Genomic DNA, 269,762 nt, shown 5'->3' on the forward strand with positions numbered 1-269,762 from the left:
CCCTTAAATGTCCCCCCAAATGTTTAACGCCACCCCACGATCCACGCCAACCCGAAGCGTGGCGAGCGCAGCGAGCCCGCGAGGGGCGGCGGTACGCGTCCTCCGACCTTTTCATGCCCTACTATCCACTAGGGCGTGGTGTGAGAATATAATAGTGTGGCGAGCGCAGCGAGCCACCGAGCCCGAAGCGTGGCGAGCGCAGCGAGCCCCGCGAGGGGCCGCGGATACCTTCACAGGTAGACGCGTCCCCTCGCGGGCTTCACAGGTGTCCGCCTCGCCACGGACACCTGTGAAGCCCGCGAGGGGACGCGCATAACTGTGAAGGTATCCGTGTGCGCTCGCCACGCTTCGGGCTCGGTGGCTCGCTGCGCTCGCCACACTATTATATTCTCACACCACGCCCTAGTGGATAGTAGGGCATAAAAAAGGTCGGAGGACGCGTACCGCCGCCCCTCGCGGGCTCGCTGCGCTCGCCACGCTTCGGGTTGGCGTGGATCGTGGGGTGGCGTTAAAAATTTGGGGGGACATTTAAGGGTTAATGGGCTCTGTGGCCCATTTAACATTGATTCCTATGGCCAAATCGGGTGGATTGAGCCATTTAACAGTAAAATCGGGTCCATCGCGCCTTTTAACATTGATTCCTATGGGAAATCGGGAGCATCGCGTCGCGGGCATCGCGGGTACATTTATGGCCGGCCGCGACGCGACCGACACGATTTCCATGTTTAACATTGGTTTCAATGGGAAATCGCGGGCATCGCGTCGGTCGCGTCGCGGCCATACATAAATGTACCCGCGATGCCCGCGACGGGCGCCCTTCTAGGTAAAGAGTACCAAAGTGCCACTTACATTTTGTTCCCAGTCCAGCCAGGCCGCCCAACATTCGCTGCCTTCACTGCTGCTGTGGTGATGGGAGGAGAGCAGAGCAGCTACACAGAGTAGAGATGTGCTGCAGCTGTCTCTTTTGCTCGGTGTGGGGGGGGGGAGTGGGGGAGAAAAGAGGCAGCTTCCCTGCTCTGTGCTGCTGCCAGCGGGGGGGTCCGTCGCCAGGGGGACAGTGTTGGGGGGAGAAAGGAGGGAAGAAGACGCTTCTGCTCCCTGGTGGGAGGCAGCTTCCGTTTTTTTTGGCAGCAGAGGGGGCACAGTGCGGTAACAGTCCGGGACACACTACTCCAACCTACACGGGTGCCGAAGCTCCGGAGGTGGACTCCCGGCCGACACATGTCTGTGTACCGGGGCAGCTGGGGCAGCGCGCGCAATTTGTGTACATCAAGTGTGCGGCCCGCCAATGTCAGTGTCAGGGGCGGACCCATCCGCCGCTGTCACTGTTGGGGGTGTGCCCCAACTGCGGAGATCCTGGGCTTCCTTCCGTCCCCCGAAGTCTCCCTTGCTTGCATTCATGCACACTGGGCTGGCTGGCTGACTGGCTGTTTTAGCAGGGCGGGGGAGAAGGCGGCAGAGCTCCGGCGCCAGGAGACATGTCTGCGCCCGGAGCTGGTGCTCCGCCGGCTCCACCCTAGCTATGCCTCTGCCCGCTACCTCCCTTTGGTGGCCATGGTGGGTCTGCGACAGTGCTTTTTAATGGCCCCAAGATACATATTAAAGACTGCATCTATTAATCTAATGAATTTAGAAGTAGAAATTGGTTATTATTTTCTAAATATAACTTTTGTCTCTAATCCACTCCACTAATAATTAATGACTACATAATTCTTACATGTTTAGAAGTCTTGTTTCTTTCAGAGGCTGTCTGATTTTAATCATGTTTCAGAAAGAATGGACACCAAGTTTCTGCCACCGTGGTTGCATTGGCTACAGCTTGTCCAACTTCAGAATGAGAATCTTCTAGAATTAGTCGATGTCATCCCCTTTCTAAAATAATAGCACATTGTTGAGTGAGCAAACTATTAGTCAGCGAAGAACATACAGTTCCATCTATTTATACTTCAAAACAAACAAAAAAATAACCTTTCAATGGCTGGTATATATCTTCTCAAGGCCAAAATCAATTCATCCTGGTGTAAGTGAGCTACACAGAAATGTTACAGTTTGCCATGATCTTGTTGATTGACAGGTGAATGTGATAAAAGTTCTGTTGTTTTTAATAAGCAAAACTATACAGAGCAAATGAGAGATAACTGGAGCTCACACTGAGGTAATAAAACAATCTCACATCTTTGCACGGGCAGTATACCTTGGAGACTGCTAGGCATTTATGCTATAATGGAACTAATTATCAGGTACTGTAATTAAAAACACCGTTAATTTACCAAATGCCAGGAGACCACATGTGACGAGATGAATGTCCTAAATCATATTGTTATAATATAATTAATCACCGTATATTCAAAATTGGATTGAGTCCCTCCACATAATTCTTAGTCATAATTCTTGCATAATCCATATTATAATATTAACCAATAAGTGAATTATTTTAACTTACCCATCTTTTGGTCCTGCGCCATTTCTTCATATGCTTCCATAAAGTAAATGGCTGTGTGTACTCTGTTTGGTGGATAGCTCCAGCCGGAAATGCTGCCTGGCCACTCTGACTGTGTGTAATTCATCAGTCAGTGGCGTCAGGGCCATCTTAACATTAGTGAGGGCCCCCGGGCAACCTAATTCGCAGGGCCCCCCTACTGTGAATTAGTTTGCTGGGAGCCCCGCCTCCAACCCTCCCCCCCCCTGTGAAATAGTTTGCCAGGACACCCCCCCCCCCCCCGCGAAATAGTTTACCAGTAGCCTCCCCACATCCCACACACTGAGTGCTGCCACCTACATTTGTTTCCCCCAGCAGTCCAGCACAGCGTTGTTCCCGGTCCCCGGCCATATGCACTATGGCTGCGGTGAGTGCAGTGAGCGGCGCTGAGCACAGGGCACATTGGGAGCTGTAGTCTTCGCCGGCCACTCCCCCTCATGGCTCACACTGCCGGAAAAGCAGCCAACAGTGTAGAGAGCCAGGGAGTGAGCTGAGCGCAGGGCACATTTGGGATTTGTAGTCTTGGCCAGCCACTCCCCCTCATGGCTCACGCTGCCGGAAGAGCAGCCAACAGTGTAGTAAAAACGACACTGTCAAGAAAAGAATTAACAAAGGTTTGCGCCCGGACCCCACCACCCGGATCCCCGCTGTCTTTCCCATTGGGTTGGGCCCCTAGGTCCTAGGGCCCCTGGGCAAGTGCCCATCGTGCCCAATGGGAAAGACGGCCCTGAGTGGCATCCCTATGAAGGTGCAGGGGGTGCGGCCCACACCCGGGTGACGCCAAAATGAGCCGCACCACTCACCCACTGACAGCGTTCGCACAACCCTGCAGGCAGTGACCGCTCACTACTGCTAGTCGTGTCTTCACCCTCCCCCCCCCCCCCCGGCATTGTCTGCACCCACACATCCCCTTCAGCCGCCAATGTCCAAATCCCTCCTCCAACCACAGGGACATTATATTTATAAGCGGCACCACAGGGAGCATTATGTGTATAAGCTGGGCTATAAGGTCTTTTCCAGACCATGTCTTTTGCAGTTAGGTCACGCATGCAGGTGGGGCAGTAACATGTGCAGAGTGAGTTAGATTTGGGTGGGGTGTGTTCAAACTGAAATCTAAATTGCAGTGTAAAAATAATGCAGCCAGGATTTACCCTGCACAGAAACAATATAACTTACACTGCATATGTTACATAGAAACATTGGTTCTCCTTTGCCATCGATGTAGGGAAACCATCTAGTTCCTCCACATTGATGGCAAAAGTATTCGACATCGGCCATAAACCATACTTCCCAACTTCTGGTACCCTGGACGAGGGACAGCGCGTGCACCTTCAGGCATGGCATAGCAGATAGAGGCATGATCTATACTTGCGGCCCTACCACGAGGCCAAGCCCCCATTTTCACCACTGTGGGGGCATGCCCAGCAGCTGTGTGAGCTGCTGGCTATGCCCCCAGCCCCTCCGGCTGTAGGAATAGACACTGTACATGCGCACAGCGTCTATTTATGGTGACAGGAGGGGACCGTTATTTGTGTTTCCTGGACTTTTCAGTTATCTGCATACCTCCCAACCGTCCCGCTTTTCGCAGGAACGTTCCATTTTTTTGGATGTTCCCGCATCCCTCCTGCGCCCGGCAGTGTCCCGTGGTGGTGGTGGGGGGCAGTTGGAAGTCCCCCCCTGTCTTCCGTGAATACACACTGTGCGCATGCGCATAGCATCTATTCTTGCATCCAGAGGGGCTGGACAGCGGCTAAAACGACAGCATCGCGGGTATAGGCCACACACCCCTTTCAGTAGCCACGCCATGTCCTGCCTCCCTGTCGAGGAATGTTGGGAGGTATGTATCTGAATTGTCTAAGTCTGAGATTACAAGTGTCCTGTTTTCTTAAGTGTTTTCACAATAAACATCCTGCATTTGTTCACCATCTTTGGTACCTGGATTTTCTGAATTATTCTGGGGAGTAATTATAACAGGCAGCACCAGAGGTATAACAGCTGTGTAGCAATGGCCGCATCATTGGATGGCAGCGTTTCTGTACTGCAGAGTTGGAATAACAAAATAAATGCTGACAATGCAGTGTAATGATAGCAGTGGGCTGTCTGAGTGGTGGGGCCACATGTCAGCAAACAAAACAGGCCTCAGACTTACGTCAGCACACCATAAATTATCTCTGTGAGCCTTATGTCCAATCCATCACTGAACATAACAAAGTAATAACTGAATCCTACATCTGTGTTAAGCAGCCCTTCTACTTACAGGACATGATGCCATGATGAAACTTGGTAAGCCATTAAAATGTATTATCGCAAAATGTACGAACAGCTTCTGCAGATTAAAATGATATGTGGCTTGCCTATATTATGTGTGTTATGGTGGCTGTGTCTGCATATGAAATACAGGTACCGCCACAGTCATACCTTAAATATAGGCATGCTGCATATTTATTATTTATTATTATTATTTATTAAGTTTTTTGGTACTTGTTTCCTAGTACGGCGCCCCCAATTTTGATTGTATTACATCTTATACAATCACATCGCATCGCATGCAATATAGCGGCATGCGATGCGATCCGATTTTTAATTGTACAAGCACCCTGATGGGTGCTTTTAATGTTAAATGCACCCCCATTGGCAACGCCACCCCCACTCTCAATGCCAAACCGAAGTGTCCCGGCAGCGGTATGCGTCCTCTGACCTTTTCATACCCCCACTATTTACGTCGGCGTGGAGTTGATGTTAGATAGTGTGGCGAGCACAACGAGCCACCGAGCCCGAAACGTGGCGAGTGCAGCGAGCCCCGCGAGGGGACACAGATTACTTTACATGTATTGTGCGTCCGCTCACCACGCTTCGGGCTCGTATTCCGCAGCCGCTCACCACGCTTTGGGCTGAGTGGCTCGTTGTGCTCGCCACACTATCTAAAATCAACTCTGACGTGGATAGTGGGGGTATGAAAAGGTCAGAGGACGCGTACCGCCGCCCCTCACGGGCTCGCTGCCCTCGCCACGCTTTGGGTTGCCGTTGATCCTGGTGGCGTTGACTATGGGGGGCCATTTAACATTGTAAGGACCCATCAGGGTGCTTGTACAATCAAAAATCGTATACGATCGCACCGTATGCCATTGTATGGCATAAGATGCGATGCGATATTTTATTGTACAATATTGCGTTGCATCGCATACCATCGTATACCTTATTTAGTGTGATGGTATACGATGCGATGGGCGCCGTGCTAGGAAACAAATACCAGTTTTTTATATAGCGCATACATATTACGCAGCGCTTTACAGAGAATATTTGAACATTCACATCAGTCCCTGCCCCAGTGGAGCTTACAATCTACAGTATATTCCCTACACCATGTACACACACACACAGACATTCTAGGGTTAATTTTGTTAGGAACCAATTAGCCTTCCAGTAATTTTTGGATTGTGGGAGGAAACCGGAGTACTCGGAGGAAACCCACGCAAGCACTGGGAGAATATACAAAGTACACACAGTTAGGGCCCTGGTGGGAATCGAACCCATGACCTCAGCACTGTGAGGCAGTAATGATAACCATTACACCATTTTAATCAACAGAAGCTAGTGCATTCTATTTGCGCTGTTTTGTGAATAAGATCAATTTAAATAGAAAAAGTCAAATGCAAAGACGCCCAGCGCTACAAAGTCATACAGAGCTCACGTTTTGTATAACATGACTTGTATCTCATGGAAGATAGATGTATGAGGACAAGTTCATATACTTTAGCATATCAGCGGTCGGGCTGCCAGCTCTCGGAATACCAAAGCCAGAATCCCAACACTAGTCAGAAGATCAGCACAGGGATCCTAATATCACTCATGCAGGTGCTGACTGAGCATGCCGATTGTAAGTATGCCAGAGAGGGTTAGGATGCTCGAGGTAACATTAGGGTTAGGGTTCGCAAGGAGGGGTTGGGCTAAATGATGCATATTTTAACCATTAAGCCCCACCCCCTCCCCATAGACCCACAATTCCCAGACTAATGTCCTCATCCTGCTCCGCTTTAATAAGAAGCGAGCCGGATGCAGGGATATTTCAGTAACTCACCTGCACCTATAGAAGAGTGTTCTGTGGGTGCAGGTGAGTTACTGAAATAGCAGTAAAGGCATTCACATGGCAGATGCCTTCCACAGTGTCTTCTTCATCCAGTGGGCAGCAGCCTTTACAGAACTCCCAGGCAGCTAATGAGATCTTCACTCTCTGCATTTCAGTTCACCCACAAGGTAAAATCTAACCATAAGGGTATATCAAGATGTGCACAACACGGCCTGAGGTGTATTATCCTGTAAATTGGGTCCCCTTCTGTTATTTTCTAGTTAATCATTGTCTTCCCTTGTGTCCTATGCAGACATCCATTACATAAATGAAAGACATGATTCCTTCGTATTGAAAATAAGTTAGAAAGGCTTATGAAAACATGTAAATTGTCAGGTAAACAAACATCCTACTGTATAGATTTCTGTATTTCTGACAACCAGTGCTTATATACAGATGGAACTTTTGCCAGCCCCCGCCAGACGCGAGCTCCCCCCGGGTCCCAGCCGCCTCACAGCCCCGTTCCGTCGCTTTGGTTTGGTCCACTAGAGAGTGATTATGGCTTTCCGGGTTAATCAGAATAACCCCCACACTGTAGCAGGTATGTTGGCCACTCTTCCATGCAGATCTTCTCTAGATCTGTCATGTTTTGGCACTGTCGCCGGTAGGGTTACCACCTCATCCCTTTACTTTTGGACACATATTAATTACACAGGTTCTGTGGCTGTTTAAAAAAAACAGTTGAAATGGAGTCTTGAAGTCAGCCAGCCACAGAACCTGTGTAACTAATATGTGTCCGGAATTAAAGGGATGAGGTGGTAACCCTAGTCGCCGGGCAATACAGACTTTCAACTCCCTCCACAGATTTCCGATTGGGTTGAGGTCTGGAGACTGGCTAGGCCACACAAGGGCATACAATTCTTCCTATAGAGCCACTCCTTAGTTGCCTGGGCAGTGTGTTTGGGATCATTATCATGCTGGAAGACCCAGCCACATTCCATCTTCAATGCTCTTACTGAGGGAAGGAGGTTTTTGTCCCAAAATCTCATGATACATAGCCCCATTCATCCTCTCCTTAATACAGATCAGTCATCCTGTCCCCTTTGCAAAAAAGCAGCACCAAAGCATGATGTTTCCACCTCATGCTTCACAGTGGGTATGGTGTTATGGGGATGCCAATCATCATTCTTCTCCCTCCAAACACAGCGAGTGGAGTTTATACCAAAAAGTTCTATTTTGCTCTCATCTGACCACATGACATTCTCCCAGTCCTCCTGTGGATCATCCAGATGGTCACTGGCAAAATTAGACGGGCCTGGACATATGCTGGCTTAAGCAGGGGACCTTTTGGGCGCTGCAGGATTCGAATCCATAACAACGTAGTGCATTACTAATGGTAACCTTTGTGACTGTGGTCCCAGCTCTCTTAATATATAGTCACATAAAGAGAACAAAATGTGTGTTTAACATTTTGTAGCTGCTGACTATTTAATACCAGAAATGTATTCTAGGTTCATCAGCTTTTACTCAAATGTGTGATATATTTCTGCCTGATAGAGATCAGTATTAAGGTGCACACACACTGGGCGTGTATGCCAAATGATGTAATTAAAATCGCTGGCCAATAAAATCGCTCAGTGCATACACACGGAGGAGCAATTTTCACCCAGCCCGGCCATATTCACAGGGGGTGAACCACTTTCCATAGTAGGCATCATTGATCACCGCCCTCCCATACACTCTAGTTGATTTTGAGCTCAATGTAGCCGAAAGTGGAGTCCCAATGGTTAAAATGTAGATGGATCCTGGTAAATATATTAACCCCTTCCTGACAGAGCCAGTTTTTGCGTTCCTGACAGCCCTTTTTTTCAAATCTGACATGTATCACTTAAGTGGGGATAACTTTTTTTTGCTTTTACTTATCCCAGTGATTTTGAGACTGTTTTTTCGTGACACATTGTACTTCAAATTAGTGGTAAATTTGGGTCGATAAAGTCTGTGTTTTTTTGTGAAAAATACCAAAATGTCGTGAAAAAATGGAAAATTTTGCAATTTGCAAAATGTTAAATTTTCTGCTTGTGAGACAAATAATCATACCACTCAAAATAGTTAATAACTAACATAGACCATATGTCTACTTTATGTTTCCATCATTATTTCAACTTCCTTTTAATTTTTTTGGACACTAGGAGGCTTACAATATGAATAGCAAATTCTCAAATTTTCAAGAAAATTTCAAACACTGATTTTTTTAGGGACCAGTTCAGTTCTGATGTGACTTTGAGGGACTTGTATGTGAGACACCCCCATAAATGATACCATTTCAAAAACTGCACCCCTCACAGTATTCAAAACAGCATTTTGGAAGTTTGTTAACCCTTTAGGTGTTTCACAGGAATTAAAACAAAGTGTAGGTGAAATTTCAAAATTTCATTTTTTTTGCAGATTTGCAATTTTAATACATTTTTCTAAGGAACACAGTACATTTTACTAGAGAAATGTGACTAAAAATTGATTCCCCCAATTCTTTTGTTTTCATAAATATCCTATATGTGGCCCTAGTGTGCACGTTGACCAAACCACAGGCTTCATAATAGAAGGAGCACCTACTTGATTTTGGAGCCTCCTTTTTATGAGATTATTTTTTAGGCACCATGTAGGTTTCTAGGCACCATAAGATGCTAAAATTTAGGAACCCCCCCACAAGTGACCCCATTTTGCAAACTACACCCCTCAGGGAATTCATCTAGGGGTATAGTGTACATTTCAAACCCCCAGGGGTTTCACCAATTGTGGTACAACTGGGCAGTGAAAATGAAAAATTAAATTTTTTACACAAAAATGCAGTTCTGGCTCAAAATTTTTCATTTTCAGAAGGTATGAAGGAGAAAAAGCACCCCAAAATCTGTGCCCCAATTTCTCCCGAGTACGGCAATGCCTCACATGTGACCAAAAAATACCATTTGTGTGCATGGCAGGACTCAGAAAGGAAGGAGTGATTTTTGGATTTTGCAGCTCAGATTCTGGTGGAATGTTGGTGGGTGCTATGTTGCATTAGCAAGACCCCCCAAGCACCAATACAGTGGAACCCCCCCACAAGTGACCCCATTTTGCAAACTACACCCCTCAGGGAATTCATCTAGGGGTATAGTGTACATTTCAAACCCCCAGGGGTTTCACCAATTTTGATACAACTGGGCAGTGAAAATGAAAAATTACATTTTTTTACACAAAAATGCAGTTCTGGCTCAAAATTTTTCATTTTCAGAAGGTATGAAGGAGAAAAAGCACCCCAAAATCTGTGCCCCAATTTCTCCCGAGTACGGCAATGCCTCACATGTGACCAAAAAATACCATTTGGGCGCATGGCAGGACTCAGAAGGGAAGGAGTGATTTTTGGATTTTGCAGCTCAGATTCTGGTGGAATTTTGGTGGGTGCTATGTCGCATTAGCAAGACCCCCCAAGCACCAATACAGTGGAACCCCCCCACAAGTGACCCCATTTTGCAAACTACACCCCTCAGGGAATTCATCTAGGGGTATAGTGTACATTTCAAACCCCCAGGGGTTTCACCAATTTTGATACAACTGGGCTGTGCAAATGCAAAATTACATTTTTTACACAAAAATGCAGTTCTGGCTCAAAATTTTTCATTTTTACAAGGAATGAAGGAGACAAAGCACCCCAAAATCTGTGCCCCAATTTCTCCCGAGTACGGCAATGCCTCACATGTGACCAAAAAATACCATTTGGGTGCATGGCAGGACTCAGAAAGGAAGGAGTGATTTTTGGATTTTGCAGCTCAGATTCTGGTGGAATGTTGGTGGGTGCTATGTTGCATTAGCAAGACCCCCCAAGCACCAATACAGTGGAACCCCCCCACAAGTGACCCCATTTTGCAAACTACACCCCTCAGGGAATTCATCTAGGGGTATAGTGTACATTTCAAACCCCCAGGGGTTTCACCAATTTTGATACAACTGGGCAGTGAAAATGAAAAATTACATTTTTTTACACAAAAATGCAGTTCTGGCTCAAAATTTTTCATTTTCAGAAGGTATGAAGGAGAAAAAGCACCCCAAAATCTGTGCCCCAATTTCTCCCGAGTATGGCAATGCCTCATATGTGACCAAAAAATACCAGTTGGGTGCATGGCAGGACTCAGAAGGGAAGGAGTGATTTTTGGTGGTGGAATGTTGGTGGGTGCTATGTCACATTAGCAAGACCCCCAAAGCACCAATACAGTGGAACCCCCCCACAAGTGACCCCATTTTGCAAACTACACCCCTCAGGGAATTCATCTAGGGGTATAGTGTACATTTCAAACCCCCAGGGGTTTCACCAATTTTGATACAACTGGGCAGTGAAAATGAAAAATTACATTTTTTTACACAAAAATGCAGTTCTGGCTCAAAATTTTTCATTTTCAGAAGGTATGAAGGAGAAAAAGCACCCAAAATCTGTGCCCCAATTTCTCCCGAGTACGGCAATGCCTCATGTGTGACCAAAAAGTGGCAGGACTCAGAAGGGAAGGAGTGATATTTGGATTTTGCAGCACAAATTCTGGTGGAATGTTGGTGGGTGCTATGTCGCATTAGCAAGACCCCCAAAGCACCAATACAGTGGAACCCCCCCACAAGTGACCCCATTTTGCAAACTACACCCCTCAGGGAATTCATCTAGGGGTATAGTGTACATTTCAAACCCCCACGGGTTTCACCAATTTTGATACAACTGGGCAGTGAAAATGAAAAATTACATTTTTTTACACAAAAATGCAGTTCTGGCTCAAAATTTTTCATTTTCAGAAGGTATGAAGGAGAAAAAGCACCCCAAAATCTGTGCCCCAATTTCTCCCGAGTATGGCAATCCCTCATGTGTGACCAAAAAGTGGCAGGACTCAGAAGGGAAGGAGTGATATTTGGATTTTGCAGCACAAATTCTGGTGGAATGTTGGTGGGTGCTATGTCGCATTAGCAAGACCCCCAAAGCACCAATACAGTGGAACCCCCCCACAAGTGACCCCATTTTGCAAACTACACCCCTCAGGGAATTCATCTAGGGGTATAGTGTACATTTCAAACCCCCAGGGGTTTCACCAATTTTGATACAACTGGGCAGTGAAAATGAAAAATTAAATTTTTTTACACAAAAATGCAGTTCTGGCTCAAAATTTTTCATTTTCAGAAGGTATGAAGGAGAAAAAGCACCCCAAAATCTGTGCCCCAATTTCTCCCGAGTACGGCAATGCCTCACATGTGACCAAAAAATACCAGTTGGGTGCATGGCAGGACTCAGAAGGGAAGGAGTGATTTTTGGATTTTGCGGCTCAGATTCTGGTGGAATGAATGGTGGGTGCTATGTGGCATTAGCAAGACCCCCGAAGCACGGTGAAATGATGAACCTAAAAATCCATAGATGTGTGGTATATTTTAAAACACTCCTTTATACATAGGCCGGGTTTGTCGGGGCAAGTGTCACACTGGAAAATAGTTTGCTTTCTTATTCCCTTTTTATAGCAAACTTTGCACCTTTTTTGTGTCCTGCCCTTTTTTCCAGTGGAGGGGATTTCATCAGGAAAATGCTGCCCTGGTACAATACGGGGGCCAGTACTAGAAGTACTGGGGCCCTCTGCCTGCTGGTTCCCAAATACTAGGCCCTTTATAACTTCCTCTTGAAAGTGCATAAATGTCCCCCTCTGGCCGGTAGAACGGAATAGCACGTAAGCGTTATACAGTGCCATCTGGATGATATACACGGCCAGCTTCTTGTACCAGATTTTTGTTTTCCGCAGGGCACTGTACGGCTTCAGTACCTGATCTGAAAGATCCACTCCGCCCATGTACCTATTGTAATCCAGGATACAATTAGGTTTTGAGGTGTGGGTACTGGTACCTCGTACAGGGACGGAGGTGGTACTGTCTCCGTGAATTGTTGTCAGTATAAGGACATCCCTCTTGTCCTTATATTTGACCAACAACATATTTTCGGTGCATATTCCCCTGCTTTCACCCCTTCTCATTACTTGGGCAATGTGCGTTTTTGGGAGGCCTCTTTGGTTCTTGCGCACAGTACCGCAAGCTGCTGTACCTCTTGAACCAAGGGCCTTAAACAGGGGGATGCTGGTGTAAAAGTTATCCACATAGAGGTGATAACCTTTATCCAGGAAGGGGTGCACTAAATCCCAGACAATTTTTCCACTAACACCTACGAGGGAGGGGGGGCATTCTGGCGGTTCAATTCTTGAATCCTTCCCTTCATATACCCTAAACCTGTGGGTGTACCCTGAGGTGCTTTCACACAGCTTATACATTTTTATGCCATACCTTGCCCTCTTACTGGGAAGGTACTGGCGGAATTTAACCCTTCCTTTAAAATGTATAAGGGACTCGTCTATGCAAATGAATTTATCTGGGATGTACATCTCTTCAAATTTGGCACTGAAATGATCAATGACCGGCCTGACTTTGAATAGCCGGTCAAAGGTGGGATCATCTCTGGGTGGGCACTGTGCATTATCGTTGTAATGCAAAAATTTAAGGATCGTCTCAAATCGAGCCCGGGGCATGGCCATACGGTAAAATGGGGTGCTGTACAGAACATCTGTACTCCAATATTGCCTAATTTCTGGCTTTTTTACTATGCCCATATGAAACACCAGACCCCAAAACGTCATCATCTCTACTGCATCTACAGGGGTCCACCTAGCAAATGATGACGTGGGGTTTTGAGCAATAAACTGCTGGGCATATAAATTAGTTTGGTCCACCATTAAATTTATAAAATCATCAGAGAAAAATAATTTGAAAAAGTCAATTTCTCTGAGACCTGTGGAATCAAATTGGATTCCTGGCATGGCCAAAAACTCAGGAACCTGGGGCTCAAAATTGTCTGGTGGTGGGGTCCATACGAGATCAATTATTGGGGGGGGGGGTCTCAGCTGCTCTACGGGGGCGTCTTTGAGGGGGTCCCTCATCACTAGAGGAGGAAGAGGAGCTTAAGACGAAGCCTTCAAATTCCCCGCTTGCATCACTGGCTGTGTCAGAGTCAGAGGCAAGCATGGCATATGCCTCCTCCGCTGAATACATTCTTCTGGATGACTGGGATGACATTTGGGATGACATTTGGGATGACATTTGGGATGCCATTTTTATTTTTGTGTTACTGGTAGTGAAATGTTTCAACACGTGTATAGTGTAGGGGGGGGTACAAACTTTATTTCAACCCGGGGGGTATGTAGTGTGTAGTGTGAATGTAGTGCAGAAAAAAAAAAATAAAAAAAAAAAAAAATTGAAGGGGTTAAAAAAAAAAAAAAAAAGGTCCTGCGCCAAAAATTGAGCACAGATGTTGGTCAGTAACGTCCGTCACTGAACAGCGCTCAAAGGCAACAGGAATTTGATCAAAAAAAAAAAAAAAAGATCAACCCTGTGCCGAAAAAGCTGATCAGTGATGTACGTCACTGATCAGCGCACAGTGGCCACAGGACACCCACAAAATCACAGTGTGTGTAAAAAAAAAATTAAAAAAAGACCCCACAGCAGCCTCAAAAAAAAAAAAAGGTGATCAGTGATGCGACACTGATTACCAGTGAGGGGCAGCAGGTGCACAACCTTTGGTGCAACTGACAGTGCAACTGGCAGCAACTGGCAGGTATATATATAAAAAAAAAACCTCTGCACCCCCAAAAAGTTGCTGATCACCTCAGATATAGTGATCAGCACAAAAGGCGGGGGCAGCAGACACAAAATTTAGCACTCTCTATCACTCTCTGTCACTATCTCTCTCTATCTCTCTATCTCTCACTATCTATCACTCTATGACACTGCAGCAGCAGCACTGACAGTTATATATATGAAAAATAACCCCTGCACCCCCAAAAAGTTGCTGGGGGTGCACAAAATGGGGGCAGCAGACACAAAATATAGCAGTCTCTATCACTCTCTGTCACTATCTTTCTCTATCTCTCTATCTCTCACTATCTATCACTCTATAACACTGCAGCAGCAGCACTGACAGGTATATATATATATAAAAAAAAACCTGCGCCCCCAAAAAGTTGCTGATCAGTTAATTTATACTGATCAGCACAAAAGGGGGGGCAGCAGTCAGTTATATAAAAAATATATAGCACAATCTGTCACTATCTCTCTATCTCTCTCTATCTCTCTCTCTCTATCTCTCTATCTATAACTATATCACACTGCAGCAGCACAAAATATAGCACTCTCTGACACTATCTCTCTCTATCTCTCCCTATCTATCTCTCTCTATCTAACGCTATTACACTGCAGCAGCACAAGTTCACAACACAGGAAGTCACAAGTAGTAACAGGATCCAGGAAGCATCCAGCACACTACAAGCAGTGATGAAGCAGTGATCAGGTAAGTATTTTGCTCGGTTCAGGTCAGTATACTGCGGCAGCTAGGCACGGTGACCGCACTGCACGCAATTCCAGACCGGAATGGCGTCTGCAGTGCAGTCACCGTTAGTTTAAATCCCCCTCCTTGGCTGTGATTGGTCCGTCGGTCCGACGAACCAATCACGGCCTTTGGGGGCGGGCGGGGTGAGGTGGGGAGACACCAGTGTCACCCTTACACCCCGCGGTGATTGGTGCTGTACTTTACAGCACCAATCACCTCCGATCGCGTGTCACCGGCGAACGTTATTCGCCGGTGACACAGAAAACGCTGTAATTGGCTGTTCACACTGAACAGCCAATCACAGCGATCGCCGACGGGGGGGCGGCATCGCAGCCCCCCCTGGGCATGCAGGGACATGTCTGCTGTCAGGGACAGCAGACATGTTGAAACTGTCACCGCGTCTATAGACGCGGTGACAGTTACAAGCCATGACGTACATTTACGCCATGTGTCGGGAAGTACTTCCCGACCATGACGTAAATGTACGTCAAATGTCGGGAAGGGGTTAACATTATCCCTAGTGATAACCCACCCCTCCTGCAGCCTATTCCTAATTGTTCTCTCCCACAGCATGCACTATGTCACTTCTTCCAATCTGCGCATTGGATTGGAATTGGAGCTAAAACCCATTCAATTTGATACTTTTCATACGATTCTCAGCCCAATACATCGGAATCAGAGGAAATGGGCCCAAATCGCACTAGTGTCTGTCTGTGCACCTTTACTACAGCCTCCCCTTCCACAGCCTTACCCTAAATGTACCCTCCCACAGACTAACCCTACCCCACCCCTACCGTAATATATCCCCAGCTGTCCCTCCCACAGCTTGACCATTACCCTCCTCCTAGTACCTAACCCTAAATCTAAAACTAACCCTACACTTATACTTACCATTAGGATCTGTCTGTTTTCTGACCGCCGGAATTCCGCTGTTTTCTATGGTGACTGTACGAATCTTTTAGAGATGTGCAGACTCGGATTCCGGAGATCCGAGCCCCAACGGACGTCATCATTCTGAGCCCGATTCCGAGCAGCGTTCGGAGATTCCCGCCTGACTCGGGTTCATCCTCGTGATCAGAACGTCATCTCCCAGCGCCGGATTTCGCGAGGCTTTAAAAGCGGCTGCTGCGCCCGCCATCTTCACTCCAGTCAAGTAGTGGGTTGGGAGAGGGTGTGTTGGTGCTGCTGCTGGGGCTTAAACTTGACCTTGAATGCAATATTTTTTAATCGCTGGGGCTGTCTCTCAGTGCTGCTGTGTAGTCTAACTGTGTACTTGTAGTACTACTATCTCCTCTGTGCGGTCTACCTCTGCTGTGCTGTAATTAATTATTTTATTCGCTGGGGCTGTCTCCCTCAGTGCTGCTGTGTACTCTGTTCTCCTCTCTGCTTAGGAGAACAGTCTAACTGTGTACCTGTAGTACTACTGTCTCCTCTGTGGTGGGGCCTACCTCTGGTGCTGTGCTGTGCCTGTAATATTATATATTATATATTAATAATTAATTAATTATATTATATATATATATATAGTCCACTGGTGCTGCCTGCACTGAATCTGCCAGTATTATTTAGTTACTCAGTCCACTGTTGCCACTGGCAGTGCTACTGTCTACCTAGTGTGCCTACCTAGTACATACTAGGCTGCTATATCTAATTTAATTAAAAAATAATACTTGTGCTGTGTGGGACTGTAAAAAATAATTCCATGCTGCTGGTGCACTGACATGTGCCACTGAGTGCCACTGCCAAGCAGTACCTAATATAAAATAAATTATTATAAATTCTGCTGGTGCACTGCATAAAGCTACTGGTGGTGTGTAACATAATAACTACCTTTTGTGGTGACCACTGGCAGTGCTACTGCCTGCCTGCCTACCTACCTAGTAGTTTATTTGCTCTACCTACTAGGCTGCTATATTATTAATAATGAATTGAATTATATATAGTCCACTGGTGCTGCCTGCCTGCACGCAGGGCCGGTGCCACCACTAGGCAGCTTTAGGCATTTGCCTAGGGCGCCGGCCACTGGAGGGCGGCACTGAGTTGCTGGAAAGAAGCCGCACTTTATGCAAGGAGCACTAATACAGCCACCGCCAGCCCATTTATCATCTCAGTCGGCCGGGGCATGCCACACTATCTCCAGGTATGTCTCTCGACCCTAGCCACGAGTAGCCTACTCCCCTGTGTGTAGCAGGTCGGCGGCGGCCACCTACAGCACTCCCCCCGCCCCACCCAGCATGGATGTCAGGTTCAGCGTAGCGGGTGCTGCGGGTAGCTCCAGCATCCCTCCCCCCCACTTGGAGCAGGTCGGCGGTGGCCGCCTGCAGCACTCCCCACGCCCCTCCAGCAGGGATGTCGGGTTTAGCGCGCGGTTCCTGCTGGTAGGTCCCGCACCCCCCCCTTGGAGCAGGTCAGCGGCGGCCGTCTGCAGCACTCCACCCGCATGATTGTCCGGCTCAGCGGTGACTTCGGGTAGCTCCCGCACCTCCCCCCCGTGGAGCAGGTCAGCGGTGGCCGCCTGCAGCACTCCCCCCACAGCATGGGCGTCAGCGGCGGCTTCAGCATTTTCTTCTCATGAGGTGCCAGGTATGGGTGGGGGGGCGGAAGGTAGGACATGTGTAACACCCCATAACTGTGGAATAATAGGTGCCGTGTATTCCAGTTAACCAGGGGTTAATATACCTCAGCACCAGGCACAGCTCAGCCCTAAAGAGTTAAACACAGACAGGCTGGAGCGTGACAGGAAGAGAGAGGTCAGAGGTGACCTGAGCCAGCAGCATGAGAGTAGGAGGAAAGCTAGCACATGAAGAGGAGACTTCTCCTGCAGCTGAGTGACACTGTGCATAAGGAGTAAGCAGTGTAGCCTGTGAGTGTGTGGAGAACTCCTGTATAGAGAGAGAGGAGGACAACAGCGTGGCATCTGTGACCCCTGACCTGCCAGACACTTTAGCAGCAGAGAGCTCCAGCAATAAACGACAGCCTGTGAGGCCTGTGAGAGAAGGAGCCAGTCGTGCAGAGTGCACACAGTCCAAGAGAATACAGCAGCTCAAGGCCCAGCAGTGAGAGCCCAGCACACAGCAGTGAGAGCCCAGCACACAGCAGAGTCTGGACACCAGAGAAGACAGGAGGCAGAGACTGGTCAGAACCAGCACCAGCAGCAGCTACAGGTACACTACTGCACACTGCCCCCAACTAGCACACCCAGTTAGGTTGCCTGCCTGACATCTAGTACAGCCAGCAGCCCTGTGTAGCTGAGTGTGGCAACGCTGAGGCGCCCGCACTAGCAGTCCCCAGAGGGTACACAGCGATGGGCGAAGATTCACTGACCCCAGCCGGAGTCAAGACCTCCCCAGTCTTTCCCAAGAACTCCCCTTCACCGTCTTTACCCATTCCTCATAGCAGAATCCCAGAATTGCCACTGTAGTGGGTTTAGTGAAAACCCATGGAGAAGCTAGGACAATCCCTCAGGATTTGTGATAGTTCACTTTTTCTTCACCTTTAAAGTATAGTTAATGGAACAATAGTGCCACCCGGTGGCTTAAGAACCAAACTGCGACCTCATATAGAATTAATAGGAAAAGCCGGCAACTACGTTAAGTCCTATGCATAGGCCTCCGTCGGGACTGGCCGGTCTTATTAACAGAGAGTGTACCCGGGTACTTAGAGTGAGTCGAGTATTGATTTTATGGTAATTCGCTAAAACTATTTGTTAGTATAACAGTTGGTTGTAATGTTCACTCATACTTGGTATTATCACTGTATCCAGGTGTAAATTAGTGGACCAGCTCGCCGGTCCAGCAGCGTATTGGAAGTAGTTTCTCAAACTGCAGTGATAGGCCGAGTACGGAGTGACTCAGAGTTACCGGTAGCTCCATTGTCCTTTTATGGTATATAGCATTTGTATGCATAGTGTGAGTTGTATTGCATTGATTTTATTCTGATATTGTGGAATTGTTGTGATAAAATAAAAGGTCAAAGTAATTCTTTTGTCGACTGTTCTGTGCCACCATCCTGCATCACGAGAAGACTCCTGACTGGTATCCGTTCTACCGGGGAAACACGACCCCCACCGCATCCCACCAGGTAACCCTATCCAGGTGTTTACACATACACTAAAAATTGCCTAGGGTGCTTAGGGACATTGCACCGGCCCTGCCTGCACTGAATACTGTGAATAGAGGTTGCCAGTATTATTTACTCAGTCCACTGTTGCCACTGGCAGTGTTACTGCCTAAGTGTACCTACCTAGTAGTACAACTACATACTAGGCTGCTATATCTAATTTAATTAAAAAATAATACTTGTGCTGTGTAGGACTGTCAAAAATAATTCCATGCTGCTGGTGCACTGACGTGTGCCACTGAGTGCCCCTGCCAAGCAGTACCTAATAATAAAATTAATTATTATAGATTCTGCTGGTGCACATACTAGTATTGCTGATGTATCTACCTGTCTTGTGCCTAGTACTGCCATATATACCTGTCTGGTGCCTAGTACTGCCGTATCTACCACTGCAGTGCCACTCTTACATGAGCCATGAGTTTGTGCCGCACACTTGTGTGGCTTAGCATAGTTATCCAGCTACCTTGGTGCAACCTTTTGCCCTAAAAACAATATTGTGAGGTGTGAGGAGTTCAGAATAGACTGGAAATGAGTGGAAATGAATGTTATTGAGGTTAATATAGCGTAGGAGCAAAAAAAAAAAATTATGCGATTTTAGCAGTTTTTATGCTTTTTTAACAAAAAAATCAGAACCCAAAACCCAAAAAATCCAAAACCAAAACACTTAGGAGGTGTTTTGCCAAAACCCATTAGAACCCAAAACCTCAAGGTAATCAGAACCCAAAACCCAAAACCCGAAAAGTGGCCGGTGTACATCCCTAGAATCTTTACAACTGATATTCTGACTAAATGTCTGTTAGTAAAGACCAATAACAATTTGCAACTGATTTGTGATTGGTTCCCCCACTCGCACTACCTCCCTCTCTGTATTCAGTTAGGGTTGCTGGAAAAACGGAGAGCTTCAAAATGAATACATAATCTGTTTGTTTCAATTATTTTTAAAAAGCCCCATAAAAACAAATTAATGGGTTAATTAGATCCTAACAATATAATTAAAACTAGTGTAGTCTGCATGTATATGTGGTAGGGAATACTCATTGTAACCACTACTGGGGCAGGTAGCGAATTACTAAATATTCTCTGTAAAGAGTGCACTATATAAATACAGGTTGAGTATCCCTTATCCGAAATGCTCGGGACCACGAGCATTCCGGATAAGGGAATATTCCGGTTTTTGGAATAATTTTTTTTTAGCAATACTTACCTGCCCCTGGTGGGTCCCCGATGGTCCCTCGGCGTCCATGGAGTCCTCCGGCGTCCACGGCAGGCCACCAGCACCGTCTCCAGCGTCTCCAGCGGTCCCAGGAGTGCTTTGCGCAAGTTCCCAGGCGCGCCGGTGACGTCACCGGCGTGCGCGCGCACTCGCGCAAAGCACTCCTGGTACCGCTGGAGACGCCGGAGAGGATGCTGAAGGCCTGCCGTGGACGCCGGAGGACTTGGTAAGTATTAAAAGAGGGTTAGGGGGGGGATTTGAATTATTCCAAAAAACCACGGTTTTTGGAATAATTCGGATACGGGATGCCCGACCTGTAATTGTTAATACAATAAATATAATAATTTAGGCATATATTGCAAGATAAAAACTTATCTTACCTTAAGATATTTACACTCAGATATTACTTACCACTTTGAAGTCATTAGTTGGTGCTTTTCCTAATTATGTTTTGCACCGAATTGATTGTATGTCAATGTGACCAATATTATTACCAAATGCTCAATCTGAGACTTGTCTCAGGGACTTAAGTACAAAACCCACTTTAAAATCAGTGTGCACTGTAAGATTATCAAAGTACAGTATACCATAATAGAGCAATCTTTTGAGTCTGATGTCATACCAATGATATAAAAAAAAAGTACACGCAAGAAAGCCTTGTGTAATATAGGCTTTACAAATATCAACTCACAGTGATATGGCTATCCAATTAACAATCCCGAAGCATGGCGAGCGGCGTCGGTACGCGTCCTCCGACCTTTTCATACCACCACTATCCACGTCGGCGTGGAGTTGATTTTAGATAGTGTAGCAAGCGCAGCGAGGGGACGTGGAATACAAACCCGAAGCGTGGCGAGCGCAGCGAGCCCCGTGCGTGGACACGGATTACTTTACATGTATTCCGCATCCGCTCGCCACGCTTCGGGCTCGTATTCCGCGTCTGCTCGCCACGCTTCGGGCTCGCCACACTATCTGAAATCAACTCCATGCCGACGTGGATAGTGGGGGTTTGCAAAGGTCGGAGGACGCGTACCGATGCCCCTCACGGGGCTCGCTGCGCTCGCCACACTCCGAGATGGTGTGGATACTGAGGGGTTAAATCTCATTGTAAGCACCCATCACATCTCATGGCATGGGTGCTTGTACAATTAAAAATCGCATCGCATCCCATTTGCTGGCATGCAATATTTAATTGTGCAAGCATCGCATCGCACACCACTAAATAAGGTACACAATGTCATGCGATGGGCGCCGTGCTAGGAAACAAGTACCCAACGGCTTGCAAACCCATGTTCAATTTCAAAGCCATCAAAAGGTTTTTCCAGTCTGTACATATGTGCATTAGTCAGACCGTTCTATTAATCCGTGACTGAGACAGGCTGACCAAGGCAGGTGCTGACGTCACAGACTACCCCTTAAATCGCTTGGGCACTCCTGCATTTTTAAAACACTCCAAGAAGACCGCTGGTTACCACCCATAAAATACTATTTTTATGTCAGTCAAGCTCAAACCGCTTTGCGTTTTCAATACAAACGCAATCAAGCTTGTGCTTGTGCAATGCGTACGGTGAACACATGCAGTCATTCAATAATCACTCAAATTTGAGAATTCTCTAATTAGCGATCAGCTCTGAGTGCTCTGAGGATTTCATGAACTATGAACTGTACTAGCCTGCAACTTGCATGCACTGGTAAGATTCCAGCGCATCTGTTTTAAAATGGCAGTCACTTAAAAGGCAAAGCCAACACACCGCAACTGTCATCATTAGTATGTACTTTCACCATACCCATGGTAGAGCAGCAGTATTGGACATGAAGGGCATGTTGAGGTGGCACAACACTGATTGTGGGTCTGAGGTAGAAAGCGTTGCTATGCCTGCCATATAATACAGAGAGCAATGCAGTGACTGCCATCTAATACAGGGAGCATCGCAATACCAGGCATATTATACAGAGAACTGTGCAATGACCACCATATAATACTGTATAAAAAGGAAAGCAGTGACTGCCACATAATAAAGACAGCATCACAGTAACTGCCATATAATGCCGCCTGATGAGCTGTGGAGCCTATCAGGGAATTACCCCATGCCCAGTTTGCAGATCCTGCCAAAAATCCATCAGAATCGGATTGAGATACAAAAAAAATACATATTGTATATTTGTTTCTGCGCATGCTTTTCTGCTGTTTGTACTCAGAATCAGCCTCTTAGAATCAGAATCATCTTTATTGGCCAGGTATACTTGCGCATACTAGGAATTTGGTTTGGATTGCTATGCAACGGCTGGTTAGGTAAAAGTTCAACAGGCAAATACCACCAGAAGGGCCGATGGCCAGGTGGGCCGAATTTGTCCTGTGTGAGCGGCCATCATATCCATGGCCGCTATACTATAAGTCTTAAGTGTAAGGGCACTTCTGCCCTCCCTACAGTACAGGCCCCATGCAGCATGCACTCTGCGCCAACCTCCCTCTCAGCGATCACACTGTGCATCCGGGGCAGCTGCTGCAGCCGAGCAGAGAGTATGAGGAGGTGGCAGCTTACCTGTCCCCAACAAGCAGAGTAGCCTGGCGGGAGCGGGACCGCCCGGCATGTGATGTGAGTCCTGACAGTGTCAGACTTTTGCCACTTTTTAATATCTGCTAAGTCAGGTCCAAAAATATCTTTAGAACAGTTATCTGTGCATCATTTCCTGAGCCCCAGGATGAGAAATGATGCACAGATAACTGTTGCTAAAGATATTTTTGTTCTATGGAATCTGGCATTATTAGTCTGGGGTAGCAGCCTGTGGGGTCCTGTTATTATTATTATTATACAGGGGATCAGCCTTTGGGGTACAGTTATTATAATACAGGGTCCTGTTGTGTCCTGTTACTATACAGGGGGAGCAGCCTATGGGGTCCAGATTGTGTCATATTCTCTAATGGGCATTACAGTGTGTTCCATTATGTGTAATGCCTCCTTTTTCTGATGCCACGCCTCCTTTCCATGAGACCACGCCCCCTTTTTGCTGCGCGGCTTAGCCGTGCAAGCGGTCCCGCCTGCTGCAGGTGGGCCTGTATGCTCAAAATGCCAGGGCCGATTTCTGGTCCCAGTCCGGGTGTATACAGGTATAGGCTAGATGCACCCTGGGGATTATAGATGCAGGGAACATATATTTGCTGGGCAGGATAGCGCCTAGGCAGCAATCAGCGGTGCCACTGGTCGTTGCAACAGCCAGGTGTAATATGTGTGTGCAGAAGCAGTACAAAGTACAAGTGTAATAAACTACTATACAAGTATTGTGTGTCTTGATGAAGCACACTATGGTGAATTTGTTTACAGTGGTGAATAATTCCCAGCAATTCCCAGCATACAGAAAGTCTGTAGCATGTCACATGACCTATGTCAGAAGGAGGTTGAGCAGTTGGACAGGGCAGTTGGTGTAGAGAGGTCCAGGCAGAAAGAGTGTGGCAGACAGAGGGAGCATGGAGGACTCGGTACTTGTGTATTATCACGGCGCCCACGATGTTCATCTTAGTACATTGCATGCATCGCATGCAATATAACCGCATGCGATGCAATCCGATTTGTAATTGTACAAGCACCCTGATGGGTGCTTTCAATGTTAACCCCTTCCCGACATTTGACGTACATTTACGTCATGGCCGGGATGTACTTCCCGACGCATGGCATAAATGTACGTCATGGCTTTAAACTGTCACCGCGTCTATAGACGCGGTGACAGTTTGGAGATGTCTGCTGTCCCTGACAGCAGACATGTCCCAGCATGTCCAGGGGGGGCGGCGATGCCTCCCCCCCGTCGGCGATCGCTGTGATTGGCTGTTCAAATGTGAACAGCCAATTACAGCGTTTTCTGTGTACCGGCGAATAACGTTCGCCGGTGACACAGGGATCGGTGGTGATTGGTGCTGTAAAGTACAGCACCAATCACCACGGGGTGTAAGGGTGACACTGGTGTCACCCCACCTCACCCCACCCGCCCCCAAAGGCCGTGATTGGTCCGTCGGACCGACGGACCAATCACAGCCATGGAGGGTGATTTAAACTAACGGTGACTGCACTGCAGACGCCATTCCGGTCTGGAATTGCGTGCAGTGCGGTCACCGTGCCTATCTGCCGTGATATACTGACCTGATCCTTGCAAATACTTACCTGATCACTGCTTGTAGCGTGCTGGATGCTTCCTGGATCTTGTGACTTCTTGTGACTTCCTGTGTTGTGCTGCTGCAGTGTGATAGAGTTATAGATAGAGAGAGATAGAGAGAGATAGTGACAGAGAGTGCTATATTTTGTGTCTGCTGCCCCCCCCCCCCCCTGTTGTGCTGATCAGTATATCTGTGATGATCAGCAACTTTTTGGGGGTGCTGGGTTTTTTTTTTATATATATACAGCTGTGCTGCATGTGCAACTGACTGCTGCCCCCCCTTTTGTGCTAATCAGTATAAATTAACTGATCAGCAACTTTTTGGGGGTCCAGGTTTTTTTTTTTATATATATACCTGTCAGTGCTGCTGCTGCAGTGTCATAGAGTGATAGATAGTGAGAGATAGAGAGATAGAGAGAGATAGTGACAGAGAGTGATAGAGAGTGCTATATTTTGTGTCTGCTGCCCCCCCTTTTGTGCTGATCAGTATATCTGTGCTGATCAGCAACTTTTTGGGGGTGCAGGGTTTTTTTTTATATATATAACTGTCAGTGCTGCTGCTGCAGTGTCATAGAGTGATAGATAGTGAGAGATAGAGAGATAGAGAGAGATAGTGACAGAGAGTGATAGAGAGTGCTATATTTTGTGTCTGCTGCCCCCCCTTTTGTGCTGATCAGTAAATCTGTGCTGATCAGCAACTTTTTGGGGGTGCAGGTTTTTTTTTTTATATATATATATACCTGTCAGTTGCTGCCAGTTGCACTGTCAGTTGCACCAAAGGTTGTGCACCTGCTGCCCCTCACTGGTAATCAGTGTCGCATCAGTGATCACCTTTTGTTTTTTTTGAGGGTGCTGTGGGGTCTTTTTTTAATTTTTTTTTTACACACACTGTGATTTTGTGGGTGTCCTTTGGCCACTGTGCGCTGATCAGTGACGTACATCACTGATCAGCTTTTTCGGCACAGGGTTGATCTATTTTTTTTTTTTTTTATCAAATTCCTGTTGCCTTTGAGCGCTGTTCAGTGACGGACGTTACTGACCAACATCTGTGCTCAATTTTTGGCGCAGGACCTTTTTTTTTTTTTTCTGCACTACATACACACTACATACCCCCCCGGGTTGAAATAAAGTTTGTACCCCCCCTACACTATACAACGTGTTGAAACATTTCACTACCAGAAACACAAAAATAAAAATGGCATCCCAAATGTCATCCCAAATGTCATCCCAGTCATCCAGAAGAATGTATTCAGCGGAGGAGGCATATGCCATGCTTGCCTCTGACTCTGACACAGCCAGTGATGCAAGCGGGGAATTTTAAGGATTCGTCTTAAGCTCCTCTTCCTCCTCTAGTGATGAGGGACCCCCTCAAAGACGCCCCCGTAGAGCAGCTGAGACCCCCCCCAATAATTGATCTCGTATGGACCCCACCACTAGACAATTTTGAGCCCCAGGTTCCTGAGTTTTTGGCCATCCCAGGAATCCAATTTGATTCCACAGGTCTCAGAGAAATTGACTTTTTCAAATTATTTTTCTCTGATGATTTTATAAATTTAATGGTGGACTAAACTAATTTATATGCCCAGCAGTTTATTGCTCAAAACCCCACGTCATCATTTGCTAGGTGGACCCCTGTAGATGCAGTAGAGATGATGACGTTTTGGGGTCTGGTGTTTCATATGGGCATAGTAAAAAAGCCAGAAATTAGGCAATATTGGAGTACAGATGTTCTGTACAGCACCCCATTTTACCGTATGGCCATGACCCGGACTCGTTTTGAGTTAATCCTTAAATTTTTGCATTACAACGATAATGCACAGTGCCCACCCAGAGATGATCCCACCTTTGACCGGCTATTCAAAGTCAGGCCGGTCATTGATCATTTCAGTGCCAAATTTGCAGAGATGTACATCCCAGATAAATTCATTTGCATAGACGAGTCCCTTATACATTTTAAAGGAAGGGTTAAATTCCGCCAGTACCTTCCCAATAAGAGGGCAAGGTATGGCATAAAAATGTATAAGCTGTGTGAAAGCACCTCAGGGTACACTCACAGGTTTAGGGTATATGAAGGGAAGGATTCAAGAATTGAACCGCCAGAATGCCCCCCCTCCCTCGTAGGTGTTAGTGGAAAAATTGTCTGGGATTTAGTGCACCCCTTCCTGGATAAAGGTTATCACCTCTATGTGGATAACTTTTACACTAGCATCCCCCTGTTTAAGGCCCTTGGTTCAAGAGGTACAGCAGCTTGCGGTACTGTGCGCAAGAACCAAAGAGGCCTCCCAAAAACGCACATTGCCCAAGTAATGAGAAGGGGTGAAAGCAGGGCACAATCCACCGAAAATATGTTGTTGGTCAAATATAAGGAAAAGAGGGATGTCCTTATACTGACAACAATTCATGGAGACAGTACCACCTCCGTCCCTGTACGAGGTACCAGTACCCACACCTCAAAACCTAATTGTATCCTGGATTACAATAAGTACATGGGCGGAGTGGATCTTTCAGATCAGGTACTGAAGCCGTACAGTGCCCTGCGGAAAACAAAAATCTGGTACAAGAAGCTGGCCGTGTATATCATCCAGATGGCACTGTATAACGCTTACGTGCTATTCCGTTCTACCAGCCAGAGGGGGACATTTATGCACTTTCAAGAGGAAGTCATAAAGGGCCTAATATTTGGGAACCAGCAGGCAGAGGGCCCCAGTACTTCTAGTACTGGCCCCCGTATTGTACCAGGGCAGCATTTTCCTGATGAAATCCCCTCCACTGGAAAAAAGGGCAGGACACAAAAAAGGTGCAAAGTTTGCTATAAAAAGGGAATAAGAAAGCAAACTATTTTCCAGTGTGACACTTGCCCCGACAAACCCGGCCTATGTATAAAGGAGTGTTTTAAAATATACCACACATCTATGGATTATTAGGTTCATCATTTCACCGTGCTTCGGGGGTCTTGCTAATGCCACATAGCACCCACCATTCATTCCACCAGAATCTGAGCCGCAAAATCCAAAAATCACTCCTTCCCTTCTGAGTCCTGCCATGCACCCAACTGGTATTTTTTGGTCACATGTGAGGCATTGCCGTACTCTGGAGAAATTGGGGCACAGATTTTGGGGTGCTTTTTCTCCTTCATACCTTATAAAAATGAAAAATTTTGAGCCAGAACTGCATTTTTGTGTAAAAAAATGTAATTTTTCATTTTCACAGCCCAGTTGTACCAAAATTGGTGAAACCCCTGGGGGTTTGAAATGTACACTATACCCCTAGATGAATTCCCTGAGGGGTGTAGTTTGCAAAATGGGGTCACTTGTGGGGGGTTCCACTGTATTGGTGCTTTGGGGGTCTTGCTAATGCGACATAGCACCCACCAACATTCCACCAGAATCTGTGCTGCAAAATCCAAATATCACTCCTTCCCTTCTGAGTCCTGCCATTTTTTGGTCACACATGAAGCATTGCCGTACTCGGGAGAAATTGGGGCACAGATTTTGGGGTGCTTTGTCTCCTTCATTCCTTGTGAAAATGAAAAATTTTGAGCCAGAACTGCATTTTTGTGTAAAAAATTTAATTTTTCATTTTCACTGCCCAGTTGTATCAAAATTGGTGAAACCCCTGGGGGTTTGAAATATACAGTATACCCCTAGATGAATTCCCTGAGGGGTGTAGTTTGCAAAATGGGGTCACTTGTGGGGGGGTTCCACTGTATTGGTGCTTTGGGGGTCTTGCTAATGCGACATAGCACCCACCAACATTCCACCAGAATCTGAGCTGCAAAATCCAAAAATCACTCCTTCCCTTCTGAGTCCTGCCATGCACCCAAATGGTATTTTTTGGTCACATGTGAGGCATTGCCGTACTCGGGAGAAATTGCGGCACAGATTTTGGGGTGCTTTGTCTCCTTCATTCCTTGTGAAAATGAAAAATTTTGAGCCAGAACTGCATTTTTGTGTAAAAAATTTAATTTTTCATTTTCACTGCCCAGTTGTACCACAATTGGTGAAACCCCGGGGGGTTTGAAATGTACATTATACCCCTAGATGAATTCCCTGAGGGGTGTAGTTTGCAAAATGGGGTCACTTGTGGGGGGCTTCCACTGTATTGGTGCTTCGGGGGTCTTGCTAATGCGACATAGCACCCACCAAAATTCCACCAGAATCTGAGCTGCAAAATCCAAAAATCACTCCTTCCCTTCTGAGTCCTGCCATGCACCCAACTGGTATTTTTTGGTCACATGTGAGGCATTGCCATACTCGGGAGAAATTGGGGCACAGATTTTGGGGTGCTTTTTCTCCTTCATACCTTATGAAAATGAAAAATTTTGAGCCAGAACTGCATTTTTGTGTAAAAAAATGTAATTTTTCATTTGCACAGCCCAGTTGTATCAAAATTGGTGAAACCCCTGGGGGTTTGAAATGTACACTATACCCCTAGATGAATTCCCTGAGGGGTGTAGTTTGCAAAATGGGGTCACTTGTGGGGGGGTTCCACTGTATTGGTGCTTTGGGGGTCTTGCTAATGCGACATAGCACCCACCAACATTCCACCAGAATCTGAGCTGCAAAATCCAAAAATCACTCCTTCCCTTCTGAGTCCTGCCATGCACCCAAATGGTATTTTTTGGTCACATGTGAGGCATTGCCGTACTCGGGAGAAATTGGGGCACAGATTTTGGGGTGCTTTGTCTCCTTCATTCCTTGTGAAAATGACAAATTTGGAGCCAGAACTGCATTTTTGTGTAAAAAATTTAATTTTTCATTTGCACAGCCCAGTTGTATCAAAATTGGTGAAACCCCTGGGGGTTTGAAATGTACACTATACCCCTAGATGAATTCCCTGAGGGGTGTAGTTTGCAAAATGGGGTCACTTGTGGGGGGGTTCCTAACTTTTAGCATCTTATGGTGCCTAGAAACCTACATGGTGCCTAAAAAATAATCTCATAAAAAGGAGGCTCCAAAATCAAGTAGGTGCTCCTTCTATTATGAAGCCTGTGGTTTGGTCAACGTGCACACTAGGGCCACATATAGGATATTTATGAAAACAAAAGAATTGGGGGAATCAATTTTTAGTCACATTTCTCTAGTAAAATCTACTGTGTTCCTTAGAAAAATGTATTAAAATTGCAAATCTGCAAAAAAAATGAAATTTTGAAATTTCACCTACACTTTGTTTTAATTCCTGTGAAACACCTAAAGGGTTAATAAACTTCCAAAATGCTGTTTTGAAAACTGTGAGGGGTGCATTTTTTGAAATGGCATCATTTATGGGGGTGTCTCACATACAAGTCCCTCAAAGTCACATCAGAACTGAACTGGTCCCTAAAAAAATCAGTGTTTGAAATTTTCTTGAAAATTTGAGAATTTGCTATTCATATTTTAAGCCTCCTAGTGTCCAAAAAAATTAAAAGGATGTTGAAATAATGATGGAAATATAAAGTAGACATATGGTCTATGTTAGTTATTAACTATTTTGAGTGGTATGATTATTTGTCTCACAAGCAGAAAATTTAACATTTTGAAAATTGCTAAATTTTCCATTTTTTTGCGACATTTTGGTATTTTTCACAAAAAAACACAGACTGTATCGACCCAAATTTACCACTAACTTGAAGTACAATGTGTCACGAGAAAACAGTCTCAAAATCACTGGGATAAGTAAAAGCAAAAAAAAATTATCCCCACTTAAGTGATACCTGTCAGATTTGAAAAAAAGGGCTCTGTCAGGAAGGCAAAAACAGGCTGCGGCGGGAAGGGGTTAAATGCACCCCCATTGTCAACACCACCCCCACTATCAACGGAAACCCGAAGCGTGATGAGCGCAGTGAGCCCACGAGGGGCGGCGGTACGCGTCCTCCGACCTTTTCATACCCCCACTATCCATGTCGGTGTGGAGTTGATTTCAGATAGTGTGGCGAGCGCAGCGAGCCACCGAGCCCGAAGCGTGGCGAGCTTTGCGAGGGGACGCGGATGACTTCACATGTATTCCGTGTCCCCACGCAGGGCTCACTGCGCTCACCACACTTCGGGCTCGTATTCCGCATCCCCTCGCGGGGCTCGCTGTGCTCGCCACACTATCTAAAATGAGCTCCACACCGACGTGGATAGTGGGGGTATGAAAAGGTCAGAGGACCCGTACCGCCGGCACTCGCCACGCTTCGGGTTGGCGCTCATAGTGGGGGTTGCGTTGACAATGGGGGGGGGGGGCATTTAACATTCTGGGGGCATTTAACATTGTATGCACCCATCAGGGTGCTTGTACAATTAAATATCGCATGCGATCGCATGCCATTTGCTGGCATGCTATGCGATGCGATATTTAATTGTACATTTTTCCATTTTGCCATTGCATACCTTATTTAGTGGTATGCGATGAGATGCGATGGGCGCAATGATAATACACAAGTACCGAGGACTCTTATACTTAGTTACTAGGGGTATGCAGAGACGGCTCATCGGTTGCTGGGATTCCCTCTCAAGTTATTGATGTCACCTGTTGGACTGTAAATGATAAAAGGAGAGGTGTGGTGAGTCCAGCCCCCAAATACATTCATATCAGCGCAGAAAATGGGTGTTCTTATATTTACCTACACAGCTGTATACAGTTTAAAGACATTTTACCTCAGAAAGGCTGTAATATGCTCTTCTCTCACCCAAATGTACATATTGAAAGATCCCAGGAAGGTTAAAATATGCTAGCACCCTAATGCAGGGGTAACACAGAGACTGCGTTTACCTCAGATGATAAATGTACAACAGGCAGACATATATGTGCTTCCTCATCAGAAGGAGAGAAGTAATTTTTCCTGACTAATATAATTTGATGGAGAAATAGTGACTGTAATAAGCAATAAGGCTTATAATAGTGATAATAATGTCATGTTGATGTCATGTGAGAATGTTAACAGTATATCTATGTTGAATATCTACATACCCTCCAACATGACCCATTCCATTAGGTACAAAATGCTCTGTTTCTGGCCTTCCCTGCCAGTGGCAGTTACAGAGGTGGGGCTCCAGCACAGTCCAATATTCAAAAAGGGGAGCCACACCTAATGCCACTCCAAGCATCACTGTCCTGGCCTCACTGGCAGTTGATGTGACCCCCTCTTTGAATTTTGGACTGTGCTGGAGTCCAACCTCTGTAACTGCCACTGGCAGGGAATTCCAGGAACAGAGCATTTTGTACCTAATGGAATGGGTCATGTTGGAGGGTATGTATCTATATATCTAAATTGTCTTATAGTTCTGTGTTTTGTGTCCATCGTAATCGTAACTATCTTTGTTACTGTATTAATGCAAGGTTTATTTCATATACCGTTTAATGTTTTAACTAGTAAAATAAAATACCTGATATATAAAAGAAATAAACATTGCCATGGACATTCCTACAGTTAATACACTTACCTGCTAGAGGAAAGGAAAAGGGAATTAATTAATACACTTTCCGGTATATTACATTTTTGCAACACTAAGAACAGGGCCAGAACACATAATGTCATCAGACGATCAAGCTTCTGGGAAATCATTAAGCACAAGTCCGGAGATGGCTAATATAAATTCACTTAAACTGACCAACTACTTTGGGGCCCCATGGCATCCAACATATAGCGGAGATGCTCAAGGTTCTGAAGGGAATACATTGAGAGAATTTAAGAACAAAATGAAGTCACTGTTCCGCATATACCAACTATCAGAGCCACAGCAAGTGAAGAGCAATTGAAAGGCACAGCCCTAAGAGAGGTGACATCATGGCCAGCAGATCAAAGTAAAACAGTAGGCCTCATCCTGAACCGACTAGCTACAATATTTGACATAAGAACTACAGTATGGGCCAGATTCTCTAAGCTTCAAATTGATAAAATGTAGAGTGATAAACAGCCAGCCAATCAGCTCCTACCTGTTATTTTTCAAACCCAGCCTGTGACATAACAATTTTATCACTTTTGAAGCTTAGAGAATCTGGCCCATTGTCTGAATTTGAAGTGAACTTTTACGCAAGAAAGCAGCTGCCAGAAGAGACGCTGCTTGATTTTGCCTTAAGTCTACAAGAGGTGCTTCGAGAACTACAGGCAATTGATATAACAGAAGTCCGACCAACTGATTAAATATTTAGTTAATAGGTTTATAGAGAGGTCCCATGGTAAGATTGTGAAGGTACATTTATGCCTACTTCAGCTACAATTCCCAAATAGCTCATTTTCATGCTTCAAGGAAGCTGCCATCAAGGTGGTAGGGAGATTGCAGAGGCAAGAAATGTCCTGTTCTGAGAAATTGGGGTACCTAGCAAAGAAAGACTCTCCTAATTCTGAACAGCATGAAATTATAGACCAGAACGCACTGGAAGGAATTGTTGCACAGAGTGCTCAGACCACAAGGACTGAAATATTAGGTCACATAGTTGCACAAGTTGTGTAACTGACCAATGGAATAACTGAAATATCACAGCATTCGCAGAATTTCATGAAGCAATAAGCCCATTTGAGAGAAGAAACAGAGTGGACCTTCAAGAGATTGCAGGAAAATAATTATTGGTGTGATTACTCACAAAGCACACAAATATACCCCTTAGACAATGGCAGTCCTGTATGTAGGCATTTTTATAGAAGTGGTAATCTAAAAAGTGACTGCAATCATATGGAGTCTTTAAATGTAGAAGTTCAGAAGACATTAAATGAAGGACAGCCCAGAGATGTGGATCTTGATGCTGTAGTCCAGGACCAAATTGGAACAGTTGTTACACTAGTTACAGACACAGAGCCTGAAGGTAGTGCAAGAAAAATTATGGGGAGAGTTGTTTGGTTTAGTTTGAGATATGGCTATGGCTTTATAAAACTGAATGATACCAAGAAAGATGTTTTAGTACACCACACAGCCATTAAGACCAACCCTGATGAGTGCTTCCAGAGTCTGGGAAGTGGAGAAGTAGTTGAGTTTAATTTGGCAAATGGAAAAAAAGGGCATCAGAGCCATTAATGTTACTAGTCCTAATGGTGTTCCAGTAAAAGGCAGCAGATATACCAAAGAGCACAGCCAGTACTGGTGCTGCTCACGCTGTAGAGATCCTTCATGCAACTTTCAGCAGGGTTACCAGCAAAGTGGATGCAAACAGGAAACAAGAGAAGTTCAGTGTGCTGAGGAAAGACATCACAAGCACAGTTGCAAACAGACGAACATGTTGTGGAAGACTGGAATAAGACAATGCAACAGAGCCTGCAGGATGTAGTTAGGCCTCAACTGCCTCCAGAGCAAGTACGGGAAAGTAAATGGAGAGGGGAATAGACTGAATCCAGTATGGATTACCACAAACAAGTACATTTGAATGCCACTGTCCTGGAAAAAGGCACAGAGGGAATGATTTGCATGGATATGGCAGAGGGATCAGAGACCATAAGACCCAATTGCCCAGATTCAACTGTGTCAACTTCTGAATCTAATTCTACTGTAGAATCCTCTAGTGTAGCAAATAAAACAAAGAGGTATCTTCCAGATTTGCATTGCTCAGGCGAGTATACCACAATATCCTCTGAGGAAAAACAATTGATGTTCCAGCAGGCTTTCAAGAGGTCTGGGGAATGTAACCAAGGTACCTCACATAGACAGTGTTGATATTAGCCAAGATAGAGTTGAATCTATTATCTAAGATACTGTATGTATTTACCTATTGTATAACAAATGTTTAACTGTAAAACTATAATGTTAAAAAGACTATTCTATAGTGGACTTGGAATGTATGCCTATTGTGTGAGGGCAAGCAAAATTCCAGCAGGGACGTATGTAATATGTGTGTTCAGAAGCAGTACAAAGTACAAGTGTATTAACCTACTATACAAGTATTGTGTGTCATGATGAAGCACACTATGGTGAATTTGTTTATAGTGGTGAATAATTCCCAGCATCCTCGGCAACTGCACAGAAAGTCTGTAGCATGTCACATGACCTATGTCAGAAGGAGGTTGAGCAGTTGGACAGGGCAGTTGGTGTAAATGTCTAAATATGTTCTCATATTTATCAACACAGCTGTATACAGTTTAAAGACATTTTACCTCAGAAAGGCTGTAATATGCTCTTCTCTCACCCAAATGTATATATTGAAAGATGTATTATCCCAGGAAGGTTAAAAGACCTTCCTGGTCTTATGCAGGGGTAACACAGATACTGCAGTTACCTCAGATGATACTGTACAACAGGCAGACATTTATGTGTTTTCTCATCAGAAGGAGAGAAGTCATTTTTCCTGACTAATATTATTTAATGGAGAAATAGTGACTGTAATAAGCTGGCTTCATGCTACAGTGACTTAGATGCTTAGGCAAAGGATATAAAGAGAAGTGGAGAGAGGATGTTTACAGTGTTGTTACAGTGTTGTTACATTGTGATTAAGCCAGCAAGTATTACCTGATTCACCTTCACTTGTGGATTACAAATAGGCCCACTGTTAGGATACTCAGTGTGGGACTCCAATCTACAAAACAAATATAGCCGCTTTGGTTATAGTCACTACCTAATAAATAGAGAGACTAAGTAACAGTTTACAGCTGCAGCAGGTATATTATTGCGCAATAATAAAGTAGTATTTTAGCATAGAATAGTGATAATATTGTCATTTTGATGTCATGTTAGAATGTTGACAGTGTATCTATGTTGAATATCTATATATAAATTGTCTTATAGTTCTGTGTTTTGTGTCCGTCGTAATCATAACTATCTTTGTTACTGTATTAATGCAATGTTTATTGCATATACCTTTTAATGTTTTAACTTGTAAAATAAAATACCTGATATATAAAATAAAGAAACATTGCCATGGACATTCCTACAGTTAATACACTTACCTTCTAGAGGAAAGGAAAAGGGAATTAATTAATATACTTTCCGGTATATTACGCAGGTAGGTAGCAATAAGGCAGAGACAGTACAGTTATCACACAGGGAACAAATACCCCCGAGCTGCACAGCGCCTAGGCAGCCATAAGCGGTGCCACTGGTCATTGCAACAGCCAGGCAGGCAACAATACAAGCAGAGACAGTACAGTTATCACACAGGGGACATATACCTGCTGAGCTGCACAGCGCCTATGCAGCCATCAGCGGCGCCACTGGTCACCGCAACAGCCAGGCAGGCAACAATATAAGCAGAGACAGTCCAGTTATTACACAGGGAACATGTACAGAAAAACAGATATATATAACAATGGGAAACATATTTGGCTGAGCTGCACAGCTCCTAGCCATCAGCGACACCATCTTCATTAATATTACTTCCAGGTCATTTTTCCCAATCTTTTGGAAGCTGAAAGGTGACCAACCTGTCCGGGTGTCTTGGTTGGGGCCACGGCTGAGGGGGGGGGGGGGTGCAACCATGTGGAGAACTGTATTTTAAAAATACCCTTACTTATACTGTATGTACTCAGATTCTGGTATTTGTTTTAAACTGTGCACTGTAGATACGTAGTCCCGAAGGCATGTCCAACTAGTAGATGGGGCAGTGGGTGGTGACCAGATATAGAAACATGTCCAACCTGTTGATGGAGCGTGGGGTTCAGATGTAGCAACAGTTTTGTTATGACATTCCAATATCCTGCTGCATTCTCATAGTTGGTAAGAGCTTGGAATATACAGTCTATTATTGTCACCTGGCCACCAGTCACTGCTTCATCTTGCTGACATGATTGGTGTGAACTAAGGATTGAGAAAAGCTGTTTGTGCGTCTCAGTTCTAATTTGGGTTTTGTGACATACGCGCAAGGGGTAAATGTTGGGTATAGACAGAGGATTGAATACACGTTGTCTACCAAACATGAATATTCTATAGACAAAGGCTGGATATACAGTATACTCTCCCAGCTGTGTATCCAGCAAACACTTTCACAAAGAAAAACGTTCTGTTTTGCTTTTTACTTCCCAGAAGTCCGAGCACTCATTGTTCCCAAGTCGGAGTTCCAGACGCAGTTTGTAATGTGAACCTTTTCAATAGTGAACTATTTGATAGCAAATATATCTGTTCATTCTATGTTTGTGACAGTTGATCTTGGTAAATGTCTGTAACTGTTGACATATTGTGATTATTGTTCCGACACAGTAACATTTTGCAGATATGATTTTGCAGTGAGAATGAAAATACAGTACTGCAGCCAGCCATGACTATGGTTCTGGTGGTTAATAGGTCTACAGTGTCTAGATAGACAGTCGGTAGTTCTATCCCAAAAGGACAATATGCAATAGGTGGACGCTGTCTATCTAATTATCCTCAATCCCATGGCTATAGGCGGCATTACACCACTGTGCTGCTTTCCCAGGCTAGGATTAATCTATTTGAAAAATATGCTTAAAACTCAGGATTGCAAGATAATTCTACATTCTGAATGATACATTTTTACAGGCTGTTGTATGTTCAATCAGTTCTCTCTCTAAAGATGGGAATATGCAGCATGATCTTTGTTTTTACAAATTAAATAACTGTTGTCAAAACATAACTCCCAACTATTATAGCTCAGAACGTGGGACCGGAGGACAGGAGGTACCAAACAATGGGAGGAGTCTCAGATGGAAGGGGCATGGTGTCAGATGAAGGGGTTTGGCTGAGCAGTACGACCCCCATTTCTGTCATTTGGGGGGGGGGGGGTGGCCAGCGCTCCCTGAGTAGCCCCTGGCTCTCCTCACTGCATTGTGAACACCGGCTGCTTTGCAGAGCAGAGCAGCTTTTTTTACATTTGCTGCACCCCCAATTCCTGCCCAAGGGACACTGCAACCAGCAAATGGGACAGGATCCAACTGTCCGGCTGTAATTGGGACAGTTGATGGTTATGATCAAAATACTAGGGTCTAGAGGTAGACTCTGCCAGGATAGCGTGGTGTCATACAATTACTACTATACTTAAATGGTCAACATTATAAGTGTCTACTTGGATATAAGCAGAGGTGTCCCTGAGTGTGGTGACATGGATTTGTGGGGATATCTGTACCGCCACTCTGGGGGTGTGCCCAGGATCTTAAAATACTGGGCTGTGTGTAATGTTGGCTCTTAATATATGTCAGGAGCCAAGTGTTGCAGGAGACAATCACACTGTTGCATCCAGCTCCTGTCAGTGCAGAAGGCCGTCTTATGACACCACCAGATGTTAGGTCAAGAAAAAACACACTTTGAGTACTGTAAATCCCCCAACACACTATATCGGACCAGAAATTTAGAATTGCACCCCAGAGAAATGCAGAGATCTCAGCTACAGTACATTTTTTTGCAAAGAGATATATATATAAGCTATATCCTCGCCGAACGCACCCCCCTCACCCAGTGCTTGAATCCCATCACTAGCATGCAAGGGGGGGGGGGTGTTCCCTAACACATCTCCTCGCATGAGGCCGCTAGCAGCGCCCACCCCCTACACTGCCATAAATCCAGGGCAGCCGAGAGGGGGGGGAGCAGGTACTAATTACCCGGGCCCGAGCTTGCTGGAGGGGCCCGGCAGGGGCCCTGGTCTGGCCCCCCCTTCCCCCTCTGTCCCTCCCAGCATCAGCAGCAGCACACATACAACATGCTGACAGCAGGCTCAGCATGTGTCTCATTGACAGCGTGAGAACTCATGCTGAGCCTGCTGTCAGCCTACAGGTGTGTGCTGCTGCTGAGTTTAGAGTTTTCTTTCACCCCATCTAAACATTTTGTGGGCGTGGCCTAAGCGCAGGGGGTGGGCACATCTCCCTCACTTAGGCCACACCCCGAAAATTTTACCGGGGCCCGGCATTCCTCTCGGCTGCCCTGCATATATCTATAGGGTCAAGATAGCAGTTCTAAAAACATATACTTATCAGCTAACTACCATACTGAAGGGAGACATACCCTGGGGCCCCACGGTGTGAGGATTCTATATCCTTTTTATATGTCATTGTTTTGTTTCATGTGTATATGTGTTTTATATTTTGCAGTTTAAAAAAAAAATTATTGAATAAAAGTTACATTTTAGAAACTCTCTAGGTGCACCACACAGAGACATTCTTTTCTTTCTTGTGTGCCAGTCCCTGGCCCTCCCTTGACTGTTCAAAGGCCATGGCTAATTTGATGCTTGCCGAAGGCATTGGCACAGCAGGTGAGCACATGCTTATTTTTGCCCATGCGCAGATCCGCAACATCGGTCACTGGGCCGGATTCAGTCGATACAGATCCAACTTGAATCAGGCCGTTGGTGTGGATCAGATCTCGTCTGGAAATACAGACCAGGGCTTGGTTCAGTTTGAATAAAATACATTTGGGTGGATTAAGTTTTCTGGAGAACCAAACCGCACACCTCTAATATACATGCTTGTTACATGAGTTCTCATTTTATTCTGGCAACGTAAGCTGTGATGTCACTATGCAACTGTGTAAATACTGATCAACTAAAGTAACTACAATCTACAGCAGAACAATATCGGATTACGGTTATTACCTAATACATAAAAAAACATCAAGAATCTAAGATAAACAAGTTAGCAATGTAGACATATAATGATATCTTATTCTAGCACTGGATGTAATTCGATTTGCATTGTATCTCTCTTGAACATAATGTCCTGTTTAATTCAGTGAACAGTTAATTCATATAAATAGCTATTTAAAAATGCTAATGGATGCTGGCGACATTTTATGTTATGCCCCAAGAATTATTATTGCACAGAAAGTATTCAAAATTGCACTCAAAATCATGAGGTGTATCCAAGTATCACATAGGTCTGAAAAATCGGCAGACAAGATTCAACAAGCAAAAATACTTAATATAAAAAGCCCCATACCACCGTGTTCATGAAAAAGACACCAAAATATTTGGAGTTCAAAGAAAGGAAGTAACAGTACTTGTGACTGTATTTTAGAATGTAACCAAAATGTATACAGATATGCATATTAAAAACAATTAATAAGAAAGTAATACCAACTGCATTAAACCTAATCTTTTATTTTATAACTGATAAAAACACAAGCCATCTTATTATTTTGTCTGTCATGTCAGACACCTATTTTCAGATCATGAACAAACATGATCTAACATGAACTAAGTGTAACAATTGCTGAGTTCATTTGAACATCATCTAATAGGTGCTTATTGGTATTGCGAGTATAGAAAGTCCTGCACAGTATATCAGCACAGTAGGCAATCATGAGAGATATCATCTAGGATCAGTGGGTGCTGGATGACGCTCCAAAAGTCGGAATTCTATTGGTGAGTATACCGACATCAGAAACCTGACTGTTAAATGCCTGACAGTTGGGATCCTGACTGGCAGGGGCTATTCTCCTTCGTGGGAACAGAACCTGTGGAGAGCTCAGGGATCCACCGCGCCCGCATGGAGCATCTTAGCGCTCTCCCCCTGTTGAAGTACCGGCGGTCGGGGTTCCAATGCCAATATACTGACCATTAGAATCCCAACTGTCAAAACATCATACCACACTCAGTTCAGATAGGCACTGCCAGGTTGGGGCATGAAAGGTCCTTCGGTGAATGCAGTGACAGGGGGCCAAGTTAAAATGACATGATCAGAGTACATAAAGAGACTTGTCCAACCATCAGCGAAGACATGGTTGGACAATGAGGGGACAATCCACATTGACTGGCAAGAGGACTAATCTTGATGTAGTTTTTATAGAAACAAACCGAGCACCCAAGTTCATCCACAATCCTGCTCCACCAAGTTATTAACTAATTAACTGCATGTTTTCCCCTGTGGTCCAGTTTGACACTACAGAAAGGTAACACAAAGTCTGCACCCAGATATGTAGGTAAATAAACAGGCCTGTCAGGAATAGATAGGGTGGCATGCACTAACATGTAAATGTGGTAAAAACCCCGTTATCAGGTTTTTCTCTCTTGGGCTTCTCTCCGCAGTGCTGTGCGAAGGATCTGTAACGGATCCGTCCCAGCATGCCCTGCGGCTGGGCCATCACTCTGAGCATGTCCAGGGACAGCGCTGCATCGCAAAGAACAGCATTTATAGCAAGAGCTGTCATTTGCATTACCAATCGCATATGTTAGAGCATATGTGATTAGTGTGAATGTAGTAACCGGCAGGGAGGGGCGGTGGATGATACAGCATCCCGGCTATATTGAGAAGTTGGTGCTTTTAAATACATAGGGATACATTTAATAAGATGGTAGTTCTATTTAAGATAGGATGTTGGCCATAACAACCAATCAGATTACATCATCTAGAAAGTGCTAAATAAGAAGTAAAAACTGATTGGTTGCTATGAGCAACATCCCATCTTTAATAGAACTCCCATCTTAACAAATTTCCCCCATAGACTTTTTGTTTGTATTACCCCCTTTTCCACCAATTTTATACTGCGAAGACAACCCAAGTGCATGTTTGGTAAGAAAGGGTTTTGTTACCCAGGAATCTGACCCTGGTAGCTACCAAAGTAGAACCCAGCACTGACCAGGATAGCCTGTGAAGATCGGTGCTGCCCAGCGATTGTTATTGATGTGAACTGAAGTGCCAGCAGAAAGAAGACACTATAATAACCTGTTGGAGCAGCATTTTGGTGGAAAATGGTAAATAATTCAGGGTTGCCGACCCCCTCGGAATTACCGGGAGTCTCCCGAATATCGGGACCCCCTCCCGGCCCCCCGGAAGGGTGGGCAACCCTCCCGGAATCAGGGGGATCCCCACTGAGCCCCCAGATTGCGGCATTTAAATGCCGCAATCCGCGGGTCTCAGAGGAGGGGGCGGAGCTAAAACGACATACTCGTGTCATTTTAGCCACGCCTCCTCGACGGAGATCAGTGATTTAGACTATTACCCGTAATGGGGCGGGGCTTAATGATGTCACAGCCAAGCCACCCCCCGAACGGGTAATGAAAGTCTCCTCTCCGGGCTTCTCCCGGAGAGGAGCATTTTAAAGTGGGCAACCCTGAAATAATTTCTTAATATGTCTGAACATTCCGCAGTTTCGTAGAATGGCGCAAAAAAAGTGTTTCTTTCCTTACATTTCTTAAGACATTTCTTAACTAACTAGTTTCCATATATCTGTAGCAATCAAATGATTTACAGATATTTTATTCAAATGCAATCATCCTTACGCACACAATGTGATACCAGCCCATGGATATTCTCATTTATAAGTTGATCATTTGCTTCTGCTAAATAGAGGAACTACAGTACTGAGCACAAGTTCTGATTACAATTTTAATTAAATCAAATGGCCAAATATGTCCTGTCCAGTACGGGAGTTTTGCAAGTCTATCTGTAAGGAATTCACCTTCAGACAGTCAATCTAAGACAGAAATAGTGAAACCCTAGTACAGTATATTGAAACTCACACATGTGACTCATAAAGAACACACACACAGTAGCAGTGGCAGAACTTGTGCGTGTTGGGCCCAGGTGCAAAAATATTATTTGGGCCCCCCTCCTCCACCCCAACCCAAGTTTGCAATATGCAACATGGCCCCTGCTCCTCCACACACACACACACACACACCCGCGCCGTCCCTATCTCCCTGCCAGCTGATGCGGCACCCCACCTGCCGACAATATTGTATCAATATTGGTGGCCACCAAATCACACCCTGTGTACACAGCTCAAGACCAGCATCTATGTGTGAGAGAGAGGCTGGCTAGAACTCTCAGCTAGATTGCTAAGCGCACAGTGATGTGTCAGCGCTGTGTGCTGAACGACCTGTCAGAGCCAGTGTTCTCCGGTATGTAAACTGGCCCTGACTGGTAATTAAGTAGATTTATCCAGCATGCTGCATATTAATCACCAGGCGATAGCTATCGCAATGGTCCAGACACACGGAGTAATGTAGGGACATTTTGTAAGCGATCTTGTCAGATTGCTTAGAAAATGCCCTGAACTCGAACAGTGTATAGGCCCCATACATGTACAGTATATAGGAAGTGCATAGAAAGCAGATTAGTATACCGGTAGTAGTTGTTGCCATAAGGCAGAGGCATTGTCAGTTTGTCAAATCACTGTGTTAATATCTGCAATTGGAAACTTTCACAGAGTATCTTAATGAAGTTACAGATGTAGCCACACACATCGGTGCCAAGCCAATCGCCATGTGCGACATACCAGAATCAGGATCAGAATCAACGTTATTGGCAATGGATACTTACGCATACTAGGAATTTGATTTAGATTGCTGTGCAACAGCCAGTTAGGTACAGTTAAACAGAGACAGATATACAAACACATACAGGTATATGCTAGATGTACCCTTGGGGATATAGACACGGGGAACACCTACCCGCCGAGCTGCACATCGCCTAGGCAGCCATCAGTGGCACCACTGGTCATTGCAACAGCCGGGTAGGTAACAATATACACAAGGACAGTACAGTTATCACACAGGGAACACCTACCCGCCGAGCTGTGCAGCCATCATCGGCGCCACTGGTCGTTGCTGCAGCCAGGTAGGGACAGTACAGTTATCACACAGGAGACACTGGGTTACATATGATTGAGTGCACAGTTCCTAGGCAGCCATTTGCGGCGCCATCTTGAAGGGTTCAGCAGGCCATCTTCCTGAAGGGAGAGCCAGCGTGGGTGATGGTGGTGGTAATGGTGTGGGGGGGGGGTGAGTCAGTAAGTGAGGCTGGGGGAGAGTCAGTGAGGCCAGAGGGGGGTGCTGCCACCGCTGAGCTCACCTGGAGCTGGTGCGGCTTGCTTGGGGGCCTGCAGACCGGAAATCCCGTGCGCCGTTGGGGGGTGATACTGCCGGCCTCTGGGTGTCATGCCAGAGCCCCATGGCCAATGTGCCTTCTGTCCCGGCCAGGGGGAGGGGGGGTTGCCGGGTGAGCTGGTCCTCTCACTGCGTCCTGACCTGACCTGTGCAGGGTCCTCTACTGGAGCTGATCGATGGTGCTGCCGGGTGTGCTGGATGGTGCTGCCGGGGGTGCTGGATGGTGCTGCCGGGGGTGCTGGATGGTGCTGCCAGGGGCTAAGGTGGTGACGGGGTGTGGGACGGTGCTGCCAGGGGCTGCAGCGCTGCCCGCCACCGGCCAGGTGTCGCTGCGTCCTGCACTCGGCACTCCTCTCAACCTTCTCCTTTCCGCTTGGCACTCGCTTCACCTGCCCCCTTCCTCCGCCTGAATCCCGCAGACTTGTAAAGCAGTGGATGTGAATGTTACATACCTGTGCACTGTAGGAAGATGCTGGTTTTTGGTTCAGCTAGGCAGGCACGCAACCGGTAACATAATTTAGCGTATCCATTGCACCTTTTCACAGCCTCTGTTCCACAAGCCCTCCTCCCTTGGCGCCTCTCGCTCCGACATACTTGGCAATTCTCGCAATCCTATCACTCCCACGGCTGATAGAAATGCAGAAAAGCATTGCAGCGTAGTGATTCTGCACCACGGGTGCAACATTGGTGCCAAGCAGGCACGTGCAGCCATGGCACAGCAAGGATGAGCATAGCGATATCTGAAAGTTACATTGTTTCCAAGCAGGCTGTTAGTAGTATTGTAGTGGTATTACAGCTGTAATTCAGGACACAATTGTTTTGAACACCATATGAGAGTGTAACTCCTGGCAACCGTCTCTATGCGTTTCTCCACCTCTCACACAAACAGCGGCTTCCACAAAAGACGTGTGTTTCTACTACTTCTAATTGGATTCTTACTTAGCCTTCAATTACTTAGTCATAACCCCGTTCTGCATACCCTACTGCCATCTTTACCACAAGGGCAATTAATCATGCGCACCACTTTATTGACTTTGCTGTAAATGCTCTAGTGAACACGGTCATGACTTTTACAGGAGAAGAGATAGATTTGTCCTGGTTTGGTGCACCGTAGAAATGAAAAAAAATCGACTTTTATTATTTTATATATTTACAAATCTATTTCCCTGTAAATGTCCTTTTATTTATCAAGTGGTAACACACCCATGTTAAAATTAAAATATCATGTGTTAATTGGTATTGACCCATCATTTATGGGAGGCCTATTTTCCTGATATCTTTATTCCACACTAATACTTCCCATAAACGGGACTTTTGCTACCTGCATTTATTTATTTCTTGTATATTGTGGTTTGTGCTTTGTTTTCTTCAATGTACAGAGCACTTACAAATCAATTACAATAATCATTAAAAAGGTATTTCCCTTATGGAATTTAATGATGTTCTTCTATTGTAAATGAGGAGAACTTTCATTACTGTGCCTGAAGCTATTTTTTCCAGGATCTTGCAACAGTGTTAATAAATATATGAAGCGATAAAGTTGTTGACAGAGACTGATATGCAGAACAAAAACAACAATTTTACATACTAATGATTTTTTATGGGATTCCACATATCATAACTGCAGTACTTAGGGGCAGATGTACTGAGCCTTGGAAATTGATAAAGTAGAGAGAGTTGGCTGGCTTGTGCTTTATCTTCCTCTACTTTATCACTCTTTATTGCTTAAGGCCCATACACACTGGATGATTTTAATCCATTTTTCGAAGCAATCTGACTAGATTGTTTGTAAATAACGCAGGGATCGCTCCATGTATATGCCCCCCGCGCGATGGTGATGCGCGGTCCCACGTGTCGACATCACCGGAATATATTTTGACTGCATGTAGTCAAGATCTAGTCAGATCACCAGCGGTCTCACCAGAGAACACTGATCAGCACAGATCGCTGCTACATAGCTTGTGTGTCAGCGATGTGTGCTGAGCGACTAAACCACATTACTAGGCACAAAACTGAAGTCGCCCTGTGTGTGTGAGCCTTTACTACATCTGCCCCTTATTCTTAAAACAGATTTATTCAAAACATCCCCAGAGATGCAGTATTCAAATTTATTTTAAAGGTTGGGTACAACATACAACATATGTGCAGAGTGGAAAGATTATCCGCCACTTTTCCTTCCCAGCAGTGAATGCAGTACATTGATTGCAAGCAGCAGCATTCTGTGCTGTAATGAGCATACAGTAGCTGTGAATTATGTTGGCATATATCAGAAATTTCCTCCACAAACCACATACTGGGCCAGATGCACAAAGCTTCAAAATTGATAAAATGAAGAGTGATATACAACCAATCAGTCAGCTCTTGCCTGACATTTTTCAAACACAGCATGTGACATGGCAGGTAGGAGCTGATTGGCTGGCTGTTTATCACTCTCCATTTATGGAGGCTCACAATAATGTCATATTATCGGCTCTACTACATAAACAAATACCTGGTAAGAAAAAAAAGTCGTTCTACCAGCACTAGGGAAGAATTGGTTTGTAGAGTGAGTTGGGAAAGGGAGGTCATTTATTTTATGCACATACCTATAAAAGAAAGTTTTCTCTAAAAAGACAATAAAACTGGTGGTGCCGCAGGCTGGTGTCTTTACTCTGTATCCTAATTTTAAAACACCAGGCCAAAACATCTATACTATTGTCAGTGACTAGGCATACTTGCCTACCCCATACTTGCCTACTTTTGAAAACTAGTTTCAGGGAGATTATATTTGGCAGTAGAATTTTGCACAGTGCAGCATCGAGGGGGTGTGTCATGCTCCACCTAGCATGTCTAGTTCCATATATGGAGAGATTGTAAAAAGAGATGCTCAATGTGGCACCTAGAAGCGTGGGTGTGCAGAAGGAATCTTTAAAAATGACTTATATCCAAATGTAGATGAGCCCCAAAGCAGCTAGTAAGAGATACTATACTTGGCAAAGTACTGGGAATGGTGCTGATGATTCAATGTAAATGTATCTATCTCTCATTCCTTTTTTCCACAAAAATGTAACAGTGTAATGTGAGCTAGGTGAAATGAGGGAGATTGCTAGACTAATGAGGGAGAGAGGGAGATTGCTGCTATTTCAGGGAGTCTCCTGCAGAATGCAGGAGGGTAGGCAACTATGTCCTACCCTCCTTGAATCGAGTCCACCTCCTGGCCCTACTGAAAAGGTATCCCACATCTTCCTGAGACCCCCAGACCTCCCGTCCACCACCCGTCACTGCCCTCCATCACAGAGTTTAATGCCGGCATTTGTGGCAGTTTGGGGAGAGGGCAAGGCTAAAATTATGCAAATAGCATAATTCGGAAGGTCTGCGTTCCAGTGCTTGGTAAGCAGCGATTTTCACTGCGTATGGAGCCAAGCTGAATCAGGCCCTTAATGTGAACTTTGTGATCTGCTTTCTTTTTTTTGAGAAGTTAAAGATGTCACTGAGCAAGAATTGATTCTTTTTCACACATTTGAAGGAACAATCCAACCAATGTTTAGTATTACCAGCCCAAAAGGAAGAATATATGTTTTTAAAACTCTCCAAGATTGTTTAGTTGCTGGATGGAGGACATAACTAAGCAATTCACAGTAAATCACTTTGACCTAATCATGGCCATGTGCCCTCGGCACGATGCTGCAATTCCATGATTAAATAAATTGCATTAACCAAGCCTGGACTTTTTATTGAGTTTTAGGAATCATATATCTCTCTTATCCCAATAATAATTATTGAGATTGAAATATTATATAAAATATATTTATTATATCTTGTATTGATATAACATATATATTTGACATCCGCAATTATATTCTAATAGACTTTACAATACAATATGCAGAGTACTAATCATAACCTGATTCCCAAATATAAGAGTTCTAGACTTGTAATTTTAGCTCAGAAAGTCTGATATTTATTTACAGGCAAAACAAACCATTACAGAATACATTAACACAGTAATTGATGTATATGCTATTATATATATATATATCTATATACGCCTCCTTGCTTATATTACATAAAATGACATTAAAACAATTAACAGACTTAGACTGCTACGATACTGACATAAATGACATACTTACAAGTTACATGGGCATAGTGACCAGTGAATACCGATAGCTACCTGTGACCAACACTCCAGCCCATTCCTTCTCAGCCGTCCCTCTGATCTGAACTGACTACTAACTATCCATACCTCCCTTATATTACAGATTCACCCATTGAGTTTGCCTGTTCTCGGGGCATTATTGATATTCCCAGATGTCAAGTTTTATGGTTTTCCTGTTTGTTCAGATGTTCTAGGATGTGGGCATGGTGGGACCTTGTGTTTGATGGCATTTGACATTGTTTGTTCTCTTTGAAGTGCGCCTGGTTTATTCCACCTCTAGGGTGTGACTATAAACAGTTGTATCTTGTCCTGTAATATAACTAGACAATAGCAAGACATATACAGTCTGTGCTAAATAGTATATCCTTAAATACCCGTTTGTCTTATTGTTCTGTTATTTGCATCCTGGGGTGTGAAGTTCCTTACTTTGTTTATACTTGGTTAATAAGTATTATGTAACTGGGGGAATCAACACATCTATATCTGCTAATTAGCATGCCTTAGACATTTTGTCTCCTAAATAAATTCAGTTGCATTTTATATGTTGCAAAGTGGTCCTTCATATTATTTAGTAAAACAAAAAGCTATACTACGATGTCTAAACATTAAACTCTGATATCCTAATTATTAAGCTATTCCCATTTTTATATACACATACATATAATATATACTATGGTTAAAATCACATTACATTAATGATGGTATAAAACAATATCTATATGCCTATATGGTAACAGTCCCCCGCTTGTGACCATGAGAAATTATTTTGATTGGTCACACAGTAAATTACCATACTTGCTTCATATATATTTCCAAACTTTCTTTTTCAAACTATCCTAAACATAAATTAACCATTGGAATGAAATATCCTTCATTTAATTAACCTATTTTACCCTATAATAACTAAATTTGACCAGGGACAGAGGTTATTTATATTCAGTATTCATGAGGAAAATATTTTCATTGCTACAGACAGTTATATGCCACGCCACAGCTTGCCTTGTAGATGTTGTTTGGTCGATGTGTGAGGACACTTTCTTTGTACTGTTGCTCACAGTGATTTCCTGGCTGAGGGCTGTCACCTGTGTGGGTTGCAGTTCTTGGAGACACTTTATATTTGCAGTATGGTGGCCGTAGAAGTAGAATTCTTCATAGACACTGTTGACTTGCTTGCCATGTTGATTTACGTGTATAAGAGGGAATGTGTGTGGCCCTTGGAGTGCTGTGGTCTTGATAAATTTCTTCACCACAGTTTTGCAAAACAGGGGGCCTTTGGTAACCCTCATTAATGCAGTCCTTAGCGAGTTTGCTTTGTATGTCCTTTACGATTATCGCTGTGATCGTGACAAGTGTCCTTGGGCGTCCTTTAAGATTATCGCACTGCAATCATGATAAGTGTCCATGTCTCTCTTTAACCCCAACCTCGTTGTGTTGAACAAAACAGTTTGTGACATTGAATACAGCAGTTGAAACTTTAACCAAGTATTTTTCCTTTAGTTGTTGATAAGAACATTTATCTTCAGGCATTGGCAGGTAAATGTCTGGGGTAGATTCTAAAGGATCCACTCCATTTATACTAAATTTCCTCACTGAATAATAATTTACATTTCAGTCTCTGATCTCTTACCTACCTTCCTATATACTATCTTATCTTAAACTAAAATAACCATACAGCAGCTAAATCCAATAACTAACAATAATATTTTGATTTGACATATCTATGAAAACATCCTATCAATACAACAAATGATTATGATTTTGCTTCAAACAAATATTAAATATCTGTTAAGAATGGGTTTGGCATCCAGTGTTGTGTGATATGCAGCCATGTGCATATACAATAACTACAATATTCCATCCATGCTATTATTCATTCTCTTAGACTTGGTTAAGTCTGTATTAAGAGAATGATCCATCTCAACAACTAACAAAACGTTTTTCTTTTCCAATTTGATGTAAGGCATACCATTCTTTGTCTGATATTTAAATTAGTTTGAAGCTTTTTAAGAAGGAAGCGTATATATATATATAACCAGCATATACTCATAAGAATAAGATGAAAAAAAACATACAATATTTACAAGGTATATACAGTTACATAAAACAAATGAAGATCATATGCGTGGGTTGATTGGCGATTAAAATGTAGGTACAAAAGGATTCTGCATACTTGGTGGTTAGAATGATGCACACTGTAAATGGAATGTGCATGTGTCACAGTGTCCTGACAAACAAACAATGATTGCTGTAGTGAGGGGGTTAACGAACTTCTCCTGAAGAAGAGAAAAGGGGATTTTGTCCATGTGTCCAGAAAACAAATAGTTGCTGTAGTTAAACCTTTTCCTTCTCTGAAGGACTGAAGAAAGAAAAAGAAACTAATAAAAACAAAGGTCCTTTGGTTTTTGTCCATGTGACAGTTTTTGGATCCACCTTAGGTCACAGATACTGACTGTGCAGGAGACTGGCTGTTTGCATAATTGCAGCAATAAAAGGTTTAGTAGAGGTTGTTGTTGCGACTTGGGGCTTTCTTTAAAACTTTGCGTCCATCAGGCTGCTGTGCAGGGCTAAAATTTAAACAAAAAGAAATACAATTACCATGCTATTTACATACTGGTGTGACATTGCATTGTGCTATCTGCTGGTCCAACATTGCTGGCCATGTTTTCTGGTTTGTACCATTTCTCTCCTCTATGCTGCCAGATGCAGACTTTCCATAACTATGGTTTTTAAGGACTTAATAACTAGCAATGGTTGCTGGTCCGTGGCAGTCTTTACTTTCTGTAGTTTTGTGTGTCATTGACAGCACAAACTCTGCTGCATATATGATGCTGGGCAAATTTAACTTGGAAAACTGGGCTGGTTTAACATGTGAGATCCTCTCAAAGCAAACAATGGCTACATTGGGTTTTAAAAGTAAAATAAGTGATACCACCGTCTGACTTGCGTTTGCACTCCCTGAAGTAGTCTGAATCCAGCACTTCTCCATCTGCAGTGCTTGCTGTTCAGTGCGACTCTTCAGCCTTGGAGAATTTTGCCAGCCCTGGAAAATATTCTTGTGGGGAGAGAAACTTGTTAATCCGTGCCGGATACCTTTTGCAGGTTTCAGGAGGGCTTTCTGCCTGTCCAGATCTATAACAAAATTGTTAGGTTTCCAGGGTACAAAAACATATTCATCCTGGTGACACTTTGTATCATTGCTGAAACTTGGTGTGGTGTTTCTAGATTGACACTTTGCATTTGGTCTCTCTGAAAGACTGCAAACATTTGCTCCACCACTAGCTGGCTCTGACTGCTGTGTGGGGGTTACAAAGGCGGTGGAACCTTTTGTGTGAACATGCATGTTCAGATTCATTTCATGGATTTCCCCTTTAAACACATTTTTGGGTGAAAACACAATTTTAGGGTTTATTTGTGTAACAACTTGGGTTACCATGGGAGTTTGCATCAAGGAGAACTGCTCCTCCCCTGTGTGCACTATACTGCTGATGTCTGTGCCTAAGGCCATTGACAGTTCTCCTTTCGGAACAAGTTCTTCCATCATAATGGGAACTCTGAGAGTGTGCTCAGTAGAAGAACTCTCCACATAAGTTACACTGACGTTACACTGATCTTCCCACTGGCTAAAATCATTATAGGGATCATCTCCCTTTGCTATTCCCTTCTTTTTGTTAAAGTGCCTTTTAAGGATGGATACATCCTGCCCAGTGTTGCCTCCTTCCTCTATCAGAGAGGCTTGTTTGTTTATGGTGTGTGTGGCCATAACAGCCTCTGTAGGCTGCACATTGATGCAATCCTGCAACATGTAATTTTCATTCTCCATTTCAAGTTCTTGTCTGATAAAGTCATTCCTGACTTCTGTAGACCCTGTGTACAGAGTCTCACATACAGCAACACTATTTCTCTGTGTAGTGTTGGGTGTTTCTATTATCTCTTCATGAGAGATCTTGCCAGTTTGATTACAAACTGCCAGGCTTCTTGCGTTTGTTCCTATATTTTCATGTTTGGTTTTCTTCCCTTTAAGGGACTTTAACAATGAATGCATTTTTGCATTCATTTTCAGGCATGCGCTCTTAAGGCATGAACCTGATTTCTCTTTAGCTCCTAAAGTAGCAGTTTTGGGCGTTTTCCTGAATGCCACTGCAACTTTATGTAAATTCAGCATTGCACACGTTTTGCAATGCTATATTTATATTTTGTACACAAGATATCCTCCCAATGAGAGTGTCCGGATTCTCAAAGTTAACTCTAATATCTGGTACTAATTATCATTTATTTGGAAATGCTCATTTCCATTCTATTTTATTCTAGGCCTTACAATTATCATGTGCCTATTTAGTAACATACCCCACTGTGATCTTGCAATGTGTCAGCAGGCTAACCAACCCTTGTGCTGAGCCTAGTAAATGTAGTATTAGTTAAAAATATTGCTGAATGATGCCATATTATCAATATCTAAGCGTGCACTCCCAGATAATGGTAACAATGGAATATCAGTTCTGTTTCACCAATACACTATTCTAGGTCTACAAACAATGCAAGATAAAAATACACAATAGTATTACGTTTTCCTAGATACATCCTCACTGTGATTCTGTAGGTTAGGTAGCCAGCTTCACGCATCTGCTACTCCTTATAAATATTATAATCATACAATCAGATACCAAAATGTACAAGTCCCGTCCGTGGTCGCCATTATTGAGTTTTAGGAATCATATATCTCTCTTATCCCAATAATAATTATTGAGATTGAAATATTATATAAAATATATTTATTATATCTTGTATTGATATAACATATATATTTGACATCCGCAATTATATTCTAATAGACTTTACAATACAATATGCAGAGTACTAATCATAACCTGATTCCCAAATATAAGAGTTCTAGACTTGTAATTTTAGCTCAGAAAGTCTGATATTTATTTACAGGCAAAACAAACCATTACAGAATACATTAACACAGTAATTGATGTATATGCTATTATATATATATATATCTATATACGCCTCCTTGCTTATATTACATAAAATGACATTAAAACAATTAACAGACTTAGACTGCTACGATACTGACATAAATGACATACTTACAAGTTACATGGGCATAGTGACCAGTGAATACCGATAGCTACCTGTGACCAACACTCCAGCCCATTCCTTCTCAGCCGTCCCTCTGATCTGAACTGACTACTAACTATCCATACCTCCCTTATATTACAGATTCACCCATTGAGTTTGCCTGTTCTCGGGGCATTATTGATATTCCCAGATGTCAAGTTTTATGGTTTTCCTGTTTGTTCAGATGTTCTAGGATGTGGGCATGGTGGGACCTTGTGTTTGATGGCATTTGACATTGTTTGTTCTCTTTGAAGTGCGCCTGGTTTATTCCACCTCTAGGGTGTGACTATAAACAGTTGTATCTTGTCCTGTAATATAACTAGACAATAGCAAGACATATACAGTCTGTGCTAAATAGTATATCCTTAAATACCCGTTTGTCTTATTGTTCTGTTATTTGCATCCTGGGGTGTGAAATTCCTTACTTTGTTTATACTTGGTTAATAAGTATTATGTAACTGGGGGAATCAACACATCTATATCTGCTAATTAGCATGCCTTAGACATTTTGTCTCCTAAATAAATTCAGTTGCATTTTATATGTTGCAAAGTGGTCCTTCATATTATTTAGTAAAACAAAAAGCTATACTACGATGTCTAAACATTAAACTCTGATATCCTAATTATTAAGCTATTCCCATTTTTATATACACATACATATAATATATACTATGGTTAAAATCACATTACATTAATGATGGTATAAAACAATATCTATATGCCTATATGGTAACATTTTGCATATCATCTACGGGGACTCTAGGAGTGATGATGAAGTAGGTAAGAAAATGCTAAGTGATGTCACTACAGGGCAGATATACAGTACTTATACCCCTTTTACATCTGCAAGCCAGGTCGCACCCGGGATTTTGTACCCGGCTGCAACCTGGGTGCGGCCCGGATTGCAAATCCATTTACACTAGAGTCCCCACCTGGCATAATGCCCGGTGGGTGACGTCATCGGGAGGTGGGGTCGGGGAGGTGCTGGGAGATGAAAGCAACTCCCAGCGCCGGCGTTTGCACTGTAGTGAACGGGACCCGGGTCGTATCGACATCCGGTTACCCATTTACACTACACAGTGACCCAGGTTGAACCCGTGTTCAACCCTGGTTGCTACCTGGGTAGAAATGCCAGGTCTCACCACCTGGGTATTTCTACAGGGAGCGTTTCCACCTGCCTAAGATCCTGGGTTTTGTGCGCTCCGATGCAAAAACCCAGGATATTTGGGCGAGTGGAAAAGGGGTATAAGATATACTAAGCCTTAAAGAGAAACACAGTAGACAGGGAGAATGTACCACCCAACCAGATCCTGTCATTTACCAAACGCAGCCTGTAATATGGCATTTTATGGCACCTGGCACAAACCTAGAGGTGGCACCTGCTAGGGGCAGCAAGGCACCCCCCCCCCCCCACCCTTGTGGAAGGGGGGATTTCAGGGGGGGTTGTGAATCGCAAGAAGGGGGTTTGAGGGAGCTGGGAATCAAGGGGTTCCCGGCACCATAGGAAAGGGAGCATTCTCTTTCTCCCTCTGCTCCCTTTCTCTGCATGATGCCTCTGTGCGCCCTCCCTCTCTCGCTTTCTCTAGGTTCTCTCTCTCGCTCTGCGCTTCCACTTTCTCATCACTCTCCTTTTTTCTCCTTCCCTCTCTCTCTCCACTCACTCTCTCTCTCTCTCTCTCTCTGCATTCCCACTCTCTTTCTCTCTCGCCTCCCTATTTCTCTTCCTCCTTTTTTTTTTCAATAAACTTTTTATTGAAACATCATGCAAAAGCTTACAATGGATATACGGTTGTACATAAGAATAAGTTTTACAGCATATTGTGCAGATCATCTGTACATTGTTATTAATAAAGTCTTGTAATAAAGTTATAAGTATTTGTTATTTCCTTTATATGCGTATACAAATGTTGAAAATAAGTTTCATATTCATTTCTAATACAGGATAATATGCTGGTCTTGTGCCGCCATCCTGGTTAGGTACCAGGTCGTGTTTTTCAGGCTGTTGTGTATTTGGTTACGAGTATGGAGAGGGAGTTAATGTATGTATGAGTCCCACAATGCAAAAAAAATTTCAACCTTCTTCCCCTTATCTATAATGGCCTCCATCCAGTCCATTCTGAATATAAAGTTCAGTTTAGATAAGAACAATGGTATTTGAGGTGGTGAGCCACTAATCCACCACTGCAGTATGGTCTTCCTTCCTGCTGCACTAAGGGCCAGCAACAGTTTTTTGCTCTCTTTGGTCATCCTCAAATTTTTTTCAAAAACCCCAAAAATTGCCCACTTCGGGGTCTCTTCCTCCTTTTATCTCTCTCTTTCTCTTTCTCTCTCTGCACTCTCTCTCTCTCTCTCTCTTCCTGTGCGCCCTCCCTAGTTCTGCACCCCTCTCTTTCACTCGCTCTATCTCTCTCTCTCTGCACTCCCTAACTCTCTCTCCATTCTCTCTCTCTCTGGGCGGGATGTATTAATATACATCGCCGCCCGCCGCAATGCCAGCGCATATGTACTAACATATGCGGCTGGCATCGCGGTGCGGTAATGGAGACCCCCCGCGATACCTGTACTGTGGTGTGCGGGTTGTCTCCGTCTACTTCCTGCCGCCTCCTGTTGCCTTCAGGCTGTCCCCGGTGCCTCCTCCTCCCCCCTGCAGCCGGAAGGACGTCTGGTAGCGTTACTAGGGGGAGGAAGGGCTTACCTTCCGGGGTCCAGGAGTACCTGTAAGAAGGTTAGCCCAAGGGAGGGGGAGAGGGGGGGGGGTCGGCAAGGCAGCAGGGTTGCGGCCGGTGGCAGGCAGCAAAAAGAAGCCCATAGGCTTCTATAGGGTATCGCCACCCAAAGGGTGGCGATACCCTGGCTGGCGAAATCGGTGCGGCCGGGTAATAGTACATACTGTATGAAAATGCGGTAAAATGGGGGTTTTACCGCATTTTCATTTTGATACATCTCGCCCTCTCTCTCTCTCTGCAATCCATTTTTCTCTCTTTGTGACCCCTCTCTCTACACTCTCTCAGTCTTTAAATAGGTGGGGGGGGGCAAAAATATTGTGCCTAGGGGCGGCCTGACACCTAAATCCGGCACTGTATGCAATGCACCTGTCACGACTGAAGGGCTGGATGAAGTCGTGTGGTGTGTAGCAACCGGAGACGGACCAGAGGAGGAAGGATTAAATCGTGCAGGTTTAATAATAGAATTCATAAATGGAACAATACACACTTGAATACTTTCTTTAAGTGGCAGTTAATGGTAAATAATAATTGAGCCAGCACGGCACTTTGAAAGAAGAAAAGTTCATTTAAATAATGACAGTTCAAGGCACTGAGGACGGCAGGCTAGGGTCTTGAAGAATGAGAGGATCCGGAAAGAGAATGTACTTGATGGTATGAAGGATCCTTGAAGACTGAAAGAAGATGGATGATGACTGAAGAATGAAGAATTTGCTTGGAAGCAGAAGACTTGAAGAGCGAGGCCAGGGAGCTCAGGGATGCAGGCAGGAACCAGACTGTGGAGAGAACTGGCAGCGATGGGGTTAAGCAGGACCTGGATCAACCACAGAGCACTGGAAGCAAGGCACCAAGTCAGGAGAGGTGAGTCAGAGAGCCGGAGTCAGCTGGGAGCTGTGAACGCCTCTGGAGACTCTTTGTACTGACACTGAACAGGCCTAGGCAGATCCCCTATATCCCTAGAGGGCGGCTGCCATTGGCTGTCAGGTCAGTATGGGTGGAAACCTCAGACATGAGCCAATCTGCTATTTGCCTTTAACCAAGATGGCGGCGCCGGCCTCCCGGCACCCCTACAGCACACACCGCTACACTTGCCGGCGTCCCACGCTGCCTGCTGCCCACCAGACTGCCGCTGCCTGCTGCCGCTGACCTGGAGACCACTACACGCTAGCCGACGGCGGGCGCGGACGGGTGAGTAGTATGCCCGCCGCGCACCACCGCGGCTGCGTGTGACAGTACCCCCCCCTTTCTGGGTGACCCCAGGGCACCTACGCACCTTGTGTGGATTCCTTTGAAAGAATTGTCTCACCAGACGGGGAGCATGGAGGTCTGCAGCATCAACCCAGGAATTCTCTTCAGGACCGAATCCAAGCCACTCTACCAGATACTGAAGATGGGTATTGCGACAACGTGAGTCGATAATGCGCCTCACCTCGAACTCTGTCTCTCTCTCTGAGCCAATCTTGGGCGGCTTAGGCACCTTCTTCTGATATAAGTTCAATCTCAAAGGCTTCAGAAGAGACACATGGAAAGAATTCGATATCTTCAAGGAAGAAGGGAGCTGTAGTCTGTAGGCCACCGGATTAATCACTTGAGTGATTGGGTATGGCCCGATGAACCGGGGAGCCAGCTTCATGGAGGGTAACCGAAGGCGTATATGGCGGGTAGACAGCCATACTCGATCTCCAACCTTCAATCTAGGAGCCGCTCTTCTTTTTCTGTCCGCCATCCTTTTATATCGAGCGGATGCTTTGAGGAGAGCGGTATGAACGTCTGACCAGATTTTTGCAAACCGTTGTAGAGAAGAAGCAGCTGCAGGGACATCGGAAAACGATAAATCTGAGAACTCTGGAGATCGAGGATGTTTGCCAAAGACAGTAAAAAAGGGAGTGGTGCCGGAGGATGAATGATAGGAATTGTTGTGCGCAAATTCCGCCCAAGGCAGAAGGTCTACCCAGTCGTCTTGAGAGGAAGAGACAAACAAACGAATGAAGGCTTCCAAGTCCTGGTTGACACGTTCTGTCTGTCCGTTGGTTTGTGGGTGGAAAGCAGTGGAGAACTTGAGCTTGACTTGTACAGCGGAACAGAGGGCCCTCCAAAACTTTGCGACGAACTGTACTCCACGGTCGGATATAATCTCTTTGGGCAACCCATGGAGTTTGAAGATGGTGGAAATGAAGAGCTGAGCCAAAACTGGAGCGGATGGAAGGCCTTTCAATGGGAAGAAGTGCACCATTTTAGAAAACCGGTCAACTACCACCCAGATTACCGTATGCCCTTTGGAGGGAGGAAGTTCGCAGATAAAGTCCATAGACAGGTGGGACCATGGTTCTGTTGGTATGGCTAGAGGTAGAAGAGGACCGGCAGGGGACGTTCTGGAGGACTTATGCTGAGCGCATTTTACACAGGAGGCAACAAAGCTGGTTACATCGCGACGAATGGTAGGCCACCAGTATGAACGCAACAGGAACATTAAAGTCTTCTGTGCCCCCGTATGCCCTGCAAAACGGGAAGCGTGTGCCCAGGACAGCACTCTCTTGCGGAGATTGAGAGGAACGAAGGTCTTGCCTGGTGGGGGTGAAGGCTGGACTGTTACTTGAGCAAAGACCAGCGGATCAAGGATTGGTCGAGGCGGAGTCTCAAGGTCTGCTGGGGTTTTGAAAGAGCGTGAAAGAGCATCGGCCTTGGCATTCATCGTCCCGGGTCTGAATCTGATTTGAAAATTGAAACGTTCGAAGAACATGGCCCAGCGGGCTTGACGAGCTGTAAGACATTGGGCGTGCTTGAGGAATGAGAGATTCTTATGGTCTGAATATACAGTGATTTTATGTCGTGCCCCCTCCAGGAGGTACCGCCACTCCTCCAATGCTGATTTGACTGCCAGTAACTCCTGCTCCCCAATGGGGTAATTCTTTTCCGCTGGAAGAAACTTCTTGGAGAAGAAGGCACATGGGTGAAGTTCCTGGTCCTCCCCTCTCTGCGACAAGATTGCCCCTACCCCTTCTGAGGATGCGTCCACCTCGAGAATGAAGGGTTTGTCTAGGTTTGGCTGGAGAAGGATTGGGGCGGAGATAAAAGCATTCTTTAGTTGCTGGAAGGCTTGAGAGGCCTCAGGTGACCACTGACTTGGATCTGACCCCTTACGGGTTAGAGCAGTAAGAGGTGCAGCAAGGGTGGAGAAGTTCCGGATGAAGCGACGATAATAATTTGAAAAGCCCAGGAACCTCTGGATGCCTTTGAGCGTGGTGGGGGCTGTCCAGTCTAAGATGGCTTTTACTTTTTCTGGATCCATCTCTATCCCAGTGCTGGAGAGGATGTGGCCGAGGAATGGAATGGAGGTGACCTCAAAGACGCACTTGTCTAGCTTGCAGTATAGTTTATTTTGGCGAAGACGCCGCAGGACTTCAGATACTGTTTGACGATGGAGATGGAGGTTAGACGAGAAGATGAGGATGTCATCGAGATACACCACAATGGAATGATACAGCAAATCTCGAAATATGTCGTTTACAAATTGTTGGAAGACGGCTGGAGCATTGCAAAGACCAAATGGCATCACCAGGTATTCGTAGTGGCCGTCTCGGGTGTTGAAAGCCGTCTTCCACTCATCTCCAGAACGGATCCGGATCAAGTTGTACGCCCCTCTTAGATCCAGTTTAGTAAAAATAGAAGCCCCTCGGATCTTGTCAAAAAGTTCGGTGATAAGGGGTAAAGGATAGCGGTTCTTGATCGTGATATCGTTCAGACCCCTGTAGTCGATACACGGCCGGAGAGTTCCATCTTTTTTCTTTACGAAGAAAAACCCCGCTCCGGCTGGCGAAGTAGATGGGCGAATGAACCCTTTATTCAAGTTCTCACGAATGTAGTCAGACATAACCTTGGTCTCAGGTAGAGACAAGGGGTAGATGCGGCCCCGAGGTGGAAACTTCCCAGGCATCAACTCAATCGGACAGTCCCAGGGACGATGAGGCGGCAGGGTATCGGCACCTCCCTTGCTGAAGACGTCAGAAAAAGAAGAATATGGTGTGGGTATCGACAAGGGTGAAGCTGGTGAAGACGAAAGACTGGGGCCTCCCTCTTCTTGAGGATTAGTTTGATGGAGTGGAATGACACGAGGCATGCAAGTAGTTAGGCAGTTCGTACCCCAGGCTTTGATCTCCATACTGGACCAATCAATATGAGGATTGTGTTTAGCAAGCCATGGTAGGCCCAGGACTACCTGGTGTGACGACTGAGGAAGGACCAAAAACTCTAGAGTCTCTTGATGTAAAGCACCCACGAGAACCGTCACAGGATTGGTTTGAAGAGTGATTTGCCCACTGCTGATGCGACTCCCATCTACTGCAGTGAGGACCAAGGGATGGGCCAAAGGTTGCACCGCCAAGGAATGTTGAAGGACGAAAGAAGAAGAAAGGAAGTTTCCAGCCGCTCCGGAATCTAGTAAGGCCTGAATCTTGATTTTCCCCTGAGGGCACACAAGGGTAACCGGAATGGTGGAAACAGTTGAGGAGGGAGATGAAAGCAGGACTCCTAACCTGACCTCCCTCGGGGAGGTTAGGAGCGGTCGTTTCCCGGACGCAGTGGACAGGAAGACAGCAGATGAGCGGAAGAACCGCAGTACATGCAAAGATTCTCTCGACGTCTACGGGATTTTTCTTCTAAGGAGAGCCGGGAGCGGTTGATCTGCATGGGTTCATCTGGGGGTGTAGTTGTGGAGGAACCTGGTCTAGGAACAGGAACGGCGTTGGTGGTGAAACGAGAGCGGAGACGATCGGAGCGATTTCTCTCTAGTTGACGCTCCTGCATCCGTAGATCTACTTTGTTGCACAAGGAGATGAGTTCAACCAAAGTAGCAGGAGAGTCACGGGTAGTTAATTCGTCCTTGATACGACCTGCCAGCCCATTCCAGAAGGCGGAGACGAGAGCCTCTTCGTTCCATTTTAATTCCGAAGCCAGAGTCTGGAACTGCACAACATATTGTCCCACTGATCGACTACCCTGGCGAATCCTCAGGATCTCAGTAGCGGCAGAAGAAACTCTGCCAGGTTCGTCGAAGATGCGACGGAAAGAGGTAATGAAAGCTTCATAGTCATTGAGCAGGGGATCAGCGCGTTCCCAGAGAGGAGACACCCAGTCCAGAGCTGACCCTGCCAGGAGAGACACAATATATGCCACTTTTGCCTTGGAGGTAGGGAAGTGAGATGACTGTAAGGTGAAATGAACATCGCATTGGTTCAGAAACCCACGGCATCCCTTCGGTGAACCATCATATTTGCTGGGGGTTGGTAATTGCATATGATGAGGAACTACGGGTCCAGGTATAGGAACAGGAACTGGAACCTCTGGTGCTGCAGTCACAGAAACTGAGGGAGCCGCCTGGGGCGGAGACAAGGCCTGAAGAAATTGAGCCACTTGGCGTTGGGTAGCCTCTACTTGCTCCAGACGAGCCACGATGCTGTGAAATGCGTCCGCCATGGAAGCCTGTTCTTCACCCGACTCCATCGGGTCAGTACAAACTGTCACGACTGAAGGGCTGGATGAAGTCGTGTGGTGTGTAGCAACCGGAGACGGACCAGAGGAGGAAGGATTAAATCGTGCAGGTTTAATAATAGAATTCATAAATGGAACAATACACACTTGAATACTTTCTTTAAGTGGCAGTTAATGGTAAATAATAATTGAGCCAGCACGGCACTTTGAAAGAAGAAAAGTTCATTTAAATAATGACAGTTCAAGGCACTGAGGACGGCAGGCTAGGGTCTTGAAGAATGAGAGGATCCGGAAAGAGAATGTACTTGATGGTATGAAGGATCCTTGAAGACTGAAAGAAGATGGATGATGACTGAAGAATGAAGAATTTGCTTGGAAGCAGAAGACTTGAAGAGCGAGGCCAGGGAGCTCAGGGATGCAGGCAGGAACCAGACTGTGGAGAGAACTGGCAGCGATGGGGTTAAGCAGGACCTGGATCAACCACAGAGCACTGGAAGCAAGGCACCAAGTCAGGAGAGGTGAGTCAGAGAGCCGGAGTCAGCTGGGAGCTGTGAACGCCTCTGGAGACTCTTTGTACTGACACTGAACAGGCCTAGGCAGATCCCCTATATCCCTAGAGGGCGGCTGCCATTGGCTGTCAGGTCAGTATGGGTGGAAACCTCAGACATGAGCCAATCTGCTATTTGCCCTTAACCAAGATGGCGGCGCCGGCCTCCCGGCACCCCTACAGCACACACCGCTACACTTGCCGGCGTCCCACGCTGCCTGCTGCCCACCAGACTGCCGCTGCCTGCTGCCGCTGACCTGGAGACCACTACACGCTAGCCGACGGCGGGCGCGGACGGGTGAGTAGTATGCCCGCCGCGCACCACCGCGGCTGCGTGTGACAGCACCACTGTTCAAACTGGACAGCTAAGCGAGCGGCGAGCTGCGTTTAATCCACATGCAACGCTGCAAAATTCACAGCATTGCGTGTGGACCAGAATAACCTCCTTACGGCCAGATGTATCAAGCTGCAAAAGTGATAAAATGGAGAGTGAAAAACAGCCAACCAATCAGATCCTACCTGTTATTTTTCAAACCCAGCCTGTAACTTGACACGTAGGAGCTGATTGGCTGGCTGTTTATCACTCTCTGTTTTATTACTTTTTGAAGCTTGATACATCTGGCCCTCAATGCTACGAAACCTTCAATGGGTAACTGTATCACAGTGTTTTAGTCAGAAATGCAATCAGCAGAGTTAAATTACCACTAATTAGCACCCCGGGGGCAGTGTTCCCTCTAAGCTGTGGGCACGTGCGCGCGCACACAACTCGACGAGCGTGCGCACAGACATTACAACAGAGCGCACAAAGCAGCAGTGGTCCCTTTTTGCAGTTGTGGACTCAATTAATGTGTGTTTCACCCATTAACTACATTGTGTGCTGTGTTTTGAATGTTTAAATGTTTAATATCATTTTGATGTAAAGTTAACACAAATGCTGAATGTCATTTTCCATAAGTGACGCACAAAAATTTAAATTTCCTTCCAAAGTTGCACAGCCAAAATCTTTTGCCGCACACAGCCTTCGTAAAATTAGAGGGAACATTGCCCGGGGGGCTATCCTGTTAGCAGCGATGCCAGCAGTTATTGGAGGGTTTGGTTTTGCTTAACTAAGGAAGGCATACCTTCCAACAGTCCCGATTAACGCGGGAACGTCCCGGTTTTCGGGGATGTTCCTGCGTCCCTCTCGCCGCCGGCAGTGTCCCACAGCTGGGGAGGGGGGCTTTTGGGAGTCCCAACTGTCAGCTGCTGAGCAGTGGTGAATAAACGCTGTGTGCATGCACACAGCGTCTATTCCCGTAGCCAGGGGGGCTGGGGCATAGCTAGAGGCTTTGGCTTGAAAAAGGGGATTATCCCCGAAACGTTGCCTTTGGTTCACAATAAACCTTTGATGGTTTAAACACTTATTTCGTCTCTGAGTGCCGCCTGCTGGGATACATACATATATATATATATATATATATATATATATATATATATTTATATATATATATATCATTAATGAATCAATTATAATACAAACATGCAAATGCTAAAAAAATTCAGAAATTGCAGTTTATTTGAATGTGATTTGATGCCAAGCTTTATATTGTTAAAATGACCCTAAAAAATATTGAATAACTAATAAAGAATATTTATATTTAAAAAAAATGGCTTTTACTATTACAACTAAGTAGTAACTTCAGTCGGCAACCAAATTAGCATTTTACTGTGGTCCAATCAAATGACCTGTTGCTGGCAGAAGACTGGAGATGCAAAGAGCAGGACAGCAGCAGCACAGAGTGTGCTACAGTAGGATGTCATGTTTTTCCTTAATAAATGTTCACTTGTGGCTCTCTAGTCCTCTCCTTAAACAGGTAAGTACTTCATTACTGAACTATCTGCTCTCTATCTGCTCACTTCCAGTAAACCCAATAATTAATGCAACACTTATTGTTCACTGCAACATCTCTTCCCACGAGCTCATCAGCACAATACAACCACTGGGGTTTAATGCATTAACTCTTTAATTGTCCCATACAGCCATCAGGTCTTTGGGAGGGACTTGCAGGCAGAATAAAACTGCACACACACAAACTTGTATTTCTGTATGCTGCACATCACTCTCAGCTTCTGAAAACTGTTCAACAGCAGCGAGAGCAGGACCAGTAGCGAGACAGACACCTATATACTGAGCACTGCACTTCAGCCACTGCTAGCTATTTAACCCGCTCTATAATAGAACAGTTCATTCTCTGCGCTCTCTAGTCAGTTGCATACTCTTTCCCTTCAGCTCTCACTGCCTCTTATGCTCTGGATGGAATACAGGATCTACAGTCATTCTCCATCATGTATCACAGGTGAGAGGATCTACTTCCAGGAATCCAGAGGTTAAAAGGACTATTGATGGACTTGAACTCTAATGTATGGATGCCTCTGAATCCAGCAGAGAGATAAAACTGTTGGATCTCTTCTCTATAGACTGATCCGATCTCACATACAGTATATGTAAGTAAGGTTTTATTTTGATCAACTGTAAAGATCTGCTGAAAACAAACTTCCTAAACCTATATGCAAATATTAGGGTACCAGCGAAATCTTAATTGGCTGAGTTGTGCATGCTGTCTGCGTTTTGTCTTACTGTATTCTTGTGAGTGCACCAGGTTCCTATAATCCTTACAGACAGAAGATAGAGACACCGGATCCCCAGTGAGGTTCCTCATCTTTAGATTTGCACTTTTGCATGATAAAAAACCCTAATAACTATTTTCAACTATAAGCATAGTTTCCAAAATGCATGATGCTAACCTTTCACAATTTGATAGTGATTATATTCACAGTAACAAGTTTTTCATCCTTTCTATTTTGGTAGGGTATGGGTAAAAACCGGACCAGGACAAGACCCCAGACCGCCGGACCGGATATCAAACTCTGCATTCCGGAGCTTGTAGTGTCCGGTCCGGGTGTGTCCTGTCCAGGGGGGAGCTTCACGTGATGGCTGTCACCAGGGAGGGAAGAAGGGGGGTAATAAAGCCTCCTTGTATGTTCGGGGCATGTAGCAACAACCTGACCACACGGGGAGGCTGTAATCTCCCCTTCCCCATGTCCCTGGTGACAGCTATCACAGGCATCCCCCGGACAAGAAACCCCCCGGACGGGACACCACAAGCTCCGTAATGCAGATTTTGATGTCCGGTCCTGCGATCCGGGGTCTTGTCCAGTTCCGGTTTTTACATAGTCCCATTTCTGTTTGCATGACATGGACAACAACTCAAGATTTATTAGGAGTGTGAAATGAAAATGCATGACGGACTGGTAGTGATCATGATATGATTGTGGCTTAGATGCTTGGTAGAAAATGCCTGGTTTATGCAGATGTTTGTAATCATAAACAATGCACATGGTCTTAGGTACAATGACTGCACCTACGCACCCATATGTATCCTTATTTGCAGCTGTATAATTCAGCAGCATTCAAACTTCACAGTTTACAGACAACAACACTACAAATATATTGTATGCTAGACAGGAAGATTGTGGGGTTATTTCACTAATCTAGTCCATTATATTTCTACATCCATGATTACATCAACTCCCATTTGTTAAAGAAAGCAGCAAGTATTCATTCTCTGTCGAGTTAAGGCACTATCACTGAAGTAAAGTAGGTTTTGTAAATGTTAAAAAATAAAATACACACATTTGGGTATTTATCAAAGCAGGAAAAATGATAAATTTGTGAGAGATAAAATGCCAGTAAACCAGCTTCTGCCTTACAATTTACAGGCTATATTTGAAAAGTAACAATTACGAGCTGATGGGTTGGAATTTTATCTCTCAGTAAGCTTTGATAAATGCATTCTTTGTTAATATATATATATATATATATATACTGTATATATATATATATACCAATTTATCTACACTTAGTAGCAGTCATTGTTTTTTTTTTTAATGAACAGCATACTGTAACTGCAGCTGTTTATCAAAGGGAAAAAATATTAATTTATCAAATTAAAAAATAAGAGTTAGAAGAGAAAGGAAGTAGTCATCAGCAGAAAGGAAGTGGTCATCAGCAGAAAGGAAGTGGTCATCAGCAGAAAGGAAGTGGTCATCAGCAGAAAGGAAGTGGTCATCATCCGGGCGTCCACTACCACTATACCAACACTGGCATTGTGACTAGTGTCAAATCATCGAATGGGATAAGGCTGGGTGGGATGCAGTTATAATCTCAGCGGTCGGAATCCCGGCGTTCAAAATCCTGAGGCCGGAATCCCGACCGCCGAAATCCCGACACTTTCTCCCTCTGTGGGTGTCCACGACACCCATAGAGGGAGACTAAATTAGTGTGCCCGCTGCGTCGCAAGCTCAACGAGCCCACAAGGGGGGTGGGCGATCCACGTCCCCAACCCCCCGCCCCCCTTGTCGGGACTTCGGCGGTCGGGGTTCCGGCGTCGGTATTTTGAATGCCGGGATTTCGGTACTTATGTAATATCTGGGCTCCCATTTATACACTATATAAAATCAACTCCATGCGTAGTTGGATAGTAGGGGTATGAAAAAATTGGGTACATTTAACATGGGAGCCCAGATAATACATAAGTACCGGGATTTCTTATCAAACCCGGCTGGGTAAGGGGGATTTTAGGTTTAATAACTAGTGGGGAATTAGGGATAGGTCGCAAAGTGGGGAAGTTTATGGTTAGACTGTGGGGGGAGGGTGGGATTAGGTTTTGACACTTAAACCCCGTACACACAGTGCAATTTACTTTCTATTCAATCCCGATTGATTCAGAGAAAATCAGGATCAAATTGCATGTACACAGTGGCGTAACTCCCGGAGGCAATGTAGACTTTTGCCGCCGGGCGTTAGCCATCAGGGGGGGGCACAGAGAGGCTAGAGAGCAAACACAATTATGAGTCCCTGGCCGCCACCGCAGCAAGAAACCGGCCGCTGCCATACCCCCCGCCCCCCCCCCCCCCACTGCTCTGAAATGGCCCCCCTACGGCTGCCACTTGCTGCAGATCTCTATAACAGATCTGATCATCTGTGCTGCGCTGCGCTGCGCTGCCCTCCCTACTGCAGTCACAGTGCACACTGACAGCTCACGTCACGTCAGTGGCCTGCTGCAGAGCTGCCCAGGACAGCTGAGCGACGGCTCAGCTGTCCAATGATATTATTGGCTGGTGTGCACCGCAGGCTGCCCAGAGGAAGGAGGCGGGACCTCTGAAGCACGGCCGGGACCCACTCTCAGTATCAGGCTATCAGCACAAGTAAGACTGGCTAACTCTTTTAGATTATGCATGAAATATATATATGTGTGTGTATATATCATGTACATCTATATACACATGTATATATATATATATATATATATAGTGTGTGGGTGTGTATATATATATATATATATATATATATGTGTGTGTGTAACAAATATAATAAAAAAAATGATGGCATATACAGTATGATAGATGTGGGGTGGGGTGGGGTGTGGAGGGGGTTGGGGGGGGGGCACCACTAGTTATACCGCCTCCGGGCGCCTCCTATGAACTTACGCCACTGCATGTACAAATTTAGACCAGATATAGTACAGATCTGTACTATATAGTATATAGCTAGGCGGCTCCTGATTGGCCAGAATTCATTCTGAGCCCAGACGCCGAAGAGGAAGGATCTCTCCGTCTCTGAAAGCCGGGGAGCGTCGCGGGAGATGCCGACAGCTGCTGGAAGTCGTCAGCAGCTGCCAGAAGACCTGGATGTCGACAGATGAAGAAAGAAGACCATCCATGCAGGACCTGGGTGAGTAGGATTTCCTTCCACAGGTCCAACATGGATTATCCTCGGACAGGACGCCGTCCCCGGAGCCGCCGACAGGAGCCGCCGACACGGAGCCGCCGACACCGGAGCCAGCGACCTACCAACGGGATCAAGATAGGTAAGTATCAGTATGTGTGTAATGTGTGTATTAAACTTTTATTTAAAATGGGTGTCAGTGTGTTTTATTTAACTATTTTTTTTACTGTGGCACTACAAGACCCAGCGGGCCCTTTAATGCCCAGCAGGCTGAGACTTGTGGTTCTCCAAGTCCCAGCTTGCTGGGGAGGCTTGCTGGCACTTGTAGTGCCACAGTAAAAAACAATAGTTTGTTCTATTTTTTACACCACTATCAGCTCGATGCCCACCGCCCAGGGGCATCGAGGACAGCACCAGGCTTCAGCCTGGTCAGGTAAGTCCTGGAGGGGGGGACCCCTTTATTGGGGGGGTCCCCACTCCCCCAGGGCCCCTGGCCAGGCTGACTGGTCGGTAGGGTTAATGCTTTGGCCGGGGGGACTTGTATAAAAAGTCTCCCCCCGGCTGTGGCATTACCCTGCTGGCTGGTTTTGCCTGGGGCTGGTTCTTAAAATACGGGGGACCCCTAGTCATTTTGTCCCCCGTATTTTGGGAACCAGCCCCAGCCCCAGCCTGGGGCTGGTTGTTAAAAATCAGGGAACCCCTATTTGTCGGGTTCCCTGATTTTTAATTACCGGCTCCAGGCTCTGTCAGCCTGGTGCTGGTTTCGGCTGTGGGGGGGACCCCACGCCGTTTTTTTATTTATTTAATTTTTCTATTTTTTTACACTGAAGCCTGCACGGATCTGACTGATCCGTGCAGGCTTAAAGCAAATAGAACAGGAAAATGGTGTTCTATTTTCCTGTCGTATTTGCATGCCTGTTTTACACCACTAAGCAGCCGTATTATCAGTACGGCTGCTTAGTAAATCAGAAACCACCATTCTTTTGAATGGTGATTTCTGTCGTATCCTATCGATGGTGTAGACATTCGTATTTGTAAATACAAATATGAATGTTCCATCTTTAGGAATACGAATTGTTGTATTTTTGGGATTGTAAATCCCGAAAATACAAATTCGTAAAAAAAAGGTGTATTTCTCCCTACGAATACACCTTTTTTCTACGAATCCATTTTGGTAAATGTCCCCCATAATGGCACACATTGGGAGACATTTACTTAGCCAAATACGGCTAAAATAATCATGTTCATATTAATAAATTGGAATATTTTAGGCGTATTCCTATTTTTGGCATTACTATGCCAAATATACCACAATTCGTATTCTTATTCTTAGTATATTTCCTACATTGCATGACGATGAAATTGCTTTATATTGGAAACCTGAATCCATGATTATGGTATTGAATAAGCTATATAAACCTCACGTGCAATTCCCTGCATATGGAGTAAATCTTGCAGCTTCATAAATTCGCTGGAAAAAAAATCTAAATACGGTTGCATGAAAGAAAAAAATAACATTCATTCCACAGTTTACGTGGAATCAGTGGGCATCGGAAAAAGGCTATTTAATTAGCCACGAGGATTTTTGGTCATAAATAGATGATGGGTAAACCCCAAAGCTAATTAGATTCCCCTCTAAAAATTCCCTTACATCTGATCCACGCGTGACAGAATTCATTGGAAGTGCATAATAAAGGTGCATGTAGCATGCAGGTAACAGCGCTGATCCTTAGCAACACTGTTGTGTTGATAAGTACTCGGTGTACCACATACAAGAATGGAATGGATAAGAGGCAACTAATCCAATTGCCTGGTAGTCCCCATACAGCCTGCGGAATGTATTTTGCTAATGCCGGCACTAAGCACCTATCTGAATTATAGTAATATCCACAACCCTTCGCTTCTTCTGCTCCATCTCTCCTTCTTCTCACATATACAATCATCCCTGACTGCCGAATTGATATGCAACAGGCACCTACAAACTGCAGGATCTTTCTAGTTATCGCCGAAAATTATTTAAATATAGATTCAGTCTCTTTATAAACATCAAGGAAGTATGTTTCTATTAGAGAAACTCTTTGAAAAGTATTAATAAAAAGATTTCAGTACTTTGTCATTTGAGATCAAAGCACATGGTTAAAACCTGCACCAGCGGACCCTGCCAAATAGGCTTTTAACAAGCCACAATTTGTATTCTGTAGAAAATGATGTGGTGTAGTAATACAAGTGATTAATCCCAAATGTGTTTTACAGGAGGAAACGCAACAAAAAAAATAGCACATGAAAATAAACAAATTTTATGTCTGGGGCTTACAAACTGCATTAGTTAGTCTTGAAATGGACTTTACATAATTTACCTGCAGTATGTTTTGCTTAATTAGTACTAATTAGACGCTCTCAAAAATGCTAATTTAAAAAAAGGCCCTCTAACAAAATTAGACAAATTAAATGCTTCATCCATTTTATCAAGTATATGCAGAAAACAGGGCTGTAAATAGAATTTGGCGAGTAACGCTATCACACAGAGCACATGGCAGGGAAGTTGTTATTGTTACTGTCCAAGTGGCATCTTATTTGGCCTGTAGGGAGTATGGCACGACAGTGTGCAGCTTAGAGAGACTCCCAGAATGTCTTTAGTGCCCAATTCTAAGCATTCTCTCTCCAGAAAACTATTCATGTGAGAAAGGGAGCAGTGGGGCCAGCCCAGAGCACATAGTAGTGCTGCACTGCATTGCTGAATAATAGAAAGTAATGATAATCTGTGTTTAGGAAAACGGCAAAAACAGAAGTTCTGAGAGTTTTGATGCTGGGGTTTGATTATCAAAATGATCAAATTCTTTCAAACCCTACAGGATGCAATGGTGTTACGACGACTGATGGACTCACCTGTGAAGCTTTGTGAATGTATCTTAATCTTATTCAGGACTGCCATTAGAAATTGTGAAGCCCCCTCCCTTTCTTGAACACCCGGTGTGCTTGGTGAGACCTGTGTTTGTAGCACTACTCAACATCTACATTGTAGGAAATGTGAGCTTTGCTAATGACAAATTATACTTTATAGACTCCAGTTCTGGGCACCCTTTCTGTCTAAGACCAGGACTGGAGTTCCCACAGTCTCCCCCTGATGGCTACCCTTCTCTTATTTACAATGGGCAACAGTTATACCTGTCCCACCAGCTGTTCTCCAATACTGATGATGGCAATAGCACATGTGGTCAAATTCAAAAAAGCATTTTTGAATATTAGCACTTATATAAAACAAAATAAATAAGTTAAATAAGTTGCAATAATGTATAACATAGAAAGCAAAAAAAAAAAAAGGAATGTGCGTAAGGCCTGTACTACAGTATTTGCTAAATAAAATAAGACTTATCTTAAATTAACCAAATTGGTAAAACACTCTTAGAATGGCTGGTATGGATGTTTTAGGTCTAACGGAACATAGAAAGACCCACCACACACATCCATCAGAAATCTGACAAGATAACTGGCCAATGCATTTCGCCTTAAGGGGCCTACACACGCAGGAGATTTTCTGAGAGTTCTGAGCGATGCTAGATCACTCAGAACACTCAGCAAGATCACTCAGCACACAGCAATGTGTCAGCGCTGCGTGCTGAGTGATCTGTCAGGGCCAGTGTTCTCCGGTGAGAGGAGTGACGCAGTCTCCTTCTAACGGCTGTCCTTATTCTCACTGAAGGCACCTGGGGCATCTGTCATTTACAAGTGAGTGCCGGTTCATTCCGTCTCCTATAGTAGGAGCCAGTTTCATCTTTGTTCCTTTGGCCATGGCTCACCATGGCTATTCTATTGTTCTCAGCTGCAATACAATATGTAGAACAATAGAGTAGGGGATTAGCAGAGTAATCCAATTACTCACTTAATCCTATTATGGACATAGATGGCAGTGGCTCCCACTGTATATATACATATATATACATATATATATCTCACCATATAACCTTTATACACATTAGTAGAAACCCTTAGTAAAAACCCTTATACTATCTGGTACTGGTGACCCATATGCCAGATATGCCGCCCCAGTGCCAGATATGCCGCCCCAGTGCCAGATACACATGCCCCCACAGATTACCTGCCAAGTTACGGATGTCAGGATTTAAAACCAAGAATGGCTCCTATATCATGTGTCCCCCCATATGTGCTGTCACTCACCAGCCTTCAACAGCAGCCTTCAAGATCCGTTTTGTCCCGTGCCTCCTGGCAGGGAGCCCCGGAAGACAGTCCAGTCAGCCCATGCACACTATGCAGTGGCTGCACAATTGATTGACACCCCCAGGGAGCCAATCTCTAGGGAGTGAGCGCAGGCAGGCCCCCGCGCCCGCCCGGTGCACGCTAACAGCAACTGCCTGTCACTCACTGACGGCAGCTGCTCTCACTCCCCGTGTGGCTCTCACTCCCTGTGTTGCCTGTAGGGACTCTGGTGCCGCGGCTCCCGTCACAGCACCCCAAGGAGCTGCGGCGCACAGTTCGGGAACCACTGCCCTAACTGCTTCTCCTTACAAAAAAAAAAAGCAGTCCGTGGCGAAGTGCTGGTATACCACATGGTTGTATACCGGCCCACTTCGACCACTGTATATATATATATATATATATATATATATATATATATATATATATATATATAAATATATATGCAACAAAGATATAGAGTGTGCCTTTGTGTGTGTCACCACCATAAGACAGGTGTATATTTGACACTTTTTTCGTAATTTTATACAATTTATTAAAATAAATAAAACAATTTTTCAGCAATATTTCATTCTTATGCAGTCATATTTTCCATCATTCCAATAACCCGACACGTTTCGTCACTTGGACTTCATCAGGGGTATAACAAAAAATGACTCTAGGTGGTAAGAAACAAAAAATTGGCTTAAATATCTAGTACTTTTATCACGTTTATAGATTCTTTGTTTTATATGTAATGATATACATACCAATAGAAATAAGCTTTCAGCTTAAAAAAGACTGGTTCTTCCTTAGTTCTTGAACCGACTTAGGTATTTTAAAAATCTGCAATAATTATATAGTAACATATTTACATAATTAAATATGTTAAATATGTTACTATATAATTATTGCAGATTTTTAAAATACCTAAGTCGGTTCAAGAACTAAGGAAGAACCAGTCTTTTTTAAGCTGAAAGCTTATTTCTATTGGTATGTATATCATTACATATAAAACAAAGAATCTATAAACGTGATAAAAGTACTAGATATTTAAGCCAATTTTTTGTTTCTTACCACCTAGAGTCATTTTTTGTTATACCCCTGATGAAGTCCAAGTGACGAAATGCGTCGGGTTATTGGAATGATGGAAAATATGACTGCATAAGAATGAAATATTGCTGAAAAATTGTTTTATTTTAATAAATTGTATAAAATTACGAAAAAAGTGTCAAATATACACCTGTCTTATGGTGGTGGTGGTGACACACACAAAGGCGCACTATATATCTTTGTTGCATCCATCGTTCTCCTTCCCCCACTAACAGGGGGGACTTGTAGAGGTGCGGCCTACCATTTCAGCGCAGTGAAAGGGTTATCTCTTTTTCTATATATATATATATATATATATATATATAAAACAACGTGTAAACGGTGGAAAAAACATGCAGACTCATGCCAATGTATAATGTAGTGAGTGCCAGTGCCCACCTTTCTCTCTCTCTCTCTCTCTCTCTCTCTCTCTCTCTCTCTCTATATATATATATATATATATATATAAATAACAATAATATCATTTATTATTCCCCGCACATATTGGCCTGTATTCTCTAGACCAGAATGTTCCTATCCATCACAAATCCATGTTAGATTGGCAGTTAATATATGTGTTGCTGCTGTTTGACAATACAGATATTTACTAGAGAGTAATGTCTCTGACTGTTCAGCCAGCTATATATTTTTTTGTGTTTAAGCCTGAGCTGACTTTAGAAATAAAAAAGGTTTAAAAGATTTGCAGTACATTTTTGTTTGTCTACATGTTCCCACTAGTGGCCAGAAAAGCAGAACAAATACAAGAGGTCTGTTACAGATCTTAAGAGGCTCTGTATCCCAGTAGTTCCCCTTATTCTAGTCAATAATCTTGTATCAACATATTGATTTAGGGGGAGTAGAGGCTGCAAAACATTTCTGGTGTGGTGCCGTGCCATAGGACTCTAGATGACTACTCTTTCATTTATATCACTGTTACATAAACAGGACACCTGTAAATGAAACAGAGAAAGACAAAATGGTATATTTACGATTCTGTGGTTCTGGGTTTATACTAACAAAAAATCTAAATGCAAAACATGCCTGGTTCTGTGTTTAAATGTATTACAGGTCGGGACTCCCTTATCTGTGTATTCCAAAAACCGAAATATATCCCGAAAACTGTGGTTTTTCAGAATATTTTTGTTTTTTTTGTTTGTTTCCCCCACCACCACCACCACCGCCCCTTTTGTGTATACTTACCTTGTCCCCTCCACGGTGGCCTTCATGATTCTCTTCAGTGGCATCTACGGTCCCAGGGGTGCATTGCTTGAGTGTGCTTGTTACATCTGCCCCACCTACAGTGCACTTTGTTTTGCCTATTTTGAGAACAAATTTGTACTGCGATCAGATCTGAATAAGGGCCAAAGTACAATAAACCTATAGAGCCACTATGTGGAGAGTTACCGTATAATAGGACCTGGTTATATAGGCTTGGTCTACATTCACTTACATACATCAATATTTTACTATTGTGTCCTGATCCATCCTTTATTCCTCTTTGTACCTATTGATCTGAACAGATTTTCGATTATGCTGATCTTTATATCCCAGGATACCATATATGCTAGGGTTAGTGGCGCATTTAATTTTATAATGGGTTCACTATGCCTTAGTGCAGCTGAAATCCCTGGAAAAATGGCCGACATGGCATCTTTCTGGTAATCTGGGCATGCGCAGAAGGATCTGAGTGCTTTAGTGTTAAGACCCTACAGCACCGTTTTGCTGCTACTACAGAAAATGCAGAAAAAATGGCCGCCACAACATTTTTCCGAAGACCTGCACATGCACAGTAGGGTCTGTGCACTCTACTAATAGATTGTAAGCTCCTCCGAGCAGGGCCCTCTTCCCTCCTGTTGTTAAAGCCCTCTTCTCTTCACATTTCACTCACAGCTCTCCTATACTCACTCAGTGACCATCTTCGTCTGCATACTCATCTCCATCATTGTCCTCAAGCCTCTAGTTGTATGTTGATTGAGTCCTCACTACTTATATTTAAGCTGTAATGTGTACTGAACTGTAGCGCTCTTTATTTGTACTCTATTTTTGATATTTATTCAATGTTATGCTGAGTTTTGTCTCCCTGTACTGTTCCTTTGTACGGCGCCGCAAAACACTTGTGGCGCCTTATAAATAAAATTATAATAATAATAATAATAATACTAATAATAATACTAAGACTTCTGCAGCGCTCCCGGCAGAGAGGAGGGGGCCCAGCTGTAGAGGCTGCACACAGGCCTCCTCCTCTCTTAAAACACTTCTGGCTAGAGTCCTGCCTTATCAATATCTTTTGCATTAGGGAACAGTTTGATATTTCCAGGTCTATTTCATCACAACATGGAAACATTTTATTTCAGATTCAATCAAATGTTTTGTACGGTAGCTGCAAAAAAATGAATTTTAGAAATGCCAAAGTTCAGCTCAGAACATGACTTAAATAAAAGCTTGAAGAACAAATATAGTTACAGTTATATGCCATACTTTGGAAACATTCGTAGTCTAAAATACAATCCATTTAATTCAATAAGGCAATATTGTAGGTCATAAGGGAGAATAGAGTATCTAAATCTTTAAAACTAGATGGGACTGAAAATCAATTATGGATATACAAGCAATGAAGGAAAATATTTACAAAGTGAATCAGATTAGATTGAATCTGAAAAACAGATTTGCAAATTTAGTCTCAAAATGCATCCAGGAATGCAATAGAAAATACAAAACAGATGGCATTTATATAATTATTACATTGGGCCACTAAACGATAAACTAGGGGGAAAATTTAAGAAAATAAAGAGAGATATTTTAAATGAATTTTTTGGTACTTCCTCATCTTTGTGGCCACCGCTGCACCAGTTACGTTAGCCGCTACTTAGCAGCACCATTGTGCCCTCACAGGTTTCACTTTGCTCGCGGCGCCTCGGGCTCATGGCTCGCTCCGCACCACCTTGCTCGCCACAACTGAGCTGCACACAATGTCCTAAAACCTCTTAGGGGTATATTTCCTAAAGTAGGGGTTTTCAGCAACCAATCAGATTAAATATATATTATTCATCTCCATTTCTGAAAGCATTCACTGTAGTAAATATACCCATTACTGCGCAGGCCTTACACAGTGTGTATGCACAAAAGCAAAGTTGTGATTGAAATGCATTGTCTCAGAAACGTACTGTAAATGTGTCCTGGCATTCCTGGGAGGTGCCGCAGAGATGCGTGCTATAGTACTGTCACTGAAGTGCTTGCATAGACAGACTCTTAAGCGCTCACATTGGAGGCCATACTCAGATGGAACATCTGCACCTACCATAAGGTTGGTGCACGTTTTGATGGAGCGAATGATGGTGGCATCTAAAGATGCACCACGCGGGATTATGACATCTACAGTAAAGGATGCTAAAGAGAGAGGAGAACATTGTATATGGCATATTCCAACTTGATCAATCAATTATGCAATCCAGCTGCCATCTAAAAAAGAAACCTCAGTGGGGTTTATAAAAGAATAATAAAATTCAAGGAGAGTTGACACTTATAATGCAACAGCACTCAAATGGTACCAAAAGACTTTTAAAAATAATAAGATCTACCTGTACACCTACACACACAACAAAAGTGGAAAAGCGCCAAATATCTCCTTAGCAGGAAATAAACTATTTGGTTATTGGTAGACCATGATCTGTATGGTTATTGATAGTTCATCATAACAATAAAGTGCAAGTAGGCTTGTCCAGAAGCTTTATTTGATCATAGTTATGCTGCCTATACACTTATGCGATCGGATTCGATGCAACATTGAAGTGCAAAGTCCATCGAAACCGATCGCATCTTGTGGTCCAAAAAGTACCCCCTTACAGCACCCGAAGTTGCATGCCATCTTGAGATGGCAAATCGGGTGCGGACAGAGGGCGGCGTTGTAGTGTAGCGCTAGAAGTAGCACTAGCGGGCAGTGGGGGGCAGCGGTGGCGGCAGAAGTGTTTAAAACACTGGGCAGCCTTCTGATTGGCTGAGAGCGGACTGCATCTGGCTTCACTAATGCTAAGGGGCTGCCATCCTACAACCCATAGGTAATAAATCACATTGTATCAAAAACTACTGCAAAGTAGTGAGGCAGTGATTGTTCATATAGTATGTTTTTTTAATGCCTTTGGGCGAGATTCTCTATTACAGAAATGCAGTAAAAACCCAGTTATCTGGGTTTTTACCGCATTTCTGTATTCTCTAACCTCCCTCCGCAGTGTCACCGCTGCAGAGGGAATCGCCAGCAAAAGCTGGCGGTTCCCTGCAGAAGCCTATGGGCTTCTTACCGCAGCGGTGTGTGAGGGATCCGTCACGGATCCCTCCCAGCATGCCCTGCGGCCGGCGCGTCAGTCTGCGCATGCGCAGACGGACTCCCGGGTCATAGACCCGGAAGTCCAGCAAAGGCACCGCATCGCAAGGGACAGCTCTTACCGCAAGAGCTGTCCCTTGCGTTAATGACCGCATATTTTAGAGAATATGCGGTCATTAGAAATGCGATGCCCGGCGAAGAGGGCTGCGGATTTTAGAGAATCCCGCCCTTTATTATTTATTTACAGTTTCTTATATAGCGCATACATATTCCACAGCGCTTTACAGAGAATATTTGAACATTCATATCAGTCCCTGCCCCAGTGGAGCTTATAATCTATATTCCCTACCGCATGTACACGCACACACAGACATTCTAGGGTTAATTTTTTTGTTGTAAGCCAATTAACCTACCTGTATATTTTTGGATTGTGGTAGGAAGCCGGAGTACCCGGAGTAAACCCACGCAAGCACGGGGAGAATATACAAACTCCGCACAGTTAGAGCCATGTAGGGATCGAACCCATGACCTCAGTGCTGTGAGGCAGTAATGCTAACCATTACACCATCCATGCTGCCTCTGTCAAATAGAATATTTGTATCAGTTATAGAGCCTGTTGTAATACTCTTTCTATGATCCTCATACTAGGCATAGGGGATATATCACTCTGACTATAATAATGATTCTTTTATCTTTTAACTTGGCTTATAAGTATAAAAAAGTGTCCCCGATGGTATATTCCAGGGGTTCTCAAACTCGGTCCTCAGGACCCAGCACACTTTATGTTTTCCAGGTCACCCAGCAGGTGCACAGGTGCATTCATTACTCATTGACACTTATTAAAAGATCCAAAGGTGGAACTAATTATTTTACTTGTGATTCTGTGAGGAGACCTGCAAAATATGCACTGTGTGGGGTCCTGAGGACCGAGTTTGAGAATCTGTGGTATATTTAGTGGTTTACAAGCAACAATGGCGAGAAATTAATCTTGGCTGTAAGCCAGATTAAGCCCCAGGCAGGATTGGACTGGCCCACTAAGGAAATCCCCGGTGGGCCCCACTGGTTGGGGGACCACCTCATCCTCTGGAAATCAGGTTCCAGACTGTGCACTTCAAATATAAGGTGTTTTATTCTACAGTGCAATTCTGTTATTAATGTATGTATGTATATTGTATGCGTCCATCTCTGAATCAGGCCCTGAGTCTTAATTCTATAAACAGTAGCAATGCAGGAGACAGATATCGGCATCAGAAGGAGACAGGTGACTAGATAAGGAGCAGAATGCAAACAAAAACCCGGAGCCAGTGAAGACACATCGCTCTGTCCATGGTCACAGTGCAAGTTTAAATCGTGCACTCTGATCACCGCCAGGCTAAGCGGAGCAGGTGACTAATGTTGCCGGACTCTGTGCAGTCAGGTGATCACAACCAAGGCGGTGGTGTCCATGCTCAGCAAATGTGGGGAATGGCTCCAGAGAGCATGCCATGCACTATTCTGGTTGGCAGGCAAGTACAGTACTCAGAAATGCCACCTGTGTCCAGGATGGCTGTAATGTGCCAATGCTGGACCAGGTAACCACGGCCGGGATCCAGATGTGACACCCTACATGTAAATACTAACTACAGACTGCTCAGGTCATGCTGCTGCAAAGCACCAAAAAATCTCATGAAACCTCAGGGAGATGTTTTCCTTGGTCTTTAATGTCCGCGATAATATAATATTAGTTTTCACTTACAGTATGAGATGCTAGCTATAGCAGGGAGGACAGATTTATTGAATTTATTCTCGGATGCATTATTGCAAATTTCTTCCTAGTCCATGTAACAAACATAGCTGACTGCACAGCCCACTTACAGGATTGATTTAATGTGGAGAACACTGATAAAAGCAGCTTATAGTGGCAAACACAAGGGGGAGACCAGCTGCCATGACAGCTGCTTGGCAGCTGCAGCATTTCACCACTGATAAAGTGCCTGATGTTATGAAGAGTGTTGATCTTGGTAGAGGTAGAGAAGGTTAGCTATACCAAGCAGAGTACATTCAGTCATGGATCAAAAAATATTATTCCTATGAATAATATCATAAGCTTACATTTTTAAGCCCTTGAATTTATGAAATTTATGATTGACTCCGAGGAAGCAATGAAGTCATCTGCCTCCGGGCTCCTGCTCCCAAGGGGGCACCTCTTCTCCCCTGCCTCTTTGAATCAGTTAACTGAAAGCCATCGATATTGCTTCTGTGGCTAACTCCCCCGCCTTACATCATTTTTGCAAGTGTCACACCCTGCATTAGAACCCATGACCTGTCTTACTGTAGACAGACACCTTAGTGATTGAGATTTGGGGGGGCACCAATATTTACATTGCCTCCGGGCAACTGAGATGAACACATTTAACCCTCTAATTCCAAGGTTATAATAACAATAATATTCAGTTGTTTTTGTTTGCTTGTTTATTTATTGCTTTGTTTTTGGACATCTGTTTTTGTCTTTTACAACTACTGCATAGTAGGATAATGCCAATTTACCAGCAGCAGCAGCTCCTGACTTGTCAGAATAAATCCCTATGAGACTATAGATGAAATGTTATTACAGCAGCAGTTATTGCCTTTAGAACACATTTCTGCAAGGCATATTATTGTGGGTTTCCGGCTTTGATATTGATGTAGCGCAATACAACGTAGAAGTAGAAGAGAAGCACAAAGCTTTTCCACAGGACACTTTTACTAAAAAATAATTACTTCTGTAGAAAGAACGTTTGACATTTTACTGTAGTGTCATGTAGCTTTCAAGTAACTTTCTCTTTCTGTAAAGCGCCGGTAATTAGCTGTCTTTCATTGGTGGTTGTAGAACTACAATAAGTATAATTGTGCTGTTTATGCATAGTTATGCTTCTTCCACTTTAATTATTGCTATAGGGGACAAAATGCCTGCAATCACTGCAGTGCATACCCATGGGGGCCGGCATCTTTATGTGGCTTAAGTAACGTAATTCACATTTTAGTCAAAAGATGGAAGGTAAAAGAATAACAGCAATATAAGTATGCTCTCTATGGGGTACAATTACTAAGATGGGAGATCTATTCCTGATGGGATGTTACTATGGGCAAACAATCAGATACTATCTATTATCTACTAGTAGGTGGTAAATAAATAAGTAGATTCAGATTGGTTGCCCATAACAATATCCCATCTAAAATAGAACTCCCATCTTAGCAAATGTACCTCAATATATCCATTTGGCCTTCACACACATCACACTTACCAATAATATACATTTTTGGGCATTGTCATTGAGAGGGTCAGGTAGGCAAGTATGACATTTCTTTTCTTTCCTTGAATAAAGTCTCGCCTCTGTGTCCAGTGGTAGCACACCCTCATATTATCAAAGTAAAAACCTATTACATGAAGTCCTGAGGGTCCTCTAATACCATATGACTGTGTAAAACCTATAAATCCAGTGCGACTGACCTTCCCCCATACCCTCAACCCTGTTTTTTGCAACAAATCAAAGTATCCTACCTCCAAGATTTTTCACGTGCTGCTCCTTTTCTCTGGAATTCTCTATCTCTCCCCCTCAGTCTCTCCACTTCTATACAGACCCACTTCTTCTATAAGATCCATTTCTTCACCAAACCCAGCAAACTGTCCTCCTAACCTTCTGTTCCTCGCCCTGTCTACCCCTCCGGTGTCACCCCTGGCTCTCCCTCCTCTTTAGACTGTAAGCTCTCACAATCAGAGACCTCTTACCGGGTTGGGATCATTTGGTCTACAGCATGTGGGTCTACAAGCATTAGGTTGACACTGTTAGGTCAACATGGTTCTAGGTCAACTTGGGTCAAGGTCGACATGGGTCTAGGTCGAAATGGGTTTAGGCCGACAGGTCATTAGGTCAACACAAGCAGATAGGTAAGTATGCTGTAATAACTCATACTCTCCAACATGACCCATTCCATTAGGTACAAAATGCTCTGCTTCTGGACTTCTTTGTTAATATAGGATTGCCTTCACCTGGGCTGGAACACCATTATCATCACTGACCTTGTTCAACACAGGTGACTACAATTAACAATTAAGATGGAAGTCCAGAAGCAGTGCATTTTGTACCTAATGGAATGGGTCATGTTGGAGGGTATGATAACTCATTTATTCAGAACATACTGTAATTACAACAACTCCTTTTTCATATATCTATTATGTTTGTATTTTTCTAAATGTTGTGTTATAGGTTTAGCTGGTAAGTAGACTGGCTTTAAATCCATCTAGAGTCAATGGGGCATATATAACCGCAAGTCATATCATTACTATCACTACTATGAATGTTAAATGTTGCTCCAGCCAATCAGCTCCTGTTATTTGTCAAGCTTGTGTCAGGGAGTTGATTGGCTTTAGCTCATTTTAACATTCATAAAGAGTGATGACACATGTGATAAACATGAAATAAATTAGTCACCCCGATCCTACCAATAAAAGATCCTCAAAAGTGGAAGCGACGTGCAAAAGAAAAAAAAGGACAAAATTCTTGCAATTGTTTTTCAAACATGGTCAAATCCAATTACTCCTAATAAATATCAGGTTAAGGATTACTGGCAGCAGCAAACATCAGGGGGTTTATTGGAAGTGATTCAGAATAAGCAGTCAACAAGGTTAAGTCAACAGGTTTGTTTTTTTTACTGGCAAAGCAAACACTGCAAGGTGCAATGATGATTGTGTTTATTGTAATCAAGACTTTCACCCTTCGCTAATGAGTCCTGCATCTGCTTTCAGTCTTTTGCTACACTACAGAAATGCAGACTGTGGACAACAAAATATGTTAATGAAGATAATTATTTCTTTTAGGATATTATCTACAAATTTTAGACCTTTTCACATTTGTTCTGCATGGAACAAATAATTGAGTACCTCGCTGCAGTAATTTAACAAGATGGACCTGGACAGAACCTTTATATTCACCTCTTGTTTCCCACAATATAATGTACTTTTTAATCCTTGACCCAGTCTAGGTATGTGCACAAGAGCACCTGTGTGTTATGTGTATTGTTATTTACGGTTATCAGGTACAGTATTTCTTGTAACATTGTATGTACAGTATTGGAGAGATACAGGTCATTGCCATCAGAGCCAGATTAACCCCTTACCGACGCAGCCTGTTTTTGCCTTCCTGACAGAGGCCTTTTTTTCAAATCTGACATGTATCACTTAAGTGGGGATAACTTTTTTTTGCTTTTACTTATCCCCCTGGGCAATGAGGGAAGATGTCTGCTGTCAGGGACAGCAGACATCGTCCCTCTGTCACCGCATCTATAGACGCGGTGACAGTTTAAAGTCATGACGTACATTTACGTCATGTGTCGGGAAGTACATCCCGACCATGACGTAAATGTACGTCAAATGTCGGGAAGGGGTTAAGGGGAGGAACAGGGGGTCAGTACCCCTGGGCTCTCCTCTATCTAGGGACCCCCTGTGGTTGGCATGCATTTAAAAAAAAATAAGCTAAAGGATTTGTGCATGGCAGTGGGGTAGTGCTACAGCTTCACCTATTTGCCAATGTGACAATAATTAATGGTGCTGAGCATCGGGAGCCAAAGCACACTGACTACACAAGTGTGTAGTGCATTACTGGGAGTTGACTAAGTCCCATGAGACTTTGCACAAGAGGTCAGAGGCTGAGAGGCTTGTGCTGAGCTCTGATTGGTGGAGCTCATCACATGCTTCTCAGGCCCATGGAGGAGAGCAGCAGCAGCGACCTTGTCATGGGAGGGTTTTTTAATCAAAGGCAGGGCTGAGCCTGTCAGGGCTCATACCGAGCAAGGTACAGAGGGACAAACATAGGCTTTTCATGTGGTAATATATATATATATATATATATATATATATATATATATATATATATATAATTGGAGATCCAGGCACTCAGGCAGAATGAAGCAAAAACTTGGGTGTCCCTCAGTCCTTACAGGATAATTATACGTGATATATCCAAGGGCACTCGCAAGATTTGTAATGCTGCACGGCGGCAGACTTCAGAATAAATGAGACAATGAACACAAAGCTGTGTGGGTCAACGTTTCGGGCTGGTAACCCTTTATCAAGACATGTCTTGATAAAGGGTTACCAGCCCGAAACATTGACCCACACAGCTTTGTGTTCATTGTCTCATTTATTCTGAAGTCTGCCGCCGTGCAGCATTACAAATCTTGCGAGTGCCCTTGGATATATCACGTGTATATATATATATATATATATATATATATATATATATATATATATATATGCTGGCGATGCTCGGCACTCTGGTGGTAGCGGTAGGTATGGTGTGTATTTCGCCGGGTGCCCTCTCCAAAGAATTTGGATATGTGTAGAACGGCGGGCGGCACTCTCGGTCTTTGAATAGCTTGTGGGGTATATCCAATAATGACCCCCGCAGCCAAGTTGTGATACAACGTTTCGATTTATCAGGTACCTGAGGAAGATAATAAATCGAAACGTTGTATCACAACTTGGCTGCGGGGGTCATTATTGGACATACCCCACAAGCTATTCAAAGACAGAGAGTGCCGCCCGCCGTTCTACACACATATATATATATATATATATATTTTATATATTTTTTTTATGTTTAAATTAATCCCCCCCCCCCCTGCAGTTACCCATTGACCAAGTTTATACTGCCTTTACTTTGTGTTTTGACAGAGTAATATTCTCCCGTGCAGTATGCGGCCAAAAATGACAAGTTGGAGGTGGCCCCCTGTCTAAAGTGCCCCAGGCCCCCCAAAGACTTAATCAGGCCCTGATTGCCATAGTTTATTTATCAGTTATCATTTATTATTATTTTTATATTTTAGCCTGTATCGTTTTTTGTTTTCATTTATTTTTTCATTTTTTATTCATCATTTTTCATTATGTACCTTTATTATTTATTAAATCATTCGCTATTCTTTCTCTCTCTCAAAGCCTGAAATTGACTTGGTACATATGTATATATAAATAATAGAAACAATCTTTTGACTAAGGATAGTCGACACAAATAATATGGCTCAATGGATATATAGACATTAAGTATCTGTGTCCCCTGTTTTGATGTCGACAGGGTTCAAGAAACACATGTCTCTTTAAGATTAAACTTGTGAAACATGCCTCTCCGTACTAGCGTGAAGTTGATACATGCTGGCACGGGTATAGCTTTAGAGTAAAATTGCACATTTGGCATGTGGTAAAAGACATATACTTTATGAAAGGTATATGTTCAAATCTTGTGGTGATTGAAATGAAATTGAATTAAATCTAATGAAATTAAATTGGGTAACAGTCTGTCAGTGTAACAACATTTTTAAGGTTGTGTAATTTTAATGCATTTTGAAATAAACACTTGGACAAAATATAGCTGTCTTTTATGTGCTATGAAAGACAGAGCTCGCAGCCATTAAGGCGATATAGATTTGCCTAAGAAAGGAGACATACACCTGTGTACAATTACCTGATGGGTATAAGACCATCCCTCAGCACTGAACTCCCCATTCCTAAGTTGACACAGCCGCCTGAGCGCGGCGAAACGCATCTTTGTGAGGAGATTTTTATGAGTATTGGTAGCTGAGGACCTGAGGGGTACACTAACGGCATTTGACCAGTGACATCAACTTGCTATTTGGCTGAATCTTTCCCCCGGCAGCCTGGTCCCTGCTGCAGATACCCACAGTCGGCACAGAGTGCTCCCCAACAACCGCCACATACACGGAGGACTGTGCACAAACGGCATTGCATACAGGAGCTGAGTACACCTGCACTCCAACAAGGAGTATACACCCGCCGAAGCCTGTGCACTTCAGCCTGCAGTCGTCTTGCTGGCCGGTGCAGCAGCTGGATGAGCACTTGATGCCGCAAGGCAATTTGCCTAGTGTACACACCAAGCAACTTGGCACATGCCATAGTGATCGTGGGAGACAGTGCTGATCATCATCACATGACCAACACTACTAACCAATATTGGTCACTTCACAATTGGCAGTGAGTAAGGGATCCATTTCCTATTTTCAGTTCTGTTTGGGAGGACTTACTAATCATCGCCCAAACTGCAATTGTGTTTTAGGAAAATATCCCTCCAACTACGTGACTGAAACATCTGTCCAATTCCAGCAACCAATCTGTCCACTCAGGACTTGGTAACTATAAGTTACAACCTTACCACTATGCAAATGCATTGAAATGGCTTTTTAAATTTAATTAATGGTTTTGCATGCATGCAAATTTATTGTTTTATGCTTTTTTGTTATCTGTTTATTAAATTGTTTTAGTGTACAGAAGGCGCCCACTGGTCCTTTTCCTGATTGCCATAGTGTGTGAAAAGAGGTAAAGCCAGGTACTGTACCTGTGTCAGTTAATTATCATGTGTATTACATATGCTAGTCCATTGTGTGAGGTGTGATAGGTGTTGCTGGTAATGTAGCACAACAATATCTGAGTGACTGGTAAAATAGCTGCCAGACAAAGGGATTCATCTAGGTCAGCAGCATAGGTGAAACAAGAAAGTTTGTAATGGGTGGTAACAGGTCCAAGTTTCACAAATTTTAAAGAAATAAAATGCCTACAAAAGGAGCGCGACCTCACTGCAAGGGGTGGGAATGGCATCCAGAGTGGCACGCACCAGGTGGGTATGGTGGGCGGTGCAGAATTCAGCAAGGGCAGCAGGCCAGGGAAGCCGAGCTTTGATGGATGGATGCATGCATACATCACACTGGGCGCACACTGGCCAAAAAAGGGTGTATAATATCTACAGTAGAGCCTTTTATACACATTGGCCCTTATTCTGGTCCGTTCTCAGCAGGACTGCGTTCGCTCGGGGAACAATGTTTTTGTACTGCGCATGAGCATTTCTGCACATGTGAATATGCAGGGTTCTTGCACCGATGGCGAACAGACTGTTCACTGGGTGCATGCACCCAGGACAGTGGCCAGGGGCGGGATGGTGTGAGGCTACATTAGCATATGGGAACGATCAGCTTTTCATGGGCGTTCCCATGAGAACGGTGGGTATTCTCACGCTAATGAGGCCTTAACTCGGGTGTGGGGGGCGGGCAGATGATCCTGGCTCCAATAGGCAACTGGGGTGGTCAGGTGCACCCCTGAACCACCCTGCAATTCTGCCTATGGTTCATTTTGCTTACGGACTGATGTACAATGGGTCTTTACTGAACTTTACTGGCTGGCATAGCATTGGAATATATGACCCAACCCCCTGAGTTGACTTTGTGGCACCAGGAAGTATTTGCCAGCCAGGTGTATATAAAGAGAACAGTTTCTCAATGGAAGAGGATCTTGGTGGATCCTGCATACCAGACATCAGAAGGAGTCCTACCAGGGGTCTGTGTCAGCCAGTACCCCAGGATGGGGGTCACAGGACTGTCTAGCTAATGGCAGGGGTAAGGCTGCAGAATAATGAGATATCAGGGTGCTGACTGCAAGTGGCTGCGGGAGGATCTATGCTACCAATTATCCTGTACCATGTAAGCATCTTATGGTATTATGCTATCATAATAAAGACTTATTTTTTCTATAGTATTGACTGCCCGTGTGATTTGAATCCCACCAAGCGTAACCACCACCCCAGCTAAGGGTGGTTTCCTCATACACACCATGTCTGTGAAATAGAGGTGCCTTACTTTAGAAATCACCTTATGCATGTCTCTGTCAATCAGGGTTTATTTCTTCAAATAAAAGTCAGTCCTATTTTAAACTGGAATAGGTTTATTTCTGAGTTTTTCTCCTTCAATTCCAAATATGCATCATCTGGACCTCTTCTGGCCTAGGGACCCATTTATTATTATAGATTTGCAAATCCTATGCAATCTGGGTGGGATTTACTGCACAGGATCACATTGCAAAATGCTTTTATTTCAGCCAAATGTATGTCCATGCAGGTGCAGGGACAGAGGCTCCAAAAGTAGCCCATCCCTGCTATCTTCTTCGCCAGCATGGTTAATGCTGACTGCACTGCACTGCTGGCAATACAGTCTGTAGTCCAAAGGCTACAATGGGCTACCACCATCTCAGAATAGCGGTAGCCCTGGGACCCGATATATAAATAAAAGATACAAAATATGAAACCCCTTAGTAATGTATTTTAAATTCATGATTATGACTATAATATTTTTTTTAATTCAGCTTTGAAGTTGTATTCACTCATACATATTATTTCATTATCTGCTGATTCTCATCAGCATCTGAGAATTAGCATCCAATTACACAAATTAAGAGGTTTTATCTGAATTACTAAGGATGTTTAGGATAACATAGAACAAAAAGCAGGATACATTCATGGGAACTGAATTAAAAGCTGATACTCGCTATATCAGATTTATTTAACTAATAAAGAGTGGCAATATAGCTAATTGTTTATTTTCTACTCTAACATGTTCATCATGCCTTCCTCCTTCATATGTGCAACATTCTTTACCTACTACAGCCCATGTACCACCTTCAGATGGCAAGAATTGGACCACAGCCATTTTATTCTGTAAAGCCACTTTCCAAATCTGGGAAACTACTTGCACCAATTGACTGATAGAAACAACCTATTCCCTGAACATATGATCCATTACAGTCAATATGTAATAGAACACATATTTGAAGGTGGTGTAAGATACCGTCTGATCTTGAGTGTGATTTTAAAACAGAAATAATGTACAAAACAAAATCATGCCTTGTAAATGATTGCCACTTTAAAAAATGTCCACAATCACCAGACATCTGACACCTCCAGAAAACATTACCTTATTACGTTTGCCCAAAAATTCCTGAGATTACCGTTTCGGCTATGAAAATCACCATTGCTTTCCATCAGAGACTATAAAGGATGTATGACCCTTTTTCACTTTCCTTTTGCCATACTGTTTTAGATATGTCAGTGTAGTAGGTACCAAGTTATTTTCTACAGGTGTGATTCTCTAGAAATAAGTGCTCAGTAACACTCACAAAGGGGAAATACATAGGAGAATACACATTGGAGCTGCTCAGGTCTGAATTCATCCCCGTCCCCGATGGTCAGGGTTTGCGCATCTCTGGCTAGGGTAAAAGTCAGTTTAGACTGACAACTGTCTATGAAGGGGAAATAATAATTTGATGGTGAGTGACCATCGAATGATTTTTCTATCGTGCGGCTGCATGCGAGTGGATGTGTGAGCATACAATTGGGTTGCCTGTCGCTATCATTCGGTCTCTTTGTTTATATAATACCCCAAAATCATGCACCACACAAAAGGCATATTTCCAAATAATTTTTTATCTTAAAAACAGAGGTGAGGATATGTAATACAAATGACCAATTTAAACATCTGAGTCACTTAATTTTCAATCGGAAATACTTCCAAACAGAAGAAGCAACAAGTATAACCTAAATAGTAAAGAGATGAAATGCCTGGACATTTCAGTCTGGAGATTTTAGCTTGTGAGTATTCTCTTGACGGAATTAAGAATAAAACATGAATTGTTTTCCTTGTGCAGTATTCAATGATTTGTGCGAGCGGTGACAGTGAGCAGTGCTGCCTGCTCGTTGTCACAGCTCGCAAGGTCAGTATTCAATTGACCCCCTGCACACGCCATTTCCCCCTTACTAGGTTTTTGGAGCGAGGGGGAAATGGCATGTGCGGTCACTAAAACAGTGAGACTCGTGGCTAAATGCAGTGAGCACCCTGCATTAGATGTGAGCCTTGCTGTTTGGGGGAATCCCTGATGTCCTCTGACAGCGAGGATTCTCTCAGACCGTTGAATACGGTGAGTGGCTGGTGCAGGGGTTAAACGGCAAGGATCCCACCAATTGACTCCCTCGATGGACGCATTGTATACACCCCCTTGAGTTCAGATGGACCGGGTTTATTTGATTTTTTTTAAAATCCCTGGATGCCTACAGGGAGATAGAAGAGGACGCTATCTACACTGGATGGATGGTGAGTATAATTTTATTTTCATATGTACCCTTTTGGATTCTACATGGAGACGTTGACTGAACCTACATGATCAAGAAAGGTATTTATGGATGTTTGAAGGGTGTACCAAAGGTATACTTTATTTGTGTATTTGTATTTATTTCAGTTCAGTTATTATTAGTTCTGTAGTGGGACTACACGTGGGACTTGTGGTTCTCCAAGTTGCAGCATGTGGGGGGGAGGCTTGATGGGCCTTTTATAGTTCTAAAACAGAACCCATTATTTATTTTTAACACTTTTTTACACAAGCAGGGATGCTAGGGACAGCCTGGGCTCCGGCCTGAGCTGATCAGCCACAGGAGTAATGCTGTGGCCGCAAGACCTTATATAATATAAGGTTACAAAAATATAATTGTTTGAGCCCGGTGCTGGTTTCCTAAATACAAGGGACTCCTACTACTTTTGTCCCTCCATATTTTGGGAAACAGGACCGGGCCAAGGTCTTGGTGCTGGTTATAGAAATATAGGAGGGACCCTATTTTATTCCCCCCCCCTGTAATGCAACAAGGACCAGCTCAATACTTATGCTCATAGCGGGAGACACTGTTTTTTAAAATAATTTAATTATTTTTCTATTTTTTACAATGAGAAGCATTGCACGGATCATGTCGGCCTTTTGACTGTCTACCTTCCCCTTGTCGACCTAATGCTTGTGTCGACCAAGCAACCCTGTTGACCTTAGCCATTGACCTATTTCCGGTGTCAACCTAAGGCCTAGCGACCTTCTGTGGTTGACCTAATGTATGTCAACCTAAATAGGGTTGACCCAATGACCCATACTCTTAAAGACATTGGTGCAGATCTATTAAGCTTGGTAAAGTGATAAAGTGGAAGGTGATAAGGCACCAGCCAATCAGCTATGTTTGAAAAATGGCAGTTAGGAGTTGATTGGCTGGTGCGTTATCACTTTATCAAGTTTAATACATTTCCCCAAGGTTGTTGTCTGTACAATACATGATTTACTCTTTCTATGCTTCTCTTTGGCTTTCATACTTTTTTTACTCATTATGAAGGTGGCTTTACCTTATGTCTTTTCTTTATCACTTTTTTATGGAGTGACATACTACCTTTCTGCTTCTTATATGGAAGTACACTTCTCATGCTTCTCGCCATTAAAGATGGCTTATGATTTCCCCTTTTTCAAAGAGCAGCCTATTCGTAACAACATGCAGGTATCCTTGTCATGGTAACCTCTACTGGAACCTCCGAAGAATAATGTCTTATTAATCTGACACTGTCCAGTCAGAAGTAGGTACTGCATGGGAATAAACTCTGTGCATGATTTGCCATTAGGAACATGAGGCCCGTGCCTAGAGGGGACACTAACCTGGGAGCCCTGCTAGGCTGATGGCCAGATGATTTTTTTGTTTTGCGTCATTTAGAACTAATTTTTATTTTGTAATTGGTAAAGGAGAAGGTGATAATGGTCAGAAAATTGTGGTGGATGAGGCAGGTGAGGTTGGTGCTGCTTTGGCAACCAACATGAAGGGGATAGAGACATAATGATTGAAACCAATGATGTTGTGCCTTAGGGTGACCTGACCCCTAAATTCATCCCTGCATAAAGGGGTTAACTAATAATGGCCTGTGTAGACAATGGCTGTGCGTGTCCAGACCACAGTTGCTGTCAAACCACTTCTAAGCATCAATCAGTCGTAAAATTATTAATCATAGATAGCAGACCATTGATCTTTGATTACTATGGATAGTCAAGGGTCATTCCTAGTCAGAAACTGGCTGCTGTAGACTTAAGGCCCCCATACACTATGCGATTTTCGGCCGATTTCGGCCCTTTGGGCTGATAAATCGGGTGAAATCGGCCCAAAACCGCATGTGTTTTATATCTGATCTGATGTGATGCGCGGTCCCGCGCGCATCCGATCGGATCACGGTGTCGGACCTACAGAACATAAGATATATCGGAATCTGAGCCATCATGGGTGCTTTTTAGCACCCACGATGTTCAGATCCGATATATCTTTATATACAGCCCCCCTGTGTTACTAGCAGCGCCCCCCCCCCCCCGCATTGACGGCTCCCGCGGAGGTAGTGCAGGCGGGGACCGCAGACGTCGCAGAGCAGAGACCGTCGGCGCGGCGGGAGAATAGGAAGAAATCCTATTCAAAAGAACGGGCGGCCGCTGATTGGCTGAGCTCTCAGCCAATCAGCGGCCGCCCTGTCTTTTGAATAAGATTTCTTTCTATTCTCCCGCCGTGCCGACAGTCTCTGCTCTGCGACACCTGCGGTCCCAGCCTGCACTACCTCCGCAGGGAGCCGGGAGCCGTCAATGCGGAGGGGGGGGGGGGGGCGCTGCTAGTAAGACAGGGGGGCGCTGCGGGGGACACAGAGTTGGCAGTAACAGAGCCGGGCAGGAAAGGCTGTCAGTACTGGAAAAAAAAGCCCATACAACGAATGGGCAGCCTATGATTGGCTGAGCGCTCTCTCAGCCAGTCAGCAATTGGCTGAGAGAGCGCTCAGCCAATCACAGGCTGCCCATTCATTGTATGGGCTTTTTTTTCCAGCACTGACAGCTTCCGCCTCCCCCTGCCCGGCTCTGTCACTGTCCCCCGCAGCGTCCCCTGCATGCTGCCTTAGCAGCGCCCCCCACCAGCAGCCCTGTTCTGCAGCCCCCCCTGCTCCCCGGGTTTACATGTGATAAATCGAGATGATTTATCACATGTAAAAAATGGCACATCAAGTGCCAATCTTATCAAGCTCCCCCGGGGAGCTGCCGGGGAAGCTCAGGGGGAAGTCGGGGGCGACTTGTCCTCAGGACAAGTCGCCCTAATGTATGGGGGCCTTTAGAGACAATTAGCAGCAGGGCCCTTTTGGTGGGGACTTATACATCCTAGTCTGATAGGTCCAATGAGATGTCTGTACAAAATGTAGTAGTCTGTTTACTAGATTAGCTTCAGCAGTTACACTATCCTGTCTTTTAAGGGCAATATAATCATTAAGTTGTTTTTCTTATTTAATACGTTCAAGCAAAACACATTCATCTAAAATAGAACATACTGAGAATGTAACATCAAATTATTGCAAATGATACCGGTAAGCAGATAGGGAAAAGAGGGCACGCTGACCTAGCACATTCCCACACAGGTCGGGAAGAGCAAGAGCGTGATGTGATTAATTCAAGCAAGTTGCAAATGAGTTTACAACATGAGGGAAGTAAATAGTCATTATCACTAGGAAGCTACCTGACATGTCCGCCATATACTGTAGTTTAAGATTTAAGATGGTTCTACTTGTAGAAATAGCTACACTGATCATGGTGTTTAAATCTCTTATTATCTCCAAATATTAGAACCATTTGGAAGATACACGCGTACTCTCCCTAAATCTTCAGAAGGCTCCTTATCTTATGAGCGTAATGAACCCATAAAATGGGTGGGGACTTGATGATTTCAATATGTCATGGTAGGTTGAACTATGCCCACATGCTTTCCCCTGGAACTCCCCCTCCTGGATACCTGTTGGATTGCATGTGTGAGCACATGTATGTTAGGCACATTCATAATATCAGGGCCGTAACTAGGGGGGGGGGGGGGGCTGGGGGGGTCACGCGCACCGGGTGCTGGAGGGGGGGGGGGCGCTGTCAGGTCCGGGGACAGCCAGCGGAGGTCCATTGACAGGCAGCGGGGTTCCGGATAGCCGCTGTAGCGATGGCAAAGGAGAAGCGATGTTTCCTTTTTTTTTTTTTTCAAGGTGCCGGGACACGGAGCATAGCTCCGCCCCCCAACACTTGGAAGTCCCGCCCCCATGTTCTGATTGACCCACGGGCCGTTCAGTCAAATATAATGGATGACCATCGATAGCTAAAACTATCGATGGTTATCCATCAAATAGTTTGCCACTATCGATGGCTGGGTGCAGAATTGCCATCAATGGCAGCCATCGATGGCCATCCCTACTTGCCGGACACTGATTGGCTGAATTCAGCCAATCAGCATCCGGCAAGTCTTTTCAAAGTCATCAGCGCTTCCCGCTAGTAGGAGAGACGGATAGAGTCAAGCTGCCGCTGCAGCGGCTACACCAGTCCCCGGAACCCCGCTGCCTGTCCCCGGACCCCAGCTGGCTGCACACAGGAGGTATGTATGTTGTCAGTGGGGAGGGGTGAGGTCTCCGGCGCCAGGGGCAAGGCGGTCATTTGGTCAAACCCCCCCCCCCCCGGTCAGGGGAAGGGGTGGGGGGCACCAAATGGCTGCCTTGCCCCGGGCGCCAGAAACCCTAGTTTCGGCCCTGATAATATTATATGCATGTTGTGACGTTTCTTGTTGATATGGAACACAGAAAAGGACACATCTGCATATGGCAAAGCCATATACACATTAATGCATAACAGCTTCTTCTAAAGAGCATTTATACACAATGCTTATGGATTTAAACTTATAATGAGAATCATTACAGTGAGTCACACACTCAATGAATGTTCTCTGAATCCAATACACATTCAACAGCAACATTTAAACAGAGTTAACTGGAATGACCTTCTCTGCAGATTTATCCACACTTATTATATTGGGCCTGTGAATGTTGCTCTAAATTTCTGAACGTTACACACTGTAGCCACTAGCACTCAAAAAGGCTTTTAAAAAATGACTGAAAAGGCTACAGTACCTACTTTCAGCACTGACTCCTCTGTGACTGTGGACCTTATTCTGGTCCACACGCAATGTTGCAAAATTTGCAGCGTTGCGTGTGAACTAAACACCGCCCGCAGTGCCGGCTGCCCCACCTCACACCCGCGGTCCCCTGCACGGCTGCAAATAAATGATTTGCATAATCATCCAATCACAGCCTTGAGTGTGGCGGCAACCATCAAATTATTTCTCCACTGCTCGCAGATCACAGACACCTCTATGGTGTCTGATCTGCGGGCATCCTCTGCGGGAAGCAGGCGGGCATCTGAAATCCGCAGACATTAGCTGTCCGCCCCCTGCACCCATGAAACCAGGCGATTTGCATGGGAACGCTGGGCGTACCCCTTGGCTGTGTCCTGCGCCTCCCCACCCACACTGCTAGGTGCGAATGAGTCAGCGAACATGTACTTCGCCGTGCCCGCTTGTACCCTGCGTCTGCACATGCGCAGAAATGCATCTGTGCATACGCAGGCACAAAACATTGGTCCGAAGAAATTAGAATAACACCCTTTATCCTGGCATACAGACAGCTTTTTATTTGGTATACATTTTCATTATTTAACTAGTCCTTTGACAGTTAGAAGTAAATAAACTGTGAAGACTTATACATTTATCGTCATGTAAAGTACGGTATAAATGAGCAAATCAACCATTCTTTTCAATCGGACAGTTTAAATACATATTACTAAGAATGATCTTAGATGGCTTCTTTTATGTCTTAAAAAACACAAATGTAAATGTAATAGTAATAGCCTGTGACTTGCAGGCTATATGGGACATTGTGCGAGTCTACTGTATGGCCCTTATTCAGGGTGACAGGGTGACGAATTTGCACCCTTGCGAGTCAACCAGAACCTGCCCTGCAAATAGTGCTATGCCTGCCCCCCCCCCCCCCCCCCTTCGCACGCCGGGTTCATTCACCTGGAATGCAAATGGCTGTTTTACATAAACATGCATTTGCATGCCATTGGGAACCTCCCCCATCTTTTGATGGTCACTGACCATTGAATGTTGGTGAAGGCGCACGCATAAGGGTGGTCCAGACCACTTGTACATATGCGTGTAGAATTCCAGGGAATTGGGTTTGCAGCTGATATCTGGTTATTTCAGCTGTCCACCCATAGGAACGCTGGGCGTTCACATATGCTAATGGCCCAAGCCGGCAACCCACGCTCCTCTCCACCCCCCACTCGAAAGGCGTGCACTCGGCGAACAGATTTTGCACTGAGTTCGCAAGCTCCCAGCCTATGTGTATCTTTAAAGTGGCAATCATTTACACAGCAAAACAAACCTTGTTTTGCCATGTAAATAATTGCTGTTTTAAAAAATACAAGACATGCACAAAGGGGGTAATTCAAACTTACCTAATTACTGGCCGCTGTACATTTGCAGCCGTGCGATCAGCCCTGAATTGGACCCAAAGTCCTGAACAGCCTGCAACCCGCTGGTTATTAAATTTCATAAGTCTTTTTCTCGTTTTATTACGTTTATTTTCCAACACATAATGTGTTTCTAAAACATACTTTTGCAACTATTGAAATACAAACTAATAGGTTAAGATTAAAATACATACAGAAATGTTATCTAACCAGGTCTTCTAAAGGAGCACCCAGCGGTTTGAATGGACCTAAATGTTACCAATTAGAGAAACTATAAAAGTAACCAGGAGTCCTCACACAATATGATGTTTTGATAAATTCTTGGGTAAGAACAATGAGTCAGAGAGCGTTCATTAAGCTGCAATTATTCTGCCCAAGTAATATACCAATTTATATATACAGTGAACGTTATTGCAATGTTACCAGCTTACACATTTTTTAATCGTCTGAGCAGAAGAGGATACATATCCATACCTCCCAACTGTCCCCGTTACAGCAGGACAATCACACTATTTGGAGACTGCGTTATACTGCTTTCAGACTGCACTCTAGACCCGGGTTATTGCCGTGTTCTTGCGGCCCCAACACGGGTCAAGGTGCGGTCTGAAAAGGCCACCACGGGTCGAGCAACACGGGTGTTCAACCCTGGTAATGACCAGGGTTGAACACGGCTATGACCTGTGTCAAGTGCAGTGTGGACGGGTGCCTGGGTTGAGCGACCCGTGTCCTGTTCACAGTATGGAGGAGGCAGCACTGTCAGCTCCAAGTCCTGCCTCCTCCCGAGCCCCCGATGATGCGCCGCCGCCCAGCTCCGACCCATGTGACGTCACCGACTCGGCAATATGCCGTGTCGGTGTCGAAACTTTCAGACCACAATGCCGTGTTGCTCTGGGGATGGGACCCGTGTCCTAATCCCGTGTGCGACACGGCATTTACGGTCTGAAAGTAGTATTAGTTAGCAGAGCAGCAGTGATCACTGAAGAGATGCCTTGTGCCTGCACCACGCATCTCTTCACTTCAGGGAGGAGGGAGGATTGCCTAGTCGCTAGGAGAGCAAGGAGCACACCCCCAGCAATGATCAAAACGAGCGTCGTGGCACTAGGCCTGCTATTTTACCCAAGGCTCCACCTACTCCCCCATTGACCTAGCCCCCTTTTTGGACCAGCCGCACCTTTGGTCCCAATGTTGGAGGTATGCATATCCATGCTGATATCTGCTGCCAACCACACCGTTGGTAAGCTGAGTGTCTGGTACCCTGACTGCTCTGATTGTACTGTGCCCTCCAACCAACATTTACAGTATAAAGTGATAAAGTCCTACTACCATCTGAGAGTCCTGCACTCTGTGAAACATCTTACAGTATTGACCACTTACAACAGCAGTGACCATAGGAGGCTGAGGGCTCTATTTACTAAGCCTTGTTGAGACATAATGGGGGAAATTTACTAAAGGAAATTTGTAAAAAATAGGTGTATTTGTATTTAGAAATACACTTATTTTTGACATTTACTATCCCGAAAATACGGCAATTCGTATTCGTATTGATAGCACATCCATACGAATACGAATTGCCGTATTTTCAGGATAGTAAATTTCCCCCAAAGTACCAACCAATTAACAATTTTTTTAAACACAGCCTGAGACATGGCAGTTAGGATCTGATTGGCCTGTACTTTATCTCTCTCAACTTTATCACTCTCCAGGACTTAGAAAATAGAAACCTCAGAATCTTGGGGCCCAACTTTTTCTTATTGTAGGTGATCCACTAGATTACCGGAGCCCAGGTTTAGACACTTCCATAAAAAGTTTGTGAAGCGTCTGTGTTTTTCCCCCACTCCTCATGGGTCATCATGCGGGAAACTATTGCTGTCCTGCAATTTGTGCATATGCTGGACCTATACTATGCACATGCATGAAGGATCTGAGACAGTGGCATAGCAATAGCCCCGCAGACCCCGCGGTCGCGGGGAGGAGCTTTGTAAGTGCGGGCACCGGGGGCCTGCAGGGCTATTGTAACACTGCTGCTGCCGCTGCACAGACATCTGTGCTGTGTCTGGGACCCGCTTTGGTAGCATCGGCAGTGCCCTCCCCCCGCCCATCCATGCTCCCCTGTTCCTTACCCCTCCGTTCAGCAGGAACCCGCAGATCTTCTCTGCGGTGCGGACCTGGCTCCCAGTTCTGTGAAACTGTCTGCTGTATGGGGGCGGACATTTTGTGATGGACCATTTTCGTAGCAGAAGCAGGAGCGGATACGGGACCGCACCGCCGAGAAGATCTGCGGGTCCCTGCTGAGCAGAGGGGTAAGGCGGCACAAGGGGGGCTTGGGCGGCCAGGGGGGGGGCTGCAAAATTTTCAGCAGGGGGCGCATAAATTATAGTTACGCCACTGATCTGAGACTTTGGTCGCACTAACGCATTACAATATCAGTGATTCACAATCTGATGCCATTTCTGGGTGGGGAGGGGTCTGCGACTACTGATTGACCAAACAGACATGTCACCATCGTTGCAGGGGAGGGACAAAGACAGGATCTCTGTCAGAAGATGGAGATTTCCTGGCCTATAGGTAGGTAGGACATGCAGCTGTCTAATGGTGTCGCAGTTGATCTAATACTGCACACTTGGACTCATTTTGGATCATAACCATATCGCTGCTGCGTCTATGTGAGCATATAGCCCCTCCAACCACATCTGAATGAGGCCTACTTTGTGAATGACGGTACAGGTGAATACTTGAGAGAGCCTGAATATAATAATCAAAGTAAATACGTGAGATGAGGTTGTAGACTGTAGCTGAAGAGTAAACGACTGTAGCTGTGAGGCCGAAGAACTGAAGACTGGACTTGAAGCTGAAGAACTGAAGACTGTGGATTTGAGACTGAAGAACTTAAGACTGTGGTTTAAAAGCTGAGGAAATGAAGAATGTGGCTTTAATGCTGAGGGAATGAAGATTGTAGAAAAGGAGACTGTGGCTTTAAGACTGTAGAAACAAGAACTGTGGCTTTAAGGCTGTAGAAAAGGAAACTGTGGCTTTAAAGCTGTAGACCAGGCATGTCCAAAGACTGGCCCGGGGGCCAATTGCGGCCCGTGCTGTCGTTTCAAGCGGCTCGCAGCCTCCAGCCAGAAGCGGGTGGAGCATAAGATGCGGGACACACAGCACTAAAGGTGAGGTCCCGGTGTCGTGCCTTTACCTTACTGTCTGAAGCCGACCCCAACCCCTGCAGCTGCAATTGTATATCACCCTCCTCTGCAATCACAGTGACAGCAGTGTGTGGGGAGGGGGTGCAGCAAGGGGGAAGCTTGCTCCCGGAAGATGCAGAGTGGAGGAGGGCAGCAGCGGGAGCCCAAGCATCTCCTGTCCTTGCAGTTCCTGCTTTGCCTCTCTGTCCTCTGGCTCACACAAAGGGCTGGGAAACATACATAGAAGGGAGGGGGCCCTGACATACAGTCAATGGGGGCAGAGTGGGGAACACACAGTGAAGGAGGGTCAGGCTGGGGGACATACAGTGAATGGAGGCAGTGATGGACATTCACAGAAGGGGGGGCAGGCTGTGAGACAGAGTGAATGGGGGCAGAGTAGGGGACATAGTGAATGGGAGTCATACAGTGAATGGGGGAAGATTGGGGGACATACAGGGAAGGAGGGTTAGGCTTTGGGACATACAGTGAATGGAGGCAGTGATGGACATTCAGAGAAGGGGGGACAGAGTGAATGGGTGCAGAGTGGGTAATATACAGTGAATGGTGGACATACAGTGAAGGAGGAGCAGGCTGGGGGACATACAGAGTAAGATGGTAAGGCAGGGGAATATACAGTGAATGGGGGCAGGCTGGAGAAAATACAGAGAAGTGAGGGGCAGTCTAGGGAATATACAGTGAAGGGAGGCAGGCTGGGGGACATATAGTGAATGGGGGCAGAGTGGGGGAACATTTTTGAAGTGATTAATGATTCAAAGAATGTCAGGCTGAATGGTCGGCCCCCCACATTTTCACCTCACCAAAACTGGCCCTCGTCGCAAAAAGTTTGGACACCCCTGCTGTAGACTGATATGAAGCAGGTAATGGAGTCTGGGACTTGAACTGGAAAAGTGCCAGAGGACTGGACCAGAGACATATGAGCAGTACAGCAGACTGTGAGATGAAGCAGGTAATGGGTGACTTGCAGACTGGAAGGTCCAGGATGCAGGAGGCTGTCTAGAGCAAGCTCATACGACAACGGGGCTGAGAAGTGATCATGTACAAGAACTGGAAAGGATTCAGAATGGAGCAATCAATGTGAAGTAGGAAACGTGCACGATTCCACCTAGCAGATAACTGAAGAGTTAATGGCAGCAGAAGATCTCACACAGCTAGGAATTCCACAGGTGTTAACTACTAGCAATGCACAGTCATTCAGGAAACATGATCGCAGTGTAGCTGCAGCAGGCTGGAATACTAAAGAACACAGAAACTGAAGCACAGACATGACAGACCAGGTACACAGGATGGGTTGGGATCATTTGGTCTACAGCTGGGGTAGCCAACCCTAGTCCTCGAGAGCTACCAACAGTGCATGTTTTGCAGGTCTCCTCACAGAATCACAAGTGAGCTAATTAGCTCCATCTGTGGATCTTTTAAAATGTGTCAGTGATTAATGAGTGCAGCTGTGCAGCAGCTAGGTTGTCTGGAAAATGTGAACTGTTGGTAGCTCTCGAGGGCTAGGGTTGGCTACCACTGGTCTACAGCATGATGGTCGACAGTCATTAGTTCGACAACATTAGGTCGACATCGGAAAAGGTCGAATGGTCATTAGTTTGACAGGTCGTTAGTTTGACAATGTCTAGGTCGACAGTCAAAAGGTCGATATGGGGTTTTTCACTGGGTTTTTTTTTTCAATACAGTCGACATGGACACAGTTTAAAGTGCACCGCATCCCCTCGCATCACTTGCTGTGCTAGCAATGCGTTGGGCATGATGCCTCGCTACGCTCAGCACACTATATTATTCTCCCACCACGCCCTAGTGGATGGTTGGGCATGAAATACCGCCTGTCGGCACATGTCAGCTCAAAAAACAGTGAAAAAACCCATGTCGACCTTTTGACTGTCGACCTAGACATTGTCGAACTAATGACGTGTCGAACTAATGAGCTGTCGAACTAATGACCTTTCAACCTAGAACCATGTCGACCTTTTCCCACGTCGACCTAGACCCATGTCGACATTTTCCCATGTCGACCTAATGGTGTCGACCTAATGACTGTCGACCATCATGCTGTAGACCAAATGACCGCATCCCCACAGGATTTAAGCAGGATCATGACAGTAATCCACTCACACAAGTGAAAACTTTTCTGTAATACTGAAGCAGACTTTCAAGCATTTTAAACATGTTATCAGGGAATAAAGCATCTTTGTACATGTACTAGGCTGAGGCAGAGCTGGTAGCAAAATGAATGTAATTTACTCAGTGTTGCAAGTAAGGGGGTACGGCGTGGTACGGAGTACCTGTAAGAAATATGTTGCAGGTATACAGTACCACTTACCCCTGATCCAATGTCATTTCTATTTTCATTTTAAGTCTAAATATAATGCATCCACAGCCCGCCCACCCAGCGTTATGATTGGTGCTGTATGCAGCTACCGGCTACTGCTGATTTAGCCTGTCACACTGACTGGCATCAGCAGCACCGACAGCATGAAGAGCAGGCTCCACTATTGTAAGCACAAGCTGCCTGGCTCTCCCCCAAGCAAGAGCCAACCCACCCCCAGTCATTCCCAGTTTCTCATTATCTGTCTCCTGTGTCCACGCCTCTATTGTCATTTAGTCACTCCTCTAGCTTTGTGTGACCACGCCCCCTGATGACACATGACCATGCCCATTTTTGGTGGAGGCTATCAGTACCACCAAGAAAAAAATTCTACTTGCACCACTGAATTTACTCAAAAGTAAAGTACACATAAGAGTATATTTCTCTACCCTTAAACAGAGCTGTAAACATCTTAAAATGCATCATCATCATTCCCAGACTGCAAACTCTCACAAGTTCACTTAACTATATCCCACCTGTGTCAGTGATGTTACTTCAAAAGACTTCGGCAAAACACCCATCTAGAGTTTCCAAATAGTTCTCTTATTTCCTCATCACATAATACTTCATGCTGAATACAGGGACATTCCTGAAAATCCTCTAATAATAGCATCATAACATTATCCAAACCAAAAATGTATAATCATAAAGAAGAAAGTAATGAAACACACAGTAGTATTGGTGCTTGGATCTGGGAGGGGTGCAGGGCGCAAGAGTAGTGCATTTTGCGCACAAAAGGGGGCATGGCCTGCAGGTGTGTGTCATCACTATTGGACCCTTCTACATCAGCACTGGGGCATATTAGGAGACAGAGAGATAGAAGGCAAGAGACAACATGGAGTAGTCACATATGTCATACAATGTACATTATTTCCCATATAGATCAGCAATTATTTAATAATCATTATTTTGCTCTTTCTGAGTAGGTCTTAATTGCAGGGGGTGGAATGATTCTGACTTCTATTTTATATTGTATAGAATATTTTTTTTCTGTATAATCAATGTTAATTTGCAAAAACAAATATGGAAATATAAGAAGGCATCTTTCAAAGCAATCATGGCTTAAGTGCAATTTTAACATTATGAAGTAAAGTAGGGAGGAAACAGGAGAAATGTATAACAGAGATCAAGAAGTAGTTAGAAGTGGGTCAGAAGAGACTAGGTCTGCGGTTACAAAGGTAGGTCAAAGAAACAATAAAAGGGAAGGGCCGGCCCATTCTAAAACTCACTAATCTAACTACTGGAGATGGTACGCAGCCGAATCTTTATAGTCCAGCCAAGCATACCTTAGTGTAGAGGTAAATTCCTGATATTTGTATAGGCTAGAAAGGTATATTCATACACGTGTCAAGCCTTTAAAACCAAACAGATATAATAAGGGGGTGCGAAGCCTTCCAAAACACTGGTATAAATGCTTTCTTTGGATTTATAAAGTGCTTGAGTAAAGTATTTTTATACCTAGAGGTAAGAATTTTTAATAGATTGAACAGCCAAGTTACAGTCAGAAGGTATCTTCCCCTACTTCAGTGGCGTAACTATAAAATTTGCTCCCCCAAGCCAAAAAAGTTTCCTGCGCCCCCCCCCATAGCATTCTTGTTTCTCAACAATATGGCTCCCAGTTTTAACAGTAAAAATGTGCCCCACCATTAGATATTTTCAAAGTAAAGAATGCGCACATTTCAATAAAGTATGTGCAGCCTCGCTTCAAGGCTTAATGCCCTTTACAAAAATGCCGCACACATCAATGCCCATTAACAATAGGTCACCCATCGTAATGTCCCTTAAGCATTATGCCACACACCGTAATGTCCATTACACATGCCACACATCGCAATGACCATTACACAATGGACCTTATTCTAGTTCACTCTTAGAGGCAAATTGCTTCTTAGCTGGACAAAACCATGTGCACTGCAGGTGGGGCAGATGTAACTTGTGCAGAGAGAATTAGATTTGGGTGGGGTTTTTCTTCAAATTGAGATCTATATTGCAGTGTAGAAATAAAGCAGTCAGTATTTTCCCTGCACAGAAACAAAATAGCTCACCCAAATCTAATTCTCTCTGCACATGTTACATCTGCCCCCCTGCAGTGCACATGGTTTTGTCCAGCTAAGAAGGAATTTGCCTCTAAGAGTGAACTAGAATAAGGCCCAATATGTGACACACCGTAATGCCTATTAAACATTATGCCACACACCGCAATGCCCATTACACAATATGCCAGACACTACAATGCCCATTACATATGCCACACACTGCAATGCCCATTACACAATATGCCACATAAGGGCTGCTTACCTACATGCTCATTTCTACGGATTGCATACTTGATACCAGGGGTTGCACGCCTGATGCCAGGGGGATTACCCCTCCTCCTCACTGCAACGGTGAAGGAGCCAGGCAGTGCAGTGCACAACCCACCTGGCAGGTCAGCAGCTATTTCAAAACTTGCGCATGCTCACGAGCCAATCAGAACTCACGGTATGACAGCCAATCCGGAGCCACCACTGCATCTCTTGATTGGCTAAATTGTGACTGAGCCAGCATGCGTTTTGAAATAGCCGTGGACCTGAGTGCCGGCTGGGATGCCGGGTGGAACGCGCAAAAAAACAGCACTGGGGAGAACACTGTACACCAATTGAAATGTAACTGTGGGATTTTTAATGTCACTAGCAAGTGTTATTTGAGAGTGTGATTCTGCTACAGCAGAAACCACTTTACTATCTGCTTACCTCCTGTCGGCTTAAGGAGGCTTTCATGCCTGCGGCCTGAGGGCGATGACCAGGGTTGTAAATCAATTACTGAGGACCAGGACCACCATATCTATCTGAAGATCCCTGCCGCTGACCTGAACAGACTGACAGCTGGCCGGCCGCATCGCTATGAGGAGGGTTGGAGGAAGCAAGTACACGGAGGAGGAGAATAGAAAGAGCAGAGCTGGGGATGTGTGCACAGCCTGGAGTGTTCTGTGTTTCTGCATGCTGTAGTCTAATTCAGCGTGCGAGCAGCGCACGGAATGCCACACAGTGCACTGACTGACCTCCAGAGCTGGTTACTGCTATTCCCTGCAGCCTGCGTGCTCAGCCAGTCACTGAGCCGCAGGCTGCTATATCAAACACGATTGGACAGCTGAGCCGTCGCTCTGCTGTCCTCTACTTCTGTATGGTTCCAGTGGCTGTCAATCTCAGCAGCGCAATGACACTGCCTGTCCCTGACAGATGCTGGCGCCCACCACAGACTACGCTGACGCTGCTCCTCCAAGCAGTGGCGGGGGCTGCCACACGGTGGTTACGCCTCTGCCCTACTTCCACCACAGCCTTAGTCATTTGAATAATTGGTACTTATATGTTAGTTGGGCACCCACTATAGTTAGTACACTCATACCCCCACTATCCATGTCGGCACGGAGTTGATTTTATATAGCCCGAAGCATGGAAAGCGTAGCGAGCCCCGCAAGGGGAAGCGGAAAACTAAGCAAATAGCTTAGTGGGCGCCCAACCAGGGCCGGATTAACAATGGGCCTGATGGAGCTACAGCTCCAGGCCCACTCTCCAAATAGGCCCATTTTGTAGATGGGGACTGGAGCTTTGCAATGAGCCCAGCCCCGCATCCCTGGCCCCTCGGGATCCGGAGATACCGCAGGCCAAAGCTGGAACGTTTTCCCCATAGGATAACATGGGACCCGCTAATTCCAACCCCCACCCAGGTCAGATGGATGCCAGTTCCCCCTCCCCCCCCCCCCCCCGCCCTGGCATCACAGAAGCTCGAGGTTCATTCGAACCCAAATCTCTGGGCCTTCGATCTGATACCAGGTTGGTTCATATGGGTTAATTGGTTCCAGAGATAAACCGATTTTTTTATTTCTGAAATATAATTTCATGACTGTTCATGTTCTTTGAGGGCAGTTTTCTCTGGACCCAAATGGTTTCATGGGACCAAAATCATTGGAAGCCCAATTAAAAGTTCTTCAATATGATACATGGGTCAGTTAGTTCCGAAGATATAACTGGTTAAACAATATAGCCGGTTAAAGGGGGGGGGGGGGCTTTCTCTCCCCTTCACACCAGAAAATGCAGGGACTAGGCTAGTGTAAAAAGGGCCAGCATGGGAATGTCCCGGCATGATCCTGGGACCATATTCCCAGGTAAGTCCCTGCATTTTATAGTTGGAAAGGGGTATTATTTCAAATAACTGGGACCTGCAGTGCTCTGAATACAGCCGAGCAGCCCTGCACTCTCTGCCCGGCTGTCAATGGCTGTCACTTCTGCCTGGCGGCGGCTGTCCCCCAGTTACCTCAAGCATGTATTCCCCTTGGCAATGAGCATGTAATCCCACATGGCGATGAGAATGGAACCCCTGCCAATGAGCATGGAACCCCTGGCAATTTTCATATAGGTAAGCAGCACTTATGTAGCATAATTTTTAATAGGCATTATGGTGTTTGGCATAATACGTAATGGAAATTATGGTGTGTGGCTTAACATGTCAAGAGTATTATGGTGTAAATTTTTAATGTGCACCTTTGGCGTGCAATGTCCCTGTTTGTGAAGCATATTGTGAATTTTGGCTCAATCCGTTTGGTATAGTTTGTATTTTGGCTCAATCTATGTGGCAAAATGTGAATTTTGCCTTAATCTGTGTGCCATAGTGTGAATTTTGGATCAGTCAGTGTGAATTTTGGCTCATTCCATGTGGCATAAAGTGTTAGAGGCAAGTACTGTATAAGGGGGTTACTATTGTGTTGCATGATTTGTATAAGAGGTATATGGTGTGGTAAACTTAGGTGACCACACAAAATGTTCTGAAATGTTGTCTAAGTTTTGGCTTTCAGTATTTATGACTGGAGTGCCGCCTCACCCCGCAAGTATCTTAGGACATCAGCCTCCTGTGGGTGCACCTTTGGAGGACACCGGCAATATATCTCCCTGCATCCTATGAGTGTCGGAATTTGTATATATGCATTAAACTGCACCAGCACTTTTCTTAATAAATTTGGAGCCTTATGTGTGCCGCCTACTTTTCTGCGACCATATAGAATGGACTCACCCCTAAGGGGGTAACCCAGATTATATACAGTATATACATTGCACTCTTTGGCTAGAGGGAGAGTGCATATATATCATCCGATGCTCTCAGTGCTGGCGATACATGGTCGGCACTGAAGCCCAAAGTCTGCAGCAGCCACTGGAAGGTAAGTATATTCTATTTTCCTCTTTTCTGGGCCAGGCCCTTGCATATGCCAAACTCTTTGCCATTTTTCCACCCTATACTAAACTCTTTGCATTTTTCCTATGCAAGCCCCCTGCCTTTTCTAGCAGGCACACACACACACACACACACACATTATATGTAATTAGTATTTACACAAATAGAGACACACCCATGAGCAGACCACCCAACCAGAACACTGGTCATGCCCCAACATTATTAGGTGCTGGCCACAACCCCTATTATTGAGCATAATAGGCCCTTGATAATTTTCAGCTCCAGGCCCATTTATACCTTAATCTGGCACTGCGCCCAACTAACATAGAAGTACCGAATAATTGTATTGCAGAATAATTAAATCTTTGGACTTCCCACCAAATATGAAGGGAAGACCCAAGCATCTTTTTTCACCACCAACTAACAGTTACGCACTCCCTAGGAACATTTTACTCAGACAACCATTGTCTTAGTGGACATTGATACCAACGCATAAGGAATATAAAATGCATATCAGCTACAGAGGTGCATTGTGAGGAGACTTGAGTGTTTAAAAAAAAAAACAGTTTCCACTGCTCCTTTAAAAAACTGCTCCCAAATTCCTTATGCCAAATGAGGGTGGAAGTAGGTCGTACTCCAGCCAGCAGTTTACAAACAGTATGCTGATGCGGGAATAAAGGGGATGTAGGCCTGAGGGACTCAGAATAAAAAAAAAGCTGGAGCTAAGAGAAGAAAATAATGTTCCTCAGAACGTTGAAAGCTACTTACCCTGTACCTATATGCGTTCCATAGGAAGGAGCAATTTCTTTAAAAAAAATATCATATACAGGTTGAGTATCCCGTATCCGTGCATCCCTTATCCGAATTATTCCAAAAAACGTGGTTTTTGGAATCATTCAATTTTTTTTTTTTAACCCCCCTAACCCTCTTTTCATACTTACTAAGTCCCAGGGTGTCCACAGCAGGCCTCCGACATCTTCTCCAGGGTCTCCAGCGGTCCCAAGAATGCATTGCGCGAGTGTGCGCGCGCGCCGGTGACGTCACCGGTGCGCGCACACACTCGTGCAATGCATTCCTGGGACCGCTGGAGACCCAGAGAAGATGCTGGAGGCCTGCTGTGGACGCCCGGGGACTGCGTTGACACCATCAGGGGACAGGTAAGTATGCCTAAAAAAATTATTCCAAAAACCGAAAAATTCCCCTATCCGGAATGCTTGTGGTCCCGTGCTCGTAGGATACTCAACCTGTATAACTAATTGGATAAACCATAGTCTACTGTACCAGTGAAAGGGCTCATGTTGACTAGTTTGAGGATAACAACTGGTGCTTTGTATATACGATAATTACTTTAAACAAACTCCAAAATGAAAAGTGTTAATGACTGCACACACTCGCCCTATGTAAAGTGCGTCTGTTTGAGGTCCTGGTGTATTTTGATGCTTTCCAGCGATGTAGCTAATTAGGTAGCTAAGCAGATAGTCTGTGCCTCCTGCAGCTGGGAGAGAAAGGCTTTACATTACAGATCTCTGTGTTTCTCATAAAGTAGCAAATGGGGTCATGAAACGCCTCAGGAGGAGAGCTTTTATTTTTACTGTTATTTTTAATGTTATTCAATAAATATACTTGCCTGAGACTTTTCCTTCTCAGCTGCCCGAGCTGCTGTATTGTAGAATTACTGTATGCTATGATAGCTATACTAATTATGCTACCGCTGTGACTGTGAGGCCATGACCATCAAAGTTCCTTTGTAAAGTATGCATTTCTGTCTCTCACATCTCATTTGCTGTTCTCTCCCAAGATATCAAATATCAAATGCTTTATATGATGTATCTATCTATCAATCTAATACTGTATGTCAGCCTGACTGATAAGTAGCATCATATTGTAAGACATCATTTGTATGGCTGTGATCTAGCTGCGAAACGGATGTCTAGTGTCTACTGTTCAATGCAGTACAGAGAGGCAGCAGGCAGAACAGTGTTGGGCACAATATACAGTATGGAAAATTAATTAAAATTCTTTATTACCGGCGTAAATGGTTAGTTTTCATCTTGATGTACAGTATATCTAATAATATGATCATAATGGTCTTTAATAGGAAAAATCATTACATTTAATGTATAGATAATGAAAGAGGTTTTATGACATAGACTTTGTACGAATTGAGGAAGACAAAGGTCCTTATTCTGAGTCATTGGCTCCCTTGCGTGTTTGCGCATGTGCGGCCACTGTGTGAGAACGCCCACGGGGAATAGATTATTCGCTGGCTCTCGCACACATCAGTGCAGGTGGGGGGGGCGTGGGTTTGAGGGCTGGGGCTGGGCGTTCTCATGGTAATTCCCCAATGACGCGGGTATGGGGCGGGCATCTGATGTCAGCTTATGTCAGATGCCCGCCCGCTTGCTGTACAGGCACTCACATATATAAGACACCAAAGAGGTGTCTTTCATTTGCGAGAGTGCTAGAAAAATCATTCGATGGTACGCGACCATCGAATGATTTTGTGCCCGCACGCAAGGCCATTCGCATGCCTTCGGGTAATAGCACCGAGCGAGGGGGGGGCAGGTGACTGTGCGTGTGGCATGTGGCAACTGGTGGACTCGCAAGCCTGCGAAATTCACACACTTGCGAGTCAACCAGAATAACTCCCAATGTCCCAATGTCCGCCAGGCCCCTAATAACTGTCATTGTGACCTGCAAGGCCCTCCAATAACTGTGTCGGTGTTTGAGCCCCAACTATACGGCCATCTTACTGGTGATGTATTTGGAAAGAATGCAGTGACACAGAAGATGATAACGGATCTGGCTCATCCCACTTTTCTGAATACATAATTGAAAGAGGGCACAGTTGAGAACAAGATAAAAGAGGCCACTGCAGGGCACTGGCATATCTCTCCTAGGTGCCAGACTCTTAATGGACCTGTGTGTACCACACACTTTGTACCCATTACAGATACACCAGTATGCTATGCCCACTGAGGCACAACCGTTTGGTATAAGCATGTTTATTATCAAGGTCAGTGCATCTAGAGTAGACTGTCAGAACAGTTCACAGCAATATAAGCAGTGACACATAAAAGTCTCTGCACCGCGGAATTGCTTTATGATTTCATATCTGAAAACTATGGTTCTAAATATAGGCACGTATAAGTTTCTTTCTTTGATGTTGTTCTACATGAAAGGAATATTACTCAACTAATTAAAAAGTAAGTGGGAATGGAACAAAATGTTAATTGCTGAAGTGTTCTTATAGCAAAGTTTCTTCATTTTGCTTTAACAAGTGGCAGACAATAAATCTAACCTACAGATATCCAGAGCATGGTGTGCTGACCTAGCAATGGGGTAAAACATTTCCAAACGTCTATTTCTTTGTCCTTAAGGCCCTCTACATGTGCCCAGTGCGGAGTCAGTCTGCAATGCATTGCTTAGTAAAAGGAGGCCATATTTGAGTATCAATAACTGAAGGTGAAAACAAGACATGACCTCACTCACATCTTTGGTATACTAGTAGCAATGACCACTTCCACACAATTTCTTTTCTATTATCTCTAGTTCAGTTCAGTACTAAATAAATACAACAGGGAAAATGGGAAAAGTAATTTGAGATCACTGGCTAAAATATAAGTGACTTTTTTCAGAGGTCTAATCTTGGAAAAATAACAATATTTTTAAGAGGAAATCTGTAAATTAATTATTTTATTTGGTGCATTGTTTTTGTAATATTGCTATTGATGATGTCAGACACCAGGAAAAATGTTCCCGATCACTGTGCGGCTGTAACCAATGAATCTTCTTGTGCTACCCTCCCCTCCAATGCGTTTCAAATCCAAAATGGATCTTTTTTTTTCAAGGATGGTGGTGTGCTTGTTTAATGCTCTTTAAATACTGTGTTATTTATTGATAAAACAGGAACAGGAAGTCCAATTTTTGGCTTCAAATCAATACTTACTTGGCAATTGGTCTTTTGTCTTGTGCAAATATACAAAAAAGGTAAAAGCAAATAAATAGATAGCACTCACAACATGGTATGTGTAGTCTTGATGTTCTTGTGGGGGGGGGGGAGCACATTCACTATTATTTTTTATTTTCTTTAAACCCTTGTCTTTTCATTGTTACTATGAAAACTGAGTATTAACGACATACGAGTGAAATGTTTTTCTTGGGTCAAACATTCACTTATTACACTTCCAAATTTTGTGCTGTATCTTATTTAAGATACCATATATTGTATAATTGCTACTATTGTTCCTTAGTTTATTACTTTTTTCCCCCATTTGTTTTCTACCAAAAATATTGAATTGTCAATAATAATTGTCAAGTTACATAATTTTTTATTGTAACACTCATTGCTTCAATAAAAATATACAAAAAAGAGATTGTAAAAGAAATAAATAATAAATACAAATTTGATATATATTATATAAAAAATGTAAAATAATAAAAATGCAATGTTAATTTTAAATTAAAGGGAGGTAGTTTAGGGAAGAAGTGTGTGATGTTTGGTTTACTTTAAGAATGCTTAAGCTCAATGTCAATATTTAGTCCCATAAGTTCCAGTGTTTTAAGTTTATAAATCCACTGTGTTTCATTATTTTTGAGTAGGGTTACAAAGACTCCTCTTCTCTAATCTTTGTGAACTTTTAGAACGCTGATAAATTTAAGTCTGTGTGAGTCTTAAGCTGTGAATCTTAAGTTATCTTTTGATGTTATACAGATGCTCCTAAGTTCCTCTTAACTTTATTTTGGTCCTTGCTTTTTGATTTTTACATCCCTTGCAATCTGTATAGTAATTAAATCTATGTGCTTCGATATGTATTGTTTTGTTTGTATTGTTTTTGTTTTCTGGGTAGCGTTCAGAGATGGAACTACCCTTGGTGCAGCAGGTGTATTGCACAGGGGACCCTGAGGACTAATGGGTCAACTGCTGCCACCAACTGCTGTGTGGCATATTGTGAACTTGGGTCTTGAGCAATTAACACCCCTCCCTCTCCCCTGCCCCCCCCCCCCCCCTGGACTTTATGCACCCTCCACAGTGACCAGAAAGAGATAAACATTCTACTAAATATTGTGTCTTTTAAAAGTTTTTTTTATTATTATTATTATTATTATTATTATTATTATTATTCACTTCACCTAACACCCTTCCTCTCCCTCTTCTCCCTCCCAACCCTTCTCCCCTTGTTACCCTGCACACCACACACTTGTAGCACTGAGGTATGCGTTATATATATGGTGCAACACTGGTGCACATCAAAAGGGAAATTGAAGTAATCTAAAATGAGGGTGGGAAGGTTTAAAGAAAATAGTGGGGAAGCCAGGAAGTTGTCAATGAAGTTGAAGATGTGGTCTGGGGGAGATAGATGACAGCAACCTGTAGGTAATCTGGTTGGAAAAAGACGAATAGTATAAACCTCAAAAGAAGACAAGGAAAGGGCTGGTTGGGAAGAAGTATGAGTTGGAAGGAGCAGGCGTGTGATATGGGCTTACAGTTCCAATGTGCATGTCAAATTGAACATCTTAAAAAACTTTGATTGCTGTCCTTATAGGGTGTGTGCATATTGGATGTTTTTGTTACACCACAGTCTTTAAGTTGTTTCCATTAAGACATTGGTGATGCCAATGATTTTGGCTCCCAGCGAGACCCATGCGTGATATACTGTATTGGGGTTTGGGTTCTGCTGCGTTCTCTGTTAGTCAGTAGGAACCAATGAGCCACACTAAGTCTTACAAATATCTTTTATGTGCTCTCTCTAGGAATGGCAATGCTATAGGAAGACAGCGGAAGAAAGGACCTGGCCCAACTTTATGACTACATGAAGAAAAAATAATCCGGTGTCGTAAAATCAGAATTTATAGAACTGTGTTAGCCAGAGGAATACATCATTGGCAAGAGAAGACATGCAAATGCCTAAGATGCTCTGTAATAACTATACTGCACAAGTCCTGTATGTGTAGTGTTGCCATGACCCAACATTCTGCTATTAAGTACTAAATGATGGCGATTATTTTTAATGTGGAATGACTTCAAAGATTCCCTAAAAGTATGGAGAGCCCCAGTTGCCGGAGTTATGGACCAGCCAATCTCACCATCTACAGGGTCAAGCTGAATAGCTCCAACTCCAGCTCTGAGTTCATTGGTGTCCAGCTGATACAGTCCTACAAACTTCTCATCATACCATGCTATGCATTGGTGGTACTGATTGGCATATTTGGTAACTACCTTCTCTTGTATGTCATCTGGAGAACCAAGAAGATGCACAATGTCACAAATTTCTTTATTGGAAACCTGGCTTTCTCTGACATGCTTATGTGTGCCACCTGTGTGCCCTTCACTCTCGCCTATGCCTTCAACTCCCAGGGTTGGGTTTTCGGCAAATTCATGTGTTACTTTGTGTTTCTGATACAGCCGGTAACCGTTTATGTTTCCGTTTTCACCTTGACGGCCATTGCTGTGGACAGGTAATCTTCCCTTATTTTTATTCATGCTACAGATGCAAAATGTTTGAAATAGATACTTATATATGGGAATTGCTGAGGGTAGTGTCACATTGCCATTGCCACTTGCATATATTAAGCCCATACACACTAGATGAGAATCGCTTAGAAGGGCCCTTCTGAGAGCTATCTTTTAAACAAAAGTCTACTGTATACACTCAATATGATTAACGATGTGCGCTCCCATGCATCGTTAATGACCCCTTCCATCTGTTGAACATGCAGGTCAATTTTGGCTATATAGCCAATGACCTGAATATTCAGTGAGTCCTGAACAATGTTGTTTACCGATATAGTTCAGTGTGTACACTCAAATCGTCCACAAGTTGCCGATATCATATACTATATTGGCCGCAGTGCAGGTCATCTAGTGTGTTTGGGGCTTTAGACCTAGGATACCTTTTATTTTTTTCAGTTCGTATGTCTGCTTACAGCCTAAAATATTATGTAGCCCTGATAAACTATGTGCATTCAGTCTAGAATAACCATAATAAGCATTTGTTTCAGTTACTCAACTGACAATAAAGTTTTGTTATTACCCCAAATCCATTCATGTAGATTAATGCAGAACAAGTGAAATTGGTTATGTATCAGAAGACTTCACTCAACTAGACCATTTCAGTTACTGTAGTTAGAATAGATGGATCTGTGACTATGGGCCTAATTCATTTCTGATTGCATGGCTGCAAATTTGCAAGCTAGGTGAATATTAAGATACTGTACGGCCTGTAGTTCACTTGCGCAATGCCATCCTGTGCTAAACTCCTGCTACTTCTTTATCACTGGCCCTATGCAAGTTGATTGACATGTAGTCGGAGTTTGCGGGTGAAAACAATCCGTTTTCTGGGAGTGTCAGGGAAAACGCAGCCGTGCCCAGATGTTTTAGGGTAAGTCACGTGACTTCAGCTTCGTCCCCGATCCAACTCTTTCTATTGCAGCCGCCAAGTAAATCCTGGGCTACGCACAGACTGCACACACTGGAAAAATGATTTGATGGTGATCGGTTGGCGAATGTATATACAGCTATTTGCCGATCCAGCTAATATTTGTATGCCGTGCTAAGCAATTCGCAGGCTTGTGCGGGGCAGGTTTTTGCTCTGGCAGGTTGGTGTGTACCTGATCGTAGGGCTCCAAATATTAGCAGCCCAGCGATCAGGTCTGAATTAGGCCTTACATCACAGATTCAATGGGGTAAATGGGAGTTATATTGAAGATGGCATGTTGCTCACAGCAATCAATCAAATTATATTATTATATTATATCTTTTATCTTCTAAAAGGTGCTAAATAAATAAGAAGTACAATCTGAATTGTTGCTATGGGCAACATCCAATCTTAAATAGAACTCCCATCTTAATAAATGTAATTTACTCCAATATGTTAAAATCAGGGTTGCCTACCCTCCCGGAGGGTCCAGGAAATCGTGTCAACCTCCTGCCCCCCCTGAAAAGGTAAGCAAGCCTCTCGCGAACCCCATTCCCTCCCCCCCATGGTGGGAGGGATTTGTGTCTTTGTAACCCCAACCACCGCTGTGCAATTCCTGAGACACCAGAATTGCATGGTGGGGGCGTGGCCACAAAAATGTGATCACATTGGCCACGCCCCCACACTGATCATCCGCCACCCGCCCCTATCTTGCCCTGTCAGTGGCCCCGCCCCCCGCACCTCACTGAACTGGCAGCTAGGAACTCTGCAACCCTGGTTAAAATATTTCTGACATTCATGCAAGATACATACCTCCCAACTGTCACGATTTTAGAGGGACAGTCCCGATTTTCGGGTCCTGTCCCGCTGTCCCACCCGCGGCAGGCATTGTCCCGCTGCGGGGGGGTGACAGTTGGGAGACCCCCAATCTAGTAGAATAGACGCTGTGCGCATGCGCACAGCGTCTATTCTCGTATGAAAATGAGGTCGCGGCTAATTAGCATAAGCCGGGCCCTCATTTGCATACGCCCCGCCCCCTTTTTCGGGCGCTCGCACGGCTTCGCCGCGCGAGTGTCCCTATTTCATACGGACAGAAGTTGGGAGGTATGAAGATATAATGCTGTACATGATCAAAAGGCAGAGCTGGGAACTGAGAATTGCATTAAGAATTTGTACAACGCTGTTGTAACATGACCAGTGGATCTTGCAGTTCTCTAGACACAGAGGTCAGAGGGCTAAACACATCTTATTCAGCTCTGAATTACAGAGGCACTTACACTGCAATATTCTACAATGAGCCTCTTATTTCCTCTAGAACTATGGTCCTGACTGATCAGGGTTTGATTGAATTTAACTCTTCCTAATCTATGTTATGACCTATATCTTGGCAAATCCAAGAGTCTATTGAGATTTAATTCACCTATGAACCTGGGATCGTAACTACAATACAATTCTGGATACACTGCCTTATTACTTTCTGATATTACAACCATCCATTTTACTGTATAGTTGACATTCAGCTTGTTTTAAGTTGATTTTTATGAAGATTTATAATATATTATATTAATTTTATTTCTGCAATGTATTATTTAATGTTCTTTTAATAGAATCTCTTTATTCAAAATATTATTTAATATAGTACTGAATTCTGTGTATTGTAAAACATTTTCCAGTCTTGTCTTTATTCTTCTACTATGTAGTTGCAGTAAACTGTTTTGGGGCAGACGCCTTACCACGTACATTTAAAAAGGGGGTAGCTGTATAAGAATTGGGGAAAGGAGCACGTGTTTAAAGAAGCATTGGGATATTCTAATGGAGACAGAGAGACAGGTGAAAGATGTGGGACAATGTCATGCCGTTTTGCAGGCAAGAAAAGGCCTTCTGTACAGTGGCGTAGATAGAAATGGGTACTTGTTTCCTAGAACGGCCACAATCGTGAGTGATCGTGGCTCTTAATTAAGGGACACGATCCTCACGATGTGGCCGATTTTTTACAATTTTTTCCCTTTGATTGACAGAAATCGGGTCAATCGGTCGGTCGCGACCAATTAAAATCGGCCGCGATGCGACCGACCGATTGACCCGATTTTTCCATAGACTTCAATGTTAAAAAATCTTTTAACATTGAAATCGGTCGGTCTTGTGCCATTATAATGGCACAAGATGAGATGGGCTTGATTAAGTCCATCTCACATAGGGAAAAATGATAAAAAAGGTGAAATGGGCCAATATGACCCATTTCACATTTTTTATGTGCCCGCCATGACCCCACGATAGACGTCAACCCGAAGCGTGGCGAGCGCAGCGAGCCCGCGAGGGGCGGCGGTGCGCGTCCTCCGACCTTTTCATTCCCCTACTATCCACTAGGGCGTGGAGTGAGAATAGAATAGTGTGGCGAGCGCAGCGAGCCACCGAGCCCGAAGCGTGGCGAGCGCAGCGAGCCCCGCGAGGGGACGCGTATACCTGTAAAGTTATACGCGTCCCCTCGCGGGGCTCGCTGCGCTCGCCACGCTTCGGGCTCGGTGGCTCGCTGCGCTCGCCACACTATTCTATTCTCACTCCACGCCCTAGTGGATAGTAGGGGAATGAAAAGGTCGGAGGACGCGCACCGCCGCCCCTCGCGGGCTCGCTGCGCTCGCCACGCTTCGGGTTGACGTCTATCGTGGGGTCTAGCCCACTTAGTAACATTTGGGGGGGCAATTGAAAATAATCATGTGAAAAAAAAAAAAAATCGGGTGAAAAATCGGTCGGTCGGATCGGTCGCATCGCATGCGACCAAATCGCATGCGATGCGATCGATCCGATTTTTTATCTTACGACCACAACGATCTAAATCGTTGTGGCCGTTCTAGGAAACAAGTACCTAGAAATGTTGTACCCCTGTGCCAAAAATGATATCATTTTGCCTACATGCTTATTGAGAGGCGTTTCTTGCTCATTGCCAGGGCTTTCTCGTGCTTTGGGGTTACATGTTTTTTCCAGGGTTTACGTGCTCATTTCTAGGGGTTCCTTGCTTATTGCCAGGGGTTACATGCTCGTTGCCAGGGATTTCTATGCTCATTGCCAGGAGGATACATGCTTGTTGCCAGGGCTGTTTTAGCCAGGGTGTGTTGCATTTATGGGGTCACACACTGCATTTGACCCCATAAATGTAACATACATCCATTTCTCTCAGGGTAATATCCAGCAAACTTGGAAATTGGATTCTTTCACTACCATGTAAAGCTAGATGTACCTAATACATGCTTAGGAAAGAACACCCCTGACCTGTCCAACTCCATTTACTGCAGGCTGCAAATTACTGTGCTCCTAAAAACATCTGAAAAGTCTGAGCTTTGTAGTTCTCTGTAAATCTGGTTGGTTGCAATTGCACAAATGCCATAATGTGACTAAGAAGAGCATTGACACTGTGGTTTTTCACTTTTGGAGGCTAATTCTCATTTGCTGTGACAACCCACCCATGATATGCATACATCTGGCTAGCCACTCCTCTGTTATCTCCAAGGAATGCTGACTGAAATTCACTCTCTTTGTGTATAAAGTCACTCCAGGATTTATGAACAGAAGTAAAATAGTGGCAGTTTGCCTGTGACATCGCCATTGTGTTCGCATCTAAGTCAGGCTGCCCCCAGGCGACAGGGGGGGTCAAGGGGGACAGTCATACCGGGCCCCGACCAGTTGAGGGGCCCCGAGGCTTTAAGGGACTCAGGGGCTGTAAGCATGGCTGCCTAGTCATCTGTCTGGTTACTCATACTAAGGAGTTTAGTAATATCACGCAACGCGCACAACCACATGACGCACAATACTGTGCTCTCCCATCTGCCCTTCCCTCTTATATTGTATAGTAAACATTAATTATCTGTTTCTAATAATAAAAAAAAGACATTAAATATGTAATGTAAAAAAATATACGTGAGGTGTTGGGGGGCCCCAGAGATATCAGTGTTCTGGGCCCCAAGATTTCTGCTGCCGGCCCTGACTGCCACACATGGGGTTGTGCTACATATTAGGGGGGCCTGGCCACCTTTCTTAGAGCCAGGCAGGTCGAACAGGGGACGGGCAAATAAAGAGCCGGAAAGCTTATGTGGCTGTCCCAGCTCTCTGTGTAGCAGACCACCCAACAAGCGGATGGCCCTTCTGGTATTTACCAGTACAGCCAGATTGCAAGTTTGGCCCTGCTTGTGGGCGTGATGATGTGACTGCATCAGTGTGGCTCCACCCATTGGTACACACTGCGTCATTACTGGCAATTTTAAGCAGGGAGGGGGGTGGAGCAACAATTATGCAATTCAGTGCAAGCCACGACATCAGCTGCAAAACTACATACTAGGGAAGATGGTGGTGACAGACTTAACAAGAGTATCGGAATAAATTTTGTCATATACAATATATATACAGTGGTGCAGAGCTAACAAATTAAATAAAAATATAAAAGTTTGTATTTACTTTACATAAAATAAATGAATTGATTAACACATAATGTATATGGAATATCATAAATGGCAATTAAAAAAACGAATGCACAGATTTATAAAGCCAGGAGAAGTGATAACGTGGCTGGCCAATCAACCTCACAAACTTTGTTGTGAGGTTGATAACTTCTTCTGGTATGTATTTGTTCATACCTTTTTTTTTATTATTTTTTAATTGTACGCACCGTACAATTAAAAAATAATTTAAAAAAAGGTATGAACAAATACATACCAGAAGAAGTTATCAACCTCACAACAAAGTTTGTATAAATACTTATACTGTACCCTGTTTTATTTGTACCATCTGTAGCCATACCCCTGACGAAGTCCTCTGTGACGAAATGCGGTTGGGTTATATATATATATATATATATATATATATATATATATATATATATATTAGAAATGTATTGACTTTTACTGTTACCATCCAGAACCCTGTAGATTTGCATTTACAGATTTTTAACAGATTTTCTTCAATTTGACACTTCATTACACCACTAATTCAAGCACACAATTATGCTACAGAGTAGAAGCCGTTATAGAAAATGATAAGTTATACTCTACATCTATAGTTTACTTATCTTATTACAATCTGCATATTATAATTGACAGGAGGCAGTGTTCTAACCATTACAGAAAGGTAACTCTACATTTAAATAAAGGCTAAAGCTTATGTGACAGGAGCCCCTGAAACGGTGGAATGAACGATGACGTACCTGGATCGGGTGACAGCAGTGGATTCTGGGTTTCTTCACGGCCCTTGTTAGCTGACGAAAGACACATAGGACGCCCCGGGGAAGACCCACAAAGAAAAGAGGGCAACCACGGTTAGCAGCAATGAATATTTATTAATAGGAGATGTAGTGCAAGTGCTGCGGTACTATTCAAGTATTTGTGCAAACATCAAACAAGAAAAAGGCATATAAATATTCCTGTCTGGATTGAGTAGCCAATGACCACATCAGTAATAGTCAATGGCCAGTCTGCAGTGGTCATTTACCATCTCTTACCAAAAGACAACAACATACACCTGTTGCAAATAAAATGACATAACATAATGACTTCAGTAAGATAGTGCAATAGAACGAAGTTTAAGAAGACGATATGAGAAAGAATGATATCAATGAAGATAAGACTGTCCCTTAAGCACTCACTGTAACCAAACTGCTTTACCACAAAATGTCCGCCAGGTAGCGCGACACCTTATACATATGCATGCTAAACTGTAGTCCCAGATGCAACACAGTTCCTGAGGGTGAATAAAGGTTGCACGAAGAACAAGTCCTCACTAGTGAATTGGGGCCCTATTTTAGTGTGCACACTACTATTAAATAGACCAATAAAGTTAACAGTCCTCATAAGAGGGCAGACGAGCCCCCGTTACCTAGGGCAACTCCCTGTTGGAAAGATAGCAAACAGGCTGTAGGGCTAACCTCAATACAACAATAGCCTCTGCAATGGGGTCAATGGCTCTGTAAGCGGCCAGTAATAGCAATGGAGTCAGTGGCCCTGCAAGTAGCTGTTTAGGAACAGGGTTTGAGGGGCCCCTGTAAGTCCAGGCACTGTAAACACACCCTTTACTGGGGTAACAGGGCGACCAATAGGGGTTGGAAGGATCTCTGGGGCCTCAAGTATACTGGAGGGCCTTTATGGCTGGGGCGGCCAGGTTACAGGGCAGCCAGAGGCAGGGTCTCTGTTAATGGGGCCTCACAAACAGTCTTGATTAGGGCAGCAGGGTGCAGGTCAAGTAGCGGATGGACTGGGTACCTGAGTCTCAGGTGCTGATGCCAGCTCCAGCCGGTCACGATCCCTGCCATCTCCTTCCGTCCACTGGCTCTGGCTTCTGGGGTCAGCGGGGGTCACCGCCGATCAGTGCGCCTTGAAGATCCCTTAGCTCTCACCTCTCCTGTGCCCGAGTCCTGACACACTTCTCCTGGCTGGCTCTTGCAGCGGCGTCTCTCTTGCACCCGGGTCTCGTCGCGCACAGCTGTCAATTACCGCTTGGTCAGCGACTCCTTAACTCCCCGGCTCTCTGTTCGGCAGGCTGTTCCTCTTTCAGTACGCCGGGCACTGCTCTCCGCTCTCTCTCCCTTCCAGCCACCCTACTCCTCTGCTCACCTCTGACCTCCTGGATTCGCGCCCTGCCTCAGCCAATCAGGAGCATGACAGGCTCCCTGTATGTGAACATGAGCTGGGAAACTGCTGGGTCTGTTTACCCCTTCTGCTCCAGTTAACCCTTCATGCCCCAATCCATGGGCGGAAGGGTCTGTTTAAATAACTTTGGGGTAAATTGAAGAGGGGGGAACACCACGGCAGTGGGGTGCCACACTTAGTCACTAGGACATGTGTTTAGATACCAATTGAATGCATGGTGCATAGCACTTTATGAGAATAATAACATTAGTGCAGGAGGAGGCAATTAGACATTTTAGCTAAAAGGGTATCTTTTCTTCCTTTTATGTTGTTTGTTTGTTTGTTTGTTTGTTTGTTTCATTCATCCCATCTTGTTTCTGCTAATGGTGCTCACTTACAGTAAAAGCATTTGTACTAGTAGCTCTTGTGTAGTGTTTGGCATGGAACAATAAGAAACACAATGCATCGAACCACTTCTGCAGACTAGTTAACAGAATCAACAAAACCACTGGCCAGCGGCGTAACTATAATTTAGCTCCCCCCTGCCCCTTACACATTATGCCACACACTGGCCCTTATTCTGGTTGGTGCGGTCGAGCCGCATATGCGGCTCCGACCGCACCAGACGAATCCCCGCCCACCCTACGGATCGCCACGGCCGTCCGTACACGGACGGCTGGCGATCCGCATAAAAATGGTGGAGGCTACGCCTCCACCATGGTGGGAGCTGCCCCCTGCATTCGATGGTCGTCGACCATCAAAGGCAGGTCCGCACGCCGCGGCAGCTCCCGCAAGCTGAGACCACACGGACAATCGTCCGTGTGGTAGCTTGTATGGGGGCTGAAAGCTGACATCCGGCGACGTCAGCTTTCCGCCCCCATGAGTTGCGTCATGGCCTCATTACCATGCATACGCCCCGCGTTTGCATGGGAACGCCCATGAAACGCGGGGCGTACACATAGGGAAATGAGGGCATGATGCCTCTCACGCCCCTATACGCCCCCTTTGCGGCGGACGAAATACGTCTGCGGCGAAGGGGGCTGCACATGCGCAGATTGACCTCTGCGCATGTGCAGAGTAAAAACATCGGCGGTACGGCCGCACGCGGGCCGTACCGATCCGATTAGAATAAGGGCCACTGTTATGCTCCTTACACATTATGGGCCAGATTCTCTAAGCTTCAAAAGTGTTAAAATGGAGAGTGATAAACAGTCAGCCAATCAGCTTCTACCTGCCATGTCACAGACTGTGTTTGAAACATGTCAGGCAGGAGCTGATTGGCTGGCTGTTTATCACTCTCCATTTTATCACTTTTGAAGCTTAGAGAATCTGGCCCTATATCACACCATGCACTGGGTTTGTGTGAATTTACACAGAATTCAAGAAATAATTGTTAGGTTCATTATATAACCAACATTAGTTTTCATCTAGTGAACACATTGGGGGAAATTTAGTAAGATGAGAATAAGACTTCACATGTGATGTTGCCATGGGCAACCAATCAGATTATATCTTCTAGAGGGTGCTAAATAAATAAGAAGTAGATTCTGATTGGTTGCCCCTAGCAACATCACATGTGACGTCTTTTTCCCCATCTTAGGACAAGTTCAGAAAACTCAAACTGGGAAAAGGGGCCTTGCTAGGAGAAGCATGAAAAAGACTGAGTATGTCACTTCTGGGGCACTCTTTATTTTATTATTTTGCTATTTACCTTTAAAAAAATAAATTAAAAAAGCAAAAGGACGGTCTCTATCACCGCCTTATTTGGAGATTGGGCACAATATATCCGATTATTATACAACATTAATTTACATAATTAGTATAGCAATGATAATTCATCCTTTTGTGGAAAATCTTCCAGTTCATGAAGATACATAAGCTTGTGTGTCACATTCTAGATCAGACAGTAATGGTTTTTGTATTAATAACATCTGTTCATTAATAGACACATGAATTTCTGTCTGAAATCGCATACATCATTACTCATCTCACATATTAGTAATAACTCCAGGTGCGAAAATGAATGTCCTTTCCTGTTAAAAGGTCTTATATACTGTATTTAATATTCGTCTAGACCAGCAGGATCGGACTAAGAGGCTGCCATCTGCTCCCTTAATGAATTATTATTAGCCGTTTTAGATATGTTAATTGCCTCCTAGTGAGTTATATTCTTATATATTATTGCAGCATTGTACCAAACTGTTATATACGATACTTATAATACCCCTTTCACACTAATTACCGGGTACAAGCCGTTTTGACCCAGTAATTAGTGCGATGTGACAAGGGTTATTGTGTCTCGAAAATGGGTAGCAACATGGCAAAATGAACCGGTAAACAAGAGTCCTTACAAGAGTCGACCTACCCTTTTCCTGTTCACACTATGGAGGAGGCAGTTGCTGTGGAAACATGTAAACATACATTGAAAACGTCCAGACATATTCCAAGTGACTGCATGTAAAATCCTTAAAATACAAAACAATAGGGCATAATACTAATATTCATTGGATATCGAAACTGTCATATTGTAATACATAGGTAAAGGTTCTCCTTATAAACCAAAACAATGGTTAACAGCTGATAAGCCCAGTATGGCAACCCATCTGAGCCTAACTGATTTAATACACACAAGTAATTTCTAAGAAGCATGAAAGCCCGAAGTTGTCAATGAGGCCACGCACTGTTAGTGTATCCAATTTATAGATCCACGACTTTCGACCTGGAGCAACAATTTTGATGTATCTCCCCCTCTTTTAGGGGGAGATACATTCTATAAATGTTTAATGTGGTAAATGACTATAATAGCTGCAAATGTCTGGTTTTTAAAGGAATATTTACATAGGTGTATAGAGGCCCATTTCCAGCAACCATCACTCGAGTGTTCTAATATTACATTGTGCTTGCTAATCATTTTAGAAGACTAATGAATGATTAGAAAACCCTTGTGCAATTATGTTAGCACAGCCAAAAATGGGTTTTGTGTTCAAGAAGGCTCTGCTAGCAGAGCCTTCTTGAACACACATCTCCCCACTGTGAGGTGAGGCACCAATGAACTGTATTGGGACCTGTTAGAAATTAAAAGAATACAGGACGAATACCCCTGATTTTAAAACCTTTTTGAATCTGATATAATGTTCCATTTTATTAGGAACTTCTTTCTGTGCCTAATGAAGACAGGGGGAAATTTACTAGAGGAAATTTGTAAAAAATAGGTGTATTTGTATCCAGAAATACACTTATTTTTTACATTAAGGGGGGTATTCAATCCCACCAGTGACAGTCCGAATTGTCGAGCATTTGTTTTTCTCGTTTTGCTCGACATGAATATTTAGCTCGACAAGTCGAGTTATCGCCTATTCAAACTGTAATTTCAATCCCACCAGTAACAGTCCGAATCAGGGCCGTTTCTAGACAATTTAGCTCCCAGGGCGAAGAAAAAAAAATGCGCCCCCCCCCCCCCCCCAAAGATACATAACATGGAATAGATATAATTGCGCGCGCCGAAGGCGCGTGCCGAAATAGTGGGTGTGGCTTAATTCAAAAGGGGGTGTGGCTTAATATAAGGGCTTGGCCTGGCAGGAAAACAATTACCTTACATCACACCTAGTACGCCTCACAGATCAAGGTCAAACAATGACAGGCTACTTAAATCATTATACACTATTTATCCATGATGACAATTACACATTACGTCGCACACCGTGATGACAAGTACACATTATGCCGCACACTATGAGGCCAATTACATATTACGCCGCACACCGTGATAAAAATTACACATTTTTGTTGCACACCGTGATGACAATTACACATTATGTCGCACACAATGATGCCCATTAGACCCCACACTGTGATGCCCATTACACCCCACACTGGGATGGCAATTACGCAATACTCCCCACACCGCAATGCCCATTACACATTATGCCCCATGAGCAGCTGCCGCACAACTGATGCCGTTTACTAATATGCCCCCACAGTGCCAGATATGCCCCCACAGTGCCACACATATATGCCCCCACAGTGACAGCTATGCCCCCACAGTGCCACACATATGCCCCCACAGTGCCAAATATGCCCCCACAGGGCCAAATATGCCCCACAGGTATGCCCCCACAGTGCCAAATATGCCCCCACAGTGCCACACATATATGCCCCCACAGTGCCACACATATATGCCCCCAGTGTGCTGGATATGCCCCCCAAAGGCCACACATATGCCCCCACAGCGCCACACATATATGCCCCCACAGTGACAGCTATGCCCCAACAGTGCCAAATATGCCCCACAGTGCCACAGATATATGCCCCCACAGTGCCAAATATGCCCCCACAGTGCCACAGATATATACCCCCACAGTGCCACAGATATATGCCCCCACAGTGCCACAGATATATGCCCCCACTTTGCCACAGATATATGCCCCCACAGTGCCACAGATATATGCCCCCACAGTGCCCAATATGCCCCCCCACAGTGCCACAGATATATGCCACCTCAGTGTCACAGATATATGCCCCCACAGTGCCAAATATGCCCCACAGTGCTGGAAGCAGCATACAGTGACTCACTGTCTGCGTCTCCCCCTGCTTCCATTGCCTATGCTGCTGCCTCTTCTTCATCTTCATTGGGGAGGGGAGGGGAGCGCATCACATCTCTCTCCTTCCCCTTCACTGAGCTGTCAGGCATTCATACATCGCGGGCTGTCTCCTGATTGGCTGACAGCCCAGTGACATAGTGAGAGAGGGGAAGGAGAGACGCACGATGCGCTCCCCTCCCCTCCCATGGGAAATTAATCAGCGGCGCCGGCGGCGGCGGACGCCGGTGACCGTGAGAGGCGAGCTGGGAGGGAGAGGAAGGGAGGCGGTGCTGGGGGGAGCTGCCGGGCGCCCCGGCTGTTTATTAGAGACGGACAAGCCGTGCGGCGCCCCGGGCTGCTGCACGGCTTGTCCGCCTCTAGAAACGGCCCTGGTCCGAATTGTCGAGCATTTGCATTTGTTTTTCTCATTTTGCTAACTGAAAATTTAGCTTGACAAGTCGAGTTCTCATCTGCTCGACAAGTCGAGCTCTTCCCTGCTCGACAAGTCGAGTTCTCCCCTAGAGAGGAAAGTGGCAATTGTCAGAGATAGGCTTCATTTTTATAGTCAATTATATAAAAGTAGATATCTTGTTAAAAATGAAAATTCTCCTATAAAAACCATTTCCAAATCAGCAGACTGCACAATGCTGGTATCTCCCTGAAGTCTCAGTACAGGAATGAGAGCTCTGAGGTAAATTGCAATGCATTGCATTGTAGAAGTAAACAAAAGAATGGCAACAAACAAACATTGGCCCTTATTCTGGTTGGTGCGGCCAGAGCCGCACACGGTGCTCTGGCCGCACAAACCAATCCCCGCCCACGAGACGGATCGCCACGGCCGTCCGTACACGGACGGCTGGCGATCCGCATAAAAATGGTGGAGGCGTACGCCTCCACCATGGTGGGAGCTGCCCCCTGCATTCGATGGTCGTCGACCATCGAAGGCAGGTCCGCACGCCCCAGCAGCTCCCGCAAGCTGAGACCACACGGACAATCGTCCGTGTGCTAGCTTGTATGGGGGCTGAGAGCTGACATCCGGCGACGTCAGCTTTCCGCCCCCATCACTGGCGTCATACCCTCATTAGCATGCGTACGCCCCGCGTTTGCATGGGAACGCCCATGAAACGCGGGGCGTATACATAGGGAAATGAGGGCATGAATCCCCTCACTCCCCTATACGCCCCCTTTGCGGCGTAGTAACGTTATGTGCGGCGAATTCGCCTGCACATGCGCAGATTGACCTCTGCGCATGTGCAGACGGAAAACATCGGCGGTACGGCCGCACGTGGGCCGTACCGCTCGAATCAGAATAAGGGCCATTGTATCCTGAGTAATTCTGCCCCAGCATGGATACAAGGGACCTAAACATAGGTGTTTGATCAAACCAGAAGTAGACATAAAGGGGGAAATTTACCAATATGAAAAACCTAGTTTTTCGTATTGGTAGTTTCCCTACGACTGCATACGACTGTTTAAGTCGTATGCAAAGTCGTGTTCCGGAGGATCAGTTACAAAGCAGTCATATACGACTGCTTTGTAACCCTCCGATGGTGTAATGATTCGTATTAGCGGCCATATATATGGCTGCTAATACGAATTATTTGTAGCAGTCTGCACGGATCAGTCAGATCCGTGCAGGCTGCAAGGTGTAAAAAAAAATTAAATAAATAAAAAAAAAACCGGCGTGGGGTCCCCCCCACAGCCGAAACCAGCACCAGGCTGAAGGAGCCGGGGCCGGTAATTAAAAATCAGGGAACCCGACAAATAGGGGCTCCCCGATTTTTAACAACCAGCCCCAGGCTCCAGGTCCGGGGCTGGTTCCCAAAATACGGGGGACAAAATGACTAGGGTCCCCCGTATTTCAAGAACCAGCCCCAGGCACAACCAGCCGGCAGGGTAATGCCACAGCCGGGGGGAGACTTTTTATACAAGTCCCCCCGGCCAAAGCATTCTCCCTACCGACCAGTCAGCCTGGCCAGGGGCCCTGGGGGAGTGGGGACCCCCCCAATAAAGGGGTCCCCCCCCTCCAGGACTTACCTGACCAGGCTGAAGCCTGGTGCTGTCCTCGATGCCCCTGGGCGGTGGGCATCGAGCTGATAAATGGTGTAAAAAAAAGATGAACCTATTGTTTTTTACTGTGGCACTACAAGTGCCAGCAAGCCTCCCCAGCAAGCTGGGACTTGGAGAACCACAAGTCCCAGCCTGCTGGGCATTAAAGGGCCCGCTGGCACTTGTAGTTCTACAGTTAAAAAAATAGTGCACAAAACACACTGATACACTTTTAAAATAAAACTTTATTACACACAAAGCCCACACATACTAATACTTACCTATCTTCTTTCCGTAGGTAGCCCTGATGTCCTGTGTCGGCGTCTTCTGGTCCTGTGTCGTCTTCTTCCTCCATGTCGACCGTCGCTGTCGCCGTCCGGATCCGACGAAATCCATTTGGGAAGCTGTGGAAGGAAACCATACTCACCTGTCCCAGCGCGACGTAGTCCAGGTAAGGGTCTTTGCAAAAAAACAAACCGACACCCCGAAACCAGACCGGACTGACGGAGACGCACGGTGTTTACATCGTGCGGCTCCGCCTCCCGAATGCCGCTATTGGCCGCCTTGCGGCCTAGCGGCCAATCAGGAGCCGCTAGGCCGCAAGGCGGCCAATAGCGGCATTCGGGAGGCGGAGCCGCACGATGTAAACAAACACACGTGCGTCTCCGTCAGTCCGGTCTGGTTTCGGGGTGTTCGTTTTGTTTTTTTGCAAAGACCCTTACCTGGACTACGTCGCGCTGGGACAGGTGAGTATGGTTTCCTTCCACAGCTTCCCAAATGGATTTCGTCGGATCCGGACGGCGACAGCGACGGTCGACATGGAGGAAGAAGACGACACAGGACCAGAAGACGCCGACACAGGACATCAGGGCTACCTACGGAAAGAAGATAGGTAAGTATTAGTATGTGTGGGCTTTGTGTGTAATAAAGTTTTATTTTAAAAGTGTATCAGTGTGTTTTGTGCACTATTTTTTTAACTGTAGAACTACAAGTGCCAGCGGGCCCTTTAATGCCCAGCAGGCTGGGACTTGTGGTTCTCCAAGTCCCAGCTTGCTGGGGAGGCTTGCTGGCACTTGTAGTGCCACAGTAAAAAACAATAGGTTCATCTTTTTTTTACACCATTTATCAGTTCGATGCCCACCGCCCAGGGGCATCGAGGACAGCACCAGGCTTCAGCCTGGTCAGGTAAGTCCTGGAGGGGGGGGACCCCTTTATTGGGGGGGTCCCCACTCCCCCAGGGCCCCTGGCCAGGCTGACTGGTCGGTAGGGAGAATGCTTTGGCCGGGGGGACTTGTATAAAAAGTCTCCCCCCGGCTGTGGCATTACCCTGCCGGCTGGTTGTGCCTGGGGCTGGTTCTTGAAATACGGGGGACCCCTAGTCATTTTGTCCCCCGTATTTTGGGAACCAGCCCCGGACCTGGAGCCTGGGGCTGGTTGTTAAAAATCGGGGAGCCCCTATTTGTCGGGTTCCCTTATTTTTAATTACCGGCCCCGGCTCCTTCAGCCTGGTGCTGGTTTCGGCTGTGGGGGGGACCCCACGCCGGTTTTTTTTTTTATTTATTTATTTTTCTATTTTTTTACACTGCAGCCTGCACGGATCTGACTGATCCGTGCAGGCTAAAACGCAAATAGAACAGGAAAATGGTGTTCTATTTTCCTGTCGTATTTGCGTGGGTGTTTTACACCACTAAGCAGCCGTATTGTCAGTACGGCTGCTTAGTAAATCAGAAACCACCATTCTTTTGAATGGTGATTTCTGTCGTATCCTATCGATGGTGTAGGGCATTCGTATTTGTAACTACAAATACGAATGTTCCATCTTTAGGACTACGAATTGTTGTATTTTTGGGATTGTAAATCCCGAAAATACAAATTCGTAAAAAAAAGGTGTATTTCTCCCTACGAATACACCTTTTTTCTACGAATCCATTTTGGTAAATGTCCCCCAAATAGACATGTATACAGAAGACTTTCAATGGGCAAAATGCAGCACAGTGAACATGAAAGGTGAGCAGAAAAAAAGATAATACTTCTTATATGCCAAATGGAATAATTTAAACAAATGCGTAATAATACAAGCTGAAAACTGATGCTGACAATGGAATAATGGGTTAAAGCATACCATATAAACATGCAGCAAATGTAAAGTTAATCAAGAGGAATATTTAGCAAAATATCACAAAGACAGAAGTCAAGATAAGCACTACAAACATTAGTACAATCCTGCATATACATTTAACACAATTTATGAACATGCAACAAGAGAAACTCCCTTGTCACGACAGAAATAATTGTCGAGTTAAATTTGAGGGAAGAGTGATTTCAAACCGTCGAGGTCAGGTGAATTCTTTGACATTGAATAGGCTGCAGGAATTATCTCGACAGATTTTACCCAAAATAACTCGACAAGTCGAGTTATGTTAAACTCGACAGTCGAGCAAACCGAAAACCAAATCAGGCGAGCTCTGCTCGACAAGTCGAGAAAACTAGACAATGAATAGGCGACCTCATAAATAACCAACCTCTCGTCGAGAAAACAACAAAGCTCGACAAAAATAAGGAGCTCGACAGACATTGAATACCCCCCTTAATATCCCGAAAATACGGCAATTCGTATTCGTATTGATAGCACATCAATACGAATACGAATTGCTGTATTTTCGGGATAGTAAATGTCAAAAATAAGTGTATTTCTGGATACAAATACACCTATTTTTTTTACAAATTTCCTTTAGTAAATGTCCCCCTTAATGTCTGTGAATCCTGTGTTTTGATCAATTATATTGATCAAGGACATGTCATACTGAAAGGTGATCACCACTGAACTTAGATTTCCGCCCACTCTGTCCAAACTTGTTATTACCGTGTGAGGTCTCATTCTGTATGACCTTGACCACTTCAACTATCATTTTCAGTTTATACTTACCTGAGACAAAACATGTTGGATGATTCCGCTTGTTAACTTTAAATGTGTATCGAAATACCTTTATTGAATTGTTATCTTCTGGGAAAAAGAGACTTTTAAAATGAAAACCGTTTTATGGACTTCTGTTGTTTATCTCATTTGAAATAGAAGAAATACTTGGAAATAACAACTGGGGGACCACAAGAAAGTTTAGGGTGCCATCCCACAATTGTTTATATATAGTTTTACATAAATGTAATAAAACCTATTGCACTGCACTTACTGTATATACCTTGCACATCCCTGTCCCTCTACTAGCCTCCTCTCCAGCACCTTCACCCGTGTGATGTCATATGCCCATGCATGTGCATAGAAACATAGAATTTGACGGCAGATAAGAACCACTTGGCCCATCTAGCCTGCCCCTTTTTTTAAACATGTCACCTCAAACCATATTTGATCCTTATTTTTTTGTAAGGATATCAATATGCTTATCCGAAGCATGTTTAAATTGTACTACTGTATTTGCGTCTACCACCTCTGATGGTAGGCTATTCCACTTATCTACTACTCTTTCTGTGAAAAAAATTCTTCCTCACATTTCCCCTGAATCTTCCTCCCTCTAGTTTCAGAGCATGTCCTCATGTTCTGTTGCTCCTCTTCCTGTGAAGAATGTCTCCCACCTGTACCTTGTTAAAACCCTTGATATATTTGAAAGTTTCTATCATGTCCCCCCTTTCATTTCTCTGCTCTAAAGTATACATATTAAGATCTTTTAGTCTTTCCTGGTACGTTTTGTGATGTAGGCCATGCACCATTTTAGTTGCTCTTCTTTGTACAGTCTCTAATGTATTTATATCCTTCTGGAGATATGGCCTCCAGAACTGAACACAATACTCTAGGTGAGGTCGTACCAATGACCTATACAGTGGCATTATTACTTCTTTCTTTCTACTGCTGATACCTCTCCCTATGCAACCAAGCATCTGACTTGCCTTCTTCATTGCTTTGTTACATTGCCTACCTGCTTTTAAGTCCCCTGAAATAGTGTCACCTAGATCCCTCTCTTCCTCAGTAGTTTCCATTATAGTGCCATTTATACTATATTGAGTCTTTGGATTTCTGAGACCCAAGTGCATGATTTTGCATTTTTTGGCATTAAGCTGTAGTTGCCATTCTCTTGACCATTTCTCTAATCTACCTAGATCCTCAATCATTTGTTTTACCCCTCCTGGTGTGTCTACCCTGTTGCATACCTTTGTGTCATTTTCAAAAAGGCACATTTTACCCTCAATTCCATTTGCAATATCACCAATAAAGATATTAAAAAGCACCGGTCCAAGTACAGATCCCTGGGGTACTCCACTTGTAACCTTTCCCTCCTTTGACTGTACTCCGTTTACTATAACTCTCTGTTTTCTGTCCTGCAACCACGCTCTTATCCATTCAACTATCTTAGAATCCAATCCCAAGCTTTCAAGTTTATTTAACAGTCTGCGATGTGGGACAGTGTCAAAAGCTTTACTAAAGTCTAGATAAGCTACATCTACAGTGCCACCTTGATCTATTAATTTAGTCACCCAGTCAAAAAAGTCAATAAGATTTGTTTGACATGATCTTCCCCCAGTAAACCCATGCTGTTTTGGATTCTGTAAATTGCTGGTTTTGAGATATTCTACAACTCTTGGTTTTAAGAGTGTTTCCCACAATTTCCCTACTACTGATGTAAGGCTCACTGGTCGATAGTTGCTTACCTCTTCCTTGCTTCCACTTTTGTGCAGTGGGACTACATTCGCTGTTTTCCAGTCCTCTGGGATTACTCCAGTAGCTAGTGACTGGTTGAATAATTCTGTTATTGGTTTTACCAGCTCCCCTTTAACCTCTTTTAGTATCCTTGGATGTATCCCATCTGGCCCCATTGATTTATCCACTTTCAGTTTTGAGAGTTCTGTGAGGACTTTCTCCTCTGTAAATGTACTTGTCTCTCCCTCAGTTTTCTGACTATACTTGCAACTTAACTGTGGTCCCTTCCCCTCTCTTTCAGCAGTGAATACTGAGCAGAAATAATTATTAATATTATCTGCTATTACATTGTCCCCCTCAACTGCATGATGGCATAACCTGCAGTACTTGGAGCATGTAGTACTCATGCAAGCAGGTCCGATCGCCAACTTCATTTCAATGTGCGGTCCCGTGTGCTGTAATTTTAAATACGTGATTTGCCCACTTTTTATCCGATTTCTTGGCCCACTCGTCGGAATCAGGTGAAAAGTGGCCAAATTGCACTAATGCATGGCCAGCATTATTTTTCAATTAGTTCCAAGAAATGTAGCCTAATATCTAATAAACTAAGTGGCATAAACTCATTTTTGTTATGTTGTTTTTCTTTACTCTTTTTGGCAAGATGTAATCATTGAGTCTCAAAGCTCTTTTGATGTCTGCCATGGCCACTGTACAGGGAGTTGAGTACTATGAAAATGATAATGTAAAAGACTTGTACAGAAGATTGATTGTGTTGGGATGCACTGAACAGCATATCCTCAATACAAAGAGGTCTTAATTTCCAGATTGTTCAGTCACCAGAATACATTGCTCCCAACTGTTTAGGTGTGGTATCTCTAAAAACATTGAGGTAAAAACATTGATCTTGTCTTTGTGTGCCCATATATGGGCACTTGTAATCTCTTAATTTTCAAAGCCTGTTCTTTCTCCATGTTCTTTCTTTTTTTTTTTTTTACTTTCTTTTTATTAAATTTTGCAAAAAGACAAAGACATTACATATACATTTCAATGATACAGTGATACATACAAGCCCAAGAAACCTTGGAAGAAACAAGTATTTACATAGGATTTCCGTTACGTTTATCCAAAGTTTTCCATAGTCCATCACATTAGAATTTCGCTGTATCATACAATAAAACATTACATTACATACCAACACACCCCCTATGCGTCCAGTGCTAACCACTCTACCAATCTTTTAGCTAATTATTAATCAGGTTTCCTCTAAATCTTGTACAATCTGATTCTGGGTGCATAGTCCACTTTTCCCAAACCTAGGGGTTTATTAGCTCTCCCGTGTCTGAAACCTTTTAGGTGGCTTATATGGATCGTGATCCTTCATTTTCATTAATTAATTTTATTTTTATTTATGGACTATACAATAGTAGTTTGTGCATTAGTTACATACGTGACTATTATTTTATCGACTAACGTGACAACTCTAGATCCCCCTCAATCAATTCCTCCTCCCTGCCCACCCTCCCACCCTACTAATCTACCTCCCTTTTCCCTCCCTTAAACCATTAACTAAAGCCCCCCCCCCACACTACCCACCCTACCCAAGCCTCCCTTCCCCTGACCCCAACTCACCCTATTCCTGTGACCCTCCCTCAGAACCTCCCTCATTATACACTTTTACCCCTTCCCCGCCTCCCCCCATCCCTCTTTACCCTTGTAATACCCCCCTCATTATCCGTAAAACCTCACCACTCAGTGTTCAAATAAGGATTAAGGATCATATCAATTGATCACTTCCTTAACCATCTGTGCCAAATTTTATAAAATTTATTTAATGTGTTTCTATTAGTATAAAGGTGTTTCTCATGTGATGCAGTATAATCCATCAATGCCTTCCATTTCCCATAATCCGGGGCCTCCTTTGCCATCCACGTTCTAGCTATTATAACTTTAGCTATTGCACAGGAGTTCATGACAAACACCCTATCCTCCCATTTCATTATGCTGGCCGCATTTATATTTAACAAACAACATCCAGGCGTGAGGCTGCTCTCATTTATCCCCAAGTTCACCAAGGTAGATTTAACTTCTTCCCAAAACCTTTGTGTAATTTGACATTCCCATATCAAATGATAAAACGTCCCCATAGCATTATTACATTTCGGGCACTTGTCCGAGGTTCTTCCCCCAAATTTCATCAGCTTCTCCATAGTTAAGTACACTCTGTGCACTATATACAGTTGAACTTGATGTACTCTGATTGAATTTGTGCACTTATAGACTGACGACAGAACATTGTCCCAGTCCACATCCTCCATAGGGCCTATGTCTCTCTCCCATTTTTCCCTTAATTGTGGAAGGCTTCCTTTATTCTTCTCCCTCATTAACTGACTATATATTTTAGCCACCTTACAGTTGCTATTCCCTTGCAGAAGTTTTTTGACTGGGGATATCCCGAATTCCGGGGGCTCACCTCTAAACTGCATGTACAAGGCCCTTCTTAATTGAATATATCTAAAGAAATGTGTTGGAGGTACATTATACTCTTCCTGTAGCTGGGTAAAGGGCTTTAGATCTTTATTTATAAATAGTTGGCTCACCATTGTTATTCTATATGGTCCCCATACCTCATCAACCTGGAGTGCTCTTAACCCGACTAGCCTTCTAAAATCATTTAGTGGATGTTCTACCTCCATACTTTGAAATTTCAAGATCTTATTTGCATCTTTCCAGACTCTTACCGCCTGCGTAACCGCCGGGGGATCTTTTTTACTCGTCTGTCCCCTTATTAATTTTTGCAGAGGGGTGTTATCCTTACTCTCAGTTTTTATCATTTTCATTATTCTGTCATTCTCCTCATCTCCCGTTATCCAGCCTGCTAATGCTCTTATTTGCCCGGCTAAATAATACATTTTAAGGTCTGGCAGTGACATACCCCCATCCTCCCTCTTCCTCATTAAAGTCTGGAGCCTTATTCTTGGTCGAGAGTTGTTCCATATAAAAGTGGAAAACATGCTATTTACTTTCCTAAAGAAGGCATCCCTTATAAAGCATGGGGAATGTTGCATTATATATAGGAATTTAGGTAATATTGACATTTTCAATAAATTTAACCTTCCTATTGTTGTAAGTGGTAGTCTAGCCCATTGTTTTAATTTTGCGGCCAGATGGGTCATCAGGGGGTCCAGATTTAGCCCTGCGAAGTCTCTTGGATCCCGAGAAATCCAAACTCCCAGGTATTTAAAGGTGGTAACATATTTAAGGGGTATGTGAGAGGGCAGAGTTTCTAAGGTCCCGGGGTTGATCGGAAGAACACAAGACTTCCCCCAATTCACCCTGAATCCAGAGTAGTCTCCGAAATTCTCGATCTCTCCCAGGGCCACGGGGATTGTCTTGACTCCGTCAGCTAAAAATATTAACAGGTCGTCCGCATACAAGGACACCACCTCAGTGCTGTCCCCTATACCGAACCCAACCAACTCCGAATGGTTACGCAAGAAACAAGCCAGGGGCTCTATCGCCAGTGCAAAGAGGCTTGGGGACAGGGGACACCCCTGTCTGGTTCCTCTATACAGGGCAAAGGGTTGAGAGATACTCCCATTAATTGCCATCCTGGCCTTAGGATCGGAGTACATTAACTTCACCCATTTAATAAAGCCCGGTCCCAGCCCAAACGCACCCATTACTGCCCAGAGGTAGTGCCACTCAACCGTGTCAAAAGCTTTGACCGCATCGAGCGACACCACCACTGGGCAGGGATCCTGTTCCCTAGGAATCTGAAGATGTGTAAAAAATTTTCGCAGGTTCTGGGCGGTAGATTTTCCGGGTATGAAACCCGTCTGGTCAATATGCACTAATTCTGCAATATGACGGTTCAGTCTCATTGCCAGCACTTTAGCCAGAATTTTGGCTTCGACCGAGATTAAAGAAATTGGACGATAGGATTCCACTAACAAGGGTTTTTTTCCTTCTTTTAGGATAACCACTATTTTAGCCTCTTGCATAGATGCCGGGAGTTTATTTTCTTGAAAGCTATAATTTAAAGTATCTAATAACATTGGGGCCAACACCTCCGAGTATTTCTTATAAATCTCCCCAGGTATGCCATCCAGGCTGGGGGCTTTGCCATTTGGCAAAGAGGAAATTGCATCTTTAACCTCCTGCAATGTTATTAGGGCTTCCAACTCTTCCCTGCCGTCTTCCGATATCCTAGGGAGATTTATTTTCTTTAGGAAGTCAACGGTTTCAGAAGGGCTATGGATAGGTCTAGATTCATAAGTTTTTGCAAAGTAATCCCTGAAGACAATTAATATGTCACCCCCTTCGCAGACCATCTTCCCAGAGGAGTCTTCAATTTTTGTTATTATTGTTGAGGGGCGATCCGCTTGTTCCAGATACGCCAATAACCTCCCAGATCTATCGGAGCTGGCATAAGTTGTGAATGAGTTGTATCGTAACACTCTAGCATTTTCTTCCTTCAACCCTTCTAACCACTCTCCCTGTACTTTTAACCATGCATTTTTATTTTCTTCCGTGGTGTTCCCCAGGTACACTATCTCCAACTCTCTACATTTTTCTTTGGTGGACTGATTTACTCCTCCCTACCCTTTTTACCCTGACAATTTCTTTCTTTAACAAGCCTCTCAAATAAGCCTTAAAGGCATCCCAAACAACATACAGGGGAGCTGATTCCTTGTTTAATTCCCAAAATTCAAGCCAGTTCTCCTTTAGTCTGTCCGGGCTATCAATTTTCTCCAGCCACCTGGCGTTGAATCTCCAGAAGACAGTACCAATCTCTTTATCATCAGACAAATCTAACATTATTGGAGAGTGGTCTGATATGCCTCTAGTGAGGTATTCGACCGATTTAACTCTAGTTATTAATCCTCTGGAGATCAGAGCCAGGTCGATCCTAGAGAAGGAGTGGTATGAGGTGGAGAAGCATGAGAACTGCCTATCTCCTGGATGTTTTTCCCTCCATGCTTCTACCCAGCCCAAATTTTGTACATATGAGTCAAAGCCTCCATTTCCTCTACCCGCCCCCGCCGACGATCTGCTCCACCTATCCAGGTGGGAATCCATAATATTGTTAAAATCTCCGATGCAGATCACCGGTAGGTCCGGGGAGTCAGAAACAAAGTCCACCACTTCAGCCATTACATTATAGGAAAAAGGAGGGGAGATGTATACTGCCAGCAGAAACAATTGTAGAGAATGAATCACACATTCTAAGAAAACATAGCGACCCAATACATCAATTTTTACCCTTTTCGTGACAAAAGGAAGAGATCTCCTGATCAGAATCGATACTCCCCTTGACCCTGTGGAGAAGGGGGCATGAAAGATCTGGCCCACCCACGCTTTTTTAAGGGATTTTAATTTGTTACCTACTAGATGGTTTTCTACCAGACAAGTGATGTCAGGGTTATATTTTTTTACCTGATTCATGATCAAAGATCTCTTTATCCTGTCATTTGCACCTCTTATATTCCATGCAAGTATTTTTACCATATTTGTACTTTCTTTTTAACTTTCCTCCTCCTATATTTCCTTTTCAGCACTGGATACATACATACACATACACTTAACATATAACACCCCAGCCCCCCTCCCCAGCCGCCCCCCTCGCTGCATGCCCACCCCTTTTGTGGCATACCTGTTCCCTTACCCCCTACCCTGCCTTCTATTTGGGCTCTAATTCCAGACCACCATCGTGCGTTGAGCTCCCTGGAGTTTGGTACTATTTCTTCAACTCCGCGCCAAGTCATTCAGTTGTTGACAACCATCAGATAGGTAAGTATTAGTATGTGTGGGCTTTGTGTGTAATAAAGTTTTATTTTAAAAGTGTATCAGTGTGTTTTGTGCACTATTTTTTTAACTGTAGAACTACAAGTGCCAGCGGGCCCTTTAATGCCCAGCAGGCTGGGACTTGTGGTTCTCCAAGTCCCAGCTTGCTGGGGAGGCTTGCTGGCACTTGTAGTGCCACAGTAAAAAACAATAGGTTCATCTTTTTTTTACACCATTTATCAGTTCGATGCCCACCGCCCAGGGGCATCGAGGACAGCACCAGGCTTCAGCCTGGTCAGGTAAGTCCTGGAGGGGGGGGACCCCTTTATTGGGGGGGTCCCCACTCCCCCAGGGCCCCTGGCCAGGCTGACTGGTCGGTAGGGAGAATGCTTTGGCCGGGGGGACTTGTATAAAAAGTCTCCCCCCGGCTGTGGCATTACCCTGCCGGCTGGTTGTGCCTGGGGCTGGTTCTTGAAATACGGGGGACCCCTAGTCATTTTGTCCCCCGTATTTTGGGAACCAGCCCCGGACCTGGAGCCTGGGGCTGGTTGTTAAAAATCGGGGAGCCCCTATTTGTCGGGTTCCCTTATTTTTAATTACCGGCCCCGGCTCCTTCAGCCTGGTGCTGGTTTCGGCTGTGGGGGGGACCCCACGCCGGTTTTTTTTTTTATTTATTTATTTTTCTATTTTTTTACACTGCAGCCTGCACGGATCTGACTGATCCGTGCAGGCTAAAACGCAAATAGAACAGGAAAATGGTGTTCTATTTTCCTGTCGTATTTGCGTGGGTGTTTTACACCACTAAGCAGCCGTATTGTCAGTACGGCTGCTTAGTAAATCAGAAACCACCATTCTTTTGAATGGTGATTTCTGTCGTATCCTATCGATGGTGTAGGGCATTCGTATTTGTAACTACAAATACGAATGTTCCATCTTTAGGACTACGAATTGTTGTATTTTTGGGATTGTAAATCCCGAAAATACAAATTCGTAAAAAAAAGGTGTATTTCTCCCTACGAATACACCTTTTTTCTACGAATCCATTTTGGTAAATGTCCCCCAAATAGACATGTATACAGAAGACTTTCAATGGGCAAAATGCAGCACAGTGAACATGAAAGGTGAGCAGAAAAAAAGATAATACTTCTTATATGCCAAATGGAATAATTTAAACAAATGCGTAATAATACAAGCTGAAAACTGATGCTGACAATGGAATAATGGGTTAAAGCATACCATATAAACATGCAGCAAATGTAAAGTTAATCAAGAGGAATATTTAGCAAAATATCACAAAGACAGAAGTCAAGATAAGCACTACAAACATTAGTACAATCCTGCATATACATTTAACACAATTTATGAACATGCAACAAGAGAAACTCCCTTGTCACGACAGAAATAATTGTCGAGTTAAATTTGAGGGAAGAGTGATTTCAAACCGTCGAGGTCAGGTGAATTCTTTGACATTGAATAGGCTGCAGGAATTATCTCGACAGATTTTACCCAAAATAACTCGACAAGTCGAGTTATGTTAAACTCGACAGTCGAGCAAACCGAAAACCAAATCAGGCGAGCTCTGCTCGACAAGTCGAGAAAACTAGACAATGAATAGGCGACCTCATAAATAACCAACCTCTCGTCGAGAAAACAACAAAGCTCGACAAAAATAAGGAGCTCGACAGACATTGAATACCCCCCTTAATATCCCGAAAATACGGCAATTCGTATTCGTATTGATAGCACATCAATACGAATACGAATTGCTGTATTTTCGGGATAGTAAATGTCAAAAATAAGTGTATTTCTGGATACAAATACACCTATTTTTTTTACAAATTTCCTTTAGTAAATGTCCCCCTTAATGTCTGTGAATCCTGTGTTTTGATCAATTATATTGATCAAGGACATGTCATACTGAAAGGTGATCACCACTGAACTTAGATTTCCGCCCACTCTGTCCAAACTTGTTATTACCGTGTGAGGTCTCATTCTGTATGACCTTGACCACTTCAACTATCATTTTCAGTTTATACTTACCTGAGACAAAACATGTTGGATGATTCCGCTTGTTAACTTTAAATGTGTATCGAAATACCTTTATTGAATTGTTATCTTCTGGGAAAAAGAGACTTTTAAAATGAAAACCGTTTTATGGACTTCTGTTGTTTATCTCATTTGAAATAGAAGAAATACTTGGAAATAACAACTGGGGGACCACAAGAAAGTTTAGGGTGCCATCCCACAATTGTTTATATATAGTTTTACATAAATGTAATAAAACCTATTGCACTGCACTTACTGTATATACCTTGCACATCCCTGTCCCTCTACTAGCCTCCTCTCCAGCACCTTCACCCGTGTGATGTCATATGCCCATGCATGTGCATAGAAACATAGAATTTGACGGCAGATAAGAACCACTTGGCCCATCTAGCCTGCCCCTTTTTTTAAACATGTCACCTCAAACCATATTTGATCCTTATTTTTTTGTAAGGATATCAATATGCTTATCCGAAGCATGTTTAAATTGTACTACTGTATTTGCGTCTACCACCTCTGATGGTAGGCTATTCCACTTATCTACTACTCTTTCTGTGAAAAAAATTCTTCCTCACATTTCCCCTGAATCTTCCTCCCTCTAGTTTCAGAGCATGTCCTCATGTTCTGTTGCTCCTCTTCCTGTGAAGAATGTCTCCCACCTGTACCTTGTTAAAACCCTTGATATATTTGAAAGTTTCTATCATGTCCCCCCTTTCATTTCTCTGCTCTAAAGTATACATATTAAGATCTTTTAGTCTTTCCTGGTACGTTTTGTGATGTAGGCCATGCACCATTTTAGTTGCTCTTCTTTGTACAGTCTCTAATGTATTTATATCCTTCTGGAGATATGGCCTCCAGAACTGAACACAATACTCTAGGTGAGGTCGTACCAATGACCTATACAGTGGCATTATTACTTCTTTCTTTCTACTGCTGATACCTCTCCCTATGCAACCAAGCATCTGACTTGCCTTCTTCATTGCTTTGTTACATTGCCTACCTGCTTTTAAGTCCCCTGAAATAGTGTCACCTAGATCCCTCTCTTCCTCAGTAGTTTCCATTATAGTGCCATTTATACTATATTGAGTCTTTGGATTTCTGAGACCCAAGTGCATGATTTTGCATTTTTTGGCATTAAGCTGTAGTTGCCATTCTCTTGACCATTTCTCTAATCTACCTAGATCCTCAATCATTTGTTTTACCCCTCCTGGTGTGTCTACCCTGTTGCATACCTTTGTGTCATTTTCAAAAAGGCACATTTTACCCTCAATTCCATTTGCAATATCACCAATAAAGATATTAAAAAGCACCGGTCCAAGTACAGATCCCTGGGGTACTCCACTTGTAACCTTTCCCTCCTTTGACTGTACTCCGTTTACTATAACTCTCTGTTTTCTGTCCTGCAACCACGCTCTTATCCATTCAACTATCTTAGAATCCAATCCCAAGCTTTCAAGTTTATTTAACAGTCTGCGATGTGGGACAGTGTCAAAAGCTTTACTAAAGTCTAGATAAGCTACATCTACAGTGCCACCTTGATCTATTAATTTAGTCACCCAGTCAAAAAAGTCAATAAGATTTGTTTGACATGATCTTCCCCCAGTAAACCCATGCTGTTTTGGATTCTGTAAATTGCTGGTTTTGAGATATTCTACAACTCTTGGTTTTAAGAGTGTTTCCCACAATTTCCCTACTACTGATGTAAGGCTCACTGGTCGATAGTTGCTTACCTCTTCCTTGCTTCCACTTTTGTGCAGTGGGACTACATTCGCTGTTTTCCAGTCCTCTGGGATTACTCCAGTAGCTAGTGACTGGTTGAATAATTCTGTTATTGGTTTTACCAGCTCCCCTTTAACCTCTTTTAGTATCCTTGGATGTATCCCATCTGGCCCCATTGATTTATCCACTTTCAGTTTTGAGAGTTCTGTGAGGACTTTCTCCTCTGTAAATGTACTTGTCTCTCCCTCAGTTTTCTGACTATACTTGCAACTTAACTGTGGTCCCTTCCCCTCTCTTTCAGCAGTGAATACTGAGCAGAAATAATTATTAATATTATCTGCTATTACATTGTCCCCCTCAACTGCATGATGGCATAACCTGCAGTACTTGGAGCATGTAGTACTCATGCAAGCAGGTCCGATCGCCAACTTCATTTCAATGTGCGGTCCCGTGTGCTGTAATTTTAAATACGTGATTTGCCCACTTTTTATCCGATTTCTTGGCCCACTCGTCGGAATCAGGTGAAAAGTGGCCAAATTGCACTAATGCATGGCCAGCATTATTTTTCAATTAGTTCCAAGAAATGTAGCCTAATATCTAATAAACTAAGTGGCATAAACTCATTTTTGTTATGTTGTTTTTCTTTACTCTTTTTGGCAAGATGTAATCATTGAGTCTCAAAGCTCTTTTGATGTCTGCCATGGCCACTGTACAGGGAGTTGAGTACTATGAAAATGATAATGTAAAAGACTTGTACAGAAGATTGATTGTGTTGGGATGCACTGAACAGCATATCCTCAATACAAAGAGGTCTTAATTTCCAGATTGTTCAGTCACCAGAATACATTGCTCCCAACTGTTTAGGTGTGGTATCTCTAAAACATTGAGGTAAAAACATTGATCTTGTCTTTGTGTGCCCATATATGGGCACTTGTAATCTCTTAATTTTCAAAGCCTGTTCTTTCTCCATGTTCTTTCTTTTTTTTTTTTTTACTTTCTTTTTATTAAATTTTGCAAAAAGACAAAGACATTACATATACATTTCAATGATACAGTGATACATACAAGCCCAAGAAACCTTGGAAGAAACAAGTATTTACATAGGATTTCCGTTACGTTTATCCAAAGTTTTCCATAGTCCATCACATTAGAATTTCGCTGTATCATACAATAAAACATTACATTACATACCAACACACCCCCTATGCGTCCAGTGCTAACCACTCTACCAATCTTTCAGCTAATTATTAATCAGGTTTCCTCTAAATCTTGTACAATCTGATTCTGGGTGCATAGTCCACTTTTCCCAAACCTAGGGGTTTATTAGCTCTCCCGTGTCTGAAACCTTTTAGGTGGCTTATATGGATCGTGATCCTTCATTTTCATTAATTAATTTTATTTTTATTTATGGACTATACAATAGTAGTTTGTGCATTAGTTACATACGTGACTATTATTTTATCGACTAACGTGACAACTCTAGATCCCCCTCAATCAATTCCTCCTCCCTGCCCACCCTCCCACCCTACTAATCTACCTCCCTTTTCCCTCCCTTAAACCATTAACTAAAGCCCCCCCCCACACTACCCACCCTACCCAAGCCTCCCTTCCCCTGACCCCAACTCACCCTATTCCTGTGACCCTCCCTCAGAACCTCCCTCATTATACACTTTTACCCCTTCCCCGCCTCCCCCCCATCCCTCTTTACCCTTGTAATACCCCCCTCATTATCCGTAAAACCTCACCACTCAGTGTTCAAATAAGGATTAAGGATCATATCAATTGATCACTTCCTTAACCATCTGTGCCAAATTTTATAAAATTTATTTAATGTGTTTCTATTAGTATAAAGGTGTTTCTCATGTGATGCAGTATAATCCATCAATGCCTTCCATTTCCCATAATCCGGGGCCTCCTTTGCCATCCACGTTCTAGCTATTATAACTTTAGCTATTGCACAGGAGTTCATGACAAACACCCTATCCTCCCATTTCATTATGCTGGCCGCATTTATATTTAACAAACAACATCCAGGCGTGAGGCTGCTCTCATTTATCCCCAAGTTCACCAAGGTAGATTTAACTTCTTCCCAAAACCTTTGTGTAATTTGACATTCCCATATCAAATGATAAAACGTCCCCATAGCATTATTACATTTCGGGCACTTGTCCGAGGTTCTTCCCCCAAATTTCATCAGCTTCTCCATAGTTAAGTACACTCTGTGCACTATATACAGTTGAACTTGATGTACTCTGATTGAATTTGTGCACTTATAGACTGACGACAGAACATTGTCCCAGTCCACATCCTCCATAGGGCCTATGTCTCTCTCCCATTTTTCCCTTAATTGTGGAAGGCTTCCTTTATTCTTCTCCCTCATTAACTGACTATATATTTTAGCCACCTTACAGTTGCTATTCCCTTGCAGAAGTTTTTTGACTGGGGATATCCCGAATTCCGGGGGCTCACCTCTAAACTGCATGTACAAGGCCCTTCTTAATTGAATATATCTAAAGAAATGTGTTGGAGGTACATTATACTCTTCCTGTAGCTGGGTAAAGGGCTTTAGATCTTTATTTATAAATAGTTGGCTCACCATTGTTATTCTATATGGTCCCCATACCTCATCAACCTGGAGTGCTCTTAACCCGACTAGCCTTCTAAAATCATTTAGTGGATGTTCTACCTCCATACTTTGAAATTTCAAGATCTTATTTGCATCTTTCCAGACTCTTACCGCCTGCGTAACCGCCGGGGGATCTTTTTTACTCGTCTGTCCCCTTATTAATTTTTGCAGAGGGGTGTTATCCTTACTCTCAGTTTTTATCATTTTCATTATTCTGTCATTCTCCTCATCTCCCGTTATCCAGCCTGCTAATGCTCTTATTTGCCCGGCTAAATAATACATTTTAAGGTCTGGCAGTGACATACCCCCATCCTCCCTCTTCCTCATTAAAGTCTGGAGCCTTATTCTTGGTCGAGAGTTGTTCCATATAAAAGTGGAAAACATGCTATTTACTTTCCTAAAGAAGGCATCCCTTATAAAGCATGGGGAATGTTGCATTATATATAGGAATTTAGGTAATATTGACATTTTCAATAAATTTAACCTTCCTATTGTTGTAAGTGGTAGTCTAGCCCATTGTTTTAATTTTGCGGCCAGATGGGTCATCAGGGGGTCCAGATTTAGCCCTGCGAAGTCTCTTGGATCCCGAGAAATCCAAACTCCCAGGTATTTAAAGGTGGTAACATATTTAAGGGGTATGTGAGAGGGCAGAGTTTCTAAGGTCCCGGGGTTGATCGGAAGAACACAAGACTTCCCCCAATTCACCCTGAATCCAGAGTAGTCTCCGAAATTCTTGATCTCTCCCAGGGCCACGGGGATTGTCTTGACTCCGTCAGCTAAAAATATTAACAGGTCGTCCGCATACAAGGACACCACCTCAGTGCTGTCCCCTATACCGAACCCAACCAACTCCGAATGGTTACGCAAGAAACAAGCCAGGGGCTCTATCGCCAGTGCAAAGAGGCTTGGGGACAGGGGACACCCCTGTCTGGTTCCTCTATACAGGGCAAAGGGTTGAGAGATACTCCCATTAATTGCCATCCTGGCCTTAGGATCGGAGTACATTAACTTCACCCATTTAATAAAGCCCGGTCCCAGCCCAAACGCACCCATTACTGCCCAGAGGTAGTGCCACTCAACCGTGTCAAAAGCTTTGACCGCATCGAGCGACACCACCACTGGGCAGGGATCCTGTTCCCTAGGAATCTGAAGATGTGTAAAAAATTTTCGCAGGTTCTGGGCGGTAGATTTTCCGGGTATGAAACCCGTCTGGTCAATATGCACTAATTCTGCAATATGACGGTTCAGTCTCATTGCCAGCACTTTAGCCAGAATTTTGGCTTCGACCGAGATTAAAGAAATTGGACGATAGGATTCCACTAACAAGGGTTTTTTTCCTTCTTTTAGGATAACCACTATTTTAGCCTCTTGCATAGATGCCGGGAGTTTATTTTCTTGAAAGCTATAATTTAAAGTATCTAATAACATTGGGGCCAACACCTCCGAGTATTTCTTATAAATCTCCCCAGGTATGCCATCCAGGCTGGGGGCTTTGCCATTTGGCAAAGAGGAAATTGCATCTTTAACCTCCTGCAATGTTATTAGGGCTTCCAACTCTTCCCTGCCGTCTTCCGATATCCTAGGGAGATTTATTTTCTTTAGGAAGTCAACGGTTTCAGAAGGGCTATGGATAGGTCTAGATTCATAAGTTTTTGCAAAGTAATCCCTGAAGACAATTAATATGTCACCCCCTTCGCAGACCATCTTCCCAGAGGAGTCTTCAATTTTTGTTATTATTGTTGAGGGGCGATCCGCTTGTTCCAGATACGCCAATAACCTCCCAGATCTATCGGAGCTGGCATAAGTTGTGAATGAGTTGTATCGTAACACTCTAGCATTTTCTTCCTTCAACCCTTCTAACCACTCTCCCTGTACTTTTAACCATGCATTTTTATTTTCTTCCGTGGTGTTCCCCAGGTACACTATCTCCAACTCTCTACATTTTTCTTTGGTGGACTGATTTACTCCTCCCTACCCTTTTTACCCTGACAATTTCTTTCTTTAACAAGCCTCTCAAATAAGCCTTAAAGGCATCCCAAACAACATACAGGGGAGCTGATTCCTTGTTTAATTCCCAAAATTCAAGCCAGTTCTCCTTTAGTCTGTCCGGGCTATCAATTTTCTCCAGCCACCTGGCGTTGAATCTCCAGAAGACAGTACCAATCTCTTTATCATCAGACAAATCTAACATTATTGGAGAGTGGTCTGATATGCCTCTAGTGAGGTATTCGACCGATTTAACTCTAGTTATTAATCCTCTGGAGATCAGAGCCAGGTCGATCCTAGAGAAGGAGTGGTATGAGGTGGAGAAGCATGAGAACTGCCTATCTCCTGGATGTTTTTCCCTCCATGCTTCTACCCAGCCCAAATTTTGTACATATGAGTCAAAGCCTCCATTTCCTCTACCCGCCCCCGCCGACGATCTGCTCCACCTATCCAGGTGGGAATCCATAATATTGTTAAAATCTCCGATGCAGATCACCGGTAGGTCCGGGGAGTCAGAAACAAAGTCCACCACTTCAGCCATTACATTATAGGAAAAAGGAGGGGAGATGTATACTGCCAGCAGAAACAATTGTAGAGAATGAATCACACATTCTAAGAAAACATAGCGACCCAATACATCAATTTTTACCCTTTTCGTGACAAAAGGAAGAGATCTCCTGATCAGAATCGATACTCCCCTTGACCCTGTGGAGAAGGGGGCATGAAAGATCTGGCCCACCCACGCTTTTTTAAGGGATTTTAATTTGTTACCTACTAGATGGTTTTCTACCAGACAAGTGATGTCAGGGTTATATTTTTTTACCTGATTCATGATCAAAGATCTCTTTATCCTGTCATTTGCACCTCTTATATTCCATGCAAGTATTTTTACCATATTTGTACTTTCTTTTTAACTTTCCTCCTCCTATATTTCCTTTTCAGCACTGGATACATACATACACATACACTTAACATATAACACCCCAGCCCCCCTCCCCAGCCGCCCCCCTCGCTGCATGCCCACCCCTTTTGTGGCATACCTGTTCCCTTACCCCCTACCCTGCCTTCTATTTGGGCTCTAATTCCAGACCACCATCGTGCGTTGAGCTCCCTGGAGTTTGGTACTATTTCTTCAACTCCGCGCCCGCAAGCTGTTGTGCCCCCGGTACCCATTTATCTACCCAGTTTGCCGCTTCTTGTGGGTTAGAAAAAAATAACGTTTCCCCCCTCGCCACCACCCTCAACTTGGCCGGATACATCATAGAGTACTTTAACTCCTTCTCGCGTAGCCTTCGCTTCACTTCTGAGTATTTTGCCCTTTCTTTTTGTACGTCAATTGCAAAATCAGGGAAGATTGAGATCCTTGTCCCGTTATGCTCAAGTGGGCCTTTGACACGGGCGGCCCGAAGGAGGTTGTCCCGATCTATAAAATGCAATATTTTTATTATCATTGTACGAGGTGGCGCTCCTGGAGGCAGTGGTCTGGAGGGGACTCTATGGGCTCTCTCAATGGAGAAGAAGGGGGTAAAGGTATCACTACCCAGTTTTTCCCTGAACCACTCCTCCATAAACATTGGAGGGTTGGCTCCCTCTTCTCGCTCCGGCAAGCCAACCACCCTTACATTGTTTCTGCGACATCTCCCTTCCAAATCTGATATCTTGTTTTTCATGTCTCGCATTTGGGCAGAGATGCCGTCCACTTTTGTTGTTAATGCCATATTACTGTCCTCAAGTTTAGAGATACGGCCCTCCGCTTCACCAATTTGAACTTGCACCGCCTTAAGGTCTTGTCTTAGGCCTGCCACATCTATCTGAATGTCCGATATTTTGTCTGTTAACCTCTGTTCGCTTCCTCTAATTGCCTCTAAAACCTGCTGTAATGTAATATCAGGCAAATCTTGAGGCTCACTGCCTTTTACTGGCGTGGAGGCCGGGGTGCTGGTTGGAGTTTGTGCCCTGGTGGTGGTTTGGGAACGGGAGAACTTTTCCAGCCTGGCTGCGGCTGTTGCGTTACCAGTCTTGCCCATGATGCACAAAGGTAATGTGCCTTTTTTTTTTTTTTTTTTTTTTTCCTGCGACCAGGGCCCTTTCTAGCCACTGCCTCACTTGACCTTCTAGGGCCGTTCAGAGGTAACTTTGTGGCATTTCTATTGAGCGTACTCAGGCGCCTAGGCTATCTTTAAATTTTAGAATGCGGACAGTCAACAAAGCAAGTCTAAATGCAGCAGAAAGTTTCTTCAATATTGCACACTCGGTATATCAAGCATGGGCAGATCTCACCTTATTCACCCTCAATGTTTTCCAGGGAGTCACCGATTCTCCTAGTCTGTTAAGACTTTTCCAGGATCAACTTGAGTTAGTTTCCCCTTTTCAGGCTTTTCCACACAGGCACCAGAAGAGGCTACAGGGTCTCTCACACCCCGGAGGATTCAACTCAGCTTTGGACCACACATATTTCTTCCGCCCTGCTGCACTCCTCCCGGCACAGGCCGTCTCCTCACCCGGCCTGAGTGCCCGGAGTGTACTGCTAGGCGCTCTTCCTTGACGTCTGCCCGATGCAATGGTGGGCGGATGGTCCCCTCTCTCCTCTCTGTGCGTCTCTGTGCTTTGCCCCTCTGCGTCGGCCCTGGCGTCCGGCCGTCTCGTCACCCGGCAGGCACCTCAGGATAACGCTTCCAGGGGTACTGTTGTAAATCACCGCCGGCGGCTCTGGGCTTCTTCCCCCGTCGCGGCTGCACTGGCGTCCGGCCGACTCGTCACCCGGCAGGCGCCGCGCAGAAGCACCGCGTCACAGTCAGTGCCCTCTCTGCCGGCGTGTCACGGAAGGCGCTCTCCGAGCGTCTCAGCCCCCGCTCGCTCACAGCTAGCGTGGGATCTCCTCAATGCCCCGGACCGCAGCAAGGGTATGGAGGAAGGGGAGGTAAGCGATCAACCTTTGTGGTTCTCCCGGCGGGCAACAATCAGGCAGGCAAGCCCGGGCTCATTTACGTGCAGGATTTTCTCCAGGGAGCTCCCCTGCTACCTCCTCACTCTCGCGCTGCCGTGGTCCCGCCTCTCCATGTTCTTTCGTAATTCTGTTACACGTCTCTAAAATATCTCTTAGCTCTTGCTTGTAATTTGCGTATTAGCTTCACTTTATGGATCTGCAGATTATTATCTACAGACCATCGCTTCCTACTGTAGTATCCGACAATGAGTGGATATTACAGTGGGCTAATGTGGGTCTGAAACAGCATATTCTCGCTGGGGACCGATGGTGTAGCTATGAGCATATGTAGAGCCATATATACGCATGCGCAATGCCACTGTAAAAACGCCTTTGGCGACTATCACAGTCCCCCGAGGCGTTTGTATGGAGGGAAGCAGGCAATGGGTGGACAGGGGTTGGAGGAGGACACCTGGGCGTGCCCACAAAAATAGTGGGTGTGCCCAGAAAACTGCTGGGCATCCCCATGTAATTGCAGGCGGGTCAAAGACTGCATGGGGCCGGCAGCTGACATCACATGACGTCAGCACCCACCCCGTTCTCAGCCAAGGCAAATAAATGATAGACAGACTGACTTTTATATGCGATGGGGGGAGGGGAAAAATCATTCAGTTGTTGACAACCATCACATTTTTCCCCCATATGCTCGCATGAGAATGTATGTGTGAGCATAAACATCCATTCGCATGTCGCTGCATCTATTCGCTGTGTGGTGGGGGGGGGGGGATTTCAATTGTGCGGCAGGTGGCATTAGCCCGTTCTCTAAGAAGTGTAAGTCCGTTGCTTAGCAAACCAAGCTGAATTAGGCACATAACCTGTAAATTTACATTTAGGAAATCATTGCTTAGAACTGTATCACTCTCCAACCTGTTATTTTTGTGTACTATTACAACATTACAGAGAGAAAATACTTCCAGGGTCACCAGCTACAGTGTTGGATTAGATGGATCTGGTGTTGGGATTCATAGTACTGTTTGTAAAACAATAACAAGTGCAGCAATCATTCTAGAAGCGTCGCTAGGTTATATAGCGCTAAGGGCAGAAGAAGAGAAATAATAATCACAAAATGAGCCAGAGAGAAGGTTTCTACATATTTCACAATGAGTCAGGGGAAATCAGCAGCAGCGAAGCCAAAAGAAGTACCTGGCTTTTATCACAAATTGGAGAAAATAGAGGGCAAGTGTATGCCCTCTGCTGAGATCCAGTACAAGGCATAGTTACGGTATTTCACTTAAACGCAGCAATTGTTTTCAGTGGATTCTTACCTATTGCATTTTTCAATCAAAGTAGTTATTGTTAACCACTGCCTGAAGCTGCATATAAAATATAAACTGAACACAGCTGCAAGCACATAATAAGGATAAATGACAGACCAAAGGTTCAGCTGAGAGTTGTTTAGTCTGCAAAGATAAAGTTGTATTTCAAGTCATTCATAGGGGCAGATGTACTAAGCCTTGAAATGTGATAAAGTGGAGAGTGTTAAGTACCAGCCAATCAGCTCCTAACTGCCATATTACTGTCTGTGTTTGAAAAAATGGTACTTGTTTAGTTTTACGGCGGCAGATATCGCATGCGATTTGCATGCGATGCAATTAGATTTGATGCGATTTCATGCGCTTTTGTACCTGTTCATAACCCCACTATCCACTACGCATGGAGTTGATTTTATATAGTGTGGCGAGCGCAACGAGCCACCAAGCCCAAAGCGTGGCGACCGTAGCGAGCCTAGCGAGGGGACACAGATTACTTTACATGTATTCCGTGGCGAGCGCAGCGATCCCCGCAAGGGGACGAGGAATACATGTAAAGTAATCGCATGCGATATCGCATCTGCCGCCGTGAAACTAAACAAGTACCAAAAAATATATATTTAGGAGCCGACTATTACTCTTACGGCCCACTCCTTGGCAGTGTGTCACGCATTGTGGTGGGATCCCGACAGATGGAATGGTCATGTTGGAGGGTATGTCATTTTACATTTTTGCATAATGTGACTTTTTAGGATGGTATTCTTCTCCACACAACCAGGGCACATACACATTGTCGAGTCATCTCCCAAGACCTTAGTGAAGATGTAAACATTGATGGACTATCATGAGATACTGATGCAATACCAATACTGGGAGTGCATTGGATGTACTATGTAAATGGCCTCCTGATAGTATTTACAATTTCTGGTGCACTCCACAATCTTAAAACTTAGGGGTTCTCTCTCATTGGGAATATCTTTTCTGTGCCTCCTCCTCCTCCACTCGGCATGCAAAAGCATACATGGCATGTCATGAGGCCACACCCATGTGACTTACAGCCCTGTGGCCATGCCCATTTTTCTCACACATGCACAGAGAAATAACAGGTCCGAGAAACAGCCCCAGTTTGTCTCTGCTCAGGGCAGAAGGAAACATAACAGCTCCACTCTGCTTCTTACTAACTCCTACTAACTGTCATTTGTGTGCTGCCCTGGGGTACTCAGCCTGTGTCGGCATGTTGGGGGCCCACACCCCAGACCCATCATGTTGGGGGCCCACACCCCAGACCCATACCCAGTATTAAGGACCCCCAGTGACACAGAGACTCCTTGTTGTACGGCCTGGGGGCTTAGCCCTATATCTGCAGGTATATGCAACCAAGATCTCTGTATTATCTGATTATTATGTAGATATTTCTCACTCAGTGTGCAATTTGGATACAAAATGTTGTTTTCCTAACCAGAATTACCCCTCCCTTTTGGCACCTGAGCAGTGGTGTAGTTAGGTGCCACGGCGCCCGGAGCAAGGGCATGTTTCGCGCCCCCCCCCCCCTCCCCCCCAATATGTCATAGGTGAGGCTCCTGCGCAGTCAAAAGTTGGCACGGACCAACATTATACCACACACCGTAATGCCCATTGCACATTTTAGTGAACTTTGTAATTCCAATTACACATAAGCCCACACATGATGCCCATGACATACTATATAACACTCCGCAATGCCCATGACATACTATATAACACACCACAATGCCCATGACATAATATATAACACACCGCAATGCCCATGACATACTATATAACACTACGCAATGCCCATGACATACTATATAACACTCCGCAATGCCCATGACATACTATATAACACTCTGCAATGCCCATGACATATATATAACACTCCGCAATGCCCATTGCATACTATATAACACACCATTTGTGCAGCATTTGGGTTTGTGCAGCAGGGTGGGTGGGTTGCTGGGTTTGTGCAGCAGGGTGGGTGGGTGGCTGCTTGCAGCAGGGTGGGTTTGTGCAGCTGGGTGGGTTGGTGGGTGGTTGCAGCAGGGTGGGTGGGTTTGTGCAGCAGGGTGGGTGGGTGGGTTTGTGCAGCATTTGGGTTTGTGCAGCAGGGTGGGTGGCTGGTTGGGTTTGTGCAGCAGGGTGGGTGGGTGGCTTCTTGCAGCAGGGTGGGTGGGTTTGTGCAGCAGGGTGGGTTTGTGCAGCTTGGTTGCAGCAGGGTGGGTGGGTTTGTGCAGCAGGGTGGGTGGGTGCGCGGGTGATGCAGGGTGGATGCAGCAGGGTGGGAGGGTGCACCTTACCTCACCCCTCCCCCTGCTGTGCTGCGCTGCGTCGCGTTCACCCCTCCCTACCCTCCTCCTGGCTCCACGCTCCCCGCTGTGTCCGGGAGAAACTGCAGTGCTGCTATGTAAAATTCATATCTCCCACTGGACCGCTAGCCAATAGGCACTCGCGGTCCAGCAGCCACCAGTTGATTGGCTTCTGGACCGCATAGCTCCAGCGCCAGGCTAGCTTCCTGCGCCGGGAGCGTGTGCCGGCTCTGGGCTCGCTACGCCTCTGCACCTGAGTGACACACCTCTGATTGAGCAGCTTACCAGCAAATGTGTTGTGATTTCTGCAGATCCTGTGAAACAGGAATTTAGATTTTTTTAATAGTTTAATAATTTTTGCTTTATATCTTTACTATAATAAACCATAATTTTCTTGTATTATGAATTATGAACTATAACGCACTTCCAGTAGATAGACATATACATTCTCTTCCAACTTTCTCAGGGTTCTTCTATAGTTCCTGAGAAAGCCTTAACATTTTCAATGCATTACATTAGATTATCCAGCAAGATTTTGGGTGGGTAAACACTTTAACAATATCATCCCAATTTGTTGATTCTGGGAACAACAAATTGGGTATATAAAAAAAAAATTCAAAAGAATGGGTAGATGCTGATTGGCTGAGATAGCCAATCAGCGGTCGCCCATTCTTTTGTATGAGTTTGTATGACTCACCACTCGCCACTCTGCAGATAGAGAGCCTTCACTATAAGTTCAGTGATAGATGTTAACGAATATCTTAATGATTTTTTCTACCTTTTATATGGCTTGTGTTCAAAGCCACTTCCGTTAGTTAACTCAGTGATATTTCTCAACTGGAACATAATATCATAATATCATATCATAGTATCATTTTATACATGTACAGATACTTAAGAAACATTTTATAATAGATCCCATAGGAAGCTATGTTCTCATTATATCTTCCTCATACGACTTGTAGTTATTGTAACACATGGCATGGGAATATGTTTATACTGTACAGTTAACAGTTATCTTCAGAAATATGGAACATGAAAAGTATTCCTTTCATGTATTATTTTCCCTGCAGGAATAAATAATGCACTGGAATGAGCATACTTATTATTCTTTGTACTCGCAGCATATGGGCTAAGCCATTAACCATTCTGATGTCACCTTGTAGCTGGGGGACACCTGGAAATTTCACATATAAACACTCCATATTCCTTTGAAGTGTCCATTAGCCCCAGGTTTATGTGCACACTTTGACTTCACAAGTACATAGTTGCAGAACTTGAGGGTGGTGAGGTGGCAAAAATATCGATAACAAGTTATCATGTGAGGCGCCTGGGAAATGAGTCCCTACCAGAATACAGAAAATAATAAAATGGGCTGAGCTAAATACTTAAAATACAATGGATAACATATAATAATAATTATTTAATAAACATAATAATAACAATAAAACTATACATAATCAAACAATAATTGGTTAAAAATGTAAGGTGTGTAAAATGAATAGTATAATCACCCGCATCAATTTGTAATGTAAGTCCTGCAACTGAGTCCCAGTAGATATTTAGATAAGTCCCTTTGTGGGGTAAAGATGGGGAGAGTAATTATTCCAGGTTCCACTGCAATTGTTTGGTGAGGTGGCTTGCCTCTGTGGGGAAGAGATGCCAATAGGTGACACTCATTGATGATGTTGCCCGGAGCCCGGAGCTTCCTATTGTAGAGATGCCTTTCCAACTGACGCATTTCGCTGTAATAGTACAGCTTTTTCAAGGTGTCTGGTAAGGTCCATGGATGGGGTTTAAATACCCTCATTGATTGTAAAACAGCATGCACCTGTTCAGAATTAGCTCATCCAAAATAATACATAAAACATAGCTAAAGATATATTTTATAAATGTAGGAGGCAGACCTACCTAAATAAACTTGATTTCTTTAGAAAACGAGCACTAGACAAGTCAATAAAAATCTTTCATGCCGCCAAATCCCTTCCTTCACTTATCCCACACACATCATCAACACTGACATTAATGAGATGCGTTGCTAAATTTCAGGCAGGAACATTCAAAATGAAATCCATCTATAAAATACTAGCCTCTCTGCCAGCGGAAAATAATTGGAAACATATCACACTGAAGCGGGCAACTGATATCCCTTCATTGTCAGATGGCACTTCATTACAAACACATCACCATAATAACCAAAAGAAATTAGGGACAGCGCTGATACACATCCTTCTGAGGAAGCCGCTGAATTCAAAGGCGGGGAAACGCGTAAAGGAGACCCACAAGTGCCGGCACATCCATACAGCCACAAACAAGCCTTTGTTTGACTGCCACTACCCCGGGAGCGTGGACGAGTCTTCCTGGCTGCAATGCACATGCAAGGAATCTGCAGTCTGAGACCCGTGTAAGATCCACAACAAAAAAGCTCTACCTGGAGCCTGGCAAGTTACCAAACTTTTAAAGCATTAATATTGACTGTAAAGTTGACTAACCATATACTGGATAATGCATGCTAATATCTACTAACAGCTAGGGGCTGTGAGAGAGCCACCTGCTGCTAATTGGACTAACCTGCTTATATAAGCCATTACAGAACTTTCTGCTTACTAACCCTTGCTAGGTTAATCAACACATCCATTATCCTTAAAAGGACAGTCATATTAACCACCCCTCCAACTTTATTTTATTTTACTTTCTGAGAATTTTTATGGTTGTTTTTTTAATTTGTATATTACCGGCCGGTGATTAATGTATATTAAATAAACTGTACCAATTTTTTAAATTAAAATGTTGAAATATCGGGGGGCGTGGCCTGAACGGGAAAGGGGAAAGCTGCACATTCCCAGAGCTCCTGATCCCTAATCCTCTTAACCCTGCTCAAATTACCCTCACCTGACCCAATCCTACCCTACCCATCCTCACAGCTCCCCCTGACCACTGGGGTATCGGTGTGGGAACAGCCACGGAATCGGGAGACCCTCCTGGCTGGTCTCCGCGGGTTGTGGCCTAGTACCCCTGCAAGCCAGGGCCTCGAGTTTGACCACCCGCCGCTGGAGCTCCACACTCAGAATCGCAGGAGGATAGGCACGGGAACGATGGCTGAACGCGGCCCTCCCATCCAGCGGGACACCCAGTGCTGCCGAGCCCTCCCTAGCCCCTCAGCCTCCTCACCTGGAGCAGCAGAAGCCGGCCCGGGTCCAGCACAGTAATCGCGGTGGCCATCTTGGATTCCGGAATCGGCTGTGGCTGCGCTCCTACGCTGCCTCAGGCCGCACCTCTGGTCCCCACACAGCAGGTACCTCTCAGCGGCGCCACACAGACCCCCTGGTGCGCCTGCAGCCACACTATAAAGCACCCCTCTGTCCGAGAGGAGCAGGGGAAGGGGAGCGGCGGCCATATTGGTAGGGGCAATCACATCTCCAGGCAGGGAGTCTTAGGTACAGCGGCCATATTGGGTGAGGCAGGGTGTCAGAACCCTGATCCTGGGCAGAAGCTGATCACCCAGACTCCAGCCCACCTTCCTTGCTGCAGCCCCTGGCCCCCCTTCCTGCTACAGTTACTCCTGAGCTTCCTATACCACAGCCCAGAAGGTGCCAACACCGACGACACCCCAGTTGGGAGGAAGCAGCACTACAGGCATCCAGTTGGTCCCTCCCCTACCTTACACCCATCTCCACTGAGGGTCATGGACCTTATGTATATGCCATTGCAGTGAATTGGAGCGCATATAGGCTCCTATGGTATCCCTCTACCTACTTCGAAAGGTGTCTCTGTGTTTGCTTTGCCTTCCTCCTGCTTAGCAGCCCAGAGCCCCTACTGCCGAGAAACGAGGAGCACTATCGTTATTGCTGAGGTCCTTGGATGTGGCAGGATCAGTTTGAGGAAATAAGAAGTGCGCTACATTTGGGACTGTAGCATGTGCCTTTCCCAGGTGCTGAAACTCCTACCTATGCTAATATAGCACACATATACCCTCCCACCTTCTCACAGAATTAGGGGGATGTCCTAGTCTCACCTCTGACAGCGGAGCCTTCTCTCTTGAAATTTGGTAGGGGTGAAACCCTCTTATAGCCTGTTAGGTCACTTGACATGCCGGCCAAACGCAGCAAGACCCCAAAACCGAATCCACAAATTACCTTCTTTAAACCTCCCTCCCAACACCCACGATTTAAAGAAGTGGTCCCCCCACTACTCCCACGACCTCTCACTACACATCTCCCATGGCAACGCCTGTCGCCTTGTCTGTCACTTGCCCCCCGGTGGATTCCATGGGAGACGGTGACGCCCTGACTGTGGGCACAATGAAGCTCCTTCTGGCCCAATTTAAAGATGACGTTACTGCCGACCTCCGTGCCACGCTGCAAGCATGCCAACACTTGATTGACGACCTAGGTGGCCGAACGAATCACCTGGAAACCAAGATGGAGGAAGTGGTGGGGTTGCATAATTGCTTGCTGGACTCCCATGGTGATCTTGAAGCGGAGGTACGCTTACTACGGGATAAGATTTGGAAGACAGATCGCGTCGCAATAACCTCAAGCTGCGTGGCATCCCTGAATCTGTGTCAAATAGTAGTCTGCACGTTTACGCTATGGACATCTTCAAGGGGCTCTTACCCCAGGCTTCCACCGCAATCCTGCTTATTGATCGAATTCACCGATTGCCTAAAGCCAGGGCAGCTCCAGATAATGCTCCTCGCGATGTTCTGCAGTGGATGCATTATTTCCACACAAAGGAATCATTGCTCAAAGCTAGACCATCATCTGACACGGCTATAGCGCTCGGAGACATTCAACTATTTGGGGACCTGTCTGCCGGGACGCTCTTGAAACGCAGATCATTCAAGCCCATTACAGTTGCCCTACAGAAAGCAAATATCTCCTACAGATGGGGATTCCCCACTTAACTGTTAGTGTTCCGCGAAGGCTCCAATGTCTCCATCAATAACACTGAAGAAGGTCTGAAGATGCTCCAAGCATGGAACATTACTGATCCCAGCTCTGCTGGCTCCCCCAGTCGCAGACTCCAGCAGGACTGGTCTGCGGTAGGCTAGGGGGTAAGCCCTGCACATTGTCCTGATTTAACTGTGGCTACATTAATAATATTGCTGCTTATTAATGTCTCAATCTCTGTGTTTACCCATACGTGAAATAGAGTCCCCTGTCTAATGTTGAGACATTTACTATTCTATATGTTCTGTTAAAACTCAGTAGCTGGACCGCTACCTGCGCACTTTGCTTTGCACTCCAGTTAATGACTGCTCAAGTCCTCATAGTTATAATTCATACGAGACTAGTTCTCCTCTCCTGTTAGAGTTATGCATGTTTACTTACATATACTAGAAGGTGGGAGGTTTGCCACTACCCCCCCCCCCCTCCCAACTCACTGTACACAGCCGCCCCGATGTGGCGACTGGTAAGGATCTCAAGGGAGATCAATTTAGTTCTGTATTTACTTTTTGTTTTACTCCCCTCATGCTTTCCCATTTTTTCTCTATGTATGTTTTCTCTTAAAACATCAGGTATTGTAAATTATACACCCGAATTCTTCAGCAATGCTATAGCAGACTTTACTATGCAAAATGGTTAATATAGTATCCATAAATGCAAAGGGCTTAAACTCCCCTCACAAACGGAAGGTGGCCCTGAATTATTTTCACAAGCACAGGCACAAGCACAGGTGGTAGCGGTCCAAGAGACACACTTCCAAAAGCATAACCCCCCCCCCTCTTCACTAACTCCAGGTATCCCCATTGTTATACGGCCAATGGTCCTACGAGTAGCTATACTCATAGCCCAAAACTGCGCATTTCAGCTTTCCTCTAGCTATGAAGATCCCGAGGGGAGGTACCTGATATTTGTAGGCCACTTGGACAGTGTTGAGACCACTCTGGTCTCGTGCTACGCACCGAACACCAAACAAATAGCGTTCTGCAGAAATTTTTGTAGAACCCTCCAGCAGCATTTAAGAGGAGCCCTGATGATACTCGGGTACTTTAACATGGTCCTAGACCCTAGTGTTCACCGCTCACACCCTACACGCATTCTCCATCAGACATCATCTCAGGACCCCTCCTCTAAGTTCCGCCAACTATTAGCCGAGTATGCACTGTTTGATGCTTGGAGATCCAAGCACCCTTCAGTAAGAGATTACACCTTTTACTCCCATGTACACCGGTCGTATTCTAGGATAGATATGGCATTGGTTGACAAAGAGACACTCGCGTCAATTTGGTAAGATTAATATCCTGCCAATTTCCTGGTCTGATCACTCTCCGCTCTTGATAACATGGGAGGTTAGTAAACGCATAATTGCCCCGGGTTCCTGGAGATTGGGTACCCACCTTCTCACATGCCCGGACGCCCACCAGGCCATATCGGCTTCACTAGACCTATATCTTGACACCAACTCCCCTTCAGATACGTCTGTTTTCACCCACTGGTGCTCATTAAAGGCAGTGATCCGAGGCTCTGCCATCCAGGTGGCAGCTAGACTGAAGCGGCAATATAAACAACGCCTAGCCTCGGCTGAAAGAAAAGCAGCCACATTAGAAACAGCCCACAAAGCAGATCCCTATAATAAATCCCTTTTTAGACAACTCCGCGATGCCCGAGATGCAGTCAACACGTTTACCCGTAATGAAGTCTACCGTAACATTCAAAAGCTCAATCAGCAATACTATACCCTTGGTAATAGAGCAGGCCGCTTATTAGCCCGCAAATTGAGGGGTCGTACATGCGATCTACACCTCCAAGGGAGTTAAAGTTGTTGACCCTGTCACCATAGCAGATACTTTTGCAGACTATTATTCGCAATTATACAACCTAAAAGAAGACCTTAGTACTCTCCAACCGACTTTAACTAACATAAACAAGTTTATAGAGAAACTAAATCTCCCCTCTATTGACTCGGAGACATGCAGTGCACTTAGCTCTCCGTGGACAGTGGGTGAAGTTGAGACGGCCATAGATTCACTCCCCTTAGATAAAGCCCCAGGCCCGGACGGCTACCTCACCAATTTTTTCAAAACTTGTAAGCCTACCCTTGCCCCGGCTCTCCTGTCAGTCTTTAATGAAGCCTCCCAATCCTCCTCCTTCCCAAAGGAAATGCTGGAGGCCCGAATTGTCACCATACCGAAACCAGGCAAACCGCCCACTGCAGTGCAAAACTATCGCCCCATTGCTCTGTTAAACACGGATATTAAAATATTCGCTAAGATGATAGCCAACAGACTATCGCCATTATTACCTAACCTCATCAACCAAGATCAAGTCGGCTTTGTGCTAGGTAGACAAGCGTCTGACAACACTCGTAGGGTCATCAATTTAATGGAATATTGTCAGCTGCAGGGCCTACCTCTGTTAATCCTTTCCCTAGACGCAGAAAAAGCCTTCGACAGGCTTAATTGGGATTATATGAAGGCTAGCCTGCGTAGGTTTGGATTTACGGATGGAATATTACAATCTATCCTAGCGTTGTACTCTGCACCATCGGCCTCAGTGTTCGCCAATGGCTGCTCCTCCTCCTCATTCAATATTACTAATGGAACGCGCCAAGGCTGCCCCCTTTCGCCCCTGATGTTCGCTTTGGCTATCGAGCCCCTAGCGGAGTGTATTAGATCCACGCACTCCATAGTAGGTCCAGAGATAGGTACAATCTCCCACAAGATCAGCCTCTTCGCTGATGACATTTTGCTATGCTTGCTAGAACCTGAAACCTCCCTTTCCCATTTACACCATGTTTTAGACTCTTATACAGACATCTCCTTTTACAAACTAAATACGACAAAGACTGAGGCTCTTCCAATTAATATCTCGGGGGATGTCCTTCGACGCCTGAAAGAGAAATACAAATACTCATGGCAATCTAAATTGATTAAATACCTGGGGGTAAATCTTTCTAGAGAGAGTGATTTAATGGGCTGCAACTTTGACCCATTACTTAAAGCGTTCGAAAAGATTATCAAAGATTGGATGATGCAAGAGATCTCTTGGGTCGGCAGAGTGGCGGCGGCAAAGATGGTTTTACTTCCAAAATTAATGTACTTGTTTCGTACCATTCCTGGATCTTTCCCTAAAAATTTGTGCAACAAATTCAATCGTTTAATATCTAAGTACATTTGGGGTGGGGCTAGACCGAGAATAGCTAGGTCGACTCTGACTGTAGCTAAAAATGCGGGGGGAGTGGCATATCCTGACTTGGAAAAATATCATTCGGCATGTGTGCTTGGCCAGGTCAAGGATTGGTTTTCCCAAGGAGTCCCCAAACCATGGGTGTCCATAGAGCAAAGTGCTGTACTACCCTTCCCCCTATCGGACCTACCCTGGATGCTTAATACCCTGGCTATCGGGGGAGTCAAGAGATGTAAAGCGATTCAAACAACCCTGGCCGCTTTGCATAATCTCCTGTACACAGGACACGGTATTGCCCGCCCCGCAGCTGTCCCTCCACACAATAGCCCTCACGATCCAGGACTTACAGTTACACACATGGCGGGAATTAGGCCTTCAGTCCATACAAAATGTCCTCTTAGATGGGAATATAGCCCCCTTCACCTACCTTCAATCAAAATACCACATTCCAAGGCATGACTTCTATAAGTACCTCCAGTTGCGGAATTGGCTGCAGAGACGCCTGCCAAAAACACCAGCTCAGATTGGTCTCCCTAAAATATTACTATTCCTTCTCACGTCCCAGTCTATGAAAGGGAACATCTCTAGGTGGTACCAACACCTCTTTAGTGTAACGCAGAAAGCGAGGTTCCCCGCACAGGCCAAATGGGAGAAAGACCTCCCCAATGCTTTCAATGAAGGGACCTGGGAAGCTATCTTCCAGTCGTGTTTTAAGATCTCCAGATGTATTAATCATTCAGAAATGTATTATAAATTAATTCATAGATTATATTATACCCCAGACCGCTTACATAAAATATGGCCTGACGTCTCATCTAGCTGCTGGAGGAACTGCGGAATGGTGGGAGATATCTTGCATATTTTTTGGCTTTGCCCTGCAATTCAATCCCTTGGAGCGAGGTATTCCTACTTATCTCAAAGGTGATAGGGGTGGTTATCCCAAGAGATCCTCTCCCGGCAGAGCCGAATTTCCCATTAGGCACGTGAGGCACCGGCCTAGGGGCGGCACATGTTTGGGGGCGGCACTTGGATGCCTGTGATAGTACTTATAGCCCAAAATGTACCAATAACTGCAAAATATCCACTGTACTGTACTATATTCCATCTTAAATAGAGTGTAAATGGATAGGACATGCAGATACTGCCCCTATAAACTGTCCTACTTAGTAAACATTATAGTTGTGCCTAGGGGCGCCCTCATCCCTAAATCCGCCCCTGTCTCCCGGCTCTATTTCACTATCTCCCCAACGATGTGGCCGGAGGAGGCAAATACGTCCTGGGACATATCCTGATCGCCACAAAAGCCACCATAGCCCAATTGTGGAAATCGCCCAAAATCCCCAATATATTAGTGATTGAAAATAAAGTGCATAAACATTTTGTCTTTGAAACGACTGATTACAATTGTCCCACATTGGCCCCCTCTATACATATGAAGTGGACTAAATGGTCCACATATAGGCCCTTATTCTGATCGGTGCGGATATATCCGCGTGCGTTCGGCCCGCCGATGTTTTGTGTCTGCGCATGTGCAGAGGCGTCTCTGCGCATGTGCGAGCGGGCGTACGGCCAAATCCCGCATGATATGTGAACACTCCAAACAGGGGGTGGAGAGGGGCGTGAAGGGCTATTTGGGCTCATTACCATATGCATACGCCCCGCGTTTCATGGGCGTTCCCATGCAAACGCTGGGCGTACGTATGGTAATGCAGTCGTGACACACGTGTAGGGGGCGGACATATGACATCGCCGGATGTCAGCTGCCTGCCCAGATCCCTGCTTTTGCACGGAAACATGTCCGTGTGGTCTGAGGTTGCGGGAGCTGGTGGAGCACTCGGTCCTGCATTCGATGGTCTGCGACCATCGAATGATGGGGGAGGTTCCCTTAGATGGAGGAGGCGTATTCCGTGAAAAATACACGTGCGGTCCGTTCGGCCAGCTTCTTACCGCATACGGACTGAGTTGGCGATCCGTATGGAAGGCGGGGTTTCGCACGCACGGTCCTGGCCGCATATTCGGCTCCGGCCGCACCGATCAGAATAAGGGCCATAGAGAGAGTACGGGCCGCTCCATCACACAAAATGAGCCTGTCAATCTGTCTTCCCTCAGATCTCCCAGTCCTAGCTCATGTACGTCTGCCTTGTAAATGACTCTTAGACTACTACTGTAAGTAGTGCATTGTCACTTTGACTATATTGTATTGTATACCTGATGTATTGTATACCTGTATACCTGATGTATCCTCCCCCCCCCATACCCTACCCCCCTCCAATCTCTCTCTTCTTTTCTATACCCCTCTCTCCCCAATACAGCTGCCATACGTGTTTAAATGCTTAAATATATCATATGCTGTTACTTTCAAAAAATTCTCAATAAAAATTTAATGTTCAAAAAAAAAAATATTGAAATATCACTTGGATCAGCGCTGTCCCTAATTTCTTTTGGTTGTCTTTCTAGTAATTCAAGGGGTGGAGTATCCCCTTGATAGTGACAGCTGCAGATCCAAGATTGCTATATATTTCAGACTTGCGCTCTGACAACTGTTCTTTCCTAGTTTACATCACCATAATACCCTTCGCATACTAAGATCCTCCGTCATCCAAGAAGATCATATTAAAATGCTCCATAGAGCTTATATCTCGCAGCACCACAGAAGCTTCTTTGTCCCGGAGGAAACAGGTGTGTGCCCGAAATGTCGGTATCATACGGCCTCCTACTTCCATCATTTCTGGACCAGAACGCACATACAGAGATTCTGGTTTAAGCTTGTTTATTACATCAACTGCAACTTCAACTTGAAGGTTTGTTTAGACCTTCTTCCATTACTATTCGCAAATTTTTAATCTTGGTCTCTCCCTCCCAACTATAACCACTTAATTCCACTCTTAACATTGACTGTTACCATAGCCAAAAAAGTAATCCTGAAATCGTGGATTTCCTCCCACATCCCCACTGTCACTGAAGTCGAATTGTTACTCCTGAAATACATGTATTATGACAGATACGATACTTTAAGACATTCCAATGTTCCTAATTCCCACTTCTACTCTGTCTGGGGCCCGTTTATAAAGAGCCGAAACCCCCCCTAGTTACCTGCTATGTTATAAAAACACAAAATGAAGGTTTGTGCAAAGCTACCTATTCGCATCTCTCAGAAAATTTAGACTACTGAGTATTACTGGAGGTTAACTGAATGGTTAAACTGATTTAAGTTACTGATAAACGTTAATCGCGCTTTAATATTGTTACCTCGTATGTCTATTGCTGTATGTCTCTATGCTATACCCACAAATTTATATTCAATGTCGATGGCTGGAACTTTTATTGCAAACCTGAATAAACATATTTTCAAAAGAAAAAAAAATCCTTCATGCCTAGAGAGAACTATTTCCAACTAGTTTTCCTCCAACCTCTGGTAATTCTTCTCCCTCTCATTCGGGATCTGCCTTTAAATTGTGTGTTTATCCTCCTTTTATGTTGTCCATATCACCCATTAAAACAGTGTTACACTATATGTATTTAATCTTTATTTACATATGCCAACCAGATGCGTGATTGAGGACAACAACAGGTGTTGTATGGAGATATCTAGAATCCATCTTGTGGAAACCTGTTACTAAAGAAGAGGAGACACCTATCCTCTAACAGGGATGTACGGTACCCCTTCCCCTAAATATCATATCTTACCTATTGAATTTGCTACACCTCTCTACATACTCAGACCTTTAATTAAGAGAAGAGGAGATGACCATCTCCATTATAGGAATGTCTTGTTGTCTAATTTAATTATACTGTTAATAGAGGAGCGCAAGTTTTAAGAGACACTGTTTTTTTTGTGCTCTATGTAGCACAAACTTTGTCTTGCATTTGGTTTATTTGGTGTGGGGACCCCTTTCTAGAGTCTTTTTTCACTAACTGCTCCAGCACAGGATTTCTACCAGTTTAACTCTTTTCCATTGTAAGTCAATAAAAAACATTTTTATATATTCTGTTCTCTTCTTAATCATGCTGATTCCGGAAGTCCGGAATCCTGTTACTTCCGGTCTTTGGAACGCATATCTGGTGGTGGTGAGCCCAGGTGCAAAAATTTAATTTGGGCACCCTTCCTCCACCCCAACAAAAGTTCACAATATGCAAGACTGCAGGGAGTAACAGGGAGAGGCAGAGTGTGTCAGGGAAAAATAATGGGTGACAGAAAGATTGTACAGGGTCAGCAGTGAGACCCTTAGTAGTCAGGTGCACCGGTGCACTGCACCTGCTGCACCAATGGTAATTCCACCTCTACAAGCACTTATATATTTGGTAGCAATAATGAATAAACCACATTTATGTATTATATGTATGATGAAGCCGCTGACACCATAGGAGGCGGGGAAACGCGTCATCTAAACGATCCCTCACTGCTACACGTGGGGCACCGCCGACTGAGAGAACCCAGAAGCCGGAGCTGAGCGTCCTTGATAAGGCTGACAACAATAACAGAGCGGCCGGGGACCCGCTCACGGCGTGGGCATTGTGATAAACCTCTCCTCAAATTGGATTACAAAAAGGATCCTGGAGCATAAGTATAACTTTTTTCAATACCTATAAATCTCAACTAAGCTTACTAACAGCTGAAAGCTTAAAATGGTATGGCTAAATGACTGATCACTAATACTTGGCTGGAAATCAGCAGCCCAATTGCATTGGAGTATGACTGTTGGAAGTGATTTAACATCTACACCCACAGCTAAATAGTGTCTTATACAAGACTGTCATTGATTCCTGCTTTACAGAAATTTAACACCGTGCATGCCTAACAAAATCTAAAGCCTGCATCTTATTAACCTCTGCTCTCTATCCGCATTTTAAGTGTGAAAGATTGATAAAGTGTGGTTATTAACCTCTTAAATACCATATTGTGATAAATATGTCAAGCACATCAAAAAGTGTAAAAAGCATGCTTAGTGGAATTGTTTTTTATATGATATATTTTTACTATATGTAAATCTCACCGGCCGGTGCTTTCGCTTTTTATGAAATTTATGAAATTCTTTTTATGAATAAATAAAACTATATTGATTTTTTACTGTAACAAGTATCCAGAGTATCCGTTTGCGCCATCTACCCTGTATCCATTGTCTCTTTTTCTTTTAAAGAGGGGTTGAGTATCCCCTCTAGACGGCTGCAGGGAAAAGTAAATCTTCCAGCGCTTCTCTATTACCTTTTTGCGAATGTATTATAAGCCTAGCTTATGATTATTAACTATACATAACAACGTAGAACATTTTTTTATTTTGATTGATTACTAGTTTTCCCCAGTCATATAAATCAGCACTATATTATACATATGCAAATGAATATGCCATAGTGGAAATCTCATTTCCTCAGCTCAGCGTGACACTTGATCACAATGCACTGAGATGTTTTGTTCATTGGATCTTCAAAGTGAAATCATATTTTATATAGTACAGCTTACCCCTGAAACACGAGAGTAAATGCTATAGAGAAAGTAAAGACAAGGGGTCCATATAAGGAAAATAAAGACACAAAGGTGTCACTATATGGACGTGGGCGTTAATAAAGGGAATATGAAGACAAGCGGGGAAACTATATAGAATAAGCAGAAAAGGGAGGGTCAATATCTGTGGCAGCTCACTACTTACATTTGGCAGGGGGACTGCGGATAAACAACCCATGCCCGAATAAGAGACAGTCACCTCTCACCGGCCCCAGGTTTCGTCAACTAAGCAATGAATCTGTACATATAAATACGGGATGCAGTTGAAATCCCGGCGGTCGGAATCCCAACGCCAGAATCCCGACTGCCGAAATCCAGGCACTTTGTCCCATTATGGGTGTCCACGACACCCATAGAGGGAGAATAAATTGGTGTGCCAAGCGTAGCGATGCACCGGGCCCATTGCGTGGTGAGCGCAGCGAGCCCGCAAGGGGGAAGCGATCCACGCCCCCCCTTGACGGGATTTCGGTGGTTGGGATTTCGGTGGTCGGGATTCCTACTGCCGGGATTTTGTTTATCTGTATTGCCTTTGGATTTTAGCAACACTTTTATTTTTCCCATTACTGGTGAATCTAGAAATATGGTAATGGTTGGTCCCAGATTCAACTACTCCTGTAGTAGGGATCCAGTTAACTGTGCCTCATGGGCAAAGTGCAGACGGGCACGCAACCTGTGTGATGATTCCTCATCATTACGCCACCCATGTCACACTCGCACACAGCAGCAGCACGCACACAGCCACTGCTCTGCCCACACAGAGAAATCTGGGCGAGTGCTGGAGCAGGTGTGCTCACCGTGTGATGTCATGCCAGTGGCGGATTAAATCAGGGGCGATAGGGGCGGTCGCCCCGGGGCCCCCACACATCAGGGCGCCCCCCCGTTCACCCATGCCCCCCGCGTGCCACGGCTGCCTTACTCCTCCGCTTAGCAGGGACCCGCACATCTTCTCTGCGGTGCGGTCCAGGCTCCCCCCTTGCCTACAGCTGCTTTGGAAATGGACTATCATAAAATGTCCGCCCCATACAGCAGACTGTTCTGTGAAACTGTCTGCTGTACTGGGGCGGACATTTTGTGATGGACCATTTACATAGCAGAAGCAGGAGGGGAGCCGGGACCACACAGAGAAGATCTGCAGGTCCCTACTGAGCGGAGGGGTAAGGCAGCACGAGGGAGGCATGGGCTGACTGGGGGAGGGTAGCTAGCTAACTGGGGGGGGGCGCGCGTGGCATTGTCAGCATGATCTAGGGGCCCCCACAAATTTGTTGTCCATGGCCCCCACAGACCTTAATCCGGCCCTGTGTCATGCAAATGATGATTTTCATTGGGGTAAAGGCAAGGGAGGCAGAGCTGGTCATCCCAGTTAGGCTCAGCTAATATGTTCCTGACCGGGTCTGAATCCGGACCTTAGACATCATTTTTTTTCTTGTGTAAGGAGAGGGAAGTCAGAGATAAAACTTTCTTTACGTTTCTAAAAGATAATTTTATATGTCTAATGCACTTAAATGTTCAATATTCATTGCTGAAGCCAGAGACAGGTTACAGATGCACACTCCCATCAGCAGTGCCAGGATGGGTAAATAGGAACTTATTCTGGTCCATTTACTCCCCTGCACATTCGCACAGGGGAGCAATGTTTCGCGAATGCGCATAAACTTTTAAGCTCATGTGTAGTTGCTTGGTGCGAGCAGGCACAGCAAATTGCTTATTCGCCGTCTGTTCGCCCCTAGCAGTGCGGGTGGGGGGCATGGGGCAGCGGCGTGCTGCTGCACCCATGGAAACATTTAGCATTTCATGGGCATCCCCATGAAAACACTGGGAGTTCCCATTGAAATCAGCGGATGTCAGCTGCCCACCCACTTCCCGTACAGGGAGCCCGCAGACCTAAGACACCATAGAGATGTCTTAGATCTGCGAGTGCTTGCAAAATCATTGGATGGCTGGCGACCATCCAATGATTTTGTCCCAGCATGCAATTCTGCGAATGGATGTTTATGCTAAACATCTATTCGCATGCGTGCAGGAGTATTCAGCGTGCGAGCAGGGGCAGGCGTTTCTGCAGCCGGCGTTTAAATGACATGCAAAGCTGCAAATTTTGCAGCTTTGCTTGTAAACTAGAATAAGATCCATAGTGTAAGGGGCCAAGCATTCATAATACCAACCCAAATACCTATTGTGCATACTAACATACATCTGGAATAATAATGACTTTAGGGTATACCATATAATGAATTCACGATAACAGAGTTGAAAACCATTAGTGTGTGAAATGTTAATCAGGACTAATGAATTTTAACATCCCAGGGAAGAATAGAGATGAGTACGAGCGGGTCATCATAATGAGAAATTACACCGAGTTCAGGTCAACTGTCTAGAGGACGTGTGATCCCTTCAGAATAATAAAAAGAATCATAGAAACATAAAATGTGATAGCAGATAAGAACCACATGGGGTACATATTCTTTCCCTTTATTATCCTTTAGGCAGGGGCGTAACTATAGCCCCGCAGCCCCCGCCATGGCGGGGAGGCGCTGAGTAACTGTGGGCGCCGGTCTCCGCTGCGGGGCTATGTTACGATGTGTAAGGCTGGCCGGGACATGTGGGCAGACAGCGCGGCCCCCTCCCCCTCGCCCTCCCATCCGCCCGCCCTCGGACAGTTAATCACCCCCCTTACCCCTCCTCGTGCCACCGCCGCCACATTCCCGCAGCGCAGATCTCCAGTCCTTCAGGCTCCGGACAGTCTCCTCCTGACGTACAGTGCTATTGAAAACTGCCCCTCAGAATATGGCTGCCCCCTAACAGCAGACAGTTTTTGTAGGGATGCTAGAGGAGGCGGCGGCCTCCTCTAGCATCCTTAAAATCTGTCTGCTATTAGGGGGCAGCCATTTTGTGATGGTATTATTTCATTAGCACTGTACATCAGGAGGAGACGGTCCGGAGCCTGGAGGAGATCGGCGCTACGGGAATGCGGCGGCGGCAGAGGGGTAAGGGGGGGGGGTGTTTAACTCTTGGAAGACCTAGGGGGGGGCGGCGCCTCCTATAACGGCGGGGGGGCGCAAAAATCCTACCTACGCCGCTGCCTTTAGGTATAATCTCAAACATTTAAGAAATTTTATAACATTACGAGGTGGCCCGCGCGAAAATTTTGCATGCAAATAAAATACAATAAATTGTATAGTGAGGTTGGTGGTTTGTAGTAGGATGAAGTAACCAGTTCATTTGTAGCCATTTTGAGCAGCCGAGCAAAACTGATCCGTATCAACGCATCCAGGGAAAGAACTCTAAGGACAAAAGTCCATTTGTAACCTACATTTTTAAACAAACAATACAATGTGCAATTGTAAATTAACTATATGTCAGAAGTGGATGTGACACAGGTGGCCAGTTGTCCAGCTTGTACTGAGGTCCGCGTGCGCTCATCCTGCAGTAGCTGCACGGAGCCGGGGCTCTGCTGCTGAACAGGATGCAGTGTAAGGGGCCAGCCTCCAACTGGGGCCACGCGAGGCATGCGCGCGTCCGGCAGCAAAGCTAATCTGCAGGAGCTCTAAGTGGGCGGGTGCTGTTTTAGCTGTCAGGTGGTGTGTGGGGGGGGAGGGGGGGGGGGCAAAGACTGCATAACACTGCTGGTAATGTTCCAGAGCTGCTAGACTTATTAGCACTTGGAATCACCCATTTATTTCATATTGTGTGTGTGTGTGTGTGGGGGGGGGGGGGCAGAGACTGCACAGTGGTCTGTTAGCAGCACTGGCAGTTTATGTTAAATGCATATACGTTAAAGTGAAGCCTATTTTTAAAGTGAAGCATAAATTCTTCCATTGTTATGAGTATGTTATGCTACAGATTGTGAAATGTAAAACTGTTTTTAAATGTTATTATGGTTCTATTGTTTCCTCATGTTAAGCAATGCATGGGGAGATGCATAATTCCAGCGAGAATGTGGCACCCCGTCCCCAACACAGTAATTTACTTTGATTTGTAAACAAACAATATAATGTGCAATTGTAAATGAACAATTCATCAGAACTTGAAGGGGAGAAATTAATCTTTCAAATGGAAAATCATTTATAGATGAGAGAAAAAGGGAGTGTCATGAAAAATCACTTTCTAGAAATAATATATATGATTTTCAGTTATTAGACATTCACAAACAAGCTTTGGCTACTGGGTGGGAATATTATTAAGCGGACATAGCATCGAATTTTGGTGCAGATGTATTAAGCCTTAACAAGAGATAAATGCAAGGGTGATAAAGAGAGATAAACGTTCAGCCAATCAGCTCCTTACTGACTTTTTTCAAATACAGCCTGTAACATGGCAGTTAGCAGGTGATTGGCTGGATGGTTATCTCTCTTTATCACCCTTGCATTTATCTCTTGTTAAGGCTCAATACATCTGCCCCTATGCCCCATAGTAGTATTTCCTATGCCCAAGGAGATACATTACACATCAAGTTAAAGCATACTTAACTACTTTGATTTCTTCCTCTCTGGAAGATGCTGGGATGCAGGTGGGGGGTGATGGGGGTGGGACCAGGCTAATTGTGCAATTAGGCCCCACCCCCTAGCAGGGAAACTGCTGATTCTGGATAAGATTTGGTTATAGGTGGGGCTAAAATAACACAATTAGCATATAATCGTGTCATTACTCCCCGTCTTCTTTGCAGAGCCTGTATATTTGATGTATTTATTTCCGCATTCTGATCACTTCACTAGAAAGTTAGCGGATTGTGGGAGGGTGCCCTCTCTGATGGATGAATGGGGCAGTACCCCGAAAATCAGGAGTGTAAGCCAGTTTTAATCACAGTACAGCACTATGTTAAAATCTATATTACTGTAACTCTAATTAGTAATCCTACAATTTATATTGCAATGTATATTTAATTATATCATTGGATAACTGTACTGCTAGTAATTTGTCACTTAATAAAATCACAAAATTATTGAAGATATAACATTTGAAAAAAGTCCCCAGAAGAAAAAAGTATAACATATAATAATGCCTAATTGCATCTAGGAGGTTATTCTGGTTGGTGCGTAAATTTCCGAATTCTTTCGGAGCGGACCGCACGCCACGCTGTGCGGACATCGTAGGAAGAAACGCCCACTGGTCCTCCACATTCGGACGGACTCACTCTTTAAGAAGAGGGCGTGTTTACGGACGACATCCAAACCTTGCGTGTGCAGTGGACACACACATATTCTGCATGGTCTTGAACGGACGGGAACCTGGCCGTACGCACCGATGCGGTGTATTTCCGCAAAACATACTACTATCATCAGAACTCATACATCACACACATCACACACTTATGCAATTAGGCTACCTCATTAAAAAGGGATTGTTTTTAATGGTCATCTATTATTTTTCGAATTGATCATTAAACACATTACTACCACTTTAGATTAACCCTTACATCATGCAGAGTTCCAAACATTCTTTCTTGCCCCTTTACGCCCATGTGTTATATATGCATGTATCATAAATTATTCTTCAAATGCAAACACACACATACACACCAACACACTATCTACATCTTTACATTACCCTTCACCCAGCCGTGCTTTCAGCATATATTTGTGTGTTTAGTAATGGTCCATTTAGGCTGCAATGGTTCCAATTGAAGCAATGAAAAGAGTGTAATTAATGAGTAATGAGTAGAGGAGTGGATTGTATTGTGTTCAGCTGACTGTGGTTCAGGTGCGGCCGTACTAATTGGGCGATCCGAATGCCTAGCGCATGACCGAGTGGTGTCCGCAAAGTGAAACTTGCTTATGAAGACCGCATATTTCCTGGCTGTTGGTTCGTTTGCAGTCGGTGTTCTGTCCGAATGCACGCCTACCAGAATTAGTGCACTCCCTCGTGTACGCCCATGTTTACGCCCAGTTTAGCCCACTTTGAAACTACACCCCTGTGTAGTTCCGAATGATGCCCATATTACGCCCATATTTCACGAGTGAATGCGGTGCACATTTCTGTACGGTATTAGTGAGAACGAGTACGGAGACCATGCGTGGCACATGCGCATAGCGTTGCCCACGCATGCGCAGACAGCTAAAGAACGCCAACCGAAAGAATTCGGAAATTAACGCATCGACCAAAATAAGGCCCCTAATGACTGTAACACAGAAAAGTATCAGCGCTATCCCAACAGACACACTATCTCTAATTCAAAAGGTTTAGGTGTAGACCATATACACTGCTGCGCATATATATCTCAAAAAATTATATAGACATATAGTGCCCCAGCAGGTTCCAGCAGCGTGTAAAAAGGGAAAAGCCTATCTCCCCAAGATACAGACAACAGAAAAAGAAAACAATATTTACGACGCGCTAGAAACCATATATAGAAAATATAAATTTATTATGTAGAAACTCACTGGCCAGTGATAGAACTCAGTATAACTCTAATTATAAAATATTATATTATACGTGTATACATCTAAAACATAAATATGTAACATCAAATATTAAAAAGACCTAAGTATCACACCTGGATATTTTTGGAACCAGGACCTCAATATCTGTCCCAGTATAGTGGAAAATGGGAGAGTGTTTATTTGGAGCTTCACTCAGATAGAGGATTCTTCGATTACATCTGGCCAGACACAAAAAGAGACAAAAATAGTCCTTTAAAAAAATATATATATATATAAATTAAAAATGTAGGGACGTCCACCCTGTACCTTTAGCTGGTAAGCCGGTCAGTAGAGATAATAGTCCTGGCTTTTTATAGTAGGGAGCCCGGGCTCTTTCCCACCAGGGATGTTATATTCGCTGAGTTGAAAACAGCTGCACAGTGGTGGATAATGGAACATCCAGTATTGTAGAGAGATGAAAAAAATATAACTGCTCAATGACGCGTTTCCCCGCCTCCGTTGGGACTCGGCGGCTTCCTCAGATTTTGAGCTCTATATATTTTTTTCATCGCTCTACAATACTGGACGTTCCATTATCCACCACTGTGCAGCTGTTTTCAACTCAGCGAATATAACATCCCTGGTGGGAAAGAGCCCGGGCTCCCTACTATAAAAAGCCAGGACTATTATCTCTACTGACCGGCTTACCAGCTAAAGGTACAGGGTGGACGTCCCTACATTTTTAATTTATATATATATATTTTTTTAAAGGACTATTTTTGTCTCTTTTTGTGTCTGGCCAGATGTAATCGAAGAATCCTCTATCTGAGTGAAGCTCCAAATAAACACTCTCCCATTTTCCACTATACTGGGACAGATATTGAGGTCCTGGTTCCAAAAATATCCAGGCGTGATACTTAGGTCTTTTTAATATTTGATGTTACATATTTATGTTTTAGATGTATACACGTATAATATAATATTTTATAATTAGAGTTATACTGAGTTCTATCACTGGCCAGTGAGTTTCTACATAATAAATTTATATTTTCTATATATGGTTTCTAGCGCGTCGTAAATATTGTTTTCTTTTTCCCTAATGACTGTAAGCAGAAAAAAGCAGGAAAATGTTCATACTAAAATATAACCGGAATAAGTTGCACATCCAGTGGGGGTTTATGAATTTAGTAATCACTTTGGGAAGATTACTGAGAAGTTCCTGGAGGGACTGTTCATTACTAACTATACATTCCAGTAAGTAATGCATTTAAACGTTGTATTTATTACATAAACAAAAGTGCTGCATTACTGCAGTGCACATTCATGTTGAAAGGTCCGTGGCTTATAGATTGCATAATATGGGTATAATATGGTTACGTACTGCCCCTCCTGGTGCCAGCAATTACAATCAGATAACAGTGGGTAAACCTTTCCATAAAAGGACTGGTTGGATCTGTGATGTTATTTTTCAGGAAGCATCATTTCACTAATAATTCTGCCTAAAAAACTGGCAGCAGTTTACAATAAAACATCCATCACAGTATGTGTTTTATGTTAAATGTAGAAGTGATCTCCCATATATTAATGTCTTTCTGTGTTCACAATTTTCTGCATATGTTCTGATGTAAAATTTACCTAATAAAAATACTTAAGTAAAACAAAGCAAAAAAAACATCCATCACAGTGAATCAGTCTGTAACCTCACAGGAGCCTATTAGTCGGTACATTACTGCCCTCCACTTTATCTCTTTCCCTCAAGTTTTGATAAATATCCCCCTATGTTTGGAAAATAACAGTAAGGTGCTGATTGTTTGCTACTTTACTCATTTATTCCTCACATTTTACACATTACGCAATCCCTGCCAATGCCAATAGTGGCGGTGGTAGGGGGATGGTATCGGCAAGTGCATACACACTTGCTGATGCTGGGCTAGAGGGAGTTGACAGTGGGGTGAGCGATAGTCATGGTCGTCAATAACAAGGACTCCCTTGTCCGAACATGTTTGGACGAGGTAGAGGGTCTTAAACAATGCGCGGAGTGCACATCGTTAATGACATGGGGTGTACACTCTAGGCGAAATTGCAAACAATGTCGCTCAGAAAGCAGCTTTACAGAGTAATAAGGTTTAAAGAGATAACGTACCAACCAAGCAACTCCTGTTATTTTTTTAAACAGCCTGCAATATGGCAGTTAAAAGTTAATGATACTTTATCGCTCTACATCATCAGCCTCCAAGACAGTGCCGGATTACAAAAGATTTGGAAATTGCCTATGGTCCCTTTTAGGAACTCTGTGCCAACGAATAAAAAATAATATTGATTTGATCTTGAAAGAAAATTATAATCAAGCTTTCTTAAATTGTTTTTAAAAGATGGAAAATTTTAACCAACACGAAGAAATGAAAACTTTAGAATAAATACTCTATTAATAAAATGCTATATTAATGTGATGTATAAATTAAGAATTTAGTAGTTTATTCAATTAGTGTCAGATCCAAATGCATTTGTCAGAATGAATGGGACACTACCTATTCCAATAAGCAGCCAAATTAAACTGTCGGATTTAGCCACTGATTGCTGCTCACCCAGCGCCAGGACCAGGTGAGCGATGGCGTGAGGTAGGCGGGAGGTGGAAGGGTGGGGACAGCGCCAGGTGTTCTGCTCTCACCCAACCCTGCCTCAATCTGACTTTTTTAAAGATGATCCGAAACAGGACAAAAAAAACTCAGATTTAGCCCCATTTCCAACAAAAGCAGGTGGATTGGCAGCTATATAAAAGCAGACCTTATTGAATAGGTTGGAACCATCTTTCCATTTTAACCACTCCCCTAGATGATTAGTGACAGGTGTGTTGGTAACTGCTCACCTATAAAAGCATAGTCTGCTGTGAGCTTTATACCAGATAGCATGCCTGGAATCAAACATTAATGTGATAGCTGTGTGTATTGTAGCCATTTTGAGCAATAGTGTTAAGACCTGCAGAAAAGTGGGGTCCCGTGAAGGGTGCTGCAGGCTTAAATGCATTTATCAATTCATAAACTAAATCTCCACAATTTATTAATATCAGTTAATTTAGTGTGTGCAGAGCCCCTACAATGTCTGTTTAAACAATGTGGTCACAAGCCATAGGGCACCCCAAAACTAGGAAAGGTGAGTGCCGATGCTTAGTGTATATATTATATATATATATGCATGAGAAAAAGAAGGTGGGATCCTAATAATGCACTTTAGAGCCAGGAGCACCTTGCTGTTAAAGAAGGAACTAAGGAATAAAATATATACTATATATCCCAGCCCAGGCATTTTCAGGGAGGGTCTGCGACATCAGCTTTGGCCTTATTCAGCCTGTCTCTTTTGCAGAATTGTGGAAGGGTCAGAGCTTACACCATAGTTGCCTACCCTCCTGCAGGAGACTCCCTGAAATAGCAGCAATCTCCCTCTCTACCTCATTAGTCTACCAATCTCCCTCATTTCACCTCGCCCACATTACACTGTTACATATTTGTGAGTAAAAAAAGAATTAGAGATAGATCAATTTACACTGAATCATCAGCACCATTTCCCAGCACTTTAGCAAGTATAGTAGCTCTTACTAACTGCTTTGGGGCTCATCTACATATTAAAAGATTCCTCTCAAATGTAGCAGTACACACCCACGCTTCTAGGTGCCACATTTACAATCTTTTTTCACAATCTTTCCATATATGGACCTAGACACGCCCTTTGGGAGGAGCATGACACGCCCCCTCAATGGAGCACTGTGCAACATTCTACTACAAACTATAATCTCTCTGAAACTAGTTTTCAAAAGTAGGCAAGTATGGGTTACGCACCCTTGTACAGAATCGGAAACGCATGTATGGCGAGTGAATTGGGAATGATCCATTCTTAAGTCATTCTCAGACTTGCACGGGGCGGGGTTTCACTCTGTCTGGGCGGTGGCTATCTGATTGCAGACCTCTGCAAATTCGCACAGCAGCAATCAGGTCTGAATCAAGCCCTTTTATAACCACATTTGTTGTATGCTTCATGTTTCCATAGAAACAAAACTGATTTGCAAGTATGGCTGCCCATGTCCATGTACAGTATGCAGGCAGGAAATAAAGAATTAATAAATAGGTTGAAAAGAAATGTTCTTTTTGTATTGCGTCTTAAATTGTACATTTTGTCTGAACAATCATTTGCTCTGTTCTATTAAAAAGTACTTCTGTTCCTGGGAATATAGTCTATTGTCATGACCTACAATACTACAGAACTATAGCAATGAATAGCTGCCCTTGAGCACTACAGGTAAGTGTACATTTCTGTAAATGAAAAAAAAAAAAAAAAAATATATATATATATATATATATATATATATATATATATAATATATTGTGAACGCGCAATCACGACCTTCTTCCGTGTTCCTTTATTGGGGTGCTCCCCTAAGGTGACACAATGGGCCAAATGTAATAGTGTGAGAGTTTCAGAAAGTGAGAGATTTTGGGAGAGTTTTCCCATTTTTTTTAAAGCAGCAATCAATTACATGGCAAAACCAGGTTGATTTTGCCATGTAATTGAATGCTGCTTTAAAAAAATGGGAAAACTCTCCCAAAATCTCTCACTTTCTGAAACTCTCACCCTATTACATTTGGCCCACAGTGTCCCAATTATATAGCAGTGTAGGGTATAATACTCCAATTAGGGCACTCACCACAGTCTCAAAATGACTTGCTTTAACAAGGGTACTTTACCACTGTGTACAGCATGTAGTCTACGTTTCGGCCACCGGGTGGCCTATCTCAAGACAAGACATCAGTAGGCATCCACACAGCTCCAGAGTCAGGATGTCAGGATGTGTATATATATATATATATATATATATATATATATATATATATATCCAACCTTACTCCCGGCACTCTGTTGCCCCTGTAACAGGGGTGTCTTGCCCAGGTGCCTTCCTGTGGTGGGACGGTCCCCACTGTATAGACTCCTTGTTTGCGGCGGCACTCAGGGACTTGGAAACGCTGGTAGCTTAAGTGAACATTTTATTTCAACATTTCGGGGATCTTGCCCCCATCCTGACGAAGGGGGCAAGATCCCCAAAACGTTGAAATAAAATGTTCAATTAAGTTACCAGCGTTTCCAAGTCCCTGAGTGCCGCCGCAAACGCGCAAACAAGGAGTCTATATATATATATATATATATATATATATATATATATATATATATATGTATGCACTGTGGCAAATTTGCATAATTCTGACACTACAGCCCCATACACACTAGCCGTATCAGCCAGTGCCGATATCGGCGGTGGTTTCTGCCATTGGCAAGTGCATACATCAGTGGTTCCCAATTTTTTTTTAATTCGGTCACGCTGGAGTATCAGAATTTTCTTCACGGCACCCCTAGGGCAAAAGTTTCTCATTAATAAAATCAAAATGTAAATGAACAAAATTGTGTTAATAGGTCATCCTTTGTGTAAGTTAAATGGTAATGCACAGGATTCACTTCTGTTTGTCCACAGTTTGACTATTATATTCATCATAAATCATTTGAATTAGTCGTGGCCCACCTATCCATGGCACCTTGCAAGTCTCCCGAGGCACCCTAGGGTGCCGCAGCACACAGCTTGGAAACAGCTGGCATACACACTTGTCGATGCAGGCAGGTGTGGAGTAACGGGGGGAGGAGTGGCTGCAGCATGGCCCTCCTTAACAAGGTCCTCCCTCATCTGTACATGTTGAAACCATTTGCATCGTAATAGGCGTTTTAAGGCCAACTACAAGGCCATGCAAGATGCAGACCGAAAATAATGTACATCTGAGAGTTACTATATATAAAAGAGCCATTTCTGCAAAACAAAATTTCCGAATGGGCGGGAGGGATGTGCTGGGTGCGGAAGGGGGAGGGGAGTTCTCCTGCAAGTTTTAAGTATCCACCAAATATACTATTGTGGGACAACACAAATCTCCGATGTGTGCTACGGCCCTTTAATTCCAGCAGCAGCCACAGACAGATAGGATAACACCATCTCCAGATGGCAACTAATTCTCACCTTTTTATGGAGGGGGAAACTCATGTGACGCATGCACCTAGCAAGAGACTATAATTACCTTTAGGTGAAAATATTTTTACTTTGCTAATTTACACAAAAAAATATTCCTATCATACCCGCATAACAAATGTGCATTGTGACAAATAAGCCTCAAAATGTGTCATAACTGCAAAATAACCCATCATTCACACCAACTTCCAATTAATGCTGGCCATTTTACCAGACACTGGTCTGTTTTCTATCTTACAATGACACTGCCGGAACCCAGTGGTATGGGAGGTGATCTAGTTGCTCACATATCTGACTACGGGAAGAATGATAAACAGGCAGCCAATTAGCTCCTACCTGCCATGTCACAGACTGTGTTTGAAAAATGTCAGACAGGAGCTGATTGGTTGGTTGTTTATCACTCTCCATTTGATCCCTTTTGAAGCTTAGTGCATCTGGCCCTATATAATTTACCCTGTTGCTTGGCTTTTTGGCTGAGCTCCTGAATTGCTGTGCGTGACTGGCCAGTATTTCTTGCACCAGATCAATCAATGCAGACTGGTTGCTATCGGTAACAAGGTATGCGTGCACATTTGTATGTTTTTATTAAATAACACCTCTATTTTAATTAGCTAGGTGCTATTTGTCTTGTTGTCGTGTCTGGAACATTAACCGCTCTGAGTTTTGCAGACTATTGATTTGCTTAGAACAGCCAGTCCTGCTCCACTTCAATATCACTGTTGTTTTCTCAGCAATCTCAGCATTAAATAAATAATATTGATATGAAATCTGAGCACTGTAGTAATTTATATATGTAAAGATATGTTGTTGTATCTATGATTTGTTTATGTATGCACTGTTGTGTGATTTACTATTATGTACAGTGAAGCATACCCTCTGGTGCATAACATATGCAAAAGATAATAAGGACAATTATGAATATAATGATTATTATATGAATCATAACATTTGGATATAGAGTACATTGAATCACTGCTAGAAAGATGACAATATTTTAGTATTAGAATTTTACATTTTATTTCTATCTGCTAGTAATAAAATTATATCTCTCTACCACTCATTTCATTCCTGTTTTTTCAATGTTAGTTGTACTCAATAGACATCTACACAGCTATATGGTTCTGGCTAGGGATGGCCATCGACAAATTCGAAATCATCAATGGTTTGTGGTGGACGTAGAATAGTTTTGCCATGGATAGAGGAGAAACAGATGGTTTCCCTCCTCCATCAACGTCAAACATGAACGAATAGGGTTTTTTCCCCCAAGGGGCCAGGATTTCTCCGCCCCTGACACCTGTGGAGCCCCGCCCATATGCTTTGTTTGGCCCACAGGCCAATCAGTCAAAGAAAATAGATGACCATCGGTAGATAAAAACATTGATGGTCATCCATTGCATAGTATGCCAGTATCGATGGACAGTTGCACTATTGCCATTGATGGCAACCATCGATGGTAATGGCAATAATAGCCATCCCTAGTTCTGGCATTTGAGTGAACATGGGGGCGTTTTAAGAGAAGATGGGGTCTGTGTCACTTGCTAGAAATGGTTTCTTGACACCAGGAATGCTCAGAACATGTTTGAAGGCAGAGGAGAAGACCCTGGTAGATAAGGTTAAAGCAGTGAGCAAGATGCCAGCAGGCAATGGAAAAGAGAGGACAAAGTGGGGACAAAAAAGAAGAGAGACTGGGCCAGATGCACTACGCTTTAAAAGAGATAAAATGTAGAGTGATAATCAACCAACCTAACTTCCATGTCTCAGACTGTGTTTGAATAATGTCAGCCATAAGCTGATTGGTTGATTGTTTATCACTCTCCATTTTATCACTTTTGAAGCTTAGTGCATCTGCCACAAAGAGAGAAAAGATTTGCTTCATTTACAGATAGGAGTCACTTGAAGATGGATGGGTGAGAAGGGGAAGATAAGGGAACAAATGTTTGGATCATACAGTATCTGGACTATGCCAAATAGTGTAAACAATGCCATAAATAGTAGAAGAATCTGAAGCACTCACACAGGAACGTTTTAATCTGAGTGTTTCAATAGCAAGCTCTGTTTCCAGAGTACTTAGGATATCGACCAGGGACAGATGTACAGTATCAAGCTTTAAAAAGTGAAAAATTGGAAACAGCCAGCCAATTAGTACCTACCTGTCATTTTAAAAACCCAGCCTGTAACATGGCAGGTAGGAGCTGATCGGCTGGCTGTTTATCACTCTCCAATTTATCACTTTTTGAAGCTTGATACTGTACATCTGGCCCCTTGTGTCCTAAGTGGGACTTTACAGCTGGTTTCCAATATCAACATTTTAAAGAGTCCAAAGTATCCAGCAATGACCCTGGTGACAGGTATTATCTTAATACAAGGGACAATGTGGGTGATTATTGTATGTGGTCTGATATTTTTAGCCATGGGCTACTGCTTAAAACTGCCCTGCAGATATGAACTGTTGTGCTTCCTGACATAGACCCCAGTATTTGGCAAGACTCCTTATTTGCCATGCACAGACTGGGCCACCAACTTTTATCTGGAATGTATGTGTACAGGAACAGAGTTACACAAGGATGAATTACCAATCACTTTCCCGGATCATGTACCTCATGGCTCTTATTCTCATTCACCCGCACTGGCAAATTCCTTCTCAAATGGACAAAACCATGTGCACTGCAGGTGGGGCAGATGTAACTTGTGCAGAGAGAATTAGATTTGGGTGGGGTTTTACTTCAAAGTGAAATCTATAGTGCAGTGTAAAAATAAAGCAGCCAGTATTTACTCTGCACAGAAACAAAATAGCTCACCCAAATCTAAATCTCTCTACACATGTTACATCTGCCCCACCTGCAGTGCACATGTTTTTGTCCATTAGAGAGAGAATTTGCAAGTGAACCAGAATCAGACCCTATGTACTTATGTGTATATGTCTGGACTACCTTAATCCATCACTGCAGTGGTGTAAGTTTGTTCCAATTGCCCAAAGGCAAGATAAATATTGGTGTCCATCCAGAAAATATTTCTATATAATTATTACTCCACAGATGGGCCCGTTCAAGATGGACTTGCCCTAGATGTAGAGAGTTACTTTTTCTCTATTTCCTCCCTTGGATCATGGAATATGTTGGAGTAGGATTCCAAACAAGGTTGTCTCTCCACAGATGGGCCACAGATGGGTTAGTTCAAGATGGACTTGACCTAGGTGTGGCCTAAGTAGCCTTGAACTAACTAGAACTTATTATTAGTCCACTCCATGGGTCAAGTAATGAGTTGGTGTTGCTCCCGAGTCTAAAAAAACCTCGAAATGGCACCACTGGCGGAGCAGTGAAAGCAGGATTGGTCCTCAAAGCAAAATGTACATTAAGTGACACTTGTGGGGGCATTGCTTAGAGGGCATTACTAGGAGCATTATATATATATATATCTAATTGCATAGGTGCGGCACTCCAACTGTGTGCAGATGGGAAGGGGGTGCCCGCCGAGGTACACCTGTCTCTCAGGTGCGTATTTGCAGAGATTTGGATGGCGGCGGCACTCACGGATCACGAAATAAACAGTCAGCAGACCTGGTCTGCTGACTGTTTATTTCGTGATCCGTGAGTGCCGCCGCCATCCAAATCTCTCTCTCTCTCTCTCTATATATATATATATATATATATATATAGATGGTTGGATGCGGCGGCACTCTCAGGCTTCACAAGAATAGACGACAAGTGTCAACTTTGTTCTTTCAACGTTTCAGTGCCCGTGCACTTTTATCAAGAAAAAGTCATTTCTTGATAAAAGTGCACGGGCACTGAAACGTTGAAAGAACAAAGTTGACACTTGTCGTCTATTCTTGTGAAGCCTGAGAGTGCCGCCGCATCCAACCATCCATATACCCCACTCACTGCTGCAGTGAGTGTGCTTACGGAAGGCACCAAGCATTCTTGCCCGACAGCCCTGGAGTGCCGGCCAGCCACCACCATATATATATATATATATATATATTAGAGATGTGCGGCGGCCACTTTTTCGGGTTTTGGTTTTGGTTTTGGATCTGGATCTACCTTCGTGTTTTGGATCTGGATTGGTTTTGGCAAAACCACCCTTGCGGGTTTTGGTTTTGGTTTTGGATCTGGATTTATTTGGAAAAATGCTAAAAATTGCTAAAATAATAGTTTTCAGGCCTGTTTTTGCCCCTAAAGTGTTATTAAGCTCAATAACATTAGTTTCCACTCATTTCTAGACAATTTTGATCACTTCACAGCTCACAAAATCGTTTTCATTTACTGTAGTAGGGCCATAAGGTTATCCCGATGTAGCTGGATGACTAAGCTAGGCGACAGCAGTGGGCATCACATACATGTGGACCTTACACTTCCAACCTGGCACATGTCGGAAGCAGAGCAGCACTACAGGGGCAGACATTGTGGCAGTTTAATAACCCCCCCCCCCTTGTAGCTGCACTCCTCTTTTAGAACCTCCACACCATTAGCAAGAGAAGAGAACATTTGATTAGTTTAATATCTAACAAGACCCCTATCTGGCGTGAGGTCACGTGGTTTGTGAAGATACCTCCTTATCAAACTTGATCAGACAGGCTAGGCGTACGTTTTCCATTTCCTCCCTCACCACTTCACCACATTACATGTGTTCCTCCCGAAGGCACGCACTTGGTCTAGTACACTGACCATCAGCAGCTGTTGGGACTACTTCTTCCCAAACATTTATCAATCCATCCATACTATCCCAAAAGGAGGATATACTCTGGATGTCACTGATGACATCTATTCTTCCCCAATAGAGAAGGACCGATCTTCGTTCAAAGCTATACTAGTAGCTGCGCTCCTCTGGTAGAAGATCCAATCAAGTACCAAAACCCCTGTTTGGCTTGATTGAGCACTCTTCCTCATGTTCAGCCAAGGAGCAGTGGGCGTTTCGTGCAGCACTTATTTAGTCTGCAAGGTAGTATCTGATTATATCAGTTTAATATCTAACAAGACCCCTATCTGGCGTGAAGTCACATGGTTTCTGAACGCTGGGAGCATTACCAGTTGCCTCCTCATCCATCACCTAATGGGTGGAGGGGGGTGGGGTAATTGGTGGCAGGGGTGGGGTAATTGGTGGCCTCCACCTCTCTAGGACCCCAGGTTAGGAGATCCCTATATAGGTCTACCCTTATAGACCGCTATCTATGTAGTAGGGTCAATTAGTCTGCTACATCTGTCACCCAATTCACCGCTAAGGTTAATTTATTTGAGCTGGCTGGCTAGGTGTGTTTTCCCTTACCTTACCCTTCACACTGGACACAGGATATATGTCGTCACACTGGACACTGGATATATGTCGTCACACTGGACACAGGATATATGTCGTCACACTGGACAATGGATATATGTCACGCTGGACACAGGATATATGTCGTCACACTGGACACAGGATATATGTCGTCACACTGGACACAGGATATATGTCGTCACACTGGACACAGGATATATGTCGTCACACTGGTCAATGGATATATGTCGTCACAGTGGACACAGGATATATGTCGTCACACTGGACACAGGATATGTCGTCAGTCGTCACACAGGACAGGACACAGGATATATGTCGTGAGTGACTTGTGACACTGGATAAGATATAGGCCGTCACACTGGACACAGCCCCTTGTATTAATGCTGCCCCTGTACACAGTGTACTACTCAGCAGCACTGCAGCACCTGCGTGTGAGCACTGCAGCACGACACAGGATATATGTCGTCACACTGGACACAGGATATATGTCGTCACACTGGACACTGGATATATGTCGTCACACTGGACAATGGATATATGTCACGCTGGACACAGGATATATGTCGTCACACTGGACACAGGATATATGTCGTCACACTGGACACAGGATATATGTCGTCACACTGGACACAGGATATATGTCGTCACACTGGACACAGGATATATGTCGTCACACTGGACACTGGATATATGTCGTCACACTGGACACAGGATATATGTCGTCACACTGGACAATGGATATATGTCACGCTGGACACAGGATATATGTCGTCACACTGGACACAGGATATATGTCGTCACACTGGACACAGGATATATGTCGTCACACTGGACACTGGATATATGTCGTCACACTGGACACAGGATATATGTCGTCACACTGGACACAGGATATATGTCGTCACACTGGACACTGGATATATGTCGTCACACTGGACACTGGATATATGTCGTCACACTGGACAATGGATATATGTCACGCTGGACACAGGATATATGTCGTCACACTGGACACAGGATATATGTCGTCACACTGGACAATGGATATATGTCGTCACAGTGGACACAGGATATATGTCATCACACTGGACACAGGATATGTCGTCAGTCGTCACACAGGACAGGACACAGGATATATGTCGTGAGTGACTTGTGACACTGGACAATGGATAAGATATAGGCCGTCACACTGGACACAGCCCCTTGTATTAATGCTGCCCCTGTACACAGTGTTCTACTCAGCAGCACTGCAGCCCCTGTGTGTGAGCACTGCAGCACTGAGTTAGTTAGTTAAATCACAAAAAAAACAAAGGGTTCAGGGCTAAACACAGGGCTTAGGGCTAAATAAATCACATCAGGGCACGGGCCACAGGACAGCCCCTGGACAGTGGACACTGCAGCCCCTGCGTGTGAGCACTGCAGCACGACACAGGATATATGTCTTCACACTGGACACAGGATATATGTCGTCACACTGGACACAGGATATGTCGTCAGTCGTCACACAGGACAGGACACAGGATATATGTCGTGAGTGACTTGTGACACTGGATAAGATATAGGCCGTCACACTGGACACAGCCCCTTGTATTAATGCTGCCCCTGTACACAGTGTACTACTCAGCAGCACTGCAGCCCCTGCGTGTGAGCACTGCAGCACGACACAGGATATATGTCGTCACACTGGACACAGGATATGTCGTCAGTCGTCACACAGGACAGGACACAGGATATATGTCGTGAGTGACTTGTGACACTGGACAATGGATAAGATATAGGCCGTCACACTGGACACAGCCCCTTGTATTAATGCTGCCCCTGTACACAGTGTACTACTCAGCAGCACTGCAGCCCCTGTGTGTGAGCACTGCAGCACTAAGTTAGTTAAATCACAAAAAAAAACACAGGGTTCAGGGCTAAATAAAATAAATCACAACACAGGGCTTAGGGCTAAATAAATCACATCAGGGCACGGGCCACAGGACAGCCCCTGGACAGTGGACACTGCAGCCCCTGCGTGTGAGCACTGCAGCACCTAGTTAGTTAAATCACACTACAGGGCTCAGGCCACAAGTCTACAACACAGGGCACAGCACAGCACGGAGCACATGGCACGGAGCACAGCACAGGGCAGTGAGGGCAGGTCACGGAGCACAGCACGGAGCACATGGCACGGAGCACAGCACAGGGCAGTGAGGGCACAGGTCAGGTCACGGAGCACATGGCACAGAGCACAGCACGGAGCACATGGAGCTTCCCAACCACCCTCTTCCCTCTCCAAGATTGGAGTGAAGATGGCGGGCGCGCGTGCGTCTTTTATAAGATCCCGCTCCCGCGAGAATCCGACAGCGCGATGATGACGTTCGGCCTCGTTATTGGTCCGGAATTCAGGCGGGAACACCCGAGCCGGCTCGGATCTGGCCCGGATCCCCGATATTCGGATCTGTCAGATCTCGGGGATCCGGACCCGCTCATCTCTAATATATATATATATATATATATAGCATAATGTGTGGCATCATATGTAAAGGGCATTGCGGTGTGCAGCATCATCTAATGGGCATTTCTGTGTGCGCCATCATGTGTAATGGGTACTATGGTGTGTGGCATCATGTGTAATGGGCATGGCTGTGTGCGGCATCATGTGTAAGGGGCATTATGTTGTGTGGCATAATGTGTAATTGACATTATGGTGTGCGACATCAGATGTAATGAGCATTATGGTGTGTGGCATTATGTGTAATGGACATTACGGTGTGTGACATCAGGTGTAATGACCACTACAGTGTGTGGCATCATGTATAAGGGGCATTACAGGGACATCATGTGTGATGACACCATTTGTTACCTTTAGTACATCCTGCCAACTGTCACTCACTGCCTCCCTGTCACCCTCTACCTCCATGTCACCCTCTACCTCTGCTGGCACCCACTGCCTCTCCCTGTCACCTTTTCCTGTGAAGCATTTTTTAAACTTGGCTTGAGAGGGGCCCAAAGCATATTTTTGCACCTGGTCCCACCACTTTCTAGCTCCGTCTCTGAAAAGAAGACTCTTTTTCTGGGGCACTCTTGAATACATCTAAATGTGTATAGATGAAATGTTACTTTTATTAAATAAATCAAGATTAAAATTGATACATTGGGGGAAATTTACTAAGAATACGAAAATGAAAAATCGTATTCGTATTCTTAATACGAATGGATACAAATGCATACGGCTGTTTTAGCCATTTGCAAATTCATATTCCGGAGGAAAATGTACTAATCAGTCATATTTGACTGATTCTTATTTTCCGATGGCGTATCCATTCGTATTTTAACCGATACGAATTTGTATTTATTTATTTATTATTTATTTATTTACAGTTTCTTATATAGCACAGCATATTCCATTGCGCTTTACAATTCAAAATAACAGTGATTAAACAAACTGGGTAGATGACAAACTGACATGAAGGTAGGAGGGCCCTGCTCGCAAGCTTACAATCTATAGGGATAATAGGAGGGATACATAAGGATAGAATTCCATGGCATGGCAGTCCCATCAGATTACAAGACAGTCCTGATGGGATGCAATTAGATATAAATGCTTCTGGAGGTTGTGTGGGGGTCCTGAATATGATAAGCTTGCCTGAAGAGGTGAGTTTTCAGGGAATGCTTGAAAGTTTGGAGGCTAGAGGAGAATCTTAGTGTACGTGGAAGGGCATTCCATAGGGTGAGTGATGTCTGGCAAAAATCCTGCAAGTGTAAGTGGGAGCAAGTAACGAGTGTGGATGAGAGACGCAGATTTTGTGCAAAGCGGAGAGGTCGGGTGGGGATATATTTTGAGATAAATATTTTTAAATACGAATTTGTATCGGCTTGAGCGTGTAAAAAAAAAAAAAAGAAAAAAAAAAGAATAAATAAATCATTTTAAAAAAACATCGTGGGGTCCGTCCCCCTCCGTCCCCCCCCCCCCCCCCCCCCCCGTCCGTCCGTCCGTCCCCCCCCCCCCACGGCCGTAACAAGCCCCAGACTCAAAGAGCCGGTCCTGGTTGTAAAAAATCATTGAACAATTGACATAGGGTTCCCCTTATTTTTTACAACCAGCACCAGGCCCAAGGGACGGTCCTGGTTCCCAAAATATAGGGGGACAAAATGTCTAGGGGTCCCCCGTATTTTAAAAACTATTTTTTATGAATTTCCCTTAGTAAATTTTGTGTTCTAATATCCAGTCACAGTGAGAGAGCTTTTTATAAATATACTCTATTCCTAGTGCTGGGATTACATATTAGATGGTTCTATTCCTCTAATGAACGGAGGACTCCTAAGCAAACACTGCAGAAATGTGTCAATTAACGCACTATTATACTAATATTGTATATTAATAATTAGTTGGCATTCAAAAACACCTGTAAGAGGGAAAGTGTTTTGGAATGCTAACTGATTATTAAGTTGCATCATACTTTTCAACCTTTGCAAATTGCATAAAAGGAAGTCTACCTGTTTGTTACTACAGTAGGTATCGAAAGACTGCTGCGTCGTTCCTTCACCATTGGTTTTCAGGGCAACATAAATACAGAAGCAAACCTTAGCAGACATACAATATTGGTATAATAATATTAGTACAAAAGTGCATTAATTGACACATTTCTGCAGTGTTTGCTTAGGAGTCTTCCGTTCATTAGAGAAATATACCCATCTAATATGTAATCCCAGCACTAGGACTTGAGTATATTCATAAAAAGCTGTTTCTCAGTGTGACTGTGTATTAGAACACACCGTGTATTGATTCCACAAATTTTAAATATGCAGTATCACCCAATATACCAATTTTAATCTTGATTTATGTAATGAAAGTTAGATACAGATTTATTCAAGAGTGCCCCAGAAAAAGAGTCTTCAGGGGTGTACACACGGAGCGATCCTTCTAAGCGATTTTGACTACATAGTCAAAATTTCTTAGAAGGTTAGTAAAGATCTCTGTCAAGGTTAGACAAACCGCCCAATAATCTCGCCTAGTAAAAAAGAGTTGCCAGGCAAGAATATTTTGACTAGATCGCTGGCTGTCTAGTCAAAATCGCTGCTATTCACTGCTGAGGGAGATATTCACTAGGCAATCTGCAATGAATACCAACCAAGTATTGTTAATTCTATTATAGTCAAATTCGCCCATAGACAAAATCGCTTAGTCAAAATCGCTGGTGCATTTAGTCAAATCCATTAGTCAAAAGCGCTGTTGTATGTAGTCAAATCGATTAGTCAAAATCGCTTAGTTAAAGTCGCTCACTAGCAAAAATCCCTCCGTGTGTAGTGTACACCCCTTTCTTTTATTTTGTGCCATTTCTTGTGGAATTTGTACAATCACAGTACTGATGATAGTGTGATAAAATCAAGGTGAATCTACTTGCCATAAACAGAATGTAAACATCAGGGATACCTCCTGGGGTCCCTGACAGGAAGGAATGCTTCATCAGTGATGAATCATCACACGTAACAGCTGGTTTCAGGTGGAACAATAATCAGGGTGGTGGGGTAGAAATTAACAGGGACACACGGAGGTGGCAGGAGAGCAAGAGAGGAAAAAAAGAGTCAATAGATGGGTGAAAAGCAAGAGAGAGAAAGAGAGAGAGAGTTATGTGGTAGAAAGGGGGGAAGAGTGTCAAAAGAAGAAATGTAAATAGACAGAGGAGGGAGCAGGGAGATACAGTATGGGAATGAGAAAGATCGCTGCTGTGTGAATTTGCACAGCGGACAATTATCGATACCCTGATTTCATCACAACCATCGAGTAAGTCCAGAGCCTGCTATCAGTGATGAAATCATTTGATGGTAAATGTCTTACGAATGGTTTTGGAAATATTCGTCATTTATTCACACAGCGAGCACATTCATTCGCAGGGCAGGATTTCACTCTTGTGGGGCGGCATTTACCTGATCATTTTAGCAGCTGCTCAATCTGGTCTCAATCAGGCTCAGAGTGAGAAGAAAAGAGGGAAGGAGTGCTGGAGAAGAGAGAGGAGAGAGAGAGAGAGAGAGAGAGAGAGAGAGAGAGAGAGAGAGAGAGAGAGAGAGAAAGAACCCCAAAATGTAGTTTACATTTTTACTTAATAAGTAGCGAGCATAATATCAAAATACTTTAAAAACGAATAGTGACGGAACAATGTTGGCTTCAAAAACAAATCTATTTATTTTGAAAAGTGAAAACTAATGACAATGAATAACACAAGAAAAGAATGGAGAGTTACTAATTTGTGGTTACCCTTGTCACAGTATTGTATGGATAGATGTAAAAATGTCACAGGTGCACATTAATTGAGAATAATCCTGTCATAGCAGGTAATGGAATTGTCAGGGTTTTTTTTTTTTTCCTCAGAAGTGTTTGATTTGACCAGGCAGTTATTTTGTTTTGTCCCTTTAGAAGTCTTGATATCAAAAGTAGATTGACAAAAGTGCAGACGTGACATTTTTCAAATACAGTAGGTTGAATTGGCTACAGTCGCCATAAATTAATGAGTTAGTAATGGCCCTCTGACAGAGTAAGGTCAATAAGATTTGGATCGTCTCGTTAACCTCTGTCTTGTCTCATCCTGGCTCACTCAGGAATTCTACTCAATCATTTGATGTTCACCCTTGAGCTTGGTGTGAAGTGTTCACAGTGAACTGGATAGAATATTCACATGCCAGAGGCAATTAAAACGCAGATCCTCAGCTTAACTTGTCAGATGAATTCGAAATCATCATATAATGAATGCAATGCATGACATGAGAGGTTCTAAGACCCATTTGCGACTGTGCAAAACGGAAAACTTGTAGTGTAAATGTACTGTTGAGTTGTCATGATTTCCAACTTTTTATTGGACATTAGGGAAACTCACCTAGCTATGTGGATCAAATTAGCATTGTTTCCAGGGGTGCAATACTTTCCACATTACAGTAGGAAGATCTGGGAAGATTGGTACTTGCTGTCATATTCTACTTGCTCACCTAGGGTGCATACACACTGTACAATTTTTTTGACCAATTTGGTGGAAAGACATTTCCATTGAACCCAGTGTCCTGGACTAAAGATGTTGACGAAAGATATTGACAACAGACAAAAGAAGAAAGATCTAGCTACAGTTTATAGGCTCTTTTTGAAAGATATTCAAATTGAGCTGCATGCACAGTTGACGAACAATCTTGATGAACAACTGGCGGGTATGCGCATCATCATTCATCGTTTGTTTGTTGACAATATCTTTTGTCAACATCTTTCGTCCAGGACATTGGGTTCAATGGAAATGTCTTTCAACCAAATTGGTCAAAAAAATTACTGTTGAAACCAAAAAAAAAACTTTGTTTTGGGAAACTGGATGCAGTGAGGTTCTCTGCAGTGTCCTGGGTGCAGTTGGGGTGGTGGGGGGGGGGTTCATGCAGAGCCAGCCCTAGCCAATTTGATGCCCTAGGCAAGATTTTTGTTGGTGCCCCCTAGCAAATAATCCCACCTCCAAGTTTAGTGTTTTATTGTTAGAGAAACATGTGCTAAATGCACAAAATATGAAAAAAATTGTATATGTGCCCAAAAAATGTCTTAATATTTACTCAATTGTCTTTAAAGAATATCCAACTCAGTTATAAATTGAATGCAGCTTCTCAATAAATATTGCAAGGTTGGCTGTAAACTGGGGTTGCTCCTACTGGGGATATATGTGACAGAAGTCACAGTGGAGATAGTAGAGTGCTCCTACTGGGGATGTATGTGACAGCAGTCACTGTGGAGATAGTAGAGTGCTCCTACTGGGGATGTATGTGACAGCAGTCACTGTGGAGATAGCAGAGTGCTCCCCTGGGGATGTATGTGACAGTAGTCACTGTGGAGATAGTAGAGTGCTCCTCCTGGGGATGTATGTGACAGCTGTCACTGTGGAGATAGTAGAGTGCTCCTACTGGGGCTGTATGTGACAGCAGTCACTGGGGAGATAGTAGAGTGCTTCCCTGGGGATGTATGTGACAGCAGTCACAGTGGAGATAGTAGAGTGCTCCCCTGGGGATGTATGTGACAGCAGTCACTGTGGAGATAGTAGAGTGCTCCCCTGGGGATGTATGTGACAGCAGTCACTGTGGAGATAGTAGAGTGCTCCCCTGGGGATGTATGTGACAGCAGTCACTGTGGAGATAGTAAAGTGCTCCTACTGGGGATGTATGTGACAGTAGTCACTGTGGAGATACTAGAGTGCTCCCCTGGGGGTGTATGTGACAGCAGTCACTGTGGAGATAGTAGAGTGCTCCCCTGGGGATGTATGTGACAACAGTCACTGTGGAGATAGTACAGTGCTCCTACTGGGGCTGTATGTGACAGAAGTCACTGGGGAGATAGTAGAGTGCTCCCCTGGGGATGTTTGTGACAGCAGTCACTGTGGAGATAGTACAGTGCTCCTACTTGGGCTGTATATGACAGAAGTCACTGTCGAGATAGTAGAGTGCTCCTACTGGGGCTGTATCTGACAGCAGTCACTGGGGAGATAGTAGAGTGCTCGCCTGGGGATGTATGTGACAGCTGTCACTGTGGAGATAGTAGAGTGCTCCTACTGGGGCTGTATATGACAGAAGTCACTGTCGAGATAGTAGAGTGCTCCTACTGGGGCTGTATCTGACAGCAGTCACTGTGGAGATAGTAGAGTGCTCCCCTGGGAAAGTATGTGACAGCTGTCACTGTGGAGATAGCAGAGTGCTCCTACTGGGGCTGTATATGACAGAAGTCACTGTGGAGATAGTAGAGTGCTCCTACTGGGGCTGTATATGACAGCAGACACTGGGGAGATAGTAGAGTGCTCCCCTGGGGATGTATGTGACAGCAGCCACTTTGGCTATACTAAAGTGCTCTGGGGATGTATGTGACAACAGTCACTGGGGAGATAGGAGAGAGATATATTACAGCCACACTGTATGGTCCGTAGAGTGGGACCCTTGCTTTAGGTTTGCCTGATGTCCCTCATTATCATTCATTCAATGGATCAACCATCTAACAAATTACAACAAACTATTTATAGACACCCTGTTTTGATGGGTTATTTATGTGTTGTAGTCAGCAAAGGAGACCCAAAATGAGTACAATTCAGCCTTCCTCTCGTCATACTGTATTTCTCATTATTATTAGTATTATGCCCCAGAATACAAAGACATGTACAGTAAGTACAATATAACACAGCTTGCTTATTTTATATTCCTTACTTCTCTATTAGACAAGAAACTTTTCCAGTAAATTGGTGGCACTATCCAAAAAGCATGTCTGTGTTCCAAAACATTGCCGCCCGCAGTGGGTGCAGTTGGAGAACAGGGCACAGTATGATGCCTGAGGCCGGCAGCCTCACTTGTGGCGCGTCCTACTGAAGTGACAATTAGTCACACTCTGAACGTGTTTTCAGTACAATGAATCCTGTGGCTGTGTCCAAAGATAATTGTGTTGCCGCGTGTATTGACAATAAAGCAAAGTGTTATTAACTTATAACAACTGCTCCTTGCCCTTTGGTTCCAGTTCTATTGAATTAGCCTTAATGTACACAGTAAGAGCAACTCTACTCTGCCGGAAGATTATTTGTGAGCTGACATCGCTGCCATGTTTCACACAGTATTGTTTAAGATATTGGGGGCTATGTATCAAAGTTTGGAGAGAGAAATAGAACTTACTAACCAATGCAACTGCCATGTTACAGGCTGTGTTTACAGATAATAGCTAATTGACTGGCATTCCTCTTCCCGTGTGCATTGTGTGGGCGATGCCAGCGAATGATGCTGCTGTTGCTTCCTTGCTCAAGTAGGTGACAGACACCAAGAGTTCACCTGACTCTGCAGCATTTGTGGGTGCAGAGTGTGATGGATTGGGGCATTTGCTGCAGTGTGGGGGCCCCCTGGGTGGCTGCGCTATGGATTATTAAGTCAACAATGTCTAGGAGGGCAGACAAAAGGTGGACCAGTATTCAACCAATAGAAGGTAGATAGAAGGTCCACACATGAAAAAAATCAACATACATGAGGTCAACCAATAGTGGTTGACCTTTTGACTGCCAACCTAGACACTGTCAACCCAATGACCGGATACCGGGTAGCTTCATGATCTGCGCTGCTGATAATTTGGCACTGTACTTGTAGGTTGCTTTGCTTTCTCCTTTCTGTGCAGTTCATCCCAAACCAGTGCTATGGGTTATGAGTCTGAAGACTGTGCTGGCCATTCAATGATTTAACCGTTTGCAATAAAAAAAAAAAATTCAAACAATGTTTAAATTAATTGTATTTTTTTTTTATTATTCAAAAATGGTTTACATTGAATGTTGAAAGATGTAATGTTCTTATTTTAAAGTGGCTCACCATTGGATCTGCTTCTAACGCTAGGGCTGTTGAGCCTGACTAGATGTTTGACCTGAAGGGGTTAAAGCCTATATGTTGTTCTTTTACCTATTGGTAGTTCTGACCTAACCTGGAGGTACAGTATGCATTGTGTCAGTATGTTTCTGTAAGAGGAACCTTTGACCAACTAGGTGTAAACCAGAGGGTGTTGTTGGTGCTGCAAAATGCTGTGGTAGTCCTCGTGGTTCAGGTTGCCACACATCTTCCTCCATGTATGCCAGTTTGTGTAAGAGGGGTTTATTTACCTAGTGGGAGCTTGTAAAAGACAACATTTCCCTGCATGTGTAAGCTTGAAATGTGAAAGGGTAATGCTCTTATTAACAAAACATGGGGTACGCTTCTATAAAAAAAAATGCCCTATTCATTTTTGTGCCTAAAAGCTCCATGAAGTAGTGGCTGAGACAAGCCAGTGTACAAAACCGTGTGTGGTTAACCAAAGATTTCACATCGTAAATGATTGGCCCATAAGACTTTCAGTATTCCACAGGTAGTGCTTCCAAATTTACATTTATGCTAATATAAATTATTTTATCAGGCAGGAGACCATGTCATCTACATAGCCTCTGGTGACCAATTAGAGGCCAATAGGAAAATTTAAAATAACTTTTTCTGGATATAATTACATAATGGGGCATCTCACCAAAATAACTGTTAGTGATCCACCAAAGAGAAAAAGATAATTCCATAGATTAGTGTGAAACATGGACAGGTGACTCGAGAGTGTAATCACATACCTTAGGGTTAAGGATGATCCTTCCTCACTGCATCAGTTCTCACTGTCTCTACCTCTGAACTCTTTTTCCCTCCCCCGTGGCTATTACCTAAAATATTATTATTTTACATGGAGGAGAGGACCACATCACTATACCATGTCCTTTTAGCTTTTATTTTGAACTGTGTTAAGAAATCAATTGTCCTTCAATAGAGCTGGCCCCTAATTTCTTCGCTACTCTGAATACAATGTATTTTGTTTTTATAGCCTATTAGATACTAGCCCATGAAAATGAGGAAATAACATAACAGTAATGTCAGCACCGTTGGCTGTGCGTGCCTGAAGGGAGCAACACTTGACTTGTTCTGTTGGGCTCCTCAAGTGGCCGCCGGTGTACACAACACTCATATAGGTGAGGACCAGTGTTAGCCATATTTTATATAGGATTATGTTGTCAACATATTAGAATAGTTCAGAGAAACACTTCTAAGCACTTATAAACTGTTTCTAAGCACTTTACTTGTATGTTTTAGGTGTTGATAAGGTAATTTATGATGCTGGGAACCGTGACATGGAACACACATATTTGGTTACTAGTAGGGCTCTGTCTATATGTGTAGCCATGAAGCAGACAGTACTCCGCCATCAGGAATAGGTTGCTGATGTCAGCATGGTTGTAGCATGGAATGTTATTTTACACATATAACCAGTGGCGGCTCTTACCTTGTAGTGAAAAATGAAGTATTTCTTTAAAGATAGCGCTACCCAGGGTATGCGAACTGATCAACACCTGTAGTGTAAATGCCACCACTACACAGATAAAGACATGCAAACAAGGGGGTTCACTCTTACCTTGTTGGAGGTGGGGGCTGCCGCTGGACGCGATGCCCCACCCCTCCACCGCCGCTGGTCCCTGCCACCGCTGCCAGTCCACACTGGTCCTGCCTCCCGCCACAGTTGCAGGGCCGGCGCATGCGCAGTAGCTTCATTGGCACTGCTTTAGCAGCAGCCCGTAGAAGCTAAAATACGGTCCCGGGGCCTGTACACTTCTGATGACAGGCACCGGTGCATGCGCAGTATTCGCCTTGGTACGGCACCTGTGCAGACCCTGGATTCGATAGGCCGCAGCCATAGTGGCACATAAAGGCATCCCAAAGGGAGAAAACACCTCCCAATGGGACTGCCTTGGGTGGGTGACTGGCAGGTCAAACTTCCAATACAAAGTCACTGCCAGTCACAGTGAAGCCAGTACAGTCTCACAGCCTGCATCTGGCTTCACACAGTGGCTGATTTTACCTGGGGGTAGGAGGGCTGCAATCCTGCAGCCCATAGGTAAAAACTGCCTCTGGAAATGAAATAACTCTTATTAATGTTCTTTGCTGTATTGTTACTGTATATGTGTTATTGTATTTTTATGACATTAGGTTTAATATTGTGTTTAATATTGTGTTTATATTATCATAGTTAGTTTTTAAGGTGCCACAGATTTCACAGCGCCAGATAGCAGGATATGAGTACAATATAAGTCCTATAGATTGTAAGCTTGCGAGCAGGGCCTCCTACCTTTTGACTGTCAACGCAACGGAATATGCAGCGGCGTAACTATAGCACCGCAGCCCCCGCCACCGCGGGGGGGGGGCGCTGTGCATGTGGGGGCGCCGGGGGCTGCGGTGCTATAGTTAACCCCCCCCCCCCCCATCCCCCGCAGACTTACCTATCGCGCTGGTCCCGGCGGCTCCGTTCTTCTGCTGAGGACCACCACAAAATGGCCGCCCCCATATAGCACACAGTTCTCTGAAACTGTCTGCTGTATGGGGGTGGCCATTTTGTGGTGGTCCTCAGCAGAAGAACGGAGCCGCCGGGACCAGCGCGATAGGTAAGGCTGTGGGGGGGGGGGTTTGCATAGGCGGCGAGGCAGCAGGGCAGGGGGTAGGGGTGCTTGGCGGGGCGGCGGCGAGGGGGGGCGCCCAAAACGTAACTACGCCACTGGGAATATGCTGCGCTATATAAGAAACTGTTAATAAATAAAATATAACCAATACAGGAATACACACAAGTAAAAAGTTTGCAAACCCTTAAGAATTTTTTTATATTTCTGCAATAATTTGGCCAAAAATTACCTCAGATTGTCATGCAATTACTAAATCAAATAAACGGAACTAAAAAAAAGAAATGATAACAGAAAAATTAGAAATGTTCATTTATTTAGTGAGTTCATTTATTTATTATCACATATCTGTGAGTGCCAAAAATATGCGTTCCGTATCGGTGTGACCCCCTTGTGAAGCAATAACTACATCTAAATGTTTCTGGCAATTGATATTGCAGGGGCAAATGCGCTATATAGACATGAATTATACATACTGTGCAGTAGGATAGGGAAGACCCTACTTGTAGCAGCATCCTTGCCTGTTTTGACACCTGGTGCAGCAGTAAAGAGGCATGACTTCACAAGTTGGGGGCGTGGCCTCAAAACCCGAACCCCCTATTTCATCATTGCTAGGGTCTGAAGCCTCTGGGTCCAGTGAATCAGCATTGCTGGCACTGACACAGGAACCAGTTGCTGCACTTAATGTTACAATGCCACACGCAGCTCCTGTTACTGAGCAGGAGTCAGCACTGTGGGGTCCACCTGGGTTCAGCCCGAAACCCTGCCCACCCTCAGGACCACCACTTCCTTTTTGTGAAAGCTTACATCCACATGTATTTAAGTTCGGGGAAGTCTAAATGTGTCTGGAACCCTTTATTCTCAGCAGTATTTTAAAAAATCTAATCCACACGGCAAAACTTTCCTCATCCAGGGAGTCATTAGTGCAACACATTAATTAGACATAACACAATCTGCAAACAGCATTGGCATTCCGCAGACATATAATAATGAAAATGGCACAGCCTGAGGCATAACTGAACGGCCTACTCTATCAGAAGCTAAATTAATGTGTCAGGAGACATTTCAAATCTAATTTAATTGTAATATAGCTGCAGCCATAACAAGCCTAATTATGTGTCCTGTGTTCTGTGTCTCCCTAGGTACCATGCAACAGTGCACCCTTTGAAGAAAAGAATGACCGTTACCACTTGCATCTACATCCTGGTGGGCATCTGGCTACTGTCCTTTGCTTTGGTTGGTCCAGCTATTGCTCACACTTACCATATAGAGTTCCAACAGCAAGGGTTCGCCATCTGTGAGGAATTCTGGTTTGATAAAACAGAAAGGCTAGCCTATGCCTACTGCACCCTGATCATTACCTATATCCTTCCCTTGTCTGCGGTATCACTGTCCTATTTTTGCATTACTGTTAAGCTGAAGAATAGAGTGGTCCCAGGTCACCCCACAGAGAGCCAGGCGGAGTTTGACCGATTGAGGAAAAGGAAAATTTTCAGACTCATTGTGCTGGTGGTGACAGCCTTTGGGATCTGCTGGCTTCCCATTCACGTCTTTAACATCATACGGGACATTGACATCAACCTTATCAACAAGCATTATTTCCTTTTTATCCAGCTGCTCTGTCACTGGTTTGCAATGAGCTCCTCGTGCTGCAACCCGTTCCTGTATGCTTGGCTCCATGACCGATTCCGCAGTGAGCTAAAGAAAATGTTCACCTTTAAACGTAAAATCATTCCCACTAACAACTGCGTGGCAGTAAGTAGGGCTGGATTAGCTATCTGGTACTTCTGGCAAATGCCAGATGGGCCAATGGTATGATTCCAGGGGCAGATTAGCCTTAAGCCTTTGGAGGCTTCAATGTGTTATATATGGATTTAAAAAAAAAAAGTCCTATCGCTAACCTGTTGGCTCATCTCTCTGTCAGGGATCAGCAATTTGGAGAACTAGCATGCAGATTGCATCCTGCTTGTCACTTACAATCAATACTTGTAAAGCGCAATGGAATGTGCTGCGCTATTAAAGAAACTGTAAATAAATAAATATTCGCAGCCAGACCCTATTGTGGTGATGTGTGCAGCGCTGCTGAAAGAAAGGGCCCCCCAAATCTATAGTTCCCACACCCCATCTACCCCCCTACCCTATGTGCATGAGCATTCTGCACAATCACTGCACCACTTGCTGTTTTGTGTGAGCCTCCTTCTCATTCACCACTCAAATTAAACTTCAATATTGGAAAAGTGGGGACCCGTGAAGGGGGAATGCTACCAGCAGTAGATGGGTACTGCAATGGGTGCAGTGTTGGCCCCGGCATATGTAAATATATTTTTGCATTTTTTTCATTGTCTCCATCTACTCACCAACAAATTGAAGACCCTTATCCCATATGATTAGAGGTATATAGAGGATATATTCCTACTGTAATCAGGACAGGCCCCAAAACTATATTGGGGAATACAGTGTCTACTAACAATTCATCTACTACTTGGTGAAACTAACCATGAAACACGGCTATACCAAGATTCTTTTTTTAGGTGTGACAGTTGCCATTAAATTCAATGCCATTTGTACATACATCTATGTTGAGGAAACAGATGTGATTAGCATACTGCTGCCATCAAGCTTCCACCCACAATGGCTGAAAGAAAGCCTTCTAAAGTCACCGTTCATGAGAGTACTATGCGTTACCTCTGACTACACCCAAGTGACCGAAGATATCTACTAAATAGGGCAACAAAATATTGATTGAGTCTATAGTAGACCCTTTATCAACAACTAACTTTTGAAGGCAATCAATGGGGCCAGATGGGATACATCCAAGGATACTTAAAGAGCTCAAAGGGGAGCTGGTAAAACCAATAACAGAATTATTCAACCAGTCACTAGCTACTGGAGTAATCCCAGAGGACTGGAAAACAGCGAATGTAGTCCCACTGCACAAAAGTGGAAGCAAAGAAGAGGTAAGCAACTATCGACCAGTGAGCCTTACATCAGTAGTAGGGAAATTGATGGAAACACTCTTAAAAGAAAGAGTTGTAGAATATCTCAAAACCAGCAATTTACAGGATCCAAAACAGCATGGGTTTACTGGGGGAAGATCATGTCAAACAAATCTTATTGACTTTTTTGACTGGGTGACTAAAGTAATAGATCAAGGTGGGGTTGTAGATGTAGCTTATCTAGACTTTAGTAAGGCTTTTGACACTGTCCCACATCGCAGACTGTTAAATAAACTTGAAAGCTTGGGATTGGATTCTAAGATAGTTGAATGGATAAGAGCATGGTTGCAGGACAGAAAACAGAGAGTTGTAGTAAACGGAGTACAGTCAAAGGAGGGAAAGATTACAAGTGGAGTACCCCAGGGATCTGTACTTGGACCAGTGCTTTTTAATATCTTTATTGGTGATATTGCAAATGGAATTGAGGGTAAAATGTGCCTTTTTGCAGATGACACAAAGGTATGCAACAGGGTAGACACACCAGGAGGGGTAAAACAAATGATTGATGATCTAGGTAGATTAGAGGAATGGTCAAGAGCATGGCAACTACAGTTTAATGCCAAAAAATGCAAAATCATGCACTTGGGTTGCAAAAATCCAAAGACTAAATATAGTATAAATGGCACTATAATGGAAACTACTGAGGAAGAGAGGGATCTAGGTGTCACTATTTCAGGGGACTTAAAGGCAGTTAGGCAATGTAACAAAGCAATGAAGAAAGCAAGTCAGATGCTTGGTTGCATAGGGAGAGGTATCAGCAGTAGAAAGAAAGAAGTAATAATGCCACTGTATAGGTCATTGGTACGACCTCACCTAGAGTATTGTGTTCAGTTCTGGAGGCCATATCTCCAGAAGGATATAAATACATTAGAGACTGTACAAAGAAGGGCAACTAAAATGGTGCATGGCCTACATCACAAAACGTACCAGGAAAGACTAAAAGATCTTAATATGTATACTTTAGAGCAGAGAAGGGAAAGGGGGGACATGATAGAAACTTTCAAATATATCAAGGGTTTTAACAAGGTACAGGTGGGAGACATTCTTCACAGAAAGAGGAGCAACAGAACACGAGGACATGCACTGAAACTAGAGGGAGGAAGGTTCAGGGGAAATTTGAAGAAGAATTACTTCACAGAAAGAGTAGTAGATAAGTGGAATAGCCTCCCATCAGAGGTGGTAGAGGCAAATACAGTAGTACAATTTAAACATGCTTGGGATAGGCATATTGATATCCTTACAAAAAAATAAGGATCAAATATGGTTTGAGGTAACATGTTTAAAAAAGGGGCAGACTAGATGGGCCAAGTGGTTCTTATCTGCCGTCAAATTCTATGTTTCTATGTTTCTATGTTTCTAAGGCCATCAGGATGCCATATGAGTCTTTACTACTGTACTTGGAACATTAAACAGAAATGCAGAATGTAGCAGATTTCCTATTATCGCCTTATATGATCGCAAATCATCAGAATTTGGATTATCAGTGAAACAACTGTGGCCACTATTAACCACAGATACATTTTCCTCCTGGCTCGCCAGAACTTCAGACCATTGTTGAGTTATAAACGAGGACAACGTAACATCAAATCTCTATTGGTGCATCTCTTAAGGAATTTACTGGGACTACACTTACCAATCACATTGAATGCCCTTTTAACACCAAGTTCTATCTAAACTGTCTGAGCTCTTATCTGTACTTCTATGTCCCTGTAACAATATATTGGTCCTACATTGGTAAGTCATGAAAAAGATCATCACCATGGGAATGAGGTATCAACTGGTTGCTGATCATTTAGCAAAAGCAAAGAACCCTGCTGACTCACTTAAACACATAGCTATTGACCACGTTCCAGCACCTGCCTGCGGAGATGACCAATCCAAACTGTTTCTTATGACTAGATTTATAAAATCTTGGAGAGAGATAAAGCACCAGCTGGTCAGCTTCTGTCATTTTACAGTCTGTGTTTGAAAAGTGACAATAAAAAGCTGATTGATCTGTATGTTATCTCTCTACATGTTGTGATAAATCTAGCCCTTTTAAATTGAAAATGTTTTGTCCATCTGATCAGTATAACGTCTCATGCTATCTCTATAATATTGACTATTCAATACAACTATCAAGCTGATCATGTACTTATTTTTATATGAACATTCTGATGTTGCCTGGTTTCCCTGGACATCTATCCAGTTATTTACACTGCTTTTCCGTTATTTATTTTCCATGACAATAAAAGATGTTTCTCACTGTACATTATAACATATTATATTTTCATATTTAGAAAAATGAGCCCTCTACATATATTCTTAGCATATACACCTTTAATTGTCCATGACAGTATAACGCATGATTGTCATATTATTGTTGAATATTCAGCCTTCCTTTCCCTGTTCCTAGTTAAACCATCAATGTATTAGTTAATTACTGGGTATACACAAAATCTTCTCGTGTACAGTATGTACACATACACACACACACACAAACTCTAAAAGGGCATATACATGGGGTGATTTAAGCCTTATTAATGAAGCAGGCTTGACTTCAATAGGCCATCTATAGATAGTGTTGCATATCAGGCAGAAGCCCTGGATAGTCCGGAGCTTACTGCCTTTGTGCACATTGCAGTCTCATAGAATTCTAAGGTGCTTTTTGTGCTGGCAGCAGGGGCGTAACTATAGCACCGCAGCCCCCGCCACCGCGGGGGGGGGGGCGCTGTGCATGTGGGGGCGCCGGGGGCTGCGGTGCTATAGTTAAACCCCCCCTCAATCCCCCGCAGACTTTCCTATCGCGCTGGTCCCGGCGGCTCCGTTCTTCTGCTGAGGACCACCACAAAATGGCCGCCCCCATATAGCACACAGTTCTCTGAAACTATCTGCTGTATGGGGGCGGCCATTTTGTGGTGGTCCTCAGCAGAAGAACGGAGCCGCCGGGACCAGCGCAATAGGTAAGGCTGTGGGGGATTGAGGGGGGGGTTGCATGGGCGGCGGGGCAGCGGGGTAGGGGTGCTCGGCGGGGCGGCGACGGGGGGGGCGCCCCCCCTAACGGCGGGGGGGCACCCAAAACATAGCTACGCCACTGGCTGGCAGTCCACAGTGGATATCTACGATGTCTGTTGCACATCATTTTACTATATATATGGAGGAACCATATGTATTGTGGTAAAGCTCCAAAATATCTTCTTTTTTGGGGGGGTTTGGCAGCATTTCTAGATTAAAACATCCTGCCCAGAATGAAATGACTACCCTATGGTAGTGGGTAGAATACACAGGGCTAGCAGGTGCTGTCATGGTCTGACCATGGAGCCAGCATATGCAGTAATTGTTCTCCTATTCTCCTTGCAGTGCTGCAAGTGATTGGTTCCTCTGATGTAGTATCTATCCCTAGCAAGTATTACATCTTGCAACTGTGATATTGTAAGTCCACTGGAAATGCTGTATTTCATTGCTCGTACCTGCCTATGTGAGTTGCAACTGTAGGAAGCTGTTTGCAAGGGACATGCCAGTGTCATATACACAAATCGTATTATAAGCTTATGAATAGAAAAAAGTGCCATTAAAAATATAAAATCTCCCATGCACATAAGGCATCAGATCCTAGTGGTAAGTGCTATGGTTAAGGTTAGGCTTCAGATCGAAGATGAATAGGGTTAGACTCTGTACACATGAGATGATGGGAGGCGGGTGCTTAAACAAGATCGAGGTGCTGAGCGAGGTGCTTAAACAAGATCGCTCAGCTCGCATCGCAGCACGCATGTGGTGTACGCACAATGTGGGCTGAGCAATCTGCACTCAGTGTGGTTTTACCTATGCTTACCCTGCAATCTCAACAGGTAAGACAGTGCAAGCATGGTCTTTCCCTGCGGGTAATGGTGATGCGTGGGACCACACATCACCATTGCTGGAGGACATACACACAACGCAAGTCTAGTCAGATCGCTTAGAAATGGGTCTGAAATCACCCGGTGTGTATGCCCATTTAGACTGCAGAGTGGAATGGTTAGACTGCAGGATGGGAGGGTTAGGATCAGGGTTAGAGATAAGGGTACGGTCACTGAGATCTGCTGGGATTTTGGTCATTAGGATGCTGCTGTCTGCATGCTGACTGTGGATTGTAAGTGCTAGGAATTCATACCCAACTCAAGGGTAAAAGTAGTGGTATCTCTGTAGTGCAGGGTTGCTTTAGGTGTTAATATTGCTGCAGTGCCGGGCTAGTGTGAGTGTATTTCTACCCTTACCACATGTCTGTGTCCTACCTAGTCTGCTTTTTTTGCTGTATGTTTATAGAAATGTAAATTTTATATTGTACTGTATTGTTCTTATAATATGTTATTATGGATGTTTCTTGTATGTTGCTGCACACATTTTGTCGTGCTTTAAAAATAAAATATAATAATATTAATGTAGTGTGGTGGTGATATTGCTATAAGGGGGGATGGTAGTGTTGCTGCTATATGTGTGGGGGTTGAGTAATATTGCTGGAATGTCAAATTGCTGTTTTTATTGAAATAGCCTATCGGCCTGGTGATCATCATCGGTGTTAGTCATAGTCACTGTTAGGCCACACAGAGAGCCCTTACCCAGGGTGCTCGTCTATTGGTAGCAACCAGTACACAGATAACAGTGTTAATGCAAGAGTTGAGGTCAATAAATGGTATATCATACCTCCCAACTGTCCCATTTTCCCAGGACCGTCCCGTTTTTTGGGGACAGTTCCGTGTCCCGCCCAGGGCTGTCAGTGTCCTGTGGTGGGGAGGAGGCAGTTGGGAGTGTCCCTCCCTGCCCAGCGCTGCTCTGCTCAGCACTACAGTGACACTACTACTAAACCCCTACCCCCTTCACCCTTTCTCACTCTGGGCTGTCTTTTGTTAAAAAAAGGATACTGTAATATCATATGCAAAACCATTTTTTCAAAGTCCACTTGTAACCAGAATAGTGGGGTTATGTATAAAAAATTACAAACAAATCAACATATTAATTCATTTCTAGTTCAAATTGTTTCAGCAACATGCTCACAAGTTGTGATGTCAGTCCATTTGTCATCATACCACGCACAAGAGATGATGCTGGCAGACTTCCTCTCCGCTGACTCTCAGATGAGAGGAGTTTGATACCTATGTAGGCAGAAGCGAAACTTCTGGAGACAATGGAGTAATTTGCCGCCGGGCTCCAGCCCAAAAGGGGCACATCCTCTATTGTCTCACATTCCACCTCTTTGCTTCTGTAACAGTGGCACCATGCAGATCCCCACTTAGCATAATTGGCTTCCCAAACCCGATTGTCTCAATATGCAGACTCCCCCCCTTTTGCACGACTCTGTGTGCCAGCTCCCCCCTCCCGTACTTCTCTATGTGCCGGTTCCCCTCTACCACACTTTTCTATGTGCCGACTCTTCTCTCCTGCATGGCTCTATGTGCTGCTTCCCCCTCCTGCATGTCTCTTTGTGCCAGCTCCCCTCTCCCGCACTTCTCTATGTGCTGGTTCACCTCTCCCACACTTCTCTATGTGCCGGCTCTTCTCTCCCGCAAGGCTCTATGTGCTGTTCCCCCCTCCTGCATGGCTCTGTGTGCCGGCCTCCTCCCACACTACTATATGTGCCAGCTCCCCCCTCCCGCAAGGCTCCATGGTGCTGGCTCCCCCCTCCCGCACTGCACTGCTCTGTGTGCTGGCTTCCTCCTCCCGCAAGGCTCTATGTGCAAGTTCCATCTCCCACATGGCTCTGTGTGCCAGCTTTCTCCTCCTGCAAGGCTCTATTAGCTATTTCACACACTCCGGCTGACGCCACTGGCAAAACTCAGAACAGCCAAAAGCTGTGCCACACATATAAATCACAATGGACAGGACAGCTAATGGGTGGGATTCTCTAATAACCCTCGCAGCACATCGCCGGCACTCGCAGTGTTAATAATAATTATATGCAGTAACATATACGATTATTAATGCAACAGCGATGGCCGGCGATGTGCTGCGGGTCCCCTTTCCCTCCCTGAACCCTTACCCGGCTATGTGAGAGCTCCTTTTCCTCCTCCCTGCACCCGGAAGCTGTGCAGGGAGGAGGATATCACTGGTTCTGGCAGCACAGCAGGAGGCTGCCCAGACACAGGTGAGGGAGGGCATCGCGGATTGGCGGGGGGTGCTGGGGCGGCGGGGGACGCGAAAGAAAGCCCATAGGCTTCCATGGGGTTACGCCATATAGAACTGGCGTAACCCCCCGCAGTGAAGCCCCAGCAGTGGGGCTTTGCTGCATATGAAAATGCGGTAAAAACCCATGGTTTTTACCGCATTTTTAGTTTGGAGAATCTCGCCCAGTGTGTCCTTTCACACGGATCGGTCAAGGTCCGGCTGTCAGATAGCAGTCAGATCTATCCACTGGAAAGGTTGGCTGTCGGGCCGTGGTCATCCCATCCTAACAGGTCAATGTGCGCAGAGGGCGATGGGGACCTTTCCCACACATCGGTCATTTGGTGTGCTGTTTTAGCTACCCCCCGCCCCCAACCTGACATCATTGCTAATCCCCACCCCCAAATTTACACAGCACCAGCTCATAGAGCTAAAATGCGAGTGTCGCTCACATTTGTTGTATGTTGTATGAATTCAAATAAAAAAAAATGTGTAAAAAAGATTATAAATTCCTGTGGGAAATATTGGTACATTTAATAAAAAATATGGATATTGGTTAAAACAAATTTTACAAGCTTGGCATGCATAAAAGTTAGGTACAATATATATACCCACTTGGACAAAAATTCTGTTGCTGAGATGTATAATAACAGATTGTCCCTTCCTGTAACACACTGATAAATTGTGTACCTTATTTGGGCTTCGGCAGTGTTAAATGTGGTCCCAGCAACCTCTGATGTTCATAGATGGCTGTAAGGGGTGGCGTTCCCCAATCGTCAAGTGGAGCTGTTTGTTGCGGCAGAGGAGTTTGAATTCAAGCCCAACGATAGAAGTGGAGAGGTGAAAATTTCCTGGGAAGATGCCGAATACCACAAGCCGATGAGTTATGGTCCAGGGCTGGTCCGGTCCTTGATGATGGAAATAATGAAGCAGAGTCAAACTAAGTGGGTGTGGGTTCAACTAACTCATTTCACTGTGTGTGGATGCAGCTTTGGGGACCTTTATTTGATGCATGCCAAACTTATAAAATTAGTTTTAACCAATATATCTATATCTATATATAGATATAGATATATTTATTTATTAAATGTACTATTATTTTCCACTAATGCACCTGGATATGTTTGTCTAGCGCAGTTACCTCCTTTTTTCTGTATTTCCTTTCTGGGGAGTGACAACCCCCAGATATATTGTAACAGCGGCTTGACATAATGACTACATTGCAGAAGAGAGCTTTACCTATATTTTTCCTGTATCTGCATTCAGATGCACAAGGCAGGAAATACATAGGCAGCAATGCAGGATAACTTTAGCTGGATCAACGCATTTCATCCTTTTTCTAAGGACTTTTTAAGCCCCCATTGACATGGACAGATTATCTCTCTCAAAACCAGTGACATATTAGTGAGATCTGGTCATCAGCTGGGGAAAAAATGACACTTTAATTAATTGTTTTTTTTTTTCCCTACAAGATTCTGCCATATTACATGCTTTGTTCTTAGACTTTATCTTAAATTGGATTTCGTTTCCCAAATTCATTCATTCATTCAATCATTTCTGATGAATGTTTTGTTCTAAGACAACATAAGAAAAGAGAGACAAATTGTACAACATGAGCAACACGAATGAAGGCAGAATTGACGCCATTGAGCGGTATCAGTTGGAAGTGTCTGGAATTGCTAATGATCCTGTCATGATACCAATCCAACATTAACATTTCGGTCCATCATTTAATTTGGAACTTATACTCTGAATATGGGTTTGATTACTGTAGTAGCATATCAATTGGTCTTGCAGAACTTGTGCAGATTTTACATGATCAAACTGTATCTAAATGTATTTTACAGGTAGTTTGTCCTCTACCTTGATGGCAATGGGTGGCCCCTAGGGAATAAATCTCTTTCTAAGTACAAAGTAATATTGAACCAATGCAGAAAATGTGATAAGCCTGAATTGCTTCTAAGCACGTAATATGTGATAAGAATAGAAGCGGAATGAGTTAGGAACGCCATATGAGATAGATAATAAATTACAGAAGATTAATGAGCAGAAGAAAACAAAGAAACACATTTGGTTTTACAGAATAAGGGCTTAAACTTTTCCGTGGTGACACAGAATCTCCAGATATTAAATTGGAAATAAAAAGTTAATTTAAATTAAATATTTACAGTCTATGTTAGTTTCTGTAACTAGCAACACTACTTATCTTTTATATGATTCCTCTGATATCAGAGAGCTGCCATGATAAGTGTATGGTATAACTAACTGCAACTTGACTGGGTGGTTATTAACAAATGAAAAAGCACATAAATGGGCCTATTATCGATAATGATATTTATGTTTTTGACTGTATTTATGCGTTTCATGGGCGTTCCAATGAAAATGCTGGGCGTATGCATGGTAATCCGGCCATGACGCACGTGTGGGGGGCGGACAGCTGACATAGCCGGATGTCAGCTGCCCCTCCCATATCCCTGCTTTTATATGGAAAAATGTCCAAGTGGTCTGGAGAACTCGGTGCTGCTTGACCACCCGGGCCATCAATCGATGGCTGGCGGCAATCATTTACACTGCAAAACCATGTTGATTTTGCCATGTAACTTATTACCGCTTTTAAAAAAATGGGAAAACTCACTTTCTGAAACCTCGCCCTATTACATTTGGCCTGCACAGTTTAACAAACCAAGCACTACAGCAAAGACTGCCACTTTTATGGCTGAAGTGCTTAGTTTGTTTAGGCTCCTCACAAAATAGGCTACCAACAGTGCTGTCAATGATCTCTAGAGTGAAAAGATATCATCATTATCCTACACTCTCACCTTCACAGTGTTTACTAGGGTGGGTTGAAAAGTGGGTCAAAAAGGAAAAAAATCTTCATTGATTGAGAGGGTCAAAAACATTTGCAAGACCTGCAACCCTAAGAATTGTAGTTAACAGTCTACACAATATACAGTCTGTGCCACAGCTATTGTGCTACTACACATCCCAGCAAGGCCTGACAAATGTTAGTATTTAATATATACATTTTCCTTTTTTATGAAACAACCAGCCATCTTGCTTTTCCTCTGCAATCTGGAACAAATCCGTATTGGCCAGTGCCCATGCACCATGAGCACGACCAGGCCAGCCAATGAAGACCTCTGTGAAACTGCAAATAATACATAGCTGTGTTGAACAATATACATCATGGGATAGCATATTTATTTAGTTACAATTACTTATATAGCGCAGCAGATTCCGTTGCGCTTTACAACTGTTAATAACACTGAAAGTACAAACTGGGTAAAACCGACAGACATAGAGGTTGGAGGGCCCTGCTGCAAGCTTACAATCTATAGGGAAATAGGAGGGAAGTACAAGGACAGGCACCAGTAATAGCATAGCAGTCCGACCAAGTTGCAAGGCTAGAAGGGAAGCTATATAATACATCAGTGCCTCTGAGGGTTATGTGGGTAGTACCTAAATATGATAGGCTTGCCTGAAGAGGTGAGTTTTCAGGGAATGCTTGAAAGTTTGGAGGCTTGATGAGAGTCTTATTGAGCACGGGAGGGCATTCCATAGGGTGGGTGCAGCCCTATGACAGTCCTGTAACAATGAATGGGAGCTAGTAATCCGTGCAGAAAGGAGATGCAGATCTTGTGCAGAGCGGAGAGAGCGAGTTGGGAGATATTTTTAGATAAGTGAGGAGATATAGGTTGGTGTGGTTAGGTTAATAGCTTTTTATCTGAATAGAAGTATTTTGTATTGAATACAGTAGAATATGGGCAACCAATGAAGGGACTGGCAGAGCCGATGAACGTCTAGCTAGGAAGATCAGCCTCGCTGCACTGTTTAAAATAGATTGCAGTGGCGAGTGTCTGTTCTTGGGAAGACCAACGCGGAGACTATTGCAATAATCAATGCAAGAGATAGTAAGTGCATGGATTAGCATTCGAGCAGTGTCATGTGTAAGATAGGGTTGTATCCTGGATATGTTTTTTAGATGCATGTAACATGATTTTGAGACTGACTGAATGTGGGGAATGAAGGACAGTTCAGAGTCGGGTGATCCCTAAGAAGCGAGCTTGAGGAGTAGGATAGATTGTTGCGTTGTTGACAGTTATGGAGATATCATGATGGTAACTGCTGCTGGCTGGTGGGGATATAATTAGTTCAGTTTTGGAAATGTTAAGTTTGAAGTAGCGAGAAGACATCCAAGATGAGATGGCTGAGAGGCATTCAGAGACAAGGGCCAAAACCACTGGTGACAACCCTGGGGTTGATAGATAGATTTGAGTGTCATCTGCATACAAGTGATACTGGAATCCGAAAGATCTGATTAGTTTGCCAAGAGATGAGGTATAGATTTAGAAGAGCAGAGGACCTAAAACTGAGCGTTGCGGTACTCCAACTGACAGAGGTCTGGAAGAGGAGGTGGTATCAGAGAAGGGAACGCTGAAAGAGCGATCAGATAGGTAGGATGAGAACCATATCACTCTCATTATTTAAAACATACTACTTATCAATATATATAATCCACTACAGCTATGATAATCCACCAGGTTGTCTTTGGGGGCAATAATCGGTATGTGGGTCCCAACTATGGCTCCGGCACACTGGAATATCCTTGTCATAGGAAACCTCTTATAGTGTCATCCAGCCGGTCACCTTGAGGTAAGGAGATGAAATGGTGGTAAAGGGTTTGCACCAATACCTGTGTTACTTCCCGTACTAGCACACACACCATCGATATTCTTACACCAAACAAGCAGGAGATGACGCTATGGTCTTGCGGTAGTTGATGCTTTCCCTGGTGAGTGCTGGTATTAGCAGGTATTCCTGCAGGTAATAGAATGTGGGACAGGGCATCCAAAAGTGTACCATCATGGCATAAGACTGTGCCAGGTAACACAGTGTCAGGAGTGGCATCAGGGTCTCATTTGCAGTGTAAAACAGCAAAAAACAGCAAGAACTCAGGAACTCCGGGATACTCAGTAGTAACTCATTGGCCATGACTAATGCAATGCAGTGAGCAGTCGCCACCCACTTTTCATGACCTAATTTCAGTGTGCCAAGAAAACTATCCATTTCTTATGACACAAAGTATATTGCAAGGCTGTATAGGGTTCTGTGTGAAAGGGGTCGACTCGGGAATTACTCGGGATAAATGTGCTGTGGGAATGGGGGTAAGAGCTTTGACCCATGTCCGACCCGGGTTGAATTGTCCAGAAAAAATACAGGTTTTTAGGATTTTTTTCTGTCTGAAAGTGGTATTATAAACATTCTTCAGAGACACTATGGGTGAGATTTAATGCCGTCCGAGTTCAGCGGCAGTGCGAGATGTCCGCCGAAATCGGACGTTTTTTAAAGGGGAATTTTGCCTTGTAAGTTAATTCCCCTTTTAAAAATGTTCAATTTCAGCGGACATCTCGCACTGCCACTGAACTCGGGCGGCATTAAATCTCGCCCTACTTTTTATAGCACTAGCAATGTCATATAAACTGATACATGTCATATAAACTGATACATTGGGTGAAATTTAATGAAATGCGAAAATGGCATGAAATCGCACTTTTTCCCCAATTCGCATATTTAATGAGATGCGAAAAATGGCAAAAACCGCCGATTTTGCCACGAAATCTCACATTCTAAAAGTGCGATTTTTAGTCGTGCCGGAACTCGCATCCAGATGTTTTCCCATTGAAAAGTATACAATTTGCATATTTAATGAGATGCGAAATCGGGAAAATGTGTCTAAAATTCGCCACATATGTAGATTAGGTTCTGATAGGCGAATTGGCCAGAACCCTGCACAGATCATTGAGATCTGTGCATGGTCCTCTTTAAAAAAATGTCTAAAGTGTTTTTTTTTTGTTAAATGGCGTGGGGTCCCTTCTCCTGAGCATAACCAGCCCCGAGCTCATTGAGCCGGACCTGGTTCCAAAAATACAGGGGACAAAAAGCATAGGGGTCCCCGTATTTCTGAAACCAGCCGGACTCTTGGCCCGGTCCTGGTTCCAAAAATACGGGGGACAAAAAATCTGCAGGGTCCCCCGTATTTTGAAACTAGCACCGGGCTCTAACAGCCCGCGGTGGAGTGGAGACCCCCAAGAGACCTCCTGCACAGCTGACACCTTCTGTAGCGCTGTCCCAGGGGTGTACACATGGGGAGATTTTGACTAATGGACAATTTTGACTAAGCAATTTTAACTAAGCAATTTTGGGAGAGATTTTGGCTAGATGCACTGGAGATTTTGACTAAGCGATTTTGTCTAAGCAATGATAGTCCAAAAATTTCACAGATGGCCATATTATTCAAAGTCTACTATAACCATGATTGCTTGGACTTAGAAGCAATAACGACAGTCTCTGAAATACTTGAACTTTGAAACAACAATGATCTCTTGGACTTAGATGAATCCTGATGGCTTGAAGAATGATGCAGGGGGAGGAGCCAAAAAGGAGGTAGCTCTGGGTCATCAACTTGTGCAGATGGTACTCAGGGCTGCCATCAGAAATTGTGGGGCCCAGGACTGGCCAAATAGGAAGGGCCCCCTGATCACCCCACCTTGCTCACCTCCCCTCTCCAATCCCCCTCTCTATGTATAGTAATGATTGGCATTGCTATTTGTATTACCTTCTTCATTGGCAGCTCCTGCCTTTAGACTTAAGGGGGGCTGCAATTTCCTTGGTTCTGCTCATTGCTAGTTTGATTTCTGCTGTACAAGTGTTAGTATGCAATTACTGTAAATAATTTACGTACTCATATGCACATAAACACAGGTACAGAGCAAAATACACACTTTTAATAACTTTAATATTAATTAACCCCTTCCCGACATTGCCTTTTATGGTAATTTTTTTTTTTTTCCTCCTTGCGTTCAAATAAGCGTAACTTTTTTAATTTTCCGGCTATATAGACACATGAGGGCTTTTTTTTTGCGGGACAAGTTGTACTTTTTAATGGTACCATTTACTATACCGTATAATATTCTGGGGAATCAGAAAATAATTCAATGTGGGGTAAAAAGAAAAAAAAACGCAATTCCACAATTTTGCGCTGGTTACGTTTTTTTTGGAGTTCATAGTTCGTTTAAAATGATGGGTTATCTTTATTCTATGGGTCGTTACGATTCCGGTGATACCAAACTTCTATAGTTTTCGTTACGTTTTACGACTAAAAAAAAAAATAGAATATGTTACGGTTTTTCGAATTTGCGTCGCGTCGCCATGTTCTGTGGCTTATAACTTTTTTATTTTTCCACCTACGGACCTGGGTGAGGGCTCATTTTTTGCGGGCTGAAGTGTACTTTTTAATTAATACCATTATGGGATATGGGCGACTTTCTGATCTCTTTTAGCTATTTTTTTTTGGGTAGGCGATGCGACCAAAAAACGTAGTTTTGGCGTTGGGGATTATTTTCCGCTTACGCCTTTAACCGTGCGGGATAACTAATGTTATATTTTAATAGATCGGACTTTTAGGAACGCGGCGATACCAAATATGTTTATTTTTTTTATTTTTTATTTATTTTTATTTGGGAAATGGGGAAAGGGGGGTGATTTGAACTTTTAATATTTTTTTTGTTTTTTTTTTTTTTAAACTTTTTTTTTTTTTTTTTTACTTTTACTACAAGGCCCCCTAGTGTACTTGACCACTAGGGGGCGCGATCGCCTGTACTAGGTTCAGCCATAGAGCTCTATGGCTGAACGTAGTGATTTTATGCACTTCCTATTAGGTATGCATACACGGCCAGCACAGGGGTCTACATTAGACCCCTGGCTACCATGGCAACCGATCGGCACCCTCCGATCTCGCTGCGGGGGGCCCTGATCGGCGCCGGAGGGGGGCGCCCCCCCTCCGATCAGCTATTTAAGCACTGCGGGCGCTTTGCCCGCGGTGCTTAAAGGGTTAAACGGCCACGATCGGCGAACTGCCGCTCGTGGCCGTGAGAGCAGGGACCTGGCTGTAATATACAGCCATTACCTGCTCTCTTTCAAGCCAGCTCACTCCGTGAGCTGGCTTGATTCCCCCGCAACCGACATATGACGTAAATATACGTCATATGTCGGGAAGGGGTTAAAGTACACAAAATGATACTCTTAATAAAGATCTACACACAAATATTATTAAAATAAAATAAACTTCCATGCACCTCTCTGGTGCAATGCATACCGTCCTTCAGCTGCATCACACTGAGTAACTCACTGAAGTCTGGGCATGCTCACTGCAGAGGAATTGCTTCTGCTAGGCTGCACAGACAGCAGCCCATAGAAGCACTGTAGCGCTGTAGATTTGCACAGAATGGCTTCCTGCTGGAAAGCTATTGCTGTCATCACTCTATGTACAGCCCAAGAAGGGGAGGAGTTTCCAGCTATGTGGCTCTGTGTATGATGAGCAGTAGCAGCTTCCAATAGTAGGAATCTACTGCATGCTGAACTCCTCCCCACAGGGTTGGGTTGTTGCTGTGTCTGCACTACTGCTTAATGGAGCCTGGTGAGAGGAGGTTACCAGCATGTCAGAGACACAGACAGCAAGCACCAGAGCTCTGGAGGTGGGAGGGTGCCCACAGGGTGAAGCACCTGAGCTCTGGTGCTGTCTGTCTGTGTCTCTGGTGTTGGGATTTTGACTGGAGGGGCTGCAGCCCTGCAGCCCTATAGCAGGAGCCTCCTCTGACCTTCTTAGTTCTTAATCACCTCCACACATGCACACCAGCAGTACATGGGGCAGTGCAAGGGTGGACCGGGGCAGCTGGGGTGCACGTCACTGTGCTGCCTGAGCCTGTCACTGTGCAGTAGCAGCTCCTCACTCCAGAGTCCAGTGAGTCCAGGCAGGCGCTGCTCATGACTTTGAGACAGGCCAGCGTACAGCGCCAGCTCTTCGTCTGTATTGCATGGCATGACATCATCACGCTGTGTTGTGAGGGGCGGGGGCTTCCTGTTGGAGGGCTCCTGCAGTCCACCCCATGGCACTTTGAATACAGTATGTGCAGGTGGCGGGGTGGGCTGCATATAATAACTGCGGGATAATAAACGGGAGCCCAGATATTACATAAGTACCGAGACTTCTTTCTATCCTGTTGTAGACATGTTTGTAACTCTTGGAAGCACCATCATCACCATATATAGCATTGGTAATACATATAAGAATTAGTATACAGGGTAATTGGTCACCATATTTCTTATTGTATATATTCCTGTGCGGAGTTTCACCTTATTCTCTTTCCACTAGACTATCCGTGTACAGTTGTCTTTTCCTGCAAGGCCACACCCATTGCAACAGTACTACACCCACTGAAGCAAGGTCATTCCCCCTTTTAGGGCAAATTAAAAAATGTCACTTTTTGGATGTCTGTTGGGGGGGGGGGGCATTATTTTTGAGTGTTTGCATAAGGAGCCAAAATGACTAAATATTAACCCTGTTTGTAGGAATGTACTGATCATACTGTTGCATTTTTGTACAAGGCCCATCCTCAATCACTTCAAATGTTGGGAGGATTGGATAAGGCCCAATCCTGTATTTAGAGAGGAAATTTATACAAAAAGAAAAAAGAAATACAATTATTTATTTAACAAAAAAATAGGTTGCTAAAGTTGGTTGACTTTTTAGACAACGCGACCAGTTTATGACGATACTCCATTAGCTTTGACAATTATAGAGAGATGTTACCGTGGTTATCAGAGACCGGCCATCCACAGATGACAGCCCATTATGGTGCATATATTACTTAATGGCCAAAACACTCTCAACGGCAAATAGTGCTTTTGTATTACTACGTCATCAGTGATAATGGTTGTACATCTCTATAAACATCCTGCCCATTACCACACTGATTATTTCTACCATTTAGAGCAGCACTTATTCCTGTCTGCTATAAAAGTAATTATGTGTTGCTGTGTGTACCTGTATTTTGCTAATAAATCCTTGATACATTTCTATACATTCCTTTTTTAGTTTACTCACATATATAGCTTTATATCTTATCTAAGTGTACCTGGATCAATGTGCCAGCCACACCCATTGAGCGCATGATGTCATGTGGTGGGCACAGGACCGCCATTGCCAGGAATACAGCAATGCCCAGAGCATCTCCAGGCTGCTCCAGAAAGCTACCAGTACTACTGTGGCAGAGACTCTGGCTATAGGTTGCCATTCCAGGTATGCTGCTAGCCAGGTGCAGGGACCATGGCACAATGGTGGTGCTGTCCACAGGGCTCTGCGCTCTAAGGCTAATTCAGATGGGGTTGGAGTTGCTTTCACTGCTGTTTCCTTGGAGGCATGAGCAAAAGCTTTGTCTGTAAATACAGCAGGAGGCTTCTTTTACAAGTGGACACCTCCTAGTGCAGTAGGGATAAGAGCTGTATCCTGTGATGTAGCATGGGATCACTGCAACACCAGTGGGTGGCTTGCGACCAGTGCGGTTTCTCGTAAGCGGCCAGGAACTCTGGCCTCTTCCCTGAATGGCGGCAACACGCCTCCATTTTCACAAGCAAAAATATTTGCCACATATTCTTTGACCCAAAGAGCATCATACTGTCAATCACTTACAGTCTGATGCTGTACTGCATCCTCTGTAGCAGGACCTGTTTGCAAAATGGGTCTGGCACGTATGCAAAGTACTGGACATTTGTACTGTGGGCATCAAAACAAAGATCCTTCAGGCTCTTACTTAGCCCCCCCTGTGTGGCAGCACTACTCGCATACACCATTTGAACTACCTTGCTAGTCTGGGCCACTTTACTCTACGGAATTGACTTAGTTTTGCTTTTTCAACAACTACCTTCTTACAACAATATCAAGAATTTGTTTTATTTGTGATAACATAGCTGATAGTCACTTTTGAGACACATAACACATTCATATCTCATCACTAATGCTGGGAGGACACATATGCACCTAGACCCAATTGAAAAATAAATGTGGCAAATTCATGATCAGAAGCACAAACTTAATCAAAAGTGACTTTTAAAGCCCTGATAACAGATTGACTGTTCCCCAGTATTATTGCAGTGTTGTAGTTAGTTAGGGCCTTATTCTAGTTCACTCTTTCTGACAAAATCCTTCTTATGGTGTGTACACACGGTCAGATGTGCCTTAAGATGCGATCCACGATCCGATCCGATCGGGATTGGATCGCAAGGCACATCCGATTTGCATACAAGTCTGACTATATAGTGCAGATCTGGCACACAAGACTTTCTGCATTGCGATACGTGAACGCACATCGGGATCGGATCGGGATCGCAAGGGTTAAAACCCTTGCGATCTGCATCCGATTCCGATCCGATGTTGACTATATCGTCAACATCGGAAGCAAATTGTACCGTGTGTACACACTATAACATGGACAAAACCATGTCCACTGCAGGTGTGGCAGATATAACAGGTGCAGAGAGAATTAGATTTGGGTGGGGTTTTACTTCAAATTGAGATCTATATTGCAGTGTAAAGATAAAGCAGTCAGTATTTGCCCTGCACAGAAACAAAATAACTTCCCCAAATCTAATTTTCTCTGCACATTTTCTTTGCACATTTTACATCTACCCCCCTGCAGTGCACATGGTTTTGTCCATCTAAGAAGGATTTTGTCAGAAAGAGTGAACTAGAATAAAGCCGTTAGTATTGTAGTAAGGCGCCTAGAGAATTATGCTGCTTTATCTTATACCTTTATCTAACACTTAAGCCTAGAAATAACTCACACTGACACCTTAAACTATAAATAAGACACAGACACCAACTGCGTAAGTTTAAAGGTCATCTAGAATATTTATTGTAAAGATGGTATGACCCTAATTGTTTAGGGATGGCAAGAAGAAGCACTTGAGACCAGCACCCTCACGCGGATGTCACTCATGGCGGCGACCAGGTCGCCCCACTCGCTGACATCACTCAACAAACTGTGTGTACAGCCTGCTCTGCAGCGGCATGCCACGCCCCTCCTAGGGCCAGACGCGGGCACTTCCAGGAAGTGTCCAGCGCCCCACCGCGTTGAGTCGGGACTCGCCTACCTTCTTGGCAGAGGGGCGGGCCATACCCCACGGAGACCACCTGACACCACACCTGAGTGCTGGTCGAGAGCGCTCAACCGCCACTGCCTTGGCACCACTACCCAGCCGGGTCAACCTGTGCGACAAGGCCCGCCACCCCAAAACAACTAAACTACGCCCTAACTACACCAAACATGAAAGACTATCCTGCAGGAAAATTGCCATGCCGGGGTCCGATAAATGTACCCCATCAGGCCTATACAAACTGGAGTTCTCCTTTACAATAGTGGGATGCCTGACTGCCTTCCCTCCCCTCGCCACTACGTATCTAGATACAGCATGGTTCACCTTCTTCCTGGCCTTCTCTATGGCCTCTACGCTCCGACACCCGCGCCATGTGAAGCGGGGAACTATGTCGGACCAAACCAAAAACACACCGGGCCAACTCGCCTGTATCCTCGACAGGGCTGTCTCAATTTGGATTGTCAAAGCAATGCCGGTCCGCTTGACCAAATCATTGCCTCCCAGGTGTATGACTAATACGTCGGGTCTGCCCCATCTTCGGGCTTTGGAGACCAGTACTGTAGGTCCCACAGGCCATCCCACTGAAAACCCCTAATGCCGAACCACTGCACCTCCCGGGCCCGAGACAGCTCCGGGGCCGTGTCCGCCAAGGGGTGCCTAGCAGCCCCACTAACCAAACCCTGCCCAGAGTCATTAAGGAAGGGGGGGGGGGCTGAAAAAGAGAAAACCTAAGGTTAGCATATAACATTATACTGTAAAACACAACCAAAATGCATTGACTATAGACCCGAGTGAAGGGGAAAAATCTTAAAAAACCTCTGGTGGACTGTGGGGGGAAGCCAATTGTGATTAAGTCCCCTGCAGAGGAAAAAGTAAAAAAATTCCCTTGACACCGTCGATTCCAGAACGCTACCCGTTCCAAAACCGATTGTAAACAATATGTTTTCGGGCCAGCGCAACAGGCGCTAATTACAACTTATCTAACCTTACATATTTTTTATAGGCGGAAGACTTTCACCTCCCCACCGCTTGCACGGAGGAGGGCGGAAGCCCCGCAGCAGCCGCGCAAGTCGCTGCCCCAATTCGGAACGAATGCGTTCCATACTCCCGCTCGGGGAGACCCAAAGCCGCGACAAACCTCCGAAACACAGCCGCAAACTGGAATCGGGTAAGTGGCCACACATCCCTGTGTGCCAGGAACTGTGCCGCGGCCCCCAGTCCGCCCGAGACATACTCCTCAGCCAAAGATACAGGACATATAGCCTTAGTGCTGTGTGCTCGTAATGTTATCCAGGCGCCCTTACCCGCTTGGTCTGTCTTGGATTTCCCTATCTTGCATAGTATCCGCCCCTCGCGAAAAACTACATTCTCTTTGAGGAGCCCTGAAAGCGCATGCTTGTTGGCGGCCACTAACTCGCTTACCCGAAAGGGACCAAAAAATGCAAAAGAAAATGCTACCTTGAAAAGCGCTGCCTCAAAAACATTCTCAGCTATCGAATTTAAACACTGCATGAGGTCCTCCAGCATGCGCTCGTCAATTGGGCGACGGGAGTCTGGAACCGCTGGCTGCGCCCTAGCCCACCCCTTTAATGCTTTAGCCAGTATGAAAGACCTAGTGGGGTCGGGTTCATCCATCAATTTGGAATGGAAAGCTATTCCTGCCAAAGCCGCCGCCATAGCTGACTTTGATCTACCTTTTTTATGATGCTCCCAGACGAAGGCTAGTAACCGGTCCTCGACCGACTTACCACTGGCCTCCGGTGAAACCCGAAAAGCTGACCAGTCCCTCCAAGCCGCCCCGTAAGCTCTACGTGTGGAAGGAGTCAAAGATAGCAGGGCCAGGGACTTCATGCCGACTCTATGACCTGCCATACAAGAGGGGGACAGCTGAGCCCTGTGATAGCAGCCTCTGGTGCCAGCTCGCAAAATCTCTCAAACTGGAACCTCGAGAGTGCGTCTGCTATGCTGTTGTCGACTCCCGGGACATGTCGGGCTCTAAAATGAATATTGTGTTGCAGACAGTGTAAGACCAGGTGTCTCAGCAGGCGCAACGCCTCTGGTGAGGTGGCCCGCTGGTTGTTAATCGCACCTAGGTTGTCGCACCAGAACACTATGTTCCTGTCCGCCAACTGGCTGGCCCACAACTCAGCCGCCACGATGATGGGAAAAGTTCCAGCAGTAATAGATTGACCGTGAAACCACAGTAAATCCAGGACTGTGGCCATGGTGCGCAGCACCATTCGCCTTGTAAGTAGGCCCCAAATCCTGTGGAGCCCGCAGCGTCCGTGTAGAGCTGCAGCTCTACACTGGAGGCTGGGTCTACCGGCCACAGCAGCTCACGGTTGAAATGCTCAAGGAAACTCGACCAGACCTCTAGGTCTCCCTTTATCCGCCCGAGCCTAACTGTATGGTGAGGGTCTCTTACCCCCGCTGTGGCCCTTTCCAGCTTTCTGCAAAAAACCCTACCCATCGGAATGATGCGGCAAGCGAAATTGAAAGATCCTAGCAGAGACTGAATCAGCCGAAGCCGGACCCTCCCTTTCTGCCGGCACTCCTCAACTTCTGCCTGCAACTTCGCTACCTTATCCTCCGGCAGCCTGCAGCATCCACCCTCGGAGTCTATTTCGATACCCAAATATGACAACACCTTGGTCGGTCCCTCTGTCTTGTCAGCGGCTATGGGGACCCCTAAAGCCGTCAGCATGTCCCTGGCCCCTTCTAGGATGCGTCGACAAGTGTCGTCCCCTCCTGGACCCACAAAGAGAAAATCATCTAAATAATGAGCTACACTCCTGCAGCCCGTGCCTTCCTGTATGCACCAATGCAGGAAGGTGCCGAATTTCTCGAAGTAGGAGCAGGAGACTGAACACCCCATCGGCAGGCATTTGTCTATAAAGATGCCCCCCTCCAGCCTGAAACCCATGAAATGGAAAGAGTCGGGGTGCAACGGGAGCAGGCGGAAAGCGGACTCTATGTCCAATTTCGCCATGAGCGCCCCCTGTCCAAAACCCTTTACAATATCCAGTACTTCGTCGAAGAGCTGGTATTGTACGCTATACTGGGATTCCGGAATGGCATCGTTGATGGACCTCCCGGGGGGGTGAGACAGGTGCTGTATTACCCTATACTTCCCCGGCGTCTTCTTGGGAACCACGCCTAACGGGGAAAAACACATGCGGGGTAAGGGTTCGGCGGCAAACGGGCCTGCCATCCTTCCCAGTTCTATCTCGGCATACACCTTCTGTCTCACCACCCCAGGGAAATCCCTCGCCGATTTGAGGTTCTTGTGGGATAACACCAAAACTGACTCTGGAATAGGCAAGTGAAAACCAAACTTAAAACCGTTATATAAAAACTGTGCCGCCTCCCTGTCAGGGTAAGAGGCTAGGCGGCGAGCCAGCTCGGCCAGCACTATGGGGGAGGGTGCCTTATTTGTTGCTAGGCCCTGCGTCACCTTGCTCCTGTGCCCTCCCAGACTTACAAGATTTTCCTGAGTGCCCGGCCCCGCACCAACGGCACTCATGCCTGTAGCGGCACTTTGCGCCCCTATCGCACTTGCCGTCATTGAAAGCGAAACATCTACCTTTGCCCGAAGACTTTGCCCCGGGCTTCCCCCCGAGAAATGGCTTCCTGCCAGATGTCTCTGTGGATGGCTGGCCCTTTCCTATCACCTCTAGCCATATCTCCACGTGTTTGCAACCCATAGGCATGTTTGTGGACCCCTCATGTGCCCGGCGGAACTTCTCATCGTAGTCTCGCCAGGCCCCGTTTCTATAGTTAATGAATGTCTCGTTCACCAGAAACAGGTAACGGAGCACATTCAGATGTTCCTCAGGCCTGGTGCTAAGGTAGCACCAGGGGCGGATCCAGGATAAAATGACAGGGGGGGCACCATGATAAAAGAGGGTTTAGGTGGGGGAGGGGCAGTGTTAGTGGTGCCAGTGTACATGCTAAGAGAGCGGCAGAGAGGGTGGGAATGGGACTAAAAATAGGCCCTGGAAGTTAAAGTACGCAGGCCCACCATGGCGACAAATGTGAAGGATGTAATTGTGCGCGCGCCGAAGGCGGGTGTGGCCACTCAACAGGGGGCGTGTCCTTGAGTGTAGTGTACAACACCATATACAACTTCTACACATTATGCAACAAAATACTACACCCCATTATACTTGCCCCTTACACATGATGCCAAATGGAATGAGCCAAAATTCACATAATGCCACACGGATTGAGCCAGAATTTACATAATGCCACACGGATTGAGACAAAATTCACATAATGCCAAATGGATTGAGATAAAATTCACATAATGCCAAATAGATTGAGCCAGAATTCACATAATGCCACACAGATTAAGCCAAAATTCACAATACGCTTCATAAACAGGGACATTGTGCACCAAAAGGCGCACATTAAACATTTACACCATAATGTCCATTACACCTTAAGTTACACGCCATTATGTCCATTATGTATTATGCCAAACACCATAATGCCTATTAAAAATTATGCTACATAAGTGCTGCTTATCTACATGCTCATTGCCAAGGGTTCCATGCTCATTGCCAGAGGTTCCATGCTTGTTGCCATGTGGGATTACATGCTCATTGCCAAGGGGGAATACATGCTCGTGGTAAACGGGGGACAGCTGCCGCCAGGCAGAAGTGATAGCCACTGACAGTGGCAGAGCCTGGCTGTATTCAGAGCACTGCAGGTCCCGGCTATTTGAAAAAATACCCCTTTCACACCAGAAAATGCATTCCCGGGTTGGCTTCTTTTACACCAGCCTAGTCCCTGCATTTTCTGGTGTGAGGGGGAGAGAAAACCACCCCTTCCCCCCTTTAACCAGTTATCTAATTTAACCGGCTATATCTTCGGAACCAACTGACCCATTTACATGAGACAAATATCATATTGAAGAACTTTTGAGTGGGCTTTGAATGATTTTGGTCCAGTGAAACTGGAGCGTTTGGTTCCAGAGTAATCTGCCCTCAAAGAACATGAACAGCCATGAAATTACATTTCAAAAATAAAAAAATTGGTTTACATGCAATATCTCTGAAACCGATTGACCGATATGGACCAGCCTGGTATCATATTGAAGGGCCAGCGATTTGGAATGGAATGAGATCAACTACAGGGGGGGAACTGGCAGCCGCCGGAACCGGGTGGGGGGTCGGAATTGACGGGTCCCATATTATCCTATGGGGAAAAAAAGTTACAGCTTTGCCAGGCGATATCTCCGGTTCCCGGGAGGCTAGAGACACGGGGCTGGGCTCGTTGGAAAGCCCTGGTCCTCAGCTACAAAACTAATGACAGGGGGGGCACGTGCCCGGGTGCCCCCCCCCTGAATCCGCCACTGGGTAGCACGAGGAAAAGATGAGAAAACCCCTGAGCCAATTATGGAAGCTCTTGAAGGCGAGCTCCCCATTGGCTGAGGACTTCTTAGCTTTATCAAAATCTTTTTTCATGTCGGCCGTTAGTGTAAAAAGATCCACAAACTTGCCCTTCTTAATCCTTTCCTTAACACCTCTACGCAGACCTCGGGAAATGGCCGTGTTTGAACAGTGCACCTTGTCGCCGGCCGTGTCTTGGACGGCAGCGCGCGCTTCCTTCTGCTTGCGCTTTGTGCCTCTAACCCTCTTCGCTACTGCGCGCACAACCAATTTAGCAAGCTTGCGCGGGCGCCCGGACTGCTCCTCATCCCCGCTGCTAGCAGTGGAGTGGTAAGATGATGAATCACACAATGAATTGTCAATGTTCTCACCCTCCGTGGACTCTGCCCTCTGCTCGGGAGCTGTCGTCGCCGCTTGTGTCACAGGCGGGTCAGAAAGTCTGGGCCTCGACATTCCGCCGGACTGTTCAGCGTCCCCGGAGACGCCTGTGGAGTCCCTGCCGCTGGTGGTCGCCGTGGCGGTTGGGGTTGATGACCTCGGCGTCGTCCCGGAGCCTCGCAAAATCCCCTGGTCGGCACTCTGCGTTGACCTCACGGCCCCAGTGGCCCTGTCCGCACCTGCTGATAGCTTGGGAGACAAAGGCAAGGCATTACTAGGTGAGCCTGAAAGAGCTGAAAAACCTGTGTCGCCCCTGGATGCCCACCCCCTCTCAGCACTACCTGCAGGTGAAAATTGCGGCTGGGGCGGGGCAAAGTTAGGTTGACGTGCATATGGGTGAGGGTAACTCCCGCTTTGATAATGATGCTGCTGCCCTGACGCCCAGGTTGCTGTGGGCTGTTGGGGGAAACTCGGCCAAGCAGAACCGTAAGGCACCTGTGGTGCCCCACTGTTTTGCTGGAAGTATGGGAAGCCAGGAGATTGGCCCCAGGTAGGCTGGTGTGCAAACTGGTGCTGCGCTGGCTGGTACCCCGTATGGGCAGCTGCTACCGGCGCGGGGAAAGGCCAGGCCGGTTGTTGGTGGTGTGTGGCGGGGAGCTGTTGGAACTGCTGGAAACCGGCATGAAAAGCCGTGGGACCAACCCCCTGTGCCCCCTGCTGCAGGGGTGCTGGTGCCGTGAATATACCTTGTGGTGCCTGGGCTTGAGCCAAGCCCTGGTGCCACGCTGCTTGCTGCCCTGAAAACAAATGTGCCGGTGCAGGCACATTGCCCTCCCCGCTGCTGCGAGTTAAAGCAGGGTGTCCCCCAGTAAAGGACACTGGAGGCGGGGCGAAACTGCCTGGGAGCAGGGGATCTGCTGGGTGTGCCAGGGAAGCCTGCAGTGTGACTATGGGTGGACCCCTGAGGATTGCTGGCAGCCTGGCCGGGCCCCCTGTAATAATTTGCATGGGGCTAACACTGGGTGCGGGTGGTGGTGAGGACCCCCGGCTGCCTGCATGAGGCAGAGCATATACTGTGGTGCTTAATGCTGGCGGAGGGGTATTCATACCCCCTTGCTCCGTCTCTTGTTGAGTCTGGGTCGCATGCCCCGCCGCCCTAATACTGGGCGAGCCTGTGCCCTGGGCGGTGGGATTAGCCAGCACCTCAGCCGAGGTGCTTGGCATCCCCCCTTGAGGTGGTGCGCCGCTGCTCCCTTCAGCCGCGCTAGACGCGGCCTGGGGATCAAAGCTGGCAGCCGCTGGGGAACACGTGACCCCCGCGACGGACGCGCCGCTGCTGCTGGGACTGACTGCAGGAGGGGGAACAATTCTGCGCTGTCGCGGAGGGGGCAGGGGGCGCCCAGAGCCAGGCTGGGGCTCAGTGCACACCGTATACTGGGCCGCGGCCGCCGTTTTACCTCCGCCGCGCCCGGCCACAGTGACCAGGGGGCGGGCGGCGTCGGCCAGCCAACGGGGGGGGAGCGGTGCGCTTAGGACGCCCTGACATAATATCGCAGGGAAGGTGAATTTGCCAAGAGAAAAAACAAGTGAAAACTTAGCTCTGTGTCCCTGCGCGTGTCCCAACGAGTGTCCCAGACGAATCCAGACTCAAAGAGGAAGTCCTTTCCTGTCTGCCTGCCTATAAGTACCCCTCTCTAAGCTGCCGCCCCCCAGCTACCTGATAGGGCAGACCTAACTGCCACTCACTATTTGCTTTCGGCCTTATCCTACTGTCTACAGCTTTATTTATCTCTGCAAATTCACAGGCTCTTAATTACACTCGGGCCTATGCGGCCCTTGTTACATCTTACTGTAGTTCTTAGTAGTAAGATACAGTGTGATGCTCCTGACACAAGGGGGCACTCTTGTCCCTTATTTAGCACCATCCACAGATAATTTAATCTGGATTGTAGCACAGGATCTAAGAGCACTGTTGAGCCAGAAAATAGTGATGGGATCAGGTAGACTGTAAAGCCAGGTATCGGGTGTTAACTAATTACACCAAAATCCCTTGTCGGACCCTGGTCTTCGAACACGGGAGTATCCAGGGTCGGACCCAGCTATCCCATTTATACCCCTTTTACACCAAAAACCCTGGTCCGACCCTGGTCTTTGAACGCTGGAGTTTCCAGGGTCTGACCCTGCTTTATACTGCATTTACACAGCACTTCGGCCTGGGTCGGACCTGGGTCTGCACCATTTACACTGAACCTGGGTCAGCCCTGCCTTTCCTTGTTGATATATATATATATATATATCTATAGATATATATCTATAGATATCTATATATATATATATATATCTATATACATATAGAGATATATATATAGAGATATATATATATCTATATAGATATATATATATCTCTCTCTATATATATATATATATATATATATATATATATATAGATATATTGATATATATCTATATACAGATCTATCTATATAGCTTGGAGGGGGTAGAGGGGGGAAGCTGTCCCCGGGTGCTGTGAGGGTAGAGGGGGGAAGCTGTCCCCGGGTGCTGTGAGGGTAGAGGGGGGAAGCTGTCCCCGGGTGCTGTGGGGGTAGAGGGGGGAAGCTGTCCCCGGGTGCTGTGAGGAGGAGGGGGGTCCCTGCGGCTGCTGAGGGGAGAGGGGGTACCTGTCAGCCTGACACTATGATTGCCGGCGCTGCCGCTGCTGTATCTCCCCCCGGCGGACGGTCCTTGCGGCGGATGGACAGTCAGTGTCGGCGGTCCCTCTGGCGCAGGGGAAATAGTACTATTTCCCCTGCGCCAGAGGGACCGCCGACACTGACTGTCCATCCGCCGCAAGGACCGGCCGCCGGGGGGAGATACAGCAGTGGCAGCGCCGTGTCAGGCTGGCTGCTGACAGGTACCCCATCTCGCCTCAGTAGCCGCAGGGACCCCCCTCCTCCCGCAGCACCTGGGGACAGCTTCCCCAGCGCTGCACGCTGCACGTCCAGGCACCCGCAACGGGACCATTTACACCGCTATTTACACGGGTCCCATCCGGGTTCTACCCAGGTCAGGACCTGGGTAGAGGACCCGTGTAAATGGACACGGATACCCCCCATTTACACCGCCGAGGATCCGGGTCTGACCCGCCGCTGACCCGGATTTTTCGGCGGTGTAAAAGGGGTATTACACAGCACTTCGTCCAACCCAGGTCTGCGCTGTTTACACTGAACCTGGGCCAGCCCTGCTTTTCCATATGGATGCCAGGGATTCTCTTCTCGTTCCCAGGGAGATTCCATGCCCATTACCATAGGGTTGCAATGGGCCCCCAAAGGGTACATTTTTATTTCTCTCCCCAAGCCCCCCCCCCGCCTTCCCCCAGGGTGCTGAGCACCCTCAAGCCAATACACCAATTGTAATATACTGGGAAAAGACGTGGTTAATGGCCAATATCAGTCAAGCAATAAAACAGTGAATGCTGCAGGGATAACACTGAGAGGAAAGGGGGGGCGCTGCTGCAGATCTGGGGGTGTCCAAATATCGACACATATTGGTGCACTGCATCCCCTCGCATAGATTGTAGGGCATGAAATACCGCCTTTCAACACATGTCGACCTAATGCTTGTGTCAACCCAATGACCCTGTCAACCTTAAGACATGTTGACCTTTTTTAGTGTGTTGGCCTAAGGTATGTAGACCTTCAGTGGTCGACCTAATGCATGTCGACCTTTTCGGTGTCAACCTAGTGACCGTATACCGTTGAGTCTCCAAGAAGTGAACAACAAACATTGAGGGATACATGGGGCGGTATTCAATGTGAATACCTGCGAGGTGCAGCGAATCCTTTTTAGGATTCGCTGCACATTCGCCACGTTCCGGAGCCAGCGGGCTCCGGTATTCAACGTGTCAGGGGCTCGCTGCCCCTGACAGGCGAATATGAGCTCCTGCGGCGATTGCCGCAGGGAGCCTGAGGAGGGTGCCAGGCAGAGAGATGGAAGTCTCTCTGCCTGCCCCTGAACGTTTGTGGGGGGCAGGTGGGCTCCCCGGGTGCCAGGCAGCACAGGCTGCCCCCCGGGGGTGCCAGCAGGGGGCCGCGTATATTCACTATACCCGATTGTAACATCGGGTGCAGTGAATATATGAATATGTAATGAGCGGCTCGGCTCCGGCGCCCCCTGCTGGCTGCTGTGTAAAAAAAAAATTATATATTTTTTTTTAAATTAAATATATATTCATGTGCTTACAGCACATGAATAAAAGTAGCATGCCCCTCCTCAGAATAAAATTCCTGATTTTTTGACACCAAATGTAAAAAACAAAACACTTTATTTTAAAAGTTCACATTCCACTTCACCATAAAAAGATAGCGATTGCTACTCGGTGAATCATGGCGAAAAAAACCTTCAAATGTATTCGCCATGTGGTCATTGAATAGGGTGATTCACCGTTTATGTCAAAAATTCGCCAAACAGCACAAATTCGCCATAAAAACATGGCGAATCAGGCTCATTGAATACCGCCCATGAAGTTGTACCTGCAGATTTCAAACCAGTGACGTGCGTTGGCGGCTGTGAACAGAGAGGTACTGTCCCAGCCACCACCGCGCAGTTATATGGTGGTGTACAGTTGTGCTTCTAAATGTCCACATGTTTTATTATTGGCAGCCTCTATTACGTTTTTTTCAGCACTTTGACCATAAATAATTTGATTTGGTCCTGGACCACCAACCTGAGGCACCCCTGCATGAGCCTCACGACACCCCAAGGGGCCTAAACACACAGGGGTGTATGTATGATGCAATGATAACGGAGGAGAAGTGATAAAGTGTCTGTTTTTCATCTCCGGCCAATCAGCTCCTACCTCTCATTTTTCAAACCTAGCCTGTAACTTCACAGTTAGGAGCTGATTGGCCAGTGATAAAAACCAGACACTTTATCACTTCACCGAGCTTAAAAAATCTACCCTTTGCAAAGTGCCTGGTACTTTATCACCGGCCAATCAGCTCCTGACTGTTAAGTTACAGGCTGGGTTTAAAAAGGAACAGCCAGGATCTGATTGGCCAGTGATAAAGTACCAGGGAGTGGCATAGCTAGCGTGAGGCTGCCCCCGCTGCCGCTTGGGGGAGCGGGCGGCAGCGGGGGTTGCCGGGCCCTGGCACCCGCCAACCCTGCGGGGTCTGCAGGGAATGTGCCGCCAGACAAAAAAACTTCAGCGCAGGGACTCGGCAGTGGTGCACTCAGTGTTTTTTTTTTGTTTTTTAGCAGGGCGGCTGGTGATCTACTGCCGCTGCTGCTTCTGAATGCCCGGCGGCTCAGCCCAGCAGGGGGCGCCGGAGCCGAGCCGCTCATTACATATTCATATATTCACTGCACCCGATCGTTACAATCGGGTATAGTGAATATACGGTCCCCTGCTGGCACCCCCGGGGGGCAGCCTGTGCTGACTGGCACCCGGGGAGCCCACCTCCCCCCCACATACGCTCTGGGGCAGGCAGAGAGACTTCCATCTCTCTGCCTGCCACCGTCCTCAGGCTCCCTGCGGCATTCGCTGCAGGAGCTCATATTCACCAGTCAGGGGCAGCGAGCCCCTGACACGTTGAATACCGGAGCCGGCGAGGCTCCGGAACGTGGCGAATGTGCAGCGAATCCTAAAAAGGATTCGCTGCACCTCGCAGGTATTCTCATTGAATACCGCCCTCTGTCTTTTTCTCTTTCCCGTGCTGTCTCCTCCCACCCCTCCATCCTCTCTCTCTCCTTTCTCTACCTGGCTACCTGGCAATGTCTCTGAGACACCCTCATTTTCTCCCTGTCTATACAACTTTCTGTCCCTAACACTCACTCTCTCTTGCTCCCCTCTTTCTCTATCTCTCACTCCTGAGCAGCGTATATGTACAGTATGTAAAAATAGGGGAATAGCCCCCAGTGCATTATGGGGGGGGGGGGCGCCAGATTTTTTTTTGGGCTGGGGGGAGCAAAATTTATAGTTACGCCACTGGTACCAGGCACTTTATCACTTCTCATCCGTGGTCACTGCTTCATCCATCTACCCCAGAGTTTGGAAACCACTGCACTAAACTCATTAGATCAGTGAATTATTCCTTTTCTCTATGACTTAAAGGTTTTATCAATCAGAAAATATAAGTTGATCGTTCCTTGGCCGAAGAGAGTATGGAGTTAAGAAGTAAAACTACAACCTGTGGCGAAATATATTTCCAAATATATATTTATAGCAGGCATTGGCTGTTATAGAGAAAACAGAACAATTACTGAGCCATTGGTTTCCTAACAGTATAAATCAGCAATGATATAGAGAAGCAGAGTTAGCAAAATAGGATTGAGTGTTGTCATGACAATGAAGAGAGGCCGGTAAGGGTGCTAATGAAGTGTCAGACAGTGTCTGACAAGTGCAATTGATAATACAGCAACAAAAACCTAAAGTTGTCCTGCAGAATAAGTCAAAACAAGGAAAAGGCCATTTGTAATGACTATTAGTAAATGTGTGCTGTACAGAAGGAATCATTCAAATATAATTTTCATGGACACATCACAGCTGGGAAAGCACACCAAAGCAGACAACTCTGTCACCTTTCATAAGCAAATAAAGCACTCGCCTGTTCCAGCTTGTAAAAAGTCATGCCTCCCAACTGTCCCCATTTTCACTGGACAGTAAGGCATTTTAGGCATGTTCCACTGTCCCACCCTCAGGCCATCAGGTTGTTCTGCTTAATGTCAATTCACAATAGACGAAGGATGTGGGAGGCTGGGAGCATGGTCAAAAGCTTCCAGAGCACTGGGCATGTCTCCACAGTGACAAAACAAGGAGGCATGACTCATTGTCATGTCATTCCCAGGAAGCCACACCCCTTTTTATACTGGTCATGCCCTTTCTTTGAACTCCCTAGACCCCCACAGCAAACCTGTGCTCACGCCCAAAGTTTAATATCCCAGATGATGGGAGGTATGGAATATATCGACCCTTATGCTGTCTAACTTTCCTAGGCAGAAGGGAACCAGTATATGCAGAGGCAGGTGGAAGTTATTAAACCCACAGAGGTTATGGACAGGGTTCTAGAAGTTGGAGAAGCATGGTTTAAAGGAGAAAGGCTGTTCCATTTTTAATGTTCTCATGTGTTGAGTTTTTCCTAGGGTAGTCGTATTTTCCTCTGGACATTAGTAATGTGTAATTTAGTGCTACTGTACAGTATTAAAATAGGTTGTTAAACCTTCTATACTATACTTCTGTCAGTCAATAGGATATGCGGGCAGTCTACATGGTCTGGTCTCCAAGAATATGACATCTTGTTCCAGGGGGACTTTTCTCTATTGCACATGTACTGTGATGTGGGAATATGAAGACGGTGGAGAGGTAAGTATAATTATACGGGTGCAGGGTGTGTGTGCCCATGTGCACAGCACACCCTACACCCATTATAAAGATATTAGTGCGGACAAGCCTTTATACAGTAAATAAAACTCATGACACAGTGTGCACAGATTTTGTGAAAGTTGTACTTTCAAAGATCTTGCCTAGCACTACTAAGCCCAAATGTCTGTTTACAGATGCAGCATAGGCATACCTAGAATGCACATGGGTCCCTGGTCATACTTGCATACTTTTAAAAACTAGTTTCAGGGAGATTATAGTTTGTAGTAGAATTTTGCGTAGCGCCCCACTGAGGGGGCGTTTCATGCTCCACCCAAAGGGCGTGTCTAGTTCCATATATGGAGAGATTGTGAACAGAGATTGTGACTGTGGCAACTAGAAGCGTGGGTTTGTACTGCTACATCTGAGAGGAATCTAGTAAAATTACTTATATCCAAATGTAGATGAGTCCAAAGCAGTTAGTAAGAGATACTACAGGTAAAGTGCTGGGAAATGGTGCTGATGATTCAATGTAACTGTATCTGTCGTTCGTTCCTTTTTTCCCCAAAAAATGTAACAGTGTAATGTGGGCTAGGAGAAATGAGTGAGATTGCTAGGCTAATGAGGGAGAGAGGGAGATTGCTGCTATTTCAGGGAGTCTCCTGCAGGAGGGTAGGCAACTATGTCACTGGGTCCAGAGGCAGTGGCGTAAGTTCATCCCAGTTGCCCGGTGGCAAGGATAGTATTGGTGCCCCCCAAATAGCTCATTCAGTAAGGTGTCTGTCTCCAGTAAGGTCATGGGATCTAATACAGGGTGCGACACTTGCAAACATTATGGGGGAAATTTACTAAAGGAAATTTGTAAAAAAATAGGTGTATTTGTATCCAGAAATACACTTGTTTTTGACATTTACCTTCCCGAAAATACGGCAATTCGTAGTCGTATTGATGTGCTATCAATACGAATACGAATTGCCGTATTTTTGGGATAGTAAATGTCAAAAATAAGTGTATTTCTGGATACAAATACACCTATTTTTTTACAAATTTCCTTTAGTAAATTTCCCCCTATGTTTGAAGGGGGAGTAAGCCACATTAGCAATATCCACTGCTTTCAATTACCTGATTCAAACTCGAAGGGGAGGAGAGGTGCCCCCTTGGGAGCAGGAGCCCGGCGGCAGATGACTCCATTGCCTCCCAGAGTTCTGCCTCTGTCCAGAGGGCTCTGCGCTGCACACACTGCATTTAGAACAAACCTTACTGGTGATGACAATTGGGTCCCCTCCCCTATGTAGTGTGCTGGAGGAACCATCTTTGAAGTGATATCATTAGAAAGATGGTACAATACATTGAAAACAAAGTCTCTAGCACTGTGTCAGAGCCTACATGGGACCCGATTCAGATCAGCTCGCTACCATCAAAGTATTTCTCCTACTGTGCCTGGCACCCAGGAGTGGACCAGGAGTCACTTGGCGGCTGCTTGTAACAACACGTTTCTATGGGCGTGCCCACTGTTTTTGTGGACATGCCCATAAAATGCCGGGGGTCCACCCCAAAACTCCCCCTGCCGGTCAGTCACCCGGCACCCGTGGGGGGTGCGGGTGACGGTATGCGTTAAGAAGCCCATAGGCTTCTATAGGGTAATGTCACAAAAATATGGCGTTATCCTTCACAAAGAAAACTCGGCGGTCGGCGCTTGATACATTAAAAAATGTATTAAATGCCACGAAAACTGTGTTTTTACTACAGTTTTCATTTAATTCATCCCTCCCTGAATGTGTATATCATGCAAATAAATTAAAATAGAAGACAGATGAGCATTCTTTCAGTGATTTATCTTATGAAAACATCCTCTTGGTATCCTTTTTATAAAGGTCCTTTCAAGCTGTATAAAGAGTTCCATATGAAACCCTTTCAAATACCTGGCAGACTTGTACTGTATACTGATGATGCTTTATTGATTATACGCTTCCTGAAGAGGGGTCAAGGTAACTGGAATGGTGGCAGCCAGCCATCAATGTGCTAATATCTTCCCCAGTAATTTGCAATAGATGAATTGTGTGAGGATTAGCGTCCACTCTTCACAGCTGTTTTTTTCCCGATGAACCATTTCCGAAGCATAGACAGTGTTTAATATGAGCAGATGGGTTTAGAATATATTTTGCATTTAATTAACACTTTATGTGTGACTGGCCAAACCATTAAAATTATTGCAATGTTGCAGGCATATTTTTTCGCTAAAATAATGTGAAAAGGGGTGTTTTGCGCACTGTTTTCGCGTTGTTAGTTTCACTGAAATTTATTAAAGATTTTTTGGAGCAGTTTTCTTAAATAAAACCACATCAAGCCCTTTCATTCACATTTTTTAGTGGTCAGTTTGCATTTTCCATGATTGTGAATTGTGAAGAAGAAAAAAAATGTCGGTACTTGTTTCCTAGCACGGCCACAACGATTTACATCGGGGTGGTCGTGTCGGAAAAATCGGGTCGATCGCATCGCATGCGATTTGGTCGCATGCGATGCGATCGACGCGACCGACCGATTTTGGACCCGATTTTTTTTATTGAATGAAATGTCCCTGGGACCCGATTTTACATTGGATTCAATGTAAAATATTCCCAACCCCCCCAAATTTAACGCCGTAAACCCCACCCCACGATAGACGCCAACCCGAAGCGTGGCGAGCGCAGCGAGCCCGCGAGGGGCGGCGGTGCGCGTCCTCCGACCTTTTCATTCCCCTACTATCCACGTCGGCGTGGAGTTGAGAATAGAATAGTGTGGCGAGCGCAGCGAGCCACCGCGCCCGAAGCGTGGCGAGCGCAGCGAGCCCCGCGAGGGGACGCGTATAACTTCACAGGTATACGCGTCCCCTCGCGGGGCTCGCTGCGCTCGCCACGCTTCGGGCTCGGTGGCTCGCTGCGCTCGCCACACTATTCTATTCTCAACTCCACGCCGACGTGGATAGTAGGGGAATGAAAAGGTCGGAGGACGCGCACCGCCGCCCCTCGCGGGCTCGCTGCGCTCGCCACGCTTCGGGTTGGCGTCTATCGTGGGGTGACGACGGGGACATCTATAATGTGAAATGGGTCATATTGGCCCATTTCACATTTTTCACATTTTCTCAGGATTTCAATGTTAAAAAATATTTTAACATTGAAGCCTATGGAAAAATCGGGGGCATCGAGTCGGGACCAATGTTAATGGTCCCGACCGACGCGATGCCCCCGATATTTTACCTTTCCCGACACGATTTCAATGTTAAAATATTTTTTAACATTGAAGCCTATGGGGAAATCGGGGGCATCGCGTCGGTCGCGTCGGGACCAATGTTAATGGTCCCGACCGACGCGATGCCCCCGATATTGTGTCCTAGCCGGCAAAATGGACCTGATTTCAAAGGAAATCGGGTCCATCATATGGATCGTGTACCTTAACTTAAAGGTACACGATCCATAAGATTGTGGCCGTGCTAGGAAACAAGTACCAAAATGTCAATACCAGAGCCTTGTGATAATAATGCAATCCTGAGACAGAATTATCCGCAGACCTCTCAGGATCCAGGCACCATTCTCCACTCTAATTAGTGGAGTCAGAATACATGATCAGTCAAGTGTCCCTAATAAGACTATAGGCAAATCCCCTTTGCTGCACCAGATCCCCCGATGTAATGATCAGTTTCCCGGTGAGTTCCTTAATGCCTCTAGTCAACTGATCACCCAGCACTAATACTTTTATACTGATATAGTATTTGTATTATTAATTTGTATTATAGATACAGTTTGTTTATCCCCCTGATGAAGTCTTCTTAGACGAAATGCGTTGGAATTTTTTCTATACTACTGCAATACCTAAAATAAATCTGTTTCTTTGGAAGAACATCTCATTCTCTGCTTCACTGGATTGAGGACTCTTTATATTCAAATGTACTGGTTATATATCTATTTTGGGTACCTCCCTCTGTATGAGAGTTATGTCAAAGGCCACCAAACAAAACCTGTTTGGTAATGTATCTTCTGTTTGTATGAATATTACAAATATTAGACCTCATTGGCAGCTTATGCACACAGTATTCTATTCATCAAGTTGTCTAGCTCTATCGTTTGTCTCACAATAGTGTTTATTGACCTGGAAATATGTCTGTTAGGATTCTGAGAGGGTGTACGTGTGAGAACCAGGCAAGGCAAGTTTGGAAAGGCAAATGTCCTGGGGAAGTGACACTTGATGATGGTCTTCTGGACAGTCACCCCAATACACCCGGAAGTGAGAGTCACAGAGGTCACCAGCAGGTCTTCTTGCCTATAATAAGCACTTTTCCATAAGGCTTTACCGGTACTAGGATGCCACCATGATTTACACCACTGATGACAGTGTGAGCAACACAACGGGGAATGCTGCCTTGCTCTGGTGTCCCCGTTGCATGGCCACCTGGTGGCAGCATCGGGGCTTGTTGGGTGCCGGACGGAAGCCGCTCCCCTCACTTCTGCTGACAACACAGCATCTGTGTTGCTAGAGCCTGGAAGCCGGATGGGAGCTGCTATCTCGGGGAGCCAAGCAGCAGCTCCTAACAGTGTCACTGGATTTTTGCTTGTGTGTTCTATTACAGTGGAATGCAAATTCAAAGCTTCATATCAAACTGTGGTACCGGTTTATTGATGACATTTTATTTATATGGGAAGGAGATGATACACATATAAATAGATTAAATCTGAATTATTTTAATAAACCTTATTTTTAACACTAGTAAAACAGAGTTGATGTTTTTATGACCTCTTGTGCAATGTCTCATGGGACTTAGTCAACTCCCAGTAATGCACTGCATTGGCTCCCGATGCTCAGCATCATTAATCATTGTCACATTGGCAGATAGGTGAAGCAACAACACTACCCCACTCCCATGCACAAAACCTTTATCTTAAATAAAAGCTTTTTTGAAAAATACATGCCATCCACAGGGGGCCCAGGGGTACTGACCCCCCCTGTGCACCACCACCCCCCCCCCCCCCCTTAATCCGGCCCTGCTCTACATGCACCATAAAGGAAACTCACAATACCGTCGTTTTTATAACAGAAATCCTAACTAATAAAATATATAGCAAATCAAACATTTTTTTCTGATAAGAAAAACTGCTGTACGTGTTGAACAAGTGAAACTATGAACACGTAATATTTTATTAAAATATTCTCTCTTTTTCTAGCTGAGATCTCTTCTCCAAAACATAAAACCCCAACTTCAAGGCAGCGTGTTTGTTTTAAGCCTGTGAACATTTTATACTCTGTGAAATTTATATTTTATCTGAGACCAATAAAAATTTCATTTTGTATCTGGCAAAGATCATTGGCGATTAAATTACTTTTTATACAACAATTGTCCTTTATTTATAGGGATTGTCCTTGGTTCTAAAGATGTGTTCAGGGAAATGTCCCTGATTGTCAGTATTGAACAATTATTCAATAACATTGATTTTCTTTATCTATGATATACTTCATTCTTACTTATCTGACTTTATATGTTGCATTTATGGAAGAATATTATTTATATTGCAAAAAGAAAAAGTGAGCCATTAACAATTTCAATAAACACAACGTGATCAAAAGTATAATGCTCCAAGGTAAGTAACCTGCTGGCTCAGCAACAAAGTGGCACAGGAAATATTTTTTAACCCTTTGAGTGATAATATAAAATATGCCAGCATCGCTCACATTTGTTATACAAAATGAATATGAAAAATATTGTAAGGTATAAATAGGTTCTGCGCTAACACTCTAAGCAGCTCTTATAATTGGGGATAAATTGTTATAATAGGAAGAGCACTAATGATTAGATGTTAATATAAGGTAAGGGAAGTGAATGGTACCTGTAAAGTAAAAGTTAGTTAAGATAATGTTTACACCCTTTTGGGGAAGAGATGGTTTTTAAAATGCAGATAAATTGATCTGATATATCTGTCCCTCTCTTACCCTGTTAGAGCTTTGAGCTCCGCTTCCGGTTTGCTGTAGATGTTAAATGCCAATAATTAGCGGTGGTTGCTATAGGCAGGATGGAGACCTCCGTTTACCAGGAGTTCTCTAGCGCAGAGGCTGGCTGAACCACGCGTCCACGGCAGACGCTACGCTGGTTCTCCATCTTCGCTGATAAACCGGAAGTTGCTGGAAGTTGAATGGTGGTTCCTCAGGCAGCTCAGGGCGGGCAGTGGGGGCAGAGTGTCCATGTGGACGGATACTTGTGGTCGTGACCAACGCGTTTCATGCGACTGAGCGCACTTTTTCAAGGATACTGAATCTGCAAGCAGCTTGTGCTTTTATAGATAAAAACTTTATTAGTCAAAAACAGAAGTTATCTTCAGGAAATGATAAAAACCGTGGGAAACACATGTTTTTCGATCCCTCAATGGATTTCTTTGTGTTTCAATAGAATTAATTCAACACTTTGAAATTTAAAAGGAAGGGGTAATATAGTTAAATAAATAATAGGTACCACTTAATATAATAATTATAAAAAGGTGTCCACAAGTATCCATCCACACGGACATACTGCCCCCACTGCCCGCCCTGAGCTGCCCGAGGGAACCGCCGTCCAACTACCGGCAACTTCCGTTAATTATTGGCATTTAACATCTACAGCAACCCGGAAGCGGAGTTTAAAGCTATAACAGGGTAAGACAGGGACAGATATATCAGATCAATTTATCTGCATTTTAAAAATCATCTCTTCCCCAAAAGGGTGAAAAATATTGTGTAAAAAAAAAAAAAAAAAAAGATTATATTTCCGTAAACATTACAGGTCATTGTGATGAATAAAACATGTTTGTTTGGCAATTTTCACCAAATTAACTTGGCACTCAAAGGGTTAAATACATTAAGATAACAATTTTTTTTTTAAGAAATGGTTAAAAATTAGACATTAAATAAGGTAAGGTATAGAAATAATACAAAGTTATATGGGAATATGATATATCGATCTTATCTACTGCGTTGCTAAAGTATCCTCAATATTTCATTTTTCACAGGATAGTATACATTTTTATTTATCCCTTTAAGTGCCGAGGGAATTTGAAAAAATAGGTGTGAAAGTTGCTAAGCAAACATTTTCATTCATCATATTGACTTGTAATGTCTACCTTATATAGGAAATAGAATCTTTAAATTACACAACATTTTTTATTTGAATTAATATAACAAATGTGAGCAGACATTTTGCCTCAAAGGGTTAATACATACCATTTCACAGAGCAAAATAAAGTAATCAACTTGTTACCCTTTATGACGACCTTGTCTCATCTCAAAATTGCATTAAGAATACAGCAATGCAAACACATTGTCTTATTTATAGAGATATTAGAGAGCACGCACAATTTGACTTATCAGGAAATTATGTTTTATATAATAAAGAAAGTCAGGTTAAGCAAGATATGATAATCCCCACTACATGGAAATAAAGTCAGGATTATCTTTTGTGTCTAAACAGAATATTTTAATCACATGAATGAGAGAGAAGCTATACAACAGCACTGGGGTCTATAAAACAAATACTTTGTATAAAGAACTGCAAGGCACTACATCTGAGAGAAGACAGCAGGATTAATAAAGTATATAAAAGTGTATAAAAAAAGACAGATATGAATATAAAACAGAAACATTTTAATAAATAAATATGGTACTTGTGTAATATCTGGGATCCCGATTTTTTGAGTGCATGCCTTAACTTAAGGCATGCAATCAGATGCGATGGGACCCGATTTTTTCATCGGGTCGGAAAAATCAGTCGCATCGCATGCGACCAAATCGCATGCGATCGACCCGATTTTTACATTGGATCCAATGTTAAATGGTCCCTGAGACCCGATTTTACATTGGGTCCAATGGTAAATGCCCCCTAGACCCCATTTTTTAATTGTATACCCACCCTTTTCATACCCCCACTATCCACGTTGGCATGGAGTTGATTTTATATAGTGCCCGAAGCGTGGCGAGCGAAGTGAGCCCCGCGCGGGGATGCAACATACGAGCCCGAAGCGTGGCGAACGCAGCGAGCCCCGCGAGGGGATGCGGATTACTTACCATATATTTCGCTTGCGCTTGCCACGCTTCGGGCTCGTATTACGCGCCCCCTCGCCACGCTTCGGGCTCGGTGGCTCACTGCGCTCGCCACACTATATAAAATCAACTCCATGCCAACGTGACCTCCTAATCAGCTCTTTTGGATTTCAGTATCACTTATATGTGGATGATACTCAAATCTATCTATCAACCCCAGAGTTGTCACCAGTGGTTTTGGGCCGAGTCTCTGAATGTCTCTCTGCCATCTCATTTTGGATGTCTTCTCGCCAACTCAAACTCAATATTTCCAAAACTGAATTACTTATATTCCCGCCAACTAAGAACAGTTACCATCCTGATATCTCCATCACTGTTGACAACTCGACAATCTACCCTACCCTACAAGCTCGTTGCTTAGGGGTCACCCTCGACTCTGACCTGTCCTTTGTTCCCCACATTCAATCTGTCTACAAATCTTGTTACATGCATCTAAAAAACATATCCAAAATACGACCGTATCTCACACAAGACACTACTAAATCTCTTATCCATGCACTCATTATATCCCGCATTGATTATTGCAATAGTCTCCTAACTGGTCTTCCCAAGAACAGACTCTCACCACTGCAATCCATTTTAAATGCTGCTGCTAGGCTGATCTTCCTTGCAAGACGCTCATCGTCTGCTGATCCGCTCTGCCAGTCCCTCCATTGGTTGCCTGTATATTACCGTATTCAATATAAAACACTTCTACTTGCATATAAAGCTATTAACAATACTGCACCAGCATATATCTCTGCACTTATCACAAAATATCTCCCATCTTGACCACTCTGCTCTGCACAAGATTTGCGTCTCTCATCTGAGCGGATCACTAGCTCCCATTCACTATTACAGGACTTTCATCGGGCTGCGCCCATCCTATGGAATGCCCTTCCATGCACAATTAGACTCTCCGCTAGCCTCCAAACTTTCAAGCGTTCACTGAAAACTCACCTCTTCAGGCAAGCCTATCATATTTAAGTTCTACACGCATAACCCTCTGAGGCACTTATGTATTTTATAGCTTCCCTTCTGGACTTGTAACTTGTTGGGACTGCTATGCTATTACTGATGCCTGTCCTTGTGTTTCCCTCCTATATAACTAATAGATTGTAAGCTTGCAGCAGGGCCCTCTAACCTCCAAGTCTGTCTGTTACCCAGTTTGTTTTATCACTGTTTACTATTGTAAAGCGCAACAGAATCTGCTGCGCTATATAAGAAACTGCAAATAAATAAATAAATAATACAAAGGGTTATCAGAACGAGCAACAATGGCAGTGCAGATATACATCACACATACAGATATGCACTAGACGCATTCTAATAAGGGACACTGACATGGGGAACATATTTACCGAGCTGTGCAGCACCCAGGCAGCCATTCACGAGATACATATTTGGCTAGCAGCACAGATTCTAGGCAGCCAGTAGAACAGTACAGGGTACACAGAACAAGACATAACAGCAACAGAAAATGCAAAAACAGAGCACAATTAACAGTACAATTCTCAGTACACAATACAGCTGAGATATAGGGAAGTGAATAAGAAGAGATGCAGGTATAGATGGTAGGTGAGTAAGTAGTGTGGAAGTGGGCGTTCTTATCAACTGTATACTGTATATGCAAATTTTATTTATGTGTTTAAAGTAAAATATATTTGTAAAGATCATCCAATTTCTCTTTCAAATTATTTTTTAGTGCTGCTACTACCCCTTCTTTTCTGTTTTTTGTTTTTTTATACAGGAGTAACTAACCTTTTTTACAGCAGCTGCTGGAAAGCCACCTTAGATCCCTCCCCCATCCGGGGCGGGCCTGCCACTTTTTCTTGTTCTTAGGTGAGTAAGAAAGCTGTAATTGAAAGGCAAGAAGAGTGCTGTGAGAACAGGAGGGGAGAGGGCCCTGCTCCAAGGAGCTTACAGTCTAGAGCAGGGGTGTCAAACTCAAATTCATCGGGGGCCGCATCAGCAGTTTGGTCACCCTCAAAGGGCCGGTTGTATCTGTAGAACTATGTGTCCACTCTTTATTATTATCATAAATTATTGTCACTGCATTCAATTATTGTATACTCAGCAGTAGCATTTCCCTCCTGCTATTGCTGTGAACTGCAGTGCATTAGGGCACACGCTGCCTGCACAGGGGGGCAGCACTCAGTCTTAGGGCATATGTCCTGCTTATTATCATGGGACACAGCAATTAATGATGGGCTGCAATGTGCCAGTGCACACACACACATAGGCAGAGAGTTTGACACTTACCTGCTCTGATGCGTCCACTCCAGTCTGAGCTGCTCCACCACCAAGGACACAGCTGCGCTCTCACACAGGCGCATTTCCCCCTCCCTCCTGTGAGTAGCGCTCCTCGCACTATCTATCCAGGAGTGGGGGGCAGCGTGCTCCCAGTCACTGTGCAGTGTACACTCAGCAGTAAGTGACCTGGAGCGCACAGCAGCACCATTCACCACAACGGACCTGCTCTTTCCTCTCTCTGGCTCCTATACAGCAGGTGGGAGCGGAGGAGGGGTTGACGACCGGCGGCACTGCGCTAGAGGGCAGACGTTCTCTGGCTTGTAGGCTGCCGCGCATGCGCTGAAGAGGCGGCTTTCTTGATTAAAAATTAAATAAATAAAAAAAATAAAAAATAAAAATCGAGAATAAAAAGGTGAAGGCTGGCGGCGGCTGCGCGGGCCACATGAAGAGGTCTGGCGGGCCGGATTTGGCCCGCGGGCCTTGTGTTTGACACCCCTGGTCTAGAGGGAGGGGGAGACAGACAGGTGACATGAGGTGCAGGTAAATAGACCTGAAGGCAGGGAGTGAGCATGGCAGGGATGGTCAGGACATAAGGCAGTGGGTTGAGAGAATGAGCAAAGTAGTCCTCTCCCTCCTCCACCTGCACCCTTGACACCTAACAGCCCTGCAATGTGGCCCACCGCCAGTGTGCCCCGAGGCCCAAGGCCAGGAATGCCCCACCACACATGAACATATCAATACGTGGTGCAACCTGCCAATGGAGAATCCATCCATGCAGCCATCTGAGTGAGGCACACAGTGTAGGTTGCTGCTGGAAGGCTGTCCACAGTAGAGGTGCAGCATGCGGTGTGGGGCAACAGGAAGAAAATGTGAGAGAATAATACAGTGGCATAAAAGGCAGAATTAAGACAGTGGTAAGTTCAATAAAAAGTAATGTGATTAGATTTTCACATGTTTCAGGGAGCAGCAGATGATATTTGTAGCAATAATGGAGCAAAGTGGTCCAGACGCGTGAGTGGATGATATAGTCAGAAGGATATACAGAGTAGGTAGGTAGATGAATGCAGTCCATAGCAGAAGGGTTGGCTGGCAGATTAGTCTTTATTGTTCTCCTTAGGTTTCCCTTCTGTTTAACTCCTGTATACTGTAACTCCAGCTTGAATGTAAATATTGTAATATCACTTTGAACTGATCACTTAAAATCTGAGAGCAGCCTTGGCTTTAGCCGCCTACCAGTCACTTACCACCTCTTCTTACCCAGTAAAGGAGTCTACAAGCAAAAAGGATAGACTGTGAGAGGGACTGCAGGGGAAAGGGAAACAGTGGGATGGGCTAAAGGAGATAGGAAATACATGTGTTGTGCACCGCATATACTGTAGCATAACTCTCAACTGTCCCGTTCACAGCAGGACAGACCCGCTATTTGGAGACTGTCCCGCTGCTCCTCCCGTGGCTGGCAATGTCCAGCGGCTGGGAGGAGTGGCAGTGGGAGGGAGCCGGTAGTTGGGTGGGAGTAGTGATACCTGAAGAGATGCAGCACTTCAGTGCAGTGAGGGAGGGCAGGGAAGGAGTCAGGGGCTTCCCATTCACTAGGGGAGCCCTGGACATGCGCCCAAAAATTCTTAAAACAGGGATCGCAGCACCAGGACATGCCCCTTTACTCTAGGTCATGCCCACTCACAACATGGCTCCTCCCCATTTTTGGGCCGGTCGCACGTTCAGCGCGGCAGGTCCAGATTTGGAAAATAACAATAACAAAGTTGGGGGTATGCTGCTTATTCTACCATACCAGACCAAACTACTTCTGTGCAATATAAGCAGTGGAGAAGGAGAGAAGACAGGAACAGAGATGGAGACAGGACTACTACAGACCTGGGGAAGCAAAGCTCTGCTGATTCGGTATTGGTGGTAATGGAAGGGGGTGGGGAGGATCTGAGTGGTGCCCCTCTCTGTGAAAGGGTTTTCCAGTGCAGGTCCTTCATCATAATCTAGCCCTTCTGCAGACAGTTTATAGTCAGGATCATTTTAGCCATGGGGCCCCCTCTATCTGTCCAAGCCCTATACAGGTGTATCACAGGTGGATCAACAACACACAATGTTATCTAGCCACTTCTGATTGGCCATCCCTCTGGTTTATAGTGCGTTATGCCTTATAGCCATTTTACTAATACGGGCCAGATGTATCAAGCTTCAAACAGTGATAAAATGGGGAGGGATAAACAGCCAGCCAATCAGCTCCTACCTGTCATTTTTCAAACCCAGCCTGTAACATGACAGGTAGACTGGCTGTTTATCCCTCTTCACTTTATCTCTTTTGAAGCTTGGTACATCTGGCCCTGGAGAGGTGGTTGTAAAAGGAAGTATTGCTAAATTCATAGCCCATCCCTATAAAAGGTTGTGGATTGATAAATCTACAGTGTGTAGATAGTCAGTAGGTCGACAGTAAAAGGTTGACATGCAAAGGGTCAAAAGGTCAACACGGTCAAAATATTGACACTAAAAAGGTCGACATTCAAGGTGTCGACAGAGTCAGAAGGTCGACATGGTCAGAATTTCGGCAATCAAAAGGTTGACACTGAAAAAGGTTGATATGAGTTTTTCATTGAAATCCAGCCCACCAGTGCAGGGAAGGCATAAAGACCACACTGTGGTGGTTAGAGCAGCAGATCCTTCCCCCTGTCCCTCCCCGCACATTGGGAGCAATGGACAGTGATATCTGGGAGGAGGAGTGATGGAGGAACAGGCCTGGTGCAGTGACATGACGGAGCTTGGAGGAGAGGCTGGAGAAGGAGTAGGGGAGCCTGACCCCAAGAAGTGTCTTTGGTTCTACCCACAGTGTGTTTATTGACCCCTATGTGTGTGTGTAGTCTGGCACTGACCCCTGTATGTGTGTTTAGGCTGGTCCTGACCCATGTGTGTCATTACTATTAGACATGCCCATAGGTGGAGCTTGACATGCCCTTTAGGTGGAGCATAACACAATCCCTCTCAAACCATACCATACTCTCATACCATATAGAATCTTCCAGAAACTAATTTCCAAAAGTAGACAAGTATAGTCTTAAGTGCCCCAGGACCTACGAAACAACCTATTTTCATGGCTGGTTGATACATGATTTGGAGCCTATTACATTCCAATGCAATGTCTTGGTAACAGAAATCATTATGTGCCCTATACAGATGCAAAATGTAGCCTGTCTGGAACCTGGTGCAGGTCCTCCACTCCCACAAATAATTAAAATAATTAAAAACATCAAATGTTATACTTTCAATCATATTTTTAAACAGTACAGTTCTGCCACCAATAAATTGAAAAAAGGAAAATGACCTTTTCTCATAAGGTAAATGTAGTCACAGTACCGTCTTTCAAGCCTTGATTTTAGCAAAACGATCTATAACTTCATTACAATTCACCTTGCTAGCATATTCAAGGTCAATGAAAATAAAGCCGGATTGTCCATCGTGCCTAGCCCATGGTAGAGCATAAGTAATTCTTTATCAATATTAATTGAAAAAACATATTTCACATGAAGAAGTAGACCTACAGTGAAACACAGTGACTAGCTTACCAGAGAATGCTAGTGAAAAAACCATTTCACAATAAATTGCAATGCTGTCCTTTTCAAAGGTGTTACAATATGCATCAACCCACAGAATTGATTGTAATAAAGCTCAAGGTACTTGATAGGGAAAAAACAAACATATACAATTGACCCCTTAAGAAAAAAATAAAACACATACATTAGGCTTCGCATGAAAACAAAACACACACATTGGCACCAATAGGGAATAAAATAAACACAGTTTGTGGGGCATACTGGGGTGCATACCACAGCTGAAATGCACATCCGTTACTAGCTGTCCCTCTTATGCAGCAGCAGTACCAGGCAGTCAGAATTCAAGTAGGACAGTTATATGCAGTGCAGGCCAAGACAAAGAAGTATAGGGTTCATGAGCTACCAATGGAGTTTCCTGACCAGAGAGATAGGAGGATGGATAGAGCTGTGACACATGGATTACAGGTTTTCCTACTCAGTACCTGGGTATCTGAGCATTATTAAAAAATTAGTTTAAATCTAACATCCACCATTGGTTTACATTTTTTATATACAATCCGTATATCCCAACATGATCTATTCCAGGAGGGACAAATTGTTCTCTGCCTGAACTTCCTTCTTAAGTTATGATTGCATTCGCCTGTGTTGAAACACCTTTCTTATCAATTAAATAGATCAACACAGGTGACCAGGGCCGTTTCTAGACAATTTAGCTCCCAGGGCAAAGGAATAATTGCGCCCCCCCCCCCCTCCCCCTCCCCCCCAAAAAAAAGTTAACATGACATAGAAGAAATTGCACGCGCCTGAGGCGCGTGCGCCAAAATAGGGGCGTGTTTTATTTTTAGAAGGGGTGTGGCTTAATACAAGGGCGTGGTCTAGCAGGAAAACAATTACCTTACATCTCACCTTTGCAACCTGCATGTCCAGACATTGGTTACAGCAGGAATTGTCATTGTACTCCCGCACTTTAGTTGGCGGGCTGAAGGCCACACAGTGACATAAAAATATAAAGGCCCACACAGTGACCTAGTACGCCTCACAGATCAAGGCCAAACTATGACAGGCTACTTGAATCATTATACACTATTTATCCATGATGCCAATTACACATGACGCCGCACACAGTGATGACAACACATTGTCGCACACCTTGATGATAATTACACATTATGTCGCACACCGTGATGACAATTACACATTACGCCGCACACCATGATGACAATTACACATTATGATGCCCGTTACACCCCACACTGTGATGGCAATTACACAATACTCTACACACCGTAATGCCTATTACACATTATGCCCCACACGCCGCTGCCGCACAACTCATGCCGTTTACTAATATGCCCCCACAGTGCCACACATATATGCCCCCACAGTGCCACACATATATGCCCCCACAGTGCCACATATATATATATATGCCCCCACAGTGCCACAGATATGTCCCCAGTGCCAGATATGCCCCCACAGTGCCACACATATGCCCCCACAGTGCCACATACATATATGCCCCCACAGTGCCACATATATATGCCCCCAAAGTGCCACAGATATGTCCCCAGTGCCAGATATGTCCCCACAGTGCCACACATATGCCCCCACAGTGACAGCTATGCCTCCACAGTGCCACATATATATGCCCCCACAGTGCCACAGATATGTCCCCAGTGCCAGATATGCCCCCAAAGTGACACACATATGCCCCCAGTGACACACATATGCCCCCACAGTGACACACATATGCCCATACAGTGCCAGATATGCCCCCACAATGCCACATATATATGCCCCCACAGTGCCAAATATGCCCATAGTGCCATAGATATGTCCCCAGTGCCACAGATATGCCCCCAAAGTGCCACATATATGCCCCCACAGTGCCAAATATGCCCCCACAGTGCCACACATTCCCCCAAAGTGCCAGCAGCACAACTCACTATCTCTCTAGGTCTCCCCCTCCAGTCCCCCGCCGCTGCATGCTGCTGCTGGTGCTTTGCTTTCTCTCATGTGTCCCTGAGTCGTCAGCCATTGATACCGAGCGGGCTGGCTCCTGATTGGCTGCCAGCCCAATGACACAGTGAGCGAGGGGAAGGAGCTACGCACGATGCGCTCTCTCCCCTGGGGCTCACCTGTGCCTGTTCATTGCGGACGGGGAGGGGGGTCTTGGAGGCGGAGGCGGGCGGCGGCGGCGGAACTCCGAGGCGGCGTTGTGGAAGCTCAGCTGCCGGCCGGGCACCTGTGCCTGTTCATTGCGGGCGGGGGACGCGGAGGCGGGCGGCGGCGGCGGGACTTGGAGGCTGCCTTGTGGAAGCTCAGCTGCCGGCCGGGCGCCCCGGCTGTGTAACAGGTGGACAAGCCGTGCGGCGCCCCGGGCTGCTGCACGGCTTGTCCGCCTGTAGAAACGGCCCTGCAGGTGACGCTAATTATATATTAAGGGTCCCGGTAGAGAGTATTTGTACTTCTTGGAATGAGTCATGTTTGTTATATATGCCCAATCTAATACAACCACACACACACAGAGCCGGCCTTAGGCATAGGCAAACTAGGCAATTGCCTAGGGCATTGGAATACCTAGGGGCATCAGCAGCTTCTGCTGATTAAAATGATATGCAGCATGCATATATTCTGTGTGTGAGTGAGGCTGTATCTGCATATGAAATAGTGTATTCATGGAAATCACTGTAACATAGCATTCCGTATGCAGGTACAGCCACAGTTGCACACAGAATATAGCCATGCCGCATATCATTTTAATCATAACAATGCAAATAAGATGAATTTTCAGCAAAAAATGCACCCAACGTTAGCAGAACTGGCCAGGAGCTGCATGGCTTATTGAGTCAAGATGTATGAGGAAACATCTATATCCAAGCAGAGGCAGCTGTGCAATGCTGTCTGTGGGTGGGTTGGTTGTGCAATAGTGTTTGGCATATGTGTAAGAGGCATTATGTGTGTCATGTATAAATGCATTAATAATGTGCGACATATGTGTAATGGGCATTATGTGTGTCATGTGTATAAGGGTATTAATAATGTGCAACATATGTGTAAGGGGCATTATGTGTGTCATTATGTGTATGAAGGGCATTTATAAAGGTTGGCATAATGTGTAAGGGGCATTAATATCAGGGGTGCCGAGACAAAGGGGTAGGAGGTACAAATTACCCAGGCCAAAGTCTGATGGAAGGGTCCAGTGGGGCCCCGGGCCCCCTCCCCTTAAGTGACAGCAGCAGCTGCAGCTCTTCTCCTCTGCCCAGCACACACTGCTTTGTGCTGGGTTGCAGTGTGGCCATGGAGGTGCTTAAAATACAATATTTTCTCAGGATTTTTTTCTAAGGGTATAATGTGAATAATGTGAGGCGTAATGTACATAAGGTAAAGTGGTACTACTGTGTGATGTAACGTGAATAAGGGACACCATCGCATGATATAATGTGAATAAAGTTGCACTACTGTGTGGCATAATTTGAATTGGGGGTACTATTGGGGGTCCATGCCCCTTCCCAGCAAGAACACACCCCTGTTTGGGCTGCGCACCGAATGTGTGCACTGTTTCTATTTAAAATATTGCCGGTAGAAGCACCAAAATGATGACTGCTATGATGAGGGTTGATGGTGCTGGGAAAGGGGAGCAGGGTCAGAGGCGGAACTAGTGGCGGTGCTAGGGGGCACCAGCCAAAATCTTGCCTAGGGCATCATTTAGGCTAGGGCCGGCTCTGCACACACACGTACACTCACCTTTTATTGGAGACTACCTGTATTAAGTGCCCTGGGCATTCCCACACCTAAATCTGGTCCTGCATTCCCAACCTCAGTCCTCCAAGCATAATAACAGTGCAGAATTTATATCCAGGCTTCAGCACAGATGGTTCAATCAAAATAACTAAGGCCCTTATTCAGATCTGATTGCAGTACAAATGTGTTCTCAAAATGGGCAAAACCAAGTGCACTGCAGGAGAGGCAGATGTAACATGTGCAGAGAGAGTTAAATTTGGGCGGGGTGTGTTAAAACTGAAATCTAAACTGCAGTGTAAAAATAATGCAGCCGGTATTTACCCTGCACAGAAACAAAATAACTCACACAAATCTAACTCTATCTATTTATTTACATCTGCCCCCCCCCCCCCCCTGCAGTGCACATGGTTTTGCCCATTTTGAGAACAAATTTGTACTGCAATAAGATCTGAATAAGGGCCTAACTGAGTTACCAGTGCTGAAGCCGGGATATTACTAAAATCTGTTAGTGTGTCTTGAAGGCCAAGGTTGGGAATGTCTGCAGTCGGTCGCATAGCAGTAGATTGTATAGCAGTCTGAGACCACCTCAACACAGGGCACAGACTTATACCAACCAACACCATTATTATTCAAACATTTAGCAGGCTGCCTGTGAAGTGAACATTCTCATAGTGGGGCTGATTCTGAGTCAGAAGGATCTCTGGTCACAGATGCACATGGCGAGTTTTTGTATACAACGCATGCGCAGGGGTGAATGTAGGCAACTGAGTTGTACAGAACTTCAACAGATCTCTCTTCCATGAAATTGGACATTTTGTTGCGGCAGCAGTATAAGTGCATGGAACCACCCTCTGTTAAGGGAGTTCCATCGGAGTGTCACAAGTGGGTGTATATAAAGCTCAGTGCAATTCTGAGACTGAATTATGTACTGGTATGGTCATTAGGTTGACCACAGAAGGGTGACAGGCCTTAGGTCGACACAGACAAAAGGTTGACAGGATCAAAAGGTTGACACAGGCATTAGGTCCACATCGGTAAATGTCATCATGGGTTTTTTACTTGTTGACATAGTCAACATGGATGTTGTATTGGTGCACCTCGACCCATCGCATGGCTTGCTGCGCTCTGTGAGCTGCTGGCCGTACCCCATGTTCCCCTGCCTGTTGTGAATGCACACTGTGCGCGTGTGCAGAGCAGCTGGTAGAAGGGGATGCAGTTAAAATCCCGGCGGTCGGGATCCCGGCGTTCAGAATCCCGACCGCCGGGATCCCGACCACCGAAATCCCGATAATTTCTCCTCCGTGGGTGTCCACGAACCCCTGGAGGGAGAATAAATTAGAGTGCCGAGCGTAGCGAGGCACCGGGCCCGCTGCGTGGCGAGCGCAGCGAGCCCGCAAGGGGGGGCGATCCACGTCCCCCCCTTGTCGGGATTTCGGCGGTCGGGATTCCGGCAGGATTTTGAACGTTAGGATCCCGACCGCCGGGTTTTCATACTGAATCCGGTAGAAGGAGCGCACATCATTAACAATATGGAGAGTACACACTAGGTGATATTGTCAACAATATCTCTCAGAAGATGGATTTTCCGACCCCTGTTTATTGTGACCTGCCATACATGTACAGTATAGTCTCATTTGTGCAATCAGTTCATTTTCTGACACGATGAAAAGAGTTGAAGTCTCTAATCCCGGATCGCACATGGTGAGGAGTGATAGGAAACTGCAGCCAATACAGGTTATATAATGTAGGTGAGTGGATAACAGAAGATAAGCAGACCCACATGAGGCTTAAGCGCGATGCCAGAATTGTTTATAGGCTGCCCGCAATCGTGAAGTCGCTGTTTTCATCTCAGAACACTGTAGCCACCTGAGCTGTTTGGACTGATAAACAGCGCCTATCTGGGATCCTGCGGCTCTTCTTCTGCCGCTTCTTTCATTTGTCGCATACAAGATTCAGAAGTAGACAAACAAACACAGTGTGTCAGATATACCAGCAGCACAGTGCTAGAGTGGCATTCAGGGGACCCGGCGCCTATTAACCATGGCAGCAGCCACACAGCATTACTAATGAGAAGCAAAGGGAATTGTATTCAGCAAACAAACAGATTCCAGTAAACAAGTCATATATAGAATTTTAAAAATAATCACTTTCTATATATAATATGGAATATGGTACAGATAACAAACATTTCATGTAAAAATATTTACAGTGACACATGGCAATGATAACCTTATTGAATAAAACAAGCAGACATCTGTCAATGGGAAAACAAGCAACATGGCAGCTCCTACTCATACAATAAATGGAGAAATCATATTATTTATGCTGGAAAATTTATAATAACAGCTGCTCATTTAGTATAGTCCAAACCTACTGGGCTTAACACCATAGTTACCTACTGGGAGACTCCTGGTTTTTTAGGACGTCCACTGCACCCATGGGAGAGTACCTAAATCTCCCACTTCCCATTGAGACTATTATACCTGGTATTTGCAGCTTCATATGGAGGGAACAAGGTTACATGACTCAGATTACTGTCATTCAGCCTATGGGCTTAGTGATGAGGCAGCCCGGCACTGTGCTTCACAGTGGCCTGCACAGACTCCTCTCCAGACTTCTCCCGAGAGGAGAAACGAAAAGTAGGTAAATTTGCTTAGGACCTAGGACCTTATTCTGGTCCACATGCAAAGCTGCAAATTTCATAGCTTTGCGTGTGGATTAAACGACACCCGCTGCTTGCACTACCAGCTGTGCCCCTCACATGCCAGATATCCCTGCACGCATAAAAATGGATGTTTTTCATATACATCCATTCGCAGGCTGGTGTGCGGAGACAAAATCATTTGATGGTCGCCGAACATCAAATGATTTTGCAAGTGATCGCAGACCTAAGACACCTCTGTGGTGTCTTAGGTCTGCGGGCGCCATGTAAGGGAAGTGGTTGGGCAGCTGACATCCGCTGACATCAGCTGCTCGCCCTCCACACCAGTGGCGGGCTGGGCTGGGGGGCAGGGTGCCACATGCCCCCCGGGCCGGTGTGTATTTCAGTGTTCTGGGCCTGGCTGTGTGCATCTGGTGGCTGGGAGTCACAGAATGCTACCCGGCCGATGAGCTTGATACCCTGCCTCACTGATTCTTTTTGGTACCCCCGTGGCTGAAGTTGCTGCTGCTGCCAAATACAGAGCAGCTTCAGTAGCATGTTACATCTGTTACATCTGTACAGCTTCAGCAGCATGTTACATCTGTTACATCTGTACAGCTTCAGCAGCATGTTACATCTGTACAGCTTCAGCAGCATGTTACATCTGTTACATCTGTACAGCTTCAGTAGCATGTTACATCTGTTACATCTTTACAGCTTCAGTAGCATGTTACATCTGTACAGCTTCAGTAGCATGTTACATCTGTTACATCTGTACAGCTTCAGCAGCATGTTACATCTGTACAGCTTCAGCAGCATGTTACATCTGTTACATCTGTACAGATTCAGTAGCATGTTACATCTGTTACATCTTTACAGCTTCAGTAGCATGTTACATCTGTACAGCTTCAGTAGCATGTTACATCTGTTACATCTGTACAGCTTCAGCAGCATGTTACATCCGTACAGCTTCAGCAGCATGTTACATATGTACAGCTTCAGTAGCATGTTACATCTGTTACATCTGTACACAGGGGCTGGCTGGCAACTTTTAGCCCGGGGGGCAAGTCCAAAGCACTGGCCCATAAGTAACAGCGCATCATTAAAATTGAGGTTTTTCGTAAAAAAAATATATGTATTAATAAAAAAAGAATAACGACACCACAGGCTGCTCCCCCTGTATAAAAACAGGACACCACAGGCTGCTCCCCCTGTATAATAACAGGACACCACAGACTGCTGCCCTGTATAATAACAGGACACCACATAACTTCTCCCCTGTATATGGGGAGTGGAAGAGTGGGAAAATGGTGTATGTCAGAGGTTCCCAATCTTTTTTGATTCACGGCACCCTAGAGAATCAGAATTTTTTTAACGGCACCCCTAGGTCCAAAAAAAATTAATTAGATTGGGTTTATATGCAATCCTTAGAGGCAGTTATGTGGTAAAGGGCAGGATTTGCTTCTGTTTGTACACATTCTATGATTGGCAGCCACCAGCACTGGCTTTGCTAGTAAATAATTAACCATTAATAGTTTGAGTTGGTCCTGGACCACCAAGCCGCGGCACCCCTGCATGTGTCCCGAGGCACCCCAGGGAGCTGCGGCACACAGTTTGGGAACCACTGGTGTATGTGTTTGTGTGTGTGTGTGTGTGTGTGTGTGATAAATATATATGAGGGGGACACTGGGCTAAGGGGCTTCTATATGGGGGGTAGTGGGTTGGTTGGGAAGGGGGATACACTGGGAGACAGAAGAGTGTGCCAGATGTGGGGGCTTTCAGATGGGGGGGACGGGGACACTACTACTAGGCTGGGGACGAGGGATAGCAAGCAACACTAACCTGGGGATTGCTTGTGTTGCCCAGGTTGATTGCAGAACCTTAGCTCTGGCCGCTGCCGCTTGGAGGCTGATGTGTCCGCCTTCACTGCAGACTCTCCTGCCTTCCCTGATGTGTTGATTTGCAGCTCGGGGGAGAAGAGAGACATCCTGCGGCCTGCCTGTACCAGCCCTGGCATCTGCCAGTACCAGCCCCGGCGTCTGCTCAGTGCTCAAGTAGCCAGTACTGAGAGACGGCCATGCAGACGCGTGGGCGGGTGGCGTAATCGTCATGACGTCCACACCCAGCGTCTGCCACTGCCGGAGATCACAGTGAACAGGCGGCCGGGCCGGCGGCCATGTTCCTGTAGCCGCAGACATGTTTTAAAAAACTACAGGAACATGGCCGCCGGCAGTGCAGAAATAGGTAAGGCAGCCGCGGACGCGGCTGCGACCCGCAGCCCTCCAGTCAGAGCGGCCTGGGTGGCACATGGCACCCTGCCCCCCGGCCCAGCCCGCCCCTGTCTGTACAGCTTCAGTAGCATGTTACATCTGTTACATCTTTACAGCTTCAGTAGCATGTTACATCTGTTACATCTGTACAGCTTCAGTAGCATGTTACATCTGTTACATCTGTACAGCTTCAGCAGCATGTTACATCTGTTACATCTGTACAGCTTCAGCAGCATGTTACATCTGTACAGCTTCAGTAGCATGTTACATTGTTATGTCAATCTGCAAAAATTGCAGCCTTGCTAACAGGTGTGAATCAGACCCAAAGTTAGATAGTGTAAAGAGCATGGTCTCTGAGCAGCACAGATCAGGGTTCTGAGTCTCCTTATATTTCATTGTTGATCATCAAACACATCTCAGGCTGTAAACGACAATATGAACAAACTCAATTACTTAATAAAGAACATGAATAGTTATTGGTGTTATCACTAGAGGGCGCTCAGTGCATAATAAATACCTAACCAGCATAAAATGCTATTTAGAGAGAGAAAAAAACTCCTACAGATTAACATGCCTCCCAAATGCTATTCCGGTAAAGTGGGGTTTATGAGGATGATGTGTGCTCTATTCTATGGACAAAGGGACTGGGGCTTGGCTAGCAGCCCCCAAGTGCTGTGCATGCCCCCACAGTGGAGAAAACCGGGAAGTGGCTGGCGGTAGCTAAATCCCAATTGCACTTTCTACAAATTGGGAGGTATGCAATAACTAACATTACTTTACCACTTTTATTTTTTATTTTTTTATTTTATGATTACTATATTTCAGTTATGATAATTATAAATTGTGATCCTAACATAGTAAATCATTTTAATCTGAATGCAGTAGTATTATATTGGGATGTAAACAAGCTCTTTCAGCACCAGATGTACTAAGCTTGAAAAGTGATCAAATGGAGAGGGATAAACCACCAACCAATCAGCTGCTACCTGCCATGTCAGATCCTATATGTAATGCCGGCGGTCGGAATCCCGGCGGTCGGAATCCCGGCGGTCGGAATCCCGACCGCCGAAATCCCGACATGGGGGGGACGTGGAGCGCCCCCCCTTGCGGGCTCGCTGCGCTCGCCACGCAGCGGGCCCGGTGCCTCGCTACGCTCGGCACGCTATTTTATTCTCCCTCTATGGGTGTCGTGGACACCCACGGAGGGAGAAAGTTTCAGGATTGCGGCGGTCGGGATTCCAGTGTCGGGATTCCGACCGCCGGGATCCCAACCGCCGGCAAATTGACTGCATCCCGCCATGTCACAGGCTGTGTTTGAAAAATGACAGGTAGGAGCTGATTGGTTTTATCACTCTCCACTTTATCACTTTTCATGGCTTAGTACATCGATTTCAAGTGGTGCTGATACGGTTACTCAGGCCCCCCTCACTGCCGCACAGTGGACCCAGAGTGATGCAGTAACCAGTGATAAGCAATGTAGTTCGGCACCATTGCTGCTTTGCTGACAACCAACTTTCCACGCAGGGCCATCTCTACCTATAGGTCAAAGGGCCCCAGAATTCCAAGGACCCCTGGATGATAGAACCCTATCTCCTCCACTAGTCCTTATTGGGGTGGACCCTTTGTGAGAGATGCGCAAAATATCTGCTAAAAATGTCAGCGTCTCTCACATTTGTTATATAAATTCAAATATTTTTTTTTGTAAAAAACTATCATATTTCCTATATAAGGTAAACATTACAGATCATTATGATGAATAAAAATGTTTGCTGGGCAATTTTCACACCTATTTTGTCAATTTCACTTGGGTTAATCAAGTCCTGTAGTCCTCGTTTTTATATTTTATGTATTATTATTATTAATAATAATAATAATAATAATAATAATTGTATTTATTTATTGAGGGAGGGGTGGGTTACTGTGTGTGACAGAAATCCTAGTTTCGGCCCTGTCTAAGGTGATACAAAGGCCTTTTGTACATTTACGCCTAGCCCCTACACATACAATAGACACACTGATACTTCCAAGAGCTCATGTATTTTAATGAATACATTGTTGCATTGTACTTGTATTACTTAAATGAGACATTCAGTGGACTATTTACAGAAAAGCCTGTAACAATATGCTCTACATTTTAGTATCACGAATTAGCAGGACTGGAGGGAGATATTGCAATTGTTGTTTTGAGTAAGACATCTCAGTGTTTGCATTTTAATTATAATTGATTATGTATTGAAAATCTAAAAGCTTTAATTTGCTCTCCCTACTGGTAACAGGATCTCTAATACATGGTAACAGCTGGTAAAATATTTAGCAAGCCTCTTATTCTCGCTTCTTAATAAACATTAATGACTAAATATACTTGTCCAGATTTCCTGGGGCCTCTGAGTCAGAGTTATGCTGGGTACACACCTGAGTGATTTGACCTCAGTTGCCTGAATTTCGACACAATCTTGACCGATTGTATGTAAATTGGGCATGTTTTGGCATGTTATAGATTCGATTCCGATCCAATGCACGTCCCTGCTGGTCATTTTGCAGATCCTACAATCACTTCAACTGGGTACAGATGGTGAGCAGATCGTATGCAGATCGTGAGCAGATCATGTGCTCCAACCGATTGTGCGACCATCGTATGATCGTCTCATGATCTGTTCACGATCATGATCGTTCTGGTATATACCGTACATTAGCGGCTGAGGGCCTACTTCAGTGGTGCACGCCGATCTAATGTTTGTGCAAAGCTGCTACTTGCTAGTGTGCATGCTGAATAAAATCTATGAAACATGCGTAAGACATCGCTATCGTGCGCACGGGGGGTGCCAGGGGTGCACAGGCACCCCCTAATGACCCCCCGCATGATTGCCGACGTTGCCGTCCTTATTGTTTTTAACTAAAGTCTAGCGCTTACCGCTGGTGCAGTGCACCGGGCCCAAGGGGTTGAAGGGGACCCGGTGCTGCCGTCCGCCCGGCATGCCGAAATTCCATTTTTTTATGTGCGCTGCCACCACTGAGCCACCCGCCGGTGGTAGCGGGTGATTTCTAAAGATACTCGGTCGGCTCTGGCACTGGTGGGCTGCCGCTGTATCACTGCCCCTAAGGAAAATGGCCGCTGGCTGGGAGGAGGGCTGCTGCACATGCCCAGCCGCAGCAGCTCCTCCTCCCATGGGCCTTTGCGGAGTCTGTCTGATTCAGGGATTAAGTTCACACCACCCTCCTCCTCCCGTCTCACCATTGCAAACTAACAAACGTTTAGGGATGGACAGCTAGGGGCACTTCTTGTAAAGTAAGTACATGCACATGACATGTATTAATACTATACACTGTATGTATACCATGTTTATTTATATATATATATACACATATGTGTGCATATATATACATATTAATATACAGAGACAGTTAGGGCGGCACTCGCTGGATTTCAGAATAAAGAATGACTCCTGGACACAGGTAGTTCAGTTCAACGTTTCAATCTCAAACAGATTTTTATCAAGAACAACAATACAAACTTACTCACCGACTTTTAAAGACAAGTGATGCTGGAAAGGTGCCATAGCGTGCATTGTTCCTCCCCCAGCGTTCAATCAGGCTGCCACGCTGTGCGGAATGACGTAATACCGCCTCTCAGAGTGGTCAAAAAGATCTCACTCCATTAGGCTGCGCGTGCTACTGCGCATGTGCAAGCCTCTGCAATTGTGTCATCGGCATCCTACGTCAGTCAGGGAATCTCCTGTACTGATGCGTGCGCAACTGTGCGCTCAGGGACTTGTAAAGTCTCCCTTCAATGCCTGTCACTAAGAACTGACACCAATGCACCTAAATGTTGTCAGCGGACAGCCTGAGGTCCCCTGCTGGAGGGTCACAACAGCACTATACATATAAAGATGATAAATAAAGTGAAAAAAGTGACATAAAAACATGGTCGACACCGTGTCGACACCTAACACCATATGCAAAAAAATTGTACAAAAATGGTTTAAAAACACATGTGATCCTGTAAAAGGATCTGAACCGGGTGACAGAGCCTTGTCAACAAAAAACAACTATAGCTGACGAAATACTATACAATAATTGAAAATTGGAAATACATAAAGCACAAATGACCATGAAGATGGTAGGCTGGTTAATGTAAACATGGCAAAATGAAGTTGGCAAAAAATATGAAAATAGCAAGAAATATAGCAACAGAAAGGGCAAAATATGCATGGGCTGTAAACGCTATGATGAAAAAATGCAAACTGTACACTCATGTAGCCATGCTGAGTAGAAAAACAAAGCAGCCTAAAAAAAGCCTATATAGCAAAATAATCTCTCTGACTGTTGGTGGCATCAAATGCCTGGAAAGATGAGGGGGGAAAAAAGCATCACTGGAAACAGGCAAAGGAAATTGACTCATTGAGACCCAACGGGGCCACTGAGTTCAATTTGTGAATCCAGAAGGTCTCTAGTTGTAATAACAACTTCTCCCTGTCTCCCCCTCTTTTGGACTTGGGTACGTGGTCAATTAATCTGTATTTGAGGGTGGCCAGTGAATGTTTGGCCTCGACAAAATGTCGGGCTACTGGTTGGTCTATTTCTTTGCCATTCAACGCCAATCTAATGGCGGAGCGGTGCTGACCTGCTCTTTCCCTGAATGTACAGATGGTCTTCCCCACGTAGATGAGACTGCAGGGACAGGTGATCATATAGATCACGAAACGAGAAGTGCACCCCAACACGTGCTTTATGGGGAATTTTTTGCCAGATCTCGGATGAGTGAAAAACTGGCCAGTGTCTAGATGACTACACGTTGCACATCCGGTACAACGGTAGCATCCAGGCTTCCTGCTCAAGAAATTGGTTGGAGCTGTTGACCGATCCGATACATCGTTGTGCACCAACCAATTCTTGAGATTTTTCCCTCTTTTGTGGCCTATCATGAGTTTTGAAGACTTCAGTGATTGTATGCCTGAGTCCGTATTAATTAAGGGCCAGTATTTTTTGGCTACTTTTTTTACAGTGTTACTCATGGTACTGTATTCGTTTACAAAAATCATGGTCTTGGACATGTCCTCAGTTTTCTTGCGGACTTGTTTAATTTCTTCTCTAGGTTTTTGAAACACTTTTTGTTTAGCTTTTTCAAGGGTCTTGGGACAATAACCTCTTGACATAAATTTCGCAGACATATTTTCCACCTCCTTTTGCGCCTCAGTGTCTACGTTGGTGATCCGTCTCGCCCTAAGGAACTGCGAGTACGGGAGACCTTGTATGAGGGAAACAGGGTGGTGGCTACTGGCATGCAGTGCCACATTACAGTCAGTGGGCTTATGAAAGATTTTAGTGAAGAATTTATTTTCGTGCCATCTGATGTTGACATCAAGATAGTCAACACTTTCATGACTGCACTGATAGGTAAATTTAATATCGGAATGCATCTGATTAATTTCTGCCATGACTGTGTGGAATTTGGCGGCATCATCATCCCAAAGGACAATGATGTCGTCTATATATCTGTAAAAAAAGCGAGTATGTTGTGAGAAAGCATCATTATCCAAGAACAGACTTTTTTCAATATCGAACATAAAAATGTTCGCCACAGAAGGAGCCACGTGAGATCCCATTGCGCATCCCCGCAGCTGTCTGTAGAATGAGTTGTCAAAAAGGAAATAATTCCTAGTAAGCGTTTTCTCCAACAATTCTACAAACAGCTGAATATAAATATTAATATAATATTAATATAAATATATACTGTAGTATGGAAAATGGCAGGACCAGTCAGACGTGCACAAGTCTGCACTTTTGAAATAGGAATGAATTTTCAAAAATGTGTATTTCAAAAGTGCACAGACTTGTGTCATTACTGCAAGTCTGACTGGTCCTGCCATTTTCCATACTACAGTATATTTATATTAATATGTATATATACGCACACATGTATATATATATATATATATATATATATATATATATATATATATATATATATGTGTGCATGTTACATTAAGGGGAGGGGGGCATGGCTGAAGCATCTTCAATTATAATGGGGGGGGGGGTCGCATATAAAACTTCTTAAAATAAAGCAGGGGCTGCTCCCCGAGTCCAGTGACAGCCATCACAGCCACCGGCGAAGTGCGAGCTGTGACGGCTGACTATTATGATGTCTGTGATTGTGCAGCCTGCGCCGGACCTGCACAGGCTGCAGTAAAGAGACCAGAGACAGCCGTCTGCCACAGCAAACCTCACCTCATCCTGCCCGGCTGCCGCAATGTGGTCACAAGGGGACCAGCAAAGATAAAGGTGGTGAAGTGGCATATGAGGAGGGGGTCAGGAAGGGAGATATGGGATATATCCAGCCAGTCCCAGTGGGCCCAGTCCTCTGCCCCATTTATGCCATGTTCACACTGTGTAATGGGCATCATGTGTGTCAAAGAATGTGTAATGGGTATCACAGTGTGGCATAATGTATACTGGGCATCATGGTGTGTGGCAAAATGTGTAGTGAGCATCACGGTGAGAGGCATAATTTGTAATGGGCTTCATGGTGTGAAGTGTAATGGGCATCATGGTGTAAGGCGTAATGGGCATCACAGTGTGTGGTGTAATGTGTAAAGGGCATCATGGTGTGAGGCGTAATGGGCATCACAGTGTGTGGTGTAATGTGTAATGGGCATCAAAGTGTGAGGCGCAATGTGTAATGGGCATCACAGTGTGAGGCATAATGGTTAATGGTCATCATGGTGTGGCGTAATGGGCATTATGGTGTGTGGCGCAATGGGCATTACAGTGTACATTTTAGCAGTGCTTTCGGCACGCATTGTCCCTGTTTCTAATGTGTGCAATGGTGCCAGTGCAGTAGATCATCCAGCACAGTAGAGCACTGCTCAGATAGGCAAAGAGGGCATTGCAGAGTTTGCTCAGTCCATCGCACGGAAGTGCATCAGAGGAATGCTCAAGCTGATATTTGCATATCCCAGCACTCGCAAATCTGTGAGAAATCGCAGCTGCGTAGGATGTGCCCCACCTCTGAGTGAGCCCCACTGTCTCAGTAAATAGGAGCAGAGTAATCACTGCTATAGCTACCTGTTAGACTGCCGCACACACCATGAACAAGTCCAACACTGTGCCACACAGAGATCAATAGCACCATCTAGTGTTCCCTTGTAATCTGAATAAAATTCCTTGTCATATTTTACGTCAATCTAGAATGCTCATAAAACAATTTATTAAGTGTTTTACAACCCAATGGCTATTTCCCAAGTGTTTTCTTGTCATTCCTGGCATATGTTATATGAGAATAAGCATTCTCCCTGCACACAAACATCTTCATGGAAAGGAAGAGTAAAACATGTCCTTTCCTGTTTCCACATCAGTCCTACATTATGGGCCTGATTCAGACCCGATCGCCGGGCTGCGAATTTAAAGCCTGAGTGATTATCAAACAACTGCACATGGACATGGTACGCAGTGGGCATGCACAGGGTCCCCCTGCAAACAAAGCCGGTATCAGCCGGCGCCCATTTGTGGGCAGTCCATCTGTGTTCCCAGGGGAACGCCCAATGTTTTAATGGGGATGCCCATAAAATGCTGTCCGTTCTCCTGCACCAGCCCCCTGTCTGCCCCTTCCCCTCTGGAGCGAACGGCTTGGCGAGTGTGAAGCTCACCGAAGCCATTCACTCCCAGGTTCTGCACATGCGCAGATCCCCACCATCGGAACGCGGAACGATTGTTACTGAATCACCCCCATAGAGTATGTGTTTGCATATATACAGTATCAATCTGTTGTATGTATGTATATATATATTTATACACTAAACATCGGCACTCACCTTTCCTAGTTTTGGGGTGCCCTATGGCTTGTGACCACATTGTTTAAACAGACATTGTAGGGGCTCTGCACACACTAATTAACTGATATTAATAAATAGTGAGATTTAGTTCATGAATTGATCAATGCATTTAAGCCTGCAGCATTTAAGCCATACTTGCCTACCTGACCCTCTCCATGCGGGAGCAAATGCTGTTTCTGGACCTCCCTGGTAATGTATGATTGCCATCACCTGTGGTGAAATACCTTTACCTCGCACCCAACAGGTGATGGCAATCATACATTACCAGGGAAGTCCAGAAACAGAACATTTTTTCTCCCGCATGGAGAGGGTCAGGTAGGCAAGTATGATTTAAGCCTGCTCAAAATGGCTACAATACACATAGCATACCCTCCAATGACCCATTCCATTAGGTACAAAATGCTCTGTGCCAGGACTTCCCTCTTACTAATATGATTGCCGTCACCTGTGTTGACACACCTTTCTTATAAAAGAACTAGTTCAACACAGGTGCTGGCAATCATAAATTAAGAGGGAAGTCCAGGAACAGAGCATTTTGTACCTAATGGAGAGGGTCATGTTGGAGGGTATGACATAGCTATCACATTAATGTTTGATTCTAGGCATGCTATCTGGTCTAAAGCTCACAGCAGACTATGCTTTTAAAGGTGACAGGTGTGTTGGTAACTGCTCACCTTTAAAAGCATTGTGGCAGATGTATTAAGCCTTAACAAGAGATAAATGCAAGTGTGATAATCTCCACTATTTATTAATATCAGTTAACTTAGTGAGTGCGGAGCCCCTGCAATTTATACATTCAGAGGAAAGTCCCAAAACAGAGCATTGTGTCCCTCCTGGAAAGGGTCATGTGGGGAGGTATGTATATAGAACAAAAGTAGCAGGTAACAGTAGGTAACCTATCTTTGCTGCTGCTGGGTTTCTATACAGTATCTGTGCAGCAGTTTATCTCCAGTTCCCCTCTCCTTAGTTCCTTCAGCCCTGCTAACTGTAGTAAAATGTCACGAGTGGGCGGAGCCTAACCCTGGAAGTGATCGGGGTTATGCCCACAACCCGGCATCAGCAAAAGTTTGGCCCTTGTGACCTGGAAACGCCTGTGTTTGTGCCACCACTCGCTGTTACCACCCTGCAACGGGTTGGGATCATAGGGTCAGCCACAGGAAGGTTGGCATTCATTAGGTCAACCACAGGAGGTCGACACCAGGTGTTAAAGTGGACCGGTGTATCGGTGATCACCCATTGGCTACTTTATGTGTCCATACATGCATGCTGTAATAGCGATTGGTTGCTCCAAATGTGGTATGCAGTCAGTGGATAGACAATATCTAGGTCGACCACTAATGGTCGACACCTAAAAAGGGTTGACATACATTAGGTCGACACTGCCAAAGGGTTGACACAAGCTTACGGTTGACATAGGCAAGGTCGACAGTCAAAAGGTTGACATGAGTTTTTCATGACCCAATCAGCCTATGTCACAGATTTACAGACTTAAATCCCACAGGCGGGAAAGATCATTTGATGGCTCATGAATTGCGTATGGATTTGCGGCTGGATAGTGACCTGTGATATTTTTGCAACTGATTTGCAGATTTGCACGGGGCGGGTATTCTTACTCCTAGAAAACCCACCCAGAGGCCAGTGGTTCCCAAACTTTCTTGGATGATGGTGCTCAAAAGAATCAGCATTCTTTCATGACACCCCTAGGTTTTTATTGATAAATATGGAAAACAATATTATACTAAGTGGGGTTATAGGAGGTACAGCGCGCCAGCGTTCCTGTGGGGCAGATTTATTAAGCTTGGAGAAGAGATAAACTGGAGATAAAGCGGAGAAAAGGTAAAAGGAGATAGAGCACCAGCCAATCAGCTGTGTTTGAAAAAGACAGTTGGGAGTTGATTGGCTGGTGCTTTATCTCCTTTTACCTTTTCTCCGCTTTATCTCCAGTTTATCTCTTCTCCAAGCTTAATAAATCTGCCCCTGTGATCCACAGTTCCGGGTATCGCTGGGCACCCTGACAAATGCTAGAGGTACAGGAGTCCCGCTAGTATCTGTCTCTTCTAAGGCAGAAGCCTTTTCTGGAGTCTCTGTATGTACGTGGACAGAGACCCTGCTCCCCTGAGGCCCTGCGCCCCCTGTCTTTTATATATACTTTTTAAACCAGAAGCTGTCGGGGGATGTTTTGGGAAAATGGTTGGTCCAGTGCACCCCCGAACCCCAATCCAGATTTGCCTATGGCTGGTCTAAATAACCCCGTTTGACTGATGAAGAAGTTGATTGAGGGACCTCTTAAAAGGTCTGAATTCTGGACAAATTCAGTACCCAAAATCTGTCCCTGTAAATTATACAGCGGAAGTATGTTATATGTCTTTGCATTGTACAAATGCCAATTAATGTTAAACTGTATACATATCAGTTGCAGATTGTATACCTAGCATGCAGTGTTTTCTCTCAAAACATGTAATCGTTTCTTTACATCTGAAAACAGAACTACCCACGTAATCCAATAACCTCACCAGATCTGGTTCATCTGGATTTTCCAACACTTGGTATGCTTTACGTATCTCCAAGAGCAAATGTTTATTGTTTATTTCGCCCTGTGGGCAAATTCAGACTTTAACAGCACACTTTATATAATTGCTAGATGTCAGCAATACCCAGTCACTTAGGGCCTTATTCTAGTTCACTTTTTCTGACAAAATCCTTCTTAGATGGACAAAACCATGTGCACTGCAGGTGGGGCAGATGTAACTTGTGTAGAGAGAATTAGATTTGGGTGGGGTTTTACTTCAAAGTGAAATCTATATTGCAGTGTAAAAATAATGCAGCCAGTATTTACCCTGCACAGAAACTAAATAACTCACCCAAATCTAATTATCTCTGCACATTTTACATCTGCCCCCCTGCAGTGCACATGGTTTTGTCCATCTAAGAAGGGTTTTGTCAGAAACAGCTGGAAATGGATGTTCAGATTGCTTAGTGCCATATATTAATAATATCATTTGAAAAATACTTCAGATGGTAAGCATTTCAACTGGTGCTTTGGTACTTATGTATTATCTGGGCGCCCAATTTTTTCATTGCATGCCACTACTTAAGGCATGCGATGCGATGCAATTTTTCATTGTAAAGACCCGATTTTTAATTGTATAGTCACCCATGGGTGATTTCATACCCCCACTATCCAACTACGCATGGAGTTGATTTTATATAGTGTGGCAAGCGCAGCAAGCCACCGAGCCCGAAGCGTGGCGAGCGCAGCGAGCCCCACGGGGGGACGCGGATTACTTTACATGTATTCTGCGTCCCCTCGCGGGGTTCGCTGCGCTTGCCACACTATATAAAATCAACTCCATGTGAAGTTGGATAGTGGGGTTTTGAAATCACCCATGGGTGACTATACAATTAAAAATCGGGTCTTTACAATGAAAAATCGCATCGCATGAATTGAATGCCACTATATTGCATGCGATGCAATGAAAAAATCGGGCGCCCAGATATTACATAAGTACCGATTAGACCCCCAGCTGCATTTCAGGGGGCGGGGACAGAGCTTAACGTCATGGTCTATGCAAAAGGGGTGGGGCTAAAGTGTTCCGCCCACTCCGCGTAGACCTGCAAATGCAGGTATTTGACTGGCAGAGGGTATGGGGCTGTGGGGGGTATGCAGGGGAGGCGGTCTGGGGGCGTGCACGAGGCTTGTCCACCCTTCCGGGGGGCCAGGAGGGGGGCCCAATTGTCAGGAGCCTCCCAGTCATTCTGGGAGGTAGGCAAGTATGCATATTGGGGGTAAATCAGACTTGGTCACACGGCCGGGAACTCACATAGCATGCATGTGCGAGGCCGTCCGGCGATGAAGTATTGATACTTTATTTGAGTGCTGGCTGTATGCAAGGTGGTTAACTGGAAGTAGGTGTCTGTGGGTGGGTGGTAACCGGCTGTTTCATGGCAATGCCAAGATAAACACTAGGCCTGCCAGAAACGCTTCACATGGTTTTGAAGATATTTGCAAGGCACGTGTGATCTGCCCCATTGCTTTGTGACCCTTCGGTGTCTCACCATTGGGAAGACTGTTCTCACAAGTATTTGTTGTATTAGTTATTACAATATTTTCAATTATGGCCAGAAAGTGTTCAAATCACCCTGACAATCTCGGAGTAGAAATTTCACAACACTGGAGATCTGGCAATGAACTGGGCCCTGCATATATGCTGTGTATCATGTGTTAGGCTTTTTACTGACTGAACAATGGTTCACATCATATCCCATTTGCAATTCCTATCATTTGGAGGGAACCGAAGGACCATTTACAGTAACTGATTGCTATTTGTGCTTAACTATCAAAGGAATTAAAACTTCACTTTGTGGACTCCCACATAGACCTGCAAGCATTTTCATCAGCAGATACCTACGGTGGAACAGAAATACCAAGGCAAAGGTGGTTCCGGTATGCTGGCTGACTATCGCTGGACCATAAAGAGAGACATCCCAAAGGCCATCAGTGCTAATTTCATTCAACTTTAAACGCAGGGCTTAAAGTGGTCCTGGAGAGGTGGTGGAACTCATTTCCCATGCGCATACCCCCCCTCCCGCGCGCGCGCCCCCAACTGAGATCAGGCCAGTGCCAGGGTTTTCAGCACCCCCCTACAAACAGCAAATTTGTGCTTTACCTGCCATGCTTTATAAAGGGACAGTAGTCTCGCAATAGTGTCCCAATTCCAATTATGCCACATGTAGTGTCCCTGATTCATATTACACCACATAGTAATCACATTATGACACACAGCAGTGTCCCTTATTCAATTTACGCTACACAGTAGTACTCTTTATACACACATAAAGATACATGTATGTCACACATACATGTATAAGGAGAACATATTGTCTTCAGCATGCACAAATCCTGCTTCTTTTAGTAGCTTTTCTTCACGTCAGTGTCAGTGACAGGATGACATCACATACGCCTTGACAGAAAAGGAAGTCGTTGGGACAGGTTTTCTGTTGGAATTACTATGCAGGACTGTGGTGGAGGGGGAACTAAGTTCCCCCTACCATTAGAGGTGGTGGAACTCAGTTCCACCCAGTTCCCCCCCACTTTAACCACTGTTTAAACGTATGTCACAGAAAAACCCTGTCCGATTAAAATGATCTGAATGCGTATTCAAATTCAGCATGAAAAATATATTTAGAATCAGTTTGTTTAGTTCTTGTGAAAGAAAAAAACGTTGGTACTTGTGTAATATCTGGGCGCCCGATTTTTTCATTGCATCGCATCGCATGCAATATAGTGGCATACAATTCATGCGATGTGATTTTTCATTGTAAAGACCCAAGTTTTAATTGTATAGTCACCTATGGGTGATTTCATACCCCCACTATCCAACTACGCATGGAGTTGATATTATATAGTGTGGCGAGCGCAGCGAGCCACTGAGCCCGAAGCGTGGCGAGCGCAGCGAGCCCCGCGATGAAAAATCGCATCGCATGCCTTAAGTAGTGGCATGCAATGATAAAATAGGGCACCCAGATAATACACAAGTACCGAATTTGGTACTTCTTTACTTTCACGGCGCCACTAGATTAGGACAGATAGGATATTGCGGTCATCGCGGGCATTGAATGCACTAAAAAATCGGGTGCGACGCGATGCCCGCGATGCCCGCGATTTCCCATAGGGACCAATGTTAAATTTCTTAATTGACATGATTTTTCTGTTCAATGCCTCAATTGACACGATTTTTCCATAGGAATCAATGTTAAATGGCCCACAGAGGCCAAATAGACACCCTGAAGTGTGAAATGGCCCCCACAATTGTTAACGCCACCCCACAATCAACGTGAACCCGAAGCGTGGCGAGCGCAGCGAGCCCGCGAGGGGCGGCGGTACGCGTCCTCCGACCTTTTCATACCCCCACTATCCACGTCGGCGTGGAGTTGAGAATAGAATAGTGTGGCGAGCGCAGCGAGCCACCGAGCCCGAAGCGTGGCGAGCACAGCGAGCCCCGCGAGGGGACGAGGATACCTGTGAAGCCCGCGAAGGGACGCGTTTACATGTGAAGGTATCCGCGTCCCCTCGCGGGGCTCGCTGCGCTCGCCACGCTTCGGGCTCGGTGGCTCGCTGCGCTCACCACACTATTCTATTCTCAACTCCACGCCGACGTGGATAGTGGGGGTATGAAAAGGTCGGAGGACGCGTACCGCCGCCCCTCGCGGGCTCGCTGCGCTCGCCACGCTTCGGGTTCACGTTGATCGTGGGGTGGCGTTAACAATTGTGGGGGCCATTTCACACTTCAGGGTGGCTATTTGGCCTCTGTGGGCCATTTAACATTGTTTCCTATGGAAAAATCGTGTCAATTGAAGCATTGAACAGTAAAATCGGGTCAATTGAGAAATTTAACATTGGTCCCTATGGGAAATCGCGGGCATCGCGGGCATCGCGTCGCACCCGATTTTTTGTGCATTCAATGGCCGCGATGCCCGCGATTTCTAGTGGCGCCGTGAAAGTACAGAAGTACCCCGAATTTATATAGTGACGAGCCCTGCGAGGGGACGCAGATTACTTTACATGTATTCTGCGTCCCCTCGCCACGCTTCGGCCTCGGTGGCTCGATGCGCTCGCCACACTATATAAAATTAACTCCATGTCTAGTTGGATAATGGGGGTATGAAATCACCCATGGGTGACTATACAATTAAAAATCGGGTCTATACAATGAAAAATCGCATCGCATGAATTGTATGCCACTATATTGCATGCGATGCGCTGAAAAAATCGGGCGCACAGATATTACATAAGTACCATAAATTCAACTCCATGCGCAGTTGGATAGTGGGGGTATGAAATCACCCATGGGTGACTATACAATTAAAAATCTGGTCTTTACAATGAAAAATCGCATTGCATCGCATGCCTTAAGCAGTGGCATGCAATGATAAAATCAGGCGCCCAGATAATACACAAGTACCGTCTAATCTCTGGGCCTCTCCTGGAGAGGAGAGAAGATAACTAGGTAAGTATGATTAGAGGATCCTAGAACACATGCTCCTCTGATGCAAGCTAGGGTCAGGCTACATGGAGGAGGAGGAGGAGGAGGAAACTGCTTAAGGGTCCTCAGAAAGGTGTGGGGGGGACGACATATTGCCATTGTGTGTATAACAGGTCATAAAGAGCACACACATAAAAAAAAACACTGTCACAAAAACATTATGCCAGATGCAAAAATATTTAGCACATATTTGAATTCATAATTTCAAACTTCACTACAGTCCTTATTCAGTTTCCTTGTTAACAATATCATGTTGACCAGTATAATTACCTACACCCCAAAAATGTATACAATATCACCTGTGTGAGTACACTTATGCCAATGCAAATCGGAGTGGTAAGGCCACATTTTGTGCAAGGCTAACATGTCATACATCTATTTAAATGATTGATTTGCATTGTTGTACTCTGGGAGCACAACCGAGCTCCTGTCCAAACCTCATATGATGCATCTTCTCTGCAATTCACATGTATCACATGTTCAGTCTGAGATGACAGGAGGCTGATGTCAGATATACTCAATGACCTTTGTGGAATACACTTATTGGACCATGAAAACAGTTGTCGTAACTTATTTATTGATCTGTTTAAGGGTTAGAAATGATTTAATATATGAAAAAGAGAATATCTAATGAATGAAGTAGAGCTCATATAAAGCTACAGCTCTACTTACAATTTGGAGGGTGCCCCAATGTGCTGTGAGAGTATATCGCCCTCTCGTATAAAGCCCTCAAAAAACGTGCCCCCCATATCCCTAACCTCATTTTAATGCACACTCACTCTCTCCTATTCTGCCATTACCTATACACATGGCTACAGGCCTATCAGATCACAGGGGTGGAGCTTATTCAGTTGATTTTTTATCATCGATGGTCAGAAATCTAAACACACTTTATTTAAAAAAAAAAAGGCAGAGAACCAACACTCACATTTATGCAGATTTTATTTTGAAAAACTCGCTTTAAGTCCATAAAAAGTGTAGGCATTAACGGCAACAGCCGGTCGACAATCATTACAACCAACCTAGGGGCTGAGGAAAACCAAGTTGGTTGAAACAATCGTCAAGCATGCTGTTGCCGCTGATCCCTGCACTTTTCATGGACTTCATGTGAGGTTTTCAAAATATATATTACACCCAGGGCCGGATTAAGCCTATGCGGGGCCAGGGGCACTTAAGACAGAGGCCCTCATGTCAGCACCGCACACCTGGCTGGGCCTCCTCTCCATGTGCAACAGATAAAGAACTGACTAAAAGTTGATACTCATCTTTGATCTGGCATGCATAAATAAGGTTGTCACTTCAAGATATATGTATATATAACATATATGGGATGGGGCAGTATCTCCGTAGTCGGGATCCTGGTGTTCAGTACACCGACTTTGGCATCCCTACTGCCATCAGAACACCGCGCTAGAACTTCGGAGAGATCAGGATGCTGGAAGACCAACAGCCAGCATCAGGATCAGTAAGTATGAGGGGCTGGCTAGCGTGTCGCTGGGTTAGGGGGATTAGGTTTAGGCACTACTCTGGGAATTTATGTTAAGGCTGCGGGGAGAAGCAGGTTAGGGTTATAGTGTGTAGACACGGTGTGATATGGCTTCCGATGTTGCTGATATAGTGAACATCGGAAGCCATATTGCATGCTGATTGTGTGCTTTGTGATGCGCTGCCGATGCGTGCTCCCGTGTGAGTGTAAGTCAGCTGTCAAATAGAGAGGGCAGCCAAGACTATATAGTGCAGATCTGCACTATAAAGTCAAAATTGTGCCTCTACATGCATCATGCCGTGCTATGCGAGTCCCGATATGATCTGATTGTATCGGGACTCGCATAGCACGGCATATCTACTGTGTGTACACACCATTAGGCTGTGAGGAGGTTAGGTTTAGGAGCAACTTGCAAGGGAGGGTCAAGGTTAGGCTGCAATGTTGGGGATTAAATTTATACATCAGGGTTCGAGAGCTAGGGTTAAGCCCTAGCAGGGAGGGTTTGGGTCAGGCTGCAGTGGAGGGGGAATTAGGATTAGGCTCCTATACATTATTATAGGTGGAGTGTATGTATACTATATGGACTCAAAGGTTGTCTCTGCATACTACATGGTGGTTGTCCTTTTATATTTTATGTTGATGTCTGTATATTATATGGTGTCTTTGTATATTATGCGGTGGGTGTCTCTGTCACTAATACCATTTTTATATCAGTTTTTTAAAATGAGAGTGTGCTATTAGTCACCACGGGCGAAACATACGTATACTGTAGGATGCAGATCTTGCTCTGTGACATTCTGAGCTGTAATGGGGCAATTTCGAAGCAATCTGATTAGATTGCTTAGAAAATGCCCCTACATCACTCCGTGTGTAGGGGCCATTGCGATAGTGATGCGCAGCCCAGTGCTTTGCTATAGCCCTGCGATTAATATCCAGCATGCTGGATAAATCTAGTTAAATCGTTGTTTTAGAACTACAAGCCTCAGCTGTCCTTAAAGAGTCCCTGTACCTGTCAACATGACTCTGTCAGGGTGGCCTGGTATATTCTGTTTCTGAAATGACAATCACCTTTCTGGAACTTCCTAACTG

At 44.7% G+C, this 269,762-nt stretch overlaps 1 protein-coding gene across 3 annotated transcripts; it reads left to right on the forward strand.

The window, feature by feature from the left end:
• Positions 1-63,169: 63,169 nt before the first annotated feature.
• On the forward strand, positions 63,170-201,264 carry LOC146075337 (prolactin-releasing peptide receptor-like). Of its 3 annotated transcripts, XR_014473558.1 has the most exons (4): positions 63,170-63,596; positions 111,006-111,710; positions 196,691-198,333; positions 199,906-201,264. XR_014473558.1 is itself a non-coding variant. In XM_083184472.1 (3 exons), the coding sequence occupies exons 2-3, from the start codon at positions 111,295-111,297 to the stop codon at positions 197,364-197,366; spliced, it is 1,092 nt and encodes a 363-aa protein (XP_083040598.1). In that variant the 5' UTR covers positions 63,170-63,596; positions 111,006-111,294; the 3' UTR covers positions 197,367-198,530. The 3 variants fall into 3 exon arrangements, 2 of the variants coding, with proteins under 2 accessions (XP_083040598.1, XP_083040599.1); XM_083184472.1 differs by lacking the exon at positions 199,906-201,264 and having other exon boundaries at positions 196,691-198,530; XM_083184473.1 differs by lacking the exon at positions 199,906-201,264 and having other exon boundaries at positions 63,170-63,448; positions 196,691-198,530.
• Positions 201,265-269,762: the final 68,498 nt, after the last annotated feature.

Source organism: Crinia signifera, chromosome 4 (genome assembly GCF_055691185.1).
Source record: "Crinia signifera chromosome 4, ASM5569118v1, whole genome shotgun sequence".
Taxonomy (NCBI): Eukaryota; Metazoa; Chordata; class Amphibia; order Anura; family Myobatrachidae; genus Crinia; species Crinia signifera.

Bases quoted from the DNA above. Each gene is read 5' to 3' on its own strand.
- LOC146075337 (XM_083184472.1), top strand. From the start codon at position 111,295: ATGGAGAGCCCCAGTTGCCGGAGTTATGGACCAGCCAATCTCACCATC. The intron at 111,711-196,690 runs GTAATCTTCCCT...GTGTCTCCCTAG, and splicing joins ACGGCCATTGCTGTGGACAG to GTACCATGCAACAGTGCACC.